A 288,358-nucleotide genomic window follows, 5' to 3' on the forward strand; every position below is an offset into this window, starting at 1 on the left:
CACCTGCCTCCCTGCATATCTACTTCTCTCCATCTATATAGAAAGATTTACTGCAGGGTATTTGTCATGTGACCTCACACAGACAGGAAACTGGGCTCCACAGTGGGCAGCTGAAGGACCCAAAAGAAATGGCCTGAGCTCTAAGCTAAGCCACGGGCATGAGAAGACAGTGGCAGTGTCCCACCTTAGGATACTGGGGAAGGGAAGTTGGGTGCTTCCTGCAGCCTTCCTCTCCTCAGGCCCTCAGAGCATAGGACAAAGCTACCCTAACTAGGGAGTCATCAGCTAGACTCTGTCTAGAGATTTCAATGCTCACCACATCCAGAGAAACAGCATGAAAGCAAATACCCTGGGGCCCAGTGAATAAATTAAATTTAAAACAAGGAATTAACCAGCTCAAAGGTCTTTTCTCCATCTGGGGAAATCTCCCATCTCTGGCTTGGGGTTGCTGTCAGGAACATCACCATATAGCAACCTCAGTGTGGCCTCTCACTTCCGCATCCCAGTGCTGACTGGAGTCCTATCCTGGGCTCCATCAGCCCAAGGCTCTGTATGAACTTCTCTTTAGGAGTTGGAGATACAATGAGAGTTCTCTGCTGACAACACTGAAGTCCAGGAGCTCATGACTGGAAATTGTCTGAATCCAATGCAGGACCTGACACTCAAGGGCATTCACGGCTTCCCCACCAGAGACCACCAGATCACTGCCTTCATGTATGGACCATGATCTGGACCCTCATACTTCAAGAGTCCTGTGAGGTACCTGTGAATTACTAAATGTACTCTTATTAAAACCATGCTCTGATGGAACCGGCAAGAGCCATGTCTGCTCTCCTCATACAGAGTTCTAAGGCATCAGAGCCTGCCAAGGAGACATCTGGGCAGTCCAGCATGCTTGGCTCCCTTCCACATCCCCAGCCATCTGGAAGGTATCTAGAAGCCCATATCCCTGCACAGCTAAGGCTGCTGATTTGGGCTAGGTCTCAACAATGGACTTTTCCAGGAGATGGTTTATCAAAAGGTACAGCTGCCAATATTTGTCCCCGATGCTTCTAAAGAGTTGTTCTAAAGATGAGTTCTAAAGGACTCCAACATACACATCTATTATGGCAGAAGACACACAGGGATCTGAGGGCCACAGTGTGACCCTCCTCTGTAGCAAGCAAGCAATTCAGTGTGGGTGCTTCCTCCTCTCAGGGGTACTCTTTACCCAGTACTGACTGCTGCTCTTCTGCTAGTGCTGCCCAGGAGTGGTTACAGTCTCTCTGAAGACTTGGGGAACCTGGCACAGCCTTACACCATCACTTCTTGAGTGCAGCTGCAACTTCTTCCTGACTTCTGATCCATCTCCCACCCTTCATTGGTTCCCCGTCTTTTTTGTGTTCTGGAGGGCCCATTCTTGAAACTATACTTTGGACCACAGGCTATTCATCCCTGCATGTGGCCAGTCTTGGTCACTCACACTAGAAAGCAGTGCAGGTTCAGAGAGTGATATTTGAGCCATGCACAGCCTGCTAGGAGAATAACCAGTATTCTACTGAATACTGAACACACACACACACACACACACACACACACACACACACACACACACAAATCTGGGATGACATATACATAGGTCTGTATTTTCAGGCATGGTCGGTCACCATGGCCTTATTCTCTGCCCCATCTCAGTTATCCAGGAATGCAGTAGACCCAACCCTGCAGTTTTGGTGTTGATAAGGAACATTTATTTGCCTAAGGTTTTCCTTTCACATGAAGAAGCAGTTCTGTATATTGAAGCTGTCTGGAGCCTATGGCAAACATCTGAGGCCCTGCTTAGGAACAGGGGTGTCTGTCAGCCAAGTTGGCTAACTTGCTTGCCATTTGTGTTTGCTCTAGAATCTTCTCCAGACCTGCATCTTCTTTGCAATATCCTGAACTCAGCTCAAGGGCCTCTGGAAGCAAAGGGCAGAAGCCTCATTTCCCTCAGTAGGCTATCTTCTGAGCTTCCAGGAGTGGGGCAGTTCCACAAATTTGACCACTCTCACCTTCCCGGTAGCTCTGACCCCATGATCCCTAACAGCTCAGGCTGTGTCTGAGCTCCATGCAGAGCTCTCTGCTCCTTGAAGGCTGGGAGTAGAATTTCTGAAGCTGAACAGAACTGTGACTATGTCTTTGAACTTCCCTGAATGCTCCAGGATGACTTGGGTCTGCACTCAGGACAAATGCATCATTGTTCCTATCTCGGAGGAGGCAGCTACAGTGACACATTGGCAGCATTTGTCTTCAAGGTTGAGAGCAGGGTGGGGTAGGTCTTTTCACCCCTAGCTGTTCAATAGCCCCTGTGACCTCCTGGGTCTCCACCTACTGTGTCACCTGAGGCTCTTGCTGCTATCCAGGAGCTAGTGTAGAGACCTTCCTCTGGAGTCAGAGCAGGCAAACGTCAGCACTCCAAATGGGACATATATTTTGACTCCTCAAACTACCTTGCATTACAAGTTAGGTCCTGATTGGTGATTGGTGCTTCCCCAGCAGTGAGGAGTGGCAGGGGAGGAATTGGCTTAAAGGGAGCTCTAATTGGCATGGAAAAAAGATCTTATGCTGTGAATTTGTTTTTCCACTTAAAATTACTTTATCTGAAAGAAAAAAAGTGCTGACTTCTGTACGTAGCCTGGAAGCTGTAAGCATGGTGTGTGCAGCCAGAGGCCATGTCTGTTTTTCTTGGTGGAATTCTCTGTGAGGATCTTTCTTGACCAGCAGTCATGGATCAGCACTGATGGCTTCCCAGAGATTGTGTAGCCCCTCAGCACAGCCCAGCACTACCTAGAAGTCGTGTCACTTCAGGCTCAGAACCTCAACAAAGTCCTGTCAAATTAGAACACAGGCTTCTTCCTGCTGTTTGGGAAATTTTAACTTCTGGTGGGTCCATCTCAGCTCTTGTACAGGGACACTTGAGGACAGGATTGTCCTCAGTGCCCTTCATTGGGTCATAACTCATATCAAAACTCCATGGGGGGACACAATCCAGGCGAACACCCACACAGCCATATGCACACATAGGAAAACATCAGCACACAGGCATGCCCAGAAATATACACACATCAGTATATCTTTGTGAGTTATCTTTTAGCCATTAGGTCATGCACTGGCTGTGGTCTTATCCAAAATTAACATCTGGATCTCTGTGGTGACTGCCATGGAGGGTACTGAGTTATAGTGTGAATGTAGCAAAACCTTCTGCCTTTGAACTCAGGAGCATCTCCAGCTACTAAGTCCACAGCTTCAGAAGAGGTACTCCTGGTCATCTGGCTGTGGCCAAGGCCATTTCCCTTTGAAGTCACAAGCCAAGGGGAAGAATACAAGCGCCACTGTGGTGACTGTGTCACAGTCTAGAATGATAGGTCCAACAGATTCCAAAGAACAGCTCAGGTTTGTATGATGTTTCAAATGACACACTCCTGAGGGAAGTTCCTTCTGGGGAAGAAGATGAAGGCCCTGGCTTGTTGTCTGCAGAGGGAGATAAGCATTTATCTGTGCTTACAGCATCAAACACAGTCTGTATTTCAGTGCCTCCCCAGCATGGAACACACAGCTGTCTCTTGAGAACAGATCCCATAAAGTAGCTAATAGGAGGTTTTACAAGCTAAGTTTCCATTTACTACCTCAAAGAGACAAGCAGAACCACAAATAGAGTGATCGATGTCCTGCCAATCAAACTTTGCAAAAGCTCCCTGGCCCATTAGGCCTCCCTAGGCTAATTACCACAGAGACTGGTCCCCAGTGTGTACCACAGGCTTCATTCTAGCTCAGTGTCTACTCCCATTTGCTCAGCCCATTGAGTTCTCTGCCAGGCTGTGAGGAGAAGGATTCTTCCTCCTGTGTTTGCTATGGCCAACAGTTCCGATTGCTGTGACCTGATTTAGATACAATAAAGCCAAGCTTCCCTGGGGAAGGGCTGTGGATGGGTGATTAGCCTGCACAGAGAATGGGGCCTTGAAGGACTCCTGGGAGCATCTCTTCTCACATATTCGAGGCTCAGAGCAAAGAGGGACTGGTGTAGGCTGAGTGAAAAGTCTGTATTTTAATTGTTGTTTAGCTGAAATAATCCGGAAAGCGTGGGGGAATTTTTTTCTCTAGGATGTGAATGTATGAAAGTCCTGTCACCAGAGACACAGTCTAAATGAAGCTATTGCAAAACCATCTTCAGAGCGGGAGTAACAAGGCTGCCTGCTGACCTCTGCAGAAGTGATATTAAATATTACAGCTTGGATTTTCAAGGTCTAAAGGTTTCTTTAGATAAAATGCCAACACTCTGGAGACTATTTTATAAAAATTGACTCCACCCAGCCTTCCAGCCTGCAGAGAAAGCACCACTTTCCACAGGTGGTTAACTCGAGGCCTTGACTTGTGTTAGAACCAAAATAGATCATACCTTCTGACCTCTAGGTCAGGCCAGCACTCACTGTAAGCCTGCCACTGTTGTGTCTAAGCTGCCCTCACTGGCCAGTTGCTGGGCTGGATGTACTATGGAAATATCCTCAGGAATGTCTAGTGATGGAGAAGATGCTACCCCTGTAATGGAATCACCAGTCAAATGCATATAAGGGTCACAGCTTCTAAATCTTGTAGGGAGGTCCCAGCACCACAGGGCTGGTTCAGGCTCTCGGCAGGCTGGGGAAGTCTTCTCCAGGGCAGAGGGGTGAAGTCCCCAGTATGAGCAGGGGAGAGCACACAGGATGGGCAGGACAGTGTTAGGAATCTGTGGCTGGAAGATAGATTGTCATCTTAAAGCCAGCAAGAGAATATAGTGACCAAGCTGGGGCAGGTATGGCTGAGGTTGTGGAAGTCTTCACACAGCTGTGGGGTGTTGATGATAGCTTCCTGGGATTTTGCATAAATAAATTGTATGTAAAGGCAGTTTACCAACAGGAACATTAAATCAACTACTGTTTTAAAAATAATTTCATACATGGTGATGTTGGTTAAGAGTTTAACCAAAATATAGAATTAAATTATTTTTATAAAAGCTGTTTTTGGGGATGCTCAAAGGGGTAGGAAATCTCATTTAAAATACCTGAATTTAATCACATAAAACAAGAATATGTCAGTAATTACAAAAGTCATATTTAGCAAGTGGTCTGGCATACTTTAATTTTTCATTGAGTAGAAATGTACTTTTCTCCATTTATTTTGCTCAAGGACAGTTTGTTAGAGAATATGAAAATGTTTCTTTAATCATCTGAGGTGCCCCATATCTGTTGCCCATGATTGACATGGGACAAATGGCTGTTTATCATGAGGACATCTTCTTCATCCCTGTGGCTGTGTGTGACCTTAACATAGGACAGAGTTCAAGACAGGAAAATGAGCTAAGTTTGCAAAGTGTTTTATAAAAATAAACAAATCACAATTCATTTCATAAGAATAAACAAAAGAAGACTGTCGTTGAAACTTTCTTTCAATATGAAATCTTTGGGGAGGAGCCAGAGGACCCTGAGTGGGTCTCCTAATAACATCAGAAGCTACACCTACAGAGAGTCCTACCAACACGACTGCCCAGGCATAAGCTGAACAAGAATGATGCCAACAGACATGCCAACTCGAACAAGAAAAAGCCCATGAAGCCTCAACCCTACACAAAGAACTATTGGCAGCTGAAAACTGGGGGTGGGAGAGTTGGTCTTTCCCAGGGAAGCACACACCAAAACATACGTGAGTAACATTATACAGACTAATCAGGTTACATTTAGGAATACATTTATATATATAAATACACATATGTGTGCAATAACAACTAGTGAGAAGGGGTCATGAATTTGAAGGAAAGCAGGGAAGGACATATGGGAGGTTTTAGACAAGGGAAAGGTAAGAGAGGAACGTTGTAATTATATTTCTAAAAGAAAAAGAAAAACAGTATTAAAAATACATAGGGTAATACCGACCTCCCCCAAAATTTATTATTTTATGTGTGTCTGGGTGAGTTTATGTGCACCACATATGCAAGTGGCAATGAAGGCCAGAAGAGGTCATCAAATCATCTGTAGCTGGAGTTACAGGCAATTATAAGTCACCTGATGTTGACCTGGGAACCAAACCCAGGTCCTCTGCAAGAGTAGTAAGCTTTCTTAACTGCTGAGCCATCTCTACAGCCCCTCAACCTGAAATCTTAAAATGTGTAGACAGAACCACGTGTAGTGGAAAGGATGCCCATCCAGGACCTTGAGACTCTCTATCCCTGACACTGTCCAGTCCTCACCCCTGAGCCTTCACATTGTCCATGGCAGATAGGTGGGTGAATCTACTAGTGAGCGCTCAGCCTTCAGGATGGATTGGTCAATGAAACTAAGTCATGGGACTACAGGACCTTCTGCCTCTAGACATAGAGAATTAAGTGAGGAGGGCTCCTGTAGGACCTCATCTTTGGCTGCACAGTAGAATTGCCTGAAAGGCTTTGACATTCCAGATGGTGGCAGCCTAAACTGGTCAAGTCAGAAACTTGTGATGGGGACCAGGCATAAACCCAGTAGGGCTCTTGAATCACTCTGGTGTGCAGTGATGACAGGATCCCCAGGTGTTACTGGCTCAGTGCCAGAGGACATACAGGTACAGCATGATCTTGGAGATGGACTGCGGAAATTGGATCTGCAAGTTTCCCCGGGGCCCTGTGCAGCCAGCTGTCCCTTTCCAGATATGTTGACCTCAGTCAGGTTCTTGCTATGGGAAATAGTACAGCATAGTTTTTATTTTTTCTCTCTTTGCTCTTTGGGGAGCCTGCCATTCAGCTCTCAAATAATCACACAGATACTTATGAATGTCTGGCCTTAGCTTGACTTCTCTCTAGCCAGCTTTTCTTAACTTAAATTATCCTATGTAACTTTTGCCTCTGGGCTTCTGCCTCTCTCTATTTCTGTATATCTTTTCTTTCTTTCTTTATTCAGTGTTTGGATGTGTGACTGTGTGGCTGGCCCTTGACATCTCTCCTTCTCCTTTTCCCACTCCTTCCCCTTCTTTTTTCTCCTTCTATTTATTGTCTCTGCCTGGCAACCCTGCCTATCCCTCTCCTGCCTAGCTATTGACCATTCTGCTCTGTATTAGAACAATCAGGTGTTTTGGGCAGGCAAAGTAACACAGCATCACACAGTTAAACAACTACAACATAAAATAAGGCAACACACCTTTGCATCATTAAACAAATATTCCACAGCCTCAATGAATGTAACATACTTTAAGTTAATATTCCATAACAACTCAGTGTTGCAACTATTTGGCTTAAACTCTCTTGACTATTTTGTATCAGTGTCCAGGTGTGACCAGATCCAGGGACAACCTCTTTCCTCTCAAAAGCCCACAGGTACCACACATGGATCCCAGCTGCCACTCTGAATGTCTAGGATGCTGGAGGTAGACCTGCGCATGGGGCACAGGTGACTCCCTGGAGACCTACCCATATCCTTCCTGGCATAGAGAAGTCTCAAGCTCCTAGACAGCCAGGATCACACCAAGCTGCAAATAGCTGCTTGTGGCTCCAAGGCTTCTTGGAATATTAGCATATATCTAAGGAGAAAAAAAATAGAAATTTGAAATGGGCTTCCAATGGAAGTGGTGGATTTGTCCCATTCCTTTGGCTAGGAAATGGCTCCAGAAGACTGGAGAAGACTGGAGAGTCTTCTCTGCAGATGAGCCATGGTGGGGGAACTAGTGTTACAAAGAATCAGAAGACCAGCTCTGTGATGTCTGAAATCAAGGTTGGTTCAGAAGGGATAATGATGGTCTCTAGAGAAGGTGATGTCCTGTATGACCCATGTGACTATTGTCTTTTCATCAGAGCCAATTGTAAGGCCATGAGAGGTTTTACTCACAGGATGTTGTCATTACCTGGCTCTCGGAAGTATTCTCAAACCTTCTAGGCACACACGTAAGATTCAGCCATCAATAAGAACCTGAGTCAGTTTTGCAGTCCTCCAATTCTGATATCCAATCAAAATTCTCATCCCCTGTGGCCCCCAGGTGAGACCTGGTTACCCATCATCCACATTCCCATCAGTTCAGTTTCAGATGTTTCCCACTGTAACTATCTGTCCACTGACCCTCATCCCACTTTTGCCTATAATCATTGTGCCTCTGCCAGATGTCAAGCCCAATCACTCACACACCCTGAAAAACCCTATTGTGGTGGCCCGCTGACTGTTGGGATTTTCCTGAGTGAACTCTGCCCTTCTCTCTGTCACTAGTGTCTCTGCATGGCTTGGTCCTCATGCAAAGCCAGGAGAGAAGGGCCTTCTGGGACTAGAGAAACCTTGCCCACTGCTGACAGGGAAGGAGGTGATCTCTGCTGCTTGGTGTCACCTCAAACAAAAAGGAGTCATCCAGTAATGGTGTAGATGTCACCATGAAGGCCCAGGGAAACCGAAATCCTGTGACAGCATGTTCACAGCATATGCCTCACTCTTTCACTCTGTGCACTGGCCATGTGCTTAGAGCAAGATCTTGCAAGGGTTTTGCAAGTCCCTTTGCACTACATTCCAAGGGTACTAGGCAATGCATGTGGCAGATTTAATTAAACTTTGAAAATACCGTGTAAAAATAAATAATAAATAACTTCCTCCATGGCAAAATTCTTGGGAGCTTGTAATGACTAACAGGCGTGCTGGATTCCTGAGGGAAGGGGAGAGTCTATACACATTCCCCAGATTTAGGTGACCACAGAGTACTTCTTTCCTTTAATGCATCCCTTGGGTCTATTGTTGCAGAAAATACACGTTTGAAAAAAGAGTTTCGTATCCATTTTGGCTGCAATGCAAAAAGAAATAGAATGAGATATTATTCTATGCAAATAATAACCACACTGCAAAGCACTGAGTTTATATCTGATTCCTGAGAAGTGAGCTCTCAGAGATAGGCTCTGCATGAAGACAGTGAAGTACAGACAGGGCAGCTAGATGATGTTGGAAGGCTCAGATCTGGGATGACCCTTCCAAGGGGAGCCGGGCTGCTCACAGGCCAGCCTTGGAACAACTACTTTATCCTTACTGTATGCCAGGATCTACTCTTGCTTGTTGGACCACTAGTCATCATACTCCTTACCTGCCATCCAGGTCCCATCTCAGAGCCAGCCTCTTCTCTGGGTGTAAAACAAGAATTGAAGAAGCTGACTAAAGAGTACCCAGGAGGACCAGGGCAGTGGAGACTGATGGAGATAAAAAGTGAGTTGAGATATTCTAGAGCAGTATCTCTCTACCTTCCTGATGCTGTGACCCTTTAACACAGTTCCCCATGTTGTGGTGACCCCCAACCATAACATTATTTCATTGCTATTTCATAACTGTAATTTTGCTACTGTTATGAATCATAGTGTAAATATGCAGGATATCTGACATGTGACACCAGTGAGGTCATGATCCACAGGTGGAGAACCACTGTTCTAGAACCTCCTCACTTGTGGCAGCAGCTGGAGCCTCTGAACTGCAGGTGGACCAGCCTTCTCCAGGGAAAACTTTTTTCCTAGCAAGAGGACTTTATAGCCAAGCACAGTTCCTGAGAAGGCACCTGCCATTGCTCCTGGGAAAAGCATGCCATATTTTTAATTCAGAATGTCCCTATGGGCCCACTTGTTTAAGGCTTGGTCCCAGTGTGGTGTTATTGAGAAGTAGAACTTGAAGGGTTGGGTCTAGTAGGATATTTTTTTTCATTTCTATTTGGTGTGTGTGTGTGTGTGTGTGTGTGTGTGTGTGTGCGCACACTCATGTACAAGCATGCATATGCGACAATTGCATGTATAGAAGTCAGAGGACCACCTTCAGAAGTCAATTCTTTCCTTTGGTGGTGATAAAACTCAAATCACCAGTGTTGGCATCAGCTGTCTTTACCTGATGAGCCATCTTCTAGATCCAGAAAGAGGACTTAAGGTCATTGGCATGTGACCTTGAAGGAGATGGTTGGATGTTGGCTCACCTAACTCTCATCTACTTCTCACCACAAAGTGAATGTTTTCTTCTTCCACACCCACCTACCATGATTTGGCAACCCTAACCAGAGACCAGAAAATAGTGTGTATGTTTGTCTGATCATGGCCTGGAACTTGTAAAGCTATGCACCCAAGCAGATCTTCCTTAGAGTTCACATTTCTGATATCTTAGTAAGACATGAAAGTTGACTAACACAAGGGAATGGTTTAGGAAATGACTTGGTGGTACATCCTGGAACCTTGTATGGGGTCCAGCAGCACCCTACACACCTCCCAGTGTGAAACAGATCAGGGAACTCTGGCAGTGTGTAGATGAGAAATGTCCACAATGTGTTTATTAACACCAAGAGTACAAAAATGTTGCATTTCAATAGCTGCTTAAAATTTTAAAGTTTTGTTCTCAATATATTTTCCAGCAAATTGAAATTCAGAGTTTTATCCAAACAACAATGTTGAAAATTTAAACACATGGCCAAATACCTTTTTTCCAGTAATCACTGTACAATTTAATGTAATTTCTATCAAATTTTGTTAATGCATTTTGAGAAAATGATTGGTTCTAATCCCCATGGAAAAATAAAGTAGAAAAAATTTCATCAACTAGCCATCAATTGTTCATAAAGTTAAACTTACGCTTGCCATGTGACCAACATGTGAACCACTCCTGGTACTTACCCCAAAACAATGAAAACTTGTGTTCAAACATGACTTACATATGAACATCCACAGTAATCTCACACCTAAATGTACAACCCCCCCAAAAGATATCAACATATTTTAGTAAGATAATGGTTAAACATATGTTGAAGTGTCCAAACAACCAAATACTACTCATCAAAAATGATCAATCAATTAATTAATTCTGCTTTACATTTCTGCGTAGGTGGGTCTTAAAAACAAAAGCAATACCACCACCACCAATAACGAAGTACTTTCTCATCAAAAGAGCCAGGCACAAGGAGGGTTCCTGCATCTTCCATTCATGTTCTATGGGACTCTGGAGCAGAGTTAACTTAGAGACAAGCAGCAGCTGAGCCTGAGGGGTGCAGAGGAGGACTGACCAGGAAGAAATAAGGGATTTTTCTAGTGGTAGAGATCTGTTTGCCAAATATATCTTCTTCTACTCTAAAATTGAATATACTATAGGATGGATAAACTGCTCTTCAACAGATCTGGCCTAAAACATAGGTGGTACGAGTCAGAGGAATTGCTATACCCACAATCGATGATAATGAGGTCTGAAGAAATCTTGAGGGACCAGGGCTTCTCTATGCTGTTAGTAGGAATAAATGCCAGGTGACTCTTAATTTTGTCTTGGCAGTTACACTAAACAGCAGCAACATGCAATCTAGCAAGATGCTGTGGAGGGACCCAACAGGCACAGGTGTGCATCAACAAGCATCTGCTGCAATGTCATCACACTGCCATTGGGTATGTCTCCAATGAAGAGCCACACACATGCCACTGATGAACTTCAGTGGAAATACAGAACGTCACTCACTGGAATGGATCACGACCACATGCCCAGTGGAGGTTAACCTCAGAAGCTTAGCTCTCACGGTCAGAAGACAAACACTGGAAGCCCCCAAGTGACTCTAGATCAGACTCCAAGAACAGACAGGCTCTCCAGGATGCCATGGTGACAGTGTGGCTTCTCTGGATAGAGACCATATTGATCCAGAGTGGATTTAGGAAGCTTGATGAGGGCTGACTGTCACCTACACAGACTGTACTTTGTGGAAATTCAGGATGGACATTTATTATTTGTGTGCCATTCTGCACAATGCATGCATTTAAGAGTGTATGTAGAAGGTCAAGAATGAAGAAAACCATTAATGTACTGGTAGAATGATGGGCAGGAATTTAGCAGAACTCAGAGACACAACCAGCACTGATGAGTCTGTCTGGAGATCCATGAGACAGCCACTGACCATTCATGAACCCCTGGGTGTGGTTGTCGTTACTCTTTCTGGTAGAGTCATGTGAGTGTTTGTTTACAGGTATGTTCTTGTGTATGCAGAAGCTTAGAAACTTCAGCAGTGGTGATTCCTGAGGACATACTAGCTTGTGTGGGGAGAGCCAAGCATTGTGAATTCCTTACTCCCATACGTATCAGTCATTTATCTGTCCCTTCATAATGAACCAAGTCAGCTCAGCAAGGCAACATCACCCATTGAAATCAATAGCTCTGCTTGATGTCATTAGAGAGTGTGCTAGAAAGATAGGCCCTGTAGAGAATAAGAAAATCTAAATAGGCACCTGGTAGTAGCCTGCTCTGCTAACAGAAGCAGGGAAGGCCTCAAACGACAGGGGTGTCCTGGCTCATGATGTCCTCTGAGAGTGGCACCTGTTTGTATAGCATTGAACTCTGTAGTTGTGGTGTGTGTGTGTGTGTGTGTGTGTGTGTGTGTTTGTTGTTCTTATGTATGTAGTATGTGCACATGTGTGTGGAGGCCCAAGGTTGATGTTAGGTGTCTTATCTTTAGTTGCTCTCTACCTTTGCATTTTGAGGCAGGGCCTCCCACTGAACGCAAAGCTCACCGATTCAGCTAGACTGGCTGGCCAACAAGCTTAAGACCCACCTGTGTCTGTGCCTCGAGGCTGGGGTTTCAGGCTTCTTATGTGGACTCTAGGGATTGAACTACAGTCCTTGTGCTTGCACTGCATACGCTTTATTGACCCTGCATCTTCTTACTGCCCCCACCTCCCCAGTCATCTTACATGGTCTATGCTATAAGAAACTACAGTTTATTTGTAAAAAAACAAACAAACAAACAAAAAAAAACTAGACATTGCAGGGGAAAATCAGAAGTTGGTCAGGTAGGTCCTTCTGTTTTTTTTTTTTTTTTAAATATAGACACATGTCATTTACTCAAGTTTAATGACACAAGGTACTGTTTTGCAGAAGAAGAAAAAAATATTCCCTGCTTAGGCTGCATATTGGCAAAGGAGATCTGGAGTGGAGCAGAGAAGGCTGAATCTATCTATCTATCTATCTATCTATCTATCTATCTATCTATCTATCTTTCTATCATCTATCTATCCATCCTTTATCATCTATCTCTCAATCATCTATCACCTATCTCTGTCTGTCTATCTATCTATCTATCTATCTATCTATCTATCTATCTATCTATGTCTCTGAAGGCCTTAAGCTTCAGTACCCAGTGCTGAGGAGCATGGCAAAGCTGGGTGTGTGCATTTGGCTTAGTTGCTGCCTCTACCCCAAGTAGTTTTGAAAATTTTTTTTTCAAAATGTCTCAATTACCCGGCAAGGCAGACCACCTGGTTTGCTCACTCCTGTGGTGTACCTTGTTTGTGCCAGGGTCACTGAGCACCCGAGGGCCACCCATTGCCTTGGAGATCTTCCATTATTCAGGATGAATGGGCACCAGAAACTGGTGCCTCTCCCTACTTACAAACATCCCCACAATACCATAGCAAGTGGTTCTTAATGATGTGGAAGGTGTTAAAGGTGTTAACATGTGTTGAGGCAGTGTTCAATGGAGAGAAATGGTGCTGGGTCAATGAATGGCTTACTTACTTAGGAGACATTATTGTCCCAATAATCAAGGAGTAAAGTGCTTAAGACATTTTAAGTTCTTCTGTAGAACTAGTTTTCATAAAACAATTTCTGTGAACCCACAGGGGAAAAAATAGCTAGGGCAGAAATGGTTTAATTTACACATCAGTGAAGCATCCAAGAAAACATTGAGCAGCTTGAGAACACAGTGCTGCCAAGTAACGGGACTCAAATTCAACTCCTCTTTGCAAGGAAACTATTTCTCTCCCACTTCTACAGAGCAATGAAGAGTAAGTCCTGGACAACAGGGCTGCCAGAAGTGACAATGCCACCATGCTGGCCATCTGACCTCATTTATGGGGTAGCAGAACACCTTAAAAATTGTTCATGGGACACCCAGGTGGCCACTGTCTACAGAATTAAGATTGGGACATGTTTAAAATCCTGTTTTGTAATTGACATTTGCTGTGTCCTAAGGCTAGAAAGGGAAGATCACTTTAACAGCCAAGACAACAGAGAAATTAAGAGCTGCCACACAGGCTTTAAAGAAGCAGGTTATGGACTGGGGATATAGCTCAGCTGGTAGAATGCTTGCCTACCAAGCACAAAGCATTGGACTTAGTCCTCAGCATCGTATAAACTGGTGTGCTGATACATGTCTGCAATCCCAGCACTGGCAAGGTGAGGGAAGGAGGACCAGAAGTTCAAGGTCATCTTTACATAGTGATTTATAGGCCAGTCTGGGATATATGAGATTGTCACAAAGATAGATGGATGGAAGGAAGGAAGGAAGGAAGGAAGGAAGGAAGGAAGGAAGGAAGGAAAAAAGATGGAAAGAACATCCTTGTTTACAGACCCAGGCCAAGAAGGGTTGTCAGAGACAGAATGAAACTCCTATAGGATTCATGAAAGCTGTGACCGTGTCTGGTACATTCTCAGGTCCTCACATATAGCAAGCATCTACAAATACAATGTGTTGACTCAGTGAATTCCAAAAGGTTACTAATTGCAGCAAAACAAACAAACAAAAAGCCTGAGATGCCTACCAGCAGTGATTCCAGTGACCTCTACTCAGGGATTCTGAGTCCTCAGGACAGAGATCGGGGTTTGACATCCTTAGTGGGGAGTTAACCTGGTGACAGCCATAATCCCAGTGGGAGGTAGAGTCATGGCTTCTGGAATTGAAGACTGTGCTTTCTAGAGCTTTCCATTATGAAAAAAACTAGAGCACAAGAAAAGGAACATCCCAGTAACACTTCATATGTCCCAGAGACCACAGTGGAAGAAAGTGGAGCACACAGGATGCTTCTGTGTAGACCACACAATGTCTCCCTCCCCAATTAGGCTTGCAGTTTCATATGCTCACACACTACCTCATTTCCTGGGTATGCTGAGCTCCATACATCCTCAGCTCAATGTCCACATCCCACTTTAGCAAGGTCCTGCTTTAGAGTGGGGAGCTGGTACATGTGGGATAGATAAGCCACATTTGTCACACTCAAGTTAGAGGTGCATTGTGTGGACCAACTGACCTTCTCTGTGAAGACAGACATCACCAGTATAGAGGATCTTTTCTTGATCACAAAGGAGGAGCAGATGGGTGGGCAGATAGAGAAGGCATGGGGCCTGTAGAAAAGCGTGAGGCATAGCTGTGCTCAGCACGTGGGTGGGGGACGTGCATGAGCTGATGAAGCCTCAGGGAAAGTAACATGCCAGATATCAGGTTATACACCATAAAATCATTCTACATTTCATGGGAGTCATTGGAAAATGAGCACAGGGAAGGGTTCCCTGAAGCGGGGATCGACAGAAGACTTTGTGGTTGCCTCCTTCTTGGATTCTTCAGCAATGGGATGGAAGGCGGATGTGATATTGGAGGACATAGCTAAATTGAGAGACTGGCTGGCATGACCAGAGCTAGGTAGTGAGAGCACGAGAGTGGAGGATGGACCAGGACATCTGGAGTGGACACTGATCGTCTAAATTTAAGAAGAGACTGGGGGGGGGGCAGACTCAGAGTCTGGGGAGACCACAGTAGCTGTAGGTATGTTGATTGGGAGGAGTAAGTGATGTAATTACAACTCGCAGATCCCTAACTGAGGGGCCTGGTGAGTTACCACAGAACTGGGTGAGACCCCTCAGGGAGGACAGCCAGCCAGAGGGAGAGGTGTCACAGCGTGGATTAACCAGAGGAGCCCTGGTTGGCCAGGCTGGTCTGAGAGATGCCAGCAGGTTCTAGAAGTTGGTTGAAGAGAAGACTCAGAAACGTGGATTCCAAGATATAAGAATGTGGAGGTTGGCTCAGCTAAGGCAGATATGGAAGTGGAAGCAAACAGGGAGAGAAATGACTGTTGTTCAACATGCTGGGATAAAACCCAGACTCTTGCCCCTATCTGTAACCAGTGATCACTAAGGTCTGGGATGTCCAATGTGAATTCCTATGTGCTCTTGTGTTCAGAAGTGAGTACTTGAAATGATCCAGGATGTGAGTGCATTTCCCTTCTCTGAATGATCAAGAGCAAGTCGCACAAAATTCTTATCACATGCATAGGACAAATTTACAGCATTCAACATTCAGTTCTCATTATACTCAAGTGGCTCAGTTCTAAGGAATTAACTGAGAGCAAACACTGTGTTGAACCTCTATTTCCACCACCCATGGCTCAAGAAAATCAGAGGATTCCCTAATGAGGATACTCAGCCAGTCACCATAAGTTCCCACTCACATCCTTGTGCTGCCACTACTGTCATTTTATAGCAAGGCTCATGGGTAGTGCCTACTTCTCAATGCTACGTACCCATCATCTCTATCCAGAGCTGGGCCATTCAAACCAGCCATGTCCTCCTCCCTGGAGAAACAGGACTCTAAGGCTTAACTCTTCCCAGTTCTTGGATCCAGAGACACTGCTACTCCACCTCTACAATTGTGGATGTCTGTCTAGGGTCAGACAGAACAAATGTGCCCTTGCTTATATAGCATGAATTTTCATGGGGCCATATTGAGAAACTGGTGATCTTTAGAACATTTTCCTGTTGTGGGATAATTGTGCACTGTGTGAAGATGTATGGTTATGGTTAGTACAATAAAAAGCTGAATGGCCAATAGCTAGTCAGGAGTAGTAGGCAGGACTTCCAGACAGAGAGAAACTGGGAAGAGAAATCTAGGTGCGCAGATTTTGCCAGCACACTCAAGCAAATCAGATGTGTCATACTAAGAAGAGGTAACTGAGCTACATAGCGGAGTGTAGATTAAAAAATATGGGTTAATTAAGTTATAAGAGCTAGTTTGGGAAAAGCCTAAGCTAAGGCCAAGCTTTAATAATTAATAGTAAGTCTCTGGGTCATTATTTGCAGGCTGGCAGTCCAAAGATAGTCTCCAACAAGAAAGCTTGCTACATTTTCCCTTGAGTTCCCTTGAGTTGTACATGCCACTTGGTGACAGGCCTTCCTCTAGCCATCTCTTCTCATCTGCAGGAACTTGGAAGTTCAGCCAAGAATCTCAGAACAAGTATTAGTGAACAGAGAAGACAGATCTGGAAGAAGTCTGACTGTTTCTACTGTTCTCACACGTGATCAGCATTATTAAACCTAGTGCGAGATACACTTCCCTACCCCCGGAGGCTAAGCCCTTTCCCCTGGCTCCTCAGTCACTATTGATAAGGTGTTTCCAGAGAGGGACTTTCCTCCCAGGACTGAGCTTAGGGGAACTCTTGTTACTTGGTATAATCATTCCTGTGGTGACAGATGTGTCTGCTGTACTGCTGACCCATCAGTCCTTGTCCTTCCCTCATGCCGAGCTTCCGCTTGGTCCTGTTGCTGCTTAACCCAGTTTGATTCAGATCCTCTCTCATTCATATGTTACTAGTCGTGCATGGTGTGCTGAACTTTAGACACCTTGGCTAACACACTCAGCTCTTGTCTTCAAGGAGCTGGTCCTCAGAATGCTTTGTTCACCTACCAACACCTTTCTCCACTGGAACATGCCAACACATACATGCTTGTGCATGAATACACACACCACACACACAAAAACATACATACAGACACACATGCAGAAACATATGTGCAACGCAACAGACATTTATGCATATGTTCATACACCTATGTGAACCCACAAATAAATGTTCACAGCATGTCAATATACATACAGATGTGTACACCCATCTACAGGGACATGTACACATGAGAACATATATATGCACATACCTGAGCACAAACACATACCACGTTTCTGCATCTACACATATGCACACACCTTCACCTTCAGTGAGGTGAGAGGGTCCCCTTGGTGCAGTGACCAGAAAGTCCATTGGTGGAGGCTCAGCCTGGCACAGTTTCTGTGATAACATTGGAGGTGTCATTGTGGCCATGGGCATTTTTGTCATCTGATGTGTTGACAAGATTCCTGAGTGCTGATATGTGATCACTACTTAACAAAAGGAACTTTATCTGCTTTGGGGAATTCCTCTAAGTGTTTTTTTTTTTTTTTTTTTTTTTTTTCATCTCAGATTCAAAAGGAAACCTACTCTGTGTGCAAACCTTGTGAAGAGACAATTAGGTACCCTGAGGAAGTAAAACTGCTGAGGCAGAGAAAGCTTCCCTCAGAGAAGAAGGATGTGTATCAGGCTAAGCCAGAAGCACCAGCATGTCCAGCCTGCCTGCCAGAGGACCTGTGCTATGGAGGCCATTTGGGTGACAGGTAGCAAAAGCCTCATAGCTTCCTATTCACACTGGGCAGAAAATACTTTGGAAATGAAGGAAGCTGTTTTGTTTGAAATTTTCCAGTGGGAACTGTCTCAATCAATTCTGCTTGATTTGAAACCATCGCGTGACAGAGAACACAAAAGAAAAGAGCCCTCAATTTGGGGCCCCCTTGTGGTCCAAGGCACGTTTACCAAATGTTTTCATCTTATATTGGGGCATCAGTTCTCACTTGCAAAACCTTCCTTTGGGGCAGAGTGAGCCATGCACCAGCTCCATGCTTACTCAGGCCTAAGGACTAAAGGCAGGCCCCAGGGAGAGGGGGAAACCCTGTTCCTCTCTACACCACAGGTAATAGGTTGAGGAAAGGCACACAAGCAAAAGTATTGGGAGCATCTGCTTAGTTCTGTCTCTCATAACACCCTCAGCAGTAGAACATTTTTGTCTTCTAGAAACAAAGTGACAGGCATAATTAAATGAGTCAGCAGCATCCAATACAGAGCTCCAGATACTAAGGGGGAAGGCCCATCTCCATCTTATTCCTTCTTAGGGACAAGCAAGACTGTCCTCAGATCCAGGCACATTTGGCTGTGAGCTGCATAGTCAGAAAAATGAGGCAAATCTTTCCTATTAATATGGAAGATGATGAGAGCAGTTGTGCTGACTGGGCACATTTCCTGAACACCACTATAGAAAATAGCATCTTTCCCACTCAGCCCCTCTGTTGTTAAAGTCGTTTTGTGTGAGCACATTCTAACAACCCTCCTTTTGTATTTTTACGCAGTAACTAACAATTGTGTCAGGTTCCTTCTCCAGGGTCAGCCTTCACATTCTTTCTCCACTGTCATTTGAAAGGAGCCTGGGCCACCTGGGGGGTTGGCAGGAGGAAGCCAGAGGCTGTTCTTGCAATATGACAGAGAAACTATGTAAATGGTTGGCTGGTTTTCAAATGACTGGCACATAATTAATAAGGGGAACAGCCCCTGTTTGCTCAGTGTCTTTACAAAGCAGAAGAGGCCAGATTGCAGAACCTGCCAACAGTCACTTGGCAACTTGAACTCATGAGGGTCTGGTTAGTCCCAAGAGGTATCAAGACTCCATATTAAACCTTTGTGGTTTTAATGAGCTATGTGTGTGATAGGGTGATGCTGTGGGGTTTTTTGTTGTTATCAAAGCATGAGCAGCCATGATCTCCCTAAATGCATGAATACAGCAGCAGTGACAGCACTGTCTATGGCTTGTAATAGTCATGGTAGTTCTGGAGCTAGCATCAGGATAGCACCCACATGGAAGCCCACAAGGAGCCTGCTGAATGTATGTGTCCTTCACAAAGAGTATCACACCGGGTCAGTATCGTAAGATGTGAGGCCGTAGAGCGACCCTCTTTGACTCAGGAAATGAAAACCAAACAGATTCATCTTCACTCATGACAGAGCTTTAGTGACTATAGTAGCCATCTCCAAAGAGGTAATGTGGCCTCACACTGGGCTTAAAACCACTGTGCTTGACTCCTGTCATGGTGCCAACAACCTTAACATTGATAGAATTCTGGGCCAGTTACAGGTTTCTCCAGTTGATGAGTCTTCCCTGAGCTCCTTGGTCCCACATATTTCCTCCTGACTTTTATCAGCTTATGAATAGTCAGAACCCCAGTATTAAGAAGAAGCAGAAACGGCAGGTCAGGGATGTGGGGTGATCAGTGGTATGCACCACAGGCTTACCTTTGAAACATTCATTTGTGACAGTTGACAGTGCCAGGACAACAGTGAGTCCAGATGACAGGAGGGAAAAGAGTTCTGGCTGTGGACATCATGTGGTAGCTGGGCTTGTGGGTGGGATGATGGCTGTGACTCTCATGTCCTCACCATCCCCCAACTCCTACTCAGATGTCTGGGATGGAAAGGGAAGCAAAGACTCACTGCTGACCTGAGAGTTCCTGTCTGTTCCTGTGTTTCGAGCTCTTGGGCTCTGAGATAAGAGAGGTGAGAAGGAAAGCTTTCATGCTTCTTGGTTCCTGCTGGAAGAAAAAGCCTCACTACTTGGGGAACTCACTGCATCTGGCATTGCTTCAGAGCCTCTTCAGCTTCTATTTTAATAAGGTGACATTGGAAATGACCCTAAATTTCTTTTCAAACTAGAGAAAAAATGAAAAATCTCTTCAGATATTTCCTGCCATAAAACTAAGTCCAAATGTTAGGTGAGGGAAAGCTAAATTATAAACCAGGTGCTCTTTGGGTTGCCCCATGACTTTAAACCCCAAATTGATGTAGTGAACATGATCATTATTTTCTGTCAAGCACAGGAGGGAAGTGCAGAGAAATGGCTTACGTACAGCATGTTCCTTTGATTTCTGTATCATCAAATGGTAAGTAGGAAAAATGGAAGCTACCGACCCAAATTTCAGGGATGCCATGAAAGTAGGCTAAAGGGAAGGAAAGCTCACCTCTCAGGAAATGTCTTTCATAGGTGAGGGTCACAGAACAAAGGGAGGCCTGGTGCTGTCCAAGGTGCTGAAAATATAGGTTTGGAGGTCCTCAAGCAGGGCCCTCTCCAATCTAGACACATGGAGGAATTCAGCTGTGGTGGTTAGCATTGATTGTCAGCTGGATTTGATTGACAATACAAACGTTAGCCAGTTGATGTTTTCCCACAGAGACGGTCAGGGAAGAAGCTATAGGTGAAGGAACAATTGTCAGGCTGATTCACAGCCTGCAGGCATGACATTGGAGTCTAGGGAATCCTGGAGGATCAGGAGGCTTGTGAAAGGGTTGTCACAATAGTGAGCTGCCCAGACAGCAGGTGGCACTGGGGACCAAGACATTTGATGGGGAATCTTAAGAGCACTGCAGCTTTCAGTCATGAACACGGAAGGGGGTGGAGGAGGCAGGATAGGACAGAAGGGTCCGGAGGAAGGGTCAAAACTCTGTATGCTGAGGAATTAACTTAGGTAGAACTTAAAGCAATCACAGACTTTGGTGGAGGTGACACCCAAGAAAGTGGGTGGGAGACATGGCTCCCATCCAGAAACAGTCTTGATGACACTTAGGGGGTGTCTGGACATACCTTAAAATTCCAGTCTGAACTGAGAAAGCAGAAAACTAAACATAGTTGTCCATTTCCATTTGGGGTCTTGTGATGAGGGTCAGGGTAATGTTCAGAATGGAATCAATGAGTTTAGGGTTGTATCTGGTAGTTCGTGAATGTTTTGTGAGTCAGATCTCAAGTGTTATTGAGTCATGGCAGGTGACGAGCCTTCTATGCACCCTGTCCCAGCTGCTCTCAGGCTCTGTACTGATGGAAGAGAGCATATCTTGGGCATCATATACTGGATGCTGATGTGGGGAAAGGAAGGGGCAAGGGGTGTCAGGCATCTGTTCATATTCTATCTGCCAGGCTTGGAGTCAGCAGCCTGCTGTTGTTTCCCATTCAGCCCTTGCTGTCTGGCAGGTCTCACCAATCTTGATTCTGTTTTCAAATAAAGAGACTGAAGCTCAGAATATTGACAGACAGCCTCTTTATGGAGGAGCTAGAACTCCAGTTGTGGGGTTTTCCATCCACACTGTGTTCTTGCCTTTATAGTGACAAGGGGTTGCATGGTGAACAATCGCCTCTGAGGGGAGCTGGGGAGTTTAAGAAGAGACCTGGGCAGTGTAGGTAAGGTAGAGTGCTGAGGGAGGTGTCCTTAGCCACAGTCCTGTGACAAGTCAGAGCTGTGGGTTAGCAGGGACACAGAGTGAGGGTCTGTCTGAGAGTATACCTGGGTCATGTCTGAACTATGTACTCACCACTGTTGGTGCATGTCCAGAGTCACTCTGCTCCCCTTCATCAAGCCTATGCCTCCATAGGTCTCTGGGCTGCCTCAGAAGGGAAGAGAACAGCACTCTGAAGTAAAACCAGGGTGTCTCTCTGCCGACCTATTCCTGCCCATGTTCTTGGGGAAAATAGGATGTGGAGGCCAGAGTTCACCTGCCACAATTCCCCTGATGACCCAGCACTGGGCAAGGGGAGTCTCTGTGTTTCTACCCATGAATAGATGGAAACACAGATGTGTGTGTTCTCAAATGAACTCAGGAACATTTGGTGCACATGATGTCAGCACTGTGTACTTATCCAGCCAGGCCTTGGAGGCAGAGCTGGAGCGCCCTGCTGCTTGCTGCCTTGGCTCCTACAGTTAGCATCTTAGAAACTCTTCTTTGAGCAAGGATGATCTCCATAAGGTGGGTGGGCTTTAGTGTCAGCAAAAACACAGGTCCCCAGGGGAGGATTCCTGTTCCAGGCCACAACATCAATTCTTGCCTCTCCCAGAGATGTCAGACTTACCTGCTTTCCACATATTTCAGATTCCTGCAGGCAAGCCATCTTATCTGAATGTGTCTGTCTGTCTTTCTATACCTCACACAAGAGCTTCTGATTTTCCAAATCACCTGGACAACACACTCCTCCCTGGATCATCCTCCCAGAATCCTCCCCAGGGCATTGCATTGAGTTGGGACTTCAATCAGTTAATTTTCTCATCACACTACGAATTCCTGCTAGGTGGCCCCACTACTAATTTACAGATATTCTTTTTCATAAAGATCCAAATAGCAAGTAAGTGAAGTCATTTCTGTTGGTTTCAAGATGGGGGCATCCATCCTCAAGTGGGAACAGTGTTTCTTCTAGAAACATCAAGTTGAGCTGCACACCATGTGTCTGAGAAAAACAAAAAGGAAAGAAAAGTCAGAACAAAACAAAAACAGGGCCACCTGAGTTCTTGCACTCTCTGCTACAGGCTACTTTTGGGTTTGTTGTTGTTACTATTTTTCTTGTTTTGTTTTTGTTGTCACCCCCCCCCCCACACGCCCCAGTCAGGAAGTCAGGAGCAGTGAGCACACTGTTGGGAAGCTGAGGTGAGCGGTGATGAAGGTCAGACCAACAGAGTTTACTTATTCACTCACTCCATTCCTCACTGGTAGTGATGGGACTGTCTGCCTGGGAGTCACAGGGGTTGGAGAATTATAAGAGGAGGCTTGCTTCGGAGATATGACAACCACTGGACCCAAATTCTCCTAAGCCAAGGGACTCAGCTTCAGAGACTTCCCAGCTGCAAATCCCTCACGGCCAGGCAGTCCTCTAGGGGTAATGAAGCCAAGATGGTTTCACCAGCTCCAAAAGCTGACCTTGTTCACCCCTTATTGCCTAGGTCCTTTGCCCTCCTTGTACAGGGTTCTGATCCACTCTCTCCCCAAGCCTCTCCTCATCCTTGCACTGTGCTACTCAGAGGTCTACTGCTGCTGGCAACCAGTGATCCGTGGAATCCCACCTGGGTGGATTCCAAGCCTCAAATAGTGCCTTCCTCTTTAGGGGCACGCTCTCTGGATGGGAAGAAAGTAGTTCTGAAACTATCCTTGTCCAACAATGGACTTCCCATGTGTTCAGTATGGCTATTATTTTTGAGGAAAGTAGGTTTCCTCCATAGCTGGGACATTGAGCTGAGAGGATTTTTCAATGTCTTTAATCCAGAAAACCCACAGAGAGGCAAGTGAATGTGCTTCACTGTTTGAAGCCCAGACCCTGAGCAGTGTCCTTGTCCAAAGCCACCATGTCGACCTTATGTGCTTTTCTTAAAGTGTCTGAAAGCTGTCAGGTGAAGGACAATAACACAGATGCTAAGCCTGCCTCTACATTCTAGCTCTGCTGTGCCTAGCTATGTGACAAATCACTTCACCCCCTGTGTCTCCAGTTCTCTCACTGTAAAAGGAGATGATGATAATAGAAGCATTGACCTCAGGGTCGGCCTTATGGGTTGAAGGAGTTGCTAGGCAAGAGAGCTGAAACAGCACTGGGTGGCTGAGCACCTGGACACTTGATTGCTCTGAGACCCATCACAGCTCAGTTCTGATCAACTTGTTCTCTACAACACTTTCCCAGGCATCTGGAAATGAGGGTGAATAGGTGCCTGAGACTCAGTTCTCAGGAAGTGAATATGATTGTGAAGCAGGTTAAGTGGGAACCAAGGCTCTGGTCTGATGTAGGTACTCCCCTCCCCAGTGAAACCCAAGCAAAAGCTAGCATTTGTGTTCCCCTAAGTGTGCCTCAAAGGAATGAGACTGAAATCAGTCACAAGAAGAGCAGAAGGGAATGCTGGTCCTGAAGGGCTCTTCCTTCCTGCAGGATGGGGACCTGAGAGTGAGGGGAGAAAGGGGTGTTGAGCTAGCATATCACCTATTCCATGGTACTTCAGGAGAATCACTTGCTATCTACCGTGTCACACCACAGTGATCAGAGGTCTGTCCATGGACACTATCTCCAAGAAGGCCCGCCCACCCACAACTCAACTCTTGTCAGTCACTGATCCTCAACTATCCCAAAGCTCTGAGGGAGAGAAGGAAAAAGGAGGGCTCAAAAGAGGACAAAGGAACAATGGAAGCCAACTTGGGAATCAGCACAAGTCCCCTGTCAAGGCTCTGCACAGCAGAGAGCACGACTGTGCCTCTGCCCCGGGATTCAGGTGTCCTTCTAGAAAGTTTGCACCTCTGTGTGCAGAAGCCAAGCTTGGCTCAGCAGAACTTCTCACTTCCTCCTCCACAGGCACATGAGTGAAGGACTTGAGCATCTTTGTTACCTGGTGTGTGGATCCCTGACAGTAGATGGGTATTCACCTGGCTCCCCACACCCTCCAGCTATTCCTCATCCTGCCCACACTGTGCTTTCTCACAACTGAGACCCTAAGATTTCATGGAGAGATTGCCACCTTCCAGCAAGGACAGCTGCAGTTTGGCTCTCCATGATTTATGGACAATAAAAAGATCTCACACAGAGAAAGAAGTGCTTACGATGGCCCCATGAAGGGCCAGGCATAGCCTGCAGAGCAGGGGAGATATTCCCAGGATGGGATCTTCTGCCACTGAGAGCTGTTTGCATCAGTGGTGCAGAATCTTAATGAGTCCTGGTTCAGTGTTCACCCCAGCTGGAGGACAAGCAGAGCACACTGGAGAGGAGCCCTCAGGACAAAGAGATAGCTGGGAGTGTGTGGCTAAAAACCAAGGCAAACAGCAGCAGGGGGCAACTGATCCTTAGTAATAAAGACTAAGCCCAAATGCTTCCCTCATGTCTTAAAGCTGGGGAGACAGCTCAGAGGGTAAAGTGCTTGCAAATATGAATACCTGAGTTCAATCCCCAGAAACTACATGAAGAATGTCAGACAGCTTGATGAAAGCATGCAATTCCTGCCCTGGGAAGACAGACATGAGGATCCCTGAAGCTTGCTGGTCAGCTCCAGGATAGTGAGAGACTGTCTCTAAACCAAGGTGAATGACACCCAGGCTGTGCTTTAGCTTCCACATGCACATAAATAATTGCATAAACATGTACACACCCACACAAATAATACATTTTAAATGACCAAACAACTTATACTGACGTCAAATAGAATTACCCTTTGCAAAGCCACTCCAGGCAAGGGGCTCTGATAACTGCATCTATGGTCACTCATACATGGCATATGAAGTGGATCCTTAGGAGAGAAAGTATTGAAGATGTTCTACAGTGACCACAGGCTGGAATGTCCTCACTCCTCAGAACAAATGAGAACTCAGCACACACCTTAGGCTGAGCCATTCACGGTGTATACCCGGAATCCAAAAATGTTGGTTCTGCCCTTGATCCAGGCTATTCTGAAAGCATGCCTTCTGCAGATTTCCTAGTAGATAGGCTGGTATGGGAGCATACCTTCTATGAACTTCCTGGGAGCTAGGTCTGGTGTAGAGGCTGAAGACACCCTGGGGGAGATGGGGTGTAGAAGACAGGTACTAGGGGTATTCCCCATGTGCTTATTGTTGAAGTTCATGCGACCTTCTCAGAGAAGAGAAGCCAAAGAGTCTAGGGTAGAGGAGGCAGAAGGGCCAGAGAGTGAATGATGACCTATATAGTATTGGACCAAGGGCTCTGTGCCACTTCTGCTTGGTTTTCTTTGTGAAGTCTACATTTCCTGAACCCGGCAAGGAAGCCTGGCAGTGGAGTGCTCTCTCTGGCAGTCATGTTTAGACTGTTGACTGAGCCAGTTCATCAAAGGGACCCGAGAATTGCTCACCTGGTGGGTCTCAGAGTTCCCAGTGGAAGGACACAGTGAAGAGGCCACAGTGGTCAGTGTGGATCAGGTGTGCCTCCTGACCGTAGTGTTTCTTCGTGGTATCATTAGGGTTTCTTTGGAGAGAACTAGGCTGTGATGCGGAGACATAGCTGACATGCCCCCTCTCCACATGGGAAACAGCATGTGCTGTCTACCCAGGCATTCACAGCGAGGATTGCCTACAGTGTCTTGACATTTTAGGTGCAGGTGACCCCAAAATCTGACTCCTTATTTGTGAATGCTTCCATAAGTCCAGACGGCTCAGATGAGCTTTTTGGAGTTTTGTTTCTGTTTCAACCTTGACAGAGTATGATGATCTCAGCACCACCTCCAATGCTCCAGGGAATTCAGGAGCTACCTGCAGAGTGCCAGGGAGCCCAGGATGCAGCAAGTCTGTGCAGCCTTCTCCAGATACCTTATTCCAGACCCCAAGCATGGAATCACAGCTTCCCTGCATGGAATGTTTTTTTTTCTTTCTGCAATAGATCAAACACCTTATTCTCAGTGAAATCTCCACATCTCAGGAGTGAGAAAAGCTTCATCAACCTGTGTGGATATTAACAAGCTTGTTCATTTTCTCACAAGTTCATTGAGACCTGGGGAACCCAGCACAGTGACATTATGCATGTGCTTGCACTGGCCTTGTCCTTGCCCTGGCACTTTTAGAATGCAGATAGCTGATCAGAAGTCCCTTTTTCCTTGTGGTCTCCACCAATAGCTTTCTGATGTGAGCTGGGCCTGAACAACTTCCTATGATGTGGTTTGGAGAAGTTGTGGGAGGAAGTAATTGTGCTGGAAAATTTCAAAACTGCAGGAAACCTTTGGGGCAGAAACACTCATTCGTGTGTCCTTCTGAAGTAACATAGAATCCAGGCTCACTTCTTCTGGGTCCCTCAGGGAAGGCCTGGCATTGGGGCACAGGCTTCAGATAACCAGCATATGGGACTGCCTAAGAACAGGCATTTCCAGCGGGTTTCACAGCTAGTGCCACTGCTGAGCTCAGAGCCCACACTAAGAGCCTCCATCCTAAATGTCTAAAGGCTGTGGCTAGTGGGAGGAATCCTGTGGACCACTGTGCTCTGTATGGTCTGCTGCTGTGGCTTCAGCTATATGGGCAGTAGATCTTTTAAAGGTTTCCTGCAGTGCCACACAAGGCCAGTACAAGTCCATGTACAGTGTCACTGTGTTGTGCATTCTGATAGCCCCTGGGCAAGGTACCCAGAAGTCTGTCTGTGGTAATGATACAGCTGGGTCACATTATAGAATGCAGAATGTATAGTCTGCACCTTCTCAGCATCTCCTCATATAATCCACCTAGGGGACACTTGTGCATCTCTGAGTTTCCAACCGCAGCATATTCAATTCCAGTGACTCACACATTCAACCAGCTGCAGAAATTCGAAACTTGGTCCTCTAGGAGTGCTTTCCTCGTGTGACGTGGGACTGGGAAGTGTTTCACAAGTTGGAAGTCATAATGATAAAAGTCACTTCCAGAAGAGAAAAGCTGGTCTGGTGTGATGACTGTTTTAAAGACCCTTGCTGCCAAGCCTGGTGATCCAAGTTCAATCCCCAAATGCTTTTGCTCACTCCCCTTCCCTCAGACTCTAGACTCAAGATATAAAAAAGGTGCTGGCAACAAGCCTGGGTTCAAGAAGTGATGATTTGATTCTTTCCACACTCAGCATCTTGTCCAAAGACACAAAGTAGCATCTTCCAGGTACTTGCAAGGGACCAGAAATGTGGAGAAAGACCAGTCACTCCAGATATTTAGGATTTGATAGCTGGGCTATCAAATGCCTAGCTAAACCAAAGAACCATTTGGCCAACTCAGGGGCATATGAGCTAAACCAACATTCATTGTTTAAGCCATTGACCATGGGAATATTTGTTACATAGTATATCCTGTGACTGTTGTAGGGTTCATATGGACAGACAGCTGTAGCTGCTTCACTTCTTGGGGGCTGGCTGATGACCAGAACCTGGGGCAACTTGGGTCATGTTTGAATGTGAAATGTCCTCCACAAGCTCCTGTGCTTAAATACTTGGTACCCAGTTGGTGGAGCTGTTTGGCAAAGCTGGGGGGTATTTAGGAGATGACCACTCAAGCTCCCAATGCCGTGGATGGAGTCCATCCCGTCTGTCATACTCTCCCCACCATTATGGACTAAATAATCAGAATTGTGAGTCAAGGAAAACCCTCTCTTTATTTGTTTCTATAAGTGGCACACCAGGGGGAAGGTTACCGACTCAGGTGGGTCAAAGAACCTACTATTGGGTCCTTGTGGAACATTTCATTCCTGACTTGACTTTTAGCACCAGTGCTTATCAGAGACACAGAAAGAACTACTGCCATGCAGCCTTGCCTAGGGCTGATTAGAAAGCTAATGCCCCCTTTACGATTTGAGTGGTAGCATCAAGCATTTTGGAGAGGTTTACCTACCTTTTCCTAAGAAATGAGCTGAGCGTGGTGCCTTCCTGGAACAAGGTGGGCTCCCAGGGAGTGAAAGAACCTTGTTCTGAGGAGGAGAAGGGTAAATGTGATTCTTCTTTCTGGATGGAGCTGGTTTCTTGGTGGGAGGCAGCTCCGCTACTGGTTGTGGCTTGGCCGCACGGAGCTGTAATGACCAGCATTGGGGAGATGAAGTCGTGCATTCAGACAGTGATGAGCCACCCAGCAGCAGCAATGATGGGATGGAAGTAAGCAAAACCCCTGGAAACAAACAATGTACTGACCTTCCATTATTCCAGTCGTAGAGAAATTCATTTCTGTAGAGATTGTTAAAAAAGATTTCATCCAGGTATTTCAGGATCTCCATTACTCTTGAAAATGAAATAGCTGGTCATTAGAAATGGATCTCCTTTAGCTGCTCAATGCCAAAGGAAAGCATGAAGACGAGTCCATCAGAATGAGAAAGATGGACTTGCACTGCTGACCTTCAGTAGCTTGCTTCTTATGAATGACCTCAGTTACAGCATCCGGGCTGTGCTTTTCTTTCCTAGTAGCTGGATAATACTTGGAAACGCATCTTAGGATCAGGAAAGGGCTGCATGGGTTTCATTTTGCTGTGAATCAAAGGGATGGGGGAAGGATGAGCAAAAATGAGTGTCTCCCCATAGATAAAGCTTAAAAAAACAAAACAAAACACAATTTCTATAGACCTGGGTTCATGGGTGAAGACTTGGAAAACACAGGCAAAGCTTCAGAAGTGGGGGTTTTCAGACAGTGTTCACTCCACTCTTTAAACACGACTGAGCACCCCCGTGGATGAAGGCTGGTTGACTGTGGGAGACTCTGATGTCCCCAGAATGGACCATGGTGAAACAGTGAAGAAGGGACTTCATGCCCATGTATCTGAGTGTCCCTTGACTGTGCTCACAGTGACTTTGCTTTAGTGACACTGACATGCTGACCACTAGACTAACCTTGACAGGAACCAGTGGCACACACTGCTCATAGGAGGTTTGTTTTTGGCTTTTTGTTTGTTTTCCGCTTGATCCGGATTTCTACCTCAGTCCTGAATAAGGTGTCTCCCCATTTGGTACCAATTTGTCATGTTAGAATGTAGAACAGGATCCTCACCCGAGGACCTCCTAATCATGTCCTGCCACAAGCCTGCAAACATCAAAGTTTCCTGAGTGTCTGAGTATCTGTTTGTCAAGGACTCAATAACATGACTTAATATAATGAAGATGTACAGTGAGCTATGAGAGTGTGGTTATGGGGTAGGGGACTGGCAAGTCCATGGGTAATAAGATTCTCTTCCTAGAAGAAGGAATTTGATTTCAGCTTTTAAGGATGAGGATGCAGAAAGGAAATGATGTAGGAAGGGCTGATGTCTGGAAAAGGCACTGTGTCACAGGACAGTCAGCAGGGGATCACGGTAGGATATGCATGTCTGTAGAGCAAGCTAAGGGAGATTTTAATGAAATGAACCGGGTTGGGGTTGCTTCTCAGTGGTAGACTGCTTGTCCAACATGCACGAGGCTGGGTCCAGCCCTCCAGCCTGTCTCCCTATAAACCAAACCTCAGCAGGGAAACAGGCATCACTTGTTATCACATAGATCTGAAGGATTTTTAAAATGGTGTCCTTCTGTGGTAGAGGAGCTTGCCTCACTCCTGTGCTTCCCACCAGGCACATGCAGCAGGAGGCAGAAGGGCCTGCTCCACTGGTCCTGATGTAATCTTAAGGGAAGACAAAGGTCTCTCAACAGCTCTTCCATGCCAAGTGCATTTTCAAAGCTGGGAGCCCTAAGTCCTCACCACAGGATGATGGAAAACTCATACATTATGTGACTTTGAGGAGTCATATTTATAAGAAATGTTTAATGACACGGAAAATCATGATGTATAAATACATATGTATGTTACAAAGTGCATAATATTATTGTAACTACAGAATAGTGGCATGCTTGGTAGCACACATTTAGATAAAAAGAATGATGTGGTACTAAGAAGGGGTCTGCCATAACCATAGTGTCAAGTGTCAGGGTGGCCCTGGATTTGGCACACAACCCAGGGGCATGTGGCTCTCTCCTTCTTTCTTTCTGCCACCATCCCCAGGCATAGTCCTTCCTGGCAGGATAAGTTCATACATGATCATCTAGATGTTACCCAGATGTTAACAGCTACCCCTCGTCTCTCTGCTTCTCACATACAAAGCTCTTAATGAACTCACTGACTGTTCAGCCTCACATCTCATGCCTTGTTGGCTGTAGTGACACACATCCATGGCAAGGGTACCTCTGGATAAGACTATGCTATTCTGAGGAGGGCATGGCTCTGTGCTGTGGTTCGAATATGCCCCTCAAAGCTCACATGTTGGAAGAGCAGTTCCTACTACAGCTGTGTGGACAGGGATGACTCTAAGGGATCAGGAAAGCTCTACCCCTGAGAATCGGTTTATCCATTCCAGAGCTGATAGACATATGGATCAATGAGTTAATGGGTTATAGAGGTAGTGTCTCTGTTTTATCAAAGATGTCTCTAGCATATTTGGTTTACCAGGACTTGTGAGGTCCCTTGTTAAGTTATGGTGCTGCAAGAAAATGTCCACCAAAGCCTTAGCACATGCTAGTGGCATGAACATGGACTTCAGCCCTCATCTGTGAGCCAAATGAAACTCCATTCTTTGCATGCTTCCTTATCTTTATTATAATGCTGTAGCAGCGTAAGATGGACCAAGACAGCATGCTCCACAAATGCAGCCTCTCCGAATACCCTCTGGGTATGTGTTGATCTGATTGTGCTGTCATAAGCAAATATCATCCCAAGCAGCTTAAAGAATGTGCAGTAACTGTCTCAAAGTTCTGAAAGTCCAAGTTCAAAGCGCTTACCTCCCCCACAGGCTTGCAGATGTCTACCTGATGAGTGCACCCTAATGTCTGCCAGTGATGGCACCCATCAAACTGGGTTAGGGCCCCACCCTTCTGCTGTGTGTGAAACCTTTATATCCTCTTTGAGAACCTCCTTTTCATATGCAGTAACCTCACAAACTAGGGATCCAACTCATAAAACAGAGAGAAACACAATTCAGTTTGCTGGGAAGGCAAGATGTTTGACAGAAAGAATTGAGTCAAGGGACTTGCTGTTGAGTAGACAGTGAGCAATCTTCCACAATAGACCCAAAGTTAAGAAAAACCATTCCAGATTTTCCACAGTGATATTCTCTGCTCATTGTGACTTCCCTCCTCTCCTTTGTGAAGCTGCACCTGCACAGCAGAAGGAGGAAGCTGTGGGAGAAAACCCCAGGTAGGACCATGGCCCCCAATGCGTATTTGCCTGGCTAGTATATTGAATTGTGTAACATAGAACTTCATAACATTTGCAGGGAACACCTTCCTCATGGCTGCAAACTACACCCTCCCAAGAGCTCAGGCAGTAAACAGTGCTGGGGACATTTGGGTTCCAACCAGTCAGATGAGGGCAAGGCCCTGGCTTTGCACGGGGGCATTCTCCAAAGACATAAGAAAATGCAATTTTGAAAAACAATGTATGGTGGCATTTATAACGTGCACCAGAGGAAAGCAGGTGACAGTAACAGGCACAATGGAGGGTGGAGATTGAAGCATACTGCTGTGAATTTCTGTAGCCAAGGTGCAGCTGCTGAAGGTCGGTTGTGGCATTTTAATTATGCATGTTTCCTATAAAGAATAATATATTAGTATCAAGAGGTGATTGTTCCCAGAATACAAGAATGGTTTACATTAAAAATCAATCAATTTACTTCACCATATTGAAATGATAGGGGTAAAATCATGGCTTATATCTGAGCAGAAATTTCCCTTGACAGGACCGCTGTGTCTACCTTGAAATTGTGGCCAGCTACAAACAGTAAAGGGCACCTCAGCTTTGGCACTGCTCCAAAGGGGACTTAACTTGGATGTGACCTTGAAGTTTTGGGGTCCCTTCTGAATGGATTTGTGAATTCTCCAGTGCTCTCCTTTATGTTGGATTATTATTATTATTATTATTATTATTATTATTATTGTTATTATTATTGTTATTATTATTATTATCTTTTCCAGGTGCTTGTAGTTTTCATGTGAGCATTCCATCTGATCTTAAGATGTAGAATAAACTAAACAACACAACATGCTGTTTGCACAGGGACAGGCAGGTGTGCCACAGAGACTGGATGTAATATGCAGGTACCAGGGGAGATGAACAGTCACAAGGAATAGTAGCAAATGTCCACGGCCTCCAGAAATCTGTCACTCTAGGAAAGCAGTGAGAAAACTGTAAAGAACTGTCAAATTCAGAATTCTTAAAATTAACTACAAGTTTGCAACAATCTTAGGAGCACTTGTTAAAGAAAAGTGGCTGAATCTTGAAACTGTATCCATAATATACGAATGACTCATATAACTTGAGAAGATAAATAATCTAATAAAAATGGTAAAAATATTTGGATAGGCACTTCAATAAAGTATTACACGACAAACTCAAACTACATATTTTAAATAAATGCATTTTATCCCATGCAAATCAAATCTCAGTGCAAGTGATTTCAAATTTTAATATTAAAAGCTCAGCAACATATTTGAAACAACACTTGGTGAGGGAGTAGGCAAGCACATGAAAAGTCTCTCAACGCCTTTAGTGACTGGCCAAAGCAGATTAAAGCCCCCATCAGCTTCGCAACATTAGGATGGGATAGTGTTCAAGGCTCTCTCAGGGGAGGTGGGGATGTCTACAACCTTACTACCGAGGTACCCTGGTGCTGGCCTTTGTCAAAACATTTTAAATGGGTACATTTTATTGCACATTGGATGTTTAAATGAAGTTTACTTAGCAAGCTGTTTTCTTAAGACTAAACCAATGAAAGGGAAAACCAAAACCATGTTCCTTCCAGTAAATTCTGTCTCACAATTTCAATAGACAAAATGCTAATCATTTCTCCAAACTGTTGGCAGTGTGTTGTGGGAACAGTGAGTTCACAGTCCCTGTCTCTTCTGTGGTGCTGTCTCATGTGATAGTCTCTGGGATGCTCCCAGAAGCAACTGCCAATGTGAACAGAACAGAGAAGCCACCCAGCAGAGGATCTCTTTCAGAAAGGTGCAACTGGGAAGGTGGCAATCTTGAAACAGCCAACATCAGGCAGCAAAAGTACAGGACAGCAAAGCACTGAAGAACCTGTGAGGGAGTCTGGGACAGAGTAGGAATCTCTCTTCCCCAGGCTGTATGCATTCTGCACCACATCCATGGAGCTGGGGCCAGAACATAGCTTTCAAAAGCAGGGTGCAAAGGATTCCTGGATGTGGGGTGGGTGTTGCCCTAGGTCAGCCTGTGTCATTGTAACCTTGAATGTCAACTTGAGGATCTGGAATCACCCCAGGGACAAGTCTGGAGGACAGGAGGTGAGGACATTTCTGGGAAGGATTAGCAGGGGAGAAGAACCTCCTGAGTGGGTGGTGCATTTTTCTGAGGGAGCAGTTGTGATGCTTGCCTGTCTGCACATCTTGCTGGTAAATATATTTATTTCGTGGTGATGTTGGCCCTGCTATCCTTTGCTGACACCAGAGCCCAGATTCTTGGCCTTCCCATGTGCTCCAAAGACCAGCAGTTCTCCAGGAATCTTCTATCCTTCTGCAGCAGTTTCAGACTATGGAGACATCTGTTGTTGTGAACTGAAGAACTGTTATGTTCTCAGCCTTTCAGAGTCATTGTTGGATTACCCAGATACCACTGTGTAAGCTATTCTAATAAATTCACACACACACACACACACACACACACACACTACACACACACAATCAGTTCTATTTCACACATACAATCAGTTCTATTCTTTGGGAGAACTCTAAGGTAGTCATCAAACACTGAAGGTAATGTTGGGTGTCCACTCTATTTTCCAGAGGACAAAGCAGATGAATTAGAATTTTACCTGGAACCTTGACTAAAACCACATTGTTCACAAGGCCTGATATGTCTTGGAGCTTTTCATGGTTTTTGCCAACTTACCTCAAACATAGACATACCTAGGTGGAAGAAATATCAATAAGAGAATTGTTTTAATCAGATAGGCCTGTGGCCGTGTCTGTAGGTCATTTTTTAAATTGTTAATTGATGTAAGAGGGCCCAGACTGCCATGGGCGATGCCATCCTTGTGCAAGTGGGCTTGGGCAGTATAAGAGTGGTACATGACCAATCCAGGGAAGGGAGTCAATAAGTAACTTCCTCCATGGTTCTTGCTTGAGTTCCTGTCCTGACTTCCCTCAGTGATGGACTATAAAAGGGACATATAAGCCAAATGAATTCTTTCCTTCCCAAGTTGCTTTTGGTCATAGTGTTTATCACAGCCACAGAAAGCCAACTAACACAGATCTCCTCTGCTTCACTGATAGCAGCACAATAGCACAGAGGAGCAAAGAATGTTCAAAGAGATGGAGGGAGCAAACCCAGTGAGCACAGACAAACTGGACCATAGTAACATGAAACAACTGCACCAGAGGAAATGCCCAGGAGAGGAAGAACACAAGCCTCTGAGTATGAGAGACACCTCAGATCCTGTATTTTGTGAGAGGTGAATTTCAGGAGATATAGAGAACTCCTACCCACCAGATACAGGACAGATAACCATGTTTGAAAATAGGCAAAAGACATTTTCTAAAGAAGGCGTACAAGGGCTGGAGCGATGACTCAGTGGGTAAAGCACTTGCTGGGCACGTATGAGGCTTTAGCTAGGACCCCAGCACAATCTGTTGTGAAATGGGAGGCAGGGATAGGCTTCCTGGAAGCTCAGTCAGGCATATATGGCAACAGACAAGACGTCCTGCCTATCCTTGACCAGGTCAAAAGCAAGGACTCACACACGTTAGATACTATCCTCTAACCTCCACCCACACTCACACACAGGGACATGCAGACACAAGGACACTCACACACACACACACACACACACACACAGAGAGAGAGAGAGAGAGAGAGAGAGAGAGAGAGAGAGAGAGAGAGAGAAGACACATAATAAAAGGTCAATGATCAACACACACTTAAAGGAAGCTTGATGTTACTAATAATAGGAATTGGAATCAAAACCATAAGGACTGGTGTCGCATTCGTGACAATGGATGCTACAAAACTAAACAGAAACTGACAAAAAGTGGAAGGATGTACAGAAATTGGGACTCTGAACTTTAGGTGGAATGTAAGACAGTACAGCTACTGTGGAGGACAGGGTGACCGCTTCTCGAAAATTAAAAATAGGATGGCCATATGATGCAGAAGTCCCACTTCTGAGCACATACCCCCAGTTTTCTTTTCTTGAAATAAAATGAATGAAGGTGAAGGAGGCATGGCCTGACATTTTCTCTGTGGAAAGACGGAAGGAGAAAAAGAAAGCACAGTGGGCTCTCCCACTTGCAATGAGGGGCCAAAGCCCTTGCTCCACTGCAGGCAAGCTTGTGTATGCTCTGCTGAGATGGAACTGTTCAGTGACCACACAGAGTGGCTACAGAATGATGCAGAAAACAGGTACACACAATGCTTTCCAGTGTCACTCCCATCCTACCTCCACCCCCAGACAATATTCTAAATAACTTCTCCTGGTCCACGTACCAACTGTCCTTTGGTGCAGAGCTCCTCACAGCAGCCTCCCTGGCAGTGTGGAGTGATGGAGCTGCGTGGGGGCTGATGGTAATTAGTGCCTCAGGAGAAGTCTGTCCTTGGCACGGAGGAGGACTCCCTCCTCACCGCAGAGCGAGCACATGTTTTACTTGGATCTGGCTCTGTGGCAGGGTGGGTGGGCCTGGAAGACTGAGAACACCCTCTCCTCATACTTGAAGCCCAAGGGGGCAACTTCTGCTTCTGAAGTACCCCCATCTGGATATCCATGTTATAGTTTCAGTGTCATCATCTTAGGTTTGCTAAAGGTTTTCCCAAATAAACTGGTCAATTGCCAAAACAAAACAAAACAAAAAACAAAAGAAAATCAGGGCCATTTTATGCTCTTTATCTTTTTGAAGGATTGTGTGTAACTATCTGGAACCTTCCCATTTCTTTCATTTTAGAGCAATGTATGAGGTGCTGTCTGCTCACCTGACTTGCTCATTGCCGCTCACAGAGGCCACACGGATAACATGGAGTTGTTATCTTTGCTCTCTAGCTGGGGTGCGATTCCAGTACCATGTGGCGATGGGGAAATGAAGATCTCTGGTTTCTGTGATGTCATGGTCATCAGTGCCCTTGCTTTGTTGAGGAGAGTGTTCTGCATTGTGTGGAAAGCTCGGGTGCACAGGACTTGACTTCTGGACTGGACTTGGGAGGATGTGGAACATTAATGGTGACAGAGGAAGCATGTGACAAGTGCAATGCTTTGCAGGGAAAGAGGAAACAACCTTATGTCCTCCTGGTCAGGGAGGGCAGGCATGCCAGTGAACTGGTGGGACATTACCCTCTGGGATATCTCAAATGACCCTGGGTTGGAGGGTGACACAGGGGACATCTAGGTCAGCCCTGTCCCTATGTTGCAAAGGCTATTCTCCTCTTCCTTGTTAGACTGTGAGGCTGTGCCACCTCCTCTAGCTCACCCTCTGCTTGCTGTTTCTTTGAGTTTTCTGGTTTCCTCATGGTGCAGTGGTTCCTTCTAGGGGAAAGCCCCATTCTGTGGAAGCAGTTTGTGTTTCTCAGTCCTGGACAATAAACAAAATATATCACAATGCCACCAATTACACATAGCTTAAACAGGCGGCTTCCATTTCCCACACTTCTGATGAGAACTTCCTTCCTGCCTTGAAGATGGCTGCCTACTTTTTTCTCCATCCAAAGTAGAAAAAAAGTACTCCTCTCTTCCTACAGTGAAGGGACTGATCCTACCCCAGGGGTCCACCCTTAGGACTCCCACCAGAGGTCTCATCTCCTGACTCCATCACACAGACGATAACTACCATGCATTAAGGAACATTAAGAGCATCTCTGTGTAAAGCTGTGTGGAAGGAACAGAGGAAGGAATATGGCCTCCGGGAACCAAGCAGAGGCCCAGAGCTTCCTGCAAACTCACTTTCTGCTTTGTGACCCCCAGGCTGTATCTGCACTCATGGGGACCACCCTCACCTCTCTCCATTATCTCCCTTATATTTTCATGGTCCTGTTTCCACAACTGAATCGATTAGGAGAGTCTGGGGTGAAGGACCACATGTATCAAGGTAACTTGTCCTTGTCTGCCAGGGATAGCTTCAGTCACCTTCACAGCAGCCACACATCTTTGAGGTTGGTTCTGTGCTGGCCAGGTCATTGCTGGTGCCATGAGGCATGCAGGCTTCCTATGTTACCCTCCACCTTTCTACACGCCCCTCGCTAGCATTTGCAGAGCTGTGGTGGTGCTGGCATCTTTCATTTAGCTTTTCTGAGCCAGGCCCCTCCCACTGGACAGCAGCTGCAGCAGCAGCCAGGGGAGCCATGTGATCTTAGAGCATCTTGCCCTTGAAAACACAAGTGGTATTACTCTTGCAGTGTGGCTCATGGATCCAGAACAAAGGTCACGCTGGAGGGTAACTACATGAGTGGCTTTGTTGAGAGCTCAATAAGAAATTCTCCATTGAACGTCCTGAAGGGCTGGGCATGGATCTCAGCAGTGTGTGGTGGGGGAGGTGTTTAGATAGCATGCATGATGCCCTGAGTTGGAACTTCAGCACCACACAAAAATAAACTTGAAACTTCATCAGCCAATACTTTTATAGTTGCAAGAATGCCACTTAGCATTCTTTGAGATGGAGAAAGTCCTCCAAGCCACAATTGAGTCTGTCAGAGTTTGTGGTTTGTCTGAGGTAGGAGGTTACCCTTACCATGTAAAGCCCTCCTGGGTGAAATGGATAGCAAAGACAGACAGACGGTCACGGAGATGGGAGACACCTGCTTCAGTGCAAACACAAAGGGCCAGACTGTTAAAAACTGGAGACCAGTTTACTTGGCGATCTGTTTGCTAAGCTCCAGGTGATGTATGGCTGGGGAGATATTGAGCTACAGGTGGAGTGATGGAGGCACGTGACAGCATCTGGACACAAGGACACCAGCATGACCCAAAAAGTCTGGATCCCAAGGTGCTGGCAGGGTCACTGAGGAACCTCTGCTCTACTGACACTGTTTGCAGTGTGGGGTGGTCCTCTTAAAAAGACATCTGGCAATGTTTAGATATAGTTATGGAGCAGTGGGGCCACATCTCCTCAGCTCAAGTGCCTGAGCCAAAGCCCTTCCAAGCAGGATCTCTCTGTACCACTAAAAAGCCAGGATGTGGCCAGAGCTCTATCCTGGCCTCACCAGTGTCACAGATTCTGAGCACACGGGGGCCCATAGCAACCATGCAGGCCCTGAAGTCAACCTACCTGGTGAATCTTGCTGCTGTCAGGGGCAGCTAAACAAATGCAGAGGTCACCAGCACTAGGCTGTCTTGGTGCCTGGGATCAGCAGACCAGGGGTTGAACTTGGGCTTGGAATGGAGACTCTAGACTGTAGCTGGAGTCTCCAGAGAGACTACAGTTGTCTGTTGATATATTTTATGAAATATCAAGTCTATTCTTCTCCTATTGGGCTGTTAGCTGCTTGTTGTTGATGTGCAAACATTCTTTTTATATGTCGGGCATTCTATAGATTGTGGATCTTTGTATGGTGTGTGCGTTATGAACTTTTTTGTAGGCTAAAAATTTCTTTTTCAAATTCAGAGTGATGTTTCCTGAAGGGTAACATTTCAAATACAGTATTGATGGGTACCAAATTCTCATTGTTCTTTTAAAATACTTTGCTTTCTATGCCTTATAAAATTTTTATCTACCCAAAGGCTTAATAATTTTATCTGTTACTTTTAGTTCTCTGATACATATTGAATGAGGGAAGGGTTCAAGATTTGTTCTGTTTTCATGTTCTTTTATACTTTTATTCAATACTATTTTAAGATTCTTTTTTGTTATTTTTAATTATTTGAAGGTGTGTGTGTGTGTGTGTGTGTGTGTGTGTGTGTGTGTGTGTGTGTTTGTCTTCATTTGGAGTGATGTCATACTCTTTAGCCCAAGCTGGCCTTGATCTTACAATAGTCTCGCCTCTGCTTCCCAAGGGCTGGAATCATAGGCATGAGCCCCCATGCCCTGTCATCCACCAAGGCTTGCTCTGTTTCTTGAAAGTGTTCTCTTTCAGCAGGATAGTCCTGTCTCAGCTATTCTTGCCCTTTGCCCTTGCAGAATATATTTGATAATTAACTTATCATGGTCTATTAAAAACAATCTCTTGATTATTTTGATTGCATTAAAATTCTGCATATATTTGGAAAGAATTGGTAAATTTAATACATTACATTTCTATCCATAAAAGCAGTCCATTTCTCCATTTCTAAGTGCTTTTTAAATGTCTCAATAAAGTTATACAATTTTCTCCATGATGAAATTACACAATTTTTTTGCTAGTTTACTCTCATGGATCTCATCCTTTTTGTGGCTATTGTAAATACTACATATTTTAAAATTATGTCCTCCATTTATTGCATACATTATGGAAATGCAAATAACTTTCATATATTGATTTAAAAAAACTTGCCAAATCCTATTTTTATTCTTTTAGCATCCACTGTAGAAATCCCAACATGAATATTTAATTTGGCAAAGTTAAATTTTAATAAGTATCTTTACTTTCCCTCCAAATTTACATGCTATTTTGGTCAAGTGCTTTGGTTTTAGCTTAATTTTTAACCCTACAAAGTTATAAGTTTCTTCCTTATTGCTGCTTCACAGGGCTGGATACGGTGACTGGCATTCTTTCCCTGCTCCCTCTTTGCGCCAACATTTCTGACCTTCCTCCTGGGGGCGCTCTCTGTCTCTCCTTCCTCCCTCTGAAACTCACTTTGACTGGATTCTGGGATCTGTTACTTCCCCACACCTTTATTTGTCCCTTACTTCTTTTAGTACTTTTCTGTTGCTTTGGCCAAATACAGGACAAAGAGAACATGAGGAAGCAAGGGCTTATTTTGGCTCACAGTTTGGAGGGAAGGCCCAGCAGCTGGCATCTCTGTGATGGTAGGCGTGTGCTGCTGGGACTCCTCACCTCCCACACTTGGAGGAACAGGAAACAGAAAGCAGATAGCAGCCAGGCCCCAAACCTCTAAGCCCATCCCCAGGGACTCACTTCTTACTATAGGGCCCCACCTCCTAAAGGTTCTGTAACCTCCCAAGGAAATAGCACTAGAGCAAGGGACCAAGTTTTCACACACCTGTGTCTGGAGAGGCATCCACATTCCATCCACATACTGACCACTGTCTCCTGCTCTCTCCTCCATCACTCATTATTCTGGAGCTCTCCCTGGCTGCATGCTCATGATGCTTGCTTTATCCTCCGAATCTCTCACCCTCACTTCCAAGATTATAAGAGCTCCCTGGGAAGGAGGGAATTCTGGGTAAATACTTCCTATCCCTCTTCGAGTCCCTCAGCTCTTCAACTTAGTTTGAGCTCTTTATTTACTCATGATTTTATTAGCATATATTAATTAAATATAATGACAGGTTTCATACATTTTCATAATTTTTATCTGATCTGATTTAAGTCAATATATTTCCTAATTTTGTCTTATCTTTTTACTTGGTAATGTGTGTGTGTGTGTGTGTGTGTGTGTGTGTGTGTGTGTGTGTGTGTGTGGTATCTGTGTGTACATATAGGCCAGAGGTCAACACTGTCTTCCTCTACCATTTTCCACCTCCTTTTCTGAGACAGACTCTCTCACTGAACCAGTTTCAGCTGGAATGACTGGCCTGTGGGCCTCCAGGATCTGCCCATCTCCACCTCCCCAGAACTGGGGTTACATATGCATGCCACCGTGCCTAGCTTTGCTGTGAATCCTAGGGATCTGAACTTGGGTCTCCATGCTTGCACAACAGAAACTTTACCTGCTGAGCACTCTCCCCAGCTCCCTTGTTTGTTTTTAATACACACACACACATTGTGTCTTAAATTAAGCTCACTTCCATTCGTGAAAGGCTTATTAAATTAATTTACAAATTCACCTAGAAATTTTTAAAATAATTTTTCATTTTCAGCCTCAAGTTTATGAAGCCGGTTTAAAATATTTTAAAACAGCCATGGCAGAGCCCTGTAACACATTCAAATTTTATTTAAATGTATCCTGCACACAGATTTCATATCCAGTGCCCTATAATTTCCATATTAGCTGTCTTTAGGGGATTTGGTACCTTAATCTCAATGTTTCCCTCATATCTTGGTCATAAGGCCTCCTCCCTTCATGCTTTGTTTTGAGGCACACCTCTGATGTATCTGTGTGGCAGCTCCTTGGGGACTAGATTTAGGCTGCATCTTCCGGAGTTTTTTCTGTCCCATGGTAGGCTCCTGTCTGGGGCCTCTGTGGGTAATCTGGGCTGATTCTTTGGCAAGAGGCTCTCTCCCCCTGAGCTAGAGGGCCGAGGGGGTGGGTTTTCCACAGCATTTTAGGGACAATTAGACATGTTCCGAAAGGACTCTCAGGGCCGAGTGAGCAGGCTTCCCAAGAGACATTAGGGTACCATGGGTGGGTTCCCCCAGGGTTCTCTGGACTGAGTGCCAGGCTTCAGGTGGTCCTCTGGGATAGGACATTGTCACTTCTGGGGACCCCCAACTCTACCTGGGATTCTCTTAGACATCCATTCACTCTTGACTCCCACAAGAAAATAAGGGCTTTGGTCAGTTCTCCATGAGCCAATGACAGTCCCCATAAAACAACTTAACTATAGTTCAACTTAACTATTCGTTTTTATTTGGGGCTATGCTGTTAGACAAGGAGGGTTGTTGGTAAGACATAGAGTCACTAAGACACCCCCTTCAGTAAGGGGCCCAGGAGCACCCAGGCTATCACACCAAACATCTCAGCACAGTTCCCAGTCCAGAGGACTTGTCCCCAGCCTTCATCTGAACGGATCTTCAGAGTCATCACACAGATAAACTACTGTCCCTGTAGCAGGTATCTGCATCCTGGAATGTGGAGGGTGACAGTTCATCCAAAAAAAGGGTATGGAGTGGCCAGGTTGAGTCTTAAACACCTGGAGAAGTGGACCTGGGGACAAATGCTGGAGAAAATGCCTTGGATAAAGCCTTATCCCTCAGAGCTGGTGAAATAGCTCAGTGTTAAGAGCACTGACTGTTCTTCCAGAGGACCCAAGTTCAATTCCTAGCACCCACTTGGTAGCTCACAACTGTCTGTCATTCCAGTTCCAGGGGATCCGACACCTTCACATCAATGCACATAAAATACATTTTAAACATGTCTTAACCCTCTCCTTGTCCTGAGGCAGCCCCTTGTCCTGAGGTGGTCAAGTGAGGAGCAGGCACTCTGACCTGTGGGTCTGGGGTAGTGGCTGTACACTGAAATGAGGGGGAACAGGGAACTCGAAAGACTTTCCAGAAGCACCCAGAGTGTCACCACTCTCCATAGACTCCATCCAGCAGTAGTTTGGCAGGCTGTATCTTCCTCCCCCTAGTTCACTCAGTGTGAACCATTAGTAGATTAACCCACTGGTGACCTTAATACTTTTGGGATCCTATCACATCTGTAACCAAGCCTTCAACTCAGGGGGAACTCTTCATATCAAAGCAAGACAGTCCCAGATCTCTGTCCAGCTCCAGACCTTGGCCAACTCTCTTGACCTCCCCATGACCTGTCATCACATGGTGGGAGAAGCCAGTGATGGTCCTAGGTGAATTAGACATTGTGGCTGACCCTGGGCTTGCTTTGGTACTAAAACTCAAAAAACCCCATTGCCCCTGGGTGGTGTAGAAGGCTACTTCTGGGTGGTCTGGAGAGTCTTTCTCTGTTGGTTTTTCTGTGCTTAGCTCAGAGGTCTGTTGAGGAGCTATGGTAACTCTGGGGCTCCCAGGAGCACCTGCTCCACTGTCACCAGATTTGCTGACTGGGCGAAACTGTCACTTTTTCAGGAGGAGCTCAAGGTCACATTCATCTCTGATGAATGTGGAGTGGCTTAAGAGAGGGGAAGGAGGATAGAAGCCTCTGCTGTGAGGCTGCCGTCCACTGACTGCCTCTCAGCACTCTGACTGGCTGTGGTGGCTGGGTCCTTTCCTGGGGCCATGCTCTTTATTTCCCAAGTCAGCCTATTCATCTGTACTTGCTCTTTGCCTTGTTGAAAAATGATGGTGGTGGATAGAACCCTGACCCTGACACTGGAGAGGCACCAGATGCCCAGGCCCACCTTACAAAGTAGTTGCACAGGTGAGTGAAGAGAGGAAGGCCCCAGAGCTCTTGCAGGCCTCTGTAGGGTGAGAGTGACTGCAGCCCCTGTGTGGTTCTTCCTGTCCCTAAGCCAGGCACAAAGTGGCATGCAGGAGACCCTGAGTCCAAGAAGGGTCCCAGATCTGCACTGTAGATCTTTGTGCACCTGTGAGAAAGGAACTTCTCTTTAGAAATGAGGGACCTCTGTCTCAGCATGCCCTGCTCCCTCCTCTTTGGGGACCCTCCCTTCTTCAGAAGATACGTTTAGTTAATCAATTAGTTCATTCCCCTCATTTGTGGAAAACTGGCCCCTCTTGAGGGCCTCAGAGCTAGCTGTGATTAACCAGCCACCTACCTGGCCATGGGTTCCAAGCTTGTGGTAGGACTGCCAGTGTTTATGTGGGCAGGGACAGAGATTCTGTGTGGGCTTGATGTGGTCAGGAGTACAGGAAGATACTACTCTTCGGCCACTGTCAGGTCTGCCCCCTGACACCTCTCAAGTCATGTGGGTGCCTGACATGTTTTATTTTGAAATGGGGTTCAGAAAATTTTGTGTGTTTGTGAGTGGTGCCCACAACAGTCTCTGGGATCCTGCATTCCAGGAGTCAAAACCAGGCTGAGGGCAAAGACATGAGCAAAGGAGCCACAGAGCTGGGCTATGCTGTTGGACAAGGAGACTATCAAAATGAAATGCTGTCTTCCCATCCACCCCCAGATTTCGTGAAGCTCAACACCTGGTAAGAACTCCTGTAAACAGTCTTCATTTCCCTTGCACTAGAGACCTGCTTCCATCTGGGGAAACTGAGTCTACAGAGGTCACAGAACTTGCCCATAATCACCTGGCAGCTCACAGCAAAGCAGGGCCCAGAATATGATCCTCATACATTGTGGTAAATGTGACAATCAATGACTGATGAGGTCTCTTACCTAGAGAGACACTTGAGATACCTCCATATCAGGGACCTGGTTCTGGAACAGGAAGGTTAGGGGGAGGATGGAGGAAGGGAGGATGGAGAGAGCCCCACAGAAGCAGGTCCCTCTATCTTGCTGAAGTTCTCAGAGGTGAGCCATAAAGCATTACCCAACCATTTGAAAACATTCTGAGACAGCATCATGGAGAGAGTCTGCCTCTGGTCATCATCCAGGTTCTCTCTGAATTCCTAGAAGACACCAAACTGCTCTGATAGCTTAGCTGTCTCAACAAGCTCTTTATGAAAGTCTCACTACTCAAGACCATCACTTCATGTCTGGATATATAGCTCCTTCAGTAGTGGAAATTCTTGCCATGTGTAATTCTGACCATGGGGAAAGGTTGGAAGCCGGGTGCTCCAGGAGCTGGTGCTGAGGGGGACGATATTAATGTATTTACTAATGAGTTGGAAGAGTCAGAGAAAAGGGCTAAATAATAGAAGTTGCTGAACGCACAGAACCATTTAGTGCTCAGGGAAGAAAAACACTGACTTTCCTGTGTTTTATTCCCCTTGCAAGATGGCTTTATCCAGTGAAAAACATTAAGACAATCAGTGGTGCAGATACCACACTCATTCATGTCTGATGACATATAATGCACTATAAAGAGTTGAGAATGTGGATTGAAGGATTATGGTGGCTAATTCAGAGGTGATGTCTCTCTGGAATACACACTGCTCTGAGAACAGACTCAGGGAGAGTGTCTTCTTGGCTGGGACTCTCCCAAAGAGAAGAGATCAAGAAATAATGTGACCTTCAGTTCCAAGATATTTCTATCACCCTAAGGTGTTCCAGAGCCTTGGGCATCCTTTCCTGAGGATCTGGGTCTCTGGATCTAAATTCCAGTCCTGAAAAGGACCAGCTCTAGGGGCTGGGTCATACTAAAGATTTATCTTTGCCTCAGTTTTGTAATAAAAAACTTTTATTTATTTTGTGTGTGTGTTCAGGGCAAGGGGGAGGTATGCATTCCACAGCCTGTATGTAACGTCTCAGGACTTTCGAGAGTCAGGTCTCTCCATCTACCACTCTAGGCAGGGACCCTACAGGCTAGCAGAGGGCAGGTCTGCCTGGAGAGAAGGCCTGTGCAGACACAGCAGCCTGAAAAGCAAGAGGTGTTGTAAGTAGAGATCTGTGGTGTTTGTGGCTCTGTTCTCTTTGCTAGATGTATGCAGTCTTAACTATGGTACCCAGTCCTCACTGAGGTGTGCTCGATGTTAATGGACAAAATCCTGCAGACTTTGTGGTAATGCACAAAGCTCACAGACTACTGTGCTGTGTGCAAATAAGACTTAGAATCATGCATAGTAGAAACTGAGCTAATAAGTTTTTATTAGAAATGCAATCAAATAAAAATGCAACATGACAAGATACAACAAACTACATATGCACTGTATATCTGTCTGTTTTTACATGGTACATAGAAAGATGCTAATAGACTGTTATTGGGCCAGGGACATGACTAGGTATCCAATTTGCCACCAAGCCTGGCAACCAGAGCTCAATTCTCTGAATTGACATGATAGGAGAAAACCAACTCCAACTCCTGCAAGTTGTCCTCTGACACCTGCATGCATCCATGACACACACACACACACACACACACACACACACACGTGTGTGTGTGTGTGTGTGTGTGTGTGTGTGTGTGCATGCTAAACATAATTTTTAAAAATATAAAAAACAGGAAAACCCTGTTTAAAAATATAAAAAACAGGCTGGCCTTGAACTTCTGATCCTCCTGCCTCTGCCTCCTTCAGCAAATCCTACTGGCTTTCGCCACCCCCTATGGAAGGCCTCACCCTCCCTGGGGAGCAGAAAGGATATGTGACAGGTAGGGTATTAGTTGGGGGAGATAGTCGGGGAGGAGGGGAAGGAGGGGGAACTAGGATTGACATGTAAAACAATCTTGTTTCTAATTCAAATAAAAAATAAAATAAAATAAAACAGGAAATCACTATTTTAGGGAAAGGTTATCAAATGTTAGCACTGTTTTTCCCTGAGTTTGTTGACTCTATTTTTTGTTTGTTTGTTTTTCTATTTTCAAGATATCTGTACGTCATGACACACATATAAAACAACAACAATGACACCTCCTTTCCAAACACAGCCTGGCCTGTACAGGGTGTATCTTGTTTCCCTCTGTGTCAGGGAGCAGCACACACCACCACTGAACCCCAAAACTGCTGCCCTCTCTCCATCATACTGGATCTGTGCATCAGAGGGCTTCTGTGACATCCACAAGTACTGACAGCTGTCACTCTCAATTCTAGCTCCATCCAGGACCTTGCTCCTGAACTCTAGCTTGAAGTTTCCAAGAGTGACAAAGACAGATCTTCTAGGTGTCCCAGGAGCCCTCAGAGATGACTCTGAAAGGACAAAGCTGGGGAGAATTCTCACATGCTACTCCACATGCTTCAGGGATTCAGGTGTCAAACTGTCAACCCAATGCCTTCCAGCATCTGCCAACACCCAAGGAGGTAAGTTGCTTGCTTGGCTTTCATCCACTACAATGAGTTTCCAGAGGGGAAGGACCTGATAGGATCCCTTGGAGAGACAGCTTGGAGGGTGGGCAGGGAACTGTTAAGGGAAGCCTGGGCCCTGGACCACCCCCAGCTTCCCCTGACAGTTATTTTTAACTCTGCAGGCCTGCAAAGGAACATTTGCATTTTCCTATTCTTTTTAAATTCATTTCAATCTTACTTAGTAAAACAAAATAAACTTTAAAAGAACACCTTCTCCAGGTTGCAAAAATCTCATTCCACTGACCTCCCCCTAAATTCCCCTATTTATTCTTCCTGAAAGATGATATACAACTCAGAACTCATTAGCATCTGAGGATAATTAGCCTGTTTTCTTCCTTCTGCGCATAGTCTGCTTACATAGTATTCTGTCTCACCTTAGCTGGAATTATTTGTTGGTTTTGCCTAATATAAAGGACCGATTTTGGCAGTCCTTTCTGACTTGTGGTATTTAGGATGGCTGCACAAAACCCTTTATGAAGTGAACTTCCCACTGACTTTTGTAGGGAGTTGAATGGTATGCATTTAATGGGGTGCCAATTTCTGTCCCATGTAGGTAGAACCCCTTAAATTGCTGACCAGTAAGTAGACATATTCACTGCACCCATCTCCTAGATGGGCAGCTTCAGCTCAAAGAGGGCTGGTCTCCTGATTTCTGACCCTCAGCGAATGGTGCCTGGCTTGATGGTGGCGTTCTCCTGCACCACCTTTGCAGTTTCTATGTCTGTCCCTTAAGCTGTCCTCACGACACATAGGTAACCTTCTTAAGAGAGCCCTCTTAACCAGGAAGCCAGGGTGCCCAAGAGGACATCTTCTCACATTCTCAGGGGTATAAAGCTGTTCCTGGATTATATGGGGGCTGAGGCAAGCCTGGGCTGGAGCCATTGAAACAAAAATCTGAAGGAGGTTTCAAGCTCTCTTGAGCCTCCTCACAGCAATTAATTAGTGGGAGTTGTCTTTTTTTTTTTTTATTTTACTCAGAATTCAGCACAGAGCATGGTGCAGAAACATGCCTCAAAGCACGGAGATGCTTCTGTGGAGTTGAGCGTGTGACAGGTGACAGTGAAAGTGTGTGACCATTTGGAAGCTCTTTGAGGCTGCTTTCTCTTTTAGAGTCACAGCATGCCCATGGTGTCTCTGCCTTTTTAGTACCAACAGCCCAGAGAGGGACTCAAATTTAGTCAAGTTGGCTAGGGTAAGCATTGTGTGAAGAGGGGTATGGAATTCCCCTAGACTATGGAATAGACACAGATTTGGGTTGACTCCTTTTCTTCATTCTAGGAGCTAGAGGTGCCACAGTACAAAGCTTTCCTTTGGTGAGAATACAAACAACCCACATAGGGCCACTAGAGTTCTTCTGTTTCCCCAGGTCACACTAGCAAGGGGTGAACAAATGCTGTTCTGCTTCTCTAAGTACAGTTGGGGGAGAGACATTAGTCTGCCCAGCAACTGGACCCACACCTCAGTTTGACTGTGAGCCCAGAGACCAAAATGGCCACATGACATCACCTGTGTACATAAAGAGACACATGAGTGCAGGCTCCAGTGGATGATACCAGTGCTCTCATCTACAAAGCCTTGGGGCTGTACGTGGGAAATAATCTTGTCAGTACTTTGGCATCAAAGAAAGGGAGAAACTCGCTAATTGTAAGTGGTTTGGGTGGAGAAAAGTAGTGATGTGCCAGCTATGCAAATCAGCATATGCTGAGATCTAAAAGAAATCATTCCAGGCCAGGAAGAAGTTAGGCAAACCAAGAGGATGAGGAAACAACCCCAGAAACTGATCGGAAGCACTTGGGTGTTTCTGTTTCTACCAGGAGGGGCTGCTAAAGAGGCGGGGAATGATGAGTATGTGCCTGACTTAGGTGTGTTCTTTGGATGTAGCTGGGTGTGCTGCACTCCACCCAGGTCAGGCAGGCTTCATAGGCGGGCTCTTATCCGCAGGAATCCTTCCTGGTACTTGAAGTTTGGTCAAGTGCTTCTAAGCAGGACTGGATCTAACGACTGGATGCCTAGGGTTTAGGATTCATTAGCACGTGGAAATCTGTGTCCTGTTGACAACTAAAGTCAGAGAATCTCAAGGAGGAGACCTGGCATGCAACCAGTCCTCCCAGTCCTCTGCGCAAGCTAGGTCAGCACGGGGGCTGGAACCAGCGCCGCCTGGCGGATATTGAGTGTGACCAGCCCAGAGCCAGGCTCCTTCCACAGACACCGGCTGAGAGGGAGCTCGGAATGGAGCGAGATGTTTCTTGACTTCTGCTTGCAGAGGCAGAGAAGCTTGTGGCGAGGCTTGAAGGAACTCAGTCCTGTGTCAGGAGGGATCAAAGACTACATTATCCCATGACTACTTGTCTTGTGTATTACACCAGAGCGAGGGGAGAGATTGGGGGTCTCAGGGTGAAAGCAGAGGCAGAGGAGGGCGCTGAAGGCAGCAGATATCACGGGGAAGGACGTTAGATTCAGTCTTAAAAATTCGGGTTTCATGGGCTGGAGGGATGGCTCAGCCGTTAAAGGCTAGGCTCACAACCAAAAATTCGGGTTTCAGGGCAGAGTGACTCTTTAGGGACGGACCTAGGAAAATATTTTCCGTATTTATCTAAGAGAGAAATTGATCCGTGTCTAGAAGGGTCCCGGGCCCACCTGGCGTCAACGTCTTCAGTCTAATATTCCCTCTGGGCACTGCGCCTTAGACTCACTTTAAACCAGGTAGATCGCGCGGCGTCTCTAGCTCCGCGTGTGGCGGGACCTTCCTGGCTCTGGAGCCTCCACCTCGGCTTCAGTTCGCCCTTAGGATCGCAGCGAGGAGCCTGGATCCCTTGGCCCCGCTGTGCGCACCGTCAGCTAGAACCATAGGCTACCAGCAGCGACAACGGAGTGGGCTGGGGACTGCAGTAGAGGAATCAGCCAGCCGGGTTGGGCGCGCCCCTCAGTGCAGCGCGGTGTCCCCGCCTCGGGGGTCCGGTGCTGGGGGCGGGGACTGGGGGCCCTTAGGGCCCGGGGGCGGCGCAGACAGGGAGGGCGCAGGCAGGAGGAGGGACTCTCGTGCGGGGCAGGGGAGGAGCGAGCAGCCGCGCCGAGCAACCAAGTGAGTTCGCTCCGAAGCCCGCGCCCGCCGCCGCCCGCACCTTGGGCGCCCGCCGCCCCCGCCGCCGCCCGCGCGGGGGTGTAGGATGCTGGCGGCGCCAGGCTCCAGCGGCGGCGGCGGCAGCTGCAGCAGCTCCAGCAGTCCCGGCGGCGGCAGCCTCTCCGTGGCCGATGAATGCAGACCCTCCGCCACCGCCCTGGGTTTGGATGGTCCCCGGCTCCGCCGGGCTGCTCCGGCTCGGCGCCGGGGTCGCGCCCCCGCCGGTGCTGCTGGCTTCGGCGCAGCCCGCCGCCGCCCCGCTACTCGCGCGGCTGCCGGGCTGGCCAGCCCCGAGCGAGCCCCTGCTACCCCTGCTGCCGCTGCCCTCTGCGCCAGACCTCGCGGTGCACCATTATCCCCTGCTCCACGGACAGGTAACGGCCCCGGCCCCGATCCCACTCAAGCTCAGGATTTCGGGTTCCCTCCTTCCCCAGGGCGGCCCTGGCCCTTGCGTTGGCACTCCTCCCTTCCCGGGTGGTTCTCGGTTCCCCACACCATCAGGACGCAGCTCCGCAGTCATATATTGGCAAGAAAGTTCATGCTTCGACGTCCGGCTTTGCATTGGCAGTTTTTTTTGAGATTTTTTTTCCTCCCTCTGGCTCTGGTGCTGGCATCCGTGACTGGAGCCAGACAGCCTGAACCCAACTTTCCCCAGGCGCCGAGCGCTGTCCAGAGCGCGGTGCTGAAGTCGCCGTCGCCAAGCACAGCGCGGTAACCAACTACCGTGGCTGCCATCGCCTCGAAGTTAATACTTTTACAGTCTCCGCCAGACTTGAAAGCGAGCTGCGGATCAATAGCTACTTCTGATTCTGATCTGGTCCCCCCTACTCCTTCACATAGATTCAGGGCAGTGCTTAAGAGAATTCCAGCCACGGAAGGCAGCCTGGAAATCCTGCCTTGAGAGCGTTTTGTGGGGAGGCTTTCCTCTCCTGCCATTTGAATTCTCTTAAACCGGATCCCACTTTAGGAGAGTTTGGCATGCAGAACCTAGAACAGCAAAGGAAAGTGACTATACCTTCGAGTGATGGTGCGGTGGTGCAACCTCACCTGACTTTGGCCAAAGTCTTTGTTCACTATCTGTGCAATTGAGTTTGAATACAGGAATAGCATATATTTCATTCCGAGACTGACCTTATTAGCATATTCAAATAAGCGTTCTGTCACAATACTCCTTTTAATTAATTCTAGCCCGGTACCACCTTATGAGGTTTTCTAGAAGATTTCATGAAACCTCCCCTAAGCTGTTCCTTAGACTTAATGATAATGATACATGCTGTACAGGGCATCCTGTCTTGATGTGTGATGCACATTGTATTTGACTTTATTGGATAAGCTCTGGTAAATTTTGCCATGTTTAGGAGGGCTGTCATTTCAGAGTGTTACCACTAGAGGTACATAATGTCAAAAACTGCCCTCCCCCCCAAAAGCCTTGCATCTCCCCCTCCCTCCCCATAAATTAAAAAAGAAAAATCTGGAAAGACTTAGCATTTGTCTTTTGACTATTTTCTGCTATTCACTATCTAAAGAAGGGTAGGCAGAATCAGAAAGCCATACATATGTTTTACATATAGCAAAACAAGAAAACATTGTGCCTTTGAAACAGTGGCCTCCGAGTGTTTTACCACCCCACCCCCCACCTTACTGGGGTGCAGCCTAGGGGATTTTAGTGGGTGACCTGTACTCAGTGTCTGTCCCTTCCCGGTGGTGGCTGTCTGAGATCTTCAGTCAAACAGTCCTTACATTTCCTTGGTTCTAGAATCTGTTTGTATTAATCACCCTTGAGAAAGTTACAATCTTAGCTCCTTTAGACAGATTCAAAATGGTAGGTGAGGTGGATACAAACTGTCACACTGAAGGGAATGCCAGAGACACAGCTCTGTGCTTTCCATGAAGAGAGGCTGGGAATTCAAAAGAAATAGTCTCAAAGCCAGCCTTTGCCCTTCCCATCAGCTCAGGCCGGAAACTCATTTCTTTTTCTAATTTATTTTTTATTGAGTTAGTTTCCTGCATGTATAGAAAGGTTTCTGGTTTCTTTCTCCCTGCCCTATTTGTTTTCTCCCATGTCCCTCACCCCCCCACCACCAATTCCTTTCTAAGATTCCTGACTGTTGGCTTTGCTCCCTGACCTACTTAGTTTATAAAGCCAGTGTAACCATTGGGCTGTAGAAGTCCCATTTCCTTGTGTCTCTTATTGTCTTATCTTAGAAGGTCCTCCCCAATATTGACAGATACTGAATTGATAATTTTATGATGTTCCATCTATGAAACTTTCACAAGTCTCACTGCCATTTATAAATGTTCAAGGTTTTTCTTGATCGGAAATGATATAGTTTTCTCATCAAATTTCTACTCTTAAACTCCCTTATCATAGCAGTTACTCCAGCATATTTTGATACAAAACAGGCTAATGTTTCTTCTCTCTCTCTCTTGAAATTTTGGGTCCAGTGGCTGTTCGGTGGTCATTCTCCATCCATAGGACTATCTCCGTCCTCTGCTGTGGAGTTGGTGCCCCTTTTCCCCCATGTCTGTCCTTCTGCTCTGCCACCTCCTGTTGGGAAAAGCTGGATAGATAAGAGGATTCCTAATTACAAGGTAATAGTGCAAGCGATTTAATTGGATAAGTGAATTTTTAATTGATACGTTGCTGGGTATCACCATGTTAACAGAAAGCATTTTCCAATTGTAATAGATTGACCATTTGAGTACAGAGAAGGCTCATTTCACAGCCAGACTGACCTTTTCAGAGACATCAGCAGATAGTGATAATTTTGTCATAACTCAAATGCTTGGGTTCTGTTGAAAAAACAATTTCTGAATCAGAATTGTTTTCAGCTTTAAAATCTATAACCACTGATCAAAATCCACTCTTAAATATTATAGAATGCAAGTTTTACATTTTGAAAAGGAGTCTTTTTTTTCATGATTCCTAGTTAGTTTTTTCTCCTTTCTGATGGTTTATGAACTTAAGTTTCCTGAATATCTTTTACTTACTTGAATATGAAAGATGGAGTGACATATTAACTTTTTCTACCACACAAAGCTGTGGTCTCATTGGCTGATTCTTCAGTTTGTCACCTGGCTGCTGCACTGAACTAACTGGCTGGGTGGATAGTTGAAGATTAGCCCGATCTCAGCTAGAGGTCTTTCCCTGGTTTCCTATAGCAACCTCTCTAAGTTTTAGATCCACATTTTTATGGCATAGCCCAGTAGTATAACGCCCACCATTTGACCAGTGAACAATAGCCTGCACCTGTATCTTCCACCAAGTGTTTTGGTTTTAAATGTTTTGTTTGCCTTTATTTTGAACAGATCTTTTTAAATAATTCCTTTGCTCTGGATTCAACATGGATATATCCTGAGGAATCAGGACTCTTCCACAGTCATGAAAAACCTCATTTTCTGGCAAGCCAAGTAACTCCGTCTCTGTCTAGGCCAGCTCCTGCCTCCAGGCCTCTCCCCACCGTGGTATTAGCAGCTCAACCAGTGCCAGGTCAGTCCCCAAATAACAGTAATGATGACTTTCGTGCCTGCCTGTGTTAGTCATGAGTCAGCTTGAAAACAAAGTGCCATTTTCATGACACAATTCTCTTAGCAAATTCTCTTATAATGTATTGCACAGTGTGAATCTTTAAAAATTAGAGTTGGGTCATTTATCTGCTATCATTCTTCAGCAATAGGGTCAATTTTGAAGACAAGGAGATAGTGGAGGGATTAGTATAGGATAATATGGGCAAGACTCTGTCACTTGTTAACAGTGTTGCTTGTCTGGGGTGCTGCATGTGAGGATGCTTTTGAGTCATCAGGGCACAGGTACATACATAGCTTTTGTGAATTTTGCAGTATCAATGGGGGTGATGGTGGAGATGGATTATAAAACATTTGGAAGATGGGTTTTGTTCTATTGTTGGAATCAAGTGACCCAAGAGAACATTTGTCCTGTAAAATAACCCCCCCAACAATCTCTGGTTGAAATATTGCATAATAAACCTGTATTGTAATGGGAGAATAAAATCATCTTATGAATTTTTAAATTGATTTTTTAAAATCACCTTAACATATGATCATATTACAAAAGCAAATGTTGCCGGTGCCAAAATTGTCTTGCGGCCCCTTCCATTATGGAATATTTTATGACTGCAGAATTACATTTTCTCCCTGTAATTTCCTACCTCCCAAGCTTATCTCAATATGTGTCTCTAAAATTTAGTAATAAGGAGCTGTTCCTGTGGATACCAACGCTGGGACAGGGGATACATTTACTTTATTCTCTGTTTGGATGCATATTTATCCCAATTTGTAAGGACTCTTGTTTAGCAATAACTCAGGAAGAACAAGGCAACAAGTCCTGTAGGCTTTTATGATTCTCCACTGAAAAGTGCCTTCAGTCCTTGTCATTGTGCATTGCTGATTGAGCTCTGACCAAGCATCAAGTGTACACATGTTTATAACATCGAACTCCACGATGTTCATGTTTCTATTTGCATTAATGGTCATGGAATATAATTTGATAACACATATCGTACTATAGGAGGGCACCATGACTTTCAATGACTCTTAGAAGAATGATATTTCTTGGTGCATGTGTGAAGTTGCCTAGATCGCCTGCAGGTTTACTTTTATAAGATACCCGTTACCCGTTACTTTTATAAGTTATCCAAAGGATATAGATCCTTTGGGTAACGTTCTTCTTTTGCATGTGTGGCAGAAGGCCACACAGACATCCTAATGGATGTCCTAATGTTCACTGGGAAACTGACGACTTGTCAGGTGATGCAGCACACCTCTTACACAATATTCAAACAGCATTTGTTAATTTTACCTTCTGAGTTGGGGACGAGTGATCCTTAAAGGATGAAATGGTGCTTATTGCAAATAATGTTCTAGCAACCTTTCATTCCAACCTTGCTCACCATTGGTCAAATCTTCACTTTTTTTTTTTTTTTATCTTACCTGGCTTTTTTTTTTTTTCTTTTCTTTTTTTTTTTTTCTTCACCAATGAAGACAACACTCGAAGCTTGGCTTGTCTTGGGGAGAAATGTGACCTGTCTCCCGAGGTGACTAACAATCAGGATGCATCTGCTTGAGATGGGAGTTCTAAGTTGCATCACTAAAATTTGACTTTTTGATAAGTTTCAGAATTCTCAGAAATCATTCACCTCTGAAAAGAATGAATCAAATGCCTGATGAACATACATGCAAAGGGTTGTTTATGTCTTATTAATTGCCTCACAAAGCATTTGAGAAGGGGGCAAGAAGAGGTGAAAGGTTGAGGTAATCTCCAAATCAGTTAAAATTTAAAATTATCACTTCAATTTTTCCATAAAAAGCTAGAAATTACACCTTTAATAAAATAATTATCTGCAAATTATCATATATGTTGCTGTTAATACAATTATATTTTGTGGGTGGATGATTTTGCTTATCATATTTAATTTTCATTATAATTTATATATACAAATATACATGATTATGACCATGTATACTTTTTACATACACATAATACAAAACATATCATTATAAATATACTACATGATTGACATACCATATTGATCAACTTGGCTATACATTTTTTCTATTCAGAATTTAGTAGCCTTAGAATCAGATATATTTTATTGATTTCTTTCACATTAATCAAAGAAACATAATTAGAATTTCCAGGGATCAGGAAAAGTGAGTCTTAAGCTCTCATTTTAAACAGTGCCAGTGAGCTAAGACTTTCTTTTCTTGGCTGGATAGTGGTTTTCATGTAATATTATTCTCTAAGTGCTGTTCACTCATGCATTGACATTTGAGGGACAGTAGAAGGTTATATACCATGAACTCAAGTGGTGCATGCCTAGCAAGCAGTCTGAGTAACTGTGCTATTGGTTGCCTTGATAGAGTTACTATGGATGGAGTGCTGGGTGAGGAACTCTAAGGCTTGGATTAATATCACATCTCCCTCACTTATGCTGGCTAAGAGTTAACTGCAGGTTCAGGGGCTCGGGTCATGAGAGTTCAACTTGACTGAGCTTGGAAAGCCATCTAAAGTTTGACACACTACACAGGGTTTCATTGTTTAGGGAAACTGGATTCATACACGATTACTCTTCTACACAGAGCTAGAAGCAGTCTTGGCCATCTCAAATATGGGAAGTCACGATTGATGCTGGTCTCCTTTCCTTCACTTACCAGGCAAACCATCTACAAGGAAGGCTGCAGGCATAGCCCCATGAGAGCTGGGCTGTGCAGTCTAGTAGGGAGATGGAAAACATTAATTCACAATCATGTGAGTTAGTTACAAATGATGGGGCACCCTGGGGAAAGACCTACAGTGCTGTCTCAGGGCAGGAGGAGGAATAGAATGCTAAGCCAAGCAGTAGATACAGCATGTAAGAAACCATAGACAATTAAGTGAGGCTGGACCATTGTAGGAGTCAATGGGGAGCCTAGATGGGACAGTAGGTACTAGATTTAGGCCCTCTTCAGCCATAGACAGCCCTGAGAGCTCATACTTGGTAAATGTCCTGAGATTTTACACTGTCTCCCCACTCTGAAGGCTCTACAGCTCCTCTAGGAAAGCAGGTGTTCATGCTGGGAAGCTGAGGAGCATCATGAGGCCTAGTATCTTTCCACAAGCCAGTGGGTCTAGGATGCAAAGACATAGAATCATAGCTGTGGAAAGCAAAGGCTATGATAATAACTAAGTGGCTAATAAAGAGATTGTCCCTAAAGATGGTTGGGCCGAACTAGAAGTAATCCAAGATGTCTTCATTCCCAGCCCTCAGCAGCTGATTCAGGGTAGGAGGCAGGCAGGCAAGAACGTGTCAGTGGTCAGCACCATTCTCCTGGCCAGGAGCTGCAGGATGCATAGGATTCATCTCTCCATCAGTCCTCTTCCTCCATGGAGTATGTGAGTTCCTGGAATGTGGCAGCATGTCAGGATACTATTCAGAAATAAAATAACTGAGACTAAGAGCATGGAGCAGTGGGAAGAGATCATTAATTCACTTGCAGTCTGGGAAAGACAAACAAAATAAACAGTGCCTTGAGGGAAACTGGAGGTTTGTGTAAAAGCCAAACTATATGGTATTAGCTATTAGCCTGAGATGAGAAAACCTGAGTCTACTAACCTTGTGTTGGGAACACAAATGTATACTCCCCAGACTGGTTATGCCACCCCAACTTCAGCGATGAGAGAGACAGATGCAGAAGAAAAGAAAAACTCGGGTGTTCAACGAAGAGCATTCTGCTCAGATTCCTTTGATCCCAGAGATGCCCAGGAAAGGCTTTACACAGGACCTCGTCACCCTTTGGGGTAAAGCAAGTTTTAATAAAATTTAACAGGTGTAAATAAATAAGTAACCACAGAAAACCAGGAAGGGGTGTAATGAAAAAATGAGCTGCCTCTGTGGTGAGGCCATCTAAAGAAACAAGAAAGAAGCACAAGGGCAATTCTTAAACACAGTGGTTAAAACCTGAAGGATAAGATCCAACTGAAGACAGTCTGAAAATTTCCAGCAGTGTGCCACTGTGAGGACTCTGTAAAGAAGCCCATATTCAGAGAAGGTAATGGGCACAGACCATGTCAAAAGGCAAAGCACAGGTCGTGAGGCTCTGACACTCCCCCCCCCAACCCCCATCACACTCTGTAAGAAGTACAGTGTTGAATGTGACCAGGAAGGGCATCTCTGCTCAGTGAAGCCTGGTTTATTCATTGCTTTTCTGATGCTGTGACATAATTGCCTGAGAAGAAGCAGCTTAGGGGTAAAAAGGGTGTGAATTCAGGGTCACAGTTTTGGGGGCAGGGAGGAATACATTCTGTCATGGAGGTGAACACCTGAGCCCCTTGAGGTCATTTCACACACAAACCACAGTGAGGGCACCATATAAAAGAGCTGAGATATGTACATGGCATCCCCCACTGTTAGATCTGGTCTCCATGCTGGGAAAAGCTAAGAGAATAGGAGTTAAAGAAAATGTTATGTCTCACCAGAAGGTTGGGTTGCTACCCAGGTGAGGAAGGACCCCCTAGGGAAGCATGGAATGAACCATTCTGTCACTACTGTTGCCACTGCTCTGCTCACCAATTAGTTTAATTTTCTTTTCTTTGTGTTTTACACTCAAGTTGTTTAAAAGCACAGTGTCTGTCTTTTGAGTGAAACTTAGTGTATTTTGTGCTTTATATTTTTTGTTTGTTTTTTGGCACTTTGATTTGTATTTTCTTGTTATTCTGTTTTGCTGTTTCTAGTCTGGTGTGTTTTGTTTAATTTTTTGTATGGGGGTGACTTGGAGTATGTCATATGGATCCTGTTTTCTCCTGCAATTACCAAACGAGATTTTTTTTTTAAGAAATCTGACTTGAGTTTATGTTTTCTCAATTTCAAATTATGAGACCATACTTACCTTAGAACCCTTCCATGAAACATGAGACATTTGGAGTAGTTCGGATTGCATAGTGTTATTATTTTATTTTTAACTTCCTCTGTTAAGAAATAATCTATAACAAGGACTCAGAACGAGGAAGTCAGGCTTCAGAATATTTGTGAACATCAGCATTGATAGTTAATTACAGTGGATACGCATAGGAATGCTTATAGTTTGGTCACTGGAGTGAGTGAGAAGCTCTAAGCTATATTCCTCCTTGTAAGTGAAATGCAAAAGCCACAAGCTCTGATTGTGCTGCCAGAAACCCCCAAAGTCACAACTCGTTACAAAGTTCCCTAAGACTGAAGCTAGACCACTAGGTAATACAGGAAAGGTGCAAAGTGCACACCTTCTATGGTATAGGAATATAGGATGGCCAGAAGTGGGGCACATATACTGAAAGATACCCCAGAACTCAAAGCTCTGTGGAAAAGTCACTGTTAAGTGAATTTGATGCTTGTGCAGGCAAAGATGACAATAGGAGCCAAGACCAGGTTAACTCCTGAATATACTGATCCTGCCTCCCATGCTGACAGCCTGACACAAGAAGGGCCGTGATGCTCCCCAGAAGGAAGCCCAATGCATGTGGTTTTCTGCTGTCCGACTTATGAGGGCTAGCATTTGTTAACAGCATTATAAGAAGTGCAAACCAAGCAAGGAATTCATCCATCAAGAGACAAGATAATCAGCAGACTAGAGAGAGACCTGCACACTGCAACTCTCACTGCAACGCTGATTAGCATAATAATGACCCGAAGGAGGGAGGAGGTGTAGGATTTCATCAGAGATATGGAATTAAAGTCATGGAAACATTAAGAAGAATGTAACATCCAAGATGGAAAGGGACTTTGATGGGCTCACGAGGAGAAGTGATGAAGCCCAGGCCAGGAAAGAGTTTAAAGACTGAACAGTAGAAACTTTTGAAATTTTATTTTAGAGAAAATACAAGTGGAAAAATGGAGCCTGCATCCTCAGAGCTGTGAGATAACATCAGATGGTTAACATATGTGTGATTGAAGTCCTAGAAGAACACATGGCAGGAAAAGCATTTGGAGAGATAATGATCAAAGGTGATACAAAAATAAACAGCGTTGTCAAACTGCAGACTCAAGAAGTTCAGCCAACTCAACTGAAAAGAGCAGAGCTGAAAACAAGCAGAAATGGAGCACTCAACAAGTCAGAGTTAAACGTGTAAGGCAAAGACTAAAAGCAAATCCTAAAGGTAGGGAAAAGACACATTACCCAGACAGGAACCAAGGTGAACATCTCACGAGTTTTATTGTCACAACAAAGTGATATGTTTAAAGGGCTGAGATAAAAAAAAAAAATCTCCATCCACAACTTAAGCCAATCAAAAGCTAGCAGAACTTGAGGTGAAATATCGTCCCAAACAAACTAGAACTGATAGAACTGAAGAGAATTCACTCCTGGAGATCATTGGCTTGAGAAATTACAAGGAAGCTTATCAGGAAGAAATAATGCACCATCAGAGAAGAATTTTCCTCCTTTAGACGAGAAGAAAGTGATAGAGATGACAAAGGTTGCACTGTTCTCCCTCTCAACAGCTCTGAGGATAAACGGTGGTGGAAAGAGCAGTGAATAGTGACAGAGCATGCTTGTACAGTCCGACAACATTTGTAAAATGCGCCATGAGTGCTAGCATAGCCACAGGGATTTGGAGGAGGATCAGGAAGTGTGAAATCAGAATGCCTTCCCACCATCTATTATATGACACACGGTAACATCTGAGAGTAAATTCTGTAGTCTTAAAGATAGACCTGGCATCTTCATGTATGATCTATTTATTTATATAAAGGTGTACATTTTATTACAATATACACACACACACACACACACACTCAAGGGGGAGTGTAGAGCAGGCAGTTGGAATTGTGAAGACAAGATAGCAAAATAATTACAGACATAATAATAATAATAATAATAATAATAATAATAATAATAATAATAGATTCATAATACATATTCAATCCAGCCAGTCAAGGATACATAGTGAGACCCTGTTTTTACAAAAAAAATCAAAAACAAAAGTCAAGTGGCACACACCTTCAACCCCAGCACTGGGGAGACAGAGGCATGTGAATCTTTGTGAGTTCAAGGTCAACCTGGTCTGAATAGCAAACTCCAGTCTAGCCAAGGCTACATCTATCTCAACAAACAAACAAACAAACAACATCAAGACATTTCCTGGAAACCCAAAGTCCACCTTAGTCTTGGAAGCATGTAGGTTAACTGCAGACCTTTACCTTTTCCCCTCTCCTCCAAATCAAATTCCCCAGTCTCATCCTCAGTTCTGCCACAGACCACCTGCTCCAGCTCCCAGCTCTCTCTGCCCTCATCTCCAGTGGAACACACAGATCTCCTGCTCCAACCTTCCTCCCTAGTTATCCTGTTATCCCCGCCTCCTCCACGAGGTATTCTCTGGGAACCCACCAGCCAAGTCTGCCAGATAAGCAAGTAAATGGTTGGAACTAGAAAAAAATGTCTCCCTGAGTGATGTAATCCAGACCCAGAAAGACAAATACGATCAGTGCCTTGTTCAGCCATCATCAGAGAAGCTTCCTCCTGCAGCAGAGGGGAAGAATACAGAGACCCACACCCAGACAATATGCAGAGAGTGAGAGACCTTGGAAGACTCAGCCCTAACAGGATGTCACTATCAAATCTCTCCCATCAGGGCTCAGGGAATCCTTTGGAGAAAGAGGCAGAAAGACTGCAAGAGTCAGAGAGGAGGACACTGAGGGAACAAGGCCCTCTGAATCAACAGGATCAAAGCTCATATGAACTCACAGACTCAGGCAGCATCACAGAGCCAGCAAGCATGGCTCCGTACCAGAAAGGGTCCTAGAGCTGAAAAGAGAAGTGGACGCCTGCCTGTACACTAAACCCAGAAGCTTCTCCAACTAATAAGTACTTGCAAGTGAAAATTTAGTTTTCTCCAAGAGAGTCTCACTGGGGAAACAAACTACTCTTGAAGGCCAGTTGAATGCCCAGCAGTAGACGCCAACAGAAAACAAACTCAACCATATCTTTGGAGGTTCCTTGTCTCATAATGCCATGTCAGAGTTAAAATTTTTTATTTATTTTAATTTTATTTTATCTATCATCTATCTATCTCCTTTTTACCCAACAGGTTCTTTGCATATACATTATGGTTTCTAGTTTTGTGTTTTTGTGGGATTCCTGAGTGTGTGAATGAGTGGGTTCTCTGCATCTATATTAGTTTCTTATGCCTTTTCTTGGGCTCTTTTCCTTCTGTTTGTTTGTATTGTCCTGTTCCAATGTGTTAGGTTTTGTTTTATCTTATAATAATATTATGATATATTATTATCCCTTAGAAGCCTGTTTGTTTTCTAATTAGAGACAGAAAGGGGGTAGATCTGGATGAGAGGAGAGGTGGGGAGGAGCTGGAAGGAGTTGAGGGAGTAATCTGGATATATTATATGAGGGAAAAAAGTTATTTTCAATAAGAGGCAAAAAAGAAAAAATCCATATGAACAAATAAAAAAGCACCAGAAGAGCCCACTGTAGCTATATTGGTGGTTTAATGCCCCCATCAAAAGACAAATACAAAACAAAAAAACCTGCATAATTATTCAACACAAAATTAGGTATAAAAAGAGAAAGAAGGATCATAATATAGGGGAGCAAGCATGGAAAACAAACTATAAAAGGGAGATTAAAATGTGAAGTTTAACTCCCTGTTGATAGGCAGAAGATTTCAGATTTTTTAGCACAAATATGTGATGTTTATTCAGATTCTTGCTTTTAGTATGATGACATGAACTTGGTGAAAGTTAAAGTGAGGAGAAGATACCTGCTTTAGCATGAGTCTAGAGTACCTGGAGGTGGCTAGCTAATAGGCAAGTGAGAATTTGGAGATGAAGAGGGAATTGCATAAATAAAAATACACAGAAAGTGTGTCCAAAAGGACAGAATAATTCCAAACAAGAGCCACACAGGACGATCGTGGACAGAGAGAAGGAGGGTGCAACCAGAGTGGCGGGTGTCGCTGGGGGCTTCAGCAGCACCTTGGGTAACAGCAAGAAGGTGGGAGTATTTTCAGCTTTGGAAAACAAATAGGAGTTTGCCCTCCACCCTGGCCAGAGGGACAACCACAGACCACCTCACGACAGTTTGTGTTTATGTGCACAGGCAGGGCATTCATCACACCTACATTCTAGGCTTCTAAATGACCCCACAGATACTGAGATTAAAGTCTATACAAGTCACTTTCTGGCCAAAATAGTATTAATTTAGAAACCAGTAATGGAACAGGAAAAAAAAGATCTGGAAAATGTCTAAATACCTGAAAATAGAATAATGTACTCAAGTAACACATTGGGGTTAGAGAGATAGTGTCAGAAAATATTTTGATTTAAATGAAAATGAAAATCATTAAAAGAAATCTCGTGGGGGCACAACCAAAGGAGGACACAGCCAGAAATTTATAACATGAAAATGTCTGCATTAGAAAAGAAAATTTAAATCAATGCTTACCCTTAAGCAACTAGAAAAGAGAGAGAGCTTTCTAACAAGCCAAAAGAACTGAAGAAAAATGACTCAGTTTTGTTTCCTGTTGCTATGATAAAATGCCCCAGTTTAGGGGAGGAAGAGCTCACAAGTGCAGATTACAGTCATTCATAGCAGACAAATCACGTTGACAGAAGCACGAAAGAACCAGTCACATCGCATCCATAGTTAAGAGCAAGAGCAATGAATTAATGTATGCATGCTAGGGCTCAACTCACTTTCCCTGACTTAGTCCATTCAGGATCCTGAACCTAGAGGATGGTGTTGCCCACACTGGCTGGGTCTTCAGTATTCAGTTATCCTAACCATGACCACTCCCCACAGGCATTGCCCACAGACCAACCTGATCCAGACAGTTCCACCTTCCTTCCTTTAGATTAGGTGAGGTTGACAGTGAACACAAAAGGTGTCAAAAAATTTTAAGAAAGAGAAATATAAAGAAAATTGATGACAGCAAACTGATGTTTTAGAAAGATCAGGACAGTTGGTCATCTCCTGGATGGAGCTTAAGAAAAAAGGAAGCCAATGATGGATGAGCAATATCAAGAACAGAAACAGTTCTCGTCTGGGTCTTATACGAAATGCAATGAGAAAATGTGAGTCACTACCTTGTGAAGTGTTCTCAAAACTTTAATAGAACAGATGAACTCTTTGTACAGAACAAGAGAGTTAAGGAAGCAACTGAATGTGAACAGAACTGAGTGTATGTACGCAGCAAGTCCGTTTAGAAGCCTTCCGGTATGGGGGACGACTTTCTCAATAGGGAAATTCTCTCCAGGAGCAAACAACTCTGGTAAGTTCCATCAGCTGTTTCTGGAAGGAGTGGTAGACACATTTACCTAAGCAGGTTCAGACAACAGGAGAGAGGATAATGTCGCTGCAACTCCTTTCCCTGAATTCAGCCCTCCTGTGTAACAAAAGTCAAGTGAAGATCACAGGAAGACTGCTAAGAGAGGCTTCGCCAGCATAGAACCAAAAGTGTCCAAGGAAATGGAGTGGGTCCAGCAGTGTATACAGTATGCAACACCTGTGACCAAGTTTTGCTTTCTGGGAATGGAATGCTAATTCAACTTAGGTAACCAACTGATGCTATTTATCAAAAATGAAAGAAGAAAAATAGTAAGATATTTTCATTTAGAAAATGCTTAAGTGGCTCACAGCAGTGCATGTCTGTATTCCTAGCAAGCATTGAAGTGGACACAGAAGAATCTCAAGTTTGGGGCTATAAATTAAGATGATATCTGAATGTAAAACAATAACAACAAGAATCATTTTCCAATTCAACTTATATTCAGATTAACAAATGAAAAAAACAAAACAAAACATGTGCAAGACAACGAGCATTAAAGAGTACCTGCTTGAATGGACAAGATAATCTTTACAGAGCCACAGAGCTTCATTTAAACATTGATAATGGTGGGTTCCTCCAAGGTAGAGAATTAGGCACAGACTTGTGCTCACATCACACCTGTGCAAAACAGTTCTAGAAGCTTCACATGGTGCAAGAAGACAAAAGAGAAACAGGAGGGAAGGAACTGAGAAAGAGGAATACAGACCATAGTGAAAGTTATCGCTATTTGCAGACAGAAGCACTGTCAGTGTAGACCACTTCAGAAGATCCACCAGGAGCTGCTAGTCCTGGGTTTCACAGGGTTGCAGGGCACAAGGTCAATGTACAAATTTGACCAAGTCCCTGTGTTACCAGGAACAGCTGAAAATGAAAATAAAACACATCCCATATAAAAAATATAAAGCTTGAAAGTCATTGATAAGCAGTAAAGAAATGTACAGCAGCCTTGAAGACTGTAGGAAAAAATGAAAGAAACAATTCAAAATTATAGAAATCAACCTTTGGTGAAATAACCAAACCTGAAATGCACATGTAGTAAGTTGCAAACATGTGGGTAGCACTTGGAGATGAATCCAAAGGTGAAATGGTATACAGGCACAAGGTGGGGTGGTGCAGGGAATTAGGAAGAAAAACATAGTGTGGAAAAGCCAATGACAAAAATAAAGGCAGATACTCATAGCTTAAACAATCACAAATAAATAAGATTAATAAATGTTTCCATCACCTTTGTGGATACAGAAAAGTTACAAAATAAAGAGAATCAGTTACTCTCTACCATTCAATGAACTCTTTACTGGGACTTAGGAGCTATTCAGATTGAACCAGCGGGGTAGCTACTTATATCCCTGTAGGCTTATAGACTTTTCTAACTGGGCACGTGCTAGGCGACCTCATGTTGGCTCTTTCCCTTGGTTGTGAGTCTCTTCTACACCTGAGATAGGTGTTACTTCCTGTGATGTGTGTTTTGGAACACAGGAGGTGATGAAACTATATCTATTATGAAAGTGGTTGTCAATACCAGTATTTTTGCAAAATAAAAAAAATTAGATCCTTTAATGGAGTAGATGAATTTCAATTATCTAGATAGCTGTAAAAAGCTGAAACACTGAAGGTATCAGGTTCAGCATGCTAACATCTGCTGGGGTCAAAAGGAGTATAGTTTACAATTATAGAAGCTATGTACCAGCAAGGCAGGCATGACCATGGCATCAAGTCTATTGGCTCAATAAGGAAAACCATATTCATGTCAATAAGCTACATGAAGATGCATTGTGGGATATGTGCAAAGGCAGAAGCCATCTGTAACAGTTTGAAAGCTGAAACATGGTGTGGAGCCAGATACAGGACACTGAGCTAAAAGCTTCCACCTTCAGCAAAGGGCATGGCTCCCCGACCATGAGAGTTATCAGCATGCCACTTTAACTGTCTCCCGAAAGCTCTAGCCAAGAAATGAAACAACATGGAAGACTACCTGGGGAGTTCAGAAATCTCAAGGTCAACTTTAAAACTCTCCAAATAAATTTAAAAGGCAGTTCAGAAAAAGTGATTGATGGGAGATGTATTTCCTTTGTATCAACAGCTTTGTAGACATGGCCACCGCAGACATGGGACCACATCTGTTTGCAATGGTCTTAGAGAACTAGCAGTGAGTACATCTTGACAGAGTTGCAGTTTAGCGTTTGCTCCTCAAAGACGTTTTCATACTGTGCATTCTGTGAACAAACAACCCTGATACCACCCCTCCAGTCTATTATCTTATGGGTATAAAGAACCCATTTTAATCAGCGTCTGAGATAGTCAGGTGCTGTGGGTCTGGATGGTGACTACCTGTGAAAAGGTCTTACCTTTTATTTTGATCTATTGTTTTCTCAGTATAAGAAGAATTTGCCTTTTCCATATAAAAAGTTGGAAATTATTAACATGTAGAAGAAAAGAAAACCATCATCCACAGCACTGGGAAGTATTCATAAATAACAGCAGAATAAGACTATTTCCAGACATGCAGCACAGGAACACTTTAGAGGTTGTCAGTTACTTATAGTAACTTCCCAGGCTTTTAAAGGACAGTGGAGGACAGCTGGCAGGAGCCACTGAGATGCTCACTTGGGGTGGGGGACCACTTGTTTCTTCCTCTCTTCCCATTCTCTTGTCTCCTCTGTTTACATTTTAATATGAATTTAACATATTCTTTGAGAATTTCACACATACATTCAATGTATTTTTGATCCTATCCAGCCTCCCACTTCCCTCTTTGAAGCCTTCCCAGGATGCCCCATCACACCACCCTGTCAACACCATGTTCTCTTCTGTCTAGTTAGTATTGCCCACTTGCACATGGGTGTAAGCCCACCCACTGGAGCATGGACAGCCTTCAAGGGGCCATGTCCCTGAAGTAAACTGTCTCTGCCACTCCCCAGTAGCTGTCAGCTGCCAATAGCTCCTTACTAGGGGCGAGACTTCATGATCCCTCCTCCATTCATGCTGGGACTTGAATTTTTAAAGTTTATTTTTTTTTCTTTCACCATCTAGGACTTTGAATGCAATGTTGAAATGGTAATGACAGAGGTTTGGTCATTTCAAAAAATATTGATTTATTTTTTATCAGCATACAAAGTAATGGAATTGACTCTGGCATTTGCATATATACTTTGTCTTGGTTGCTCCTGCTCTCCATTTCTGTCCCTAGGGAACCTTTCCATCCCCACCCCCCACCTTCCACTTTCCAAGCATCTCTATTCTATTACCTCCTGCCCTGATTCTTTCAAAGATCTCTGTTTTTTCTTCTTTCAGGGTCCCCTTTCTAGTTTCATGACCTATACTCATACTTATGACCACATATAGGTGCACGCACACACACACACACACACACACACACACACACACACACACACACACAGCTAAGATCTATATAAGAGACAAAATTTTCAGTATTTTTAAAGCAGTGGTTCTGATGGATTCTATCATCAAGGACAGATAATGTAGAAGATGCTAGTGACCCCTTCTTTATTTGGGAAAGTCCCTCCCATTCTAATTTGCTGGTGGTCATATTTTTGCATGATGTAATGTTGACAGTTTTGTACGATTTTCTCTTTTTCTACTACGGCAGTCGGAATTTCTCTTCTTTTTTTAATTGCTGTGTTGGTTAGTTGCTGTCGAGTTGAAACATGGCTGGGAAGAGGGAATCTCAGTTGAGGTATTGCCTCCATCAGTTTGGCCTGTGGGCATGACTGTAGGGAGTGTTCTTGATCGATGGTTGATGTAAGAGTACCCATCTCTTTCTGTGTAGAAAAGGTAGCCAAGCACGCAAAAGGGAGCAAGCCAGAAAGCAGGGTAGGGTTCTTCCATGGTTACTGCCTTTAGGTTCTTGCTTGAGCTCCTGCATTGGCTCTGTCGATGATGGACTGTGATCTGTAAGTCAAATGAACTCTTCCTCCCCAATTCACTTTTGGTCAGAGTATTTTATCACAGCAACAGAGGGGCTAATGTGGGGAATTACCAATACGGAGCCAGGTAAAAATACAAGGGAATTTAATAGGAAAAAGCCAGCCAGCAGGGTAGCAGTAAGTACAGCAAGCAGAAGATGAAAGCGAAAGCAGGGTCGCCAGGTAAGCATCCCTCACTCTTAAACTTTCCCTACATCACCCTGACCACGCCCTTATAGGCGTGGTCAGGCACTCCTGTAGCCAGCCCCTAAGCAGGTGTGGCTACAGCATCCCTTACAAGAGGCTAACTTGAACAATTGGTTATTTTTATTGTATTATTGCTGAATTGATAAATGATATGCATTCCTCTGATGAACCCAAGTTCCTCCTGGCAAATCCTTTGGGCTCTGCTGGAGTTACCACTGTTTCTTTGTCTGGAGTGTTTGATCTATGTTGTGTATGAAACAGTACTATGTCTTTTGATCTTCTATTTAGTGTGAAAGCTCACTGAGAAATGGCTACTCCACCTTAATTTTTTGAAGCTTTATATTACAATATTAGAATAAAATATTTGTTGAAATGTATGACTTGCCTGTAAAAATAGAACTTAGTCCTTCATTTGTGGTTAAGATTTTTAGCTATTGAGTTAAAGCATGTCTTTGACTCTTCAGTCTTATTCCTCATTCTGATAAGGCTGACCAATGACTACACATGCATTTAGGAATCCATCCCTGCACCAAACTTTGAAAGTCATCTCTGGCATAAGGTTTGTACTGGCTGGTTTTGTGTGTCATCAGAGAGGAAGGAGCCTCAGCTGAGGAAATGACTCCATGAATGCCTCTGTGAGATCCCACTGTAAGGCATTGCCTTAGTTAGTGATTGATGGGGGAGGGCCAAGCCCATGATGGGTATTGCCATCGCTGGGCTGGTGGTCCTGGGTTAAGAAAGCAGGCTGAGCAAGCCATGAGGAACAAGCCAATAAGCAGCTCTCCTCCATGGCCTCTGCATCAGCACCTACCTCCAGGATGCTGTCTTGTTTGTGTTCAGGTCCTGACTTGCTTCAGTGCTGAACAGTGAAGTGGAAGTATAAGCTAAATAAATCCTGCCCTCCCCAACTTGCTTTATGATTATGGTATTTTGTTGCAGTAATAGAAACCCTAATGAAGACAAGGCTATTCTGAATCAAGTACCTTTTCTAACATGTAGTATTGGTGGTTGTCACATTTTGCATATGCAGTAGTACTTGTTTGCTCCTTGCTATTTTAGAAATTACTTAATCAACATGATTAACAGTTTGCCTATTTTACTGGTTCCTCCAAGAAGCAACTTTCAGATTCTAAGATATTTTACCATCCATTTAACAACCTCCTTGACTTATGTGCTTTCTTCTGTTTTTTTTTTTTTTTTTTTTTTTTTGAGAGGGAGGATTAATTCTAGTTTGTTTATTTCTTTTGTTTACATATTTTCCTAAATTATTAAGGCACCTATTTGCACATTAGCTCCACATATCATCTCATTACTTTTAACAACATTTTTTAAAAAGATTTATTTTTGTGTGTTTCTGTGTGGGAAAACATAAAATGTGCTATTTTTGTTATCACCTGATTATATTGATTTTTAAATTGTGATTGTATAGCCCATGCATTAAAGAGTTGTTTGATTTTTATTGTTGTATGTGGTGGTATGTTCATATACCATAGCACATATGTAAAGGTTAGAAGATAACTTTATGGAGTTAGGGTGTGTTTGTGTGTGTGTGTGTGTGTGTTGGTCAGCTTTATGTAAATTTGACACAATCTTGGGTCATTTGGGAAGAGAAAACCTCAAATGAAAACATATTGTCATCAGATTGGCCTGTGGGCAAGTCTGTAGGGCATTTTCTTGATTGATGATTGATAGGGGAAGGCCCAGCTCACTATGGGTGGTGCCACCCCTGGGCAGGTGATCCTGTAGCATGTAAGAAAGCAGACTGAACAAGCCAGGCAGTGTCAGCCTATAAGCAGTGTTCCTCTATAGCCTCTGCTTCAATTTTTGCCTCCAAGTTTTTGCCTTGACCTCCCTTCATGATGGAACATAATCTGTAAAATGAAATAAACCTTTTCCTGTCTGGTTGCTTTTAGTCATGGTACTCAGCAATAGAAACCTAAGATTCATGGGTTTTAGGTATTGAATTCAGGTCTCCAGGCTTTCATGGCAAGCATTTCACCTGCTGAACCATTCTACCAGGCCTCCTATGGATTTTTTTTTCTTTTAAAGAAAGTTCTGTTTAAGCATTGGCCAGAGAGTGATGAGATCTGCCTTCTAAGAGAACTTCACTGAAGTAATTTCTCTTTTTGTGGGGGCCTGTTAAGAGTTTTTAAAAGGTTCTGGTCATGTCTATGTGCTGCTCGACAAACATTCCTTTAATGTCTGTGGACATTTTCCATATTCTGGGAGAACAAGTTGTCAGAATGTCTGTGGGAACTTTTTTTTTTTCTTATCAAAGATAGTTTTCCAAAAGGCCAGTATTCTATCTCTGATCTCTTTCACTTTGTAAAACTTTATGCAAATGTTTTCTATCCTCCATCTCTTAAAACTTTTGTTTATGTGCCACCAGCCCCCAATACCTGGAACTTGATGGCTTCGAGCAGTGAGTGTGACCCCTGGCCCCTTTGTTTCATTTCCTTTGCCATGGTCCTTTTTAAACTAGACAACTGTAAAAGACTATGGTGCTCTGAGCACAGCCACTAAGGGAAATGTCCAGTTACTTAGAGAAAAACAGCACAGTCCCTGTCCAGGTGTGCTTGCTAGCCCAGTATGGGTTGTGGCAAGTTTTGTTTTCAAATGGAAATCACCTTGCCCAACTACTTTTCCTTTGCTCATGTGTTCCTTTGGGCAGCGTGGAGATTATTCTTTGTTTTTAACATTTCCTGTGTAGTTAACTAGTGTGTAAATCTGTCAGTATTGGGGGCTCAGTGGTTTTGTATCAGTCCATTTGGACAGACTTGATCCTTATGTTTTGACTACATTTGTCCTTTTGAAAATGTTTGTGAAAGGCAGCCTAAGTGTTGTAGCACGGTAGGGGATTTCTCAAGCTCCTCTCCTGCATTATCTATTTTGACAGTGTTCCATGTGTGTTTGATGACCATAGCTTTATTCTGAATATCCGTTCTATTCTCTTCATTGTGGAGTCATTTTGTATAAGGTGATACTCTTCCTTTCTACTTCTAGGAATACGGCTACACAGACCCTGTGCCCTCACAGTCTCTCTTCTTATATAAACTGGTATTTCTTCCTATTATTGCTGCCTCAGAACTTAAATGAGTATTTTTGACATTAAATAGCTAATTTTTAAATTAATTACCCATCTATCTTTTAGCTAGTCAGCTAGCCATTTAACATTTATAATGAATATTGATTTTTTGAGAGATTGTTATGACCTTATTGCTTTTTACTTCGGTTTCTTCTCAATTTTCTATACTCTCTTCTCATATTTTACATTTTTGTTGTTAACTCTGTGGTCATTTGAAGTTTTTATTAGCCTCTGTTGTTTATAATTTATATGCTATCTCTATTATTTAAAAATTTCTACCATAAATGCATAACTCAAAAGGTTTAGTGTTTAGTACCATGTTGCATCACCCATTGAACAGTAGGACACTGTGATGATTTGACTGTGATATCCATTTTTATTGAGGATCAACTTAAGGGTTCTGTTGATCATTAACATTTTTTTGTAAAAATTAATATTATGGTATTCTCTGCTGACTAAATATTTAGGTTTCTCAGATAATGTTTCCATGAGTATTTTGTTAATAGATACATTTAAGACACTTTTGATGAAGGTCAGCTAGTGGTAAAATCGCTCAATACTGTCTAGTCTGAAAATTATGGATTTATTTTCTCTTATTTTCAAAGAATATTTTTTTCTGGCTGGAGGTTGTTTTTTCCCTTACTTGGGAATCTATTTTCTCAGTGTTTTGTAAGATGAGTGTAATAGTGTTGAGGTTTCCATCAGTCTAAGTGATACTGTGTGTAGGTCCTATGCTTTCTGGTGTTTTAAAGACTTTGCTCCTGACTTTACAGTTTCATGGGAATGTGGTCCTTTTAAAGGTCCTTCCAGTTTACACATGGTTCTTTTGTGCAATTTCTTTTTGTATCTCATCATTTTGGGGCCATCATCCAAAAGTTACTTTCACCTATTTTCCTCCAAAATTTTGGTAAGGAATTTAAACTTTGTTATTCCGAAGTCCCTCTCTCTTCATTTTCCTTTTGAGTCATTCACCTTTCTTCTGTTGGCAGAAGTTTCTATCCCACCTGCAGCTCCTCAGTAAACATAGCAAGGCTGGCTTATATTAATTGCAAATGCTTGGTCAATAGCTCAGGCTTGTTACTAACTTACTCTTACATTTTAAATTGACCCATTTTTTTTTTTAATCTATGCTTTGCCACATGTCTCGGTGCCATCTTGCTTCTCTCTGTGTCTGCTGGAAATTCCTCTGACTCCACCCTTCCTCTCCTAGCACTCTCAGTTTGGCTCTCCTTCCTAACCTTATTCTGTTCAGCTATTGTCCAGTCAGCTTCTTTAGTAAACAAATCACAGTGACATATATTCACACAGTGTATAGGAATATTTCACATTCTTCTCTGGGCTTATTTAGGTAATTTCTTAAGGTGTCTTTTCTGGTTGCTAAGTCTTTCTTCATCTACATTGAATCTCCTCTTTCAATTACCTGAGAAGCTTTTGATCCCAACAGTTAGATTTTTCATCTCTAGAAATCCCACGATCTTTAAAAAAGAGAAAAAAAAAACCTTCATTATTCCTTGCTTTATTGTCTTGATCCTTGGTTTCTGAAAGACACTCATACACAGTTACTTTATATTCTGTGTGTGAACTTCTGACATCCCTGTAGAGATGGGTGATGCATTCCCCCCCCCCCATATTGTTTTGCTGACTCATTGTAACTTACTCCTTGCTTTGCTTTGTATTGAATTCTGCCTGGCTGATTGCTTATTCCTTCACCTAAAGAACTTCACTCTTAGAACTGCAGAGCGGCTCTAGCCCTGGACAGACAGCCCTCCCACAAGGAGCAGCTCCTGCTTGCTTCCAAGATCCAATAGTTCCTGCAGACCCCAGTGGTTTCTTCTGCCTGTGCCCTCAAGGTAGACCTGCCAACTGTGGACCCATGGGAAATGGAAAGAAGCGAAATCCTTGCAATTAGGCTTACTTTTGGTGGCCCTGGCTCTGCCTTCCATCCAGAGTAGCTTTCCACTGCAGTTGCAGAGACACCCTGGGAGTCTAGCTCAGAGCCCTGTTGAAAATGTATCCTAGTTGAGCTATTTTTTTTATTTTTCCTGAAAAGAACAGTCATTTTTGGTGGCCTGTGTGCACTTATCTCTAAAATACATAGTAAGAAATATTCTTCCAACAGAGAATACATTTTCGTCTCAAATTATATACCCTCAAATTATATGGCATCGTCAGCCTGGCACACAGCCAGGTACACAGGTGCATAGATGCCTCTGGATGGCAGCGATCACCAGAGCTTTAGATGTTAGTAAGTTAGTTCTGAGACCTGCATGGCATAAGGCCCGAGAAGAGATACCTCACGAAAACAGAATATCCCATTACTATCCCCCTATTTTCTTCTTTGAGTGCCATGTAGGTGAGGGGTGGGAATGAGGCCTTGGAGGGTTGTCTGATGTATTGTTGAACCTTCAGATCTGAGGAAGTGGTTGAGGCTTTTAGGGCTTGGGAGATAGCCAATCAATAATCAAAGCCAAGATCCAGGCTGAGCACCTCCAATGTGGGGCTGGGGATGGCAGCTGGGTATTACAAAGCAAACACAGCTGTCTGCATCCTTGTGTCTTACCACTGAGTTCATCGTAATTAGAATTGCATGGTATTAGCTTGTGGTCATGGACTGACAAACTCTCTAGGATTTTGGAGATGGGGAGGTGCAGACTTCATAGTGTTCCAGTCAGTCTACTTTCATTGGTTTCTGTGGAGGGAGATCATTCTCCTCTCCTTGCCAGGCATCAGGAACCATAGCACATTTTCAGAAAGGACTGAGTCAGAAATCCTGAAAAATAACGTTAGATTCCAAAATGCCTTTGTGCTACGGTTCTGGTTCCCTTAATTATATTCTTTGGATTCCGGGGAACGTGACTTCAAATAGAAATCTGAGAAATTTCAAAGCAAGTGTATGAACCAAATATCTGGCTCTTTGGTGCTAGGAACAAAGAGGTGGGTGAATTTTCTCAACGTGGCTTTAGGAATGAGAAAGCTGTAGATCCCTCACCACAGGATTTGGAGGAGCCCAGGTTACACTCTTTATCCTCAAGGTACATCTGCCTTTGCTGCCCACAGGCAAGATGGGGGAGGAGTGCTTCCTTGGGGGGCAAACTGCACTGCTTTCTTACAGTGATGGTCCGGTGCCCTTAGGTTTCACCTGTGTGGACACAATGGCTTTATATAACAATGTGACTTTCTCTCCTTTGAGGAAGAAGTCCTCTGCTTTCACGGGCACTGTCTCAGAGCAGCAGGCTTTTTCAGACTGGAAAGGAACCTCAATTTTCCTTTGTTCTGGATGAGTCTATGCCTTCATTGTTTACAGCAGAGACAGATGGGTACCTGCAGATGGGTACAGGATTCCCTCCAGTAGCAGGAACAGAGGGCCTTTCCCACCGTTCATTTCCGGGATATCTGCACAGGATGGACACCCTTGTCTGTTGGCTTCCTGTAAGGAGGTCTGAATTGGTTTGGAAATAGAGTCTGGGATTTTCCAGTGTGCACTAAAAGAGAGAAGACTAGAGGATGCTGAGGATAGAATACTGTGATTGTGAGAAGGACACATCCAGGCACCGATGGAGCAAAGAGAAGCAAATTCTTGCAAAGGACCACAGTGATTCCTTTTTAAATGACATTTGGGGACTGCCTCTGAAAGGTCAAGATATGAATATGGAGCAGGAAGAGGACGGTGAGGCGGTAGGCTTGCCAGTGAGACATCTTTGCTTTATACCAGAGGACGAGCAGACTGGTGGCCCTGGCTCCCAGAAGGGCCTGACTCAAAGTGCCTCTGGCTATTGAAGTACAGAGAGCTGGGATAGCACAGGTGGCAGTCTGTGTACACTTGAAAGGCATACAAAGAGAAGGTGTGTGTGTGTGTGTGTGTGTGTGTGTGTACCCAAGTTGGCTGGTGTGAACCCAGGCAGGAGGCAGGAAACTTCTTGGGTGGTTCAGGTTGGGGAGTAGCCTCAGGCCTTCAGGAGGTTCTCTGCTGTCTGTCCATGCAACTGAAGTAACAGAACATGCTAATGCACTAGGCATGCCAAACTTTTCCAAGAAATGTCTCTGACTCATTGCTGGGGTCCCCAGGATGGACTATAAAAGTCTTCATACATTCCAGAGGCTCCAGGTGTCTGCTGAGGTTCAGCCCTATTCTCATTGATTGAAATTCATTTTGTGGATTCAGGAGCCAACAGTTTCCTGAAGACCCAACTGATCCAGCCCACCTAGGCTAGGTGTATCTGCAAAAAGAGGACCCTCTAGAAACTCACAGCTCCAGGCTCAGCAAGGCCATGGCTGTCCTCAGTCCCACCAATGCCCTGATTCCTGTATCGGTAGATTCTGCTCACTCAGAACTTCAGTTAAGACCAAATGCAACTGAAACCAGCAAGACCCACCACAGTAGTTACAAGGATGAGAAAGCTACTCTGAAGATCTCTGACTTGGATTTTTCCATGTATTCACTGGTGTGTGTGTGTGTGTGTGTGTGTGTGTGTGTGTGTGTGTGTAAGAGTCCTGGTCTAGAGGCTGATTCCTGTAAGTGTTCGGGCTTTTAGGTATACAGTCATCCATCACAACGGACATGTTCATCTGGATCCAAGTCCTCGAGTGTTGAATGCAAACAGCCTCCCACATTCACCTGGGAGGCTCAGTAGCAGGAGCCACTCAGGCAGGTGCTGGAGAGAAGAGCATATTTGGTATCTCAATTATGAAGCATTCAATCATCTTAATTTCATAACGAAGATCAGCACCGCAAAGCAGGAAAGTTCCTAAAAACCATCGGCTGGTTGATTGCATTGCTGTCTAAATGTGTCTCTGAAGAGAAAGTTGTGGATGAGAATAATTTCCGGTGCTTTATTACCGCCATGGGGTATTACGAGGCAGGTAAGAGGTGAGCGTCAATTGCGTTCACATGGAATGTGAGGAAACAGCTGCCTGGTGATAAACATCCAGCCCCCGAACCCATAACGAACTTCACACCAAACTTTTGTTCTGCAAACAGATAGGATTCTGTTTTGCACCCAAGTTCAGGACCCCCACCCCTCCCACCCAATGAGTATGCTAAGAATAGAGTCAGCCTGCTGTACCTGCATGAACACATGCATTCTGAAGTGTGACAGATCCATCTTTGGTCAGAACCATCACATTCCATAGAAGACACTCTCTTAGTCCACACACATGTACTCTCTTGGGACTCAGCAGGGTGGGTGTTACCATACCCTTCAAAGGGCAAGCCTTTCTTGGGGTGTGGGTGGAGGAGGAAACTCAGGAGCTGGGGAAACAGCATGAACCTTTAACCTAGTAAAGTCACTTGCCAGGTGACTTGTTTGGAAGACAAATGTCTCCTATTAACACACATTTTCAAGTACCTAAGTCCTCTTGAATATGGTACCACCCAAGAATGTGTTGGTATGTGGGGGAGGTGAGTGAGACTAGGGTTCTGATGGACAGTGAATCTGGGGAAGACAAGGGGTCTTTGTTAACCAGCCCTTGACCCCCATGTGGCCAGGGTGCCTGCCTGCTGTCACTGTTCTCATTGTGCCTGGTACCTGAGCTTAGGCTTCTTCTCTCCAAGCTCCTTCCTGTGGTGGGGTTCCCTTACACATTCCAGAAAGGCTGTTGCCACCACAGGTGTTGGCCAGGTGAACACTAGAACAGCACTTGGCAAAGCTGCCACGAAGCCGCCATTATTTCTGATCAAGAGCATTTGCTGCTTTTGCTTCCTCCCTTCCCTGACTCAATTCATCATAGCACTGAGGATGCTCAGACTACTGAGTCTTAGCAGCAATTTGTTCTTTGGAACACTGTAATTAATCTCTAGTTTTAATAAAACGGATATTCAAATTATTGTGTACCAAGTTACATGAAATCATAAAATAATAATAAATTAGCATTTTGTAAAGTGACAAAAAGAGGTAAGTGAATTCTCTACCTTCCTGGGATTAAATAACTTGTCTTCTGGTGTCAGCATTGTTGGGACTGTGAGAGCAGCCTCTGTGTGTGTGTGTGTGTGTGTGTGTGTGTGTGTGTGTGTGTGTGTGTGTGAGTGTGTGTGTGTGTGTGTGGTGACTTGGTGATTAGGTATCATAGTTTCTATCCAGCGGGGACTGTGGCGTTGGGATAGTTTGTAAAAGCAGGAGCCTGTGGGCCCTTTGAACTCAGGCCATCAACTTCCTCAGTAGACATATCCATCAAAGTTAGGACTTTCAACTTGTAGACTCTGGAAGGAGACCCATTGAAGATGGTCTTGATGCCCTGGGGGAGGAGGCAGGATGGTAGGATTAGTCCTGGTTTTGGCCCCTCAGTGCTGAGCTGGGAAAGGTCTTTTCCCCCAGGGGTTTGGGAGGCAATGACCCTGAAGAAAGCATCCTTCATAGAACACTGCTGGGCATTCTTGGTCAGTACACATTGCCTTGGGCTCTACTCTGAACTCCTGAGCCTACCAGATGCCACCCAAGAATGCAATCCAGATTGGACTAAAGGGATGGCAGCTGGAGGAACTTCCACTTTTACCACCAGGGCTGAGTGGTGACACCACTGGACAAAATCTCACCTAGCTGATGTTTGGGCCCATTGGAAAAGCAAAGAAAACATGAGATATGTTGGGGCCAGGCAGGTCCTGATCCTAGTACTTGGGAGGAGACTTGACAATTTAGAGCATGTGTACAGATAATACAGTGTGAGCCAAACACTGTGGAGTGGGCCTGTAACCCCAGCTCCTCAGGATGCCGAGGCAGTAGGATTACCTAGGTCCAGGCACTCGAGACCAACCAACGAGAATAATGTGTTCCTATCTAAAAGATAACAATAATACAAACCACAAGTAGGTGAGCTGCTTTCTCCAGAGGTTTTAAATTAAATACAACTGGATTGACCCAGCTCTTCACAAGGCAGGTTGTGGGCATGGGTATGTTATTCCTGCAGATGGAAACAGAAGTCACTCTCAGAATTCCTTCAGGGAAGAGAGTGGTTCAAGGCACACCTTCGTAAATCTCCCCACCTCAGCTTTAATCTACTGAGCATGAACAGTGGGGATATGCTTGACTCTCTTATCCTGAACAAGTTTAGTCCTGGAAGATGGGGTTTTTGTTCTTCATGGTGAACATCATTTGAAGAAATTGAATGATCCACTCATAGTATGGCATGTGGGTGGTTTTAGAAATGGCATTTACTAGACTCTTTCCAATGTCTCTGAACAAACCAGCTTCAAGATGCCATCCTCATCAGCAGTAGATGGGAACAATATAACCTTCATGTAACATTTTGATCATGCTTTCCCCTCCCTCCATTCTTCCCAGTCCCTTCCCATCTCTCCATTCACACCACTCCATACCTTTTCTTTCTCTCTTTAAAAACAAAAACAAGAAACTCTCTCTCTCTGTCTCTCTCTGTCTCTCTCTGTTTCTCTCTGCTCTCTCTCTCTCTCTCTCTCTCTCTCTCTCTCTCTCTCTCTCTCTCACCCACACCCACACACACACACACAAACCACAAAGGCACAAAAAAAATGAAAACCAAAACATACAAGTAAAGGACAAGTAAGATTGCCCCCCACAATAAAGCTCAAACAAAGCAAAAAGAGACTAAAAGTCTGCAAAAATACCATTGAGTTTGTTTTGTGTTGACCAGCTAGCTAACACGAGGTCAGTCTTAAAGTGTGGCTAATATACCCAGTGAGATTCCACCAGAGAAAATTAATTTTTCCAAGAATTGCAGATAGCTTCTTGACTAGGGATGGGAGCTTATGTCCACTCTCCTCTCTCAGCCCTGGGACCCTGTCCAGCTTAAATATGTACATGTCCTGAGCATACTGCCACAGTCTCTGACACACATGTGCATGAGTCCTGTGTCTGGAAGGCACTGTCTCCCTGGAGTCACCCATGTCCTCAGTCTTACATTCTTTCTACCTCTTCTGCATAGATTTATGAGCCCCGAGGGATGGGGTTTGATACCATTTAGACATCCCACTTAAGACTTAGTTCTCCAAATGTCTCTCACTCTCTGCACATTGTCCAGTTGTGGGTCTCTGTGTTAGTTACCATCTACTGCAAGAGGAAGCTTCTCTGATGATGGCTGAGCAAGACACTGATCTATGGGTATAGTAGAATGTCCTTACAAGTCATTTTATTGAGTCCTTTAGTGGAACAATAGTATCTGGTTTTCCCTAGGTCCATTGCCTATCCAGCCAGATATTTTTGAGATCCAGGTGGACCGAAGGAATGGTGGTCAAGGGTCATCAATCCTACCAGCCATGGGTGTTCTTTGTAAAGGTTGCCCTGAGTATTAGGGTCCTACACTGCTCCCAGCCCTGGAAGAGCAGGGAAGATCAGTGCAGTAGGCTTGGGAAAGCCAGCAAGATCTCACTGGGCTTGTGTGATAAGAGCTTCCTATAGAGATCAGCAGATGGTTCAGCACAGCTTGCAGGTTTGCTTCCTTGGCACCTTCAGCACTTGTAACGAGACCAGGAATTAGATGTCTCTTTCAGAAAATAACCAGAACAAACAGCAAAACAAGCAAATATTGGCCGCATCGTTAAGCCACAGTTCAAACACACCTTCAGCTTGTCTCATAGACCCAGGAAACCTGTGGTTACTCTTCCATAAAAACACAGTTAAATGATAACAGATATCCTTATTCCTCGGAGCACAGGAAGCCAATGCTATCACAGGAAGAGGCTATTGCTGGCTTCCCCAAGGCCCTCTGTGAGTCCCATGGTCTAGGCACACACACACACACACACACACACACACACACACACACACACACACACCAAACCCTGAGAGCCCACAGCATGTGCCCCATGCAGATGAAGTCACCATCCTCATCACTCAATCATTTCTGCAGAAATGATTACCAGTCAGTAGCACAGTGCCTAAAGGATTTCCACCAGAGCCGAAACCATTTGCTAAGCAGACGTCTCTAACGAATGGTTGTTTATTTCTTTGAATGCTTTGCTCAGCAGAGAGGGTGACAGCTGGTGCTCATCAGACTCTGCTCGGCAGAGACTCTCACCATTCTGCTGTTTACCCAACACTCGACAACTTTGAGTCCTAAAGTTTGGCCCAATATGGGTGTCCTCTCTGACACTCGTGGCACACTATAGCCAAGGCTCTGTCTTCCATAATGGATGTTGAATATTGAACACCCCACTTACTCCATACCCACTGGTAGTCATGATCCCTAAGAACACCTAAGAATGGACCTAGAGCCCTTGATGCCAACATTCTCAGTTTCAGAGCATAAGGAGATACCAAGGGCTGAGGTCTTGCCTGTTGGAGAACATGTCCAGAGATAATGGGAAGGTGTGGCCGGCTGCTCACCCATTGTAGGACACCCCTGTTTTTTTTTTTAATATTTATGTACCTGGATACATTGGGAATACTGGAGAATAGAAACTGCCTAAATTGATTGCTATCAGGAGTGGGGAAACTTATAATTTTGTTTAAAAATGAGACTGCAAGTAACCTATTGCACATGGAGGATGGGGGAGTTCTGAGATTTCTAGGTGCTTTATTTTGAGACGGATTGTATGTACGATGCATGCAATTGAAGGAAGACAGCTAACAGGTGCATTGCTAAAAGAGTGGAGGTGTACACAAACCCCAAGCCAAGTAGGGTGGGGGTCCTAGGAGCTAAACTGTCAACTATGCTTGCCTGCCTCACAAGGACAAGGGCAGCAGCAGCTGCTGTTGAGCCCACACAGATGTGTCTCATGAACCCCTGTCCCTTCACCCCCTCTCCATGCTGCCTTCAAGGAAGCACCTGGTTAATTACTGGTTTCCTTAGAACACTGACTTTTATAAGTAATCCTTATGGGATGGCTTTGCTGGCTTATCTCTCCGCTGGCTTAGCAGGTTTTTCTGGCTGTTCCTATCTTATCTATTTATTTACTCAACTAAGGGATTTTCTGAAGTCCTTTGGGGAAAGGAAGTTCCTGTCATTATTTATCAGTTGACACAGTTTATTGAGCGCTTGCTTGCTTATAGTCCAAACTCAGCTGAGAGGCAGATCTCAGGGGGAGCAGCTAGAGTCCAGGTTCTCTTGGCTCCATGCATTTCTGGCTGGTGTTGTCAAGCAGCAGGTACCCAGCAGCATTTATCTATTTGTATCTAGTGATGCCTCGTGCCTTCTATCTATCCTATCATCTTTCAGTCCCATAGTTATGTGCAGCTTGGTGCAGACATGCTTTGCTGTGACTGGGGGCTGGGAGATGAGATGGGAGAAGCCAACAGCAGCCTCATCCCTTCTCCCATGCATTGTGAACTATGAACCTATCTAACAAAGTGCCCCAGTATTGTGAGGGTGAATTCTGATCAGATTGAGAACTATGGCAGTGGGGAGAGCCGGAAAGGATCCCTCACAGTGAGTGTCTGAGAGGCCTTCTAGATTAAGTCATAAGGGCTCTGATATGTGCATGTATGAACTGCTGAGTGGGTTCACAGTAGACTACATTACTGGAAGATAGTCAATGAGAGGAGGCAGGGTCTATTTGGAGGAACTAGGCAAGTGTTTGTGATGGTTAGCCCTTAACACAGTTCTGTATGCCCTTTCTTTCTGAATCCTGTCTTCAGTGATATAAAGTATTCTGCCATTCTCTATCATGAATACAAGTGGAGTCAGAGAGAGGCTAATAACTGGTAATTTATTAGGGGAAATACTAACACAAGGGAACCAGTGTCCAGGTAGGCACTCTGAGCAGGATGGACCCAGAAATACTTCCCAGTGTCAGCTCAGCCTAGAGAAAGAGACTGAGTGCTGGCCTCCCTGGCTCTTATGCATCCTGCTACGTACCTGTGACCACGCCCAAACAGGTGTGGTCAGCGGTACCTGTAGTCAGGGTCTCTTCCTACAATTCTCTTACTGATGTGATGGACCAAACCCTCTGAAACTGTGACCAAAAGAAATCTTCCTCCTTTATGCTGTTATGCCAGGCACTGTGGCACAGCAAGCAGAAGAGATAAATGCAGCCTTTCCCCTCATGGAGTCCCTCCTGCTTGCTGTCATGATTTGTGGCCTGTCAAGGAGGTTTGGTGACCACTGCAGGCCACTCAGTAGCTCTTTTAACTTCAGGTCAATGGCCACAGAACCTGGGGATCAACCAGTCTGAGGGAGCCTGGACCTCTTCTCTCCCTGTCACCTACCAATGCTAGATACATTTTGCTGATTGTTAACTTTCTGCTGCCACTGGAGTTTGATTTTGTGAGCACATTGGTGATAGTGCAGTTTTGTATGAGGCCAAATGAACTCAATGTAGGTAAAAAAAAAAATCTATCTTTTTAGTTTTTAAAGGGAAGATTAATGAGTCATCGTTATTTTGCTTTTAAGTTGACAGATGATTTTTGGCAACAAAAGTCACGTGGTGATTAAAAAACGTTTTCATATTTCTAGCTGCAAAATGCTTTCACCTGCCGTAGCATCTGTTGCTTTTATAATGGTAACTTTCTCTTCCATCAGCCAAGGTCACTTTCATTTTAAATAATAGAGCAAGTTTATTTCAGAGATTTCATCCAGTAGCACATGGCTGAGATTGTGAGCTCTATCTTAAAAAGGAGAGAGATGAAGGCGTGGTCCCCTTAGCATGGCATCCCCAGCTTTGAGAGGTTCATGACTGTTGATGGCTTGCTGGAGTATGTTTTAATAGCAAACATCTTTTAATTGACAGACTACATTGTTAGCATTGGAGTGTGTGGTCATAGATAGATGGAAGGCACCACTCATAGGTCCCACTGCAGTCTGTCTCCTGTGGGAGGTCTGCAGCCTGGGCACCTATCTGATGGCAGGAGCCTCCGAATAGGGAGTGCCTCCCATCAGAAGCTCAGATATTAGGGCTGTCTGGCTTCAGAGAACCAATAATAGCACAAGACAATGGAAGATATTTGAGCCTTTATTCCATACCTGATAGAGCAGGAAATCAAGGGAATGACAACCTTCCATCCTCTTTTTCCTTCAGAATAACTCAGTCTAGGCTGGGGCTAAGCACAGCTGCAGACATGGGTCTTCGCCTTGCTGGGACATCTGAAGTTGGCTATTCTTGTTTTTGTAAATCTTGACATGGGGGGGGCTGGAAGCAAGGGCTTGGAAGGGGAAGTTTGGGTCGGCGTGGGCAGTCTTTGGGGTCTCTGTCACCTGCCCTAGAACTCTCACAATGGGCACCAATCTGACGGGACTGCAGAGAAGCTAGAGGGCTGGCTAGACCTTCTTGTCTATATCTTATGGCCTATGAAGGACTGTGCTGTGGAGCTAAGAGTCAGGTGTCCTGGACAACTTGTTCCCACAGGTTCCTGGCTGGGTATGACTTGGGTCTACTAAGGATAAGAGACAATGCTGTGTGGTAGAGAGCCAGGTACCCAGCAGCTCCTGGCTAGGCAGGACTTTGGTCTTGCAAGGATAAGGACCATGTTGTGGAAGCAGGGGGAGACTTTACATTCCTCTAGTCGACCTCTACCACCTTGCTTTGCAGTGTGGGTTTCTTAGGAATCTCATAATTGGATCCTCCATGTCTGCCTGAGGCCCCCTTGTCTGACCAACCCCCTGAACTTCTGGCATCTCTTCAGACCACTGAGCGGAGCATGTGTGTAATTACATTCTAGCTATATTTTCTGTAGCCATAGTGAAATGGGTCTAAGTAGACCCTTGGGTGGAGGTGGGGGTGGGGGAGACCCCAAGAAAGAAGAAACATTCAAATAGGTCTTGAAGTATATCAGAATATTAAAAAATGTTCTTGTTAGCTGACTTTACATCCCAAAGGCACTGACAGTGTTTTGGCTCCCAGCACTGTTTTATGGTGACTGGAAGATATCAATATGTTGGCTCAGCTGTTTACACATGGCTACTTCTACCAGGGACTGCCCGTAATGGGGGTGGGGGGTGAATATGGTGGCACACCTGTGCAGTGCTCCATTCTCTGGGTGTCTTGATTAATTGGATATTGGAAGCTATATGAGGGTGAGGCTGTTGTTGAGTCTGTAACTCATTATGACTAAAGCAAACACACAGGGGGATTGTGACTCATTGCCGTATCAATCAGACTGCGGTACCAGGGAACTGGCACCAGACAGAAGGGCAGAAGGGCAGAACACAACCCTTGCTTGTTTCACCAATTGTCCATGATATGTTTCTGCTTTCTTGGTAGCCCTGGTTTAAAATGTGTGCATGACAACACTGGAAAGTCGACTGCACACAGAGCAGAAATGATCAGATCAAGGATACAGATGACATGAAATACATGCAAGGCTGTGGGCAGCCAGGATGCTCACTTGCTGGGTGGAAATGCAGCAGGAAGATGGCCAATAAGTTTCTTTAAGAGCCAAGCACAGCTGGAGAGGTGCCTCAGTGCACAAAGGACTTATCCCCCAGCTGAGAACAAGAGGTAGATCCCTGGAATCCCCAGAAGCTGGACATGGAGGCATGTGTCTGTAATCCCAGCTCTCCTACAGTGAGGCGGAAGAGGGAGATAGGAGACTCTCTGGAAGCATCAGCCGTCTGCTGTATGCAACGGCAGATCAGAGACTCCTCTATCTCAAACAATATGGAAGTAAAGGGCTGGTACCTGAGGTTGTCTTCTCACCTCCGTGTGTGTGCCATGTCACATGCCTGCCTGCGCCTACACACACGATTATGCATACATAGCACACACACTTGCAAAGATTAAAAACAAACAAAAATAATTTTCCCATGACCACATGACCCATCCCTTACGCTGTGTTGTTTAACCAAAGGAATTGAAAACATGCCCATGAAAAAGTGCATGTAAATGCTTATAGCAGCTTTGATCAGAATTGTCAAAACCTGGAAGCAACCAAGATGTTGTTATTCAGTAGACGAGTCGAAAGCAAACTGTGGTACATCCTTATAATGAAATATTACTCAGTGATAAGAAGAAATGTGTTATTGAGTCATAACAAAGACAGGAAGCAAATTGCAAAGCAGGTTGCCAAGTGGAAGAAAACAACTGAACAGGCTACAAATGATGCTTGCAATTACATGATGTTCTGAAAAAGGCCAAACTGTTATGCTTTGGGATCAGTGGTTGGTGTATGTGGGAGGAACAGAATGGGAAAGGTGGAGCAGCTGGAACTTTCCTGTTAAGAAATTCTTGTGTTGGATGCTGTGTGGATACATCCTACATCTATCAAAATTCACAGGTTATACACCAGGAAGGAGCCCACAGAAGGGATGTGTGTCAGTATGAGCTCATGGTTGGTGACATGCAGCACCCTGGGGAAGGTGGTAATGACAAGGGAACTGCCATGGGCTGGAGGGGGAGCACCGTAGCTGCTGCCTAGTTGCTCTGTAAGTGTAATTTTAAAAGACAGCGTGTGTCCCTCTTAGGGAATTTGTAAATATGGAAAGACAGGAGAGAAAATTAACCATGATTCTGCCACTTGGACACACTCACAGCCAGGACCTGCATTCGTGGTTTTTTCCCTGCTATGTATGTTTGTGTTGTTGTTTTGTTTTGTTTTTTTATCTGACTTTACGATATCCAGTACTTGCCTGATGCCTTCAGATTTGTCTCTCTCGTATGGATATCTCCCCTGAGGTCCAGATTCAACACTCTGTCCCTGAGCGTATGCAGAACTCAGCCCTATCTCCTGATTGTTGGCATACAAAAGGCATCCACACTGGGACCATGGCAGGAACTCTGAGTGGACCTCCTGGGCATCTGATCCTGCCCACCATTCTGCACCAAACCTCATTATCCATACCTGCTTAGCCTGACGTCATCCTCAGCCAACCCCATCTCCTCCACACCCCATCCCATCCACACTTCCCTGCTCCCCTCTGCTTCCCAGCTTCCTCCGAGCTCCCATATCCTGTGGGCAGCATCTGTCCCAGAACTCTTATACTTGCCTGAGCTTCTTCCCAGTGGCCAGCACGCCTCACTCTCCCATTCTAGAATGATTGAGCCCATGTGTCCTCATCTCACTAAAGGTCAACCTGCCAAAAACTGAGACACACTCACCAGTTCTTCACCCCCTTGACTTAAACCCATCATCTTATACCATAAAACCGATAGATGAGATGTGGGTCAATCATATACTTCCTTTCTCCTGAAAGCAGGCCTTCCGACTGCTCATTGATTAGCATCCTGTCAGTTCCCAAAGACAACTGATTTTATGGCTCTATGGTAGATGTTTAAAAGTGAGTTTGCAGCCTAAATTACTTACTCTCTGTAGCGTTGGTATCCTTCCTTGATTCTGTGTTTGGAACATCTGGGAGAGCCTGAGTGGATGCTTATTTTCCATGGGTGGTCAGTATCCTGAGCCCCAGTGCTCTGGGAACCCCTCTGGCCCTGGCCTAAAACCAGCCAGCCCTTTTTTGTTTTGTTTTTCCCAGGGTTTCTCTGTGTAGCTTTGGAGCCTGTCCTGGAACTAGCTCTGTAGACCAGACTGGCCTTGAACTCACAGAGATCCTCCTGCCTCTGCCTCCTGAATGCTGGGGTAAAGGTGAGTGCCACCACTGCCCAGCACATCCATTTCTTTCTTTAGAGCCTCCCCACCCTGATTCTCTCGGCGCCCTCCCTCTGCCATGTTAGGCTTCAGCACAATCCTCATGGTCACTTCAAATGACCTACACACATGTATAGTACAGTGACACTATTTTCCTTTACAGTGTGCATGTCCTGGATCCTTTTTGGTGACTTCAGAAGGGTGACACTCTAAGCATCACACAGTGACATGTGTGCTGAGTGACAAGATTCATTCTGGGGACATTGCTAACCAGTCCACGACATCAATAAAGGGGCAGTGCTACTCTTACATTTTGAGAGTATTGTTATCTGAAATGGAAGTGTGTCGAATGTGCTAACCCTGGTCTCTCTTCCACAGGTGGTTGCCATAACAGCCTTAAGCCAATCAGCAGCGGTCCCACCATCACCATTACTGCTGCCGCTGCTACTGCAGCTGCTGCCATGGTCTCTGTGGACCCTGAGGAACTCCGGGGCCTGTCCCCTTCCATTGTGCAGCCCTGCCATTTCCTGACGTTGACCCCCATCAGAATTCCGCTCCGGACTGCTCCATTCTCAGGTAGGAACAGTGCGCTATCTGGAAGGGTCATAAATTGTTCCCAGAATCCATCTGGGGAAGCAGGGCCAGCTGGGCCCAGGAGCTCAGGATCTTGGTCACTGTTTCCCATCTCTGGACACATACTGTGGATTGCTGGAGGTCAGTTCCAGGAGGGGCATCCAGTTAGGGTTGTGTAGGGTTTGCTTGATGCCAAAATGCATGTGAACTCCATGGAGCATGGTTTGAGTGTGCCTATGTGTCTTTTTGGTATGTACATGTGAAGAGACAAGACCCCTTTACAACTTGTATAGGTACTGAAGGACCCCCAAGACCTTATGTGGCACAGGTTGGAGAGCAAGGGAGGGTCACCCAAGAAGCATCGACTGACATAGCTAGTGATACACCAGGTCCCATTGTTGAGATGCACATGGCTCTCCTTAGTCCTGTGTGGGATTGGAGATAGTTCCTCTGTGTGTGTGGAAAATCCTGCCCATAAGGCAGGGGTGGATACAAGAGGTATAATGCCCACTGAACCATTGGTGCTCAGGGTACTGGACCTTTTTGAAGAATTGGAAAGGATGAACTTGAGCTTCTTGGCATCCTCTGGCGCATAGATTCAGAGATGTGTACTCCTGAGTTGAGGAATGGATCCTGGACTGGCCACATTGTCTGCTGTTGTCCACATGATGTGCTTACTGCTCCCTGTGTTGTTTTTGTTGACTGGTTTCAGTGCGCATCATGTCCCTCTGCAGTGCTGGTTTCTTCAAACGTGATAGCAATGTCAACTTAGAATCTTCTATCCCTGAGTTTTGGTTGCTTTAGTAAGTTGGTTATGTACTGTGGTAGAGCTTGCACAGAAAGTCTGCAGGAGACAGGTTGCTACGTGCTGAGCATCCTGCATCAACAAATCCAAAGCCAGAAACTCTCAGCACTGATTAGATGCCACAGGTGGGAAAATTCTGCTTTGGAAATCTTTGCTTATGCATGAAATTGTTAAAAATGTTATATAAAATAAACTCAAGCCTGTGTATATATTATAGAAAATGAATAAATTCATATTTAGACTTGATGTCTTCATGTATATGTAAATATTTCAAAATCTTGAAATATTCCAGAACCAATACAGTTTGCATCCCAAGCACTTTGGATCAGGGATGTTTAGCATGTCATTAATTGCTACATTCTCAGCAATAGGAATCATATCACTAGATGAGACACATGTGCACATGCATGCACATGCAAATACATGTATAGGCATGTATACTGCACATACATGCACATACATGCATATGCATACACACACACACACACACACACACACACACACACACACACACACACACACACTCATGAATATGCACAGCCACACAATACATACAAGACAAAGGTAAATATCACATGTTCCAATTTTTTAGTGTGATTTTCCTTCTGGCGACACTAATGTGGTCCTCTTCAATTAGACCTTTGGCCTCTGTATTCCTCTACCAGCCTAATGGATTACCTAACCAGTAGCATACTGTATTATGCAGGATGAAATTGGCATTCCATTTCAGTGTGCTAGTGAACTCTCGTTTAGATGTGATGGGAACAAGCCCTTGGGCAATCTGTGTTTGAAGCCCACATTCCTGCTGTGTGAAGCCATGGGCTTTTAAACCCCCTCAAACCACAAATCCACTGATGCTTATGAACATTTATCTTAGACCCAGACACTGTTCTGCCAGTTGACTTCCCTTTCCAGGTCTAGTGAAATCCAGGGATGGCCAAGACAGGGCTTCTTTGGGAGGTGTGGTCATCTGGTTGTGTTGGACTGGGTCTCTTCCTTAGTTGGGTGCAGAAGGTCATTGAGGGGTGTTGGGTACAGTTCTGGTGAAAAGCCATATCAAGTGTCTTTTGAGCTTCTAAAAGGAGCTAGAAGGATGCACAACTTGCCATTGTTCTGGGTGGTTTTTTTTATGTCAACTTGACAGATGCTCAGGTCATTTTAAAGAGGAAACTTCACTTGAGAAAATGTCCCTACCAGATTGGTCTGTAGGCGATGCATTTTCTTGATTAGTGTAGGAGGTCTCAGTTCACTGTGGACAGTGCCACTCATGGGCTTCTGGTCCTGGGTGCCATAAGAAAGCAGGCTGAGCAAGCTGGTATGCAGCACCCTTTCATGGTTTCTGCCTCAGTTCCTGCCCTGACTCCTTTGATGATGGACTGTAACCTGGGAGTTTAAGCATGAATAAACCTTTTTTTTCCCTCCAGGTTACTTTTGTTCACAGTGTTTTTATCACAGCATCAGAAACCCTAATTAAGACACCCATTATGCTGTAGGCCTGTTTCTAAGCCACTTTGAGGAGCTCATGGAATGAGTGAAGGAACGGACTCTTCAGGGACCAATTTTTGGGAGGAATTCCTGACACCCCTGCAAATGATGAACCAGGCTCAGAAAGAGGACAGAGGCCTTAAGGGTTTGGGTGTGGAGTGAATTGGAGGAGTCAGGCTTAGATGGACAGAGAAGGCAGGTCTGATTCAGCATGTCCCTTATGCAAGCTTATATGAAGCCTGTGGTCCTTGGTATATCTGCAGAGAGCAAACTGTTCATAATGGAAGGGTAACTCCTATTTCAGATGATGAGCCTGACTGCTGCTTGATGTAAAAAGCCAGATGCCTCAGAGGCTTCATACAGTTTGGGTTAATGAGGCTCAACTGAGGACAATTTTGCCTCTTAGGGATAGCATACAACCACTGGAGATGGATTTTGGTTATGTCAGCATGCGGGTGGAGGCTGGGTCCTGCAATCCTTATCTGTCCCAAGTTCTATCTTCATATAAAACCCCTAGTTTAAATTATAATACTACTTAACAAACTGTGAGACCTTGTACTGGGACAGCATGGGTAAGCTTGGCTGGGCAGGAGGACAGTGGGTTTTTTTTTTTTTTTTGTGTGTGTGTGTGTGTGTGTGTGTGTGTTCTGTAAGCTGAAGCACCAGAGTCTGCAGCCCTGGTGTGTGGAGTTCTCAACCCATACTCCAAGAGCCAGGGGCCAACTCCAATCTCATTTCTAATGCAGTTGTCTCCTTCAATGTGTAATGTACATAGCCAAAGTCTGTGGTTGCTCTCCACAGGCAACCTACCTGTGGGACTTGTCCATTTTCTGGACTATGTGTCTGCCATCAGAAAGCTGTGTTTTTCTTTCCTGTATCCCTCCATATGAAGAATAGGACTTGGATCTGTTGACTCAGCAACATCCCTGATCCAGCACCCTGTTGGGTTCTTGTTGAGTCAAGAAGAGATGTTCTGTCCATTTCTGGCATCTAGTGCTGTTGTTTGCCCACCTGTCCCTGAATCCCACTTGGAGCAGAGGGCAGCAGGCTCGTTTGGAGACATGTCTGTTCTGCTGACAGTGCAGGCATGCAGGCTGGTGGCTGCAGGAGCCACTAAGGAAAGGAGAGCAGAGCAGACAGATTTTAGCTCCATGGGGTCTCAGATTGTAGAAGAAACCTATTAGGGGAAGAGCTCCTAGCCATCACATCTATATCTCAATGTTAGGAGGATGGGCTGGGTGTCAAGGACAGGAGGAGAGGTAGAGGATGTGAATCAGGGCAGGCATGCCTCCCTGGTGTTTCTAGAATGGGCTGTCGTGGTCTGCAGTCACCGGACCACAGTTCTGCTCAGACCTTTTCTAGGACAAGTGAGCCAGGTACCGGATACCCTCCCTATCAGACGAAGAATCTGACATGGATTTGCTTCTAAGAATGAGAGTTTAGTTTTAAAGTGTGGCCCACCATTTCCAAGGCTCTCAAGTGAGGAAGGTGAAATGGGAGCATGGAGACACTATCTCTAGTATTGCCAATTACGATCAGATACAAATATTAAAAAGCACCATCTGCCTCAGAGACCATTTGCCACCTGTTCTCTCGCTTCCACGACTATTTATGGGTTTAAATTTAGCATGCTGTCTTGCCACAGAACAGCTGGGCAGTGACGATTTTCTTTGTCTCCCAGTGACTTGCCAGCCAAGCCACATACCAAGTCCAAGACATATCAGGGCGTCAGTGTTGCCCGTGGCCTTTCAAATGCTGGCAGCTCTCTCATTAGAGAAGTCTACAGCTGCTAGGCTACCTCTGACTCAGAGAGCCAACCGCTTGGGGGTAAAGTTGGCCCCTCTTTTATTTTATTATTTTTTTAAGCACACGAATTATTCCTTCCTCTACTATAATAAAAAAGTGTCATAATGCATATAGCAGTTTTAGATATTTCCAGAGACAAAAATTCAGAAGCCTTGTAGCAATATAGTTACTGATATCCCCAAACACCTAGAGGTCGCCCTGCCTGAGGGGCTCATGATTGAATGTAAACAAGCAAGCAGAAGGTGCTCCGTATTTATTATCTCTGATGGGGAGCTCTATAAGAATGCCCTGAGCATGCATTCCTACACTAAGCAGTGGGTGGGGAGCAAAACTGCCTCTGTGGGGAATCCTGTTGCTGGGACCTCAAAGTGAGGACTGCTTGCACACGGAGTCCTTCCTGCCAGATTGCTCCCCTTTGACCACCATCCCACAGAACCTTCCAGTCGAACTTCCTTCCCCAGGAATGCACACACTTTGGGGTCTACATTTGCAGTCTCCACCGTGCTCTCCTGCCCACTCTCTCTGGAAACTAGAAATATAGTCTCACCTTAAAGGACTCTAGTGCTGGAGACGACTGCCTCCCGTAAAGGGGGCCGGCAGGACACAGCCATGGGTCTCTATTCACCTGTCCCCTCCCACTCCAGAGGTAATGAACTCTTGCAGGCCTTCCTCTGCAGCCTGTGAAATGCCTTCCCTACTTGCAAATGTGTCATTGCTGTGCAGGTGCGTGCTGCCTAGTGGGGCCCTGCTGCATTTAACAGAAACAAGCCACACTTACACATTCTTTTGTGACTGTTTTTGCATGTGGTCCTCAGTGTGCCCCTCAAGCTCATGCTTGCAGACCACCTGTTCACAAAGGTTGCAGAGATGCCCCATGCTTGTGACTGGGGGACAGGGTGGGGTACTTCTGGAAATGCCACCAAACACTCTCACCTTGCTTTCTTTCCCTGACTCTGCCGTTATCTCTCCCAAGAGCCTTTTCCAGGTCTCTAGAGATGGTCCATCCACCATCAGTATTCCCATGGCCTCATTTTGGGCAGTAACTCCTCCAGCTTCATGTTTTCTGTCTCCATGGGTTCCTGTGCTTTCTGTAACAAATCTCAATATTTTATGTGTGTTATACAGGAGACAGAACCCTATATCTTTCCTAGTCTTCCAGTAAGTAATCTGATCACAGGGTACCTCAAAGCAGTAATACCTCCATATGCCCAGCCACTGGCTCAATAGCTCAGGCTGGAACCCTGCCCCAATCTTAGAGCACTCTCTCTCTGTGGCCAGCTTGGGATATTGCCCTCTCTTGTACTGTTCCCTCCTTGCCTGGGTCCTCAAGCACAGCAAGCCCTTGGCTGCCTCAGGGCTCTCGCACTGGCCATTCCCCATGTGAATGTTCTTCTGTCAGCCTCCCAGAGCCTAATATGGCTGGTTGTCCACCACTGAGACAATGGTGGTTAGGGAGGTGGCCCAAGGCCCCCATGTCTGTAGGATGTGCTGGAATAATTGCCTTCTCTTCATTGTGTGCTGACTTTGGGCCATTTACTGTGGCCTGGAATGATCTTTGGTGTCTATCTGTTGCTATTTTTTCTTCCCTGATTGGAATGTCAGGTTTACACATGTCGCTTTCCACTAGGTAGATCCAAGTTTGAAGAGCTGTCTGTCAGTAGCTCTCTGCTGAATGGACACAGTTAAGGTCTTTCACTGCCTAGTAGCTGGTGTATACATTGAGTGCTTAGCAGAGAGACCCTGGGTTGGGGACAGCATTGCTCTGTTTTCTGTAGGACAGTGATGAGGGGTACCCTCCTAAGATGATGTCTATTTCCACTTGGGACTGCTTCTGAAATGAGTGATACTAGAATCAGGGACACTAGCTTTGAGCCATGGTGGTCCTGGGCATGGTAGAGTCCAAGCTCTCACCACAGAGATGGGCTCAGTGACAGCTCTGATTAGGTCAGGAGGAAAGCAAAACTGTTAGTGAGGCCTTCTAAACAAGGCATGCTCCCTGTTCTCATAAGCTCTGAATTCCTAGAATCCAAAATGTTCAGCTGAAAGTATCAAGGGACTCGGGCAGTCAAATAGAGACCCATCCCTAAGCCCTGTGCCCATGGAAAGTTGGTGGCCAACATTCAGCTGGCTTTCAAGTATCTATGGAGCCTTTCTATGACATCCAATGTCCTACACCAACCATAATTCATACCCAATGTCAGGACCTTTGTGCCAACCTGATGGCTGGGCTGATTTAATGAGAGGACAATGGTCTTGGAGGCAGCTCATGCATGCTATAAAGTGTCAAAGCTCCCTGGAGCCTGATGATGGACCACCTGCAGGGAAAGGTGGATGTCACCCTGATGAGATCCTGGGTAGATTCTGTACAAAGGGCTGACTCCCTCTTGTGGCCATGCAGATGCTCTTCCCTTGTGCATTCCAGTGTTTCTACTCTCTGAGGGAAACTAATGTACTCAGTATCTGAGTTTCAAAAACAAAATCTTGAAATATAAAATTAACCACTTTTCATCTTGTTTTGTGCAGTTCTGGCATTTGGTATGTCTGCAGTGTCCATTTATAAGTGAGTACATACCATGTTTGCCTTTCTGGGTATGGGTTACCTCACTCAGGATGATCTTTTCCAGTTCCATCCATTTGCCTGCAAATTTTGTGATGTCAGTTTTTTAACAGCTCAGTAATACTCTGTTGTGTAAATGCAACATATTGTCTTTATCCCTTATTTGGTTGTAGGACATCTAGGCTCTTTCCAGTTTCTGGTTTTTATGAATAAAGCTGCAGTGAACATGGTTGAGCAAGTGTCCTTAAGTTAGGATTAGTTAGCTGGGTCTTGAGGTAGATCAATTCCCAATTTTCTGAAGAACCACAATTTTAATTTTCACAGTGGCTGTACACATTAGCACTCCCACCAGCAATGGAGGAGTGTTCGTTCCCCTTGCTCCACATCTCTGATAACACGGGCTGCCACTCGTGTAATCTCTGAGCTTATCAGAGGTTCTGTCTTACCATTTTACTATCTGTATTTAAACCATGTGACCTGTTATGGGATACATAGATAGTGGAAAGATTACTGTAGCTAAACAACTGGGCATCTACCTCTCATACTGGTACTTATTTCTCCATCACAAGACCAGCTACCATCTTCTTGAATGATAAGCTCATATTATACATTTGCTGTTTAAAGGTTTATTTCTTTATCTTCCTGTATGTATGTGAGCCTGTGTAAGCTTATATGTACCACATGTGTGCAGGAGCACTCAGATACCAGAAGAAGCCATTGGATTCCCCAGAACCTCAACTATGAGCATTTGTGAGCCACTTGTGGATGCTGGGAACCTAATTCACATCCTCAGCAAGAACAATAAGCACTCAAAAGTACTGAGCCATCTCTTTAGCCTCACACTTGATCTTTAAACTTGATCCTGCATAAAGCCGCTGTTAATGCTCCCTCTCTCTCTCTCTCTCTCTCTCTCTCTGTTTTGATTATTTTTTTCCATATTTCTCATGTGATAATGCCACACAACACCTTTCTATCTGGGCCTTGTTTATTTTATCTGGTACATTGTCTTCTGTGTACATACACATGAGCTTCTTTAGTCATTCATTGAACACCTTGTCACAACATTTTGACTGTTGGGAACAATGCTACCAGGAACACAGATTTCTTTACAAGGTGACCACTGTATTCCTTTAGGTGTACATCCAGAAAAGAGAAAGCTGGGTCATATGGTAGTTCTTTTTTTAACTTCTTCAGAACTCTCCATGCTGTTGTGCTTGATGGCCACATGTTCTGTTCATGCCATCAGTGAGCAAGACTTCTGTTCATGCCATCAGTGAGCAAGACTTCTGTTCATGCCATCAGTGAGCAAGGGTGCCCTTTGCTCCACACGGAGCTGGTGTACTCTCTTCTCCATCAATGCCACCTTATCAGGCTACTCTATCTCTCAGTAGTCTTGATCTGCAGTCCCTTATAGTGGGAGAGTCTGCCCGTCTTTGCCCTTACCTGCTGGCCATTCAAGGGCCTCCAGTGTTAAGCAGTCTATTCTCTCCCACTCCTTCATAAATTCTTATCTATGCCTTCTTGAAATTAGCTTATTAGTACTTTAATTTTTTATGTTAATGCCTACTGCATATGCAGTCTTCACAAATTTCCCCTAACCCACAGGCTTGTTTTTCATTTTGTTGATTGTTTTCTTTTTAGCAGATGTTAGCGGAAGGAGGGAGAAGATTGGGGTTTTAGTGAGAGGCTCTGGCAGCCCTCAGTGAGGTGGTCCAAAGAGCAAAGATGGCTCTACCTTTATTCAACTGAAGAGTGAGATGCCAGAGCACAGAACAAAATGTTTGAGAGTCTTAACCAGGGCCTTGGAGAGCATGAGGACCTTAGCCCAGGCTTGATCCTTCTGCAGCATCTGGAAAGCTGTGCAGGCAATCTGTCCTTCCCGTAGACTCCTAACCTTCTGGTCATGTTTGTACCTGAGCCAGTGGACTTAAGGGAGCTCACCCCAGGGCTCCAGTCTGTCCAGAGCAGAGGCTGGATTTCTCTAGAAATTCCTTGAAACATAAGTGGAAACTGATAAGAAAGAATGGAAAAGGATGTGCTCAAAAGTTTCCGGCTTCCTGCAAGCAAATGGATTCAGGCTGCTCAGGGGATTCAACCCCCTGCCTTGACCTCCCTGTCAAAGTGGATTCTGTCTTCACATTTTCATTGTTTTTTTAGTCCTAAGAACTTGGGGTGGTTCAGTAAGGACAGTGTGCCAGTTTGACACCCATGGCCCTGAGCTCAGAGAATAAAGTTCTGGGGTTCATGGATGCCCCCCCCCCCCGCACCTTGCTGTTGTCATTACGAGCGGTGACAGTGGGTCCGGATTAGCTTCTCACCTGCCTGTAGTTTTGAGCTTTGACACTTCCCTTTGCCTCTCCCCAGCTCAAGTCCAAACCTGGTTCTGATTGACAGAACAGCCTGGAATACATGCAGAGTGTCAGACTAGCTTTGGAGACAGCTTAGGCCACCTGCCCTGTCACAGCTGTGACGGGCTCCTGGTGAGGATGGCCTCCAGGTCAGCAGTTGGTGAACTGTCAGCGTCTCTTCTGGCTGATGATTTCTTTCCCATTCTGTCATTGATTCCCCCGGTATCTCTATGTGATAAGTTCTCATTTGCACACAGTGGAAAGAGTGAAGAAGCACAGATCAAAAAATTAAAATGGTCTCTCTCTACTCCATCCATCTAAGGTGAGTTCAGGTGTCCCCTTCAGCATAGGCAGCACATGAGTGACAGGTAGGGTGTGTTCTCCTTAGATATTGCCTTTATCTTTCATCTTTATGATGGCTTATTGTCAGCTTCATGGGGTCTGGACTCTCATAGAGGGATTAGTGAGCCTCAGGCCACACTGTCTGTCTGTGAGGGATCATATTGATTAGGTCACTTGAGGTGGGTGGTGTTTAGCTCCTCTGCTTCCTGCTTGTGGCTGTAATGTGACCAGCTGCTTCAACCCCCTGCCTTGACCTCCCTGTCAAAGTGGATTCTGTCTTCACCTGTGAGTGGAAATAAGCCCTTTCTCCCTTGAATTGCTTTGTCACGGCTTTTTATCACAACACCAGGAAAACAAACTAAGGCCGCTTCTTTAGAATGATGGGCTGTAGACTTCAACAAGAAGTCCACACAGTCAGCCTGCACTGTGGTCCTCCTGGATGTCTGTAGAAAAACGTGGCACACAGGAAGAGGTGGGCTCTGGTGGGCTGTCTCAGCCTTGCCCATCCCTCATCTGCCCCATTATCAACCACATGGCCAATGTCCTTGTATTTCTGTTGCTGTGATAAAATACCATAGTCAGTGATCTATTGCTGTTCAGAACACCATGCCCACAGCAACTCTTATAAAGGAAAATGTTTAATTGGGCTTGCATTTCAGAGGCTTAGTGCATTATCATTGTGGCATGAAGCATGGTGGTGCTCAGGCAGAAATGGTAGCTGAGAGTTCTACATCTGGGTCAGCAGGCAGCAGGAAGAGAGAGAGCCACTGGGCCTGGCTCGAACATTTGAAACCCCAAAGCCCACCCCCAGTGACACATTTCTTTCAGCAAAGCCACACCTACTCCAACAAGGTCACACCTTCTAATGATTAAGCATTAAAACCTATGAGCCTATGGGAACCATTCTTATTCAAACCACCACACCAAGGCAAGTTATAGAAAGAAGGCTTATAACTCAAGAAGCATAAGTGTTCATCACCATCATGGCAGGGTGACATGGCAGTAGGTTACAGGAACAACAGCTGAAAGCTCGTATCTCCACCTGAAAACAGAAGACAGAGAGAATTACCTCTAAATGGGATTCTTTTAAACCTCCAAGCCTGTCCTCAAAGAATAAGATCACACTTGCAATTCCTCCCTACATAGACACCTAGTGGGGACTAAGTATTCAAATGCCTGAGACTATGAGAGGTATCACATTCAAGTCACCACGGTCCTGTTGCTTTCCCAGAGTCTCCACCTTGTGAAACTGGAGTGCGTTCCCTGTTTCAGGGTGCTCAGTGGGTGTGGAATGTCTATATAAGCAGAGCCATCCTTGTGCAGGGAGGCTTCTGTTTGACCCAGTCCTCTGAGAAAGTGACAGGCATTGTTTTCCTAGGTTCTTACTTGCCAGTGTGAATGCTTCTGCTTCCTGTGATAGTTTGAGAGAGAGAGGCCAGGATTTGAGGCTGCTTGTGTGAAGAGCCATTGTGTGTACACTGGCATACGGGTGCCGCCCTGAGCCAAGCTGAGGTAGGGGAGGCAGCAGGACAGAACCATTTTGTGCTTCAACTGTGGCCCTGCAACCATATGGCTGAGTGTACAGAAATGAGGAAAGTGATGCCTGAGGCTCTTCCAGAAAAAGCTGAGAGTGTGACAGGCACCAAAAGAACAGATACACGTCTACTTCCAGAACCTGGTGTGCTTGTGTCTATGGAGGGAGTGGTCATCCTTAGGTGGCTGTATACAACACCAAGGACCTGAGTGGAAGCTGTCTTCTGGAGTCTGGAAAGACCATATGCTGGTGAAACCATCCATGCCTTTCAAGAGCCCCTGCCTTCCTGTGTTCCTTCCTCAGATTGAGTTGTGTCTGCTAATGGGCCAGAACAGTGCTTTTACATCTGTTTAAGATGATGGGCTTTTCTGCAGGAAAAATATATATCGAGAAATCTGACTGTTCTTTGATAAGCACTTTCTTTCCTTGTCTGCTCTGAAAGTCAGCCAGCCACTCACCACTCATGAGCCCTTGCTGGGTCAGAGTCTGGATAATCTAAAGTGAGGGCAGGGAGGCCACCTCTTCCCAGGACACAGTATCTATCAATGGGCCAGGCCACTAGCCCTGATCCTCCCTGGGTGTATCCCTAGTTCTATCAAGAGCTGGCCTGGGGGAATGATTAGGAGCTGAGAGCAAACAAAGCCTCTTCTGGGCACTTACTGGCAGTAGGCTCAGTCCTGCTGGGGACTTGGGCAAGTCTTAATGTCTGTCTGAAAGAGCCTCGCTCTAAGATCCACGGAGACACTCTTTCCTCTTGTGTGTCACTCTGATCAGGAAGGATGCATTGATTCCTGGGCAATCTGGGCTCTGTTCACATGGACCAGAGTGGCATTTCTGACCCTGATTCTTCCTGTGGATGTCAACTCCCTCTCCCTTCCTTAAACATGAGTCCTCCAAATAAGATGTGCATACTTGCCAATCAAAAAATCTCTCTCCTCCTAATTTCTTTTGGACTCAGTTCTGGCAAACTTTGACCTTTCCACAACCTGGAAACTGCTCCTGTCATGGTCACCAGCATCTTGTGTTTTCCCATTTCTGAAAGGTGCATTTCCTGTGCTACTATTATGGACTCTTTGTCAGCGTTTGTCACTTTCTTCATCCCCCTTCCCCACACCATGCCTGGTCAGGTTAGTCCCATTTTGCTGTATGTAGTACCCCATGTCCTGAGCTTTTTCCTCTCTTGTCTCTAAGTGAGCCGACGAGGCTCAGTCCTGAGGTCTACTTTCCCAGCCCATACTTTACTACCACAATTCATCTGTCAAAACCACCCAGTCTCATAGCTTCAGTCATGGCCCCACAAATTCTGCTCAGCCTGACCACTTCTCTGACTACTCCAGACCGGCATGCCAAGATGTCTGTGTGACATTCCCACTTGCATATTTAATGTCCACATTGCATCAAATGGATCCCAAACTGCATTCAAACATCTTTATAATTTTATTGAGTAAGCTATAATTTTTATTGTACTCATTTTTTCTCAGGTGACATCTGGGGAAAAAATAACAGAAAGAGGCTCTCTGGCATGGAGAATGGAGATGATTAAGCTATACTGAGTGGCTGTGGGGCAGGGCAGGGTACAGGTTCCTGGAAGCTCATGCCAGGGCTCTGGCAGAAGCCTGCTTGAAACAGAGAGCAGCCTATGGTGTCTGCAGTGTCAGCTCTGCACTGTGGAACTGGTGTGACTGCTGTTAACCATCAGGAAACAGCCACAAGGTTTATGAAAGATTCATGTGAACTTGCAAACATGCCCAAGACAAGCAACCAGCTAAAAAGTAGCCAACCATGTGAATTGACATTTCTTTAAAGAGATGTTTAAATGGCAGGTGGGCACAGAAAGAAATGCTCAACACCATTAGCCAATAGAAAAGTGCCAACGAACACTACAATAAGACACCACCTCACCCTTTGTATTAGTTACTTTTCTGCTGCTATGATAAAACATCATGATCAAAGGAACTTATAGAAGGAAGAGTTTATTTGTACTTATGGTTCCAAAGAGATAAGAGTCCATCTTGCCTGGGAGCCAAGGCAACAAGCAGAAGGCATGGTGGTAAGAGCTGGAAGTTGAGAGGTCAGGTCATATCTTCAAATACAAACACAAAGCAGAGAGAGCAAACTGGAAGTTGCACAAGGCTTTTAATCTCAAAGCCTGTCCCCAGTGACATACTTTCTTTAGCAAGGCTGCACAAATGTAAAGCTCCCCAAACAGTGCCACCAACTGGGGATCAATGGGTCAGATGCCCACATACTATGGAGAGCATTTCTCACTCAAACCACGATGCCCTGTAAACACCCAAAGTAAAAAGGATGCACAGTGACATCACCATTGATGAAAACATAGAAAAATCAAGCTCTCATATCACAGTGGGATTGCAGGCTGGCAGAGCCCTCAAGAGGGAGCCGAGCAGATCCTTTATAGCTGACCCAGGGTTACCTTGTGATTAAGCAGGTTCATTTCTAGATAAAAAGTCAAGAGATGTGCAAACACATTGCATTTCAGACTTACCAACAGGATAACAGCACCTGTTCACAAGAACAACCCAATGCCCATCAACTCATGAGTGGATAATTTACATGTGGTCTGTATGTACCTTGGGGTATTATTCAGAATCCTAAGAAGAAATGGGGGCCCTTGCAAGCTCCAGCATAGGCAATGAAAGGAAGTAAAATAAACCAGTCACAAACCACATGTTCTATGACTGTTTCCTTAAACATCTAGAATAGATAAGACCATATAGAGATGGGTTTTCCTAGTGAGATTGGGGAAAGGAGACCAAAGAAGATCCAGGGCTCCTTATCAGGCACAGAATTTAGGACACTGCTTGTGGTGATATGTGTCTGACCCTGACTTTAGCACCAGTCACTCATTGTATGCTGTAAATGGATGAATTGTAAGGTATGAGACTTATACCTTAATTACCTGTCTACAGTCAGGTCCACATACACAGCTATGCTACAGAGAGTGGAAACACACACATGCACACGAGTGCACAAGTACATGTGTGCACATGAACACACACACACACACACACACACACACACACACACACACAGAGAGAGAGAGAGAGAGAGAGAGAGAGAGAGAGAGAGAGAGAGATCTTTGTATTTGGAATGTTCTAGAAAACAGTGTATGTATTGCAGGGGGGGTACATACTCCAGATCCCAAATTTTAAACATCCCTCTGAGGGTAGAAAAGACAAGAGTGGTCTGCCTTCAGAAATGCTGATAGGATCTCCTTCAGTTCGGTCCACTTTAGGGCCAGCACTTGGATGTAAAACCTTGGAAACCAGCAGAGGCAGTGTTCTACCCGTCTTGACAGGAAAAAGCCATAGAGAGAGGGTAATGTCTGTCCACTTTTCATCTTCTATTCTTTGGGAGACTCCAGAACTTGGAGCACAGCCTGGATTTACTAGAAATGTCCATTGTTTCTTCCAGACCAGCCAGTATCCCTGCTATTGGATCAGGGCCATGATCCTCACTCCTGTGTGGCCTCCTCCTTTGTTTATGTCAGGGACACAAAACAGCTGAGCAAAGATGACATTGTGTACCCAGCAAGTCCCCATCCCTGAGGAGTGAGAGGAGCAGCCTGCATGCTTAGAGGAAGCTGACTAACTAGGGCATTGGGAACATGATGTCCAGAGCCATCCACCTGCCCACCCACTGGGGACTTCTTGCTCAGGCCTCTTGCAGGGTTAAGTCTGTCTGTCTACAACCCTGACCTGATGAAACTGTCTCACAGCCCTCTGTTCCCCAGTGTTCACTGCTCTCCATGCCTGGCTTCCAGCTTTGCTCCCACACAGCTCTGAATTGGGACTGTTTAACTACTAGCTGACTGGAATCCATTACACCAGCCACTTAGGAAGAGCATACTCCAGTGCTAGTTGCTCGACTGGAGGTTTCTGCGGGGGATTGGTGTCCATGTGGTATAGCTGGTGGTTGACTGGAGAGCATGAGCTAATGGTTCTACTGAGCATCACATGCCTGCCATGGATGGCAGTGTGGATGGATAGTGTGAGAAGCTTTTAATGGAGAAAAGGGCACCAAGGAGGGATGAGCCCATGACATAAACGGGCACTTAGGAAACTAAAGCTGGTTTCAACCTCTTGGGTTTTATTTTTTAATTTATTATTTTAAGCCTATTAACAAGCTATAATGTTGGCTGTTATTCCCCAAAATAATTAATCATAGACAAACTCAGAATTCCAAAGAGGTTAGGCCAGGCAACCCCACCTAATGGATTAAATACTGTAATTAATATCGCTCCGGTGCCTCCTCTCATTGGACTCTTTAATTACATCCTGCAGACTATTTTCCAGCCTGCGGCAGAGTTACGGTGCCTGCACCCCAGGCTGGTGGCAGTCATACCAATGAGCCCCTCCAAGGAGGGCTTAGGCCTGGCAGGCTTCCATTAGCTCAGGTCCATCGCCAAGAAGACCCTGAGTCCTTTGACAGAAGGATTACTCCCTTTTGGGTGTAATTGACATTGATGGTCCACAGTGTGGCTTGTGTCTGCAGTGAAAGCTTTCAAAGCTTGTCCCAGTAACACTGCCACAGCGCCACAGGGTTATCTCCTTCCTTGTGTTCTGTCCCCTACCTAGATTCTTCTCTGCACTTGACTCTTCCTGTTGTCATTTTCCCACTCCCCAGAGTGTCTAGGGCAGGGTGATGTTGGGCCACTCTGAGAAGTAGATGTAGGGAAAGCTGGATTCCTCACAGAAAGGATCCATTCAGGTCACCAGGCTATAACCAAGCTCCTCTGTAGGCTGGGGGCACCCAGATCATTAGCTTACACAAGCCACTTTGTCACTTCCCTGCTACATTGTAACCTCAATGACAACAGTATTTGGAAGCCTCTTCTGCCAGCAACTTAATCTGACTGTATCCTGATCTTAACCTCTATTGGAGTGTGTTCACTGCACACACTCTGAGACCATGGTCTGGCCATGGCCAGTGGGGACTGCCGCTTAGTGGGTAAGCTTGCTGAACTTCCAGTAGCTGTTCTGTCCAGAAGAACTGAAATCTAACCCACCTTTCCATCCTGCAGAGAGCAGAGGCCACACTCAGGTCCACCACACATGGCCACTCACCTAGGTTTCCACATCGCAGGAAAACCTCTTTCTGTCTCTTTCTCTGTCTCTGTGTCTCTTTGTATCTGCTCACTGTCTCTGTCCCTCTCTCTTTCTCCCTCCATCCCTCTTTCCCTCCCACAGACTGAAGTACCTGAGGCCTAAGCCTTTGATATGGTAGAATGCACTCAGCTCTTGCCCGAGCTTTTTCTTAGCTTTTCTTATTTATCTTAATCACAAGCACCATACTCATGGGGCTGAAGACTGAGGGTCTCCTGCCTCAAGGTGTCCCTGAGTCCTTCCTCTCTTAGCTGGTGCTTTTACTTTACCCTTTACATACTAGAGTATTGGGATCTTTGAGAATTGATTTGTCACCTCGGAACACTTGCCATTGGCCCTCAGCGAGAGATGTTCACACGACTATTGTTACCTCCTTCTAGGTACTAAGGCATCCAAAGCTGAATGACCCATGATAATAGCCAGTTGTGTGATTCATGCTTCATGGGTCAAATGAAGCTGGCTGGTCAGAGGGGAAGATTCTCTTGCCGATACCAGTCACAAGTTTCTGGGTTTGGTTCACATTAGACTCAAGAAGGCAAACCTACATGTGAGTTTTAGATGTGCCTCTCCTAGCGACACAGCAATCATAGGCTTAGACAACACTGGGGCTGTGGTTGCAAGACTTCTTAGTCATCCTTGCCTTTAGCTGAAGGGCCTGATAGATAGACTCCAGCATCAATGTTTGTGTTTATAAGGTCTTGTATCTGGTCTTTGGTTCAGACCTCATTCCACTTTGAGAATCACTCACTAAGTGGAGGTTCTGTAGTTTGGCTGTTCGAGCGTGTCTCCCAATGGTGCTGTGTGAGAATCTTGGCCCTCAGAGTGACAGACTCAAAGGTGATGGAAACCTTAGATGTTGGAGCCTAGTGCAAAGTAACTCGGTTGCTGGAGCACTGCTCTCAGAAGGAACTGGTGCTTCTCTGATTAGTTCTCATAGGAGGGCAGTTAGAACAACAAACAAACAAGCAAAAACAAAGAAAGAAACACAGAACAAGACAGGCTCTGTTCTTTCTGACTTCCTGTCTCTCTCTCAGTAGGAGCTTCCTCTTCTACCCATTCCCACCATGTTGTCCTTCACCATGATGTGACACAGCCAGGGGTCCTTACCACAGGCTATACAATGCCCTAGTACTTAGAGCACTTGCTATAAGATACTCAGCCTTGGGCATTTTGTTACATAGTGGAGAATGCACTAAGACAGGAAGACAGGGAACAAAAACATTTCCCCCTCTAGTTCAGCAAGGCTTAGTCCCTCTGTATTCTACTAGCAAACTGAGCAGTCCTTTGCTTGGTTTATCATCTTATATCTTATTGCAGCCAATCTACAGAAGCCAGCTGACATCCTGGAAGCCACCTTCCAAGGTCTTCAGAGTCATCATGCTGGGTCCTCCAACACGGCCCAGCAGTAGCATGGCTGACTCTTTTGAGGCCACCTCCCATGGAGCTCTTCTTCCGCTTCTGAATTTTTCTTTCTCATTTTCAGCCTTGCCGGAAGTTTCCTCATGAATTTCCTAGCATTCATTTCCTACTGAGTTCCGAGAATTTTTTTTTTTTACAAATTTTTAAAGTTCTGCTTGAACTTAATCTCTTTCTTGTATTTGTTTCCAAGCCAGGCACTCACAATTGCACAATAAACACCCTGCAGACACAGTGGCTTAAAACAACTTCTGTGGCTTACCTTTCTGTCCCACATACTGGGAATGGGTTCATCAGGGCACTTTGCTTGCTGGCTGTACTGTGTTGCCCCTCTGTTTGCTGTGATTTTTTTTTTTTTTTTTTTGCCTGTAGGCTTAATGACCCAGGGCAGTGTCACTGACCAGCCTGAAGGGTCGTGTGTCATCTCCAAGGCCACGTTTCTCATATGGAGGTTGGGATATTAGGTAAGATAGAATGACAGGGTTGAGGATAAGGTTGACCAAGGTAGAATGGCGGGCTTTTATTGATTAGCCATAATGAAAGCTAGTCAGCATTTATAGACTAGCCATGCTGAGCTGAAGTTTGGTAATTTTTCCATTGGCATGGGCACAGTTCTGAAAGATACTTTTCATCTTAATCCTCATTTGGGCCTTGTGATTTAACAGGTGGTCAGGTTCACCTAGGAGCTCAGTAAATGGCCCAGTTTTTCTGTTTGGAATTATCTTAAGTTTGATGGACTTCGAGGTAATGTAACTTAAAAGACACAAGACAGCTCCAATGGGCAATGGGCCAGGCTAACCTGTCATAATCTTCAGGGAAGCATGTTTTAAATGATCAGCATGTCCACATGCAGAGCCAAAAAGACACTGACCCACAGGTCAAGGAAACAAATGGGACAGACACAATGGAGATGCCTTCTCTTTCCTTTGCAGTCACCTATCCACATGTCGAACCAACAAAAGAGTCAGTATTCCTGGCAAACATGGCTTAAAGATTCTTCAGATGAACCTGGTCAGCTGTTACCATAACCCATGCATCAGAGTTAGGGCCCTGGAGTATAGATGACAGGAGGAAATAACCTATTGCTGGGCTGTGTGGTTCTTAAGTCAACCCAGGGCAAGTGCTGTGATTTTGCTGTGGCAGCTGGTCTGACTCTAGGGCTGTGGGACACATTTGGTGGCACAAGATTCTTCCTCTGCAGCAGTCCCCTTTGTCTGTATTCCCTCTCTAAACCTGAGAGATTTGGGATCTACTAGAGGTCATTTGTGTACTATACAGAACCTCACCTGTTTTTGTTTTGTTCCAGATCTTTAAACACTGGCCCTGAGTTTTTTTTGGCAGAGCATCTGAGAAGGTTGCAAGGATGGGAGCAGAAGAAAATACATGGCATGCCTTTAATGGGTAACAGGTTATGGATCCAGGGTTCATTTGCCTATTGATTGTCCCCTAGGCACCTGTCTCTGTTGAGGAGTGGTTAGAGGAGCAACAAGAGAGAGCAAGCCCAATACAGCATGCTGCTTTCAAGTCTCCACTAGCTGCTGTCCCATTGGCAAGTGCAAGTTAGCAGGGGTCAGAGAGAGAAGGGCATGTAGAAGGAGCGGGCACAGAGAGTTCTATTCATCTTAGGGACCATCGATGGTCTCTAGAATGTAGCCCTGCATACCATCCCATACAATCATCCTTAGTTTCAGATATTTATGGCTAAGTGTCCTTTAAATAAATTGTAATGAAAATAAAAACACTTAAACTTCACATTCTCCATCCATAAAGTGATGAGCATCTTCTGTAGAGTGGTGATTTTCTTGCCCATAACCCGAGGCTCTGTAGCAAATTGCTATTTTCTATTATAAATCTGCATTTTCTACTATGACTATTTCCAGCTTTCTGAGGCCTAATTCTTGTTGCTATGCTTTGCTTTCATATTTTGAAGTGTGCTAATAATTACATTCTGCCTTAGACATGCCAACAAGTTTTATGGTTTTATTCACGGACTAATCCCACAAGTTAACAAATAGGCACATTTTGATAATATGACTAGGTAGATGTCATTCTACTGGGAACCACAAGCTCTGTGACAGTGTTTACATCCAAGCCATATGGACACACCTACTCATCTCTTATGTGCTATCCTCTAGGCTGTGAAAAGATCAATGCCTTAGTTCTTTAGACACTTCATAATCTGCCCACCAATGAGTCCTTACTAGATCCCCTGCTCTCCCTCTGTTCTCTTGGTAAGTCACTTATTCCTGACCTCACAAGAACTTGGTGAGGGTGTGTCTGCACCAGAACCTGTGTTAGGCACTTCTTATAAAAGCCCCAAGTCCCTGCTCTCAAGTTTTGGGGAGCAGAAAGAGAGAGATGATCAACCAGCAACAGGTGACTGCCCTCTGTGGATAAGCCTATCTCTACTTGCCCAAGGGAGTCTACAGGACACAGCTATACAATCTGAGCTTGGTCCTAGAATTGGATGCTGGGCTTCCCAGCGCTGCTTCCAACAACATCCAGGCTTAGAATGGGCACAGCAAGGAAAGCAACAGGCTTGGAATGTGTTATGAAATGAGGCTGTGCAATTCTCCCTGCTGTTAACTACACAGGACCAAGCTAATGAGCTCCTGGGATGAGTGGGCTTTAGTTCCATTCTGGGTACCAGTTTACCCATGGTAGTCTGAGAAGAGGGCTATTCACTGTTCACATTCCCTGCTTCTGACTCCATTTGGAGTGCACCTGTTTGCTGGAGGAATTCTCTCTTCTTTTTTTCTGGAACACTTTAAGAAAGGTCACCCATTCTGGGGTTTATTGTCCTAGAGAGAGGATTTTGTCTTTGTTTCAAGGCTGGTGCTGGTACCTCTAAACACCAGGGAGAGGGTGTCATTCTGAGTGTGCAGAAGCCTGGGCAGGACTTCAGGTGACAATGTTTCTACCTCCCCAGAAACAATACCTTCCCAGCATCCCTAGTATTTGCGGTCTGCAGTGTCAAACACAGAAACCCCTCTGCAGAACTGGCTGCCAGATTCTCCTGTCCTCTACCCATCATCTCTGGGGTCAGCTCTTGTGCGCTGGGATGTAAATGGCCAGCCTCCATGACAGCCAAAACCCACAGATTTGTGGCTAAGTTTGATGTTCATGAAAGGTGTTGGGTAAGCACCACACTTGTCTCCAATATTAGACCACTTGTCAAAGTTGCAAAGAGCTTTCTTTAAAGGCAGTAAACAAACAAATGGATAGCAAAGGGGAGGACTCCTTTATTTTAGGAGATAAGATGCTTGCTGACATTTAATTCTCATTTTACTCTGGGCATCACTATAAATGTCTTCTGCAGGATGCTCTTTGCTATGTGCATATCTTTGGTCCCACATCAGCAAGCAATTTATAGGCTGTTGTTTATTTTTTAATATCTGATAAAGGCATCCTCCAACTGAAGGCATGGAGTTACATTTCATAAAGGCAACTTTAACCTTCCCCTTGCCGGAGTGAGAAGGAAAGGCCCTTTCAGGACTTGATCTCTGAGCTTCATCCTGTTCTGGGAGGTCTGTGGTGTGAGCCTGGGTCTCTGGAAAAGTAGCATGTTGCTGGGTTATTCCGTACATTCAATGATGATCCGTAAGGCTAAGATTTCTTTATTCAGATAAACACCAGCCCAAATGCAAGTCAGAGCATGCACAGAGGCCACAAGCTAGCGTGGCCAGAGAGAAGGGGCATCCACGTGTTCGTGGCCTCTTAAGAATTCCCTCTGCACCCGGGCGTTGGTGGCGCACACCTTTAATCCCAGCACTCGGGAGGCAGAGTCAGAGGCAGGTGGATCTCTGTGGGTTCGAGGCCAGCCTGGTCTCCAGAGCGAGTGCCAGGATAGGCTCCAAAGCTACACAGAGAAACCCTGTCTCGAAAAACCAAAAAAAAAAAAAAAAAAAAAAAAGAATTCTCTCTGCATCATCCTTGACCTCCCCTGACCATGCCCTCACAGGTGTGGCCAGGAACACCTGTAGGGGCTACTAGGAGGCGGGGTTACAGTGTCTCCCTACACTGGGTAGCAGAGGAATAGTGTGCGTGATGCTGGTCCTTGGGTGGGTAGGCTGTCCTTGGTGGTTACTTGACTTCTGAAACACAGAGGCATTCTTGGTGAAGATAAGACAATCTCTTGCAGCATGCTTGGTGAGGAGAATTCTCTGGGAGGATATGGTAGTGGCGGTGGAAGGGCCGAGTGTGTTGAGCAAATGCCCAGTGGGAAATCAATAGATTATGTAAACAAGTAAAGCATAGATCATGAGCAAACAGCATGCACTCAGGGAGCATGAGGAAGGGTACTGACACCTGAAAACTGTTGAGGGTCTCTGAGTGAAGACCCTTCTGCTAGCTAGTGCATCTACTAGAGAAGGAGTTGGGTTGCCTCAGCTGCAGAGCTGACATTTTACACCCCTCTGACACTTAGCCCCATTGACTTCTCCTGACCCTGCTGACCCTTGGGGTGTCTTTTGTTTGTTTGTTTGTTTGTTTTATTTTGCTCTGTTTTCTTCCTAATGGAAAGCTCTCAGAGTTACAGGAAGATAACCACACAGCAACTTGCCAACTAGGACTTCTACCCTGGCTTGCAATTTTTGTTTTCTTTAATATCCCAACACAGGTGTATGCCATAGTCCCACTCAACCACTCTGACTGCAAGACATTTTAGGGAGATGGCTGCTGTTTTCAGTGATCCTGCCATTCTGCAAAGTCTCCAGTGGGCACTCACCCATTAGGCTTTTGGGCTAGTCAGCTGCAACTCACAGCACAATCAATCACACTGTTCTTCCATGGGATTCCCTCCTCTCTGCTTTTCACTAGACCAGGACAGCATCCTGACTGGCTGCACTTGCTCCAGGGTCATTCTGAGCTCTGCCTCAAATGCTAAGCAGTAGGAGTCACTCCAAGCACTTCTGTGGAGGAATGCCCCCCTTGGGGAGTCATGAGCACCATCCCATGTACAGAGATGGAATTTCATATGTATCGCTGAAGGCTTCCTTCTACAAGTTTACATGATCACGTGTGGTGAAAGTAAGTTCTTGAACTTAGAGATATACGTATCTGTCTTGATTCATCCATTCACTCACTCATTTACTCATCCATTAATTTCAGTGATTACTTCTTAACACTATGATAAATGTGAACCACTGTTTTTGGTCCTTGAAAACAGTTGAGATGCAGGAGAGGCTACACTGAAGGCAGGGTGTGCTACAGTATACGAGAAAGTGACAGATATTCTAGAAAGTGGGCTCTGTAGGAAAGAGTCTGATAGCAAGGGTTTGCCAGGGCTGGACTGGGGTCTAGATGGCTCATGATAGCATGGCCTTTTGGATATGGCTTAGATTTTACCATCTGTTTCTCTGGGCAGTCTGCTCAGCAGGGGAGATGGCTATACCAAGGCTAGCACTGCATACCTGAAGACCAGGGAGATGCTAGGGAAGGAAGCAGAGGAAGTGGGTCAGGAGGACTTAAAGACTGTGTTACGGAGGGACTTACTGGATAGCCATTTAGGCCATGTGAAATGGGACCAGGTAGGGCTCAAGGCAGAGGACTTCCACAGAACATATGTCACCTCCCAGAACAGACCATGGGAGTGGAGGCGAGGCATGCAGAAAAGTGTTAATAGGATGAAACATGTGGAAACAATGGATTGCTGAGACCCACAAAGCAAGTGGATTAGACAGCCCCTTTTTTTGTGCCAGCCTGCGGGGACATGTGTATATGCTCTCACTTATCCACCTTAATACTCGTCTTCTCCAAGTATAAGCTCCTGGCGGAGTCTCATTATAGACACAATTACCTCCATTCCGCAGCCTCACTGCTGGATCATCAGCAGCTGTGCTTCAAAATGTGCGAGAGCTGATGAAAAGATTTGTAGCTCTTCAGCACAGTGGGGATGGCTGTCACCGAGTAGATGCCATTTTTAAACCGTGAACAAGTTGAACAGAAGGATGTGTAGAAGGGTCCAGCGATGAATAGATAATGGTACTTTTTCTTCAAGAGTGATTCTGAAGGTCCTGCTATGATAACACGGCCTTGTAGTCTGCGTTCTATGACTAACGAATAAATAATTGTTTTAATTAAGTTGTTTTGGAAAGTGGCATGGGAACTTATTTACTGAGAACCATTGAATGGAGGTCCTGGTTGAATTTTTTAGGTCAAATATGTTGATGGAGGAATGCTGTCCTAATGTGCACAGGCATTGAGGACTACTGCTCACTGAAAGGATACCACAATGAAAAGGCTCAGTTTGCCCATAGGCTGGACATCAGTATCTTAAGAGGCAGACTTATTGGAATTTGTTCTGGAGTCCTCTGTTACAACTGTTCGGATGGATGAGCTTCCCTGAGTTACAGATTCTCTTAACCTGAGACATAGTTCGAAGTATTGTTGCTACAGGCACTGCACACTTAAAGGAGGGTACTTTGTATACATTTAGCTGTTGCTGGGGTTACAGCTGTGAGTGTGTGTGTGTGTGTGTGTGTGTGTGTGCGCGCGCGCGCGCGCGTGCTCTCGAGTGGGCATGCACATGAATATATTTTTTATGTGGTACATATGTACTATGTGCATATGTGTAGAGGCCAGAGGTCAACCTCAGATGTTCCTCAAAAATGCTTTCCACATTCCTTTTGGACAAGGTCTCTCATTGGCCTCAAATTTCCTGACCTTGTTAGGCTTGGTTAGTTAGCCCCAGGAATCTGCCTGTCTCTGCCTCCCTTGTGCTGGAATCACAAGCATGTACCACCACACAAAACTTTCTTATGCGGGTTCTGAGGTTTAAACTTAGGTCCTCATATTTTCATGGCAAGCTCTTTACTGACTGAGCCATCTCTCCAGTATATAATTGCACCGTTCATGTGATAGATGAATGTGTTTTCAATTGATAAGTTTCCTGCATAGCAGGAGGACTCAGAGAAAGACTTGCAAGCTGACCATATCTAGCCCTGCTAGCCATGCCTCTTTCTGCAGCCTTTGGTGACCCAGACAGTCAGACACATGCATAACTGGCCAGCCTCTGCAGGATCAGCCAGACCCTTCTGTGCTTCAGACACATGCAGAGCTGGCAGATCTCTGCAGGATCAGCCAGATTCCTTCTGTGTTGCAAACGCATGCAGAGCTGGCTGACCTCTATGGGATCATGTGTCAGATGCTGACTTTTAAAACTTAACCATCTCATGAGAGAATCCCTTATTTGTGAAGAGAAATACACCCAAGTCTGTTCAAGTGCACCTGAATATTCTAGCATTTTCAAAGTCAATTTCTAAATCCCTTGCCTATCAGCAAGGCTTTTTAAAATTTGGCAGAGCTGAAAACATCTCAGTGGTTAAGAGCACTTGTTACCCTTGTAGAGGATCAGGGTTCAATTCCCAGTACCTACATGGTAGTTGACAACTGTCTGTAACTCCAGTTCCAGGGAATTCAGGGTGCCAGGCACACATGTGGGACACATACATACATGCAGACAAAACACTTATACATAAAATAAATTAAAAACTTAATTAAAAAGTTTTGGCAGAGCACATATTACATGCATTACTTTGTTCTTATTTGTGGATCTCCAGAACACGTTGCAAACATGGGTTTCTTTAGGTCCAAAGTGAAGCCTCTTTGAAAAGTGTGCTCTGTCATTACATATTTAAAAGGGGTCTATGAAAAAGGTTCTGCCTCCCAGCCTCACTATCTATAGGAGACTACTTCTCTGTTGGTCTGTGTTTCTACAACAGTCTTGCCACTTTCTCTGAGGTTTAATGTCTATGATTTGGTCATGTGGTCATCGCTGTAGTTATCATATAAAATAACTCTAATGGCATAGGGCTTCACTGGAGATGGTTTAGGTGTAACTGGCCATGGCCACTACCTGTTTGACCTGTGCAGATGAAGGCATTGGGAGTGGCTTGCTGGGTCCTTGATATGGTGAACCATGCTGGCCTACAGGAAGTCCCCACCCCTCTTGCTCAGCATCTTCCTTCTACTTAGTGTGACTGTGGCAAGTCAGGGGACCTGTAGAGCCTCCATGACTTCCTCTTAGCCTGTGGTCTTCCTTTATCTTTAAACAAGAAATCCTGACAGTCAAGGCTAAGTTAGCAGTCTTGGTGCCCTGTCCCCACTGGGGAAAGCCAGAAGCCATAGTTTCTCAATGCCCCCTGAAAGACCATGATGATATATTTCAGTTCACCACTTCCAGACTTTGGTCTGCCTCAAACCCAGGGAATAGCAAAATTGTCATTTGTAACAGCCAGGACCCATGAAATTATGTGAACAAATGTATCAAAATAAGCTATGAAGCTTTCCAAATGTATGCTTCAGTCAGCATGGGTCCTTGGTACAGAGGTCATGGCTGATGGGAATGGGAAACACAACCCAAACAAAAGGGCACCATGGTCAGTGGCCAAGAGTATTTAAGTAGTGAAGCAATCCCTAAAAGTTCAATGTGGATTAAAATGGCAGATGCTGTCTGATATATTGTTGCTAGTTTTTCAATTTATGTTTAATGTAACATTAAATGGATTATAAACTTAGCTATAAAAAGCAGAATTAACTAAGGAAATGGCTGAAATGAAAAACAGAAATGAAAGAAAAAAGTCAGGAATGAGAAGTGCAAAATCAAATTGAGCATGAATATATTGTGGAGATGACTTAGCAAGAAAAAAAATGTTTGTTACATAAGCATGAAGACTTGAGTTTTGATTTCCACCTATAGAAAAGCCAAGCGTGGTAGCACGCACTTCATCTTTAATCCTAGAGCTGGAGAGGCAGAGAGAGAAGAATTCTTGGAGCTTGCTGGCCCTAGTTAAATCTCCAGGTTCAGGGAGAAATGCAGTCTCAATAAGCGATTGAGAAAGATACCTGACACCGACCTCTGGCTTCCACGTGCAAACACATATGTGAGCATGCACACATGAACACACACACAATTATATGCAATTATGTATGTAGGTATATGCATACACATATATTTATGTAATGGCTGTGAATAAACAAGTCAAGTAAAAGGGAATCCAAGAGTTAAAAACAGAGTAAGAGTAAAATCAAACAATAGAAACAATAACAGTGACATTGTTCCCTTTCTCTAAAATTTCTCCTCCTCCTCCTTCCCAATTTCTCCTTCCTTCAGTCCCTCCCTCAATACAACCCTTTCCTCCTTCCCACCATGACATGACTCCATGCTGGAGAAGCTGTGGCTTAACAGAGTAATAGATATTGCTGATGGTAGAACACGGCTCTGAAAACTTTTGAGGAGTCTGAATCATTGGCCTTACGCTTGGTGTCCCAAAGAGAGGTTCTCCCTCGAAGAACTGAAGGCACAGGACATTTCTTCTGGGCTGTCTGTGGAGGTGAAAGTCACCATCAATTTGCTTCTCCAATATTAGGGAAGACAGAGATTCTTACAAGTCTTAACCCTGTGATGCCTTTGAAACAGCAGCTTTCCAGGCTGTACCATGCTGTGCCATGTGGCTAGCACACGGAGGTAGGGTGGAACCTACCTTGTGAATAATGTAGTGGGAATATTGCAATAAGGGTCTGGTGCTCCCTTGCCCTGGTCTTTGTGAATGAAGAGAGGGAAGGGGAGAGGTGAGATAAGGGTAAGGGGCTTTTTCTGCTTGCTGGGATTTGGACCTGGAATGTCCCTAAGAAAGTCTGATTTGAAGGTGTGGTCTCCAGTGCATTAGTTTTCACAGGTTGCCTTCAGGATCACAGGGCTCTTACCTCATTCACAGTGCTCTGATAGAATTGCAATTGAAGTTATTTGGGGAAGTGGTACAAACTAGGAGTGGACCTAGTTGGAGAAAGCAGAGTAATAAGTGTGAGTCCAAGAATAGGATAGCTTGTCTTGGTCCCCAGCTCCCAGCCCCCTCTCTTTTCCCAGCTCCCAACCTCCTCTCTCTCCTTAGCCACCATGAGGTGAGCAGCAGTCTACCACAGATTTCTGCCTGCTGTTCTATCTCACCAGAGGCCTGAAAACCATCAGCACAAGCAACCATGGAGTGAAACCATAAGCCAAACCAAATCTTTCATCTTTTAAGACCTTTTTTGTGTGGTATTTTTTCACAGTGACAGTAGGATACCTTGCACAATAATACTCTGGGTAGCTGCTCCTGAAAATGGACTCTGAGGTTGTTTACTCCCAAGTTCAGGCTCTGTGGGAGCCTGACAGCTTCTCTTTGGAATTTGATTCTTCTACATATGTCAATTTAAAGAAAATGAAAGACATGCATTTTAAAGCTTTTGTCGGGGATTGTCAGCTGGTATGGCTTTAGTGGTGGTGATGGTAATTGTGGTATTTTTTTTTTTAATTTGTTTCTTCCTGTCCTGGGGATTGAACCTAGGGCTTGTATATGTTAGGCATCTGAGCAATATCCCTATCTGCTGGAAGGCAGAGGAGGGCAGGCTCCTGGACAAGTCCAGTGCCCCAGCTCACACAGTCTTGAACTTTCACACATATTTGTCATTTGGGAATCTTGTTAAACTCAGAGATCATTCCATGCAGTGTTGGGCTATGTCCCAGCTTGCTTTCAGGGATGTCTGTACTGTTGGTCTCTAGCCACACTGGCCTCATTGGAGTTAGTTCAGGGTTAGTGGCTGAAACTATAAATGATAGTTAAATGCCTCATGAATGAGATTCTCCTCCATTGTGTGTTTAAACATAAACAATCACAATTTCAGAAGTGCCCATGAAAACAAAGGGCAATATTTAAAGGTGTGGCCCAGGTCACACACCTGCTCATCCGTCTGCCTCATCTGCATATGCAGAGCCAAGCACAGACTCAGACTCACAAACACAAAACCGGCACGCCAGATGCTTAATTAAGCAGGGAGAGCCTTGTCCTCTTTACAAAATGGTTTAATTATAAAAGTGCTCTTAAGTAGCAAAACACATTTAACCCCAACCAGGTTAAATGGGGTCACAGTGGAAGCATTTGAACTTGTATTTTAGGATCAAATGCTCTGATTAAAGCAGACATCATTTCCCTGGGCCCCAACTGTCCCCAGCATTTTTGGCTCTGCTCTGTGATGGGTTACAGAAGGTGTGGCCCCTGAACACAGACATCAACACTTCTTGCAAACAACAAGAGACTTTCAAGGCAGCAGATGGGCTGATGGTGTCCAGAAAAGTCTACACTATTATCTACGAATCATCTAGAAATCTAGAAGCTTCTGCTCCTGGGAGGCAGTTTCCATTCACTCTGCTTTCTGGCTGTTTGGCAGGTGGCTGGGATCTTGCCAGGCCCTCTGGAATATTATCAGTAGGAGAAAGGCGTGTTGGTTACTTTCCTCATTTATCTTACAAAATACCTGACAAAAGCACCATACAGAAAGGTTTATCTTGCCTTGTACTTTGAAGGTACAGTCCATCGGGATAGGGAAGGCATGAGTGGGAGCATCAGGCAGCCAGTCACATTGAATCCAAAGTCAACAAGCAGACACAAGTGATTTATGATGCTCAGGTGGCTTTTTCCTTTTATCCCTTTTTATTATCTTGGTCCCCAGCCCATAGGATAGTGGGGTCCATATTCAGAAAAAGCCTTCCCTCTTCAGTTAAGCCTCTCTGGGGAAACCCTCAAAGACATGCACAGGAGTGTGACTTCTAGGTGATTCCAAATCCAGTTGAGTTGACAATACAAATTAATCATCATAGCAAGCACTGCTAAAAATCCACTCTGCATGGGTGTTGACTGTCCCCAAGCTGAACTCATGGACTTCCCAGGATGGATGGATGTTCCTCTTTTCCTTCCAAGAAATCTTAGGGCTCAGAAATGGCTCAGCAGAAGTCTACAGGTGACAGTTCCTCTGTCCTTGTAAATTGTACTCACAGGAAAGGAACTCTCAGCAAACCCATATCACCTGTCTTGGAGTTAGCTTATAGACATGGTGAAGGAGACAGAGATAGCAAGGGGCCAGGAAGAGGAAGGATTCCTGAGAATTGTGTCAAGGTAGGGCCTGGATAGGCAAGCCTGGAAGCCTTGAACAAGAGCAGCCTTCAGGTGGTCGATTCCAGGCTGTGTCAGATCATACACAGGGAAGATAACTACTCATGTCAAAATTTAAATATTAGATGAGCACTGAGAGGATTTATCTTCTTTATTAAACAAAGAAAAGGAGGACATCACTCATAAGTGATGGATATTTTAATGAACGTGGTAGGTAGTATTTTCTGTGATCATACAGATGTGGCCTTTGTGCTCACATCTGCGGCTTGGCCATCCATTCATCGTAAAATGGCCAATTCTTGCAGATAGCAGCTTGTTTAACTTAACCTGGTGCTTTGGTTAAGCCCGTAGGCTCTAGAGAGGACAGTCCTGGGAGGTTTCACTGTCTGTGGTTTGGAGCTGGGTGCATTTCCACAGCATAAGGCCTTGGGTGGGAGAGTTGCTCCACTTCTGCTTACCCTATGACATTCTTAGAGTCCTCTGCTCTTCTTGTGTGTAGCTTCACAGGGGAGTGAGGACTTGATCCCCTTTAGCATAGGCTCAAAGCTGAGAGCTGTCCCAGGGTTCTGGTGCTGGGATAGGGCTAGACTGGGTCGGGTCACTTCTGGTAGCTTAATTAACCCCTTACTAAAGAAAGCTTCCTTCCTACAACCATTAGTCACTCCCCTTCGAAAATGGTAACACCTTTGAATGAAGTATTACACTGCCTATGGCCAGTGAGGGCCACAGAGCTTGTCCAGGGGTAAGACAGACCTAGGTGGCCAGGTGAGTACCGAAGGGAGCCATCCTCAGTGCCCAGAACACACGTAACCTGGCAGCAGGCCTCCTGCCTTTCTGCTGATGGGCGCCAGCAGATGACAGCATCTCTCTCTGCTTCTGTTTGGCTTCTGTATCCTGATTTGGAGGCTGGAGGCTTTGTTCCCTCTAAAGTTTTACACAAACATGAAAATACAACACTTTATCTGTCCATCTGCCCCAGGCAAGCTCAGGATTTCTCTTTGTTTAAAATGAACCTAGTTTTTGTTGCCCAGGCTTTTAAACTTCTAAACTATAATTATTTTTGATTACATATATTTACTATGTGGCTAATTTACCTTGAATAGCTTGGAATTGCATTTGTGGGCTGCCCCCACCCTCGCTCACACACCAGCTGCTGCATTCATTATTTTCACTTCCTTCCCTTGGTGGCCTAATGAGAACGGGCTTCAGTGCTCTGCAGAGCAGAGAGCCCGCTTCTTCTGCATGCTGATTTCCATGGCTGTAATTCCAGTTTCAATGGTTCTGAAGGAAGGCTTGGAGGCCCCATCAGTTTCTGGATTTAGACCATCATTCTGGAAGGTGGGCACCTGTTTCTGACACAATTGATCAAAGCAATGATGAGGCCAGAGGGTCTTAAGAAGCTTCCCATGAGGCCCAGGGTGCACCCCCCTGAGACATGTATCCTTCAAGACACTTCATCTCGTTACGATGATATAAAGCAGACACTCAAATGGTGAAATGCATCTCCAGGCACAAGACTAAGGTCCATCTTCAGACTAACCTGAACATCCTCCCATGCATGGTCATGGGAGCGCTGGACACTGTTCATGGCTGTGCATTGATATGAACTCCTCCTTCTACATCCTGCACAGCAGGGCATGGTGAGGTTGAGGTGAGCACCATTGTGCTGTTGTGTCGTGGGGAAGGGGAGTGACCCCTTAGTGTGCTTCTTTGCTTACTGGAATAAGAAGGGGACTAGGTCCTGTAATGAGTTTAAAAGTACCCTTAGTCTGAAACAAATACAGAAATGTGGTGTCATGAGCCACTATGTTCTCAGGTGGTGTCCTGGAAACCATTGCTTTTAGACAAATGGGGAATGCCTGTGCCTGCCATTTCTCTGCACATGGTGGAATGATGTACTTGTGAGATTGGTGGGTGCCCTTGTATTCTCTAGGCTCCATTCTTTAGCCCTAGCTGGTGACTCTAGACATAACATGGTATTTCTTATCTCTTCTGTGGACTTTGCTATGGCCATGGCTCACAGGACCATGTAGAGGCAAATTTAGTGCGCTGAAGCTATTTAGTTCTCTTCAAACTTTTTCCTCAAAGAGCCAAGAAAACTGTGGCATGGAACATCATCCAATAGGAGTGTGTTAGAGTCACAGTTTTGTGAGTCCTGTGTCATGGGCTACATAGCATGGGACATAGAATCCACTGGCACAATGATCTTTCCAACTTGGTGTGTCTGTGTATTAAAAAACTGTTCTCAGGCAGATATGTGACCCAGAGCAATGCTTATGATGGCTGTGACTCATGTTGCCCCTGTGGTCAGACTCACTGACTGAGAACATGGGAGTTATCCCAATGCTATCCCAGGTCTATCTTTGGTTCTGTTTATAGGTAGAACAGTCTTTGGTGGTCCCTCCCTTCCTCCTGGTTCATTCAGAGAGAAATAGGAACTTGGGTTTAGAGAGAGGCCTGGGCAAAGGTAACCACCTGTCAAGGACCATGCAGTTACAAGTGCCCAGTCCAGGTCACCTCTGTCAATAGAGTAAAGCTGCTGGCTGGAGATTTGGTATTGGAGTGGGAGGGTAGTCCCTCTCTATGGCTGATTTGAGCCTTAGGGTGTCTCTTATGACCTCCAGAGTGCTGTGTCATCAAAGAGGATCTTCTCTACATTGAAACTATAGACAGAAAAGGCCAGGAGGACATCAAGGACTTGTCCATGGGAATAGTCATGTACATTGTTGCAGGGACTCAATACTGACTGGAGTGACCACTCAGATAGGGGAAGGCTCTGCATTTGAGGACCTGTCTAGAAGGTTCTTCTTCCTAATCAAGGCCCTGCTAGCCTCTTGGAACAACAGTAGCACTGAGCTTGCTCTTGTGAGTTCCACATCTGCCAGGTAAGGATGTACTGTTCTGAGGAAACCCATGCTGTGCAAGAGGATGACATTTTTCAGACTTAGGCCCATACATGACTCAAAGTGCAGCTTTCACTGTCTGAATGGAAATATATGTGGATAATTTTTGCAGCATTTGTCATAACTGGGGCCTCAGGATGTCCAGGCATGCATCAGTTCTGATAGATGGCTGTTTTTGATGTGCTAATAGTTGCACGCTGTGGTGACACAGCCATTCTAATGGCCTGGAACTTGTGAAAGAGGTCTGTATTGATGGTGTAACATGTCACAGGCCACTTTCTGAAAGGAGGGAGGTGGTCCTCTTCCCATGTGGGTTGTGAAGTTAGCTTACAGTTCTCTCCATTGGAGCAGAGTAGAGAGTCTGGAGAACTATAGGAAACAGGAAAAGCGAGAAAGGCCCCAAGGACAACAGTTGGTCTTGGTCACTACTACATGAATGGTGGGGCCACTAGCTGGAATCAGCAAGGGAATCAGCAAGACAGCAGTTGTTTGCAGGATCCTACTGTTTCTCTAGGTTTTCAGAGAACCATGAAGGCAAACCCAGTTCTTTCATTTGTCTTAGATGAGTGCCGGGGTTAGTCAGTGAGCACTGGCTTCCTGGAGGTGTCCCTGTGAGAGATGGTAGCAGATACACCATTTGGGAGCAAGTAAAGTCTGTGTGTAATGAGCTGTTGTAACAAATAGAATCTTGAGCGCAAGCTCAAGTACTTTTAAAGACACTGACTTCTGCCCTAAACACATGTCATGGCAGTTCTTTCCATAGGTGCACACCATTGTTATAGAGCCCAGACTGCCTTTAGCTTTCACTTTCTCTTTGCTGGAGGAGTCAGGCTGTTGTCTCCCTGTTTGTTGGGTTTTTCCTCACTGACTTTATTCCTCTCTGCCCCAACCCTCAGGGCTCCCATGTAAGCATTCTTTAGCTAATATTAAGAACACAGATAGCCCTAGGTTCTGTTGGATGGTGGTGATGTCTGTCCTTGATGTCGCTGCAGTGAACTCTGCCTGGATTCAGCTACACACTTCTGTTAGAATGAGAATGGCCTCTTTGTAGTCATGACTTCACTGACTGCTTATCAAAGAAGAGTGGACCTATGGTAGAATTTTAAAAATTAGCAGGAAAGAAATCCTTTAGGGATCTTTATAAATTAAAGACCTATAAATGTAGAGTTAGTAACACCAATGAAAATTTGCCTCTGAAAAAGAGATGATTTCGCTGATAAAAAATTCATAGGCATTCTGCTCAAACTGTCTCTAAACCGCCTAGGACTGGAAATGGTAGTATGCTTTCCCCAAACTCAAGCAAAGAATTCCAGAAACTGCACATTCCTTGAGCTGCAAACTTACAGACTCTGGTGGGGTATTTAAGTCTAAGACATGGGAGAAAGCACACTTTTAGCTCATTGTCTTCTCTCCTGGGAGAGCAGTGTCTAGCCTCATCTGTTACCTGAACATAGACAAGAAAATAGGTAGAAGCTGCAACTCTGAATGCCAGAACTCCTTTGTATTAGTTACTTGATATTTTCAACTTGATACAAACTAGAGTAACCCAAGAAGAGGGAATCTCAGATGAAGAATTATACCCATCAGTCTGGACTGTGGGGAATTGTCTTTATTGATGATTGACGTGGGAATGCCCAGCCCTCTGTGTGTGGTGCTTCAGCTCCTCCCCCAAATGATTATGACCTGGAGGTATAAAACACACAAATCCTTTTCTCTCCAAATTGCTTTTGGCCAGAGTGTTTTATCAGAAAAGAAACAAGAAAATAAATAGGTACCAGGAGTGGGGTATTCCTGTGATAGACTTGGTCATGCTGCTTTGTGGAAGGATTGTGGAAGCATTTGGATCTTTGAACTGGAAACCTTGTAACTGGAGAAGCTGTTGAGTACTCAGAAATTAGGAGACTGTACTGTGGTTGCTTGAAAGATAAGAAAGTTGGAATAAATTCAGACAATGGAGGCCTGATTTATGAAATTTCAGAGGGAAGCAAATATTCTATGCTGGCTGTTTGTGTGATATTTTGAATTAAGAATCTGTATGTGATGATTAGTTGTGATTAATGAGAGCCCAACATTACTCAGGTGAAATCTGTGAATAGAAACATGTTTCTTCAGGGTTAGCACATAGAATCTGTTGCTGAAGAGGACTAAGGCTACATCTAAATTTGGCAGCCAAACTTGCAAACACATAAGAGTTTTACCACATGGCACTGGTTTTGGAGACACAAACATTGTATGTACTCACTCATATGTGGATTTTAGACATAGAGTAAAGGATTACCAGTCTACAATCCACACAGTCAGAGAAGCTAGTAAACAAGGAGGACCCTGAGAGAGACATACATGGTCCCCTGGAGAAGGGGAAAGAGACAAGATATTCTGAGTAAATTGGGAGCATGGTGGGAGGGGAGAGGGAACTAGGAGAATGAGAAGGGGAGAAGAGGAGGGGTGAGGAAGACATGATGGAGTAGGGAGGTTGAGTTGGGGGAAGAACAGAAGAGAGCAAGATAAGAGATAATATAATAGAGGGAGACATTATAGGTTTAAAGAGAAATCAGGCACTAAGGAAATGTCTGGAGAGCTTCAAAGATGACACCAACTAACAATCTAAGCAACAGAGGAGAGGCTACCTTAAATGCCATCCCCTGATAATGAGATTGATGACTAATTCATATGCCATCGTATAGCCTTCATCCGGCAGCTGGTGGAAGTAGAAGCAGACACCCACAGCTAAACCTTGAACTGAACTGAAATCTAGTTGCAGAGAAGGAGGACGGATGAGCATAGGGGTCTATAGCAGGCTGATGCAACCCACAGAAACAGCTGACCTGAATAAGGGAGAGCTCTTGGTCCCCAGACAGATAGCTGGGAAACCAGCATGGGACTGATCCAGACCCCATGAATGTGGGTGTCAGTGAGGAGACCTTGGAAATCTATGGGGCCCCTTGTAGTGAATCAGTAATTATCCCTAGCATAGGAATGGACTCTGGAAGCCCATCCCACATGGAGGGATACTCCCTGAGCCCAGACACAAGGGGATTGGCCTAGGCCCTATCCCAAAGGATATGACAGATTTTGAAGACCCCTTACAGAAGGCCTCACCCTCCTTGGGGAGCAGAAAGGGTATGGGATAGGTAGGGTATTAGTTGGGGAGGCAGGGGAGGGAGAGGGACCTGGGATTAACATGTAAAATAATCTTTATAATTAAAATAAAAAATTGGAAATAAAGAGAAAGTGTTGTGGAAAGAATTTTAGGCTTGGCACCTTGACAGGGTGTTTACAGAGAGCTACTGTAAGGCCATTGAAAAAGGTGAAGCCTTTGTTGCAGTGCAGACTCCAAGGTATTGAAGATGCCAAGACAATGAAAAGGTCACCAAAGACTGCCAGGATTTGGAGCTGACCTTACCCTATGAGACGAAATGTACATGTTGTGGATAGCAGAACCAGAGGAGTTTGGAGCCATGACATATATTGGTCAGGTACACTGTAAGTGTGATTTCTCAGGAGTGGAAGAGCTTTGCCTGGGTTGTCTGGGTAATGAATGAGACTGCTCCCTTGACTGTCACAGGATGTGTGAAAAAGGACCTGGGTATGGGGGGGGATGAAAGCAAAGGGCACCGAAGGCCAGAGGAATAGCCCACCTGGCTGGTACTTGGTTTGATTTACTAATGTCCCAATGATTTGACTAGACACATTTATATATCTCCCTGAAGGCAGGGATATGTCACATAGGATAGTAGAATATGTAGATGATGGAGAGGAGAGAAAGAGGAAGAGGGAAGGAGGAGGAGAGGGGGAAAAGGGGTATGGAGAAAAGAGAGGGAAAGGGAAGGGTGAAGGAAGAAGAAGAAGAGGAGGAGAACAAAGATGAGGATAAGGAGGAGGAAAGGAGAGAGCAAGAGGGAGGGAGAATCCGGGCCTTTGCAGATGCACTTACCTCTTAGTTAAATTTCACTATTTCTCACTCCTGTTGTTGGCTTTCTGTGCTTATCAGTTCATTCATTCTGTAGTCTGTGACCTGTGACCCTAAGTGTGGCGTTCCAAAGTGCTCTGCCTAGGGTGGCCACCTCATTGACTTTTGTCCACAGTACTCAGCCCTCTCTCCAACAGGGAATGTTTTCTACCCACAAGAATTTTTGATGTTTGGAAGTAAAGGAATCCTCATAGACAAGGAAGGTCCCTACAGTATTAATAGACATATCTGCTCACAGAGAAAAAGGACAGTGACTGGTGACCACTCTCATTGTAGGCAGTTCTGAGGACAGGAGGTAGAGGTGGTCAAATGTGGCATATGAGGGAGCACCCTTCCTGGGAGGGGGGTTATCACAAAGCACAGGATGGCCATTTGGTTCCTAGTTGCTGTCATAGCTGTGAAGTCCTGTCTCACACTGGTCTCAGGGCAATTCAGGCACCTGGTGATGAAATGTCCACTTAGCCTATACTGTCCAAGGTGGGAAATTGGGAAACAGACACGATTGTTTATTTCTCTGTCGATGGTTCTTGTGGCTTAGTTCCTGAAACCAAAGATTGTGTCCCAGCCACTTCCATCTCAGCCAACCCCCAGTATCCATGGCTGTGCTGACTTTTATACCTCTGCCTTCTGCTTGGGACCTGCACACTAAAAGACATGCACATTGCATAGCCACAGATCTTGTCCATTGTTGTTATGGAAATATTTCCTCAGGACATAATAGGACCATTGGCCACCGTGAAGAGAGTTGTTTGCTATTCATACTGAGGTAAGACTTTCCAGTGATGTAGCTATCTTTGAGTCAAGCTGGACATGATCAAAATCCCATTTGTGGTTTTTGATGCCCTTTGTAGGATGAATGACATTTCTTTACTATTCCCCAGGATAGTCACGTGACAGTCACCTCTGCCAGGCTTCTGGGACTTAGAATTCTCAGGCCCTGTTCCATTTGCAACACCAATGGCAGCCTCTTTTAGATACATTTGTATGAATTCGGAGTGAGTCACTTTGGGAAGACAGCAAGGGAGCTTGGGTTGTGAGGAGCTCAGGGTCAGCTTACCCTGTGCTGCCTGAGGATAAGGAATAAGAAAGCAGAGGAGCCGGCTCTGGCTGGGATGCTGGCTATGGCTGCCTAGTAAGGTGTACAGAAGGCCAGTGATGCTGGTGGTGAGAGAATTTCCCAAAGCCAAATTCCCAAATGGACAAAACATTTATTGACAGACACAGAGGGAAACAGAGAGAGCTTCTGGAGCAACCCAAAACCCTGAGACAGAGAAGTTACTTAATCTAAGTTCCTGAGATTGCTGTGCAGAGCCATGTCTGAGGGGCAGATGGATAACACATTATCTTGTTAAATAGATTTTTTACAGGCTGAATTGTTTGTGATGAGACTGGTCATTTGTATGAGGTGCCATGGGTCATTAAGGTCAGTCTCCAGATGTCTGCACAAGGTACCACGAGACACTGGGATTTCGACTTGATTGTTCAAGCGTGGTAATTTTGCTTCTATTTTTTACTCTTGGTCTCTAAGGTTCCCTAAAAGAGGACTTCTCTTTCACTTCCCAATCAGGTGTGACCTGGGCCTTCCTAAGTCCTCAGTGTTATATCAAGATTGATGGAGGCCATATGGAAATAAAAGAAAACACACAGAAATCTCCAGAAGTAGAATTGTTCTTTCATCAGGACAAGTAAAGTGCCGCACTCTCTCCGTAGAAGTGACATTGTATTTACATGGCATGGGAAGGGGACATCTCATGGTTTTTTTGAGACAGGGTTTCTTTGTGTAGCCTTGACGGTCCTGGAACTTGCACTTTAGAACAAGCTGGCCTCAAACTCACAGAGATCCACCTGCCTCTGCCTCTGGAGTGATGGGATTAAAGGCGTGCGCCACCACTGCCTAGGGATTATAGGATGGGAAAGGGGCAACTTTGGGGATGGAAAAGTCCACCAGCAGACTACTTCCCCTGCAGCCTGTAAGTGGTAGATTCTGGTGGGGTTGGTAAGTGCATCACCTGATCAGAAACTTCCATAGGTGTTATCGGTCACGTCAACTTTCCTTCCAGAGCCTCTCAGTCCCCTGAAGTATTTTAGATAATTAACCCATCATTTCAGACCCCAGGCCAGGTTAAAAAAAAAAAAAAAGCAAGTGACATATTCTCTCTTTGGTTTCTTCCTGTAGAAGGGGACGATGGAGGGAGGAATTGACTCTCTCTGGGACCTAAGGGGGCATAGGTTGGGTTAATTTCATATAGCAGGAGGAGAGTTTTAACTTGATCAACTGGAGGGGAGTGTGTGATCGCCCTCATACACTCCTAAAGAAACTTCAAAAAATAATTGTTACAGAGCTGAAAATGGATGATTTGTTTACAGACTGAAATTGAGAGATTACCCCGGAAGAAGGAAGGGTAGGAGTAGAATCCAGAGAGATAGGCTGAGAGGGGTGGGTGTCCATAGATAGGGGCTCCCATATAGGGCAAGGGAAGGATTTGTATTGCGTCTTGAAAAGCTGTGGGTATTTGGCAGGGATGAGTCAGGTGGATCAGAATAGGAAAGATGCTAATCAAGTTCATAAGTTGGAAGAGAGCAATAGTTTGTCATTTGAGATTTGGAAAACAGTAGGGGGTGGTAAGAGCCTGTAGAGAGTGGGGCCATCTTGAGAGGTCTGTAATGGGCATAGAATGTGGGAGGGGTCAGGGCACCCAACGAGTGCTAGACCTTAGTGGGTAGACAGACCAAGCTGCTGGATGAGTAATTGGAATTGGCTGCTTTCCAGAGCTGGTGAGTTCTGTTAAGATGGGCATCAAGGCTCTCCTGTGCAGAGATCAAGGGGAGAGGTAAGAGTACAGTCCATAGAGAGATTGTGGTCAGGGGGAGAAGGGGAAGATAAAGGGTCTGTGGCCAGTGAAAAGGATACTTCACTTTGAAAAGTGAGAGATGGAAGGGCAGCCTAACAGGGTGAAGTAAGGATGGCAGTGTACGAAGCCAAGGACTTAACCTCCTACCAGTGAGGTTAAAAAATGCTAGGAGAACATTTTCCTTCCAGGTCCAGTCATTTGGGGTGACAGTTGCTAGTCCCACTCTCAACTGCTTTGAGTCAACAGAAGGGATGGTGTAGAAAGGGGCAGCAGTTAGAGTGTATCCCAGCAGGGTCCACAGAAGAGGCTATGAGAAAGCCTTACAGATGGCAAAGGTTCAGAACATAAGATGGTCATTTGGTGATAACATGTATTCTTGGATTGTGCTGTGTGAGGAGGTTAGTGCCTGTATATCCTCCTGGGGAACAGTAAGAAACAAAGGTAATGAGGCAAAGGGTTTTAATGTAAGTTTTGCTTAGTGAGGTAAAATGCGATTGTACAACTGACTGGACCTGGGACCAGAGCCCTGTAGCAGGAGATGACTGTAATCAGCTGTTTGTTACATCAGACTCCCAAATAAGGAACAAGCAGCTGGCAGCTTTGTAATGGAAGTCAGTTAAAGTCAGCATCTAAACAGCAATGTAAGAGAGAAATTGAGTCCTACGGAGTCCTTTTATAGGACTGTCAGGCAACATTCCGAGGATACCACTTGGATATTCTGAATAATTTCCTGAACATGCTGGGTTTGGTGACAGAGTATCTGGCAGTCTCTTTTAATGAGGGAACATGGGTGGCTAGGGTTTGGGAAGATGTATTATACCTGTGAGAAGTACTCTTCCAGAAAGAGATAGTGTTCTACAGTTGGTAAATACAGCAAGCCTGCGTTTCTCAGCTGTCAATAGTGTAGTTACTGATGTAGCCTAGGTCTGTGCTATATCTGGGATCATCATTGAGAAATAGTTATCCAAATAACATTTCATATGGCAAAGCATAATGTCTGCAGGTTTCAGTTCCCAGACCTGTTAAAGAAATATATGAATTATTTTAATCTTGATTATACTTTCCTGCTGGGTGTTTAAGACCATGCAGGAAGCCAATCTTAATTTCTGCTTCTGTATGGTCAAGGCCAGGTGAGGATATGGCCCCTGGGGGTCACTTGGGCCGGAGAGGAATCTCTGACTCCTCAAGACTTTCTTTACCAATTGTCCATCTGTGTGGCGTAAGGCCTTCCTTGACCTGACTGTGGTTTCCCTTGGAAGCACCGAGGAAATCTTTCTTCCATGTTGGCCTTCTCTGTAGGCTGGATGCTGGTTAGAATTCACTGAGTGGGGTCTCCATGGCCTCCCTGAACAAGAGAACAGGTGACTGTTCACACTTATAGAACATTTTGAGATGGCCCAGAGTCCACTGGGATCTCATTGATATTGGAGGACAAGGGATGTAAATTCAGGTTTCTCTGTCCTACCCTATCCCACAGCGTCTTTTAAATACTCACTCAAGGGTTAATATTAATTACAAAATGCTTGGTCAAACAGCTCCAGCTTACTACTAACTATCTCTTACCTTTAAATTAATCCATTCCTATTAATCTATGCTTTGCCACATGTCTTGTGGCTTTGCCTGTGCTCTAATACATCTTGTTCCTCTGGCAGCTGGCTGGCATCTTCTCTGACTCCACCCCTCTTTATCTGAGTCATCAGTTTCATTGTTCTGCCTTGCTATAGGCCAGACAGTTATTATTAACCAATGGGAGTAATACATATTCACAGGGTACAGAAAGATCATCCCACAGCAAAAGGAGAAAATTTTCTTCCTGTAAATCCTCTAACTACATTAGTATCATTTCCCCGAATGGTTATTGAACATCCAGAAGACCAGTTACAGCAGACTGGTACTTTTAACTACTGAATAGTATTTAATAGCCAAATACTTCCAAATAAATGTTGATTCAACACACTTTTAGCCAGCTTGGTAATTGTTGGCCTGACCTTAGAAACTTTAATACTGTATATGTTATCTCCAAGTCTTATCCTTTGTAGGCCCTAAGGAACTTACTCAGGGTTTCATAGTCTTTGAAAAATTTCTAGATTTTTTTTTTCATTCTGGAAACATCCATCCATTTTAATCTTCATGCACAAATTTTTCTTTTAAACATAATTTCCATTTTCAACCCTACAACATTTTTTATTGCTTAATACCATGAGACACAATAGCATTAACAAATGAATTTACTATCTGTTGTGAGAATTTTCTCCCTGGCAGAAAAGGGAATCTGAGCATTTTCCACCCCTTCTTCATCAGATCTTAATGACAAATCAAAGTTCAAATTTGTCAAAGTTCTCCCTGGGGAACCAATGAGCTCATTGGGCTTTGCTTTCAGAAAATTGGTAAGGTATAGTGAACAGGAATGGGGGTGACTCTGAAGGAATCATGCTGAGAAGTCTTTACTCAGTGTGTATGAGGACATTATTTACAGTTACATAGACAGATCATAGTTCCATTTTTCCCTTTTGCCTGTATAAAACTAGCTGGGATGGGATATTCAACTCATCTTTTGTGGAGAAGTATTAACATTTAACAAATCCTGCTAAAATCATTTCAGGCAAGTATAGCTGAAGGTATAAAGATGATAGTTGTTTAACTCATAAGAAAGACAGAAGTCCTGCATTCTAAGTAATAGGTATTCATTTTTGTTAGTTTTGTTTTTAACACAGGCCTGGATAAAATAAGGATCTTGAAAAACTCTTTTGTTCATTTGTTTGTTTTTATTATTATATATAGTATATGTATTATTTATGTAAGATGTATTTATTTTATGTGCATTGGTGTTTTGTCTGCATGTATGTCTGTGTAAGGCAGTCAGATTCCCTGGAACTGGAGTTACAGACAGTTTTAAGCTGCCATATGGGTGCTAGGAATTGAACTCAGGTCCTTTGGAGCAGCAGCCAGTGCTTTTAACCACTGAGCCATCTCTCTAGCCCCTCATTTGTTTGTTTGAAAGAGGCCATAATGATAAAAAAATCCTTAAAATGTTTGTATTCATGTATACATTAATCATTAATTTACATATAAAACACATTTACAAGCAAATACATAGACAGGGCAATTGTCCAATAGGAAAATGTGTACTGGAGTAGAAGCAATCATCTCTTAAAGCTAATTTATACCCTCAAGCCACAGGGAGCATGGTGTAGAAGCCAGAATTGGGATAAGGATCAAGGAGATAACATCCTGACAAGAATTATATGATTATGTATTCTTGTCCTTAAAAGCAGATTTTAGAATTTGGCAATTAAACCCTTGTGTTAATTGTCCCAAAGAAAGATTTAGGGCCATTAGCCATCTCTATTTATTTCATTTATTATAAGTACTTGTGCAAACTACTGAACTAGATTGCTCCATAGGTAGAAAGAAAGGCTTATTGGGGATCAAACTGCCGAGGCCATCTCTGGATCTGAGACACAGAGAAGAGCAAAATGGTGGGAAAGCAAGCAGATTTTCTATGACAGGCAGTGGGGAGTGGGGGACCTGAGCTGATACAGGCTGTCCTGATTGACGGGGAACTAGGTGCCCTTGCCCAAAGTAGTTGACCTTTGGGGAAAGGTTAATGGAGGTTCCTGGAGGATTAAGGGTACCCACATTTAGAATTTCTTATTCAATAGCAATCATTCTGTTTACTTGACCAAAGTCCTTGTGTTTTAAACAATGTCACCAGCACTGCCATTTGCAGGGGGTGGGGGCCACTTTGGACCTAACAGCTATGTGGTCATATTAATTAAATATATTTTTTTATCATTATTTTATTTTGTTTTCGCTTTCCCTCTTAATTTTAGTTTTACTATGGACAAAATGAAGTTGAGCCAAGTTAACTTTAGTTTTAGTTTACATGAGCATTTCCATATAAGTCAATTTTATACTAAGTATATGTTGTAGAAAGCAAACCCTAATCCGATGTGGGCAGCCTACATACATGCATAACCATTCATAAGACAATTTTAATAAGGCAAGATTTTGAATGTTATTGTTTGTTTGGATTGTGATTTTTGTAATCCTCATTGTGAAATGGAAACAAACACAGAGATCTTTAGCAAACATATTGTTAGGGTAGGCAGAAACAAAGGCAGAAATGTGTGGTAAGGGGGTGGGGGCATGTTATCTCAGAGGAAGATGGGCCTGGAGATAATAGGCAGACACGCTAGCATTGAGACCCAGCGTTGCCTAACCACAGTAGCTCTCACTGGTAGCAGCTTGTCTAGAACCTAGCAATTTATCCTTTCAGTCTCCACTGGGACCTGTGACTCTCCAAGCATTAGCTCCCTTTGTTACTATGCCAGTGTTGGAGGAAAGTAGCCAGGAAAACTTTTAGGTTCTCCTTTGAAGCTGTTAATGTATTGTGTAAGAAAACTGTGTCAAAATAAAAAAAAACACTAAAATTATAAAAAATCACCTTGGAGGTCTGATGTTTTCTCCTTAGTCTAATATAAAAAGGGTGATCCCAGCTGGACTCAGTGGGACCATGAAGTCTTATGGGTGTCACTATTTTGGCCTATTCATGTGGTGACATTACCCAAGGTGATAGTGAAGTCACATGGCATTTGTCCTCTTTGTGATATTATTAGCAGGATGGTGGCCAAGTCATGTGGTTGCTTCTATCTTTATGAGGTCTACCAGCCAACATGGCATCAAACTACAGGCTTCTTTTCTGCTGAAGGTGGATTCAGCCACATGGTAAAGAGAGCCCACTCCCAATCAGGGCACAACTCCCTGTGAAACCTACAGTTTTGAAGATCAAATATGGATCATTACACACTTTTCCTTAAAAAGATGCCACTTAGATGGGTTATTATGGATATAGAAAGAGATGGTGCCTATGGCCTAGGTAAGTAGGTCCAAAATAGGAAACCGAGTCTGTAAGTGGCAGGAGAGGAACTTTCTAAATAATGTTACCAGTCCAATTCCAGGATTGGGGAAGAATTGGGCTATTTTGCTCTCCTTTTCCAGTGAGAGTCAGGGGCTTGGAGGACAAATATGTGAGTCTGGAATGGGAAGGTAAATCCCTTACAGAGCCAGCATCATGGCTGAAACAATATTTGAAAATTTGCTATCATTACTTAACATGTGCTGCTTTTGAAAGGCAGGGGACTTATCAGTCAGCTGAGCATCTGAGAGAGAATTTAGGGAGTTGCATTTAGAAGTTTGAGCTTACAAACCTATAATGGAAGAATAAATAGAAAGAGAGAAGAGGAGATAGAAAAGAGGTTTGAAGGTGGAGCATCAGACATTTTGTCATACTGTCTGAGTCAGTGAGACTCAGAAAATCAAGTGTTATCCAATTTATGTTGGGTTCAGACCTCAGTCCACAAGCACACTAACACCTTGAAGTTTGTTTTAAAAACAAACCAAAAGTGTCTAGGAATGGGTGAGGTCCAAGGTCTACCATCACATTAATTAATATGCACTGCTTTTGAAAGGGAGGGGACTTATCAGCCAGTTTAGCATCAGAGATATAGATAGATAGATAGATAGATAGATAGATAGATAGATAGACAGACAGACAGACAGACAGACAGACAGACAGAGTTCACGAAATTAGCCTTAGAAGGAGCTGGTAAAACCTAAAATGAAGGAATAAAACAAAGGACAGGAGTCACCTTAGGCAAAGTGAGGGTGAGGCTAGTTTCTAGTCATAAGTGGTCACCTACAAACCAGAAAGTGGCTCAAAATAAGTGACCAGTCCTTGAACTGGTGTCCCCAATTCCAACAATCTGAAAGGCAAAGCCAGAGGAGCCTCAGGGTCTGGACAAAAGTGTCAATCCAGTGCGCCCTTAGAGTGAACCTGACCTTACCTTGGTGTATGGATGCTGAATGTGCTGTGGTCTAATGGCAAAAGCCCTCTGCTGTGGAGGACGGAGGACAGTGAAAGAGAGAGAAGAAGTCAGATGAGAGAAGACCCAAATTCAGTTTACATGGAACACCAACAACCCAAGGTTTCAAGTTGCCACTGGTAGCTGTTAAGCCCGAGTAGCTTGGTGAACAGCTATGGTATGTCTCAGAAAAGAAGGAGAGAGGTAAGGGGAGAAAAAAAGGTCATTCAGAGGGGAGGCTGGGGTGTAGGAATCCCAAACTCCTCCTGGTTTTCAGCACCAAAATGTTAGATTGGGGTTGATGGAGGAGACAGAGAAATAAAAGAAATCAGACTTCTCTAGAGTATACTTCCTCTTTATCAGAACAACTGAAGAGCTGGAGTCTCACCACGGAAGTACTGTACACATGTGGTGTGGGATTGTGGGGTTTTGTGGGATTCAAGAGGGGGGTATTTGGAGATGGAAGAGTCCATCTCCTGGTCTGTTCCCCTGCAGTCTGCATGTGGTAGACGACAGTGGGATTGTCATACAGATCTCCTTATCGGGCGCTTCCATAGGTGTTCTCAGCATGGATGCCTCTCCCATCCACAGCTCTTAGTCCACCTGAGACTTTTAGGTAATTAACCCTTCACTCAGAGTGCTAGGACCTGCACAGAGGGCAGCTACTGCATTTTGGATATGATAGGACTATCTTTCCTCAAGTGGCCTGGCAAGTCAGTGGTCCAGAAGGTTCCTCATGATCTGACCTTATGATCTAATCTGAGACTCTCATCCTGTGGCCAGCATTGTTTCTGCTTTTGTCAGGTCTGGAAAGCCCCTGCACCTAAAGCTTCAAACCAAGAAAATGGGGTTGAGGATGGGCAGGAGAGCAGGAGAAAACCAAAGTGGCCATAGACCTTGAGCCTCAAATGTAGCTTTCTGCAGAATAGGGATGGATGACACAGGAGGGAAAGTCAGGAAACTGGGTCCAGGGAATAGCTAGGATGAAGCACATTGCCTGGGCTGGACATGGCAGGGGACAGTGGAGGGAAAGATGGAGGAAACTAAAGAAAGGGAAAGGGATACAGGGAAGGAGAAGGACTCTGAGGGAGGGGAAAGGGATGGGTGAAGGGAAGGTCCTGGAGGCATCTGGAAGAGTGGAAGGGGATACGAGGTAGGGCAGGGTTCTGTAGAAGGAAAAGAGGCTATGTGTGGAGAGAGGGGTCCCTTGAAATAGCTGGAGGAGGGGAGGCATAGGATGTGGGTAAGGGGAGGGTCCTGAGGCAGCTAGATGCTTGTTCTCAGGAGTAGCTATGATCCTGGCCACAGCAGTGATGGGCAGAAAGGCTGGCTCTGTGAATTACCCCTTCAGTAAAAACACTTGTAACAAACCTGATCCTTGGCCAAAACATCCATTTGTGTCAGCAGTATCTATTTAGGAAGCAGCTGTTTCAGAATGGGTCTTTTCTCCCTGGTTCTGTGTACCGAGGCTGCCTGAGACAAAGATCTTATGGACCCTCTGAGATCACTGTAAGCCTATGTCCTCTGGTGATTCAATTGTGTCCACGGATTTGGGAATAAACATGGGGTCTTCTGTTGTCAAGTTGGATGAGGATCCTGTGGAGGGAAATGTTTCTTTTGACATTTGCCTGAAAACCACCCTACTTCAGTCGGCACCAGAAGCTCTGCTTGTGGCAGATGCTGACACATTTGTTGTGGGACCCTGTGGAAAGATGGCGTGGTGAGGCTTTGTGGTAGCCTGGGTGTCTCCTGCACCCACACAAGACCCAGACTCCATAGGGTTAGTGATTGGAAGCTAGCAGTCTGGTTCTTCATTTTATTTCTAGCAATCAGCATATGGGCACCTTACTTCAGGCTACTTACCTCCTAAAGCCTCCAATCCCATACTCAAGGGTGGAGGGTAAGGCCTTCCTTGAAGTCCTGTAGATCAGTGAGGATGAATACAAAGCAGCAGGGCACATGTAGGCACATGTAACATAGATCACAATACCAAGGTCAATGTATAACCAAGTAGCAACCCGGACCCACAGCCATGATGAAAGAGGGCCTGACAGCTACAGGCCAAACTTACACATGGAAGCAGGAATACACATATAACACATGCATGTATATGTGTTCATTCACTCATACAGGTTCACACAAACTATACACAGACACCCACACCCACTGGCATCAAGGCCTAATACAGAGCCATTTCTGAAGCTATTTTTTTTCCCCGTGAGAAAATCAAATAATAAAACCCTGCCTAAAAGCTTTCCTAACACTAGGGAGACACCAATAGATACTTTTAAAAATCTTACTCAGCACCCTAAGAGAAGCTCAGACTGTACCACTCACTCCTCTGTTCCACTCAAGTGTCCTGGAGAGACAAGAGGTCACGGGTTGTAAACAGCCCTCCCCCAAAGTGTGGGTTCAGTCATTTCTTCCCAGCCTTCATGAATTCCCAATCTAAATGTCTCTCTCTTTAGTCAACTTGTTCAATTAACTTAGGACTGGAAACATTCTGTGTCCACACTCAATGTCTTCTATACTTATGACTTTGTTTTTCACGCCAATCTGTTAGGTCATAATTGCATGTGCTCTATGTCGATGGTACACATCAGAACCACTGGTGTGATGAGAAATGGTGTGGGTCCCTCTGGAACATCAGCTACACCAGTGACCTTGCCCAGCTTGCAATGATCACCTAGCCACAGCCTGGATGGCTCCTCTGAGCCTTCCTCTTATTCTTGACGCCACACTGCTGAGGAATAATAGATCTGTCTCTAGATGGTGGGGACAGGTAGGAGGTAGACACACAAGAGCAACTGTGGAATGCCGCTGGTGCCATACAGGCTCACAGGCAGCTGGTGGACTGCCACAACTTCTTCTTGGTCTGGTCTTACTTTCTCTTCCTCCTGCTTGGAACATTCCAGAAATATATGGTATTGTCTCCTTCCCAGGCATGTGGTCACACATATTCTGGTGTCCGTGTCCGTGTGTGTCCATGTGCGTCCGTGTGCGTGTGTGTGTGCCTGTGCCTGTGCCTGTGTGTGTGTTCATGTATGCACATGTTTGTGTATGGAGGCCAGGGTTGATGTCTGGTGTCTTCTTCAATTGTTCTCCACTTATTTTTTTTTTTTCAATCAAGAGCTCTCACTGAACGTGGAGTTTATCTAGGCTGGCTTTGTTAGCAGGTGTGGTCCTGTTCTATTTTTCCATATTAAACTTAGGTAGAGTGAGTAACATGTGACTTGCTGATGACCCTGGGCTGGATTTGAAGATATGGAATCTTTACTCTGAGGTCAGGGATACCTGTTCACTTGCCCTGACCCTCCTGGTCAAGCACTGGGTGAGTCTTCCAGCCAGAGGCAGGTATACTGTGGATAGTGGATATGCTACTCTGAGCTCTCACACTTGGTCACAGCTTTTCTTGAAAGTGTGGTCGTCCATGGAAAATGATTTCATGTTTCCCTGAAACCATTTCAGCTTATCCTTTCTTTAGATGCCTTTCCTGCTTCTAATCTGCTAGGGATCAGAGAAAACCCTTGGCCCAAGATGACTTTCTTTCTTATTATTAATGGTTTTCTGTCAGCCCCCCATGGTATGGTGGTGGTGGTGGTGATGGTGGTGGTGGTGGTGGTGGTGTGTGTGTGTGTGTGTGTGTGTGTGTGTGTGTGTGTGTGTGTGTGTGTGTGTGTCCGCACTTGCACATGTGTTCCTCTGCTTATCTATTCTTTCTGACTGGAGAGAATTGTGGTTTCAATGTGAATTGTCCGACACAGGTTCATGTGTTTAAAAAACTTGGTCCCTAGCTGCAGCTGTTGTTTAGACATAAGGCTTAGCTGGAGGAGGAGGATTTCTGGGGGCCAGGCCTCAGGGTTCATACATAACTTAGCCCTTCTTCACATCCCTTCTCTGCTTCTTAACCCACTTAGATGTGAAAAGGCAGCCTCACACTGCTGTGACCACAGACACAAACTGCTCCTGCTGCCATGCCTTCACCAGAGCACTCTCCAATCATAACCAGAACAAATCCTTCCTCTCATGTCTTGCTTCTGGTCAGATGTTTTGGAATAGCAGTGAGGAAATCCAGTGACATAACATCGGAGAGCTGAGTCAGAATGCGGGTCTCCACATCCCATCTGGAAGGTGGATGTCACCCCAGGCTGGACCAGGCTTTCCAGCCCTGACAGTCAGTGTAGGGTGAGCCTAAATGACCTTCTGGCTAGAGTCATTGCTTTCTGTGAACACAGAGGCCCCACGAGGGGTGACTTTTGCCAGCTGTGCTTCAACCAAGCACTTGTATTTCCGGTGAAACCACACTTTGGGGGGATTTTGCCTCAGCAGTTGATGTGTATCGGGCAGTATGATCCCACTTTAAAATGTTACCTTCAACTTAGAAATGCTCTCCTCTCATTAACTGTGCACTTCCAGCTCACTATGGGTTGATACAGATCAAGGTGTGATCATCCTCCTAGGCGTGGGGGTGGGGTAGCAGTATCCATGATTAGAGGCGGAGTTTCAGATAACAGAAAGTGGTTGTGCATCCAGGGGTCAGCACCAGCAGCGCCCTTAGATCAAGTGGTGTTGTATGGGAATACAGGAGCTTAAGTGCGTCCCACTACGGAATGGTCAATGCTGGCTCACTTCTTCTCCCTGTAATCTTAGGCAGCCTGTTCACACCTGCTTTGAGCTCCAGATTTCTTGTCTCTAAAAAGGATGATATTCATGGCTGCCATCAGACTGCAATGGAAATCCAAGAAGGTGGTCTGTATAAAGGCCTAAGAGGAGTGCTTGTCCGACCTAAGCTTTAAATCTGCCTGTTAAGGAAGTAAATTGATTGAGCATCAGCATGCACTCACTGGCTCCTGCTGATAAATGGCCTTCTCACTTTCATGGTCTGAAGGTCTAATGGTCTAGTGTGTGCTGATACAGCTGGTTATCCAAGGTAGGACGTCTAGGGACTTCTGCAGGAACTGTGTATTCAATATCATGCCACCCCGAATTTGCTTCTTTTGAAGAAATGCCCACATGCTCAGCTGGGGAGAACCTTACCAGAGTCATTGTCTGGGTTTACTCATGCCAGCGATGCCCTTGCTTCAGGACCAGGAACACCAGTGAATCCAGGAAGGGCCTGGGAAACCCCAGGATTTTGTGCTGAGAATGGTCTCCCAAGACAGGGTCTCTGTTCTCTTCCTTTCTTAAACCAATTCCCAGAGCAGAGCCAGCACACAACTCTGTGTTTCTGTGGAAAGGAATTCTCACCTGGGTGTATTCCAGGCATATTGTTAGCAGATACAATGGTGAGTTTGGGAGCAGGAGACATAAAGGTTCTTGGGACCCTGGAACCAGACCTGTCTCATAAATCAACTCATCACATCTTCCTGGGGAGATAGGCATGAACACTGAGGAACAGTCCTGCTAGACACCTGACTAGAGTCCCAACAGTGGCTTCAGCTCTCCAACCACAATTGCTTAGCTGCCCAGAATTACCTTTAAATGGCTTCTTGAAATGTACAGATACCTTGTCCCAGTGAGAAAAAATTTTTGTATGGCAAGTTATGGTCCCCTTATATTTGCTTTCCATTTAGATTTTCTACAGAAATTTCCAGGCCCTGGAAGCCAAAGCCTTTAAGTTCAAGAGTGAGTCTGAGCAGACATGGAGACTTTCTTCCATGTCCTGTTCATTTCTCTAGTTCCAGGAGTTGAGAGCTGGCAGAGTCTCTTTCCTCTGCTCTCCAGACTGGCGTCAGGTGAACCCCTCTCATCTCTGAGGCCCTGAAGCCCTGTGTGACTTGTGACCAGCATGGAGTCCTCACTGCTAATACGGCCTGATTGAAGTTTTGGAGGGTACATCTTACTTGGCTGTCTGCTTCACAGGGGGTGGACAGGGATGTTTTGGCAGATGAAATGATGAAGGTCCTGAGATCCAAAGGGCACCTGCAGGTCAGGGTGGCCATGAGGGTAAGACGCCCTTCCTCTTACAGCCTACCCTGCATTCCACAGCCATGGTTCATTCTAACCATCCAGGCCTGAGATGTGCCCATCTCTGATAAAGTGCACACATGCTTGCATCTATGTCTTCTCCCCCACATTCACAGGTGATCAGTGGTGTTGTCAGTAGATTTATGGATGTAGAGCAGGGAATTTCAGAGGCCTGTGTGTTGCCTTGACTCTCCTGGATTTGATTAGCTGTTCTACTTTGAAGGACACACTTATAGACTGGTTGGGTAAAGCCTAACATCTAGATCTGCCTGAAATGTCTCATAGTATATGATGACTATATGAATGAAAGTTCCCATCATGCAATTGTACTAGATGACGTGTCCTACCATGAATGAACTAAATAAATCATATCCCATTATGCATTTAGGCAAATGAATGAAGTTTCCCATCATGCATAGAAGATGGGTAAATGAAGCATCCCACCACACATGTTGACTAGATGAATCAAATCCCCCGTCATTCATTTGTTCAAGATGAATGACGTTTCCCATCAGTCATTTAAATTAGATGCATCAAGTTTCCCATCATGCTTGTGGGCAAGATGAATGTGCATCATGCATGTGGGTCTACTCTTGTTGACTAGAATGAATGGAAATTCCTACCATGCATTTGGGATCCTCTTAAATTCAGGCCAATGATGGACTTGAAAGAGGGAAAGGGCTATTCCTTTCAGCACCTTCTTGTCCCTGTTTTACTTTTGGAATGTGCATGTCTGCAATGGGGAGCTGTTGCCTCACCTATTATCCAAGTCAGTTTTAGTGATGAATGGTGAGAGGAGAAGCTCAGCTGACCCTTTTACTGTAAGGTGAGGTCTGACACCTGAGCCCAGGTATGAGACTGTGTCACACAATCACTGTAGTTTGAATCTTGGAGCTTTACTGGATTGAAGATGAAACAAAGAGCTCAGCAGAGCTAGAGATTTTAGCAGGAGTGATGATGAAGTTCTAGCCTGAAGAGACAATTCTTTCTAATCTAGATGATTTCTTTTCATTCATCCCTTGTACACACAAGAATTTGATTTTCCGTGAAATTTACATTTGTGAATACCTAACTTTTAGAGATACTAACTATCCAGCTTGTTCCAGGGAGCCCCTACTTCTGTCTCCGGTACACTGGAATTATAGACACACTTCTACACCCTTCTAGAATTTACATGAGTTCTGGGAATGGGAACATGAGTCTTGATGCTTGTGTGACAGGTTCTTTACCCACTGAGCCATCTCCCCAGCCCCTTAATTATAATTTTAATTAGCTTACAAAGTAATGGGTTTCCATATGGCTTTTTCATACACCCCTAGCTTTGTACAGCCACCCCCACTCTCTCCTCTATCCCCCATCCTCATACCATGTGATAGGAAAGTAGAGAGGGGAGTACTGGGAGTAGAAAGGCAGAAGGTTTTTTTTCCATCTTTACTAAGCTCAAGGCACTGTGGCTCTAACTTGCAGCTTGAGGTGTGACAGTAAAACCAGCATGGCTTTCTGTTTTCCAGAATTTAGCAGATTGAAGTCATGTTCTTATCACCAATCCTGGCACCCTCAGCTTGGCAGATTTCTTAAACAGAGCACGTTCTCCTTTTGTCTTAAAGGAAATACTTAACTACTTCTCTTTGTCACATCCAAACTATGAACATCGTGGATCTGGGGGGCTGTTGCTAAATAAAATAGGCTTGTCTGAACGTAAGCACTGCTGTGTCCTGATGGTCCATCAGACAACTGGGACAGCTACCTGTGGCCAAAGAGACCAGTGAGCAGGTGGTGCATTTATGTTGGACAAAGCAGTGAATTCCAGGTTGGAAGCTTGGGACTTCATCACACTACTCAGAAACAGCATGCATATGAAAACATAGGAATTCATTGATTCTAGAATTTTCCATTGAGTATTTTCAGAGTCAAGTTGACGGTAGGTAACTGAAGCTCAGAGAATCAAACTAAGGGGATGCAGGATCATCTTGAGCTCCTGACAACCATGTAGAGAAGGGACTATGAGACACTCTGGTTATGGTCTCTCCAGGTTGGGCAGCTGAGGTATCCAGAGACTGAACATCACTTCAGAGACCACATAGCTAGAGGGGGAGGGAAGTTTCCTTCTACTTGTTTGTGTGCACCACAGTGAGAATGTGTGTCCATATGTGTATCACACAAACCTTTGACCATTTGAAATACAGAAATCTATCTAGGGAGCCACAGGTCTTAGCAACAGTTAAGTAAGGACTTTGCTTGGGGACCCATTGATCTGGTGATGGCTGTCTCATAGCTCTCCCATCATGGACTTTGCCTCTTTGGTGCTCCCTGGTTTATCTGCTTCTTGTTCTCTGCGTTACTTGGTACTCTCCATGGTAGCAGCCATGTTTGTTTGCAGAGAGAGGCCTCTTGTTCTTTTTTATTATTATTATTAGTTCTAGTTAGGGAACAAGCTTGTTTCACATGTAAGTCCCTTCTCCCTCTCCCTCCCCTCACCCCCATCCCTCCTCCCCACCCCCAACCTACCCCCCACCCCATCCACCCACCACTCCCCAGGCAGGGTAGGGCCCTCAACGGGGGCTCTGCAAAGTCCACCAAATCTTCCTGTGCTGGTCCTGGGCCCTTCCCCATGTGTCCAGGCCAGAGTGTAACCCTTCACGTGGGATGGGCTCTCAAAGTCCCTTCTTGCACCAGGGAAAAATACTAATCCACCACCAGAGGCTCCCTGGGGTACAGAGGCCTCCTTATTGACATCCATGCTCAGGGGTCTGCATCAGTCTTGTACTGGCCCCCCAGACAGCATCTAGGGTCGATGTGCTCTCCCTTGTTCAGGCCAACTGTTCCTGTGGGTTTCTCCAACCTGGTACAGACCCTTTCGATTTTCATTCCTCCCTCTCTTCAACTAAATTCCCGATTTCAGTTTAGTGTATATCTGTGGATGTCTGTCTCTGCTTCCATCAGCCACTGGATGAGGGCTCTCGTTCCTGAGTCGGTCGGCGGAAAGGGGAGGCCTCTTGTTCTTTTTCATCCTTCTTTTTGCCTGGATCTCTAGTTCTCCCAACTCAGATGTGGTATTCACTGAACTCATTGTAATAGGTGATTGAAGATGTCCTGAGCAGGGGGCATGGGATTTATGAAATAGAAGACATTCTTCCTAATTTAGTTCCTGATACAGCCTGAGCCCTCCAGGGCACTAGGAAGGAGTCATAACAGGAAGCTTTGGCATGGTAGCAGAGTCAGCAAGTTTGAGCTCAGCTGGCATCTTCTGGATCCGAGGCATCTGTTGCAACATGAGCTCTGCCTCTGGCTTCCTGAGGTCCCAAAGTGGCCCCAGGAGGCTGTGCTAGCCACTTGGTTGAAACCTTGAGTAGAGGGCTTGTTGTTTTCTTGCCCTTCCCCTGGCCCACCAACATCTCCAGATGTGCAGGGTGCCAGTGTCTGGACACTTCTTCAGAGGTGGTTCTCCAGTGAGTGGAGGCACAGCAGAGATGGAGCAATGTCCTGGAGGTTTGATTTTGATTCAGACATGAAGGTGCATGGCAGTGCCTCCTGGAAACCATAAATCTTGACTGGAGGAAAATGAGAAAATGGTCCCGTCATGGAATAACGACTTGGTGCTTTGGCAGTTTGCAAGGCCTACTCGATTTCATGTGGGAGGCTGTGCGCTGTCACTCCCAAATTAATTTTTGGAAAATGAGTTATTGACTGCAGATATAATTTATTACTAATAAGCAAAACATGCTTGTAGCCTGGGCGTGATGGAGTAGTGAGCAAAGCAGGAAGAAGGAATACTAAGGAGGGAGAGAGGAGAACAGGGATGAGGGGAAAGGAAAGGTCAGGGAGATGAGGAGAGGAGGTATGGGAAGGGAAGAGAGGGGATGGCAGAGAAAGAGAGAATTAGGAGACCTTCTGGGCACCTCTCGGCATTGCCATGGTCTTGTATCACCTACATTGGTGGATATTCCTTGGTCCCCTTGGTGTGTAGTCTGAAAGTTTGGAAAATTCGAACCGAGCTGGGTCATGGCCCATCAGCGGCATGTCTGGTGTCCCATCGATGGTACTTTCCTCAAATATTCCTCATGCCTGTTCCTCCTTGAAGCTGACCATGAGTGTTGCCTTTGAATGTCTGTGGGGGAACTTTGGAGAAAGCAGTCAATCAGAAGTGACTCTGGCTACTGAGGGGATGGCAGGGAGGGATACAGGGTGATCCAGGCGAGGACAGCACAAGAGAGGAGGAACCAGGTCTCTGAGCTGCCACAGGCAGGGCGAGTCCTGTCCCTCTCTACCAGCAGGCTGCAGAATGAGTCAATGACATCTCTCAGTGATCTTCCTGATGCTATGGGGATGATAAGAGAAGGGAGAAGGTTCTAATCTTGGGTAGGGCTTTTCCTTCCTCCAGGTAATTATTCTCTCATGATGTTCATTCTGCAGAAAAAAAAATGACTTTTTTTCTTTTCTTTTTCTTTCCAAACTCAGAAATGTGTCCTCTAGATTTCTAATTCTCACTTCTACTGGAATGACTTGTCTTGTAAATTTACAGGGGCAAGATGTGGTCTGATCAAGGAATGCTGTGTTTCTAGGTGAAAAATGTCTGTTATGCTGCTATTCTGAGAGTGGCCTAATTAGAATTTTGATATATTAACAAGCAATATTTTAGAGGTGTTTATATTTGAAGATTAATATTAAAAACACACAAACTTCTTTATGCTTAAAGTTATTTGAATAATTATATGCATTTGGACAATTACACAATGGTTTATTTCAGAACTTATTTTAATACCTCCTTAAATAACTATGAAGCATAATTGCTGCCCAGCTCTGAGGCGGTGTTTGTGGCTGTGGTGGGAAGACAGATGGGCACTCAGCTGCCAGGTCCTGTGGAATGGGAGTCAGGGTGATTATGCAGAGGAGGTGGCTGGCCCCACGAGGGCAAAGGCGATTCGTTCTATATTTATAAGGACATTTATCTGGAATATTCACACTTGTAATGATAGAACTGTTTCACTGGTCATGCCATGGGTGTGTGAAAATGCTCATTAATGTTCAAATAGTGGTCTCTTAATGCGTTTTGAAACAAAACTCCTATTTTAAATAGTAATTACAGCAGGTAAGGATCCACTTTCTCCTTTATATTAACTAGAGATTGTCAAAAAACTTAGTCCAAAGTTCTGTCTAAATGATCCATGGCTTTCTGGAGTCTAGCTTATTTGCTGGGCTAAGAAAGAATGTCAAACTCAAAATGTCGTATTCAATAGAAAAGTTGACCAGAGACAAGGCAGAGACCCTGGTGAGCTGGCTCTGTGCTCTATCTAGACGCTGATGATGAGAATCTCTAAGCTGTAGACTGAAATGCATTCTGAGAATGAGGAATCAGCAGACAGTGGGCTTGAACTCTGCTCTAGGCCTGCCATGAAGGATCATCCTTCTACACAGCAGACACCTCTCCACCAGGTCTGAGTGTGAACATAGTCAATAGTACACAGATACTTTGCTCATCTGAAAAGCAACCGTGAAGGAGCACATCTCCAGAACAGACCCTAACTTGGAGGAAGGAAAATTCACTATGTTGGCACTGGAGGTTCAAGGGAGCAGGTAAGAGGATTGAGACTGGGGCTGTCTCTACACCTTTAGCTTCTTCCTGTGACGTGTGTGTGTGTGTGTGTGTGTGTGTGTGTGTGTGTGTGTGTGTGTGTGTGTGTGTGTGTTTGTGTGTGTGTGTGTGTGTTGTTTGTGTACACCCACATGTGTGCTTTCTGCACCACTTCCAAATTAGTTTTGAGGAGAGACACTGTGGCCAGTGGGCAGCTGCGAAATGGTAGTACAAAGATCTGCTTGGGATATGGAGATGGAAAGATGTGAAGGTCAGCTGTCTCCCTTACTTGGTCTCAGAGGCCTCCTGATCTTCCCTGGGCAGACTCTATCCAATCCCAGCGACTGGCATCTCTGTAGAAATCTTGGGCCTTGAGCCTGGGACAATGACTTGCCCAGGGCTGCACTATCCCTAGCCCTTCACTGAGCTCAGCTCTCTTTTGGGCTTCTGGAGCCCTGTGCTCGATTCTCTCATCATTGCAGTCACTTTACAGGGACCATGGCTGCCACTGGTTCCTTATTCACATTTACTCTGTTGAGCCAGGATACCCTGTTTGTGTGGGTTCAGCACCTAGGGTCTTGCTGTGTGTAGCCCATGGTTGAGCTGGAAAGACACTGCAGAAACGGATGGACTGTCTATGATGATGCTGCCTTACCATGGCTACCCTGCTCAGGATCTCCCTCCCTCTCCCTCTACCCCCCCTCTCTCTCTCTCTGTGTGTGTGTGTGTGTGTGTGTGTGTGTGTGTGTGTGCGTGTGTCTCACTGCATTTCTAGATGAATTCAGATCCTCTATGTGGATTTTGTGCTAACTTCCTGGGTGAGCTGAGGTAGGAGGACCTTGAAGACAGTTTCCCCTCAGCTCTGTCTCTCACCATGGCCCCACTGTACACAGCCCCATTTGTGCCAACCATCCTTGGACTTCATGACCCTGGTGCCCCTCATGCCTTTCCTCTGAGGGTTCTCTGCTGATGCTAGCCTTCCTTAGGCATACAGTTGAGATGTTGTCTGGAACATTCTCTATATGTGAGAGTTGTCTCTTACCCCCTGCCCCCACAGAGGCAGACTCTGGTGCTCATGATGGCTGTGTCTACAGCCTCCATTGCCGTCTGCAAGGATTCTGTGGAGACTGTGGAGAAATGGGGTAGGACCTGCCTACTTTGCTGTAAGTCGCTGCCCACATCCTGAACTTTGTGTCCCTGCCAGGAGTCTCATAGCGTCTCATCTCCTATGTGCCACTTCTTGGGGAGGACAAGATTTCCATGAGTCTGAGCCTGCAGTGCTATAGTCCTCAGCAAGGTGATTTGGGTGAGGGGGAACAGTGGCCTTTCTAGGAAGAGGGACGAGATGTTCCAGTGGCCCTAGTGGCACAACACTCTGCTGGAGAGGCCACAAAAAGTACCCTGCATTTCAGCACTGTCCAGGCTTTCCAGGCTACTTAGGAAGACTTCTTTCCTTAATAAATGGTTAGTGGGTCCGTGAGTTGTATGGTGTGAGCTATGGGCTAGAATGAGGCAATCCCCCAGAGAAATCACTGTGGGAATGACTCATGTCTAATACAGCTTTTTGGATGCTGTTTCCAGGGCCTTCCTTTTTCTCCCCCTTTCTCTCCCTTTTTTATTTTATTGCCGTTATTCTTTGACATTAGGAGAAATTGAAAACCTGGTTAGATTTCATAGCCCCCTATTTCAGAAGTAAGTGACATAGCCAATAGCCTGGTGCGTCTAATTCTTGCTTCACAATGGACCTTCACTTCGAATTTTAATTATATGGCATTCCACACAGGAGAGCTGTTGGGATAAAAGAATAAATTGCTAAGATTAACATTTTCTCTCCCTTTTATAAGGAACCAGTTATCAGTCAGTAAAGACAGTAAAACCAGCTGTGTTCGAATTGGATGGAGAGCCGATGGGCTTGATTTGATGATATGGTTCGCTTGGTCTGACTTGACTAGACTCTCAGACCAGAATGAATAGAGGTGGCTTGGGGACCCAGAAATAGAGGCCATTCTGGAAATGAGTCAGAAACCCCCGGTGAGGAGGACCCTGGAATGCAGGCAGGAGAATCTGTGTTGATGCACACTTTAATGGACAAGCTCTCTCTTCACATGCAGGCAGAATGGGGAGGTGAGGTCAGGTTCCTTCACAGAAGGAGTGGTCAGGGAGAACACTGACTCTCTCGGTATATCCCTATATGACTTCACTTCTCTGCCAACTCCCAGGTGGGATCAACTTTACCAACCAGGAAGCAAGAAACAGGTTTTTCAGTTTTCAAACATAGACCTATTTTACAATTGTCCTGTGACAAAGTGTCCCCAAAGTCACTGCATCCAAAATGGAAATGGGGTTCTTTGCAGATGTCATTAGTTAGATGTCTGGTTAGAAGAGGACACAAACCACAGTTATGTGATGATGGAGGCAGACTGGAAGAAGCCATGCTGCCAGAAGCCAGGAAGCACCAAGATCTATAAAGGGCAGAAGAGGCAAATGCCTACCCTTAGGCCCTCACAGGAATATTACCCAGCTCAAATCTGGGAGTTACACCTTGGGCCCCGAAGCCACAGGGACATGAGTTCTACTGTCCCAAGACCTCAGCTTTGTGATGATTTGTTTTGGGAAGCTTAAGGAAGTAAATGCCACTGTCTAGTGACTTAGGCTGGGGACAGACCAGCTATCTAGTGTCTATGCTTTGGGGCTTCTGTGTATAAAGCTGCAGGCTGGCTGCTGCTGACTTGCTCCCTTTGGGGTCTGATTGGTGTGTGTGCGTGCGTGCGTGCGTGCGTGCGTGCGTGCGTGCGTGCGTGCTCGCGCGTGTGTGTGTGTGTGTGTGTGTGTGTGTGTGTGTGTGTGTGTGTGTGCTGATGGGAGATATCCTCTACGAAGGCAGGGAGCAGCGTGTATTCTCTGTGCCCTGAAGAATAAATCTTACCAAAAATTCTTTGGCTGTTTACAGACACCAGAGGCAGACCCTTAGGCAAACACCCTTTGATTCAAGGACATGTACCTTTGAGGGCTCTAAGTTGACTGTGGTGGTTTGAATAAAAATGTCCTCCTATAGTCTCAGAGGGAGTGACACTGTTGGGAGGGATGGCCTTGTTAGAGTAGGTGTGACCGTGTTGGAAGAAGTATGTCACTGGGAATGGGCTTCGAGGTTTCAGATGCTCAAGTCAGGCCCGGTGTTACTCTCTCTTTCTGCTGCCTGCTGATCCAGGTATAAAACTCTTGGGCTACCTCTCCAGCACCGTATCTGCCTGCATGCCTCCATACATCCCATCACGATGACAATTGATTGAACTTCTGAACTGCAGGCCAGCCCCAACTAAATGTTTTCCTTTATAAAGAGTTACCATGGTCATGGTGTCTTCAGAGAAATAGAAACCCTAAGTAAGACACTGATCTTGATCTCTACCTGGAGGGGCCAGAGAGATGCTTTCCAGCACTGCTAGGTGATGTGAGTCACACACTTCCCTTAGTAGGGGCTTGTGAGTCCTGGGTCCCCTAACCATCCTTACTCCCTTTGTATATTGTATCTACACAGAGCTTTGAGCCTGTAATAGGTAGAGTCTGGGTCAGGGTCAGCAGTTTTCTCTGACTAAGCACCCCTTACTCTACCAGTCCTCAACCTGCACACATGATAAAAATCTATGCATTTGCATGCCCAGGATGAGCACCCTGTAAGTCTGGGGGCCTGGACAGCAATGATGGGGACAACTTAGAGAAAAATTAAACCTGATACAGTTTAATAGAAATCCAGGCTTAGAGAAGGCACCTTTAGCTATAGCACTTTACTTTCCACTGTGGTGTTCTGGAACCCAATCTAGGTGAGCAATCCCGAGAGCCACATGATCCAATCAAGTGACTATAATTAAGTGAAGAAGCTATAATTCACTAGCAAAATAATCAGCTGTGTGAGGATCATATTGCCCAGCTCTCAGTTCTCCTTCTTGGAGCAGTCCTAGATGTCAGTCCATCAGTTGAGCCCAGTGATGTCCAAGAGGCCTCTGGACTCTGGAGCAGGAGCCCAGCAGAAGTCTTCTGGGTTTCTGAGATAAAAATCCAGTGAGTTGAAAACTGCCTGGCAGGTGGCATCAGTCATGCTGGCTCTCTTCCTTGGTTCTGCCAACATGCTGTTGTTTGCTCAGTGAACCACATCCTGTCCCCACCGTGCTGCAGTGGAGACAGGTGGCTTTCTACTCAGACTCCCCACCCCTTCTGAGATGTAGGGCTGTAGCTGGAAAGAGTCCTGGAACACAACAGCACAATCCTTCCCTCCCCCAGTCTCAGGGGATCAAAGGTTCAGTTCCTGGACAGGCAGGATTTACTTAGCATGAGGTGACCACAGGGAACCCCAGCTCCCTGGCATGGTTATGAGTCAGAGGAGGGCCTGGTGCTAGGTTCAGGAATTGTGAGTGGTGCTCCTGGATATTGTGGGATGAGTCCAGAGAACCAGATTCATTGAAGCCTTGATCCTCTTGCCATCAAATCTGTGGACTAGAAAAAGCCCCTTCACTCCAGTCTTCCTCATGGTAAAGACGGTTGACCATTTAGGCGTATGTTTCTAGCCTTTGTTTTGTTTCTTAATTCTTTTTATTTTTGAAATTGTAATACTGTTACATCATTTCCTCCTCTTTCCTCCCCTACAGCATCCCATATACACCCCCTCCTTTGTTCTCTTTCATCACACACACACACACACACACACACACACACACACACACACACACACAATGCTTTCATGTGCATGCATGCACATACTCATGCACACATGCGCCTAGATACGTAAATACAACCTGCTCAGTCCATATTTATCAATTCTGAACTATTTCAATGTTATTTTTCCAGTTAAGCTAAAAAAGGTGAGCATTCTCTTTTTAAAAATGGAAACTATAACTCAGAATACATCCCTCCTTCCCAGTTTAGAAGCACATAGAAGTCTTTTCTATTCTTACCATGGAAGAAATTTTTAGACACAGTTTAGTATCAGCAATGAATTTTCTGAATGTGCATGCAAATGTCCACAATAGCAATGAATATTTTGTTTTTCTTCTCTTGTACTCACTCACCTTTCCTTCCTTCCTTTATTTCTTTTTTCCTTTCTTTCTTTCTTTCTTTCTTTCTTTCTTTCTTTCTTTCTTTCTTTCTTTCTCCCTCCCTCCCCCTCCCTCCCTCCCTTCCTTTCTTCCTTCCTTCCTTCCTCCCTTTCTTTCTGTGGTGTTAGAAACTGAATCCTCTGCCTTGTACCTGAAAACTAAGAAACCAGTTCCCTACAAGATTTCGTGCTGTTGTTTGTTTTGCAGAGCTTGGAATTATACCCAAGGCCTTGCACTCCTGGGGAGTTGTAAACTTGAGATTGTTAGTTCACTGATTTCTGCTAGATGACTTTTTTACTTAACAACAGGACTGGAAGTGTACCCTGTGGTGACATTGCCACCTCCAGTCTCAGCTGCTCTCTGATGACTTCAGTGTAGGGACATACATTCTTGATTTGTGTTGGAGACATTCTGCTCCCAATGTGGACACTTACAGGCAGTGGCTGAGACCTTCTGAACTCCATTGTGCAGTTGGCAGTAGTGGACCCTAGATAACATATTTGGAGTCAGGACTCTCGACTTACCCTTGCAGCACCAGCTACTGTATCTATCCTGGACACATTGTCAGCAGGTCCATTCTCACACCTCCATCTCACTAGATCTGGGGGGGACCAGCTTTGTCTCCCCTAGCCCACTCCACATAACCTGGCAGTTGGGAGTCCTTTCTAATGTCTCCCATCTTCTTTTTCTTGATTCCTAGGGGAATGCTGGCAGGTGCATTGTCAGCCCAAGACATTGTGAATCCTGCAAGTGAGATAAAGGCAGTAAGGTTTGGAGGAATGCCTGATATATCTTAGACTTAATGACAACTGGATATGTAGAAGACCCTTACAGGCCCCTGGAGGATGATTAGTGAAGTTACTCAAGGGACACAGATTAGAACAAGGAACTAAGGATAGAAAAGGTGTATGTGTGCCAGACAGCAAGGGCCAAACAAACCGTAGCGTGTGTCTCTGTTGAAGCATTAGGCACCATTAGCATTGTGCCCATAAAACAGCCCACTGACACAGAGAATGTGTGTTCTAAAATACTGAGCAAGGGGAATGATCTTAAGTCATCAAGGATGGGTTCTCAGAAATACTAGGAGGCATGAGCTCTGAGATTCTCCCTTTAGATTCTGCCAGAGCACCAGAGTGCTCCCAGTGTTTCTTTCCCATGCTTGTGTGCTCCTGGAGACCAGCTAGGGTGTTCCTCTGCCCACAGGCTACATGCTCTTCCATTCCACCTTCATCACTGTTCCCATCCTGTCTGGGTAGACTGTGAGGCTATGGCAGATTCTAGCCAAGGGGACATGAGTGAGTAGTCTTTTGGTTTTGTTATTGTGTGGGATTAAGGAAGTCATGGTGAATTATCAGTAAGGCATGACCTACCAAGTGAGCCATGACTTCCACAGGTCCCTCACACATGACAGGAAGGTGCAGGGCTAGGTGGCAGGTTCTGATGTCCAAGACCCTGAAGCAGCTGGCACTGTGGGAGCAGGTGTGCACAGGGACATGTGGGGGCCAGGTAACCTTTGCAGGGGTGGAAGATGGTCCCTGGGAAGTTCTTCCTGTCTCTGGACATAGTGTATTTAAGCAATGGCTCGAAATGCTACCTTTCTTCTTCTGTTTCCCCTTTCTTCCCCTCCCCCATCTACTTTTCTTCCTCTCTTCTCCCCTCCTCATTTTCTTTCTGAATTTGGGCCCTGATGTCATTTCAGGAGACCTTCTCCTGAACACCTAGAACTGGACTTTTGACTGCGATAAACAACTGTCCTCAGACTTGTGCCTCAACTTACCCTTATGTTGATAACTCAAGCTGGCCAAATTTGAGCTCTCACCTGTGGGAACACACTGGGCAGTGAAGCACCTACAGCACCCCAGCCTTACACATGCTGTGGTTTCCATGGTGATCTGTAGACAGGATGGGCAGAGCCCTGTGACCTGCAGCAAAGCTCCCCGAATATGTCTATGCTGGACACCACTACACTGACTATGGAGGCTGACGATTGACTTCATTGCTTATGTCTCTGGAGGAGCCTATGTCTCCATTCATGGAAAGCGATGCTTCAAAATTGTTCTCAAATGCAGAATTATTTAATTGTATGCAGCATGAAAAAATGGGATCAAAAGTGACTTGGACATACTTTAACATAAGTCTGTTATTTTTCTGCAGTATCTGGTATTTGTGGTATTTAATTACTACTTTTATTAGTTCTTTGAGAATTTTGTATGATGTGTTTTGATCTTAGCCACTCCTCTGCCAACTCCTCCCAGATCCAGATCCACCCTCTTTCCACACCTACCAAATTGTGTGTCCTTGTTTTTTCCAATCAAATCCATGTGTGCTTCTTGTATATACTTGGATGTGTGGCCTTCCACTGGGGCATGGTCAGGTTAATCAGGGGCCACACTCCTAAAGAAAATGGACTCTTCCTCTCCCAGCAGCTATCTGTTGCAAGCAGTTGCTTAGCTAGGGGTAGAATTTCACCCCACCTGCCCTCTGCATGTTAGGATTTGATGTCACTTGAGCTTGCATGAAGCTTGTACATGCTGTCACATGCTGTGAGTTCACATGTGCAACTGCACAGTTGTGTTCCAGATACAGTCTCCTGTAGTCATAACGGCCTCTGGCTGTTACACTCTTTCCATACCCTCTTCTGCAATGATCCTTTAGCCTTGGAAGGAGCAGGTGTGATATAGATGTCCCATGTAGAGCAGAGTATTCCACAGTCTCTTACTCTCTGCGCTATGGGATTCTGTGTTAATCACCATCTACTTCAAATGACATCTTACAGGTGAGGGTTGAGAGATGCCTCCATCTGTGGGTATAATGGTAAATAATTAATAGTCCGTGTAATATGTCTATTTGATATAAAAATAGTAGATTCTCCCCTAGGGCCTATGGCCTCTCTAACAATGGTTTCTTAGTGTGATAATGGTGCCAGATGTGAGTTTCATCCTGTGGAATTTAATTAATCATCATCTAATTAAATTCAATTAGAAAGCATTTGGTTATTCCCATGATGTTTGTGCCACTATTACACCAACAGGCATGTCTTGCCAGATCAGTCAGTAATGTAGCTCACAGAGTTCGTAGAAGGATAAAATCTGTGAGGCTGACAGGTCCAGAATCCATGAGACAGATAGGTAGGAAGTGAGGCTAGGGACCTCACACAAGCACAGGCACAGATGTTCTGGCCTTGGAGTGCCCAGAGGCATGTTCAATGTCATTGTCTGGCTCCAGGGACAGGACTCACACTGTCCCTTGACATCTCTGGGACAAAAGAGAAAGAGCATCCCAGTGAGAGGTATCTTAGAAACTAGCCCAGGGTATCATCTGGACCTGGACCAGCCCCACTTCTGGGGCCTCATCCTCACAGAACTTCCCTGGAATGCTTAGTCAGATTGTTCAGAGCTGCTGTTTGCAAAGCTCTGTGAGTTTTGGAAACAACTTCCACGTACATTTCTATCATGCATACATGATGGTGAAGTACAGACTAACATATAACACGGACTAACTAATAACATTAGTCATTAAGGATGGTAATGTCAGGGCTGAAGAGATGGCTCAGGGGTTAAAGAACCTGCTGTATAAGCCTTAGGACCTGAACTCAGGTTCCCAGACCATAAAAATGCAGATGCAATAGCACAGGTTGGTAATGCTGGAACTCCTACTGTGAGGGAGGCAGAGATAGATAGGCAGAAATGTGGGGACTCAAGGGCTAGATTAGTTATGCAGTGGTAAACAACAAGAGACCATGTTTCAAACAAGGTAGAAGGAGAGGGTTGACACCCCCACAACACACACACACACACACACACACACACACACACACACACACACACACGATGAGAAAATAAAAAAGGGCATGACGTGGACTTTATCTAGATCTCAAAGACACTGGATTTTAAAAGAATCTTCAAAGCAGATATATGCCATGGTATATTAGTGAACAGGAGAAGCCAAAAGCAAATACAAACTTAATATTGCTGTAAATAAATGAAACATCTGGAAAGCCATAGGATGGGTGGCAAAACTTATCTTGTCCTGTTAGAGTCATGTGGCTGGTTGCCAGTGGAGGAGAATAAATGGATCCTGCTGATCTATCTCTGCTCTTTGAAATTTAAGTCATGAATATAAGATGACACCTGTTTAAGTTTATTTACAGTGTGCAGTCATGAAGGTAAACTATTTATTTACACATGTTTAAAAAAACCAAAGTGAAAACTATTGAATTACTATATAAATCACCTTTTGAGTAGTCCTGAATTGATGCAATTCACATTGCTGCTCTTTACTGGAACAAATGAAGTTCAGAATTTCTCCTTTGTTTCTGGGTACTAATTCAATAGTTGGGACTGACCAAAAGTAACATCGCCTTTGTGCGTACGTGCCATGTGTCTCTGTATTTTGTTTCTGTCCACTGTGGGATTGGATTTGGCTGTTTCTGGAATGGATTTGGTAATGGCACTTGCTGCAAAGAAGGACCCATGGTCTCCCTGTAGAACTTGAATGCCCATTTCCTAGGCGCTTTGAGTTGTAGACCAGCAGGGCACACTCATTTTTATTGTGTTCCATTCTGTTAGGCAGTGCTTTAATCCCTGCTATTTCAACTCATAAACCTTGCCATCGATGAGACTAATTGCATCAGAAACAGCCAGGAAACTTCACAAGCATTTGAAACACATAAATAACGCCACCAATTAGCCACTGTGGTGCTGAAGCTCTCCATCTTCTTGTCAAAAGCTGGCGCATGCGTTGCTCTAATTGCACCCAAGGAGGCAAGGAATGGTAAAGTCCCTGCCACCCCTTGTCCAGGAATTATGCTGGGGACCAAAGTAGGAGGATGCTTTTTGGGAGGCAGGAGTGACTTTGGATGGAGAGCATGCATTCCACTCATGTCCAAAGGGACTCCTTGCCAGCAGGAATCAGGCCCAAGAGCAGAAGATCAGGGTCAGAGGAAAAGAAGAGTGCATACCTTTTATGACACCTATTTCTTCTCTACTCTTGATGGGGCTAAGTCCTTCCAAAGCTTCTGGACACAGAACTTGCTGGGTAACCGATGCATTGGGCTGGCACAGGAGTTTTGCAGATTGCAAAGGTCTGACCCTCCACTTAGAACAGGCTTTGGCTGAAGGATAGTGGAGAAGGCATCAAGGTTTTGCAAACTCATAACTCCAGGGAGACCCTTCAAATGTCCTAAGCCTTAGTTTCCCATGATGGAGTCAGGAAGGATGAAGTGTGGTACAGAGTGACAGGGATGCCTTTGCAAATGCCTCTCTGAGCTCAGGGCAGGGACTCAGTTCTAAGTGAGGCCAACTTGTAGGTGTCAGGAGAGGACCACCAGGCAGAATGTCCCCTGCTGGTCCAGGGACATGCATCCAAGGTTTCAGGACAACAGAACAAAGAGGGAAGACTTGAGGTAGGACAGCCCTCTTGACTCTAGATTAGATGGGACCTTGAGATATAGATATACAGGCATTGTGACTGTCGTTCAGTACTAACATTGCACTCTTGCTTGGTGGGAAGAGCATCCTCTCTAGTCTAGTGCAGCCTCTCAATAAGCCTGATTTCTTCTCTCTTACATGAGCCCCAATGACCCTGTTGATCTGGCTCCTACAGCTATCCTTATTTCTGCTGCTGGTGCGGCTGCCCATTCACACCTCAGAATGGGTGACAACCTTCCCTTGCTGTGCTCTGAGAAAGAGTGCTGTGGTTCTCATTTGAAGGTGGTGCGCCCCCCACCCTCCCTGCCTGCCATTCACTGCTGAGATCCTTATGTGACTGTGGCTTTGTTCTGGTAGCAGAATTCCCATGCCAGCTGTCCTGGCTCTTGCTGGACACTGTGTCTCTCTGCTTGTTTAATTGCTGGCTTGCTTCTCTTTCATTTGATTGCTCTCCACATGAGAAGTAGGAAGGGCAGATGACAAGCCCATTTGTCTCTTCCTGTGGGTAGCAGGTCATTCACTGTTGTATCCATCTAGTCAGCTACTCAGTATTTATTGGGCAATTAATGTGTGTCAATCACACAGTTGATTTATAATTGATTTAAGATTAAGAGACATGACTTCTGCTTCCAGAGCTCACAGACATGAGATTTGGCCTTTACGTGAGATGCACAAGAATGGAAATGTGCAAACCATATTTAAAATCACACAGGCAGGCAGGACCCAGGTTAGTGAGGCAGCCTGCATGGCAGGTTTTGAGGGGATTCGAGAGTGGGACACTCTATTGAGAAGAGGAGGGCTTTGTCAGGAAGGAAGAGAATTAAGTCCCCAGAATCTGAGCCATGGGGGAACAAAGGAGCAGTGTGGTGGATCACAGGGACAATTCGCTCTTCCTACCACTTGATGTAGAGGTGATGGGGGGCATAGCCTGCTCAAGGAAGGCAACTGAGCCTCACTTCTAAAGTGAGATTGTGAAAAGAAATGCTGAGGTCAAGGCTTCTGTCTTCTGAAAAAGAAGAACACACAGTAGCCAATGATTTTAATCTGCTCTGTAGTCAACATACTGTCCTGCATGTGGTCCAGAGACCTAGGGAGGTCAGGTCCAGGTCCCCAGCTCATATTTAGGAGTGGAGGGGGAAGCTATAAGTGGCAGAGATGGGGCAATGTCACTCTAGAGAACCATGATCATGAAACCTCATGGGGGAAGGCGGGCTGTGGGCAGGGATGAATTCCTGAGAACAAGGTCTGGTGAGGACAGAATAGGATTAGCTTCTAACCTGCAGAGGGCAGAGAGAGCCAGAGAAGGGCAGGGGAAGGCCAATGTCAGGTTTGCAAATACAAGTGCTAGTTTGTGGGCCAGAAATCTCAGTTTTAGTTTGTCAGGGAGTGAGAAATCCCTGGAACACAGTGCAATAGAATATTGGAAAGACAGACCCTGGAGAAGTGCGGTGTTTCCAAACAGAGGGTCTTGTTTTACCAGAGGCTTCATAGTATGTTAGGATTGATCGCTTTAAATTTTTAGTATCACTAAATGAAATAAGCATTAAAGTTGCAAGTTCCCTGGAAAATGTCTACAGCCTCTAAGGTGATCAAGTCTCTGCTGTGGTACATAGTGTTAGGACACAGCCACTTTGGGCCTCTTTCTCCCCTTCCTCCAAAAATACCGTCCATGACATACAAATGCACTTTGCTTGGCTTTAGTGACAAGGTGGCTTCTAGATGCTTTGGAAACAGATTGCTCTTCCAAATGATGGGTGGTTGGTCTGCTTCTGTGCCAGCCCAAATCAGATGGCATGGCCTGATGTGACAAATGAAATCTGTGTGCACAGAACCGTTCCCATCCTTCAGTGCAGGACCCACGATCCCAAGTCTGCATTCTTTAAAGGTTATGTTTGCCTTAAGCTAATTAAAGCCATTTGTATCGAATGAGTGGGATAGCTTGCCTTTTGAAAATGGAGAAAATAACTGAAGAAGTTGGTTAAGAAAGTCTGAGTTAATTTCATCAACTGAGCCGGGAACTGCACTATTAATTTTATTACATCTAAATGCGAGAATAAATCAGTTAGGTGAGGATTGCATTTCCATGTAGATTAGTCCTACAGAAGTCAGCACCAACTCAATCTGAGCTCTCTGGAGGAGAGCTGCAGGCACATGCTCAAACAGGGGGCCTGTAAATCAAAAGCTGCTCACTGAACCTGCACAGGGAGCCCAGTGTTCTCCTGAAAGCACCTTTGAGTCCATCACCTGGGGATGCCAGCACAGTAAGTACTCTAGTGCATTGGGACTCAGACCGCCTAAGTATCTGTTCATTTAAATCATGCAAATACGGTGCCCTAGGATGAATTAATCATAAATCCTGATTTATGACTGAGTTGTGTTTAGATGTTTGCTCCTACTTTATCAGCTCACTGATGTTCTTTCAGTATGAGGCCCCCAGGAGAAACCAGGCCATGAAGATACAGGCCTTGGGGTGCATAAGACTAGCTGGAATGGAGTTTTTTTGGTCCAAAGGCACTGGAGCCCTGTATCAAGGACACCAACTCTTGTGTATCACATGGCACTGTGGACTTAGCATCTTGGTGCAGAGCCATCAACCTGTTTTGTGGTAGGAGAAATGGAAACTCAGAGGAGAAAAGCAATTATCCTTCCTGGCTGGCTGCTGAGTGGCTGAGTTGGGCTTTGACACTTGGCCCATCTGACTTCAACTTGAAGCTTCCAAATGGAGCTCAGATCTCTCTCTCTGGAAGTGATAGCCACTGTCCCAGCCTGTCCACTGACTTCTAAAATCAGGTAGATGGCAACAGGCATCTCTTATCTGATCCAGCTGCAGTTGTCGCCTTTCTCCATGTTTTGGCAGCCCTCTTCCTCCATGTCCTGGCAAGATACTGTAGGATTCGTTCCCTTGGTGACCAGAGAGCTGACGATCCAAGGCCCCAGGGTTGTGAGCTCAGGTCCAGTGCTGGAGAACACACCTTTCCCAACCTGAGGTCTCAAATCACAGGAATAGAGAGTGGCGAGGGTATCTTTCTGCATACAGCACACACCTCAGATACTCAGCAACACTGTCATCCTGGGAGGTAATGGCATAGCTTAAACCAGGATCCACTCTGTGGTTATAATTACCCCATTCTAGGGATGCAGCTGTAACAAATCTCTCTCGTGTGTTACGATTGCTTTAATATTGAATCCTATTTTTGCAAAATGTTCCTATTTGATAAAATTTAATGATGTAATTTAGAAAATGAATATATTCAATCACACCTTTCTCTTCTATATTTAACTGAAGGTTATATAAAAAGGTACTTTGAGGAAGTTTTAAAATATGAAGTGACAAATGCCAGTATTTGAGTGTTAGGACAGCCACACTTAGTTTTAACCTTGTCAAAAATGCACCTTAGACTAGCACCAACCCCTCCTAAAGTCCCATCTCTTCTGTAGACTCATGGTGGGCAGTAGACAGGGGACTTAAAAAGTCTTCAGTGTTTTCTGGGACTGGCTATTTGGTATTAGACGACACACAGTTGGTGTGCTGTCCCCTGGAGAATATTATTCCCACTCTTGGCAATTCTTGGGTGCCTTTAGGACTCTCTCTCTCTCTCTCTCTCTCTCTCTCTCTCTCTCTCTCTCTCTCTGTGTGTGTGTGTGTATGTGTGTGTGTGAACATACTGATGAAAAAGAGGCCATGTTTGGGAGGAGGAAAGGAAAATGATATATTTATTTTATAATCTCAAAAAATTAAAGAAGTCTTCAATATGGTCATATAGCTTCCTTATATTTTCTTATATTTGTATTATGCTGTACAATATACAGTACACTACGTCTCATGCTCTGGAAGTACCTGGCTCATATGTCCACCTCTCATGGCCCTCAATATAACTCTCTGCTTTGCTTGTGATAGAGATAGGCAGGGGTGGGTATTTGCAGCAAGACATGACAGTGACAGGGCACAGGCTGAAGGACAGAGCTAAAGTCATATGAGTTTGAATCTTGGGGACAGCAACACCCAGCTGCAGTCCTCTTGTGAGTGTGTAGGAGTGCCACACACTCATGTCCGTGAAGTAGTACTACAGAGCTACTGGTGTTGCTTTGTTTTCTAGTTACACGATTAACTGTGGCTCTCTGGGGTGTGGTGCCATCGTCCCATCTGTTTGACTCTGATTTGACTTAATGAAGGAGAGAACTAGCAAGTGAGGATCTGCATCCCTAGAGCATTTGCAATGTGATGGATACCTCTGATGGGGCCTGGGGATCCCAGGGGCCCTTGAGATGGGCTTAGATAAAGGTGGCATAAATTCTTACTTGAATGCCTCTCGTTCCCCATAGCTGGGCTTTGATAAGTGGGATCGCAGGCATCTCACGCCTGGCTCTGAGTGGTTTTCAGACAGCTGGAGGATCCGCAGACTTGGGTGTTCTCAGAGGAGAGGACAGCAGAGTGCTATGGGAACAGGAGTTGATGTGCTGGTTTGCGGAGAGTGCATAGTGGTTTGCTTAGGAGAGAGGAAGGTGGTAGCGCTGGGAGACAGGCTGGCAGTGTTCTGTGGAGATGGCAGTGTGGTGCAGAGTGTTGCTCTAAAGGTGGTGAACCCTCACAGTGTGCTTGTCTCCACTAAACTCCTGGAAATTTGAACTGTTCCACCATCCTGCTTTAAACATATCGTCTTTTAAAAAAAAATGTAACTTGCACCTGTAAAGGTTCAAAACACCTGCCACAGGCCACAAGCTCCACCCCCTACTACCCTGAGGAGACCCTATCCTCTCGGTCCTCAGAGACTCTTGTGCCGTGATCTTGTGGTGGGCTGAGTATGAGCTGTGGGGGGCTCACCCTTCAGGCACCCAAGCTAACACCCTTTAGTGATCTGTGGCCCTTGTGAAGTAGCTGGTGTTACAGGTCCTGGGAGAACACAGGAAGTTTGCAAACACCCTGGAAACAAAAGGAAGGGAGAGACCTCATAACTGTCTAAGAATGTAGAGGCTGAAAGATTAAAAATAAAAATGATCACCAGTCTGGGGACACATCTACAGATGAAATGTAAGTAGAAACTGACCTTAAATCAGAGCAGGGGCTAGAGGACTCTGATGCCCTGGTGTGGATCCAAAAAGGAAAAGGGATAACACATTCACCTGAGAAGCTGAAACCTGATAATTGTGTCCATGAGAGTGAATGTGTGCATCTGTATATATGTACATGCATCTGTATGTGTACATGCCTGTGTGTGTGCACATGTGTCTGTGTATATATACATGGGTCTGTATGTGTGTATACCTGTGTGAGCACACGTGTCTGTGTATATGTACATGCATCTGTATGTGTGCATGCCTGTGTTGCACATGTGTCTGTGTATATGTACATGGGTCTGTATGTGTGCATACCTGTGTGAGTGCACATGTGTCTGTGTATATGTACATGGGTCTGTATGTGTGCATACCTGTGTGAGCGCACATGTGTCTGTGTATATATACATGGGTCTGTATGTGTGCATACCTGTGTGAGTGCACATGTGTCTGTGTATATGTACATGGGTCTGTATGTGTGCATACCTGTGTGAACGCACATGTGTCTGTGTATATATACATGGGTCTGTATGTATGCATACCTGTGTGAGCACACATGTGTCTGTGTATATATACATGGGTCTGTATGTGTGCATACCTGTGTGAGCACACGTGTCTGTGTATATATATATGGGTCTATATGTGTGCATACCTGTGTGAGCACACATGTGTCTGTGTATATATACATGGGTCTGTATGTGTGCACACCTGTCTGTGTACCTGTGTATCTTTACTTGTTTCTGTGTGTACAGTCATGTGTACGTATGTTTCTGCATATGAACCTGCGTGTATACACATATGTTTGTGTGTATGGACCCTTGTGTCTATGTAAACTTGTGTGCACACATGTGTCTCTGTGCCTGTGCCTGTATGTCAGTGTGTGTGTATGCATGTGTATGTATCTCTTTATGTGCACCCTTGTGTACATCGCCTGTGTATAGCATCCACATCTTACAGAGTTGGAGAATTTCTCCCACTTGTGCTGGACCAAGTACTGAGGTACAGCTTTGCAGATCCCTAGCTTCCCAGAACACCAGCTTTCTGAGTGGAGTGTAGCCTCTTCAGATGTGGGAGTGTGGCTCTGCTTTCCTTCTTCCACCAGCTGTTTGAATGAGGCAGCATTGTTTGAATGGTGGGCATTGCTTGAATAATAAAGCTTGCTACTATAATGGACTTGAGCTTTTTGGGAAAACTGCTACATTTTTGAAGGTCACATGGATCTCTCTCTTCCTGCCCCTTCCTATCCCAAGCTGTGCTCTGTCTCTTCTCCAGCCTGCCTCTTCTCCAGCCTCAACCCTTTTTGTTCATCCTCTTCCCTGCTGTGGCCAGGTCTCCATGCTGACCCCAGAGCACTCACAGGATGTGTGCTTTCTTACAGAAATGGTCTAATTTAATGTTTATACCTTTAAAATCTCAACTGTAGGGTGGAGATTGGAACCTTGTTACTCTTGAAATTGTGCAGGGTCACTCACTACCCATTAATTTACCTCTGAACACATGCTCATAGAGGGCAGAGAAGTAGGCTGGAAGCTGGCTCTGCAGTCACTGTCTGGATCCAGTATGTACATGCTGTCTGCTTCCTCTGGTCATAGCAGCTCACAGACTGCATCCCGGGTGGGTGGCTAGAGTGTCCTGGTGGTCTGGGAACAGCATTTTGGGGGGACTTGTCGCATTGTCCAGTACTCTCATGGATACTGAAACATGAATGCAGCATCATCAAAGAGCCTAAGTGTGTCTCAGGTTCTCCTCTCTGCCTGCTGTCCCACAGTTACAGTTCCCTTCATCTAGCTGGCACAGCAATGGGTAACGTTCCTGCATCCATAGCCTCGTGTGGTTTACCTGCATCAGACAGCAAGACTGTTTCAAGTTCTGGAATGTTCTAGGGAAACTGATACATTACCTTATAGGCTATTCTGTCCAGGGGTGACATAGGAGTCCCCTGAGGCCAAGTGGAGCAATGGAGGAATGGACAAACTGGTGTCTGTCATAGGTTGGGTCACCCTTCAGGGCTGGGATGGCCTTACAGCCCAGGGTCCCCACACCCTGAGGAAGCTCAGCCCTGCCCTCCTGTCTGAGTGTTTTACCACCTCATTGGCATAGGAAATTCCAAGAAAATAAAAATGGGTGGAAAATCAATTCTTTCTGCCACTTGTCAACTCTGAAATCACAACCTGTGAAAATTTAAGAGGACTCAGAAGTGATTTGCGTTGCCATGAAAATGATCTTCAGTTTTATAGAACTTTGTGAGGTCCCTGGAGCCAACCTGGAGAGTCGGGAGCTGGAGAAGCCATGGGATAATCTCACAAATGGATACCAGGAGCTCAGGAGTGTCTTCTAGCTGGCTGTAGGGCTTGAGCATAACTTGGCAGTGACTTCATAGAGTGGTGGCTGCTATCCTGTCATTCCCTTCCTGGAAGGAGGTCTCTGAGGACAGTGCTATGGTGGCTATCACTGTGACCCAAGCCTTCCTGGCAGAGCTTATGCTTGGCATCCTGGGATGGGCTACCCAGTCAGGTGCTGAGCTCCTTGTCCTGTTCCTAGAGGTGTGCGTCAGGACAGTTCTGTTCCCTGCCTCCATGGCACTGGCTGCTAAACTCCAGCTTTGATTTTGGCTGCTCCCTCAAGGGTTCTAAAGGAACCCTCTGTTCACTGGCCAGCAGGTATGGCCCCAGGGAAGCACTGACTGATAGCATCACCTCCCTCACCTCTCTTCACCAACAAAGGGCAGAATCCTGTGAACACCTGCCAGTTCCCGTGACTTCCACAGCTCTAGTTCCTGTCCTCCAGACTACCCTGTCATCATCCAATTTCTCCTGGCCTTCAGCATTGCCAAAAAGAAAAATCAAAGTGGAAGCCACTGGGGAGCCTTCAAATCAACATTGGGCTTGATCAATAGAAAGATTGCAGGGAAGGTATTACCATCATGCCTTGCTCCTAGGTGAAGATGTATCCTGCACTCCCTCAGGTACGTGGGGGCCTGAAGTCTTACAACTTGTTGATTTTGCTCCATAAAGTAGCTCTTTCTGCCACTTCAGGGAGTCCTTTACGATGGCATCACCAGAGTCTATGAAGAGGCCCAAAGCAAAGAGTACTTAAGCATGTCAGAGTGGACCCTGCAAGTAGCCCACGGAGAGCTGTAGAGTAAGCACTTCCATAGTAGAATGGCTGAAGCACAGACCCAATTATGTCTGGGGGCCCAAGGAGCTTCCCCCATGTGCCTCCACAGGGTCTGCAAAATCAATGGCTGTTAAAAACGAGTTGGCAATTAAGGAAACTATATAGGGCAAGGCAAGACATTTGTCACAGGTATTCAGGGGATATGTGTCTGCCATGAAGGGCTTTAAAATGATCATCAAAAATATTTTCTCCAAGAAGCACTCAAGAGGACCAATATAAACCCACGAATCTCAAAGGCTAGCCTTTAAAATCTGATCTTTCCAAAGATCAACTGTTTCTAGTAAAATAAAGACTTCAGTTTGCCTTCCTAAGATAATGAGGGGGATAAATGTAAACCATGCTTTCTTTGTTTAAGAATAGCATTACAGACACCTGGCCTTGCTGCCAATTCCACTGACTTGTTTGTCCATAAATATCAATTTTCATATCCTCAGAAGATGCATGCATGTCTTTCTCCATGGCCACTGTGTTGTAACCATAGAGCATGCAGTGTAGATGCAAACCCAGCCTTGCTCCTTTTCTGCAAAGTCTGTCCTGTTTTGTTCTGTTACAGCTTGCTCTTTATGACATTTTGGATAAAGTCCAAACCAAATGGCTTGTGGCTCGTTCTTGGGTAGTAAAATCTCATCCACTCACTTCCAGTCACAAAATGAGTCTCAGTTCAGTAATTAAACATGTGAAGTCCATAGCAGTAATCAGAGTATCCAATTTCCCTTGAAGTTTGGCTTTTCTCTTCCCATATCTGAGTCTGCTTTGGGCTGGGTCACTGTGGGCAGGAGTTAGTCCTACTTGTCCTTGTCTCGCTCTTCCTCACCCTGCTTATGAGGGTTGCATACAAGGTAAAAGGGCAGGGGTCCCAAGGCCCTGCCAGGCCAGCTCTGGTGGGGCAATTCTTGGGCCACTGTGTCTTTCTCACAAGAGCTACCTGTTGCTGCTCCATCTCTGTACTTCTCTGCAGTTCTGTTGTCACAGCGCCCTGGACACAGGTCCATGTATTTCTCTGGCCAGCCTAGATCTCCTGCTGTGGCTATTCACACCTGCATGCACCTTAGTTCAAACCTTTGTCCATACCCTTTCTTCGGGTGCAGGTGAGGCAAACTAAGATTTTCACACCTGTCTATAAGTCTCTGAACAAACTGTACTTTGCTCTCCTTTGCCCCAGATGCCTAGATTGGACCCAGAGCTGCCTCTTATAAGGTACAGCAATGACAGGGATGTGCTTTGCCCCTCTGACCATACTTGAGTCTTGCTATTGAGTTTTAGAATGATGACTAGTCTTCAGAGATCATGATATCCCACTGTGGGAGCTTGCAGTCCCATCTTGACCTCTCAGGTAGGTGGGTCTGAGTTCAATAGCATGTCCAATTACCAAATCAACCACATCCCCATAGTGAGACCTACATGTTTTGACAGCAAGTGGGGATTTTGCTGGATTGAAAACATATTCAGTTGTCAGGTGCCCAGAGAAGGCATAGAAGCATCAGGCCTTGTCCTATCCAAGGGGCAATATCATTGAATCTGGAAGGTGTGAAGAATCAAGGACTTCAGCTACTATTAACTGAATAGCTTTGCACCTGCTTTATGCCTCAGAGCCTCAAAGTTCTGTCAACTTGACTCTTTAGACCATTAAATATCCACTGTGGGCAGGAGAGAACAGGTAACAGAGTGGAGAAGTATAGACAGACTGGCTCAAAGCTGACGTCAAGGTTCATCTATTTCTGTACATTTTTAATGTGATTTTTGCCCTCGGGAGTCACAAAGCAAATGGTCATTTGTCTCATCCATGTGCTCTTATTTCACTTGTCTGTGAGATGGTGATGCAGTGACTTGCCAGTCTTACTCTGTGAAAGATAGAGGCAGGATTGCCCAGTGTGGAATCAGGACAGAGACCTGGGCCCAGGTCTGCTGCACATTTCAAAAAGGAGTAGGCTTCAGGCATGACGCCAGAGTTCTATAAGTATTTAAAATCACATTTATTTATTTATTTATTTATTTATTTATTTATTTATTTTATACATTGTATGTATGTATGTGTGTGTCACGTGGTGTGTGTGTGTGTGTGTGTGTGTGTGTGTGTGTGTGTGTGTGTAGCATTCTGTGCTTTTAGAGGTAAGCCTTTACCACTGAGCCATGTCAAAGACACAAGCTCTAGAGTTTTGATGTGATCAGCAGCAGGGCTTGGCATCATAAGTGAGGAATTCTCCCATTTCCTTGCCTGTTGTTTCTTGCCTTGGATTTGTTTATCCAGATGAATGGAAAGTTGATAGCTCCTCCCAAGGTGGACCTGTCTGCCTCTCCCCTGCTTTTCCTCCCTGCCTCCCTCCCTCCTTCCCTTCCTACCTCTTTCTCCTATCATTCCCTCCCCTCCTTTCTTCCTATTTTTTGTCAATACTGGGGATCCAACCCCAGATCTCACACATGCTGGGGCAAGAACTCTTCTACTGAATCAAACCCTACCCCTTTCCCGGCCAGTCTTGAAATGATTGGGCAGATGGTTTGGCCAGGCTTAGGGATGTGTCTTAGTTTTGGCTATGGATGGTTGGGCTGGAGCCCTATGGTTAGCATGTCTGGCTTCTTTGTGAAAGGAAGGGTGTTCAGTCCTGCACCTACAATGATAGGAGGAAGCTGCACCTACAATGATAGGAGGAAGCCTTGACACCAGGGTTGCATGCTTGGCTTGCTTGCTTACAGCTTGAGCTAATAATGGCTGCTCTTCTTGATGCAAGTACCAGCCCCTCTGTCTCCTCGGGAAAATGTCATCCAGGGTTTCTGTAGAGTGACTGTGGAGACAAGGGTCCTCATACTCATGACATCCCCTAGGTGCTCACACCTACTCCAGATGGAGAAGAGGAGCCAGAGATGGAACATCCATGTGTCTTCCTGGTCCAGATGATGTGTCTCTGTGTTCCATGGCTACCCTGCCCATAGTCAGAGCTTCTAAGCCACTCTGTCTCCAAAGCACAGTTGCTAACTGAACATGCCTCAGTGAGTGTCTTTCTCCTCACAGCTTACGAACAGGATGCCCTGCAGCTGCCTGACAATTGTAGCCGCAGCCCATAGGGTACAGATATGCACAGTGAGCATGATGGTAACCATAGATCCAGTGTGAGAATCAGACCTGCATGGATCCATCTACTAACCTGCACTTAACAGGTGGCGGGGGGAGGGGGGGCAGTGTTGACAGTGGCCATGGTGTTGGCAGTGTACAAGATATTCACCCTGGTAGATCAAAAAGATTGCAGGTAAAAGATGACAAGATGGTTCCCTGTTTTGCCCCCACCTGCCCTATCCTCCAGGCTCAGATGTTTTCCCAGAGGAAGCCACTGGTCACCAATTTTGCATGTGTATATTTGCAGGCATGTACACATATGTGCGCATTTATGTGGCATGCACACCCACATGGGAAGCTATTTCTGCCATCTCCTACCTTCCCCTCTGTGACTTCCCCAGTAGAGGCTGATGTCAGATGCTCTTGATTCATCTTGAGAAGCAGAAGTGTGCCAGCATCGTGTCTCTCAAACCAGAAGAAGCCTGCTCTTGCTTCTCTGGTGGTTTCTCTTCTGTTGGGCTGGTGTGTAGCTGAATAGTTTGGTTTCCCTTTCTGTTCTTGCTGGTAAAACAGTCATCAGTGTACTATATTTTACTGAAAGCATTTTCTCAGGTTTTTGAGCATTGGATAGGTATAGTATGGAAAAGAAACTTTAAACTTCAACTTGGTTTTCATTCGGGGCTTGCCAGATTGTGTCTTTTTCTCTATTCCTTTTCTCATGCAACTATTGTTCAAATGTCATGTACTCCAGCTCATGGAAAACCTCTTACCCATTGGGTGATGAACAAGGGATAGCTAGAGGTATGGCCAGCTTTGAGGCCTCTCCATACCCATCAGGGATGCTCCATGGTGTCCATGATGGCCATCAGCTGTCAAAGATTTATTGAGGTTGGTTCTGTGTCACACTTTGTTCTTTGTCCTTTCTGGGGAAGGCCCATGTCCTATACATCTCTAACCCAAGTAGACTTGCCACACAATATTACCTAAAGGTGATTTAGACTATGATGAGTTCAGGCCCATATGAAGTTGGATGGCACAAAGGAAGCTCCTGACTGCCCAGGCTTGGGATGTACAGGGAAAGCAATAGCATCCAGATTTGCATATGGACCATCTGCTCTGAGCCATCGCAGTGGCTAACCATTTGCTAGTAGTATTCTTAGCACCTCCCACCATGTGCTGACTCACCAGGAGGACTGTTCCAGTCCTGGGTGGTTTTTATTGGGGACACTCTTCATGTGTTCACTCTTCATGGGATTCTTCATCTAAAAGATTGTAGAGGACAGAGTGGGGCCAGCCAGCATCTTCAGGGAAAGGCCAAAAAGAGGGCTTCAGGGAGTCGCAGACACAGATGTTATGGGTGGTCCTTAGTTGGGTCAGGAAGGGGATCAGGTGAGAGACCCATGTCTCTGAGGCTCCGTGTCAGGATAACATTATCATTAGTCAACAGCTGGAAGGCCAAGACGCCAGAGTCTGCCTGTAGACTGGTAATCAGTTTGGCTTTTCAAAGCCACATTTTATCTTTGCTCAATTTTTCAAATCCTGACTGACACGACAAATGGAATACTAATGACCATTGTTTTGGTCCCACAGATAGAAGCAGAGAGCTCAGCCGTGCAAGCCGTCCTTCTGCGCTGATGCTACGTGCCCCAGAGAGGAAAAGCCTGGTGGGAGACAAAGCGGAAAAGGTGAGTGTCAACCCTTGGAGTTCTTTTGAGACACAACCTACAGGTGGAAGACCTAGGGCTGGGACAGCCTCACACATGTTTCTCAGAGGCATTTATGAAATGGTCTGGCCAGTCTGCCCTGCACCACAGCTGAATCCAGGCTGGCAACTTCATATCCAGATGCAGAGCAAACCCCAAGCAAGGTCAGGCGGAGCACCCCGACCTAGTAGAGTTCATGGATGGGATCCTGTGGAAAGTTCACACTGCATCTGTTTTCAGAATGAAAAGCAGACATGTGAGGGTCAGGCTTCTGGTGACATGCAGTTCAAAGTTAGGTTCTACTGTTAAAGAAATCTCAAGGCAGGGGTATTTTTCTTTAAATATTGACATTTTAGGTCATTTTCTTCACACGTTTGTCAAATGGCTACACAGTCCTGCTTCTGGATCAGCTAGTATTTCCCTATGTCACTACACTTTCAAGTAACAAATTGTAAGGCACCTGATCTCAGCAGGCTGTCCTGGAGCCTCTGTGTCCAAAAACAGAAAGTGTCTTCTTTACTTTTCTCAAGTGTTCCTACCTCATGCCCACTGGGAGTGCTCTGTTCTCTCTGGCCTATGCTCTCCAGTTACCCTTACCCCAGGACATAACCACCCTGAAGCTCACCTCTAATACCAGTGTTGGGTGGTAAACACTAATCACAAGCATGTGTGGTGTGGATTAAAACATGTTCTGGTGCGTAAATTTTCCAGAAGAGATTAGCATATCTACATCAGAGTTACATATTGGTTACACAGCTAGCCTGGCTGGTGCCATCCATAAATGCTGGCTTTAGCACTGGGTTCTGCCAGTCTGATTCACTTTTATTACTTCCTCGTCAAGCAGGAGTTTTACACCGTGATTAGCCATTTTTATCACCAACAGGAAATCATAACCAGCATGTGCCTCATGAAGAAGATCTTGGTAATTAGCAGGAGAGGATCCTAGCACTGCCAAATTTAGAAGTTGGTTCCATCACAAATTACACTCTACCATATTTACTTGAATAATTTGGTACTCAGAGTCTCCGTGCTGAGTTCTATTGTTCAATTAACTTCCAAATGAAAATCCCCTCCAGTTTTCCTAATTGGATTAGCAATATAAACCCTGGTATTAATATATATACACATATATATTTGTGAAGACAAGTGCTTCTTAATACTCCCCGTTAAGCTAATTATTTATCCTGACCTTATTTTCTCGCAGGGAAAAGATATTTTCTACTTCCAGAAAGTTCTTTAGAAAATTCCGAAAAAGCTTTGTTCTGACACTTAACAATGTAAGAGATAGCTGCATAAATTTAAAAACATTTATTAAATGCTGGTATCATCCACAAAGAGCAGAGGCTATGAGAGACCCCAGGAAGACACAGAATGCACACACACACAGGTGCATCATGGGTACAAGCTTCATTCACCTTCTCAGATTTATCCCCACACCAGAACAGGGCAGGTGCTTTTTGTGGCCATCTGTTCCCATCTCAGGCTTGTTGTCCTTCCCTGTTGGGAGGGACTGGCTGGTTCTTTTTATAACACATTCAACATGAAGCAGCTTTGTTGTATTATTAAGATTTTGCCGAAGAGCTACACTCGGCAGAGTTACCTCTTCGGGATTTCTCCTTCTTTAAAAAAAAAAAGATTTTTAAAACATTTAAATGATGTGTCTGTGTATGGATATGTACATGTGACTGTGGGTGCCTAAGGAGGCCGGAAGAGGGCGTTGGATTCCCTGGATCTGGGGTTACAGGCAGTTGTCAGCTGCCCAAAGCACTGGGAACCAAATTCAGATCTTTTGCAAGAAAAATGTGTACTCTAAATTTCTGGGCCGTTGCTCCAGCTCTTGGTTTAACTTTCAACTTGTAGGTCATAACCCCTTAAGAGGGATGGTCACATATCAGACATCTTCGCATCAGATATTTACATTTCAATTCATAACTGTAGCAAACTTACAGTTATTAAGTAGCAATAAAGTAAATTTATGGTCACCACAAGATGAGGACCGGTATTAAAGGGTTGCAGCATTAGGAAGGTTGAGCACCACTGCTCTTGACTTTTATAGTAACTCAGGGTTCTTTCTCACTACATTAGAACTTTATAACTAGAGTATCCATAACTCAGTGCACCCCTTTCTCCCTACTCAGAAGAGTGACAAGGAAAACCAGCTGTGGCTGCAGCATTGTCCTGGGCTTTGGTCACTGGTGCCTCTGCCTCTCTCACACTGAGCTTGTGTTGGGTGTTTCTGCCACTGGGATGACTACTAGCTTCATTTTGATTAGTTTGGGCAAGTGGGCAGTCATATTTTCCTGTACATGCATTAAAATTCACTGGCATCATTGCTGGTAAAATCAGGTTCAAAAATGTCAAGGTGATATTCAGGTTTGTAACCCTCAGCTGAGAACAGGTTGTTATTGGAAACAACACCTGCCCTTTAATCTCATCTGAATTTCCAGACAGAAAAAGAGGCCATCATCTTTGGTGTGGTCTGAGTTTGATATTGAAGCCTTGCAAACTGCTGGGGGTGGGGTGGGGTCCAGAAAGGTCCTTATCCATAGAACTTATACTTTCTGCATACCTTTCTTTCCTAGAACCGTGGCATCATAGTATTAATGCTTGTTTACTTTTGAAAAACCTCCTCTCTTGATGTTGCTCTTTCATGGTGGGAATTAGGCTTTAGCCCATTGTTGAACCAAGAATTCATGACTGTCTTGAGTAGGAAAGCTAAGTATGACTGTCCAAGTCTTGGCTTTGGGTCCATATTGGCCCAGAGTTTTTAATTTCAAACAAGATTTGCTTTCCCTGCCCTAGCCCTAGTTCCATCTGAAATGAACACAGAGAAGGGCCCATTTGCTGCTGTTTGGGACTGGACAGAATAAATTTTCATTTCCTTCTAGGAGGTACAAACAGCTTTTGTTTTCTAGAAGAGGACAAAGAAAGTCACACTTTTCAAACCCAGCTGAGCATGGGAATCACGTGTACCTTGAAAAATGACCCCTTGAGGGCTATCTGAACAAAGTGATCCAGAAAGGTGCGGGTACCCCCACCCTCAGAGCTGCCAAACCTGTTAGGCCTCTTTTCACTTAAGGGTGGCATCTTGAGCCAGGTATGGTGGCTGGGACTGGGAAGACAGTACTCAAGAGGTTGAGACAAGAGGTTCACTGCAAGCTTGAGTCTATCCTAGGATATATAATGAGTTCCAGGCCAGCCTAGGATAGAGAAGGCTTGTCACTGCCTCTGCCATAATGGACCCAAATGTCAGCCTTGGCTGTATCTAGAAAACCTTGCAGCATGGGGGCTCTCTGTCACTGAACATAGGGATTTCATAGCACAGTGACTCCAGCCTATGAGTCCTGGATAGGAGCTCAGTGATGTTTTTCTACCCTGCCCCACTAATGTGCAGTACTCTCGTGACTCCCTTTTGTCTCTGGATCCTCTGGATCTGAGAGCAGACAAATGGGGCCTCTAGAAGCTGCCTCTTGTGGGTTGCTCTACATATGTATGCAGTGTAGTCCATTGTCAATTCAAACCTTCTTGTGAGTTCCCAAACGAAGAGCCTCTCTCTCTGTGATGCTTTACTCAGTAGTCATTGCTGGAGACAAACTCAGCTGTCTGTCTGGGGACTTGGTTACTTTCCACTTTGTTACTGGAACTGAGAGAGTGTTCAGAATTAAAACACTCATCTCTCTCCTTCTCTTTCACTCAAAGGAGCCTCCACCCATGCTGGTAAGAGGGGAGGAGACTGCAGCAAAAGGCAACAGACCAGTGGCCTCCACACATGTGCCCGGATCTCCCTGGTAAGACATCTCTAAAATCAAGATCTATAAAACACACCTGCCTGTCCCAGAGTCTGCTTAATGTCACCAGGGAGAAAGTGCATGTTCTTTAGGTGTATCATGCTTAATAAAACAAAATCTCCACCCCAGGGCAGGAATAATTCTCCACTGTTGTCACATCTGCAGAAAGGAAAATGGCGCTTAAATGATGAGTTTCTCTGTCCTGATATATTTGTATGAATTAAAACAGCAATGCTGTTGCATATAGATCAGTGAGTCAGCGGCTCGAGGTAAATGTAGCATGCCATGAGCTGCTAAGGATTCTCTCCCCTCTGCTAAGGAGGAGCATCAGGAAGTAACTGTTAATTAAAGCCCTGCCTGGCTCTCTCCAGCTGCCCTGAGAGGATTCCTGTTCTCTGAGTATGCCTTCCTCCAAAGCACCTTCCACGAGGGAGCCACAGTCTTTGGTTTTTAAAAGTGCCCTTTTCTAATGGAGTAATTTGGAACTGGGATAAAAAGGTTATTATAGTAAAAATTAGTTTTAAAACCTGACAATTGGAGTACAATATACAGCTGGGAGGAAATGCTAAATCCAACTAAGGGAAATAGCAATGATGGCATTAGGGTAATGTGCCCTGCAGGAACAGCAATGGGGGTATTGGGGTAATGTGCCCTCTGGGGGTTGCAGTGGGGTTTCAGGGTAATGTGCCTCCTGGGGTCTGCAATAGAGCCATTGGGATACAGCCAATCTCTAAGAACAGCAATGGCATGTGTCAGGAAGAGTGACTTGCTCATTGTGCAGGGTTTATTGAACTTTGTAGCCATGAGCTGGTTATCTACCCTGCTCAGAGAAAGGGTACCCTTTCTCTCTTTGCAGAGTAGTGTCTGTATTGCAGCATTAGTGACCTCCTGTTCCCCACCTTCTGTTTTGTCTCTGGGAGTGATTGGGTGCTGCGTCCCCAAGCCCACGGACCACAGTGTTCTCACAGTCTGTTGTTTAATTCTAACTTTAGATACTAGATTACAAGTTGACATCAGACCTCTGGGCTTAAAGGCTCAGTCCCGAGAGACTATTTCATATAGATGCTAGTCAGCAGGCAGCCTCAGCAGGCTACTTACAGTCAGTCTAGCTGACTACAAATCTAGGGCCTCCCACTGCTTCCCCTGGATTTGGTGACAATTCTTCCAAGTGACTCACAGGACTCAGGAAAGTGCTTAACTGTGATTAGCTATGATTGCAGCTTTATTATAAAGGATATGACTCAGGAGCTATGAGATGGAAGAGAAGCACAAGGCCCTGAGGGTGGGGCAGGGCTTAATGCTTCTATGCCTGGCAACTGAACATATTTTCATACTCGGAAGATGCCCAGTTTGCTGTTCTATTTCTATGCTGGTGTCCCTATGAAGACATATTTGGATAGGTCTTGGGCCAAGTGACTAAACTCAATCCTGCTTCCGTGGGAGGTTATGGTGGAGTTTCAAGTTCTCACAGTGGGATATCATGATCTATGGACACAAGTTCCCATCCTGAACATACTAACAAGAACTCAGGTGTGGTCAGAGGACAAAACATACTCCTGTCACTCATTAGGTCCCAGGAATCTCAGCAGTTCTGTCCCAGGACCACATGAGACTATTGTAGGCTTCTGAGAGTGGAGCCCCCAAGTTTAGGATTCTTCTAGAAGATGGGATGAGCAAGATTGTGGTGCCAGTGGGGAGGAAGCCCTTCATCTGGTTAGCTGGGTTGAGTAGGAACATGGTTGTGAGCTGCAGCTGGAGATGGTTCAGGCCTGAAAGGAAGGACAGAGCCAGAAGCACCACTGGATATACAAAATCCCTGCTGTCCTGCTGCCTTAGGCTGGTAGAGGGCAGCTCCTGGCCCTCTCCTCTCTGATTGACAAGCTGATAGTTTTGGGACTGCAGCAGAGCCCATTTGGGCAGTGCACAGGTTACCATAAGAGAAGCACTAAACCCTTACACATGGATGGCTACATGGATGGCGGGGCTGCATTCCATGGAGCAATCTGAATTAGGCCTTCTCACTGGGATCTGTGCAGTATTACAGAGGGTGAGGAGGGCGGTGCTTTCTCCCTGGTACCCTTTGCTTTGTGTGTTCCTAATTTCAGTTTTGCTTAATTTAGAGTATCTTGCCTTATACCATGGCCCTTTAGCAAAGGATGTGTGTGTGTGTGTGTGTGTGTGTGTGTGTGTGTGTGTGTGTGTGTGTGTGTGTGTGTGTGTGTGTGTGTTGGAAGATCACACCAGACTGGAGACAGGATTCTTCCTTGCTCTGAGAAGCAGAGCAGCCTGGATACTCCTTTGAGAATAGCAGCTTCCAGTTCTCACTTCTGCCGTTAGTGTGGCTGAGATGGACTTTGTGTGTACCTGGAGGATAACCTCATTAGTCCTGGCATCACATGTATGGTGTCTTAGGGACCAGACTCTTCCTGATGGCAGTCTGCTCAGGGCTGGTGCTTCTCCATGTGTGAAGCCATGGCTGTCTTCCCCAAAAGTAGAGTTCCTCCACATGTGGAGCTGTGTGCATGCACCTCAGGGGTGGCCCTCCTCCTCATGAAAATCATCTCTATTATCTCAAGTCATTGCTGCCATCACCCTCTTGGGTTCACCAATGTCATGTTGTCCCTGGTCAGCCAGATACTCTGGGAAGTACCAGAGATGCAGGACCAGCAGTATGTCTCCTTTAGCTATTTCTGTTCACATACACCATTTGCAATAGTGGTATAATGGCACCCTCACCTCAGAAAGGGACACCCACCTTGAACTAACTCCATTCAAATCAGAGTGCAGAAACTCTTTGGTTGATGTAAGCAGAGTCAGGATAAGTGCAGCATTGGAGGTGGTGATACCCCATCACCAGCTTCTATGGATGTGGATGCAATCACTGCTCAAACCCAGGGAACTCTGGAGTCTCTGTCTCAGCAGTGGGAGGCTGAGGTCACAGTCACCCCTACAGCATCTCCTGGAGGTGCACTTATTGGCTGTGGGCAGGCCACAGTTTTCTGTTAGCTCCCCTGGGGAGGGGGGCACTGGCCATTTGCTACCCTGAGACCCAGACATTTCTGTGGCAGGCAGTAAAGCAGGACAAACGACAAGGTCCTGCACCTGGGGTCAGGGCACATCATTGCCTGTTGAAGTTGCATGTAAAAATGCAGCAGCCAAGTCTCTGGGAATCAAATTACAGAAGCCCAGGTTTCTGCAGTCACTGCAGGTAACAAGACATCAGGTAGGGTGTCAGCTGACATGACACAAAGCAGAGTGACAGGAGATGCTCCAGAGGCTCCCAGAGCAAGTCCCTATTTCTAACCAGTCACCCAAGTGTTCTTCCTGTGTCCAGGGAAATCTTGTTCATTTTGGTCCCATGATAGAGCATCTCATGCCTGGTAGGTTGATGGCCAGTTAAGCACAGGACTTGACCAGCAAGATCAGTGGGAAGATATTAACAGCCAGTCTGACTCAGATCCTGGAAAGAGACACATTGCCAGAAGAACAGAAATCTCAGAACAAGGAGATCCATAGCTGGGAGTTTCCATAGAGTCAGAGCTGGCATGGATGCAGGAGGCATCACCCTGAACCCCAGAGCTGCCTGGGAGGCTGAAACCATAGCAAGCAGGGTGTTGAAAAATACTAGGCAACTCTTTAGCAAACTGAGCTGAGAAACAATGTTTGATAGGACTTCCAGTAAGCATGGGGGACTTTTGAGCAAAGATTGAAGGTTTAAACCTTGCACTGTGTTTCTTGTTTGCATCCACCCTGTGTAAAACACCCAAGGATCTGGTCAGGTTAAAGAAATTGCTTTAAAATTGTGAGAGGGCCCTTCCCATAGGGCCACTCTATGCTAAAAACTAAGTAAGCCAAAAGTGGGCCAGAGCACCCCAAGGCCTTCATAAATACGTAGGATACCCCTCCTATAGTCTAATTACCAAGAGATGGCCAGACAGATGGTTTCCCCAGACCCATTGGTGTAACCCTAGAAACACAAAGTCAATCCCTGAATAAGAGTGGATCCAGAGTTCTGCCCATTCTCCTCTCATGGTGGGTGCCAGTTTAACCATTAAAGATGTTTCCTGGCTCCAAATCTCCATTTCAGAAGGGCGGGGAGCTCAGTGCTGTTGGGTGTTTTGAAGGAACTCAGAATCCAGACACAGATTTTAAGATGCTGAGGAGCAAAGTGTGTGCATCCACTTCCACACAAAGTGAGGCCTCACCCATGAGGAGGCTGAGCGTGTACCCCTGGTGTTGCCGAGGGAACTGAACCATTCTTCTGTTTAACACTGAAATACTTTTCTTGCAATTATTGATGACACGGGGACATTTCAAAGGTAATGGCTAAACAAAGTGTAAAATCCATGAGGCTTTAGCTCAAAGGGCAATAAATGTCAACATAAATGATTAATTAGCATCTGAGAGTCTTTTTAGAGATTATGGATTTATAAATAATTAGCTATTTTCATGAAATTTAAACTATGTGTAGCGAACATTTCACTTTTCTAAGAAAGTCGGGATTGATGTAGTTCAAGTTTTATCAGTGAGTTATCACCAAAGTTCTTCGTGAAGTGATGTGGGAAGGGAAAGAAGTGTGCTGCCAAGGTGTCAAGGGACATGGTGCTGTCACAGGCACCAGCCCTACCAAGGCCCATCCCTCATTCCTGGTTCCTGTTCTAAGAGGCACGGACAGTTAAAGAGCTGAGTACTAGGCCAGTGAGCATGCATGTTGCCAGTCTGGTGCCTCTTGTACCACTGAATGGCCAATGGTGGGTAGTCCACATTGGGTTAGAGATGTGTTTGGGTAGAGTTTCTACGAGTATGGCTCTTAGAGTGGAGTTAGCCATCCTAGGCACATTCTTTGTTCCTGGTTTCATGTTAATAGAATGGCTTTTATCCTGACTTCATTTGATAGTTTAAGAATACCATAACTATCAATTAATTGCATATAACTTTTTTTTAAAGTAGAATCACAGGGTGTGTATGTAAATGTTGTGTTTGTTTGACTTTAAAGGGGTCTGCACGGAAACATGTTCTTGGATGATGTTGGCAGAACTGCTTCAGAGATAAGGGAGTGGTTCCCCAGGTGTGACACATACGGATGTCTGACTAGAGAGAGGGAGGTGATTAGGAACCACAGTTATTAAGGGAGAAGCGGGCTGGGCCACATCAGTGCAGTGAAAATTTTTCATGTGACATGTGATCACGCTCGCTCAGCTGAGAGCAAGCATCACTCTTCTTTGAGTACATACTGCTGAAGGGAAACCAAATGTCACTTTGTCCCCTTTGCATAATTGAGCCTTTTATTATGTCAGAGAAGGGACAGGTAAGGTGTTACTGCTGGGGAGGGGAGCTGAATGCTGAATTAAATGTCAAAGTGCTTAGTTATTGCAGATGGAGGAGGAGGCAGGGGGAAGCCACCACTTAGACCCAGGCTTAAGTGGCCTCTGGAGGTAGCCTCCTGGGTGGGTGAAGGAGAGGATGAGCAGCTCCCAGCTCCAGGTGTTTCATCAATCTCCATGAAGATATACTAGAGTCCTGAAACAGTGCTAGGCCTGTAGGATCCACTGTGGCATTTCATCTGTGATTCTGATTGTCTTAGACTGAGTAGGGAGGTCAAAGGTCAGGGAAGCTGTAAAAAAAAAAAAAAAAAAAAAAAAAAAAAAAGCCCTGTAGCTTGTGAAAAGCTGAGACCCTGGTAGAGAAAGGCAAAGGAGACTGGTTTTATGCCCTCACAAGAAAGATCCTTTAGGCAGCTCTGGACCCCTGCCATGGTTCTTTGGAGATAGCCTGGGCCATGTGTAGAGATGAGGGCCCATGCCAACACTCTGAAAGACCCAAAACTAACTGCAGGTCTGCCACTCCTAATTGGTCATTCATAGAATGAGGAAATCTGAGTAAAGGAAACAGCTAAAGATAGCTAACTGTGACTTGTCAAGGACAAAGAAGCCAAAAAAGGCAAGCCCTGTGTATGCAGGTTGGCACACCTTGAGGAACCATTCCTGTGGCCTCTCTGGGTACCACAGTAGAAGGCATGTGAGTGGCAGGCAGGCAGGCAGGCAGGCAGGGCTTTGTCAACTCTTCCATAGCTCTCTCTCCTCACCCCTTCCCACTCTCACCTCAGAAAGTAAGGTGCAGAGAAAGAAACACATGAAAGGTGTTGAGGCTTTGCCTTCAAAAGCTGGGCCTCAGTTCCACATTATACCCTCCTTAGTATAGGGGATGGGACAGTCATGTTACAAAGCTATAAACATTCTCAAGCACAGTGTGGCTAACAGTCATGTGTCAGCTGCCCTTTTTCTCTGTCCTGAGTGTCAGATACAATGCTCCTGTTCCCCATGAACTCACTCTGAAGTAAATGGAGTGGGGCATGGCCAAAGTGGTTGAGTTGCAAAGCATGTCCTTCTCATCTTAATCAGCCTCCCACTAGCCTCATGGTCCTCTTCTTCTCCTGCAACTGGGCCACAGAGGACCCACAACCCTGTCCGGGTCAGTACCCTGTATAGATGAAGCCGCAGAGGGAGAACAGCATAGGGAACAGGGGAGCTGCTTGTCCATTGGTGGCAAAACAGAGCCAGTGAGTTCCAAGCTTCATCCAGAAGTCATGGACAGAGCATGGCGGGCAGAGTCCATAGAGCAAGAAGCCACAAATATGTTTGTCCAGGGTTCATGGAGGCCGCAGTCCAGACTCAATTTCCCACTTTAGTGGGCTGAGCAGCAGTGGTTCTCCCACACCTCAGAACTTGCGGTTCAAAGGGAGACTTTATTACTAAAAATCCTCTTCTTTTTTTTATTTGAATTAGAAATAAGATTGTTTTACATGACAATCTCAGTTCCCTCTCCTTCCCATACCCCCTACCATCCCCCAACTAAAACCCTACCTATCACATAACCCTTCTGCTCCCCCTGGATGGTGAGGCCTTCCCTAGGGTGTCATCAGAGTCTATCATATCCTTTGGGATAGGGCCTAGGCCCACCCCCGTGTGTCTTGGCTCAGGGAGTATCCCTGTATGTAGATTGGGCTCCCAAAGTCCACACCTATGCTAGGGATAAGGACTGAACTACTACAGGAGGTCCCGTAGATTTCTGAGGTAAAAACTCTTTTCTAGAACAAAACACCACCACCAGATCTCTACACAAGGGGCTTCTCAGTGTGGGGATCCTGTATCAGACTTAAGTAACTTCAGTTCACTAATTACATCCTCCGGGATCTAGGGACATTTTTTTGAGAAGAGGGATATGGCTGCCATCCAGGAATTATGTGGTATGGATTAGAGAAGGGGAGCTATCCATGTACTTAAAATGGGCATAAAATGAAACATAAAATTAATTTTGCATGTCATAGCCAGCTCCGTCTAGTTGAAACCAACTGGAACAAGTGGCTGGGCAGATTTCCTCCTGGGAGCCACATCTATTTACCTGTCACTGGTCCTGCAGTTCAATTCCACATGCTTCCCCCGGGCACAGGAACTGGTTCTTTGCAGCCAGGATATAAATGTGTACTGTGTTAATTGTCACTCCTCCCCCTAGACACTAATGCTCCATTAAGTCTCTAATTAGCTCCATTCCTCCCTGGCTTTAGAAATTTGGTGGTGGCGAGATGGGAAGCAGGCGATGTTCCCTCCTCCTTGAGGCATCACAGAGAGCCAGCTCTTCTTGAGGTGGGGTGCACTGGTGTGGCTTTGCATTTGAGCACCACCACCCCCTCCCACAAAACTCAGAATGTGCAACAAAGATTCGTTTTTGTGAAAATGAGGCCTGGGGGTAATTTGGCCAAATAAATGTAAATCTTCAGGTGTGAAGTCTGTTTCCTTAGTGGATGAAGGAGCTTGGGAGGTAGAGAGGAGACACCTGAGAACCCAGAGATGCTGAGCTGGGCTTCCCAGCAGAAAGACTTTGAGATATGTGTCCTCCAGGGTCCTTGCATCTTTGACTTGAAGGAAAGGAGCGAAGTTGCAGAAGACTATGAGCCCAGCCCCCTTGCATTGCTCTGGTGTGTGGTGAGATTCAGGTGGCCCCTTCTGGAGGCCACTCTAACCTGCACAGCCTGCCTTTTGCTCCCTCCACTGGAGACCCTGTGCCCAGCAGCTCTCATCTGTTGTTCAGCCTAAGGCCTAGGGGGCCGTCAGTAGTAGAGACTCCTAACCCTCTAACACATAACTTCCTGGACCACCTATGTAGATCTAGATGTGCTTGTCTACACCAATCGTGGAAGCTGCTTGTCCAGGTCCAGGTACCCACCTTTTCTGGATCAATTAATTTACTGTGAGCCAAGTTTCCAGTTGATGGGAAATCTCTGTGTGGCAGCCCAGGGTTCACAGCTGACAGCCTTTGGTGATTAAAACCCAGCACTCTGGGGCAGGATCCCTGCTCATCTCAACCCCGAGGCAGAAGATTGTTTTCATTCACATGATTTCAGCTTCTCTCTACTCTAGTCCTCTTGTGCCCAAGCCCCTTCTCTGACCAGAGCCTTTCCAGAAGGTAGTGTGTCACCCTCAGCCTTCTGGATAGCTAGGGGGTTTTCTGCAGACCACCTGCAGAGCTCCATCTGTTCCACATTAAGAGAGCCTGCTAGAACTCTGTGGGGGGCTGGGATTAGCTGAGGCTGCTGCATGTGCCCCTCCCCCCACCCCCTCACCTTCCTGATTTCTGTCTCTGAGAGTTGACATTCACCTGCGCCTCTTCCCTTCCTGGGTCCTCTGCCCCCTTCTCCCAAGTCCTGTTCCCCAGTAAATATCATTCACATAGCTCTGCATTTGTGGCATAAATTAAATATGCCAGTGCCTCCTCAGACCAGCAGATGGTAATTGGCTGCATACTTCTCAGTGAGCATTTCTCATCATTTACCTCAATGGCAGACCCTACTGGGAGAGCCTGGGCCTTGGACCTGAAAACCAAGCAGAAGGTATTGGGAAGATAAGGGCCTACCTCCACTGTTGCTACCTCAGCTGCTGCCACCAAATTCCCCTGGAAGCTTAGCCCTTCCTCAGCATGGGGATTATCTTGCATGAGGCTCCCCACACACAGTGAATGGGGCACAGATATAACAGCTACATGTTATCTGATGGGTCTCCAGGGAAGGAGAAGAAAAAGACCAGGATTCAGAGGACAGGGCATATCTGTGGAGCCCTACTGTGTTCTGGATCAGCTACTGTCCCCTTTTAACTATGTTCAGACAATGAAGGGCTCCAGAAAGCCATGCCAGAGCAGCCAGATTCCTGTGCATCCCCACCCAATAAAACAGATCTGCAGGAAGGGGTCACAACAGTGACTATGATCAGAATCCTGGTAGCAACTTATTTAAGAGTAAGAACTAAAAGTGAGACACTCAGCAAGACTTCTCATGCCCTAGCTTCTGTACTGTACACCACACAGCCTCCCTCCAAGTTCCAATGAGGAGGTCAGGGAACCTATCTCATTGAGCTTGCCACGGACCAAGGTAGTATGAAGGCAAGGCCTTGGGTACAGGACACAATGCTCCTTCTCCATGTTTCCATTTCTCCCAGAAGGGTGGACGCTCAGAATAAAACAGCTGACACTGCCCTTTCCTACTGATGATGATGGTAAAGTTAGGCCATCTTGTGTTCCCTGGAAGGGCATGAGCAAAGCCCAGTGCTGGAGAACAGGAGGATGAGAGGACGGGTCACAGTGTTCTTCTAAGTATCATGACCAAGCCATTGTAGCCAAAGCTTCTGGACACATAGCTGATGATTTTGGGTGGTGCTTAATGGATGCTGACACCAACCTGAGAGTTCCCAAGGGTGAAGTCCCATCAGTTGGTCTACAAAGAGCAGCTTCTGATGGTTGTGGAGTTTACAAGTCACTAGCTATTGCTGGAGAAAGTGGCCCCTTTGACACCTTTACTACTGGAGAGAAATGAGATATGGACAAAAGCATTCCTGGACAGCTATGCATGGATCAGTAAGGATCTACTCTCTAGACTGTTCTGTCCTGGGTCCAGGCTACAGATTCCTCAGAGAAGCAGAGTCTGGAACACCATGGAAACAAGGACAATGGGCATGCCTGGAGGGCCAGCTCTCAGATTTATGTCCTTGTCTAGTCAAGGTTCTTAGGGTCACCTGATTTCTGGGCTTATTTTTTAACCTTCAAGGCCATTAATGTGGCACCTCCCCATTATTCTCTGCATGTGAGTGTGTGTGTGTGAAAATGTGTGCATGTGTGTGCATGTGTGTGAAAGTGTATGCATGTGTGTGTGCATGTGTGTGAAAGTGTATGCATGTGTGTATGCATGTGTGTGTGAAAGTGTATGCATGTGTGTATGCATGTGTGTGTGTGTGTGTGTGTGTGTGTGTGTGTGTGTGTGTGAGCATGTGCACGTGTGCTTGTATGTGTTCTCTAATTCTAACCTCAAGTCTCTTCCTCCCTCATATGGACTCTATGAAGACATATGTGGCCCATCTATGACTCAGGACATCTCCCTATCTCAAGATCTCAGTCCTTCTGTCATACGAGGCAGACTATTTGTAGGATCTGAATGGGGATATTTTGAAGACTCATTCTATCTGCTCCACCATGGAACCTTGCTGGTCAAGATATCTGATGGGCTGCCTCAGGTCATTAGGATCCCAGTGCAGTCAGTTGCTAGCACATAGGAACCAGCTCTGGGCACTTAACAAAGCTCCTGGGACAAAGACAACTAGCCTAAGCATGGAGCAGATGCTTCTATGCAAACACCCATGTCTAGCCTTCTAGAGTGATATGTGAATAAGATATTGAAAGCCCAGCAGTGTCTCACTATACTTTCCAGGTGGCTGGGGGTCCTCTCTTGGACAGGGTTTTTTGTATGCATAGCCTGTCCTACCCTTTCCTGTAGCACAGAGAATCATGGGGAAGAACTAGAGGCCTCACAGACTACTATGGAAAGCTGAGGCCAGGGAGGGATGCCTTGCCCAAGGTAAGTTTTAAGGGGTGCCTGGATAGGAAATGGACCTTGGTCAAGCTTATTCTTTGTAGCTGCCTATGAACAGGAGACATACAAGGCCAGTGGCCAGGGGTCTCTTTTTCTGTGTCTATCTCTGTTTTTTATTCTCTCAAGGTGTTTCAAAACAATACACCATTCCTTTCATCTACTTTAGGTGTCTATATATGAAAGTGTGAGGCTCTTGTGTAAGTGAGCATGGTGGGCAGAAAGGTCTTGGTGGAAAGGTCGGTTGGTCCATTTCATCTCAGCTAGGTGGTACTCCTTGATAGATGTGCAGGGTGGAGTGGGGAAGACAATGAAAGAGTCACCTGGACCTGAGGACACAGGTGCCCAGGTCTGAGATAAAGTATCGTTGAACTCAGTCAGGCAGTATACTGAACTGGGAAGGGTGTGGCTTTCTGTGGTCTTGGAAGGTCTCTTGGCATCTCTGAACCTGGAATCCTTGCTGGTGAAAGGGGATGAAAATAAAACCCATTAACCAAACTAAAGAGTGTGAACAGGAGCACACCCTGTGCCCAAGGAAGGGCTCCGCCATCATTTTTGATCTTCACAACTCATAGAGTTCAGTCCTGAAAGGCATCCTAAGAGAGGGGTGTAGGCACTGCTCTTCTCCAACTGTCTCTGAAAGTGACTGAGGCGAGTTTTCAACTTTCACAGGTGTGTGGTCTGGACAGGTGATGACCGGGTTTTCTTCTTCAACCCGACCATGCAGCTGTCAGTCTGGGAGAAGCCAGTGGACCTGGAGAATCATGGGGACCTCAAGAGGATCATCGAGGACCCACCCCACAAACGCAAGCTGGAGGCCTCAGCAAGTAATTAACAGGGATCTTGGTGGCTCTGTGGAAGGGCTGTGCTCTGCTGGGGGTCAGGAGCAGGAGTTGCTACTGTTTCTGGTTACATTAGGAAGGGGTTATAATGGAGTTTGGTTGAGGACTGCAGACTCACAAATTAGGTTTTCATGACACTTGACCCTTTCAGGTGGTGGGCTTAGGCTTCTCATTGCATTCCATGAGGTCATTAGTGCAGGGACAGTGCAGATGGCCACTAGCTGTCCTTTGGCTTTCATTTCACACACCTGCTCATCTGCACTGGAGAGCAGAGGTAGGCAAATGAGAGTGTGTTTCCTTCCACCCCATGGATCAGTCTAGCTGAGGGTCATTGCCTACAGATAGATGGGGCAAGGAGTCTTCTGTCCTGTAGAAGGGACTTCCAGACAAGGAAGTGGCTGCTTCTGACCAGCTTGTGAGTCCTATCTCATTAAGAGTTGGAGAAGAGCACCCAGTATCCTTTCCAGGGAAGCAGATGCATATTTTATGAGTGGTGCATGGGGAAGCTCTACTCCCCATAGTTCCAGGGGTGTGCTGGAGACTGTACAACACAAGTGTTCTACTGACCACCGAGCTATACCCCCAGCCTCTTTTTACTTTTTATTTGGAAACAGGGTCTCATTAAGTTGCCTGGGATGTCCTTGAACTCGTACTGTAGCTCCAAAACGCTTTGACCTTTCAATCCCTCTACCTCAGTTGTCCAAGTGGATGGGATTACAGGCCCACAACAGACTGGCCTTATCTTCCATTCGGAGAGTGGTTATGCAGTCTAAAAGGCCAGAATGACAGGCATGGGATCTTGACTTTTTAAAAGGAAGCCATTGTTTAATCTTAGAAGGTGTTTTATAAGGTTTGTTGTGATTTTTTTTTTTATTTCACATTATCTGGACCTGAACAAGAGGACATCAGCTTATACTGATGGTTAAATCAGAGCCATTTAGAAGGCTGCCTATTAAGCCCCTCTTAGCTCTCTTCACAGTACTGAGGGACATGGAAGTGATTGCTCATAGGAAACTGAATTTGGTGTTAAATTAATGAGAAACAACAATGTAGTGTATCTATTTCACTTAAGAGGAGCATTCCCCAGAGAGTTTTTCCTGCTGATGATGGGAAAATAAAGATGTTCTAGGTGTATATTTTACCGGAAAAAAATAAAAGAAAAATGTTAAAATGTCCCTGTGTTCAGGGACGACAAAACTGGACTTGTGACTGTGTTTTTCCCTTTTGATGAAGTAACATCTGAATTAGAGGGGACATTTTCATCACCAGAGAATCTTTACAAGCCCTGCAGGTCAGTCTCTCCTGGCTCTCAGACAAGGGAAGGTGCTCGGGCCAGAAAGAGCAGGAGGATTTCAGATCCTCTGAGAAGCAGTTGGCACGGTTTTCCCTGGCAATGACTTCATTTGCTCCATGGATGGTGATGATGCTCTTTGCACCTTTTAAAAGATGTGACTTCTAGAAACCTGCATGCGCTCTTTTGATTTTGCCCAAAGGACTGACAGGAATGAGAAAGAAATGAAGTTATTAAGAGTTGAGTGCATAGTTTTGTTCTACTTCTGTAGTTTGAACCAAATCAGGCCAGATCTGAAGAGACAGGGAGGTGACTCCAGAGCCTCTACAGGGTTGTCTGGGAAGGGGGCCATGGGCAGAGGAAAGGAACCCCAGTCACCAAGGTCAAATAGGTCTGTGCTCCATTTTCTCCCACCAACGAGGATCACACTTCCTAGAGACAAATGCAGAGTGTCAAGTCTAACGGACACACCCAGGAATGTCTGAGTAGCTTAACCTGGGCACAGTACACCCCTGAGAAGGATATCCAGGTAATTTTGAAATGTGTGATCACAAGGGCATTTTTATCTTTAAGAGAAGACCACAAGACAGTGGGCAGTTTTGCACATGATTCTAAAAGACATGCAAATGTCATCCATTTACAATTTCTAGTTGCCAGGTAGACTTGTACTTTGAGACTGGAACTTCTAACTCCACGATGCCTGACAAGCATCTAGGGCAGAAGGTGTTTTTGGAGAATTAATTAATGAAAGAGGGAAGAGCTGATGCTCTCCAGCCCACAACAGCCTCATGGCCCCTTCTCTGGGTGCTGGTTCTTCACTGAGGATGTGGCTTTCTTAGTATTAACAGGCTCCAGGGAGTTGGCTCTCAGGGGGCAACTTTTGTTTTATATTTTGTTCAGTTGTGATCCAGTCTGGATTAGAGTGTATTGACTTATGTTTCTTTCTATTCTAAACAGAACAATTTAGCACTCTGGTTTCCAAGAGGCAAATAAAATGAGTGACCTTTGTACAACGTCAGCTACATTAACTGACATCAGGCAGTGTGTGTATGTGTGAGAGAGAGACAGAGACAGAGGAAGAGGGAGAAGGTGTGACCGTGTGGATGTGTGTGCATACGGATGTGAGAGTATGTGTGTGAGAAGAGAGAGAACATGAGTTTGGTGTGTAAGTTTGGAAACATTTATGCATGTGAACATACGTGAGTGTGTGAGAGACAAATATGTAATGTGTATGAGAGAATGTGTACATGTGGGTCTGAATGTTGACATGTGTGAGTGTCTATGAATGTGTGTGAAATTCATGTATGTATACGTATGTCTGTATATATGTGTGTGCATATGTGTGTGAATGTGTGTGTGTATGAGTGTACATATTTAGGTGTACGTGTGCATATATGTGCTACTATATATGAGTGTATGTGCATAGGAGTATACATATATGTATTTGTGTGTATGGGATTGTGTGTGTCTGAGTGTGTGAATGTTTGGGTAAGTATGTATGTGTAGTATGTATGTCTGTGTGTGAGTGTGTGAGCATACATGTGTATTTGTACGAATATGAGTGTGCATAAATGAATGTGAGCATATATGTATGCATGTGAGAGTGCATATACTTGTGTAAATGTGAATATATTTGTATATGAATATGTGTATGTATGGTATGTGTGAATATGAGTTTGGACATGTCTATGTGTTTATGTTTGTATACATATGAGAGTGCATGTGTGTATATGTGTTTATATGAATGTGTGTGTCTGAGTATGCATGCATGTATGTGTATGTGTGTGGTGTGTGTGTATATGTGACTGGCTGAGTGCAAGTGAATGTATATGAATGTATGTATGTGTTTTTGTATGTATGAATGTACACATGTATGTATATACAAGTGTGAGTGAATTAATGTGTGTGTATGTGTGTGGTGTGAGCATTCATGATGTTAGCCAGGGGAGTAGGGGCTCTCAGGATTAGTCAGCTTACTGAGCATGGCTCAAGTGCTTATCCTTTGTCATTCATCAGGGAAGGAGGGATCCACCTTTTCATTCTCCTAGCCTTGCTGAGGGATTCCAGAGAAGATCCAAATTACTCTTTAATTACCTTGCAATGCATCCAGATATTTTATGGCTCTGTAGTATTGCTATTGAACTAAAGTGAAATGAGAAGCAGAGGCCTCACGCATTGCTACACTCTAGGACTGTACAAACTCCTCCCATCAGAGGCGCTCACATTGTTTGTCCATCAGACATACTGCCATCAAACCTATCAGAGGTGCAGTTCTTTCTGTGCTAATCAGCAGCACCAATGTCCACTCTTACTGAGAATGGGTAGGAATCTCTTTGCCATCTGGCCAGTGCACTGGCAGCTTTATGTCTTTACAGCCCACATGATGTGTTCCCAGAATCCTGTTCCTGCACTGGGAGTTCCTTTCATTGGGAGGTCTAGCAGAGTACAGCATTAAATATCAGAGGGCATTAAATACTTGGCTACTGAGCAATTCCTCTGGAGTAGAGGAGAGCAGGATGTCCAACAGTGATCACTCTACTCTTCCTTCTAGTCTGTCTCCTCCCAGTGGCTGAAGAGAACAGGGGGCCTGGGATGGGACAGAAGCAGCAGGCTTCCTCTTGGCAGAGGATGGAGAGAAATGTGTAACAAGAAACTCCCATACTGGCTCTGAAATTCTCACAGCCCTGCAGGCTGGTACCACAGCATTTGGGCACCAATTGCTGATGCAAAAGCTGCCAAAAGTTGTCCAACAATGAAACAAAAGACCAGATTTCAGTACCAGAATGCACAAGTCCAATGTGAGTATTCTGCGTGCTAGTAAGGCCATGTCCTTTCTGAGGATCCGAGGAGTATATGTTCTTTCCAACCTCAGTGACCTTCTTATTTCCTTGGTCTATTTCTTCATCCTCCATCTTCAAATCAACTGGGAGCCTTCTCTAGCTGTTCTGATATTAGTCTTCTGTCTTCTTTAGGCACTTTTCATTATCCAGTGCTATTTCCATGTTATAGGACAATCCCCATCACTAGATAAACTACATAGAAACTCTGAGTCTCCTCTCAGAGTGACCTAACACATCCCCAGGCTTTACATGAGTTTGGTGACATTGTTGGGAGGCATCTCTGCTTTCCATGGTCAATGTACCCACTTTACAGAAAAAGGAATGCAGAACAGGGATTTCCTGAGCTCATGGGTCTATCATATGTGGCACCAGGAGTTGAAGGCTGGTGGGTCTGACCTGAAGCTGAAGAAAAGCTGCCTGGTCAGGTCTCACAGGAGAAATCAGGTACAGGTACCCTTGGCTAACAATCCCTTGTTCCCTGCTGGGTAATAGAGACAAGCAAGAGCTCACTCAGTTTCAATTGCTGTGCAAATATTTTAGTCATTTAAATTCAGGATAAATGTGGATTCACGGTGACATGCATTTCAGTAAGTAGGATATAAAATCATCCTGAGGGTAAACACAGCTGTGGCTGGTGAAGGGGCCACTTCCCAGGCATTGTGTGTCTGAGACACTGTGTACTGGGTCTCTACATCACAAAGGGACCAGGTGGCCATGGGAAAGCAAATGCTGGAACCCTCCCAAAAGTGTAAGGGAGTGCTTTATTAGCCCAAGAAGAATTGGGTAACTTTGGAGTTTCTGGTTACAGACTCCACCTGCTCAGCTCTGTGAGAGGGGCTGATGCTTACAGTGGAGTTGAGTTCTGTGTGATATAACTTTTGTATCATCCAGGACCCTGACTGATGTTTGCACAATGAAGGCAACAGGAGCCTTATTTTCTAAGATCCATTCTAATGTCTATATTGGTCAATCTCTGTATGAGATACCAGATAGCAAGGAGAGGAAGCCATGATCTCTTGGGAGAGTCCCACACGGACTTTGGCAAGAAGCTGAGGGAAGAATGCAGGTAGAGTTTCATATGGGGCTCCAGCCAGGAAAGGAACAAGTCAAGTCAAGAGAAGCTGATGCCAGGGTGGGGGTGTCTTAGGATGCCGTCCTAACACTTTCTTCACAGCTACATTTGGCCTCCATTCATCAGGTAAGGCTAATAGGTGGTTCAGGGCTGAGCCATGTTCATTAGCCCCCATTCCTCAGTACAGGAGAGAACCTGTGATACTTTTTGTGTCCTCAGTTCATACCTGTTACATGGACCCACACAACCCTTATTAGTGTGGTTTCTCAGAACCAAACTTTCAGCCACTTCTCACCTAGCATGAGAAATGAGGGAAGAAAGGAGGGAGAGGAAGGGAAGGAGGAGGGAACTTAGTTCTTTTTTAAACCAATCGGTGTTCTTTCTTTAATTGAGGTCAATCAAGGCCAGGCTTGACACTTGGCATTACCTCCAAGTGAGCACATGCAGATCAGGAGGCCATGTGCCTTCTAAAGGTGTGCAAACCAAACACAATGGACATCCAGGCCACTGGCTTTGATCACCCCTGAGACAGGGCAGATGACATTGGACTTCATATATATGGTACAAACATATGGAATGTTGCAGGCCCTGAGTCAGGAGGAAGAGCAAATTGAGAGGCCTAGCCACCCATTTCTGGGCTAAGAAGAGGAAGGCTAGAAAGTTCACTGTGGCATTAGAGCATAGAATATGGATAGCACACTTATTGAAGCCTTTGGTAATTAATGATCTTGGAGATATGTCTTCCATGATCTCTGCCAAAATGCTGAGCTTCCTTCTTGAATATCAGCAGGGAACCTAGGTCAACCAAACAAAACATGCCATGGAATCCATCTTCTGGCTGGGCAGCCTGTAACATCAGTTCCCACTCAGCCCATGTTCTTTCTTAGCAGGAGATTCTTTGTCATTGTATTGGTCCCATAATCCAAATGGGCCCTGGGACCACAGAGAAGACAGTGCTTAGTGCCTGTGGGTGTCTGGCTGGACCTGCAGAAGGAACTGCTGTGAAGTGGGCTTGGTCTGACTGTGTCCTTATCCCTGGCTTTTGTCTCTGCCACAAGTTAGCTTCCTGCTTCCATTATAGTTTCTGTTACCAAAGAACAATTACTTTTCCCAGACAGACATAAGGAAAGTGTATTTGTATCAGAGAAGGTAGTAGCAGAAAAGAGAAAGGACTGTCCAAGCCAGATTGGGGAGCCAATGCATTTTCTGTGTTTGCTTACATGGGCAACTCAAAGGCAGCCTTACAGTAGCCAGTCCTCTGGGCAATGTATGCACAGTTTCGATAATTCGATAATGAAAAGATTTACTCCAGTCAATTGCTTATCTCTTATCTAATCTCAGGAAGGAAGGATTTAATGCTGGCTAATAAACCATATGATGTGAATTCATGAAGATCTTATAAATTTATCATGAGCGTCCTGTGAGCATTATAAGGCTCTCCCTCCACAAAGAAATTTGTGTAGGCCCAGGTTCATGAGCATACTCACACCTACTCTGCTACTCTGCTTCAAGATAGTGGTAGGCATGTCCAGCATGGGGGGAATTGCTCCCTTTCCTCTAGTTTTAAATTTTTCCACACCTTCTGATGTCTCTGAAGCCTTGGAAGGGATGAAACACACACACACACACACACACACACACACACACACACACACACACACACACGAGAGAGAGAGAAAGAGAGAGAGAGAGAGAGAGATTTTCTTCCATTTAGGGCTGAGCATTAGGCCACTAAGTCACAGCAACATAATAGACAGTTTAAGTCATCATGAATGAAACCTCTGCAATAACTGTTGCCCACTGTCAAAATTAGGCTCCTTGGACTGTGAGCTGACAGCAGTAGTATTTTGCATACATAAGCAAAAATATTTAGAGGAACTTGACAGGCACATTACATCTATTTAACATAATAATAATAGAAGCCTCCTCTCTGAGGTCTGTAATTTCCCTAGTCTCAAGCATTTTTTCCTGAGTTATAGTAACAAATACAGGTTCCCTTCTGTAGACCAGGCCTCAACTTCAACCAGAAAATAGTTGGTTGTTCCCATAACAGTCACACCACTGTTGTACTCATGGACATATCTCGCCTTGAAAGTTGATAGGGAGGCGTGGCTGCATCTTCCTCTACAAACTGCGACTATCTGGAACTCAGGTACAAATCCCACCCCAAGGATCTCATTTGAATGCATACTTGCCTCACCTACCACTATTAAATCCATGATTTCCTATTAAGTTTCAACCACAGATTGTATCTGATGCATTCTTGCATAGTCAAAGTAAACCCTCAACTCCCAAAAGGAAACGTCTCAGAAATACATGGAATTTAATGCTGGGTAATAAACAACATTCCATGAATTCTATAACTTAACATGTGTTTGCCTATGTCAATATTTGCCCACATTTTCACAAGAATGTCTACTGTGTGGTTTCATATTACTGGAATTGCTATATCATCAGATGCATGTATCTTAAGTTTCTAATATTGTGACACTTTCCTCTGAATGGATCTGTCAATCAATACACACTCCTACTGACGCACTCTCTACCAGCATTGTACATCACCAGAACTTAATGTAAAGCCATTCTTTATTTCAGCTGGCATTTCTTTAATTTTGAGTGATTCTCGGGTTTGTTGGCCGTTTGTTTTGTGTTCCTGGGAATATATTCATGTTTGTCTTTCTTGTTGAATTATTGGGATGCCTGTAAATTGAGGGATTAATGTGTTTGACTATAATGTCTTTCCAATATTTTTCCCGAGCTTTGATCTTTTCCATAAAACAGTTTTCTCATGATTTTTTTATTCTGAGAAAATATATGTAGCATGCAGCTTACCAGTTAGCCATCTTAAAATGTAAATTTAGTGGTATTAAGTTTATTTATAATGCTGTGTACCATCACCACTAGCTACTCCTAGAGCTTTTCCATCTTCCCTAACAGAAGCTCTATCAGGGGTTGGCAGTAGCTTCCTGTGGTCGCCTCCCCTTGGCTCCTGGTGCCCTCCCACAAAGCCCAGAAGAGGGTATCAGATCCTCTGAAGCTAGGGTACATCCTGTCGTGAGCTACCCTATGTGGATGCTGGGAACCAAACTCCTGTCCTGTGTTAAGAGTGGTATGCATGCTTAACCACCAAGCCATCTCCCCAGTCCCCCATTTTGGTTATATTTCTGGCTGGGCAGCCTGTAACATCAGTTCCCACTCAGCCCACGTTCTTTCTTAGCAGGAGATTCTTTGTCATTGTATTGGTCCCATAATCCAAATGGGCCCTGGGACCACAGAGAAGACAGTACTTAGTACCTGTGGGTGTCTGGCTGGACCTGCAGAAGGAACTGCTGTGAAGTGGGCTTGGTCTGACTGTGTCCTTATCCCTGGCTTTTGTCCCATTTAAGAAATCATTGTGAGGTCTAGTGTCTGAAGCTTCCTCTTTGCTTTGCTACTAAGGTTTTCTGCATTTTCAGTTCCTAGTCCATGTCTGATGTATCTGAGTGAAGTCAGCCTGTGTGCTTCCTTCAGACTAGTCTTTTAAATTCTTTCTTGTTTCTCTGTCTCTCTGTGTGCTTTGTAAATTGGTTCAACTAGGCATTCTGGGCATTTTCAGGTGGAAACTCTCAAGTTTTTTTCCTACTTTTGGGGGAATTACTGGCATAGCTTGCTGCTGGCTGGTTCAAACCACTTCTGACTTTTCATGTGAACTTCATGTAGTATGTTGTTTTCTTTGTACACGGCCACAGCTGTTTCTGCTCCATCATCCATGAAGTGGATGGAGGCAACCTCTTCTGTGGAGGATGGCAACCTCTCCCTCTCCCAGCACACTGCCCTTATGAGTAGCAGTGCTCATAGGCTCCCAGGTGTGAAGAAGATGATTGCAATCACTGGTAATGGCAGAGACCAGCCTGATAGACCTATTTTTGTGTGGCTTTCCATTTGATATTGTACTTTTAAAGTCAGTCAAATTTGCAAATATTTTCTTTTATGATTTATGAATTTTTATATCTGGACAAAAACTATCTACTCATGTTGAGATTGCTCAAAATAATCAAAGGCCTCCAAAACAATGCAAACAACATTACATACACATGTTTATCTTGAATAGTATCTGCATAATTATTAGGTAGCCTTTGCATTTAAAGTCATCATTCATCATGGCCTCTCTGGAGTATGTTGAGGTGAAAGGTAGAGCTGCCCCTGTCCTCCATGAGACTGCCACTTCATGTCTCCTCATCCCTAAGTGAGTCTATAGCAAAGACAAGTGGATACCAACTGATTAGTCACTTGTCAAAGGCAAACTAGAATCATACCTTTGTACACAAGGCAGGAGAAGTACTTAGAAGACACATGTAGTCTCATGGATGAGCCAGAAGCCTCTGGAATATGGCCCTCTAATCCCACTAAGAGCTACATATCCCACATTGAGAGCAGAATTATGTATGAATAGACAGACTGGTGGAGCATGGTTAACTGAGGCATTCCTAGGATCCTAAATGCAGGGCATAAAAAGTACAGCATTTGATTTTTTAATTTATTTTTGATAGATAAAAATTTCACATATAAGTATAAAGTATTTTGGTCATGGCCAATCCCTCATTTCCTTCTCTGCAATCACACCCCTACCACTACTTTTCCCTCCCAATTACATGGTTCTCTTTTCAAATCAAAATAGCCCATAGAGTCCACTAGTACTGCATTTTCAGGGATAGCCTCTCAGGGGACACATCCCTGAAGAAAACTGACTCTCCTTCTCTCAAGCAGCTATCAGTTTCCAATAGCTCCTCTGCTAGGGGGCAGGACTTCCTGACACCCCCCCACACACACACACTCTATGATGGTGTTTAGTCTGACTTGATCTTGTATAGATCTTGTGCATATGGTCACAGCTAGTTCATATGAGCAACTGGCCATTTTGTTCATAAAATAGTTTTGCTTTAGTTATCCAACTCCTCTGGAGTTGCAATCTTTTCACATGCAGCCACTTTCCATGGTGATTTGAGAGCTGTGGGTGTTTAATATTGTGCCCCATTTAGGGATCAATGCTCCACAATCTCTTATTCCTGCACTTTGGCCAGTTGTTGGTCTTTGTGTTAATTACCATCTTCTAAAAAGAAGCTTCTCTGTGAATGTAGAGAGATGCATTATTCTATGGGAATAACAATAATTCTTGAGGAGTCATTTTAATATGCCAATTTGGCAGAATAATAGTAATACGTTCTACCCTAGGTCCTAGGACCTAATTAATCTTGGGTTCTTAGCCCCATTAATGGCATTAGGAACCAGTTCTGTCTTATGGAGTGATCCTTAAATCCAATTTGAAAGTGGTTGGTTACTTCTAGGACATTCATGCCATTATTGCACCAATGGGCCTATCTTGCTAAGCTGGTCATTATTGCATATGGAAGATTTCACAGCAGGATAAGAATATTGGTTACTTTTCTACCCTAGTTTACATACATAGCAACTTCAGCACTACAAAAGCTAACCCAAGTAGAGATGAAGCTTCCAGGTCAGTACCTAATGGCAAATGTAGTATTATTATTTTTAAAAAAAAAAAAAAAAAGGATAGAGAGGTGGAAGCAGGAAGATCAGGAGTTCAAAGACAGCCTTGGCTACATGAAATCCTATCTCAGTATAAAAGAGACAGAGACAGACAGACAGACAGACAGACAGACAGACACACACACACACACACACACAGAGAGAGAGAGAGAGAGAGAGAGAGAGAGAGAGAGAGAGAGAGAAGAGCAGGAACACTAGGCCTTCCAGAAAAGACCAGGCAAGAGTGTGACCCAAGTAGAAATGTGGGGAGCTAGAGGCACACTCTTCTGATGGAAGAATGTCCTTCTGTAAATATGTTTCTCTTATTGGTTGATGAATAAAACACTGACTGGCCAGTAGCCAGGCAGAAAGCATAGACAGGGCTACCAGACCAGGAGAAGGCTTGGGGAGGAAGGCAGAGAGAGGCCATGAAGGCAGAGAGAGCCTCTGCTGCTGAAGGAGTAACATGCCAGATTATGGATGAGCCACAGCCTCGTGACAATACAAAGATTAATAGAAATGGGTTAATAATTAAGACAGAGCTAGCCAATAAGAAGTCTGAGCCATCGGCCAAACATTTTATACTCAAAATAAGTCTTTGTGTGTTTATCTAGGGCAAAGCAACTGTGGGACCAGGCAGGACAGAAACCTCCATCTGCTAAGCAGACTGCACCCTTTCTCCACTGTCAGCACTATGACTGGCTTATAGAGATAGTGAATTTGGGAGTACACAGACACAAGGGGGAAAACAGGATAGGCGACCTCTTGTTACTGTGATCATAGTCCATGCAGTGTGTCAGAATTGACAAGGCTCTAGAACCATCTCTCACTCATTCTTGTTCTCTTACAGTCATCCAATGCACCAATACATGTTTGCTATTCTGTCATTTCATGCAGTATCTCCAGGGCTGTGCCATGCAGCTTGAAAACAGTAATGAATCTTTTAAATGGTTGGGCTTTGGAAGCAGGAAGTCTGTGGTGAAGATTGTACGGTATGCTGAAAGGGCCTGTTAACTATTGCAGTGGATGGAGGGAAGCCTTGGTTACCAGGTGGCCAATATGGAGAAGCTACCACTTCAGTGGCTAACTGGCAGAGAGGCAGTGCTCATACCTACTTGGGAAGGGCTGATCCTGAGGGTGGAACAGTGGTTGGTTTTTATCTTAATTACTCACTCAGCCTCTCTGAAGACCTGGTGACCTCTGGAAGCACAGGGACTGGAAGCGGCCAATTTGACATCAACAGTCAGGTATCTTTTCTACTGAAATTTAAAGGCATATGTATCAAAGAAAGCAAGTTTGTAAGAGTAATGCCAGTGTCTAAGAGAAATTTAATTTCCTAGTTTTTGGATGGGTTGGTGTGAGTATCACAGCTGCCTGCTGGCTTCCAGAACACTAAGACTGACCCTTCAGCTCTGTTAATATGCTGTTTCTTTCAGCTGAAAGCAGCGACGGATCCAGTTCAGAAGATGGCAGTGAGGACCAAAGTGTGAAAACTAAGAGGAATAGGTAGGTGGCACTGTCTTATCCTATTGTGTCTTCCCATGATGCTTTGGTGGTGTGAAAAGAAGCACTTTGACCACACTGAATTTGAGCAAAAAAAAAAAAAAATAGTTTAACTGTGAAGCAGATGGCATGGGTTATCTCTTGGTGCTTCATTGAAGTTCAGGGGCACACACTCAGCTTCCAGAACCATCGTGGCCCACTACTCACAGCAGACCTAAACTGTGTAAATACTAAGTCAAGGCATTCAGTTCTGGTTGGATATCGCCTCTCTGGGTCTTGCTTGCAATGCATCCAGTTCCTGTATCTGGAAGTGAAACTGTGGAACTTTCTGCAGAACTACATGTGGTACTTAGTGACATGAAAGTATCTATCAAGCTGGCTTATCATTGCATGGCAACACACGTAGGATAGAACATCTGTCCTTTCCTTCTGAGTGTCTTTCACAAGTTCACTAGTCTGTCCTCTGTATACTGAGTATCACTTACAGGGGATATGCTGGGGCACTATGGTGTCTAAGTCCTCAGAACAGGACAGGGGAAGGAAGGATGCAGCTTAAGGCACTGAGAAGAGTGGGGGTCTTGAATGTCAAGCAGTATTTCTCAGGCTACTTCATGAACTTAGTTGTCTTTGGCCTAGGTAGGACCTGGATGGATATCCCACTGGAACCTGAGACTTGCTTGGGCCCATCAGGTACCTTGCCCATTGCATCTGGCTTCTCTATCAGCTCCTCTCAGGATCTCCCCAGTCTTGGACCAGAAATTCAAAGGCTTTTGTCAAACACGTTGGCAACATTATCTCTTTTAAAAACATACCTTAGAAAAAGCAGCGGACAGTGGGCGTAACAAAGAATGAAATCTTGTTTCAGAGTTGCTATCCATCTTCATGTTCTTGGTCCTGCATCCTGAGATATTTCAGTAAACAAACAGATGATGGGGAAACTAGATGCTGGGCCAGTGTGTCTCTGACAGTTGGAACTTAGGGTGGATTCTTCTCTCCAATGAATGCCCCAGTTATATTGGAGGGAGACCTAACTGAATTTAGAACTGAGAAGAAACCCACAGAATGTTCCAGAGCTATGAAGGGTAAAGACCAGACACTGCTGTCCAGCAGGGGATGGTTTTTCTCATACCTGGACTCCTGATGCTCTGCCTCACTCTGGAGAGGTTGGGTGTGTGAAGGATGGGCCACCATGATGCAGGAACAGAGGTCTGTGTGATCCCGGGGCCAAGCCTCTCATCCCAGTCTTAAGGGATCCAGTATATGTACCAGAGAGGCTAACTGCCTCAACTCTTGCCCTTAAAATGTCACTTTGTGGGAGGGTCAAAGAAATACCTGTGTGGCCATAGGAGATTTTTTTTATCCAGGGTCTTTGATGGTTCAAGGGTTCGAGGAATGGGAGGAAGTGCAGCTTTTGGGCTTTCACGTCTACAACACAACTGTCAGCCATGTTGTCCCAGCTGGTCTGTGCACAAGTGCACTGAGTTTGAAATCTGAGACAAGCTCCCTGTGGTACAAGGGAAATGGACTGGCCTCAGATTCTAAACAGTTGGCATTTAAATAACAGCAAAACATTAATTTTGGTTCTAATCATCTGACTGACTTCCAGAATTGAAAACTGACTTTGAAATGAGCACAGATGTTTCCTGCGGAGCTGTTCCAGTTTCTGCAGTTGTGCATGTTTACATCCACTGCAGCTGTAGGAGGGGCTGGTGCCTGTCACATGTTGGTGTACCTCCAGGCTCACCAGGTCCTTACCCAGGGCTGCCTTGGTGAGACTGTCTTTCCTGCAGGAAAATATTCAGTAGCCAGGAAGCAGCCAGACTCAGGACCAGTCATTCCTGATCCAGTATATGTACCAGAGAGGCTTGGTATGCCCTGTATATGCAGAAGGTAGGTCAGTTCTGTCCATGCAGAAGACTAGTCTTCTTTTTGTGGCAGAAGGTAGGCATCCTTGTGTTCCCAGAAATTGACTTTTCCCCTGTATGTGCAGAAGTGCACCTGCCCTATGTGTGGAAGACAGGTCTGCCTTGTGCCTTGCAGAAGGCAATCCTGGCATGTCTGAAACCCCACATTTTTTGCAGTGCCCATGACACTTCATGGCTCAGTGCTAAGGGCCCCCACTGCATTTGCAAATGGCATTTCACAGGTCTGGGCACTGTATGCATTTGATATGATAGAATTTGGTGTAGGGAGGAAGGCATATGCCTCCACACATCTTTCTGGAGCCACCCTATCTTGACCTTCCCCTTTAGTGTAAATAACAATATTGTCCCTATTCAAAAAGCACTGAAAACTTTCTTGCAAGGGGTGACTGCTGCCCTGTTATGTCATATGTAGAAATAGGGGGCTAAACGATTGTAATGGTGGTTCTAGATTCCTCTCTACCCTTGCATTGCTGATGAGCCTTGGCACAGCTGATACCCACTTGGGGAATTCAGTCGCAGATAGAATTACATTGATTGTGCAGATAATGTAGGCGCAAATGATACTTTCCCTAAAATTCCCTTGGAGGAGATATATGTCACAATGACAAGCTTTCAAAACACGAAAGTATTTTAAACTACCTGGTGAGTGCCATTTCCTGAAAGCTTGTTATTTACTATTTAGTGGAATGTGTTCCTGATGCAAACTCATCCATCATCCCAGGGACCAGAAAATTGACTCATTGCTGTATGTCCCCTTCTCATGCAGTGCTTGGAGGCCCTGCCAATTTCTACTTTCTGAAGAGTGGGTCTTTTTATAGTTTGGAACTTCTTTTGGAGCGTGCTGTCTATTTTAGGGACTTTATTTCAGATTCAAGTGGGATTATTGGGGGGGGACTCAGCAAAAGTATGTCATCTGGTTTAGAAATCAGAATGGAAGTAACCACGAAACATTCCAGAGAAGTTGTCATGGGCATACATGGCAGCCGGTCAGGTTTCCCACTCAAGATTGGGGGTTCTTATTGGGTCAATAAAATTTTGTCCCTCAGTTAGCATTGGCACATTGGCTTTGATAACATTTTGACATTTCCATGTCCCCAGTATAGATTCCTTACACTAGGTTGACTAAAAGATGGGACGTTGTTTAATTTTGTTCGCCTCTAACATTTTGGGATGCAATTGATGGCTCTGGATGTACAAAGCTGACTGTCTCCTGCCAAAAAACTGTCAAGTCAAGTCGAGTGTTGCTATAGTTGGTCTTGATTATCAAATTGGCAGGATTTAGAATAACCTGGGATGCATAACTCGGCACATATCCATAACAGTGTTAGGGGTAACACCCACCTTGAATGTGGACAGCAACTTTCACTGTCTGAGATCCCAGACTATAGGCACAGTGTGACCAGCTGCTGCATTCCCTTACCACCATAGTGATGGACTATATCTCCATAGTTTCCTCAAACTATGGGTCAAAATAAACTTTTCTTTAATTTGCTTTTGTTGGGTTTTGTCACAGCTATGAGAAAGTAACCACTATAGGTACTTTTTGAGGTCATACACAATTCTCCCTGAAGATCCAAGATGCTGGAATGAGTAAGAAGTAGCCTTATGTCCTCCTGATGCTTTATCCAAATCTGCTTCTATTGATCTAATCCCAGAAACCAAGACTCTCCAGATGGATTTTTGATGTAAAGTGATTTCAGACCACTTAGGAGGAGGTGGGTCCCACAGAGACTCCCCACCCTTGTGTTCTTGAGGTTCTCCCCCAGGAATTATATGACAATGATTCATCTTCTTGTAGGTATATACCCCAGACAGGACCCTATAGCAAGATGAATCCTTCCAGAAAAAATTTAAAATGGCATTATCCCAAAGTCAAACCTGAGAATTTAATAGTAACTTTCAATCCTGGGTCAACAAGGTCAAGATGGGAGGTTTGAAAGCTCCCAGTCCTTGGGTAGTCTTCAAGCCAAGTCTATCCCTGGATAGTGTTTTCTGTGGGAGGGTGAATGAGGTTCCCCTGTGCAGTTAGAGAACTGCTGTCACCTGGTCAAGAGGAAGGAGGTCAGCATACAAAGCCCCAGTCCTCACAGAGTGAGCTGAGCCCTTCTCCTTCCTACCTCAGTATCTTCATTACCTTTTTAATGCTGCAACAAAACACCATGACCATGGTAACCTATAAAAGAAAGTGTTTAATTGGGCTTACAGTTCCAGATGATTAGAGGCCACAATGGTGGCTGGAACAGTTGAGAGCTCACATCTTGATCTACAAGTAGGAGGCAGAGAGAGAAAACACACTTGGAATGGTGTGTATCTTTTGAAACCTCAAAGCCCCAAGTGGCATGCCTCTTCCAACAAGACCACACTTCCTAACCCTTTCTAAACAGTTCTATCAACAGGAGACCAAGTATAGATAAGCCAATGGGGACCATTTTGAAAAATCAACTATGGAGAGTGGGAAATATTTAAAAATGCTGTAAGACAATGTTCTGAAAATACATCTCTAAAGATGTGCCTGGATGACAATAAACTTTTCTGCCTCTCTATGCCAGCCCTAGTGGTCTTCCCAATTCCTGGGGACCTTAGGAGACAAAAGAGAGTGTGAGGTCTTTGTAGTCTTTGATATGTATGGTGATGAATAAATTAATTCACCTGCACTTACCTTTTAAGTAGTCCCTTGCACTTAATTTCTTTTGGTGACCGATTTACTCTATGTAAAAGTCTGTGCCTTTATAAAAGGTGTATCACTAAGGTGTTCCACATAGGACCCTTCATTGACATCTGCCTGTGAGAAGATTGAGTGTAGAAGCAGCTATTTGTCATGGGATTTCAATTTGTCCTTTTAAGCCACAAAGTGAGCAGTCCTCTGAATTTATTCATTTTTTTCTGAAAGTGACAAAGAAACTCATGTATTTCTTAGATGAGGGAGCAATAGTCAGGAGACCATTATGTTATAGCCTTTTTTGCTATGTCTGTACACAGGACTATTTCCTAGTGGGTGGGTGGGGGGACAGATGGAGTTATTATTTCCCATCAAGCTTTTCACTATTCTGAAAGAAGTCTGAAATCTGGCTGGCAAGAAGTCAGTCTTGAATGGGGTACAGAGTGTCTGGCCTCTGACTGTTCTTCATTGGTTCTCATCTATGCCCTACTGTTTGACACCACATGCTTACACCATTGCATAGTGAGCGCTTGGCTTTCATTGGCCCCATGGTCTTCATGTTGTGTGAGGGAGGCTGGCAGGCATCTTTAGGATGGCCCAGGCTGGCAGAGAACTTGGAGATAAAATCAGTGTGTTACTTCTGCTCTCCCATTTCATGAATAGAACAGCCTTTTGCAGAACCTCTTCCAGCGAGGGTCTGTTCATGCATTCTGTTCAGGAACCCTATAGTCTGGTGGTTGCTGAAGAACCTTGAGCTTTCCTGAGCTCTGTAGCACAGCCCTGTGCCCATGCAGTTCCTACATCATGCTGGGGAGCATCAGCAAGTTGCTCTCACACGAAGAGAGGAAAGACATTTCTTCTCCACCTCCATGTTCTATCTGACTGACTTGTCAATCTGTGTGCAGGCAGGGCCCCAGTATGCTTCAGGCAGGCCTGGGTGCTTCACATGTCCATCTTGCTAGCAGGATGCATATTTCTTTTTTTTATTTGAATTAGAAACAAGATTGTTTTATATGACAATCCCAGTTCCCTTCTCCCTCCCATCCTCCCCTACCATTCCCCCCACAACTAAAACCCTACCTAGCACACATCCTTTCAGCTCCCCCTGGATGGTGAGGCCTTTCATAGGGTATCATCAGAGTCTATCGTATCTTTTGGGATATGGCCTAGGCCGACCCCCATGTGTCTTGGCTCAGGGAGTATCCCTCTATGTGGAATGGGTTCCCAAAGTCCACAACCTATGCTAGGGATAAGTACTGAACTACTACAGGAGGTCCGGTAGATTTCCAAGGTTTCTGCAGGATACAGATTTCTGAGGCAATGCTAGACTTGGGTCTCTTGCCTGGCAATCACACAGTCTCAGTTCTGTTACAAAAGGTTGAGACCCTGGAAGGCATGCAAAGAGGATGGATGAATAAGTGACTGGACACCTTCCCACATGGTGTGACTCTAGTCCTCCTCATTGTCATGCACTGAACAAATGCCTGTCACCACTCGGTGTGTACAGGTTTGGGGCTGCACAGACAGTGGCATGGAGGAGGATAATCCATAGTCTGGGACCTTGGGGTAATGTGCTGGTTTCTGGTTCTGAAACTATGACTACCTCACGTCAGTAGCCAGATTTAATGCCCAGCGCTACTTTCTTCTTGTCTTCTGCCCTCTCCCTTTTGCCTGTGATCCAGAGCACTTGCCTGCCTCAGAACGCCTTCCCTCCCACTGACTGTCAAGCTCCAAGGCCCAATGTAGCTATCCACACTGAGACAAAGATTTCAGCTGTTTCTCAACTTCTTCCAAAGGACCCAAAGGACAATTAGAATTTCTGAAATGGCTGCAACTATTTGAAGTTGTTAGACAGTTTCTTACATGAACAGGTAGTTTGTGAGGTATGTGAAGCTTAATAAGGCAAAGCTTGCTGGTTGGTGCTCACTGAAGAGCTGTGGCGTGCTCCCTTTCCAGGGGCCCATCTGCCTTAAGTAATCTTGCAGAAGCCAGCTAGCTAATGTTTATTGTGTGATACTTGTCTGCCAGGGGTTCTCCACACCTCACTATAGGAATACAGAAGGACACTGTCAAGCGGTGGGAAGGATCTCACATTTATTTTTATTTTTTTATAAAACAGATTGTCAACAGCTTAGAACATCTCAAACCCTCCCGAGGCACTATATAGCTATGTAAGCCCCTTTCTTCTCATCTCCCATGAAAGACACCGTGTTTTCCATATGATAAACAATAGCCTAATTCTGATCTGTGTGGTTGTTCTCTATTATAGAGACTACTCAGTTTTGGGGGCAAGGGTGGTTATAATTCCGGGTGATCAAAGGCCAGCAAGACAAGGAAGCCAGTGTGTGCTCCTGAAGAGGGAAGGTGCCTGAGGGTCTTGCCTGGAGGCAGGATAGCACCAATGAGGGAGCAGTGCGAGCTAAGCATGCTGGTACATTAGTAATACCCAGGTTGGACAAAGTCCTTCTATCAAAGCAAACAGGCCTGGAGCTGATGGGAGAGAGAAGGCAAATCACTCCCCTGCTAACACTGCTGGAGCAGACCCATAGTGAGGATGACAAATGTACTTCTAGTCTCAAAGCAATGGTTATCTTAACTTTAATTACAGAAGAATTCAACACAATAAACAAAATACACCTCACCCTCACATTTTGATTTCCTTGCTCCCACAACCTCCAACCACCCAGGAATCTCAGCGAAGGTCTCTATATTAGGTTAGTCTTTAGGCATGTCTGAGTGTGGGCAGGGGCTCTAGTTCATGTCTCCAAAGTTATTCTGAAACAAACCCCAAGTAATGTGTACATTTCATTTGTAAATGTTTTAGGATAATGGCTTAATATAAGCATTAAAAGCAAACCATTAATAATATTTTGACGTTATTAGGTGGTCTCCGATCCTAGAGGGTTCATGTCTCCTTGATTTGTTTTCTTTTGCAATTTTATGTCTTTTGTGTGTGTGTGTGTGTGGGGGGGTCAAGACAGAGTTTCTCTGTGTAGCTTTGGAACCTGTCCTGGAACTTGCTCTGTAGATCAGGCTGGCCTCATGCCACATGCCTCTGCCTCTTGAGTGCTGGGATTAAAGGCACAATTTTATGTCTTAAACTCGTCTCAGTAAAGTTCAGATGCTTCACACTGTTGGTAATTCCTCTGTTTCTTTTAACATATAGCCTTGTCTCATCCACTCTTCATTTGTCACTGAAGACATTAAAATTTCTTTACAGATCAGGCTGCTGTGTGATCTGGGCCCATGATACTGTGTACCTGGAGTCACACAGACACCAGGTTCAGGTTTGGTTTATGGTGGGCAGGGGTGTCTCCTGGTGGTGCTGGGGAGATCCACTAGGAGGCCACCATACCTGGCCATGACTTTCTGCGATGTAGCAGGCGATTTGATACATTCATTCTTTTCTTCAAGATGGCTAAACACCGGTGTCTTAATTTTGTCATTTTGTTTGCACTTATTAGTTTGACTATTGCTGCTGTTAATATTGTTTTATTTTTTCTCTATTATCTTATGTGTTTATGATGTGGGGGCAGGGTTCTTGCATTTCATGACATATGTGTGGATGTCGAGCGAAGCTGTGTAGAGTTTGTTCTTTCCTTCACCTTTCCGTGGGTTTCAGGGATCAAGCTCAGAACACCAGGCTTGTGGGGCAAGCGCCTTTACACACTGCCCTGGTTTCTGTGGCTGTAATGAAACACCCACCAACAAGCCTCTGAGGGGAGATAGGATTGACTTTGGCTCATAATTCCAGGTGTCAGCCCATAGTTACTGGGAAGTTAATAACAGAGAAAGGATGAATGCACGATTGCCCTCTTACTTTTTTAGGGGGTTATTTTTATTTAAATTCTTTAATTACTACTCATATTTACATATCCATCCCCCCATTCCCTCGCCCTACCATCCTCCCATGTTTCCCACCAACCCCCCCAACCCATCCCCCAACTCCTCTCCAGGGATAGTGAGGCCCTCCACCAGGGACCTTCAAAGTCTGTCATATCACTTGGGGGAGGGCCTAGGCCCTCCTTGCTGTAACTGGGCTGCAATGGTATCCCTCCATAGGGAATGTTGCCTTCTTGCTTGCTGTGTTAGGCTCCATTTCTTCATTCATATAGTTTCAGGATCCTCTGCCTAGGAAATGGTGTCACCCACAGTGGGATGATTTTCCCCACATCAAGTAAATGAATTAAGACCATCCCGATAGATATACCCACAGGCCACCCCAACGTAAAGAACCCTTTATTGAGATTTTTCTACCCAGGGGATTCTAGGTGTGTCACAGACTAAGTGCCTGATGCCCTGCTCTCAAAGTCAGTTTCCAAAGCAGCTTTTGTGTTCCCTGGTGTCCTCCACAGATGATCTGTTTGTTACAAACTACTAGGTTTTAACATAAGTGATGTGTGTTTAAATGATGGTAAGAAATGCTCCTTACTGATTATTGGTTAATTGTCACAGGTCTGAGGTGATGCTACCAAAATATGGAGGTGTCTTTCCACATCTGGACACTTTCTTGCCTGTGTTTTTCTGTGTCCTCTTGCACCATTGTTCATCTTACTGAACACCCCAAGTCTACTTTGTGTCTCTTCTTCACCCTTTATGATACCACTTTTTGCCCGCGTGTGGGGGTGAGGGGGCGGGTTTCGAGACAGGATTTCTCTATGACTTTGGAGGCTGTCCTGGAACTCGCTCTGTAGACCAGGCTGGCCTCGAGCTCACAGAGATCCACCTGCCTCTGCCTGCTGAGCGCTGGGATTAAAGGCATGCGCCACCACTGCCAGGCAATGATACCACTTTCTTAGCATCCTGGTTCTCTCACTTCTTGACTTTGAATTCTTTCTAAATGTTTATTTATTTATTACTATGGTACATATGTGTGTGCATGGTGTGTGTGTGTGTGTGTGTGTGTGTGTGTGTGTGTGTGTGTGGGAGAGAGAGAGAGAGGGGGGGGAGAGAGGGAGAGAGAGAGAGAGAACATGTGGGGATCAGAGGAAAACTTTGTGGAGGGTTCTCTCCCTTTACCTCTACGTGGGCTTCAGGGGCTGAACTCAGGCTTCCATAATTAGAGAGTAGGCATTTTGTCCACTAGGCTATCTCACTGGCCCCTCAATTTCTATTTCTGTTAAGACATTATCACCCTTGCTCATACTTGTGTTCTGGATACTGTATTTTTCCTCTCTAATGTTTTCCTTTTGTTTTCAAACATTTCCTGGATTTTCTTAGATTCCTTTTCCAAATCTTTATTTTTCCAATTGTCTGCTCCCTCGTGTTTTCTGCTCTTCCTTGTGCTGTTATTTAGTAGCATCTATCATTCCTTTCCTAAAAATTTAACTCAGTTTCTGAGGTTATGTTCTCCTCAGGCTCTTGGGTGTGCCAACCTTGCTTCACTGCTGATAGATACACTATTTTGTCCATGTTCTCATCTGTGTACTGGCTGTTAGTGGTGCTAGGCTTCGATGTGGATGTCCATGTTAACATTATGTTGTGATGGGGTAGGGCTGGAGCTGTGCTCCTGAGCTCTGTCCAGCACCCTCTCCTGAGTAACGGACAAAGGGGCCCTGTGTTTGGACTCTGTTCTCTCTTCCCCAAGGCTTCCTTTGTCTAACCACCCTTTTGTTGTTCCTGGTACTTCTGTCTGTCCTAATTTTTCTTTAGTGGACATTTTACTCAGGAAAGGTTTTTTCACAGCTCCACTACTCTAGCCTCCCCATGGACTTTCCTGCAGTTTACACACTGCTCTATCAGCTACAATTTGGAAGCAATGCTTAGGTTGGGCTATCTCTAACCCTAGGACTTTGCTCACTGTGGGGTCCCAGACTTGCTAGTGCTTAGGGCCTCAGGCTGTGGGGCCTCCATTTGCCTTCTTCTTAGATGCTGAAGACCCGTGGGGCTGTGACCAGACGGTACCCATTCATAATTTAGTGTGTCAAGAAGTCTGTGGCTTTTTTATTTTGTTTTTCTTGCAACTCTGTCTGCTTTGGGCTATGGATCTAAGAATGTTTTAAAAAGTGGCCCTTGCCTTTCCTGTATTGAGCACTTGAGGCTTCTTTTCATTTTGAGTCAGGTTTCCAAAGAGTCCCCAAAAGGTATACACCAAAAATGACCACCATCACCATTATCATCAGCATCATTGACATTGTCACCATCACTGTTATGCTGCCTGGAGGCAGTAGGCAGAAGGAGGGAAGTGGGTTTTTATTGTTACAGTTTGCTCTGTAAGTGATTGATCAGTCATTGTCAGTCATGCTCTAAGCACCCACTGCTCTTCCTTGGCCAAGACCTAATCTGGTTGGGGGCTTCCTTAGAGATGGGTACAAGCTCCCTGAACAAGCATGTACTGTGTGTAGACTGCAATAAATGTCAGCTTCCCAGACTGCCCTTCATGCGCTCCCAATGGCATGCTGCAGGGTCACATTGCAGAAACACATATTTGCTAGTGATTAAAGACCTATAACTGCTGGAAAACCTTCCAGGTTTAGCTAATCCAAGCACTGGAGCAATATAAGAGGGCCATAGTACCCATCGGAGCCACCAGTGAAACAGGTATGCCAGCCAGTGCCTGCTGCCTGGTCAGCTATAACAGGTCTTGCTTCTGATGGTCCCAGGAGTTGGAGCTCCAGGCTCACTGGGATTCTGCCACAAGTCAGAAGAGACCTCCAACACCATTAATTAAAACAGAACCATTTGCATATCGACCATTGTACTAAACAATTTGGATGCATTATCTCAACTTAGAGGGCTCAATACACAGAGAATTGTAAGCAAAATATTTTTCAGCAGATGACACATAACCAAGGAACTCGTGGCCTATGAATGACAAAAACTTTTACCCATGGGGGTCACCAGCATGCTGTAGGACCCATAACAGCTGTGTTCTGACTTCATACTCCAATCACTCTTCATTCTGTCCTCTATGTCTAGTGTGGATCCTGATGCACACTAACAGTCGTAACCACAAGGTCAGCAGACACTGAGAGAGACAAATAAGTGTGACCACACTGAGGACGCACAGGATAGCTAATCAGCCATTGGAGGCTTTCCTGGCCTGGGGCATAGAAGATAAGGGGTTTGGTGAACCTGAGAGCCTTCTTTGTAAATCATCAAGAGACAAGCAGAGGAACAACAGCTCTGCTCAGCTCCTTACATGTTTCTGGCTTAGAACTATGCCCAGACCCCACAGCTCAAATTTTGCCTATGGCCATGATCCAACTTAGAGAGGCATCTGTCCTGATGACAGCATGAGCCTTAGTTCCCACCTGAACAGTGTGAGCAGAGCTCAGGCTCCCTTGCTCTGGTCTTTTCCAGAGCCCCAGAGCCCCAGATTGATGAACCAACCTGCTTTACAGCTGCCAGAAGCATACCCCAGCACGGCACAGCGTGGGGGCTAAATGCCAGACACAGAGATCGCTCAAAGTGTGCTACATCTGAAGATCATTTGTAACACTGCACGATAAGATGTCGGAGGCCCCATAAGGCAAAAAGATTCACAGAAACTTTGATTCCTGCAGAATTTTATATTGTGTCTAACACCAGAGTTACAGGCTGGTGATATTTTTGATGATAAATTCCCAGCCATTTTTGCTGGAAGACAGAATGGTTCTCCTCATCCATTAAATCAAATAAAAGGGGATATGTGCCTAGCTAGGCAGAAGCTGGAACCTGGTTGGGTAGGAGTATTATGGACGGCCAAATCCACCATAGCCAATGAGGGTAAAGAATTATCTCCAGTGCCACCATCTTCCCAGTCGTCATCATTCATGTCATCATTCCCATCATTGTCACCATCATTATTTTTGTCATCATTGCTGCCATTACTCACAGCATCACAATCTTTATTATCACTACCATCTTCACCATCAGTGCCACAATCTCAGTAGCATAACCCTTATTATTAACACCATCACCGTTGGTACCAAATCCCAAATCAATATTATTGACTGAACTAAGCCACTTTAGTACATGATATCCATTTAAAGGGGATATTGCACAAAGAATTGTAAACAAACTTCAGACATTTTTTATTATTTATTTTTTTAAATCTCAAATGGCAGATGCTATCAGTATTTAAACTTTATGGGTAGAAAGAGTACAGAGAAGAAACAGAATTCAAGGAAAGTTGCCTCAGGTCATGCTACATTTTAGGGTGAGGTCTAAGGTGTGTGAGACCATAGAGAGCAAACTTAATTAGTGCCCAGCATTATTCCCCGACACCACAAGGTGAATCCTATTTTATTGCTATAGGAGGCATAAAGACAGCGGGAATTAAGAAATTAGTGCACACATGACAGAGCTAACTCATGGACTGCTGGGACACCCAGCCTTCTTTGAGTCCTTCTGTTTCTCTCCCGGCTCCTGGCTTGTATGCAGGAATGAAAAATCTGAACTACGGTATATTTGTAAAGACAATTTCTTGTTATAAATTCCTTTGATTACTTCCATCTGTGACAGTAGAACCCCATGGCCACACATTCAGAAGGCTTACACAATGTGGAAGTAATTGCACACTGGACAGCTCCTGCAGTCACCTGTCTATAGGGCTAAGACAACAGCTGAGATAGGGTTGAGCTGTGAGAACTTGGGTCTTATAGGTGCCACAAGAAGGAAGGATGAAGATAGTAAAACCTATTCTCTCTAGGAAGTAATTATAGTCCAGCCTCATGATGGCTGTGTGGTGTCAGAAGACTTGGTGGTGTCTGGATCCTGCCACTCAGAGAACCTCCACATACCACCTAGGCTGGAGAGGTCTCCCAAGTGCCTACCATGTAGAAGAGGGCTCACAGGGTCTGATTATGATCATACCTTTCTGACCCCAACTGGGTGTCCTACGTGTCTTTCCAGTATCCATACCAACTTTCACAAAACAGCTCAGGCCCCCAGGTCAGGGATTCTGTCCCAGCATGGTGGTTCCCACCACAGACACCAATTGTAAGTGGTCTCTAATGTCTTCATCCACATCTGTTGCTATAACTGAGAGTATCAGAAACTAGGTCATTTTATAAGTAATTGAGGTGAATGTAGGTCACAGTCTAGAGGTTCAAGACCTGGAAAAGTGAGTCCTGTGGTGTCATGGAGCATCACAAGGGGACACAGAGTATACTTGCTATCACAGAAATCTTTGTAATGAAGCCATTCATAGCATTGCCCTGACCTCATCTAACCCTAGTCACACCCTGAGGGGCCTAACTGTCCTCTTGTTTGTTTACATTTCCACATCACTGTAATGAGGCAGTCTATCTGAATATCTGCCTGAATATCCACACGTTGCCACACATGTGGGGGAATCCCTGACCTTCCTTTAGGTTAAGTTGGCTAATTTGCTAAAACATCACAGGACCCACCAAAAATGATATGCTTGTGATTTCAGTTTCCCCAGAAGGGAACAAACAACTCAGCAACAGACAGTGGAAGAGACTGGTAAAATCGGGACAGGTCCCAAGGACAGGAGCCTTATCGCTGAAGAGCAGGTGTGCACTGCCTGCACAGGGGTGATCCTATCCAGAAAGTGACCAAAACACCACTATTCAAGAGCTATATTTGGGTTTCTTAGTTGTGATTGGTTAATTCACTAGTGGAAAGACTGGATTCCATGGGAAGTCCCTACCCATATCCTGATTAGGGTGGTGACTGGGGCTGAGTCCTGAACCACTAACCACATGACTGATGGATCTAGAAGGACAGCCTGGATCATCTCATCGGTGGCTGCTCAAGTGTAGTCTTGTCTGGGATCTGGAAAGGTTCTCCTTGTGGACAATACAGACCCTCTGGTCAGTCAGAACATTTCCTTCTCTGTCAGGAATCCTGTCAAAGACCTGAAAAGTGCTGTCAAAGGCCCAAGTCATGAGGGTCCAGGCCACCTCCTACTCTGCCCATCACCACGATGTACACTGACCCCAGGGAAGTAAACAGTACAGTCACTGGCCATTAGCTCAGTTGCAAGAGCTGATGAGCCATGTGGATGTGCCCTGAGACAAAAGTTCATCAAGGTACTTGAGCCTCTGTGAGCTCCAGCTGGTATCCGGCAAGGCCTCTAGGCTGATTCTGGCAGGGCCTTCCTGCTGGTGGTGAGCACCTGCAAACTGAGACATATAGAGGGGAGGCTGACCAGGTTGGAGACACCTCTACCACTGAGACTACAGCCCTGGCCTCAATGCCCAGCAATGACAGAGATGAGCTAGCTCACTGTCCATTTGCAGGACCTTGGCCTCAGAACTTCTGGAGGCAGGGACAGCTGCCTTTGGCATTACCTACTGATTAATCAGTTGGGTGACAACAGAAGAGGCCTGTTCACCAGATCTGTAGGAGCTGCAGCAAAAGAGTGCTACAGACACACCAAGTCCCAGCCATAGGGAGGAGATAGAAATGAAACCCCAGTGTTACAGGATGTAATGATGTGTTCTTGAGGTGGGCCTCTAGCCCACTCCCTACACTATCCTTCCAACTGCTTTGCAGGAATAGGAGGCCTTTGGGTTGGCCATTGTCCAGGATAGAACATTAGAGAAGAGAAACTGCTATTGTCTTGGGCTACTGCAGCCAAGGTGTTACCACCCTGTATAGAGAAAAGCTGCTTGCCTGGGGGAGGCAGTGCTGCCAAGACAGTGGCGGCCCTGATGGTCACTGTTTTCAGTGGTATGGAGTCAACAGGACCCATCACACCACAGAACTGTGCTGCAGCCATGTCACGAGCGTCTTGTCAAAACTTCATATCTCACTTAAAGTAAGATCCAACGATTTCCACGAATTGGCTGTGTACACAAGGCAGCCTCATTGTGAGGTGCAGAGGACACTGAACACATGGCTTGTTCCCATTGGTGCTTTTTCCCTTGAGCCCATCACATCCATGGTACTCTCCCCTAGAGCAAGCATCTTCCCAGCCATCAGCTCTCTCTGCACAAAGTGGTAACCTCATGGCTGCAATCCAAAGTCCTCCTATTCCAGAGAAGAATGCTGGCATGATAGGAATGCCATCCAGAGGCCCAGCCCAAGAGCACCTATCCTAGGTCCTTCGCTGCTGGGACTTCAACTCTGACCCTCCCTGGAACTTGTGTGTGTGTGCACTACTCTTCAATCCATGCCCACCAGACTACAATGCTTGGGTGAGTGAAGTATCTGGCTAGCCCAAAGCTCTCTGTTTCTGATACAATGTAGGTCACATTGTGAACATGTGGATGTGAGAGGTATCAGGGTTATATAGCTCTGAGGGGATGACTTTTACCCACCAGCAGCTCATAAGAGGAGTACTGCTATCCCCCCATATTTGAACATATGCCCCAGTTAAGCATGCATCTGCCTAACTGATCCTGTAACTCAGGTTTGCACATCTTCCACGTGAGGAGTATGACAGTTGACACTGATGAGGTGGGCTAGTGACTCAGGCTTGCAGAATGAACTGAGCCCTCTAGATTACCACAGACAGCTGTTTGAGGGTTGCCATTTTGTTGTCTGGGAAGCTAGTTTAGCCTTAGGATGGCTCCACAGGGAGGACTTGGGTGAAGGAGGCATCTGAAAGGCTGTGGGTGATCTTGATATGCACAGAGGGCTGGGCTGAGGAGCACTCATAGGAGGTCAGAGCCTCTCTGTGGGGCTGGAGATGATGGTCATACTAGGCATCTTTCTGAGTAACAGAGGAAACAGGAGGCAAAATAGCATGTTCTCCACTGGAGTTGGGAGATTCTGGAGTGCTGGTACCTAGAGTTGGGGAACATCTTCTATGCGTGGCAGGTTGGAAAAAACCAACCCCTCCAAACTTCAGTTTGATCTAGGATATTTACAAAAGCAGGGGGACAACTGAGGGTTTTTTTTTTGTGGGGGATGACTGAGGGTTCTGTAAATACCCGACATCAGAGTGACATGCCATCATGATGACAAGCTAGTATTCAAATGCCCTTCCCTCTGGGCACAGTGCAGAATGAGCAAGCTTTGCCACCCACAGGGAGCACTCGGCTTTACCTTTTATTAAAGGTACAAAGCCCACCCCAAAACAAGAACCCAAAAATGTGACAAGATCTTTGCATTTCCCTCTGACTGATCTAGGCAAGCCAGGAGCCCCATACTCTGGAAGGCATCCAATGGCTCTGAACAAAATATTTTGTTGGATAAGCAGTAACAGGAGAGCATGATGTGCTCAAGGTACAACAATACAGGCCTTGTTTCCATGCTTCTATTTTGGGATAACTTACTACAAAGAAGTCCTAATTATAACTCTGCTGTTGGGCTCACAGATCACAGATCAAACTGGTAATTGCCCTTTTTCAGAATTCCTCCTCATTGTAGGAGAAGCAAAGAAGGTACATTTTCCTGAAATATCTGGTCTATAAATAAAATCCCCTCAAAGGTTCAGCACCCCTTTGTTGTTCCTTTGCATAATCCCCATTAGTCTGGAATATTCTCTACTACAGCCCTAAGAACCAGAAACCTTATTAGGCACAGATTACTGAATGTTCTCAGCAAATGGCTAGACTTCCACAAAATGTAGCTCCATGTGTTTCCCACAGGGGTACTTCTGCTGTATGGGCAATCTGTCTACAGTGTTGTCTGTGTGACCTAAGCATCACTGCCTAACGTGACCTGAGAGTAGCAAAGACATGGGTGCTACAGAGGGGTGACTAATGCTGGAGGTGTCCCAGCGGTACCAACTCTGCCTGTCATTTTGAACAGAAGCTGTCATAGGACTGACCATAAACAAATGTGGGACTTGGGCTGGGCAACAGACCCTAGAAGGAATCAGAGTAGCTGGGGTAAAGCTGAGCTCTGGAGTATAGGACTGGGCAAAAGCCAGCTGCATCCTCAAGGACAAGGATCTCACAGCAGCCTGTCAGAAAGGAGAAGTCTGCGTGAGGAGTAACTGTATCAACTTTGGTCAAATATTTTCTTCCAGACACAGGCACTGAGATGTTTGGCAGGACTTCCAGGTGCTTGTAGAATAAGGCAGAGCTATGAAAAGACCTGCCACTTTAACAAGCACACCTCAGGTGTGCTTCAGAAGGCTTCAACTCCCTTTCCCTCTTCTGTCTATTCTCCAGGGTGTGGCCATTTTAGAGACAGCCCTGTGATTCTGCCTCAGCCATCGTCTTGGGACTGGGGCTATAGGCCGGGACTTTAATCTCAGTCTCCCCACACGACACAGCAGCCACTTGCCTTTCAAGGCAAGGAAAGTCTCTTTTGACAATTTAGCCCAAAGAGCTTTTCAAGACTCTTTCTCCTTTTCCCTTTTCTTGTTTTGTTTGTTTACTTGTTTGAGACAAGGTCTCACTCTATAGTCTAGGCCTCCAACCCATGCAGTCCTGCTGCTCCAGGCTTTTACAAGCTGGCTTATAGGCACAAGCAACTAGATCTGACTCAAGACTCTTTGGTCTGTAAAGAGCACTCTCGGGGGGATTTAAGGTTTCAGTGGGAACCATTGGATCTCCTCAGGCGTGGTTAACTCTGCATCTTATGTCCCTGAAGGACTGAAAGCTGTGAGAGCCCTGGACCAGAGGAGACCCAGCACGTGGACAAGGGGCCACAGACACCACCCCCACAGATTCTCCTGCCCCTGGAGGAACGTGTGACCCATTTCCGAGACATGCTGCTGGAGAGAGGGGTAAGAACCTTGAACAGCCATGAGGGGATAGGGAGGGGGTGGGCCCTGGGGACCCTGGGAAAGGACTGGTCTCCCCTGCCCCCACTGTTCCTGTGTTTAGGCTGACAGATGGTAGAAGTTCAAGGATTTGAGACCTGAGCAAAATACAGGAGAAGCTGCCTCTGGTTCCTTTTTAAAAGGGGGTTTTGCAAGGCATTAGTTGCTGGGATGCTGGAGAGCCAACCAGTGTGGAAAAGATTCCTGCCATCCTCAGGCCTGGCTTCAGGGACCAAAACTCAGGGATGACTCCCCATGGGTAACTTAACCCCACAGGGAATATCCCGTTTCTGGATTAATTAGACATTTTAAATAAAGTGATTCCCGAATCTCATTTTGAGTGCAGAGAACTATGTGAACCTCTTTCCAAGGACTTCTATTTCTTACTTTGGCTTCTGGGCACAAAAAATGAGCCAGTACAATATTGTAGCCCAGTTGGATTTCTTCACAGAGTGCAGCAGAACACAGGAGGCAGTAATGAAGACTGTGTGAGGGTAATTGTAATGAATACGGTAATGGCCTTGTGAATCCAAAGCGAATCCCCAAACTCTGCAGTGGCATGCTTCTCCCTGCCAGGTTGTTTCCTAGAAACACCTTTGCCTTCTCTACAGCAGATGCAGAGAGGCTGCAGAGCAGAGGCTGTGGGGAGAGGGCAAGGGCTGGGTCATCACTCCCACAGCAGGCCAGGCACAGCTGGACTCTGGGTGCTGGCCAAGGACAGGAAGAATGGAGACAGGGACAGCTCCTCAGGACTCACTCCCACCTGCCTGTCTGGCAGTTTTCTCTTTCTTGGCATTATGAATATGAAGGTGTACACCTATTCATGTACTGTCATTCAAAAGCAAACTTCAGTGCTCCTTCTCAGAAACCAGAGGGGCCAAAAAATGAATGGATTCAGGTCACTCACTCATGTCTATCCTAACAGTGGAGCCTAGTGGTAACTTCATGTGCAAGTGTTCAGTCGGGTTCGTTCATATGCACTTCTTCCCTAGTCTGCCCTGGGACATTCTGTGTGGGCTTCTGTTCCTGCCATGGTGAAACAGCTCTTGCCATACAGGATCCTAGGGTACCCGGGATGCTTTGGACCATTTCCCTGGGATTTCATGTGTGTCCTGTAGAGGCTGTTTAGGCCATAAATGGTTTATGAAAGCACCAGAGGAGACCACAAAGTGTGTGAGGAAGGAGTGTTCACTGAAAGGGCTGAGGTTTGTTTTCTGATTCTGCACTCTTGTCCCCACAGAACAGGAGTAGGATGGAATGAGTGCCATCAGGAGAATGGCACACCACATCTATTCCCCCCAAGACTGAGTTCCTGTGTTTGGCTCCAAGATTCCTTGAGATGCTCTCATGCAATTAGACCATCTCAAACCCCTCCCTTACTCTGAACAGCTTCCAGCCAAGAAGACTGCAGGATCATTTCTGCAGGGTTCTAGGCAGCTGGTCCAGTATGTCACCATGAATTATTTAAAACTTTTATGTTTATACTTATTGTGCAAGTGTATATGTGTGTATATGTAACACACACACACACACACACACACACACACACACACACACACACACACACACACACACACACACAGGACACAGTAAACACGTTGAAGTTAGAAAACAATGTTAGGATATCTGTTCTTTTCTGCCTTGTGGGTCCTAGGGATCGAACTCAGGTCTTGTTATGCCTTAGCAAGAACCCTTATCTATTAAGTTATCTCTCTGATAATGAACTTTTGAGAAATACAAGGGAAAATTTCACTCTATCATTTTGTCTAACTTTCAACTTTGAATTTTGGAACACTGAGTTCAATGTATTAATGCAGTCTTCTGGCAACTTGCGGGGATAGAGTAGGGAGCTAGCCCTGCCTTCCTGGGCAAAGGAGTGGGTGGGGTAAGCTCACAGAGCCCTAAATGTCTCCAAAGGGCTTTGCTGGGAGGGTTTTACTAACAATATGTCAGTGTATGCTTAATCAGGGTGGGCGATTCCATTTGGACTTTGATTTTGAGATGCTTATATGAAAATCAGCTGGAACAATAGGTGTATGAGAAGCAATGGACCAGTGCTGTGCTGACTCCAAAAGGTCCAAGAGTCCCTTCAGTTTTGGAATAGAACAGACCAATCTAAGTTTACTGCCCTGTCATAAAGCAATGCTACCACCTGCAATGCTTAGACTTTATAAAATATGCCAGCCAATTTCATAAGTCACTCATGCTCATGAGAATTTGATAGTTGAGCTCAGGAGATTTCGAGCTACTTAAAGAACGAGCCATAGAAAGGTCACGCTTTATGGACTGAGTGATTAACAAGATTTTTTATATTGCATTTGCTGACTACTTAGTTCAGAAACCTGTGTGTGTATGGAGTGATGAAGCCAGGCATGGAGGATTTCTAATATCTTCAAAAGACAGGACTTGGATTTTCCCAGGGGATTATGGGCTAGGGAGGGGCTCTAGTTACATGCTTTTGTAGCTGGCAGGAGATGGCTCAATAAAGGTTTCTGTTTTATTTATTTAGTTCTTGTACAAGCTCAAATCACAAGGGGACTCTTTTTAAAGCTCTATTTAATTGATTAGCAGCTTGCCAGCTTTCCCCTTCCTATTTAGCTGAGTCCATGGGAGATAGGTGTTGGGAGTGTCTCTATAGCCTCCTTGGTGCTCAATGTTGCTTATCCAGGGCTGGAAAGGGAAGTCCTTTTCAGTGTGCTGGACCTAAGTAATGAAGGGGCTCAGGGCTGCCTCTGGGTGCTCCCAGAATCTGTCTAAAGAAGTGGGGCATCATGGACACAGGCTGACACCATAGCCATCTCCAGGAGAGGCCCTGAATTTGAGTTCAAAATTATGTCAAAAAAAAAAGGATCGATTAATGGCATACTCATCACATAGAGGTCATTGATCAAATTGAACAGCAAGATCTCTATAGAATCTTTGTGAAGACAATGTGGACAGTATGGAATAGACAGAGTCTCCTTAGTTGGTGCCTCAGCGTACAGAAGAGAACACATGGTACCCCTGTCCCAAATGTCTGCATATTGGGATCACCCTGAAACCTGTTGCATGTCTGGTTCCCCTTCCTTTCCAAGGCACATAAGCATATGGCTATATCCCTGTAGAGATTTGGCAGCACTGGAATGATGCTGAAAGCATCTGCTTATTATCACGGTCACAGGAGAAGTGGTCATGCATATGTGGTCCTGAGGGCAGGTGCCTATGTTAGTTGCTGGCCCTTGAATTTTGGAGGAAATATCTGCTCTGTGTTCTTGAGGCAGGTCTTAAATGTCATGGCATGGAGTATTTTGCTAATAAAATGAAATGGCATAACCCATGCTTATCAAAAATAAGAGGTGAATATACCAAATTGTTAGTAAATTAATCAATTTTCAAAGGAGTACTAAGAGAAAAGCAGCACAAATAACTACCCTAAAACAAGTGTATACCTACTGGTGAAGACTTTTCCCCTAGAAATAGTTTTTATAGGCTCAGTAATGGGACATGTGTGTAGAATGTGCATGGCCCTGAGTTCCATCCCCAGCACCACGAAAGTACAAAATTAAATTTCAAGAGAGTTTAAAAAATCAAGACTAAAGACTTTTATATTGTATCTGATATTGAGTTGCAATTGGACACAGTTGAACCAATTTCTTTTTCTCAGTTAATCTCATAAGATTCAACTTAACTTACAAATGAATGTACATACTATACATTCTTGTAAGTAGCCCACAATTGAATTAATATGAACTCTTATGAAACCTCTGGTGTGTGTGTGTGTGTGTGTGTGTGTGTGTGTGTGTGTGTGTGTGTGTGTGTTGGGGGGAGAGTGTTGGAAATCAATCCCAGAACTTCACAGAATCTAAGCAAATACTCTACCTTGGAGCTACATACCTAAGCCTTTTGATGAATAATGGGGTATTTGATGAAATACCACTTATTATCAATTTAGAAAGCCTAGACCCATTTGGTTCATTTTCCAGTGTTGCTGTTTAAATATTCATTGATCTGCATATGTATAAATGTGTATATATGTATGCTTGTACCTGTCTGTGTGTGTGTCTGTGATTTATTTCCTTCCAAATATGAAAAATTGTCTTCTGTTATCACATTGTTTTTGAAGATGTTGTTCTGATTCAGTATAGTCTCCCACCAGCAATGTCTGAGAGAACTCCTAACAGTTTGTTTTGCAAGCACACTCAACCAGCACTGAATAGCAGGAAGGTTAAATATTTTTTCTTACTATTTTTAAAACCCCCTTGGTCCATTTGTTTCTCTTGGCCTCTATGCTCTCATCCCTATTCCATGGATTGGCTGCCCTGGGATTTGGCTATGTAGTACCTCAGATGTGACCAGGGCTTTCTCTCTGGAAGAGATTGCATCAAGTTCTAACCCTGGGAACTGTGGCCACCTGTTCTGATTTTCAGACGGGATAACGGTCTCTAATGTGAAAATAATCCTCAGATCAAATGAAGTCAGCTGGGTGTAGAATAACTATGTAATTTTTTTTTTTTTGGTTTTTCAAGACAGGGTTTCTCTGTGTAGCTTTGGAGCCTATCCTACTCTCTCTGGAGACCAGGCTGGCCTCGAACTCACAGAGATCCACCTGCATCTGCCTCCCAAGTGCTGGGATTAAAGGTGTGTGCCACCATCGCCCAGCTAACTATGTAAACTTTTATTTATAAAGATAGACATAATAATATACAATACTGTGAGCACCAGAGGCAAGGCTCAGGGTGGTGTGTTCCAGTGTGAAGACAATGCATACAGGCTAGTGGCATCTCTGCCCCGTGCTCCAGGACTTACTTCTCTACCTAAAGTTCACCTGGGCTTATCTGGCCATTCCTGCTTCTACTTCCTGAGGCCCACTACCACCCAAGAAGATACCCACTTCCCCAAACTTAGAGGAATTTTGTGAAAACCTGGGCAGATCCTGCAGGAGTCTCCCCCACTCTGTGTACCACTGTGTTTAGCAGCTCACCTGTACTTTCTGCACTCACTTCTTAGATACACCACCTATGCCAAGCCTTTATGCCAGAGCTGTGCCTAGGAGACCTCAACCAGTGACCATGACTTTACCTTCAGCAATGGAGAAGGTGGCCTCCCACCGCAGGTCTGATTCTTTGGTTCTATCTACAACTATCTGTACTTATCAGGGACATCAGAACCAGAAACAGAAGTTCTTGAAACATGCTCAGGGACTCCATTAAAGAGAGCACATTCAAAAGAAGCAAGACTCTGTCCCTACTGAACCTGCAGGGAGTTGTGGTGGGTGAGAGGCCTCAGGAGAGGACAGTGGGAAGGCACAGGCTGCACAGCCAATGCTCTTCAAAACTGAAGCCCATCCGTGTGGAATTTGACCCTTTGGGACTTACATTAATTATCTTTCTCATTGCTGTAACGAAATACTGAGCAAAGCAACTTAAGGATGAAAAGGTTTATTTGAGCAAATAGTTTGAGGAGAAAGTCTGTCATGACAGGAAGGCACAGAAGCAGGAGCATGAGGCAGCTTGTTGTACTGTCTTCTCAGTCAGGAAGCAGAGAGGATGTATCTAGGATGTAGAAGTTGGGCTATACAACCTCAAGCCCTATCCCCAGTGACCCACTTACCCCAGCAAAGCTCTACCCCCTAATGCTCCACAATCTTCCAATATAGCACCATCAGCTGGGGACCATAAACACATGAGCCTGTGGCGAGGGGGGTGGGGGCATTTCACATTCAAATTCCAACACAGCTAAAGGGAGAGACATCTGTGAATCTTCTTTGGCATAGCCAAGTTTCCAGGGGTCTCTGTGTCACTTCAGAGCCCCTCTAACACTCAGGGAGGAAGAACATCTGTACCCTTGCCTGAGAGCCAGCAGGGGGTGAAAGAGAGAGAAAGGGCAGGACAGAGTGTGCTCACATGCACCAAGAAGAGACTTTGAGGATTGGGGACACATCTATGACCAAGAGATCCAGTGGTCTCTCAGCAGCGGTAACCACAGGCCATTCCACATACCTGTCTGTTTTTCCTGTGTTTTTTAACCAACATAAAATAATTATCATATTGTTACAGTGAATAAAAGCTTTATTTATTCATTGTATTAGAGTCTAGGAAGAGGCTTGGAGCACCAATCCTGTTTTGTTTTTACCTCTGCTCATGAGCCTGGGACTGAAGGAAGAGGTGAGTTCTTTGGGGAGACTGTGACAGAGGCAGGCCTTGCTTTGGAGGTCCATGGTGCTGTCAGGAGTTGAGTGTCCTGGAGTCAGAACACTTACTTGAAGGGCAGTTTGGAGCTAATGATGGAGAAGTCATTTCTAATTGGCTAAATAGTTGAAGTCCAGGTTTAAGGCAGTCATCTCAATGTACCAGGGAATCAAAAGAGACAACATAGTGCTTGGTAATCAAATTTGGTGGGGAACATTAGTGTCTGAAGTAACTGGGTTTGTGTCTGAGATGGAAATAAGCTATATGAAGAGGCTCCAGCTCCTGAATGCCAGGCCAGCTGTCAGTTGCTGTCAGTGATGCCCAAAGATTACAGGCTTGAGCCCTGCCTATGGCGGAGAGGCAGTGCAGATACATGGATAGACGCTGTAGGTCATACACTCATGCAGGAATGATTGGCACTCCAGTTCAGGCATCAGTTGGGACCCAATATGACTACTAGTGCCTGGATTCTCTACCCTGATAAGATCCTCTTATGAACAGAGAATTATACAGCTACTACCTTGATGACAGCACTTTTCCCCTGAGCATCAGGGATCCCCAGATTCTTTGTGGCCCAAGGATTGGAAAGTACAAGACTTTTTAGGTGGAAAGAGGAAGGGAATATTCTGCTTGCTATGACAGGGTGGTTAATGACAGCCATGGTCACTCCCACACGCCTGCTCAGGTCTGACCCACAATAACAACCCCAGATGGCCAGAGGCTGTCAGTGCATGGCAGGACCTGCATCCTTGCACTTTTGGCCATCTCTGAACATGCCTGACCACTTTGTTTAAATGAAATCCATTTGTCTCAGAGCTTAATCATCCCCAGGAGTAGCACAAAACCCGATTTCCTCAGTTTCTGGAGAGGCGTGGCTAGTGCTGGGATGGAGACGGAGTGGGTGTGCTTTGTAAATGCTCCCCTCCCAGATGGTAGTTCTTTTCCATGCACAAGTCCTTGATCACTCCCTGGAAGGTCTGATGAGGCATCCCCTACTCTTCTACAGACTGGAGAGCTAGGCAGCTTCCAGGATTTGGCATACTTCGAAGGGTCTTGTCCTCTGTAGACTCTCTTGGCCTGGAGTGGATGCTCAGGGGTACATGAGGTTCACAAAAGAATCAGGTCACATCTGGGCTGTCTAGGAAGCAGCCACATTAAAGGGGTGTAGGATCAGACCAGGGGGTTGCTGGGTGGCCAGATGAAGAGGCGATGAACTGAGGATTCTGATGGAGAGCTGTTGGTGAAGGCTTAGGCCATGGGTAGAGCAACTGATGTTGTGTGAGGGGAACTACTTAGAGATGACATTCTTCATCCAGTCACCAGGTGATCATCACTAGAAGCTGAAACCTGAGGTTGCTATCTTGCCACTTCATCTGGGAAATATTCCTGGATTTTTCTACGAGGCTGTTTCTACAGGTTGAACAAATAGAGATCTCAATAATATGAAGTCCTAAGCTCCTGAACCTGCAAACAAGCTACCTGTTCTCCTGAATGGGGAATTTCCCTATACCCATGTCCTGTTCAGTACTAGCTCCTCAAGACACAGTGCCACACAGACTCTGCAGCCTCGGGACCTTCATATTAACTAGCCATTGCCAGGGAGATTACTCATCAATGCAGGCTCCAGCATGATGGTAGTATCTGTCAGGAATGGACAGTCCCTCCCAGTCACCTCTAGTGTACGGCTGCCTCTCAGGGCCTGGCTTCATGACAAACAACTCTAATTTCCTCCAGTGTGGAAGTGATAAGGCAGCTGGTGACTCAGATTGCAGAGATAAAGCACAGGGGACCCAACTGCCATCTCTAGGGAGAGATACTGCAAGTAGAGAAAGGACGACTCACCTTGGTTCATGAGGAACACTGTCTATATCCTCAGGCTCCTGCTGACAGCAGATGACACTGAACAATGGATTAAGTGAAGAATGAGGAGGGTGAGAAGCACTAAGACTGTCCCACTGACAGGGGCTGTAGCAGGTCATCTAGATAGTGGATGGACATGTTCAGGTTCTCTGGATATCAGAAGAGATCACAGAAGGGCCACAGAGAGGACTGAGGACATATGTCACAGTCAGACACAAGGGAAACACCACAGGGGTAGCCTAAATGTAACTGAAGAATTCAACCATATGAGACCAAATCAAGTAAAATGCTAGATAATCAAAATAGCATAAGGTAGCAGGGTGAGGTTGATGACACTGTCAGGAAAAGCAGAAGCAGTGGTCTGGATCTCTGGACCCACAGAGTAGGCAGCATGCCAATGTGGTCCTGCAGCTAAGCCGCCTCTCCCTTAGGTATAGGTCGGGTGTGTGGAGGGTGATCCATGCTCTCAACCCTGAGCTCTGGAGCTGAGACCTGAGCTTAGCCACAAGAACCTTGTCAACATTGAAATGTGATAGATAGCTATCACTATGACCTCCTGGCTGAGGCTGTGAGCTCTGAGGCAAGAGAAAGCTAACCCTTGCAAAGTGGGTGTCTGGACCCGTGTCTGAACCTGGTAAGACAGAGCACCTATGATATACATTCCATAAAACAGGTGTATGATATACAGAGAGGCAGCTAGGGTTATGCAAACCTGAGATCAATACAACCTACTTCAAGAGACCAATATGAATGTGCCTCCTTGCAGTGTGACTGAAGGACCTCAGGAAGGAATTAATCCTGGGATTTCTGTCCTGAACTTAAAACATACTGAACTAAAGCTTTGAAGGGCATCCTGCTTATGGGATGAGGACCAAGACAGAGCCTGCTGTCTTGGACGCTCCATCTTGGCATGCTATACTCCCACTCACTGATCTTATGGGGATTTATTCTAAATGTAGACTGGAGGAATAGAACTGCCCCAAAGGTTCCTAGAGATCCACCCTGCCTTACTTCTTGTAAAAGGAAGACAGACACCAGTCTTGCTACCAACATGAGTGACAGTTGTTCTAATTATTATGACTGTAGATACATGTTTTTCACAGTAGAATGATGAGGAGGGGGTATGTGTACACTTCTGTGTGTGAGAGTGCATGTTTTTGTATGTGTCTACATATGAGTTGCTGGTTTTGTCTGTCATATTTTCCCATATGGACCCATGCACATTTGTACACATGTCTATTTGCTTGCTTATAGATGCATGGCATGTGTGCTTGTCCACATGTGTTCATATGTGATGATCCATATGTCTCTGTTATACATATATGAGGGTTTATTTGCATGTGCCTCTAGTGTGTGAAGAATAACATATGTGTGCGTGTTTCCAAGTATGCTGTGGTGTGTGTGTGTTTGTGTGTGTAATGTTTGCCCTGATGGTGTATCTGTGGCACATAGGCCCAGGTGTTTGGGCTCTTTTTTAGAGGTGATTACAGGATTCATCCTTATTGACATTGCTGGAACTCCTTGGGGGTAGCTCTGTCTGTCAGGAAGTCTGAGTTTACTTGGACAGTGTAGAGGAATGAGTCACACAGGGCTATCCAGCCTTCCTTTTAGCTGTGGCCTCTGTCTTCCTACATGGTCCTCTATCACATACTCCATTCAGCTACTGGTTTCCACTCCCCTGTTAATTCATGGGACCTGCCAACATGGCCATGGGTGAGATGACTGTGTTGGTTTATCTCTTTTTGCCTTTCTCGTGGATGACAAGCTCCTATGAAAAGCCTTATACATGTGTTTTTATACTCCCTTCTTATATCTCTAGATTCCCAAAAGCTAGACACCCTGTCACAGTTGGGTATGTGACCTACTTGACAGCCATCCTCATCCCTCTCTGAGGGAACCTTCACAGGTGGTCACCACAGTAGAATGAGCCCCTCTGGTTGAGCTGGGTGAGTCTGGCCACAGCCATAGCTCTGTCCATCACTGCTCCAGGTCCTCCCGGGAGAGTCACTCCCTAAGTCACTCTGCACCCCCCCCCCCCCGCTCCCCATGACATCATCCTTGTACCAAATGCTCAGTGAGTTGGATCACCTCACCAATGAAAGAGTTTGTGGGATATACAGAAAGAACTTTGATTATTAAAGATAGAGTTATTCTTTAAGAAAACCTCTCTGGTGTGATGCACATGTGCTGGTTGAAGCTGTTCCTCACCTAGGAATATTTCAAGGATGTAGATTTAGTTACCTTTGTGTCACTGTAACTGCAGTTGTTACAGGAGAACAGTTTATCTTGGTTTGTGGTTTCAGAAGGCTTTAGTCCATTCCGGTGGAGAGCCCATGACAAAACAGTTCAGTCCATGGTGAAAGGATTCTCTGTCTGTTCAAATGACTGTGGAGCAGGAAACAAAGTTGGAGTCAGGGTATGCCATTCAAAGGACTCCCAGGGTGACCTACTTCCTCCAGTTAGCTACTATCTCTGGAATCTTCCACAGCCTCCCCAAATGGCTCTGTGAACTGAGTAACACATGCTCAAAACGCAAGACTCAAACTGAAACAACATGAATGAATTTCCTTTCGTTAAATTTTAGCGAGTTTTTTATCCCTTTCCTAACCAGGATCCTACCCTGTACAGATCACTATGGCTTTTCCAAATGTGATTTAGACCTTATCTTTCTCACCACCTTGCCCCCAGGATAGCATTGAGGCTGTAACCATTTTGGAGGCCCCTGCATGGGTCTTTGTGCATCTCCTTGTCCCCAGCCTCCTGTAAGCTCTTTTACCCCCAACCCTGTCCAGCCCCTTGAATTCTCACCTTCTCTACAGATCATAAATGCTACTCTTTGCAACCATGTACAGCCCATCCTAGAGCATCTTCCTGTATCAATATCTTGCCTGAGAATCTGTAGCAGAGGCCACACATTTTGGGTGTGGTTACAGATGAGGACTTTACCTGTTAAAGGGTAGGTTTGGGGCGACAAGAGCCCCTTGGGTTACGGAAAGCACTGGAAAGGCAATGTCTTCATCCTTTGAGCAGGGACACTGACAGTCACTCACTGTTACCTGTGTAGGTCCATTCCCAAATAAATACCTAGTTATCATTCATCTTGGTTTGGCAAACTTATTAGAACTCCTTGCCTTCATCCTCCTAGGTCCCTCCCTAGGCCTAGATGAGTATCTGTGTTTCAGAAAGATCCTTGGGAGCCTCTTAGTTCCCTCATCTGTGTTACCCAAGACCAGGGCCTTTCTGATACCAGGGTCTTGATTTATTTTCTCTACATCCTCAGTGCGCAGCATGGGGCCAAGGCAGAGTCAATATTAAGTCGATGCTTTTAAATGAACAAATTATTTTTAAATGACTTAAACATTCCCTTGTTTATCAGCTGAGAGTTTGGAGGCAAGAGCCTCTCAGTGGCAATGTACCGGTGCCCAGGTGATGGCTTCTATTTCTGTTCTCTGATTAAGAAAACCAGGGCTTTAGAGAAGTTGGCTGATTGGAACGGTAAGATACACAGTGCAGAGAGGGGCCTGGAACCCTGGGGAAAGCCAGCAAATGAAGTAATGCCTTCAAGGTGGGATATGAGCACAGCTGAGACTAGAGACTGGAGCACAGCCATAGAGCTCTAGACAGCTGGTGTCAAAGGAGGTGAATAGCAACAAAAATAAGGCAGCACAGGGCAGTGACTGAGGGGATGAGCCACCATCCATGTGTCCTTACAGCTATAAAGAAAGGCTGAATAAATAAGTCACCAGAGAGATAGAGGGATATCCCATCAGAAGGATCCAAATCACCCACAGAAGGCAGAATATGACCTCCTGAATGGGAGCTACATACTGCTCCTGCCGAAGTGTAGTACCCAAAGTGCCAAAAAGTGACCTACCTGTCCAGGGGACACTGAGCACACACCTCAGCCTGGAGCCTGGGTCCCATCATTAGTGAGTCACAGGGATTGTGTAGATTCTGGGTACAATGTGCTGAAGTAGCATGTTGGCTCTGAGGTTATACTCCAAGCTGAAGGAGTTCTGGAAAAGACCCGAGCAGCACATCTGCCAAGGACCAAGGTCATCAGAAACCAAGAGAGTCTGGGAGTATGACCCAGTGTAGGGGAACCTTAGCAGACATGAGCCTCCTTATACTGTGAAATTTTAGGACAGAAAAAAAAAATCAAGGTTGCTAAAGAAATCCAGAAGATCTGGGGGCTTTTGTTCAGAATGGTGGTCTAATTTTTATGGTGCCACACCTAAGCTCACGATAGAAGATTTCAATGATAAAAGACACCTGGAGGGAGGTAGGGGAATTGCCTGTAATATTCTTCCACTTTTTCTATAAATATGAAAACTACTGTTAAAAAGTTAACCTACCTAAAGAATAGAAAGAAAACTGCTAAATGTTAATTTTAAAAGATCAGATGAGCATCCGCTAAGACCAGTCTGTTTTCAGGCCTTCCTATGCTTCCACGGCCTGCAGCTGTTCCTAGAACTTCTAGGAGCCTCCTCTTACCAGTCAAGGTATGACATTGAAATGCCCCCTGCTCATTGTGCAGGAAGCCAGGCATATGGATCAGGGCAGGGTCCTGGAAGACACCAGAAGAAGTTGTGTCATACATCTGGAAATTAAATTTTCTAATGTTTTTCATATTGATTTTCACGGTGTGCTTGATGTATCCCACACTCTTGTACAACGCACCCTCTCTGAATCCATTGTAGCTTAATGCTGCCTTTTTTTTAAACCATTGATCATTTCAGCACACTCCAGGCTCAGCATTGGATGCTAACAGCAGTTCTATTGAATATCTTTCTCCAGGTGTCAGCATTTTCTACTTGGGAGAAAGAATTGCATAAAATTGTGTTTGACCCACGATATCTCCTGCTAAACTCTGAGGAACGAAAACAGGTAATGCTGGAGCAGGTGGGATGGGAACTAGAAACAGGGCTGAAAGGCTGGTAGGTCCCCAACCAGTCTGGGATCTTGGAAGTGACGTTGAAGGGATAGAGGAGGCTCGTGCCTGGAACTATTCTGTACTATGTCTGGTTGTGACACCTGCAGGGAATGACTCAGAGTCTAAGATGAAAGCACAAAGCTTGGAGCAAAGCTTGGAGCATTAAACCCAATCCAAATGACTGCATGCAGTGTGTTGATAGCACACCACATCACTACATACCTAAGGTGTAATACTGTTATAGGGAAACCAGAAGAGGCCAGGAAACAGACTCAGTGAAAATAAAAGGTATTGTTCTAGAGAACAGGTTCCAGAAAGGGTCAGAGCTGGCCTGGCTCTTCGGAAGAATGACTTGCCAGAAGTCTGCTCAAGCTTGTTTGGAAAGAATGTTACAGAGCCAACTCTGCATTTCCAGGTTATATGGACATAGGGATGATGGGAGGCAGGAGGATATGCTGTAGCCAGGGAGAGGCTGAGGGCTCTGTACCCTTAGCTGAGGCTGTGGGGAAGAATGGAGGTAAGAGCTGTAGGTCACAGATCTGGCTAGATTCCTGAGCCCCCCTACCTGGTGCATTGTCAAACTCAAAGCAACTGCAGAAAATGAAGGAGCTCCAGAGTTGGTAGAAAGGAGGGGTCGTTGCCAAGGATCTCCAGGAGCCCAATGATGTGTGAACTGGCAGATTTCTATCAAGACCAGGACAAGTCACAGAGAGTGCAAGTTTATATTGAGTCTGTGACTGGCTTATAAGCAGACACTGAGATGGTGTAAATGATGCCCCCAGGTGGTCTCAGCCAGCATGGGACCCTGTGTCTCTCCTACCCCACAACTGAAAACTCTTCTTCTAACAGGCTGGGTGGGGCTGGGAAGTGCAAGAGGGCCCTGAACTGGCCACCTAGAATTTCCACCTTTGACCTCTCATAATTATGGGATGGATTCTTTTCACAGAGTTTTGTTTTTACAGAAAAACTTTAAAATATGTGAGGACACTAAGTCCACAATCCAGTGAGCTGAGTTTTGGCTACATGTGTTTTTCTTCTATAGCTAAAGAAAACTGTAGATTTTAATAATTGATACTATTTCACCATTTTGTTGCATTATTAAAAAGCAAAAAGTTCAATTGCTCTCTGTAGGAAAGAAAGCTCATCTGCACCGTAAGAAGCTGTGAACTTCCAAGGCAGGCTTGCCTTGTGTGTGAAGAGCCATTGTTTGTAAAAGCACAGCCTATGTATTTATAGGTTGTCAAGCCAACCTATAAATACATAGGCTGTGCTTTTACAAGCAATCCTTTTTGTTTGGGGCAGGGGGTGGCTTTGCTTTCTTTTTGGTGTGTGGCCAGTCGTTTTCCACATGCCATTTGTACTTTTTAGAGGCTAGCATCAGTTGAGAAGAAGCAATAAGAAAAGCCCTGTTTAGTATGAGGCCCTCCAGTAACTTCAGTTTGATGCTTAGATGACATCCCTTAGGACGTCTGGAGAGCAAGAGCCCCCGCAGGAAGGAATTGGTTCGTGGACAGGACATTGATACCATCATCCATTTCCTGTGTCTAAGGGCAGAACCTTCTGTAACAGATTAGCCCAGGAAACCAGAGACACTGGGCTTCCACAGACCTGATGAGAGAGGAGCAGATGCCAACCTGAAAGAACTGTCACATTTGTCCTTGTTTGGGGAGTCAACCCTTGCTTAGGCATCTCTTCTTCATCTTGAATCATCTTACACCAAGAATCTATTGTTTTTCCAAAGATTTCATAAGTGCCTGTCAAACTGCCAAGGGAGATGTCAGTACTGTCTTAATGTGCTACAATAGGAAGGAAGCCAGCCTCACCATCTTCATGGATGGGACTCTCCAGAGAACATCCTGGTCTAATGCTTGTGTCCCTACTGCGGTTGTATGATCAGTGGCACAGCCACTGCATGTAGAGAAGGAGCATTGTCTGGGCCTCTCTCAGAAAGCACAGTCCAGATTACAAATGGATTGGTGAACAAGCATCAAATAGAATACACACAGCCCTCCCATGGCAGTGTTTTCACAGGGGAAAGCTAAGGCTCATGGTGTGAAGTTACCAGGGCTGCAAAGGAGATGGAGTGAGCCTAAACAGAGAACCAGGCCAGGGGAGCGCTAATCAGCCGGGTTTCCATGGTAACGAGAAGTGTTTCATTTTATTACACCAGGGCCTACAGAAAACGAGATAACGGCCAGTGCTCTCTTTTAAAAAGTCATGCTCCAATTTGGGTAAAACTGGTGTAATTTGTTAGAGGGAAATATACCTGCTCTGTTGAGTTATGGCAGCTTAAATAAAGCAGCAGAGGAAAAGGAGAGGGAAAGGGGAATAATTTGATTAGGTGGATAAACGGTTCTAGGCAGGGAGGTATATGGGCATTTCTCATATGCACTGACCCCACAGCCAGCCAGCCTTTCTGCCCGCATTTAAAATGACTAGAGCAAAACTTGGCTGATGATGGAGCCACACGCTCTTATTTGGATAACGGTCCCGCATTTGCTTCTTCTATCTGTTTAAATTAGAGGACTGCTGGAGAGCACACTTCACTATTTGCCTTGAAGGTAAAATAAGCATATCTGAGTCTTACTTAAATGTGTATGCGCACGTTCAAAATTTAAGTTGCACTTGTGAATATTTCACTCCAGTGCTGCTGAGTGCAGCGAGGCGAGTAGCATTTCCTGCATAACACCCTGTAAAGGTTCACTAGTAAAGAAGAGATCTGAGCCAGGGGCATGATTGCAGCATCAAGAAGCTAAGGCAGGGCCATCAAGAGTTCCAGGCCACACTGGGCAATGTACAAAGACCACATTTCCCTATTTTAAAATATCAGAGACAAAACAGAAAGCTATGAAGCAGTAAGACAGCATCAGAATAGAGACAGTGATGGGATTAAGTGTGCCATCATTTCCCTTCCCCCTCTACCTGGCAGGGAGGCTGGGGACTAATTGATGCCTCAGATATTCATGGATTGATATGGACTGTTCTGGTGAAATTACATGTGGGTTTTTTATTGGTATTTTTATTTGTGTTTACATAAATATTTAAATGATCTTCACTTTATATTTTAGTGTTCTGGATGCTTGGGTAGCATTTTGATTAGAACAGCTTTGTCCTTCCCGTTCCTTGACTTTACGGTCTGCAAATGATAGTCCTCCTCTGACAAAAAAAGGAGCAGACTGTGCCTGTAGCTCAGTTGATGGAATGCTTGCCCAGCATGCATAGAGTCCTGAGTTACATCCCCAGCAGTGCATCACCAAGATGCAGTGGCATACACCTGCAATCCTAGCATTCGGGAGGTGGAGACAACAGGATCAGAAGCTCATAGCAAATTCAAAGCCAGCCTAGAATACAAGAGACCCTGTGTCAAACAAGGGAAACAGACAAGCAACAACAGTGAAAGAACAATCTATGGGAAGTAGCAAAGAGAACTTTCATAGCACCTGATTTCCAAGAGAAAACAGTATAACGCTGTTATTCAAACACTATTCTGGAGTGTTGAATGGGTTTGCATACCAAAGAGTACTCTCATGCCCTAGACTGGGAACAGGGTTCGCTATTTGGTTATTCAAAATACACTTCTGATCATGTTCCCTTCTCAGTAATTTCTACCCTGATCATTGGTACCATCTAGACATCTCTCGACATCCTTGAGAGAGGACCCTGGTACACCCTGAGCCTTCTTCATGCACCAGGGTCCCCATGTAGAAGTGAGGTTTCCTGGAAACTAAATTGTGGGACTCAGAGATGCCAGAGTTCTTCATGTTTACAAGTTTATATCATTTTCAAAGATCCCATGGCCAATTATAGACTCACAGGAAGTGGGTGTAGTAGATTAAGCATCTATGGATGGTTTGACAATGACATGAGTGCTGGTAGGATATATGTCCTGCAAATATCACTCAAAGTACAAAGCAAGGAGGGAGACGAAGATGGAGAGGCTCCTAGCTTCTGGGGCACTGCAGAGCTTTCCAAATCTGCTCCAGGACTCCTGAGTTCTGCCGATTGTTACTTGGCCCAGAAGTGCTGGCCATGTGGAGGGAGTACACAGGACCTTGTGAGAACTGGGGCTTTGCTCCTTAGAGGCCTCAGTCTTGTGGACAGTATCATAATACTGGAGCTTTGCTCACAGATCCTGTAGCTAGGACAAAGAACCACTCTCCTCAGATGCTGGGCTTTTGTGCTGGTTTTGGGATACAGGATTTAATTTCTTACATTCAATTTTATGGTGATTTTCTTCCATGCATGTGTTTTAAGATATTCGAACAGTTTGTCAAGACAAGAATAAAAGAAGAATACAAGGAAAGGAAAAGTAAATTGCTGCTAGCCAAAGAAGAATTCAAAAAACTTCTAGAAGAATCTAAAGTATCACCCAGGTATGGAGAGAGAGATGCACCAAGTGTTTTCTGGGGCCAGAAATGTGTCATTATTGCAGAGCTTCATTATATCTAACTTTTCAAGGACGTTGAAATATTTCCCGGAAAGGTCTGTTAGCAACTTAGCCTTGGGAACCTGGTGCTTCTCAGTCTGGCAGACAGTGTGATTTGCTCAAGGAAATCCCACATAGTTATTGCATTTCTGCTACAGACTTCAAAGGGTCAGCAGCCCTGACTCTGATCTAATGCTCCTCCTGTCTCTGTCTTCTCAGTGATGGGGTTATAGGAGTGAGCAGAACCACCCCTGACTTACAACATGGAACCCAAATTCCCGTCCTTATGCTTGGTTAGCAAGCACTTCTAACCGTGGAGGCATCTCTCCAGCCTATATATTTTTATTTAAATGGTAACTAGCAATATTACATTTGGTGTGCACATTACTTGTTCCTTTCTGTGAAGACGTGGGCTTCCATAGTATGGTCTGTAATGTTTCTGGTCTATAATTGAGTGCACAGTTAATACTGGATGCACGTTGCTCCCAAAATCATTCTGCCTACCCAGAGGACCTTCTAAATGAGAAAAAAATTGAGTGCAGCTTGAATCTCAGGGGATGCCAAGGAAAAACCAAATTCGTGCCTGGTCATCTGTAAGGTTGACTCTGGCCTGGCTTGTCTACCCAAGAGTAATCATGAGAGGGAGGCAGACACAGAAAGAAGGGTTCAGAAGCACATCCAGGAACCTTGTTTAAGTTCTGACCTGACCTGACCTGACCTGACCTGACCTGACCTGACCTGACCTGACCTGACCTGACCTGACCTGACACCCAGGGATAAGGTGCTGGGCATTTGTGTATTTTCATGATCTCATCTGAATGGAGGTAACTATACTGACCTCAAAAAGTAACAGAGGGGTAGCATGAAGTCTTGCTGTGTGACTCTTACTCTGTGAGCAGCATAGGGCACTAAACAGTGATATGGTCACCCTTGCTTTGCTGTTGAAGGCTTCAGCTGATATTCCCTGCTCCTCACTGGTAAGATGCTAGTGACAAGCTTGAAGTCTCACATGTGTCATGAAGTTAGAGGGGGCACAGGATATACTTACTCGAGAAAGATCTCACACACAACTCACACATACACGCCCATTGCACACATTACACACACAACTCATATGCCACATACACACCATACTCCACAATGTATATAGCATACATATATGCACATATCACACTCATCATGTACCCTAAATATTAAACAGACCACCCACACAACTCACCACACATACATATACCTATCCCACAACCCCAGCACACATATCACACACCCACTCAACACATAACAAATATATACACACATCACATGTTGTCACCTTCTCCTCATCACACACACACACACACACACACACACACACACACACACACACACACACCATACAAGCCATTAAACACACATTACATATACATCCCCAATACATAATACAGGCACACACACAGAACAGGAGAGAAATCAAATAGGCTTGAATCCTCATTTATTAGTAGATTTCCTCTTCAGCTGTGCTGTAGGTAAATGTTACTGTGTGTTTAAGGAATACATAGTGACTTGTGGGAAACACACAGACAGTAAAAGGCTCACTACTGTGGAACATATTAAAATATTTTAATACACATTTGGCATATATCACTTTCATAATTAGAAAGCTGTTTATAACTTTTAAAGAAGCCAGATCTGCTCTAGGATGTTCCTTTCCTCTTCCTTCACTGTTGCCTTGTCCTCCTAAGATGTGGACAGCTCAGTCTTAGGATGGGCTTAACCCAGGGCCTTTTGGGTGTTTCCCGCAGTAGCTGCTATGGCTTCTAGTACTCTTGGCTACTCTATAAGATGACTCTGGTAGTCTGTTTCAAGTCCCTCCTGAGAACTTTGTGGGACAGAATAGTAAGGGACCAATCTCATGCTCTTGGACATCTTAGTATACATTCCTCCCCGATTTGCACAGTGAATGCTGGTACCACCTGGGCATGGCCACAGGTGCATGACAGTCACTCTGATGACTTTCTGAACTCCCCAGAGCCAGAAGAAAGCCAGAGCCACCCCTCAACAGAGCTGAGGCACACTGGGCTGTCATTTTCCCTCCTCTTCCTTGATGCTTCTCCACAAAGATGCCCCAAAGGTGGTCTGGGTGGGAGCAGCAAGGGCTGTCAATCTTGAAGAGGCTGTAACAAAGGTGTAATGTTATCACAGCTGTTACATGACTAGAGGAAGAAGCAGGAATGAGGAAATGGAGAGGGAAAGAAGGAAGTGGAGAAGAGGGAAAACAGAGAAAGACCCTTTCCTTTCAGAGAACCTATTAAGCAAGTGCTCCCTGCAGCCAAAGCAGGAAGCTGGCAGCTGGATGAAGAAGGAAAAGGGACAACTAGGAACCAAGCCCTAGGACCATCCTTTTAACATCCATGCCAGTAAACTCTTGTGATTTGTACACAAAAGGCTATTTGTACACATGTGTGGAGGAAGATATAAACTTCACTATAAAGATAATTGAGCAAGAAAAACAATAGCTTCCTGAACAAAGAGTGATTTTCTATGCACATTGGGTGCTCACAGCCAACCATCCTCCATGGTGGGGACTCTGGGTGACAGACAGAGCATAATTGGGACTGGGAGGAGAGCTGGTTGGCTAATGCCAGATCCTGAGCTCTTGGCCACTCTGCAGTGGCCACTCCTGGGAACTCTATGTTGGAGCTGGGCAAGTTGGGACCACAGCCTCTCCAGGTTCTGGTGTTGCTCCAAAGATCTGGAGCTACTATTGCCCCTTAAGTTTCCACAATTGATAGGCCTGTCTTCACTGATCAAGTAGTGCTGGCCTCTGTGGTTTCCTCAGAGGATCCCTGATCTGGAGACAGAACGTTTGCTGCACAGAGAACCATTAACTCCCTACCTGCTGGTCATGGTTAGACACTCAGTGTCAGCACAGAGTAGAAAGCCAAGCAGATAGTTGTGTCTCTATCCCAGTGCAGGAAGGTCCAGTTATTCCATGATAAAGGACACAGAGTGCTTTACCACTCTCTAGGTCTCTAGCAGACAATAGTGTCCCAAAGAAGACCAGGGTGCCTGTAGGCAGAATTGTTTTTTTCTTTCTGTCACAGCAGCTACTCCCAAATAGCTACCCAGAGACTTATTATTAATTATAAATGCTCAGCCAATAGCTCAGGCTTGTTACTAGCTACCTCTTACATTTTAAATAAACCCATATTTCTTATCTATGCTTTGCCATGTGACTTGGTACTTTCAGTAGAGCAAGTTCATCTCCTTCTCTCCACATATGCTTGAAATTCCAAGTGCATCCTCCTCTTTGAAATCTCTTTTTCTTCCCACAAGTTCCATCTAACTTCTACCTGCACAGCTGTTAGCCGTCAGCTTCTTTACTAACCCAATCACCGTGACACACATTCACACATTATAAAGGAATATTCCACAGGCTCCCAAGGAAGAGTGGGTACCATCTAGGAGAAGAAGAGCAGGGAGACTTTGCTACACAGTAGCAGTATGTGTGAAGTGAGAGCTGACAGAGCAGAGGTTTTATGCGTGTCTGCAGCAGCATCAGAGAAATGGCTCCCGAGGCCAGAGATGTGTGAGTGAAATCAGGTCACAGCCCTACAGGACTCAGCCCCTCTCAGCCTGTCAGCCTGCAGGAGTCCTGTCTCTGGGAGCTTGCTTGTCTTGTTGAGGGAACACAGGACTCCTTCTCTGGGAAGTTGTCTCAGAAACGTCTTTATCTTTCAGGACCACATTTAAAGAGTTTGCTGAGAAGCACGGCCGGGATCAGAGGTTTCGGCTTGTTCAGAAGCGAAAGGATCAGGAGCACTTTTTCAACCAGTTCATACTTATCCTGAAGAAACGGGACAAGGAAAACAGACTCAGGCTCAGGAAAATGAGATGAGTCTGTGCACAGCGCAATACGACAACGGGCAGCTGAGTGCGCACAGGAGGGGACAGGAGATGGCGGTGGCCAGCTGCTCTGCACAGCCCAGGTGGCCAGGGCTGGCTGGTCTCAGAGAATTACTGTTTCATATTGAAGCTCCCTCTTTTGTACATTGTTCCCAGTTTGATGCATTTCTAATTGCCATGAGATGTTGAGTCCTTAAGTGTTTTAATTATGCAAATTACTTGTAATATACACAAATTATAAACCCACTGCAGGTTTGTGGCACAGCAGAATCAGGAAATGTTCGTAGTCATCTTGAAGTGTTGCCTCCACTCAGAAGGACTGTCTAGAATTTCCCCGAGACTTTTGTGAGTCATCCCCTTTGTGCAGGCCTCCCGTGGTGTTCCTAGATCAAGATCCCTTGTTTCCTGAGTAGTAGAAATGGGTTCCATTATTCATCACAGTGACAAACAGACATTTGACACCCTTGTGGATTGTGATCGGCTGCAGGTGGCTAGGAGCAGCGATGGCTGGCTTCTCTGAAAGTGTGTTCAGGCCAGGAGAAGGGAACCATGCCGGCTGTCAGAGGTCCTTCTTAAAAAGAATTATTTTGTACAAAATCATCGTATTGCTATTTGAGTTATTTTTATTGTATGCCCAGAGTTTGCATGAGATTTTTCTCATCATCTTTGTATAAAAATTTTAAATTTTTTTTAACCAATAAATATTTTAAACCAGCATGTTTTCTGGCTGAAGCTCCTATCATCATCGTAGATGGCAAAAATATGTCAACTACAGACTCCCAAAGTCAATATTCCAGAGAGGGAGGTAAGTGTTTGTAGTGCTGTGTCAGGATACTGGAACAGACCCTAAGTCCTATACCTTCCTGGACAGACTGACTCCCTACACCTGCCTGAACAGACTGACTCCCCACACCTGCCTGGACAGACTGAGTCCTTACACCTGCCTATTGCTATGGACTGGGACAAGCCCTGGTAGAATCTCCAGCAAACGAGTTCTTTCAATTATTGAATGCCAGCTTATTAATTTCAAGGCTATGGAATCCTTACTCAGAGAGGAAGCTTTGTTGCCTACTGAACACTGGCAGCCTCCTCAGCTCCCTTTGTAGTTCTCACAAATGCTAGAATGTACTTGGCTGTGGGGGCATCTACATCACACTCACATGACAAGCTCTGGCTTTAACACCTTTTCCATTCAACCATCCAACCCTCCCTGCTGGGTGACTCGTGGACCTTCCTGAGGTTCAGGGAAGTGGGGGATCTCTAACTGAAGGCAGACTTTGGAGGTACTGGTGCCAAGGCAGCACACCAGTGAACATTCAGATCTGAAGACCATGCTATGACTTGAACAGGACTTTTTGAAATAAAGAATTGCTAATAGCACAGGTGAATAGCATCATGGGGTCTATGTTCAGGTAATAATGAATGATGTTAGACTGACAGGTGACAAGAACAACTGTTCCCTATCAGCCATGGCTGTCTGGAGAGGGTGTAAGCCTGGCTTAGTGAAAAGCAGATAAGCCATGTGTGGTCGTGCTGGTGAGAACTTGCTGGAATTTTACCACAGGACCAGAGCCACTCATGTGTCTGTTTCATTGGGTAGACTATCCCAATCTGCCTAGGCAAGGTGTCAAGGTGAAAATGCTGCAACCCCCAGGAGTTGCTGTCTTCTGAGCTTTTTGGACAGAGGCTAGAGAAGCATTTCTGGGCAGGGGAGCTTCCGGGACCCCTGCATTTGGAAAAGCATCTCTTTTCCACATGTGGTGGTATTCACTTAAAAGCCACTGAGAGCTCATTTGCTTACTGAGACTGGTAGTCTGAGCACAGAACACCAAATCTACAGCAAGAAAGGAGTTCTTAATTGTGTCTTATCCACCCACCATAGTGTGGGATTTGCTTAATTCATGAATGACTGGGCTGGTCTGAGCAGCTCTGGAAGCCATCAGTCCACCCATTCTCACCTCTGGACTTGCCCTCCTGAGGAGTATCACTCTCTCTGCACCTGCACCTCCACTTCAGTTGGACTCTTTGTCATCTTCTGACAGCAGGAAAAGTACTAGCTGAGACTGATGGGGAAACCTCTTACAGTGTGGGCTCCATCATAGCTTTCCAGGGGAAGCCTTCAAGGCCTAGGTGAAGGGAAAGTCCTACTGTGGATGAACCTTAAGGCTTCTGAGGGTGGCAATTTTGCACACAGTGCCATCTATTTGTGTAAGAAATCTCTGGCATATGGACTGTGATTATTGAGGCTGAGTAAGTATTTGGGGAGCGTGAGATTGGAGACCAGGGATGAAGAGATAGAGGGAAAGTTCATATATCAAGCTGAATATTTGTAATGCAAAGGAGTTTACTTAGCTCACAGTTCAATGACATGAGCTTCTTTCTGAAGGCTTCAGTGTAGACAACATTACAATGTCAGCATTGCGGGAGAATTAAACTGAAAGACCAAAAGTTCAGAGAATGGACAAGGCCAGCCATACTGTTTAGCAGCCACCTTCCAGCAAGAACTATTTATTCCAAAAACCTTGCTCTGACTACCCAATGGCTTCCCACTGTGTGTCATCTCCTTTTAAAGGAGCCATGTCACCTCTACACTGCCACATGGAGAAAACAAGCTTCAACACATGAACCCTGGGGGACATGCTCACACTCATCCAAACCACAATTGGCATGGGACACAATGTGAAGATACTTACGTTATGAGCTTGAGGGGTCCAAATGCCAGGTGCACACAGTGAAGGGTTCTGTGACAGTCAGGCTTTGACCATGGAGTCACATGCATATGCCACATTGTTCATCATCGCTGGGTGGCACATATAGCAGTCTGTGAGTGGGATTCCCCTACCTTATGGAAGATCTTTTCTCCTCACAGCTCTACTTTATCCAAATGCAGGCTTTTTTTCCCCACAGTGTGAATGCCTCCACCATCACCATTATCCTTAGGTACATACTTCCATCTGTAGAGAAGGGACAATAGCTCCATCCTACTCAAGTACCCTCTCTCCTGAAGAATTTATTGAACAGAAAAGTAGTTGCCTCAATGGGCATTTGGCACCCCAACTAACTGACATTTCAGTGTGCCCTGTCAACCAGATGTGCAGCTCTGCTGTGCCTGGAATGGGCTTCAGGAGTCCTGGTCACACCTAGGCCATTGCTGTCCTAGAGGACATGGTGCATGCCTCATACCAGCTGCCCACACTCAGAGCTGCCTTCCACGGAGTCACTGTGCACGATCTAGCCACCATGCCTGTAGAGAAGTGGCCCTTCATTCATCACCACCGCTTGACCTGCCCATTGAATTCTAATGCCACTGCTAAACACAGGGTTTGAAGAGAACACTGTTTCAGAGTAGAAGCCACCATGATTATTGGGGTTCCGTGGCCCCTCAGGAACTCCTGGAACTGAGGCAGAATGTAGAGAAGGTGGTGGCTGTGGGGCAGCATGAACCACATTAATTTTTGGGACATGTGCAACCCAATCAGTACATACTGAAGACAAAACACGTCTAGACTGTGGGATTTTCCAGGAGTCATTCATTAGCACCATTCTTGGTGTTCAGCACTGACTGGCTAGCAGGAAGTCCACTAACACTGACAACTCAGTCATGGCAAAGATCAGAGAACTAGGAGGTACCCTAGGTGACAGAGTGTTGATTACCTTTGCAATTCTCACATCTGTCTTTAGGAGAGGGCCCTGAGAGATGATTTTGCCTTAACTGCCTCTCCCCTGTTTCTCCTATTATCACATGGAAGCTGACCATGTGGTTTTAGTGGGTGACTGAGTAGGCCTTGCCTTGCTGTGAGACTCAGTCTCTGGTTGGCTTTTTTTTCACCTGAGTTGAGGCCACAGTTCTTTTATCATCAATGACAGAGAATCCCCAAGGCAATAGGCCAAACATATCATGTGATCTGCCCTATAGATTGGTTTCTTAGCCTCTTCTCGGATGCCCATGGTTGAGGAGTTACCATGTAGTCAGCAAAGGGCCCCTTCACTCCTAGATGCCTCTGGGTCTAGCTACAGTGGAAGCAGAATGGGTGTGGAAGGAGAGGAGAAAAAAGTTTTGGGGTTAGTTATGTCGCCCTCCCTGGTCATCTTGGAGGTCCCGGGTCAAATTTCTCTGGGTAACTGTCACACCATGGGATCCTACAAGGCAAAGCCTACCATTTCTGCCCCTTCAGTACCTCGCCCACTGAGGACTTTGCCATCCCTGGCTTTCAGTTCTAGTTCTGTCTCTGGTGCGGTCATTGTTCCATTGAGCCTTGTAAATAGTGCTTGTTCAGAAACTACCTGCTTGCTGTCAGGCCGGACATGTGACTTCACCACTGGCACCGCTATCGCTATTGCTATTGTCACACACAGCAGTGGGCGTCACACACTTGAGACTACATGGTTGCATTTGAATTGGTGTCAAAGGGACATGGAGAGGATCATGTGTTCACAGCCTCAGTGGGGGACACAACCCAAAGGCAATGAATGACTCACAGGCACCCCTGACCTGTGAGAAACCAACTGGGTCCTCTGCTCTTTATATACACGTATGGGAGCTAACAGTTTTGTGAACATAAACATGACTGTGCTTCTAAGCAACTCTTTAAGTCATAGAGAGGTCCCAGAAACAGCTCCTCTGTATTCATGCCCATCTGTGGATCATTTGATATGTATATGATGGAGGTGAACTCAGCTGTAATCAGATGTGCAACCAGGGAGAGAAGGGTGCACTCTATAAATCCATGGGAATACACACATCAGTGATACTGGAATCCTTTTCCCCATTTCCTGGCTGTAGATGTGGTTAACTCTTTGTGACCTGTGTCTGTTAAAGCATTCTAGAAAGACAACAAACTCCTGCAGACGTACTCCAGGTGTCATGATAATTCTAAATGCCACTAACGTGACAAGGGGTGAGATCCACAGTCACCTCTCTCTGTTAAATAATAAATAATCATAAATATTACACTTTCTGCCTGAGTCAGTCCACCAACTGACACTGGGTGTTCCCAGAGGACATGCGTGTTGGAAGGCCAGGCAGCCTCCTGTTTCCAAACGCCCCACGTAAACCGTCTCTTACTTCTGCAGCAGCTAGTGCAACTTCAGAAAGCAGCTGTGGTCAGTGTCCTGTCTGCCACCCTGATCTCCATGTGGGTATGCCTGTGCGCACCCTGACCATCTCTCTGCAGAATTCTCAAGGAATTTGCACCGCCCCCTCACCTCATTGCTCTGGTGTAGGCTGATGAGTTCCCCACCCACAGTGCCTTTTCTGTTTCCCCATGCAACAGTTCTCAGGTTCTCACTGGTGGAGAGATTCCTCCCATCCCTGTCACACTAGAAAATCCTGTCTAGTGCAGGTGTTCCTCAGGAAACTCAACCCTTGACTCTCTCTGCTCATTCTGAATGTGACCACCCAGGAAGAGGGGCCTGGGAACTCCCTGTCCTTGGGTAACAGTAGTCAGAAGGGGAGCTTAGGATCCATTAGCAGACATAACTAGGACAGACTAACCTGGGTGGACTGTTGTCCCAGCAGCCTCTGTGTGGGCAGGAATGACGCATTCCTTAAATCTAGTCTGCCAAGAGCTCTGGCCTCACTCAGCATATGCTGCTGTTTCACTCAAATGCTCTCCCATAAACAAATGCATTAGCAGGAGAACATTGCTCATTTGTGTTATTTCAAAACCTTTAAGCTTTTCTTTGATCCTATTTTTTTTTCTACCTGGGTCAGTTCACAGAATGTTCCAGGAAAATGAACCTCGCTGGGCTGCCTTGGTGGCCCTCTCTGCAGATGGTAATCTGGGACAGGGAGTCCTGGTGAGAGCGAGCTGGGTGATGTGGGAGGGGACAATCTTCGGGGTGGGAGCCAAAGGACAAAAGTGTTCAAGCTGTTTTGGAGAGCAGAATCGGAGGCAAATATCTTGCTGAAAATTTGCAGGTTTGTGTCACGGGATATAGCCTGTCACTGGCTCTGCCACTTTCATTTTAGTTTTTTTTTTAACTTATTGAAGAGTAACAGTCAAATTTATTTATGAGCAATTAATGCCTATGGGGCTCTGGTTACTGCCTTGAGTCCTGTGAGAGGAGCATGGCCTGGAACTCACCACTGAGGACTGTGGACCAAACGTGTGAGGCAAGAGGCAGGAAAAAGGAACATGACACCTGTGTGAGGGGCATTTGCCAGTCAACTGGTTGGTATGTGGGTCATTTATCTATTTACTTATTTATTCCAGTGCATGTGTGGCTGTCAAGGAAAACTTGTGGGGTCCATTCGCTCCTTCCACCATGTGGGTGCAGGGAATGAACTTAAGTTCTCAGGATTGATGACAAAAGCTCTTACCCGTTGAGCCGCTGCATTTTGTTTTCCAAGACACAGTATTTAAAATTTGCATTGAGGTTTCATGTAAGACATAACTTTGTGAACATAAAGAAATCTGAGTTCACTGAAGATACAGGAAAGACAAGGGGCTGCCGTCTTCCTGAGGCTCTGGGGCTTTTTCAAGGAGAAAGTTAAGCCACTTCCCCTCCCTCTCTCTCATACATACAAACATAGGTATGTCCCCTGTTACTAATCCCTCTGACCCTGGAAGGGTCAGGTCTTGACCTCTTCCATCAGTAGAACTTAGGAGCGATCCTACTGGGCCAGGTCCTCTTGGCTTGAGGACACCTCTCTTAGGCTCCTTGAAGAACTGTCTGTGAAGAGGCAGCTCCAGCCTAAAGGAAAACTATGTATGGATCATGTCCCAGATAAGCAACATCAATAGATGAGAGACAGGCAAACCTTCAGATGGTTCAGGTCTCCAGCCTGTGAGAGGGGCAGAGGATACCAAGTGAGTAGACCTCGGCCTACCCAAATCAGGCCCCAGAAATGAGCAAAAGCTATAGTTACTGTAAACTGCTATGTCTCTGGGGTACTTGACTGGCATTCCTGTGACTGGCTACTCCTGCTTCAGATGATGTAGCTCTGGATCCAAAAATTACCCACATATCAATCAACTGTTGACTGGCATATTGTCCCTCAAGCAGGTGTCCTGCTCCTGCCCCTTGCCTCACTCAGTCCTGTCCAAAGTCCCCATGGTGAGTTCCAGGTCATGGCCCTCATGGGATTATAAGGCTTGGGAATCAGAGCCCTCTATACATCGCTTTCTCACAAAACTATTTGACTACTGTCTTCATGCTACCACCTTCTTCACCCTGTAGTCTCTAAGGGACCAGAGTCTCTAAGGGCCTTGAGTTTCTGTGGACTCCTGGCTATAATTATTTCCTTCAATCCTTTACTTATCCTGTTAGTGTTCTCTGCAGCAGTTGGACAGACACCAGGGAAAAGAACTTGTGAGTTCTATGTAATTCAAAGGCTATCAGGAGGGTCAGTCCCAGGGGCAAGCGGCTGCTGCAGGGCATGTGAAGGGCTTCCTGGGAGCATATTTGCAATGCTGTGATCAAATACCTTACGAAAGCTCCCTAAGAGAGGAAGAGATTGCTTGGGCTCACAATTTGAAGGTACAGCTTATCAGGCAGGGAAGGCATGGTGGCTGGCAGGGGCTCACATTACATCTGCAATCGGAAAGCAGGGAGAGATGAACACTGGAGCCCAGCTCACCTTCTCTATGTTTAGTCTGGTACACCAGCCTATGGGGTGTGACATGCAGTGTGGGTTTCTAAAGTTACAGTTTAAATGTTTCTGGAAAACCCTAATAGACACACCTATAGGTGTGTTTCCATGGTGATTTTCAAATCCAGTCAAATTGTTAATGGAGATTAGCCACCACAGCCTATCTTTGTGAGCAAACCCACTTATTGAAAACTCATCTGGTGGAAGGGACCCGGGAGCTCTTAGGGGCTCTCTGAACAGGGCACCAACCTGCTACTAAGGGCTCCACCTTCCCAAGGGTCCTCAATCCCATCACCTTGGGGCTGGATTCCACATATTAAGTAGGAGGGAGGCAGACATTCAGGCCAAAGGCAAATGACATTATCGATTCACAGTCAGTGTACTAGAGAGACCAAGGCAGGTGTAGCACAGAGGTTTGTGCTATGTGACAGGAGTCACAGGACTTTGGTGGGTGGAGTATAGGAGTTGCGACACACATGGTATGTACAAACACAAAGACAAAGACAGCTTACCAGGGCCAGAGGAGAAAGGCTGGACCCACAGAGCTGAGAACATAGCCCTTTCCCAGGCCAGTCCTTTCTTGTGAGGACATTAACACTGAACTGCCCAATGTGGATGCCCTGTGCCAATCTCTGCATTAACCCTAGCATCTCAGGCAGACTGCTAGATGGACTTTTCCAACCCCCAAGGCCACAGGACTCAAACCAGACTGTTTGGGTCAAGCTCTCCTATAGATCACCCAAGGTGACTCTTGTGTACCCAGGGTGTCCTTCAGTTCTAGCAAAGAACCATAGGTTTCTGATCCCTGATGAGGACCCCTGGGTCAGGGATTCTGCTTGTCCAAACCTCTGTCTCTCCATCTATGGGTGTCCTGGCCTTGGCTCCTGAGCTAACAGTGAGCACTGAATGTTAACTTGGCTGTCATGCCAGTCATTTACAGTGCTAATCATCCTCCAGGCACACAGAGAGGAACAGCTACAAGGAGATTTCCCCCACTGCCCTGCGGAGGTGAGCCCCTGGAAGACCTCTGGTCACCTCTGCTATGTATACACTGGAGTACTAACAGGCATTCCGCTAAAGGTCTGGTCCCCAGCCAGACAGGTATGCTGAACTCCCTGCTGTTCTCAGGAGCTGTGTTCCCTATAAGTTCAACATTCTTAGACTTGATGTACAACGTGTATCTTTTTTGCTCCCTTCTTCTGTGCCCCTCTTTCTACTCTCTAACCTCCCTCCCTCCTCCATTCTTTTCTTCCTTTCCTCCCTCTGTCCCTCCTTCCTTTATATCTTCCTTCCAGCTCTTCTTTCTGAAGAATAAGTATCCCAGGGCCAGAAAGCTTACAATGACTACACACCCCTCCCCTGCTAGAGGAGAGAAAGGCCCACCTGAGAAGGTGATGCCTAGAGTCTCTCAAGCAGGATAGGGTAGAATGGAGGACATATCCTATAGATGTGTACTGACAGAGCTAAGGTCTGGCATACCCCGTGAGCTACTGCAGCCATTTAGACAGCAGTGGAATCACTCTGCTGACATTCTCCCTTTCTCCTCCATTTTTCCCAAAGCAGACCTGCCCATTCTCACAGTCATCTCTCCTTGGAATCATGAATACCTATCCAATTGTTGTTTAGTCATGCAGGATGACAGCCACTCTTAGCAGTGAGTGACCTTGAACCCCTGATCCATGACCTGTAAGTTTACTTCACATCTAATTAGGGGAGCAGCCCTGTGGCATCTTCACATCTGGCTCCTACTTGGCCTTCCATCCTGCCGGACCAGCTTCCAGGTGTGGAGGTATCAATGGCCCAATGAGTAGATCCTCTGACAGCATGAAACACAAGCCAGAAACAGGCACACAAGTCCATTCCTGCTCTGACATGCCTCAGATGTTCAAGATGAGAGATGTTTGTAGGGCACCAACTCCACTGTTCATTTGGCACCTGGGAACTTGTTTTCTGAGACACCGTGTTCAGGCTGCATGTGAATTTGCAATGCTGTTGATACTTTTCTAAAATGATGAATTGCTTCCAGCCTGGTCACCTTGTCCAATGTTCTCACCCTGCTATGACCTCGCTCATTGCAAGCCACAAATGAAAACAGCTGCTGTCCTGCTCCAGAGGCTTCGGTCCTCTACATATAAAAGTTTGCAATCAAATGACTTTGCCAATTCATTGCTGTCGAAGCCTCAAGCCGACAATTTGCTCTGGACACTGGTGGGATAACTCACAGACAGAGATTGTGTTGAAATGGAACACTCTCCTAAGTGAGCAGCTGAATAACAGCTTCATCTGCCTTCTGCCGAGCCCTCAGGCCACCTGCTCAGGCACACTGCCACGAGGCACCCACAGCACTTCATCCTGCCTGTCCCAGCCACTACTCTCTGAAGGCCAAATGAAACACTGGGAGTCCTCTGCAGATCTCCAGAATTTGAAGGAGGTTTGGGAGAGTTACCAAGGGGGCCAGAATTTCTACATCAGCGTGTTGCAGATAAACAATAGAAATATTATATTCTGCACAGCTCTTATACGCTTTGTTGTGTTCCAAAGCTTGTGTGACTTAGGAAAACCAGTTAGTTGCAATTATGGCAAAATGAGTCCAGGTCAGCCCTTGGTGCCCAGCTCTCTCACAACTGCCCCCCAGTGGAGCACAATGTTCCTTCCTTGCCCACCCTATGGCCACCAGTTCTCACTACCCATATTCTAAGCACCTCCCTTCAGCCTATGCCTCTTTTCCAGGAGCCTGGCACTCCCAGAAGCTTCATGTCATCAGTTCTGTGCTCACACAGCCCACATGCCTTCCACACAGGCAGGCTAGAGTTTTCTGCCTGAGCAGTCTCTCCAAAGGACTCTGCCTTGGGATACTTAAAGTTCGTATAGAGTCCTCACACACTGAGGTAGCCCATCTAGAGGGGGGTCTTAATTACAGGGTTTAGCAAGCCATTTGGCGGAAACCAGTCCATCTGGAGACAGGTGTCAAGATGACCTTGGGACAGGGAACTTTTCCTTTTGCTGCTTTCATACTTTTGGCATAGTTGAAATGGGGAGGGAAGGGATATAGACAGGCATCTGCATCCAGAGTTTTCTAGTGTTTGCCAAGCATCTTACACCTACTTCATCTGCTTTTATGGGACCAGACACCCTCATTCACAAATCCCTGGACTCCTAGAGCTGTCTATATCACAGCCTCATGCTGGATCCTTTTAGGGCAGGGATGCCAGGTTGGTACCAGCTGTGGACACCTCCATGAGGACCAGATGGGTATGCATGCATGTACGTGTGTGTGTGTGTGTGTGTGTGTGTGTGTGTGTGTGCGCGCGCGCCTCTCAGGTTCAGAAGTTCACTGGACACAGATTCAAAGGCCACCCTAAACAATCCCTTCCACCTGCTGCCACATCCCGTCTCTTTGCCATAATTGACATCTATCTGTCTATCTGCTCTCTGGGTCACCTTAATAAATCAATGTGGCAGGAGAATAGGGGAAAAAGAGAGGAATCAAAATTAACATTTAAAGAACCCAATGGACAGAAAAAGACTGGAAGCCCTTCACTCTCTGAGCAGCAACAGCAGAACACTCAACAAAGGCCTGTGACATATAAGCATGGGAGAGTTGTGCCATGTAAATGTCCTATAAAGAGGCATGGGCCAGACTTTTCTGCCCTTAAACTCCACTCAGTGTGGGACTCCTGTGGGAAGTGGCCTGGCCTCCTGTGATCATCCTTCGGAGAGATACTGTCTACTGGAGTATGTAGAAGTCAAGCAAATGAAAACAAATAGGATGATAGCTCCTGTGAGAGGACATATCACTCCTTGGTACCTTCTGAAGGAGGCGGTGTGGGCTCCAGTGGGGATTTCCCTTGATTCATCTCCACGTCCATTGGAGACGAATCTCTCCATTTTAGTCCTCTAATTCTGTCGTGAAGTGGCGAAATGTGGGCGTCCCATATGCTCTTTACAATAAATCACCTCTGGCAAAGTGTGCTGAGGAATGAATCACTTTTACTGCTGCTCTGACGTCTTCGGCTTCTCCAGTGCTCACATTTAATAACAAAGTCAGGGCTCTGCACCCCCTCCCCTCCCCCTCCTCTCCCCTCCCCTCCGCTTGGACTAACAGTATTGAAACGCTTTCTTGATTCAAATACACTTGTAAAAATACTGCCTGCTCTTATCCACCATCAGGCCTGTACTTAAAAGGAAGAATCTTGGTAACTTGCCATCCAGGTGAGAAACAAGAATAGTGTGTGACCTGCCTTCTGGCTGGACTCTCAGCCATGCTCCGTTCCTGTAGAGCACAGAGCAAGTGAATCAGCACAAGAATCAGCACAAGGTAGAGTAGGCTACAGATATGAAGCATGGCATCTGACTCTTGCCTGCTCAGGACTAGTTCTGTGGACCATGGAGAGACAGTTGCCCCAAACAGCTTGCCTCAGGGTCAGAGAGAGCTCTTTGTAGCTCATTTTCACTACACTAAATTTTGGCTAAATCACAGGCCTAGGACCATAATGGGAAGACATAAAAGAGGTCCACAAAACACTCTGAATTTTTAGATTTTATTTAGGATATAAAAGAAATATTTATTGCCATCCTACACATAATAAATAGCCTTTGCAGTTTGCACCCTCCCTGCAGCCTACCCCATATTTTAGAGTGGAAATGGCTTGTACAAACCCTCGCTTCTCTGTTCTGCATGCTTTGACCGAGCCCATGGAAGCAAATGGAGTTCTCTTGCCCTTGCTCACCAGTCTTGGCATCAGCAGTAAATTTTTTCTTGTGCTGATTCACTTGCTCTGTGCTCCTTGGCCAGGCTGAAATCTGACAATTATTTGGAAAGTGGAGACAGCAAATCTAGGGTTGACATCTGAGGAGTACCGGTCTTTGAGGCTGTATGAACTCCACATTTCCACCTTTGTTTCCAGCTGTAGATAGCAACATGAACAAGTCTCTCCCTGTCCTTTGAGAGGTCCCAGAGTGGGAAAGAGAAGTGGGCATGGACCACCATAACCAGATGTCTTATCTGTGAACAAAGCTATGGACCAGTGGGAGCTGTGTCCCTGAAGAACAGCTCTGTCCATGCCAGGTATTTTCTGTCCCCTTAGTATTAAGAAGGCTGATCACACATGCTTCACATAGACACAGAAGCACCAAAAGAGAGCCCCATTTTATAATCAAGTCATAAAAAGGCTCTGAGCCCTCAGGCTGGGCCTGGAGCATGGACAAGATGGCTTGAAGACTTGGGTGTCTAGCACAGCTTCACCATCTTGGGTCTGCTGGTGGGAGAGGAGACCCACCAGTGAGCTTTGTGTGACTGTGCTGAGGGACACCCACTCACCCACCCACAGACATCAGCTACCCAGTATCTACAGCACCTGGGAGCCTTTTTTGCATGTTCTTTTGAGGTTCAGGAGAAACAACTAGCAACGGCCACCCTGTGCATCCTCCAGAGTCGTGTGGGTCGGAGAGTGCAAGACTAGGTGAATAAGCTTTTGAATCACTGGAGATCCAGGTTTCTTCTTTTAATAGGTAAACATTCTCATGCAGTGAAGGCTACAGGGTAGAGTAGGCTACAGATATGAAGCCAGCAGACCAGAAATGTGCTCCAGTCCCATCTAATGCTACTGGCATCAAGCAGGGATAGTGTCCTCCTAGGTCCTCCTTGCTACCTGCACCCAGGGAATGAGTCTCTGCTCCAGCTTCCTTGGGTATGGAGCCAGAGGTAGACTAGGTCAGACTAGGGGACTGGGGAAGGGTTCAGCATCCACCAGCATGAGCTGGGACCTGGGGTGATCTCAGCTCTGCCCTGCAATTGCTGAGCTTAATCGCCCCTGCAGAGGTATTACTATAATCCCATCTTCTTATTTTTCAGGCTGAGATAGGATGTAGAATATATAACCTGATTATGCACCATATAATGTATTAAGCCAGCAAGGCCTTAAAATTAAAACATTTAAAAAGGGCTATCTAGGGAGGTAGTTAAGATCCATTTAAATCTTTATCAAATAATGAAAATATCTTCTGAAAAAACATCAGCCTCTTAGCTCCATGTTCACCTCTAGGACTGGTTGTGTTTTTAATATGCGTCTAAAAGCAGATTTGCAGGGAAGCCTCCTAAAGATTTAAAGCTATTTTTGGTTACATGTTGAGTAAGGAGGCTGGGTTTAGAGCAAGTTCCTTAAAGTGTCTTGAACCATGCAGGGGGTTTAGGGGCTGTGGAGCAAGGAGGGCATCTTTGAGCTGGAGGGGAGGCAATGTCCCACTGGACATTGGCCTGTTCCCTTTCCTGGTGTGCTTGGCTCTGACTGCTTTGTAGGCAGCATCAGTTGGGGCAGCCTGAGCCAAATCCTTCCTCTGGGTTTGGGGGCTTAGAATATGTCACTTCTAAGTCACCTTCTGCTTTGATGGTAAAAACTTAGTGTGTCTTCTGCTTACAACACTAGACTGAAAATGCCATTCTGGGACTTCCATGGGAAATTTGTGACACCTGATGCCATTTCAGCACCAACCCCTGGGAGACACCACAGCCTGACCTGGTCAGATAGCCTTGACTCTCCCTTCAGTGACTCTTCTCATCTGCTCCTGGCTAAGGGAAGGGGGCAACCCAGGGCTTGGCTCTGCTTTAAACTGTAATCTGGAAGTGTTAACCAGAGATGCCTGGACATGTGGGCAGCTTGAGCCTGAACAATACGGGGCATTGGGTAGGATCAGAGAGTTGATGCAGAGAGGCAAGCGTGGCCATGGGCATATAGGGTCTTGTCCCAGGGGAATCATGGGCCCATGTTAGGGCAGTTGGAGCACTAATGATTTCAAAGTATGGGTGCTACAGGGAAGGGCTGTGTGTGTGAGTGACATGAGTTAATACATTGCACACAAACTAGCAAGCAAGACACGTGTGTATTCCCATGTGTGGGCACTAGAGCAGATGGAGCAAGTTTGTCTAGTAGGTGGCCTGCCTCTAGTTGAGTCCAGGACTGGCTCACAAGTAACAGCTGCTTCCCAGTGTGAATGAAGGCACATTTTCATTTAACCCAAAACTTCCTAAAAATTTTTCTCACTCTGAAAAATGCAGGTGTTTGATAATTAGGGTCTCAGAAATTTGAACTATGCAATACCTTTTAAGAATATTAATCTTATTTTATTATAAAAACTTTTTTTAAATGAGCACATAAACAGAAAACATTTTAGGGATGTTATAATAAGCAGAACCATGAGACTGTGCAACAGTGTGAGCAGTGTTCATTGGTGTGAGTATTGAGTGATGTGAGCATTATTCTGTGGCATGAGCAGTTTACAGCAGTGTGAGCAATATGACAACATATTGTTGAAGATTTTTTTTCAGGTTGGGAGGATCCTGAAGAACCTCTAACAAGGTTGTGGACAAGCTACAGTCAGGGACAGAAAGGACTTTCTGATGGGAAGGCCAGGGAGTGTGTGACTGAAGAGTGCTGTCCTCATGTGGCACATGAAGCCTCCTTGTTCCCCTCCGATACATCCTCCCAATGAACTGTGAGTCCAAAAGCCATATCCTGTTATCCCACTTGGCAGCTGCAGGGGAGACTTTACACAAGCAAGCAGTTTAACAGAAGCTAAGATAAGCAGTTAGCTGGAGGGGGAGGTTTTGTAAAGAAGCTAAGTTAGCAGGGTTATCTTGACCTCGGTTCTTAGAATAGAGTTGGGTAATTTTCCATGGGGCTTCTCATCAAGATCAAATTCTAGTTAAACTTAACCTAATATGGTTTCAACAAGAACATAAGATGGAGGAACCTGTGTACCATCTTGTCTTATTGTATCCAAGTTGTGGAGAAATTCACCCACTTTTTTTACTCAAAGTTTACACTTGTCCTCTTTTTATACTTAGGTCTCAGATCCACTTAATTTGGATCTGTGAACACAGTGAGTTGCTGTTGTAAGTTTCAGGGAGCCTAGAGCTTTCAGGTCCCTCAAAATCTTTGTGTTTCCCTCTGAGTACCAAAAGATGTTGTTTTTTGAAATATGCACTGTTTCCACCTGTGTTTGGGCTTATTTATGAAATTCCATTTCTTCTATTGTTTTGCTGAATTATGTTCCAACAATACACTGTTTTAATCAGAGACTTTATCATATTTTTAATATTTTACTAGATATTTTTAATATCTAGTAAGTCTCCGTTCATTGTTCCCTCTTTACATTTTTAAAGATATTTTCCATTCTTTTTTAATATAAATTCTAGAACATACTTATTTGAATTCAGAAAAAGAACTTATTAGCATTTTTATTGATACTCCATGAAACTTATACATTAGCTAATGTATAGTTTTAAATAGACCTGTCCAGGAACAGAGGATCTGGCTCTAATCCTGGTAAATACCATATTTTTAAGGAGCATTCGCATTTTTGCTGGCTAGGGCACTTGTGTAGGGTATGTGAGGCCCTGAGATCAATCTAGGCCCTGAATTCATCCCCAACACTGCAGAAACAAAAGAAAATAAGCTATCCAAACAGAAGAACATGTTTTCCTCATGTACTTTAATTTTCTTGTCCATATTCTTTTATTTTGATGGTTCTTCTTATGTGCTGTGTCAAGCTTTGCTCATAATTAAGCACATATAAAGACAGTCTGTTATCCTCTTGTGTCAAGTACTAATATTAGCTGGGTCAGACCTTGCTTAGCTTCGTAAATCAAGTGTGATGGGCAGCATTTGGGTGGTATGGCTGTAGGCATTTGTGGTCATCCTAATCTCACATCTTGTTCCTTTCTGGATTCCTTGTTTTGCTCCTGCATACTTGCTAAGGGTATGTGTGGCAGTTTGAATAAAAGCAGCCCCACAAGCTCAATAATTAGTGGTCCCTAGCTGGTGATGCTGTTTGGAAAAGCTGTGGAACTTTTAGGAGGTGGAGCCTTGTAGGGAGAAGTATGATGGAGGAAGTCCTTCTGTATATATGTTTCTCTTATTGGTTGATGAATAAAACACTGTTGGCCAATAAGGTAGGAAGATAGGCAGGACTAGGAGACAAGGAGAATACTTGGAAAGGTAGACAGACAAGAGCCCACCATGCTGCCACCATGTAGACCACAAAGGAGTAGCAGGTTTGGACCCTTCTCTGGTAAGCCAAGACTACATGGAAATACATAAATAGAAATGGGTTAATAATTAAGACAGAGCTAGCCAATAAGAAGCCCTAGTCATTAGCCAATAGTTTTATAATTAATATAACATCATCCATGTGTTTATTTAGGGTTGAAGCAATTGCAGGACCAGGCTGGCAGGAGAAAACCTACAGCAACAGAAGTATGTCATTGGCAGAAGGATTTGAGGGTTTATAACCTTAGTCCACTTCCAGTTTTCTCTGTGTGTGTTTCATGCTTACATTTGAAGATGAGAGCTCTCAGGATTTACTTCCCACAGTCTTGCCTGCTCTTTGTTGCCATGCCTCCCCACTGTGATGGACTCTTATCCCTCCACAACTATGAGCCAAAATAAACCCTTCATTATGTACACTCTCTCTGGCCATGTGCCTTAGCTCATCAACAGAAAAGTAACTAATACGGGCAGCTTTGGTTTAACATTTTATTCTCCTCTTTTTTCCCTCTGGCTTTTTCCAGGAGGCTCTTAATTTCTGCAGCCAAAGGGACTTCCCTTCCATTCCCCCCTCTTTATTTTTTCCTGACTAATGTCTGTCTATGACCCCTAGCTATGGAGACAGTGGGTGGCCTGGCCTCACCTGTTTCTCCACAACCAAGAGTTGTGCTTGGAACTGAGAAATGCTTCCGTATCCAGATCATTACTGATTCTGACTGCTAATTTCCACTTCTTTGAGGCCAGCGCTCTATACCTGACTGCTGATCATACCCCAGTGAGAGTCCAGTGACAGGGCTTCCTTAGCGTGTGATTTGTGCGCTGGCAACATGGCCTTTCACAAGTGTATTCATAGCAGTGACTACACCACTTGTGGATAGCAAAGCTTCACTACAATCCAGGAAGAATTCTGTTTATCATTTACCCCCAAAGCATTTTACAGGCATGAACTTCAGGATTCAGGGGTTATAAGCTGAATTGCAATTGTGGTTCTGGCCTGATGAAGTGCAAAAGCAGGCCTTCTTTGATTTGTGTTTTACATCTGAAGAGGGGGCAATCACACCCTTGTTTCTGGGCCTTCTTAAGGTTGTTTGCATTTAAAATGCTTGGCAAATATATTGCCTGGAGTTTCATCAGTCCTGGGCTTTCCTTTCTTGCACTAAACTAAAGCTGTGCACACTGTGCAGTCTCCCAACTGTTGTCTTTGCCAATAAGCATTTCCTTGCATTTCCATTAATCACCGCTTTCTATTGTGTTAACATTGAGAAGACAGTACACAGATCAACTATATGTTCTGCTATGGCTTCTAAAAGAAACACCCCAAGTTTCTCAGAGAACAGCAAGGCTTGGAGGCCTCTCAGATCATTTCCTTGTGTGTTTGTTTGTAAAAGAAGACCAAGTGATAAAAGCAAAGGCCTCCTGAGGGAGGAGAGGCTGGCATGGAAAGGCTGGATGCAAGATGCATGTGGACCTGCTGAAGGGCAATCCAGGAACAGACTTAGACGGATGAACACCTGATGTCAGCATCCAGACTATGTGAGTCCATATTCTCCAGGGGGGCAGACTCAGAGTAATACATACATAATTTGATGAGGATTTACTGGACTTGAGGCTGGTTGGGCCTACTATGGCCATGTGCATGCTAGACAGCCTTGAAAGTCAGGAATTGCTGAGTTCAAGACTTTTAAAGCCCCAGAACAAGAGGGATCAATGACTCAGCCCCAGTCTAAAGCTAAATGCCAGATACAGGCCCTAGAGCATCCCCACTGAAAGGCCAAAGAATCTGGTTATCATTCCTAAAGTGATGGCAGCAACAATGGGTGCGGCCACTGGAGATGAGCCATGTTTTCATGTATGCGAGCATCCTTTTTGACTTTTTCTTCCATTGGACCATTGGCTGGTGCTATCCATGTTGAGGTCAGGTCTTTACACTCAGCTGCCCCCACATATCAATGAGAAACATCTTCTCAGACATATCAATCAACAACTTTCAATGCTGTCCACTTAACAGCCACTATTAACCATCATTCTGGTCCTCAACATCCCTCAAGTAGAAATAGCCTAACTCATTAAACAATCATTTAGAAAAGTTTTGTAATTTTGGATTTCTGTCTATTCAATCAATGGATTCCAAAAATTCTGTATTTGCCTCACCAGATAGTATTCATGGCTACTACCCTGATTACCTATAGACCCAAACTGCAACTCTTTATTTCTTAAACAACTGCTACTTTATTTTTACTCTGTGGCAAACTTTTGTTGTTTTCAATTCATACTGTGTTTACTTTGGTACTTTCTGGTATCAGGAATGCTGTGCTAGTTGTTTCTCTTGGTACACTGATGCACTGCTTGGGTGAAGAAAAATGCTGTCATTGTGATTCTAGTACCACTGACCCACTTACAAAGTGATCCAGGGAGCCAGAGATGTCCCTGGTATACACAGTTCTTGCATCTACATGGGTCTTGTCCTGTAAGTGCTGCTTTTCAAATTTGGTTCTATGAATGTAGACACTTTCTTATAGAGATGGCGTCTACTCCCTATAGCTCCAGAAGGCACAGTATAAAGAGTTGGAGAAGCTGGGAGCAGAGAAGATCCATCATGGTGAGATCTGTTCTGATAGAGTCGACCCCTAGGCCAGGGAGAGGACTGTGGTATAGTTAGTGACAGGATTTGACCTGTATTGGGTGAGATTTAAAAGTTAGTCTGCACAGCCTTGAAATTCCATCTGTGGCCTGTATTCCACTTCCATGTTGTTGTAAAGTCCACTGCAAAGTAGCAGTAACAGCAGAGTCAGGTTTTTGGTTTTTTTTTTTTTGTGTGTGTGTGTGAGAGAGAGAGAGAGAGAGAGAGAGAGAGAGAGAGAGAGAGAGAGAGAGAGAGAGAGAGAGAGAGACAGAGACAGAGACAGAGACAGAGACAGAGACAGAGAGAGGGGAGCTCAATTCATCCTTCGGATCTCCAAGCAGATTGCTTGAGCTAGGATACTTGGAGAATATGCTTTTGAATAATGAACAGGTCAGAACAGCTAAGGCAGTATGAAGAAAATCTTAAAATGTTATAATCCTATAATACCCAGAGCAGTATAATGCCACTGAAAGAACAAAAGATCAGTGGAGCAGAAAAGAAAGTCTACAAATAACCACACTCCATGCAGGGCTCACCACTCCATCAGGGAACTGCAAGCCTGCTAGGAAGGTGCAGAAGTCAACACAACCAATGAGAGCACTTGGTTTATTTGAAAAGGTGGTGAGGCTTGGGGGTCTTCATATCACACTATTAAATCAAACCAGAAGCTTGGTGAGGCCACTTACCAAAGCACAGATGAGAGAAGGTAAAACAGTGAAGGAATCCAGGCTCCTGCTGCTTGATAGCTAGATAGGAGGAGTACATTGGTTGTTGTGCATTTGTTCAAAGTATAAAGCAAGATAATAATAATAGCAACAACAGGCATATTCCAGTCTAGATGAAACTAAACGTATGTTTAACACAGTTTCCAAAGCCTTTAACTGACTTGTGACCTTGGGACTCCAGGCACTGGGAAGGACTTATACTTAAGGAAACACTTTATTGGGCACAAATGGAAGTGATTTTAAGGGTAAAAATACTCAAGAGAAAATGATAAATGAAGAGTATTTTATTTTCCTAAACAGAAAGGAAACACATGATTTACTAAGATTTTATTGGTAATTTAGTATTAAATGACTCAAATTTGCTATTTAAGGAGAGGATACACAGCAAAATTAGATACCCCTTTATTAATTAGAAATTTTTCTAAATAGTACTAAGCATATTCCACCAAGGAACAATGAAGCAAGTGTGTTCCAATTTGATTAAAATGTCTTTTATTTGTATCTTTTTTAAAGAAACAGTCATATTGGCAATCAAAGAATTCTATTGCAAAGCTATTCATAACAATAATATCCATAGTAATGAAACAAGAAATGCAAAAATCTTATGTCCAACAATAGGGGAATAATTAAATTGTGTTGTATCCCATCAGAGATAATTACTATGCTATTAAAATGCTTCTCTAAAATCGTCAATGACTTGGAGAAAGTTTTACAATGCAGTATTAAGTGGGAAAAAAGTCAGGTTATAAAATCTCACATGCAGTATAATCTCAATTATGTAAATATATGTGCATAGACTAGAAGAAAATGCAGATGGATTTCACAGTGCTTACCCCTGGGTTACGGCACTGTGGTCTTTAAAAGATGTCTCATCTTTATACTTTCACACGAGTGTGTATCACTTCCAAAACTAATAGTAATGAGAAGGAAAACCAATGGAAGTGCTTGAAGATGAAGAGCTAAAGGAGCTAGGTGCAGGCTGGCTTGTGAGCTGCTCTCAAATGCTGACATTACACTGTGGATCATGCTTGTCAAAGTCCCAGCCTCCACCAGCTTCTACAAAATCAAGTATTTCAATTCCACTCTCCATCGATGAAAGAAGCATCGCAGTGTACATTATTACACAGTTATAGATCTTAATTCTTCAGTCCTTTTTATTTTGCTTCTTGTTGTATGGTTATTTTATTTTGCTTATTTTATTCTTTTCATTTAGTCACAACTTCATTTTCTTTTTCCTCTTAAAACTGAAGTATATCTACCGTGGCTTCAAGTGCCCTGATAGTTGGCTCTAGAGAAAAGAAATGTATCTATGTTCCAATCAGGATTTTCACCCTGATCTTCCACTGGCCTGGGCTAGGTTCTCCAAATCCTGGGGGCACCTGGAATCACCAGGAAGAGGGTGGCCATGGCTGTTCTGAGCAGACCTCCTCTTGCAGGATGACCAAAACACTGTGGATGCAGATGTGGGCAGAAGGAAGGAGGCTACAGGTGACGAGGTTGCACTGGGGCCAGCAGCCCACAGCAATCTCAACTCATACCTCTGTAAAATGGACAGAATATAATACACATTACTTTAATGCACTGATTAGTCTCTGATAACCTTGGGGATGTGTCCACTGGAACAGCAGAGATGGCTTTGTGATAACAGAGTCTAACACAGAGACTATGCCAAAAGAGACCGCATCTACCCCACCCAGGTCACACCTCCCACAAGGAGGGTAGTGGTGCACAGTTCTGAAATCCTGCCCTGCCCTCATAGGAGAGTGGAACTCTGGTTCAAGAAAGGCTCCTATGGGGGGAAGAATCTGGGTGCCAGCACCTAGAAGCCTTAGGTCTTACCACTAAGCCAGCTCTATCCCTACAAAACGATAGGCTCTGATAAAGCCAGAAGAGTCTAGCTTGGGATCAGCAGAGGTCATGGAAGAAGGAGAGGTTACCTGTGCCTAGGTTCACTATGGGGAGCAGGGGTGAGAACTTTACGGCTTTTTCTCCCACATTCTGACTCTTATCCTATCTTTGGTAATGCTTGTTTTTCTGCTGTATCACCCCTATATCCCAGCCCTACACTGTCTAAGTTCTCTGTAGTTTGTAGTTGGGGGCTGAGACAAGAGCTTTTCCAGGCAAGGCCTGGCCATGAGGGATTCTCATCCCTGAGTGAGTGGACAGTACAGGCATCAGGTTAGAATGGGCTTCTGTGTGGGGGAATCCTGAAGCTCATCCTCAGGACCATTTAAATGTATCATAACTAGTTGGTAAGCTGGTGGCATCGCTGGCACATGGAAACTGGGATTTCCCATTCTGTACTCATGTTCTCATGTCATAAGTTCTCAGTGCCCATGCCGCCTGTTGACGCCCAGCCCATATAAGCCAGAGACAGTTTTGCACTGTCCATTTGTGTGTGCTCCTGGGAAGTGTGTTGGGAGGAAGAGCAGCACAGGCTCTGGGCCACTAAGTCCCTGGGTAGGGTGCACACTACAAACTCAACAAAGGATTCACTTCTGAGGATAACTGCAATTGTGCCATTGTTTTTTTTTTTTTTTTTTTTTATAAGTACACCATATTTGGATGATATAAAAGTGCTCTTTGACTAAATCCTTTCTGACAATTCATCTATGAAAATTAAAAACATCGTGAAGTTTAGAACTGCAGTGGCTCCTCACCTTTCCTGTGATCATTTCTATGCTGGTCAGTTTTATGAGAAAGAGAAGCTCAATTGAGAAAACACCCCCGTATGACCAGGCTGTAGAGAAGTCTGTAAGGCATTTTCTTAATTAGTGATTGATGGTGGAGGGACCAGCCCACTGTGGGTGGTGCCAACCTTGGGTTGGTGGTCCTGAGTCTTATAAGAGAGCAGGCTGAGCAAGCCAGTAAGCAGCGCCCCCTATGGTTTCTGCATCAGCTTGCGCCTCCAGGTTCCTGCCCTGCCTGTATCCTTTCAAAGATATAGACGAGTAAGCCAAATAAACCCTTTCCTCCCCAACTTGTTTTTGGTCATGGTGTTTCATCACAACAACAGTAACCCTAACTAAGACAAGTGTCTTCTGAAGTTCTGAGAAAGGCTTCATCTACATGGCCATTTTCCAGCACCCATGTAAGGCTATGCTTCCCTGAGGCCACCTTTAAACCTTCCCCATTCATAGATACATCCCACCTGAGAAATTTTTATGGGACCTTGGGTCTAAAATTAAATATTCACTGATTAAAATCATAACAAATTTTATTTTAAAACAGTTTTTTATACATAAAATTTTATCATCTATTAAAGAGGAAAGCAAACTTGTATGTTAACTAGATGGATGTGTTTGTTTATTGTGACATAAAAATTCAGTCCTAGCTGAATATCTGGTACAGAAAACAGAGCTTCTTCAGTGTTCTTCAGAGTTGATCAATATTTTGATTTTATAATTGTCAGTACTGAGAAACCTGCTTAGCATAAATATGTAGTACAAATGGTAGAAATATGTCTAGGGCCATTTCAGAAACTGTTGGAAATTCTGTATGAATCCCAAGCCAAATTTCATTTAGTGATTTCTCATAAATTCCAGTCAGTGGCTCTAGCAGTATTTTTAAAAATGTAACATGATGCAATCTAAAGATGATAGGGTAATTTGATGCATGCTGAGGAAGGGTAATAGAAAAACATTGTCTTATGTTCCATAATTAAACAATTGTATGTTTTAAAGAGCAGGAAAAGTTGTATTGTTTATGTACTGAAAAGGAAAACACCACAGCTAATAACATGGAATAGTCCTGAATCAGAGCCAAGATGTTTTGGCCAGCTTTTCTTGGTACTGTCTGGTGTGACAGCACAGTGCAAAGTGCACATATTGTGTGCCCAGTGGAACCAAGGCTGCAGTGAGGTTGTGTGATATAACACAGACAAGCATGACCTTATTTGATTCTGATTTAATTTTTGATCATCATGCATTTAGAACCCTTTCATTATCACTGCCAAACTTGACAACACACATTCAGTTATATGATCCCTTAACCCTATATATGTTTGAGAATGCCATTTAGAAACATACTGTTGTAAAAAAAAAACATTTAAATGAAGTTACTCTCTACTGGGGGAAGGAGTCACTGCAGATGCCATAGCTGTTAGAACAAGAATCCTAGAACCTGGTGTGGGTTATCTACCTTTGAATTGTCAGTCTGTGAGGTCCTCCAGATACAGAAAATAACACGGACGATTGCCATTGCTCTTGGTTTCTCTTCAGAATATGAAGGTAAGACTCTATTGCTCAAGATTCCATATACTTGATCATAGAACATGAAGAAATCAAACAGCTACTGACCAGAAAGTTTCATCCCTATTGTTGGCTTTCATTGTGCTAGGAGGTACTATGCATGCTACCAGGGAAGAAATGTCATCAGTCTTACCTAGTTGTGAGCCTTACAAACTATAATAATAACTGGCCTGGCAAGAGATGACCATTGGTATAAGAGTGGCATGAAGATTTTGAGAGTAACCAACTGTTTTCTGATTAGATTTAACCCCTGCTCTGTAAGATGGATCTCATGCCTGGTACTGTTCACTGGGCCAAGAACCTATGGTTGGGTGGATCGCAAGCTCTAGGGGAAACCTACTATTCTTACTCTGTTACGTATACATAATATTAAACAGCTTCAAGTGCTTATCTTTGTACCAAAGGGTTAATGCAACTCTTTCATAGGAGAAGCCTCTTTATGAAGGAGATGGTGATTAATGCAGAGACTTATGACTGGTCCAAATGCAGTGGATAAGAGCTACAGAGTTCTCAGTCCTATATAGAACAGTTATATCAAGTGTTTGCCCCTCGAGGCTCAGGGATTATTTTGAAAGGGGAGACAGAAAGATTGTAAGGGCCAGAGTTATAGGGGGATTGCTGTGAAGCTGTGTTTTCCAGAATGACAGGACAGGTGCACACATGAACCCACAGTGGCTGTGACTGTATGCACAAGACCTGCATAAGCTCAAAACATTCAGCATTACAGCATGAATGAGGTAGAGGATCATGAAGTCTCACCCCAAGCTGGAGAGTTATTGGCAATTGGTAAATGCTGGAGGAATGAGTCAGTTTTCCTTATAGGCCCACCTAAACCCACATGTGCTAATGGCATTAAGTAGATTCAATTGTTCTTTTAAAGGGAGTACACAAAGTTTGAAGAGGAATGTGATGGGTATAGAAAGAATAGAAAGATGGGAATGGGGTAGGGTTTGATTAAAACATTATATCCATGCATGAAGGTCTCAAACAATGAATACGATTTTTTAAAGAAGCAAGGCTATAACTGCAGTAGCAATGCACACGTTCAGCAAAGACAGTTGACTAATATGAAATAGCTCACAAATCTCATTTTCTCATGCAACTGAGTGATTCCCAGTTCTTGGAAAACAACTGACACAAACCTCACATGAAGAAAGGAAGACATTCATGATGTGTTAGTGAGAAAGCACAGGAGAAGCCAGGTAGGTCTGGGCACTTTCTGTGCCTGGCAAGGCTGCCTTTTCCTTGGTCTGTACAAGAGATGGAGCTGGCTTTCATGTTAGGTTTAATTTTTTACTCCTCTTGCTTCTCAGGGGCCATTCTTCTTCGGTTCCAAGTGTAAGACATAGGAGGCCTTAAACCAACCTCAAGGAATCACTTATGTTGCTTCCTTGGATTCTATACATGGCAGTGCATCTAGCTTTCTGTCTGTCTGTCTGTCTGTCTGTCTGTCTGTCTGTCTGTCTATTATCTATGAATCATCTATATATCTATATCTATCTATCTATCTATCTATCTATCTATCTATCTATCTATCTATCTATAATCTATTTTCTGTTGTTGATCTTTCTGTAGTATGAGGTGTGATAAGTAGGGAAGTGTGGCCCTGTTATGCCTTCCTGGAAGAAACAGAGCCTCCAATCCCTGAATTCCTTTTTAACAACAGAGAAAGATGTTCTCTGGGCAGCTGCTGCCATACGATGCATGCAGACCCTGGACAGGGAGCACCTTTGACACTTGCAGCAAGCAAGCTCTGCTTCTGCCCCTGTCCTCACTCTGCCCTGTATCAACATAGTTTGCAGGTGAGCAGAGCCAGGAATTACATCTTTCCTGTCAGATTGCTCCCAAGGGCCTTCTCCTTCTCTTTCCCCGAGGCGAAGTATACATTTGAAGTGCAAGCAAGAGCTTAAGAACTTATTCTCTAGGAAGCAAAAGGATTTCTTTGGAGAAAACCCAACATTCTGCTTCCATTTCTTGACAAAAATCTTTTGAAAAAGCAGTAATTCAAGAAGGTCTCTTGTGAATTTGATGAGATCCACAGTCGCAGATGAGGCCTGTTCCAAGTTATCAGCAGGCTTTGGGCATAACCAGGGGCCAGATCAAGGCTCCTCCAGGCGTTGGTTTCACAAACTCCTTTTACAGCCGGGTACCCAAGCAGATGGGTTTGTGGATGAAGTTTTTCTTTTTGTGTGGCAAATAATAAGTTTTGTTTGCTCATTGTCCCAGACGCTGTTGGAAATGAAACTTGCCAGATTAAAGCGACATGTAACCTTTGAAGCTTGGGACATGAGCAGGAGGAGAGCAGAAAGCACAGCATGCTGCCATAGAGATGCTGACATCATGAGCACCGGTGCTGGCGGCATGAAGTGACACTACTATGCTCATCTGTCACATGACTGCGGAAACCTGCCTGGAAATATCACAGGAAATGTCATCGACTCTAAGAAAGGCTGCAGCATTTGGCAAGACTTTTCCCTAACACTCTCTGCTCCAGGTCACCCCCCAAACCCCCAACCCCCTACCCTACCACTACCCCACCCCCACCTCATCCTCCCAGGACCTCTGTTTTTGGGCTACTTTGCCTTTCACATGGCTTCTTTGACATATAGGAATGAACAGCCTTCCAGGGATTGTCAAAACAAGGTTTTTGCCTTGAGGCCAAGTTGGTTTTCTTTTTTTTTTCTCCTGTGTACTTTTGTGGATGCACAGAAGGAAATTGCTATACTTCCTGGGAGTTACTAGCAACCTTCACAGAAAAGTAAGCTGCCCTCTGGCCACTCACTGTACTCAGGGAGAGGGAGAAGGGCTTCCCTTTGCTCACCTCAATTATAAAAAAGAAATGTTAATGAAAAGCAGCAACAATGGCAGAGTGGTTTTCTTTCATTGCTACTGCTGGTCATGGGGGATTCTAGAGTCCACAGGACAACAGCACAAGAAGCAGCTCACTCAATAGCATCATACATACATCCCATACAATGATCCCTAGGTCCATGACATCATGTGAACTCACATTATGTAAAAATTCCAAGTGCCGTGATGTGTGCAGAAGACACAAAGAAGTTCTGTGTTTCTTGGTTTTGAATAATAGTCATGATAAAAGAAAACCCTTTAATGCAGAACTTAGGTGGCTATAAAAATGGATCAACCTGACACCCAAACATGAGGAGCCTAGTTCTAATCTTCAATGCCTATGTAAACACACTGAGCCTGATAGCATGTACCTGTAACTCCATGGCTGGGGACAGAGACAAGTAGATTTAGGGTACTCAGTGACAAGTCAATCTGTCCAAATCTGTGAGGTCCAGGATCAGAGGAGAAAAAAATAGGGTGCAAAGCAACTGAGGAAGACACTTGATATGGACTTATATCTTCCATAGTGTGTGCACATATGTTTACATATACAGGAGAGATAAAAGAAACCACTAAATAATAAAATGGAAACAATAAATGAATTATTTTCTCTCTTCCAATAACTGAAGTTGTACACAAATGAGAAAGCCACAAACTTTGAAGCTGGTGGCAAGAAGCCAGAGCTGGAGGTACTTGGAAGGAACTTGGAACAACTTTGACAACGCTATCCAGAGTCACAATGTTAGAAGCTGCCCTCCCTGACAGAATGCTCTCATGGAGTGTTGTTTGTTTGTTTGTTTATTAGATTTCATACTTTAACAGTAAGATGAATCTTAAGGAAAGCTGCAGAAGTTGATGTTTGTTTGTTTGTTTATTAGACATTCCATCCTAACTGGAAGATGAATCTTGAAGGAAAGTTGCAGAAGGTTTTCAAGATCTAACCCTAATCCTTTTTACATCATTTGTAACATGGACACAGAGAAATGAGGCAGTGACAGGGATGACAGGCTGGGGTGGTCACTCTCCAGGTGTTGGCTTAAATCACTGGGATCTATTTTCTTTAGGATCAAAACCATGTCCGCTAGCAGAGCTCTCTGTATTAGACCGTTTTCTGCTCTTAACATAGGTATAAACAAATCCCAGCTCTTTACTTACTCTTACCTGAGTAAAGAGGTATGTTATCACTTTCTTTTGTGAGCTTAGGGGACAATATTCTCTCAGAATGACTTTGTGAATACCACTGCTTAATCAAGAAATTGTGTATGCTTGTATACAGCATTTATTTCACAATTTTAGAGAGAACCAAAGGCTTAATAATTCTTGATGTACTGGAGATGACAGTAAATATGAAGTTAGTCCTCTATGTGAGTTGAATAATTAGCTGTCACATAATGACTAAATAGTCTGCTCCTTATCCTGGCCACCTACAGGGAGGATGTAAGTCTTTTGGATTTCTTAGTAGAGTCCCACACCATTGTTTTGAGGGTGGCTTTTGAGTTTACTCATTATGCCAATGAGTAATTTTGGGGGAGCTCATAGTCATCCTCAGGATAGGGCTAGCAATGCATAGAGGACCAACTGTGGGATTATAAGCTGTGTGCTTTACGGTGTTGACCTGACTGGTAAGGAGAAAGAGACTGGTTGATTCAGTTCCTCAATCAATCTCTGCATGCTGAGGCTCACTTCCTGGTGTCCCAGTCTGATTTGGTGAGGAGACAATGTAGGACCTTCACACTTTCCATTTGCTTTCACTCTTCCCCTAGCTGCTATAGATTTGTAGCCCTGAGACACTGCAGCAACAGGTTTGGTACTTCCCTATATTCTTTAAGACATTCTAGGGAATTATTCTGCCTTCCATGTTTGCTGTGGCTGCCAGACAGCCTTAGTGCAATGACAAAAGAAACCAGGGAGGGGGATCATTATCTACAAACATTTTTTAATTGTTTCATTACGCTTTCGTGAACAGGACTTTATGGAAATTGCCTGTGTTCAGAGGATACAATAGATTTATGATAAAGGGAATTCAGGGAAATTTCCTTGTGTGTCTCACAGTCCTAAGAAAGATATCAAGGAACATTCATCTTACAGTGGAAGGATTCTGGAGTTAAATTCTCTTTTCTTGGCTGTGTAACTAGGCTTAAGTGGGCCTTAAAGAAAGTAGAAAACCCACAAAGGTTTATTTGGGCTTCCCAATAACATGGGACTGAACTATGGTAGATTCTGGTATTTAAAAGGAAAAACCTTAGTGAAGAAGAAAGAAAAAAAAAGAGAAACTTTGATTTGCATAATATCATGAAGTTAGTAATCAATTTACCATGTATCTAATGGCTCCATTCTGTCTCTTCTGCTTGATCTTAGATAATCTCTTTAGAATAGACAAATCCCTGCAGTGAGTGGACCTCAGTGGGGCTCTTAACCCTAAAGTTCATACACCAGGTGGAACAGACCTAGTGCATTCCCGGGGGGAAAAATCCACTTCATTTCTTGGTCAATGTGAAATTATAAGTTAGTCCTGTTTCTCTTATTTGCCAATTGCTTTGGAGAATTTTTCTAGTAGAGAAAAGTTTCATCTCTGAGGTCTGCCTCCAGAATGTCCAAGTGGGAGCCAAAGGGTAAAGTCTAGCACGACACCTCTCTCTTCTCTCCCTTGCCACCCTCCTTCCCTCTCTTCCCATCTCCAACTCTTTCTCTCTCTAGTCATCCTTTCTTCCTTTCTCTGCTTCCTCCTGCCTCCCTCCAACAAGTCCTCCTTTATTCCTCTATATGGTGTGTACTCCCCTCTCTCCCCGTTCATTCCTCAGTGCCACCACCACCTCCTGACCTCCTTCCTGCTCTTTTTCCCTTCTTTTAGTTCTTATTTGTGTCTTTTACATCATGCATCTCCATCCCATTCATTCCTCTTTGTATCCACCCTCTGCCCCTGCAACCTCGCCCACAAAATAAAATAAAATTTAAGAGAAAAAAGAAAAAAGAGAAGGAAAAAATCAATCTTGTTGTGGAAGCTGTAGTGTGATACAGTGAGCCATGCAGCAAACCCTTTTATTCCTATATCTTTACTTGCGAGTGTTCATTGCAAAGAGTCATTAGTTTGATTCGAGGCCTCTGGGTTTTTGCTACACTATTGATGTTGGGCCCTCACTGGTATCCTGCTGTTGCCCTGTGTTGTAGAAATCCTGCAGCTTTGGGTCTGCAGGACTGGTCCCTCATATGTTCCAGCAGATCACAGATGGAGTGGATGTTGGGGTGGGCTAACACATAACCCTGTTTCTGGGCCTAGGTAGTTGCAAAATTGGTCAGCCCACCAGCTCTCCCTTGTCCTCACCTCCAGGGTGAGCTCTTCTGCATTGTCCCTGGTTCACCATGGGTCCCACAGATGCTAGCTGTCCTCTGACTTTGAACCTCTTTTCCATGCTTCTATTCATACAATGCTCTAGCTTGGTGATGCTCAGAGTTCAGTGGTACCTACATGGTGCTCTGACAGAGTGAAGGAGGATGGACAGTAGTATGTCCTGTTGTCATGGTGATGGGAGCCAGAGCCAGGAGAGAATCATAATGTGTCTCACTAGTGTCTCATGTAACCTGGGTGTGTCTGTGCCTCCTGGGAATACAGAGATGGGGCAGGTATAAGACCACATGGGCTTTCACCTAGGCTTGGGAAGTCTTGGCAGCCTGCAGGGTGGGAGGCCCAGAGTAGGCTGAGTCATTGCCTCAGGAGAGTCTCCTCCTTGCCACTTGAGATGTCCTCCATTCCAGAAGGTAAACACCAGAGATCCTCACCAGAGCTTTCTGAACACCACAGGGGCCAGGTATGTGAGTGAGATATAGCAGAGCCACAGAAAAGCCCTGGAGGCCCTGTTCTGATGCTTCCTACATAAGCTGCCCAGCAGGTGACCTGGGCTTTGGGGATGGAAGTTGATAAGCAACAGTGACTCAGAACCACATAGGACCCTTTCCCCAGTTCTGTCCTTCTTTTGAAGTGTTTTGAAGTGGGGCAAGAATGAACCTCACTCCCACCTGCAGACTGAGGTGACTCCCCCATGCACCCCACTTCCCAAGGAGGAAAGAGGTCATTCCCTCTGCTCACACATCTTCACCAGTCCCAGCCAAGACAGCAGAGTAAGCTCCTTCCTTCCTGGGTAACAATCTGATTAATGATGGAGCCCAGACTTCATGGAGATCCATTTCTATCACAGTGTCACAGGACACACCCTGTCCATGTGTCACATAACTATCTAGGAAGGGGAGGGCAGTGTTTTGGGGACTGTCTTTCATTAATTGCTTTGTCTCCCAGAAATCTCACTTGGCTTCAACATCTCGGTGCTTTGCTCCCTAGGCCGAGGGAATTGCTATTTAAATACCATGACAGTGCTCATCAAAGGCAAGAACCTGAGATGCAGTCCTCTCCTCGGGGCTCATCCCTGCTGCCTCTGCTGTGCTCATAGGGCCATCAGAACCACTGACTGCTACCAGCCCCTCAGGTGCTATACTACTTCTACCCCACCTCCTTATCCAGCCTGCTAGGTCAACTCCAGGCTCACCCCAACTGCTCCTTTGCCAACCCTTTGCAGCAGAATCCAGATTAGTCCAGGGTAATGACCTCTAACTCTCCAGTCCAACAGAGCAACAGCATTGCTTTCCCGCTTTCCCAGAAAGTCCTTGGAGTGTGACTATGGCTGGGAAACAAGCTATGGCCTCGGGATGATAAAGCTGCTGTGAAGGAGGTGTGAACATTACACACTAGGAGAGCCCACCCGCCAGGAACTGAGCCTAGGTCTGTGCCTGTGCCTGGCCTTGTGGTTTCCATGTTCCCACCAGACCCCCCTCCACACACACACACACACACACACACACACACGCACACGCACACGCACACGCACACGCACGCGCACGCGCACGCACACGCACACGCACACGCACACGCACACACGCACACACACACACACACACACACACACACACACACACACACGCATAAGGTAGTGCTGTCATTGAGTCTGTGGCTCATGTTTCTTCTGCTTCCAATCTGTCCCTGTCCCCACCTCCCCTTGTCCATCTGCAGCTCGACAGTATACCTGAATGGAGATCAGAGATCAGTGACAGGAATGAAACCTGAGTCCTCCCTGAAAGCTTTCCTGACTTGAAAGAGGTTTCCAAGAGTGAGGATGGTGGATTCATCATAGCCAACGTCCTCAGTGCTAGGAACTGCCAGTGCCCCTCTGAGGTCCCAGACAACACTATCTCTGAGTCTCTGTTCATCTCTTCATTTAAAGTCAAGGAATGGTGGCTAGATTTCTTTGTCACTCAACCTCCTTGTCCTCCACCCTGAAAGCAAATTTCCTCTCCCTCCTCCTGAATGCTATTGGAACTACAACACTTCTGTCTATGCCCTTGAGCAGAGAGTGGTCCTGCTTATCCTAGTGCATCTCCAGAGCCTGCACAGGAACCAAGAAGAAAGCAGGGAACCTGGATAAACCCCTAGGACAATGCTACCCTACTATAACATCACACTGACAGAAAGACTTGGAGTCTGTGTCATGGGAATGTGGAAACCCCTGTCTGAGCATGGTGTGGATGCAGTTGGAGACCCTACCAGATAAGCCACGTAGGCCAGGAAAAGTATCAGCCAAGGAAGAGTTGTCTAGAGTAGTTGATGGAAGAGCAACTTGTACAGAGCCAGCCACACCCTCAGAAGCTGTGCTTTATCACTTGTGCTCTGAAGAGCATTGGCTGTGTCTGGTGGGCTCACCATAGGAGACATGGACCTTGCAGGGCTAGACAGGCATGCTACCTGGAGCCCAGTCATGGCTGGCCTGTGCATCCCTCAGCTACCTTGAGGAGCTCTATGATGAATCCAGTTTCAGCTATAGAGTCTCCATTGCAAACCTGTTCCCAGCCTTAGTCCATCTGTAGAGAGCCCTCATGATACACCAATGGGATATGGACAGTTATTTTTTCCAATTCTGCTTCAAGAAAACTTGGGATGGGCCTGTTGCTGTGAAGCTATGGACATTTGTGGGTTTACTAGATGTGCCTTACACCTCCGAGGTAATCACATTTCAATGTACAATAAGATAATCTTGACATAGGAGAGATAAACAACTGAGCCATTAGCCTCCTGCCAAGATGGTTTGTGTGACTCTCCCAAGCTGCTTCTCTCAGACACACCACTGGGTCTAAAGTTAGGAGCTCAGAGTCTGACTGAGACCCCTTAACACTATTGGCATTAATGTTAGAAATTTATCCCCTTCAGATTTATAGTGTCTCAACTGCACCATAACCACAGGCCCCACAGTCTTTGGATGATTGCCAGGCAAGCTGAAGTCCTCCTGGACACATTGTGCCAACAGCTTCACTATTTGCATAAGCATTGGCACTTGCCCACCACTCTTGTTTTAGCTGCAGTTAGTTATACAGGGAGCAAGATCCACATCTCTGGGGTTTGTGGCCTGATTTGCAGGAACAGCTCATACTGGATTCTTCAAAATCTGGGTGAGCAGAGTCCATTGCTCTGTAGCAGTAGGCCCTTCTTCTGTGGTCACACTCCACCTTGAGCATTGACCTTAAACATTGGATGGCCACATTCTAGAACAGAGAAGAGCTCCTGAGTGTGGGAGTATGGCCATTGGTGACCTGTGGACATTTTCTTCCTTTCTTGTAGCTGGGACTGGCTGTCCCTTCACAAATTATAACAAAAATATGAGTATTTTTACTACTGCCCATGTGCTTTTATAAATGTGGACTCTCAGATGGACATGTTCCAAGCAAGTGTTGACCATGATGGGCACCCATCAGCATGCACTAACTCCAACTACAGAAAGGAGGAGCTGCTAACCACCAATAATATGTGCTCTGAAAAGACAGTCTTACCAAAATCAGCTTCTATTTCAGCTTACAAGTTATATAGTCCATCACCAAGGGAAGTCGGAACAGGAACTCAAGCAAGAACTTGAAGTAGAAACCATGGAGGAAGGCTGCTTTCTGGCTCGCTCACAGGCTCATGTTTATCTAGCTTATTTATATAGGTCAAGACCCGCTGCCTAGGGAATGGTGCTGGCCACAATGGGCTTGGCCCACCTACAATCAAAACAATCCCTCAAAGACATACCCATAGTCTAATCTTATTTAGGTAATTCCTCTATTATGTGGCTTTAGGCTGTGCCAAGTTGGCCATCAAAGTTTTACTAGGACAGGGACATCTTTTATTACTCAACAAAGGGTGTGGATATATCAACTCTAATGCTTGGCCTGATGATCCCCTTCTTCTTCTCCCTCTCTTAATGTGATGTCTTTTATATAAGATACTGTTATGGGGCTGCAAGTTGGTGAGTCACTATATGAGGTGGTGGTGACTCAAGCTATTTCCAAGTATACGAATATGTCCACATTAATATGTAATGTAAATATATAATATAATACAGTAAGATATGCTATCCAAGCACCCAGGTAACTTCTCTACTCATTTGCTAAAACTGGGCCACATACATCTCAGACATCTATTGGGTACACTGGAAGCAGAGTGAGTCATTGATTCTAATCCTTCCTCTGAGGCTGCTCATATTGCTGTTTAAACACAGCAGGTGTGTTAACAAGAAAAAAAAGATTGCAGAAGGGATGTGGCAGGGAGCCACAGGCTTAACATACATTTATGACAGGGCCATACTCCATCTATACACCAGTGACTTCAAGGGAAAGCTGGTGATCAGCCATCTGGGAAACCCTAGGTGCCCTTCTTGAGAAACATAGAGGTTCCCTTTAGTAAGGCACATGATTGCTTTGCACAGTGTGGGGGCCTCATGAAAAGACATGCTTCTTGAATGTAAAGCAGTTGAATGCTATCTAAGGGTTGGGCACTGCTGGCTCTTCAGGAGTGGCCCACAGCAAAGATTTCTATACTACTAAGTACACTAATGGTGGTAACTGATGGAATTTCCAGGCAAGAAGAAAACTAATTGATTCATAGACCTTGTCAGTCTATGACAGCTTCAGGGACAGCATGATCTAGCGGCTCAAATGATGCCATTGGCCTTCTCTTCTTGGGCTGCTCCTGAGTTCTCATGGCACAGATAAGAAGACAATGGTTGGCAGCCAATGCCTGTATTCTTACAGATTGAGTGTTATCCCCTCCACCTCCCAGAAAGAACTCTGAAGGGGGCAGCCAGTGTCAACGCCCACTTTACCACACTCTGACACGCATTCCACATTAATAGTACCCTGTCTCCTGTGCAAGTGGAGCTGCAAGAACTGAAGATAAAGTATGAGCAGAATGGAGGAATGAGGATCCATGACTACCTTCCAGAACCTTCCTTCCTGTATGCAGACAGCTGATAAGAAGGCAGATGACCACTATGTATGTATGACAAGGAATCATTGTCAAGAAGAGAAAAGATAGAGAATTTCATGGGGACCGAACTGTTGGAAGATGAGGGGAGGGTGGTGGCTGGGCAGAGAATGCCTATGAGGAAGAGGAATGGCGTCTCCACAGGAGAGGAAGAGCTATTAAAACAGTGTTCTCATGACAGTACAGAAGCTTCTGGATTCTAAATAGAAGATGGAACACCTGCCTGTGTTGGATGATGACCAGAGTTGCCCAGAGCATGGGGCCTTGGAAGCATCTAATTTTGCAAATCGAGACAAGGTCACCATGGAGCCCAAAGATAAGCTACCTGTCGCTCTCCGTTGAGCTTATATATGAGAAAAAGCAGGGCTTATGAATAAATGCACTTGAGGGATATGAGCTCTGAGAAAATGTGTCATATTGGGCAAAGCATTCTTGGTGCCCTGTAAGCCAGCCTTATTGTGATCTTGGGTTATCCCTGGAAACAGCACAGAGCCAGATCAAGGCCGTTGCTGGTGTGAACCCACAGAGGCCTTCAGTGTGTTTTCAGGTGTTCCTCTGCAATTGATGAGACCAGTGTTTGAGGCAGTGAATCAAAACCAGAAAGGACTTCAGGTTGTAAAAGTTACATCAGGACAAACATGGACAAGATCTCCCTATTCCCCCACCAGGGATGACTCCCACCTACATTTGAACTCTGGACTTCCTTTTGAAGAGTGACTGCAGAGAAGTGAGAGAGGTCATCTCAGTGCATCCTGTCTCCTGAAAGAGCTTCCATTCTCCAAAAGGAGACCTCCAAGACCATTTCATGAAAGTGCCCTTGAACACTAGGAGAGAGGTGGTCTATTTGACAAGTCCACCTGTCTCTGTGAATCACAGAAATGGGGACAGAGGTCAGGAAGTATCCTTTGGCTTTGTGACTGCCTACCTGAGGCCAAAGGCAGTCCTCCACCTCCATGCTGCTCACACAAAGTGTTTGTCTCTTCCCTATGTGCCCCAATTTCCTGAGCATCTGAGCTGCTACTGAGCAGGATGGCTACCGGGTATAATTCAATGCCTCCCACTCTCACTTTCCATGCAAATCAATGACATATTATACAGCGCCAGGAAGTCAAGGGGGCAGCATGGCTCCAGCATAACCTCAAAAACATTGCTGCATGCCAGAAATAGACTTCTAAAAAGGAGTAAAAGAAACAGACTTTTAAAGGTTTTAAAAATACATTTTATAGGAACTTCTTTGACTCTGAGGGTAGAGAAAGATTTCTTAAATTAAAAAAAAAATCACAGAAGGAACAGCAAATGTGGTTGTATTGAGTTTTGTGTTTCCAACAATAGACAATACAGTAAATAAGATAAAACAGAAGGTGCAGATGGGGGATACTGCAGTGCAATCAATGCCAGAGGTGGGTGACGGTCATTCAATCAATAGGAAAGTAAACAGTAAAGGATGAGAAGCCGCACCCAGCCATGCACTGTGGGTATCGCTTTGTGCTTCCTTCCGGACACTCGCCAGAAAACAGAGCATTCGTGGTGGCACAAGAAGTTGATGTACTCAGGGCTCTCCAAACTTCTGACACTGCACCATACCATTATGATATGTCATGGGTCAGAGCTATCCTAGCATGCATGTAGACCCTGTAGTGTGGGTTAGACACTCCTGAGGACAAGCCAGTGACGGTGAAGATGCCCTCAAATTGTACTTCTAAGGAAACTGCCACATGTGTGTCAAGACATGGATCCAAACATGTGTTGCTGCGTTTCCCATGATGCTGGAAAATAGGGTCATTGAATTCCTGTGGGTGAGAAAATGGGTAGATAAATCATGCCATGCTTACAGGACTCATGGATATGTAGCAGAAAGTCAACACGGGGAAGTGTCCACAAAACAGCAAGTCACAGAATGCAGATTGACATGTGTACGAATGCCAAAAGTTACAAACTGTGTATGGACATTCATGCAACTCACAACCATCCCCAGCATGTAGAGAGACCCTGTGCGGATAGGACGATCCTTGGGGGGATGCCCTTGATGGCAGCTGCTGTGGCCCCACAGGATTGGCCACTGGGCTCCTTGGTGTAGGCTCCCTGATCAGGAGGTTCCTTGGGGACACAGCTCCAGAGCCCTGAGTCAGCACACATCCAAGTTATGCAGAACACAAGAAGGCATGTTCAGGAGGGCAGGAGGGAGGCAGAGAAGCCCAGGGCCACATCTGCAGCACAGCAGCCTATACTTTAAAGATTGGAAGGGTGATTTCACTGTGAGAAGGAGTGAGATGAGAGGCAGGAATGGGGGGATGAAAATGACTAAGATGCATTACATACTTACATGAAATGGTCAAAGAAGTAAAAAATGGGAAAAATGGGAAAATTAACTGGTGAATTTTAGCTTCACGCTAGGCTTTCTAGGTCCCGTTGTTTTCCTAAAGTGTCCATCAAAATGTGTTAGGGTTTGGAGAACAATGAAGGCAGTTATCAAGAATAATGGTAATATCTTCTAAGGGAAAAAAGAAGATTGGAAAGGAATGTAGCAGAGTGGAGTTTTTGTTGAAGCTGCCAAATGGGTTCCTGTGCTTTCATTAGATGCTTTTTGTGCCTCTATGTTTAAAAATATTGTGTAGCAACAAGATAAACCTTTAAATATGAGCGTCATTGTAGCAGTAGGGAGCATCCCCCTGGAGACCAGCCTCCCACTGTGCCTGCCCATTCTCTTTCCACCTCTCCCAGCTGTCCCTTGACACAAGCACAGGTTCCCTTGGGCACTGGTTCTTCCTGCAGTGAGTGGATCTAACCAGGCCTCTGCAGTGAGCCCCATCTCCCTTTGGACTGAGCTTTTCTCTGGAGGTTGTGAAGGGCAGAGGTCTTGGGCCACACTTGCCTGTGCCCCTTCTTAGTGAGTGACACCTGTTGTGCAGTGTCAGAATCTCTGTCACTGCTGTCCCTCAGAAGCAGAGAGGCATTTGCTACTTGAAACTGGCCCAGCCTCCCCATACCTTTCTGTGCATGAAACACCTGTGGGGAAAGTTCCTCAGCCATCATTGCTAGAGCTCTTGAGTCTGCCTCTACTCCTCTACCCCTACTGGACCGTGGGATCCAGCCCTCTCTGTCCATAGCCCATCTTATGTTCTGCATGCAGAGGCCATGACTTGCTGCTCACACTCACCAAGTATAAACATGGAGCATGCACTCCCAGGAAAAAGGGTGAGGACACCCAGTCATCAGTGAGATTGTGTGACTTCCCTCTTCAGTGGGATCATGTGACTTTCTCTTCCAAAAGGACCAGGAGATTGTGCAGACTTAGGAAGTTTTAGCACACATCTCCTGACTTCCTTTTTGCACACATGAAGCTCTTACTGTCTAGTTCAGCCTCCCCAGTGACATCTTGACATCTTTTAGCAGATTACAGCTGCCCCTTTTCTTTGACCACTCAGTATCTTCGCCTGGACTGTCACTACACAAAGGCACAGACACAGTCCATGGGACAGCACATGTTCTTTCTTTAGGTTTGTCAGGGCCAGGGTGCCTCTGCTGTTGGCAGAAATGGGGCACCCACTGAGTAGCCTCCATGTCTGCAGATCTATGGCCTTGGGCTTTAGTCGGCACGTCTGATCAGGTGAAGCCACCAAACCTTATCCCAGAAAGGGAACTGGCATGGGTCTGTTATTCCAGAGACCCAGCTCAGTATCTAAAACTGGATATACCAACTGTGTCTTTAGAAGGTCACCATGCCCTTGGGAAGGGAATAAGAATCTCTCTCTGAGGTACTCTGACAGACAAGGCACTTACCAAGGAGTCGAGAACATTCTCTGCCTTCCCACTTGATGGTGTTAGTAGTCAGTGACCACCTCCTGGGGGACCTTAGAGGAGGAATCACTGCCCTATGGAAAGCAGTTGTCACCTGTGAAGTCAGGGCTTGGATGGCTCTTTGATTGTGGCTGTGCCACTGAAGACAAATGAGCATGAAATAAACCATTCTTTAGCAGCAGCAGAGTCAGGGACAGGTTCCCAAGGTCTTGTTTTCTCACACCTCATCTCACTCTTGCTGCTTGCACTGGCCCCTGACTCCATCTGTGTTATGCTGTTTGCTCAGGGTAGAAGCAGTAGGCCCATGAATTGTAAGTGAAGGGTGGGAAGAGCAGAAATTGACTACAACATATGCGTTTGTCTGCTGAAAAATATAAATTTTCTATTTTTTATTATTGTGGGTATCCATGATATGTGTGTGTATATGTGTGTGTGTGTGTATAGGCACATGTGTACCACAGTGTGCAGGTGGAGGTCAGAGGACACATGGCGTTGATTGTCTCTTTCCACCTTTATGTGGGTTTAAGTTACCAGGCTTGCCCAGCAAGCACCTTTACTTGATGAAACATCTCACTGGCTCAAAAAAATTGTAAAAGTGTTGAACTGTCATAGTTTTCAAATCGATGTATAGGCATCAGGAGGAAATTGGAGTTTAAGGGGCAAAGGCAGTCACCTGCCCCATCCTCACCTGGTGTGTGGAAATGTGTCCACAGCCATGTGCCTTTTCTGATTATAGCCTGACCCAAAATATCCCAAGGGCCATCTCTCCGCACTTGCATTTTAGCTGAGTTCAACAGATTTGAACTATGAGGAAGACCTAGGGGCTGGGGCTGCATGCTTCCCTTCTTTGTCATCCCTTCTTTCCCCTCAACTTTATCCTAAGTCCACCTTTTCTGGACTGCCCAAATGACACATTTGGTTACTCACTGTGTGAGCCATAGAGTGGCTCTCCATGGCTCAGAGTATACAGAGAAGTATCTAGATTCCCACAGTGAAGGCAATGGCCCCAAAGGCTCTCTGCTGTGTCCCCAAACTGCAGTTTTCTGCAGAATGAAGGGAATTCACATTATACTTAGGTCTCAAGGTCTCACTCATCTGTATTTAAGATGGCTATGTAAATGTTGCTTCTGCTACTTCACCATTGTCATGTCAGATGTGACAAACTAGAACTAACATCAAAGAAAACCAAAGGTCCAGGCATGGCCTGACTCTTTGAAGGGGACCCCAGCCAGCCTTGACTCATCTGAATTCAAATTTTGAGTTCCCATAGTGGCTCAAGAAGTCAGCTGCCTAGATGGTATTTACTTTTTAGTCAATTTGGAGATAGTTGTTGTGTGTGCATGAGTCCATGTGTTGTGTGTGTTCGTGCATATAATGCAGGAGTCAGGCTTGGGTGAATAGCTTAGCCACATGCATGTAAACATCTCTTAGCAATCCAGGATGGAAGAACAGTTGTCTTTGACAGTAAGACTCCAGAATGCTGCACAACAGCTCCAAAGCTTAGCAACCTTTTGTTATTGGAAGACAACCATGCATCGTCCCAGTAAGGAGAGTTCAGGGCAGGCACCAATAGTAGAGGAAGGAGGTAGCAGGAGGAGGTAAACTAAGTCCAGAATCCTCCTCCCAAAGAACTCTCCTCTGCAGCAGCAGGAGAGCCTTGTTCCTCTGTCGTTCCTGATCCTCAGGATCTCCAAAGATCACAAGGTGGCCAGGTCCTGGGGACACTCTCTCTGCTCAGATGTCCTTGTCATCCACTCTTAGAGTTCCCTTTATTTTAATGGCCCCCTTTCCACAGCACACATGATTTTATTACTTGTGCTTTCAGTGGGCTTCAAAGCACATATTTCTCTTTTAATGAAATTCATTCAGATTATCTTCCTCTAGGATTTAAATCACTTGAACTTTGTCTGCACTCAGGGAGAGCGGGTATCTCAAATGAGAAGAGGGCAACACAGCTGGTGAGTATCTGGTTCCAGAGACCTGCTGCTTCCAAACTCAGTCTCAAACTCAGAGTCATTCCTGGTACTTTTGACACTGCCATTGGCCCTGAGCTACAGCTTCTTGCTGACATCTTGTAAGTACCTCAGGCTTTCTTATGACTGAATGCCCAGGTCTCATGTGTAGTTGGGTGAACACAGGTTCCATGTAAAGCCTCAAGTTTCCTCTCCTTCAGAGCAGTCATCTGCTTTGGGGAGGGTCTTCCCATCCTGTTCTTCTTCCCTTCCTCATGGCAAGTGTCTGTTTGACTTTCTAGATACAAAAGAAATCTCTCTGGGTATCACCATAGTGAAGGGACTCTAGCCTCTGTCCTCACCCTGATTGAGTTAGCTCATGGGCAGGTTTGGCAAAGCAGGGGGAGATGAGCAGTTGGGAGGTAGTCTTCAGTAGAATCAGGCTCTTCCCCTGGGGCGTGGGCCCCTGTAGTGAACCCAGCACCTTGAAAAAGTGAGACCCAGATATCCAAGCTCAGGCTTTCAGGTCAGGCCCATGGGAGAGGAAATAGCTGCTGGAGACGCCTGTGAGGAAAAATCACTCTCTACAGTGGCTAAGAAGACAGCCTAGGAATGTGCTGTCCCTCTAGTGGTGACCTTGTATGTCTCCCTAGGGTGGGGGTGGTCTCAGACTTAAGGCCTGCTGGATATAGGGCTGTAATTGGCCAGTTACCCTGAGAACACTTTCTGAACAGTTTACTGTCTTTAAAGTGGAAAAGGGAAAAAATCAACAGCTACAATTTTCTCTATTTACCTACAGAGATTCCCAATTTTAACACACTCAACTCAACCAGTTTATAGGACATGGCTCTCCAGGAGAGCATTCCATTGTGGTTGTTTTGTGTGATTTTGGCCAAGGCTGTTGCCCCTGAAGTTCATAGGTGGGAAGCTTCATCTCCGATGGGACTGTCTGGAAGGGTGGAGTCTGGGTAAGAGGCTGCTGCCTTATTTTGATCCCTGCTGCTGCTATAAAACACTCTGACCAAAACCAATTTAGGACACAGAAGGGTTTAACGTATAGGTTACAGTTCATTGTTGAGGAAAGTCAAGGCAGGAATTGACGCAGAAACTTAAAACAGAAACCATGGATAACTGCTGCTTGCTGGACAAATGTGTAGACAGCTTATTTATACAGCCTAGGACCATCTGCCTAGGGAATGGTGCTCTCCACAGTGGGCTAGGGCCTCCTACACCAGTTAACAATCAAGACAATCCCCTATAGACATGTCCACAAGCCAATCTAATCTGGGCAGTGGAGACTCCCTTCTCACATAACTCTAGGCTGTGCCAAATTGGCAGTTATGGCTGACTGGAACAGTTCACAAGGGCTCTGCACTTGGGAAAGGATGAAGGCCATTATCTAGCCAGTGTGTTCATTACCAAAAGATTGATAGCATTTGAACCTCCATTTTTCTCTTCTTCCACCTTGGGAAGAAACAAAAGAAATGTCCCTACCAGATGCTGGTAACTTGATAGTGAATTGTGTCCTGCGCTATATTCTCGCCGGCAAGAATCACACAGGACATTCGGATCCTTCTGCAGGAAAGCTTTAATGCATCTTGAGAGAGGAGAGCATAAGCTTACCAGAGCGGAGACCCCGAGCCAAGAATCCCGTCCCCTAATAAAGGCTGGCAGCCCCGCCTGGGACGTGTCACCCTATGAATGGCTTCAGCTCCTCAGGCCATATGAGCCATGGGATAGGCAGAGATCAAGGAAATGGAAGATTACCCAGCGCCTGCTAAATAATTTACATTCAGTGCCTGCAGGCACCATCATTGTAATGGAGAATGCAGGGACGGCTCCCTACAGAATTGTCCCACCTCCAAACCATGAGAATGTGTTCTTTCTCTTTCTGATCTACCCAGCCAGTGATCTAACAGCACCTGCCAGAGGAGGACAGATAAGCAACTACAACCCATCGTAGTTTCCACCAAGTAGAGGTCAATCTAGCACCTAGCACTCACTTGGTTTGGGAGAGGTCATCCTTTTTGGTGAGCCCCAGAGAAATTCTCTGCCATGTTGAGGTGTGGTGTGTCCTAGGGCCAGGTTCCTGGAGAAACACTTTATTCTAGGGGTTTTGAAGAGCCCTCTCTTTCTTATGTCTTCCTAGCACTACCCCCCATAGGTGAGCAGAGGAAAATCATCTCCCTGTCCCAGAAGCTTACATCCTTGTATGGGCAGAGATTGCAGGAGTACCTTCCTGAGGCCCAGACCTGAGTGGGGTGGCACTGGTGCTACCTCGAGTGAATCGGGAGATGGTGCTATGCTCTGTAGGAGATGATCTCCTTTCCTCAAGAAAGAACCAAACAGCAGAACCAGGATGGGGAGCTCCATCTCCTTGCAGACTGGGATGTGATGAAGTGAGGGACTCAGGTCCCAAGGGACAGTAAGGGGACCAGACAGAAAGGTCCAGGGTTGTCTTAGAAGATGAAGAACCTCACTTTCCTGCAGGTTATAGAGGCAGGGGGAAGCTCCCATGACTTACCTAGACAATACTGGTAGGATAAAGAGAACAACAGAGGCCGGGAGGCCAACAAGATGCCCCAGCCACTGGTCACTCCTGTCAAACACCCATTGCATCTTTCTTCTGTCTAGCTCTGTGCCTTGGGATAATGCTGTGGCATTCTGCCTTGTACCCCTAAAGGATGATCATTGTCACCTGACACAATTGCCTTTCTCTGAGCTCATCTAGATAGAGGCCCCAAGAAACTACAGAGAAAGGTGAGACCCAGGGACTTATCCGTACTTCATTAGTCCATTCTGCTGGTCTACAATTCCCACAGTGGTCAGTCATCCAGGCAGTGGACTGCCAATAATCTTCTTGCAAACTCATATGACACAGATACTCCTGCCCCCTCTGGTGCTTCTCCCAGATTTGTTTTATCCACACTCTTCTGTATAGCCTTGGTCAATTACAGATGTCCATCTTAATGGAGAGGAGGGACTGCAAGCACTGGCTTTTGGGGGGCTGAAGTTCTTACTTGTTGCACACATAGCACAGACACATTCAGCATATAAAAGAAATGCATTGTCTGTAGTTGTATGTCATGGAGAGCAATTTCATTTTTTTAAAAAATAAAGTCTGAAAAGTTTCTAAGAAGGCAATAATAGGAAAAAATCTGGAAACTCCAAGCATTGGTTCATTTTCTTAACTAAAATGAAATACCTGAGACTGAGTAACTTCATAAATAAAAGAGGGTTTATTTAGCTGACAGCCTTGACCAGTAAAAGGCATGGCACCAGCCTTGGCTTGGGTCTGGATAAGACCAAAAATGATAGAGGCCAAGGACAGGCTAGGCTTCTTCTGTTTGTCTCTCATGAGACCACAGTGACAGCAAAACTATTTTCATTTCTCTGGAAGTCTGTACAACTCTGAAGGGGTCCACTATTGCTGAGAGCCCTAAGGAGCACACTGTAACTACAGTCTAATTGACAGGTAGTCTCTGATATGGGAGCCCTTAGGACCACACTCTAACTACAGTCTAGAAATCATGGTCTCCAGGGTCAGCAAAGCAGAGAGGTAGGCTGAGCTGAGAGGCCAAAGTAGACAGGAGAACTCATAGATTGGCCTCAAAATGTGTGAGAACTAAGCAAGGAACCTGGGGCAGGAAGTGTGGCCTTAGGCGATGGCCGACAAAGCAAAGGGCAGGTCACAGAGGAGCACTGAAGGTTGGCACAAGATAACACAACTGGTAGTAGGGGGCTGAATTACAGATCAGTGTGGTGAGGATGGCCAGGGACCTTCTTAAAGGATCAGCTCCAAGAGGAAATACTGGTAGCATGAAGTCAGATACCTGTGGACCCTATAATTGGAGATGGAATAGTCCCAGTGCTGTGGGCACAAATGGCATGCTGACTGCAAATGGAGGCATGCCCAGCACTAGAAAACTTACCCAGTAGGCACTATAGCTGACAGAGTACCAGTGGTAGGGCAGGGAGGGGACCTGCTCCCACCATGTGATCAAAAGTGATTTGACGTGATACTTTTTTTTTTTTTTTTGGTTTTTCGAGACAGGGTTTCTCTGTGTAGCTTTGGAGCCTATCCTGGCACTCGCTCTGGAGACCAAGCTGGCCTTGAACTCACAGGGATCTGCCTGCCTCTGCCTTCTGAGTGCTGGGATTAAAGGCGTGCACCACCAACACCCGGGGACATGATACTTTTTAAAAGTCACTGTTTTGTAATGTGCAAACTACTTTTTATAATACAATGCTCATAGGCACTGGAGACATCAGTCAGAGATTGTCTTGGAATGTACAAATGGTAGCAAATGTGAGATATTCTGTAGTCCCCCAAACTCCTCTAACCAAAGACCCAAACTAAACAAATGTTCCCTCTTAAGGCTTAGGTGGCACTTCCTGGTGCTACTCTTTTTCATCCTGGAGACTGTGCTAGGACCCTGATTTCAACCCAGACCCTGGCACGTAATGAAGTTTGGACTTTCTGTGTCCCTGTCCCAAATCCACAAGGAAAGGCTTGGTCCCAGTGTGGCACTGTTGAGAGGTGATGACTCTAAGAGGAAATGTTTTGCTACAATAAGACTCATGTCATGCTGCCTGCTTTGGGCCCAGAGCAACAGGCTGGGGAAGGGGCTCAGCATCAGAGCACTTCCTGAGTGTGTGTGAGGGCCTGGGTTCCCTAGAAATGAAAAATAAGTAAACAGCTAGATGTAGATATGTATAGAATATATTAGAGAGATGGATAGATAGATAGATAGACAGACAGACAGACAGACAGACAGACAGATAGATAGATAGATAGATGTAGGTAGATGGATGGATAGATAGATGGACAGATAGGTAGACAGACAGATAGAATGACAAAAAGATACAAAGATGATTCTCCCAGAGCCAACTAACCCTGGGTTGAGACTTGGCCCTTAATAGTTGATTGTCTGAGGTATTTGCCACACTATTGTTAAGATGCCTAACACACCAGGGAATTGATCCAATGTGAAGCAAACATCAGAGGGACCTTAGATATGGGCCTGAGTCCTGAGGGAGGATGTTCTCCCAACATGAGCCTGATGGGTTGCAAAAGAAGAATTCAGACCTACCTGGAGAACTGGATCTCCCCAGGACCACTCAGGATTTACTGGCCAATCACTTATCAAGCAGCTTGGCTCATGGCGCTGGACTATTCCTTGATAGAAGGGAGTCAGAGAGGCTTCTTCTCATCTCTCCTGGCTGTCTGTCCTAGGATCATCATCTGAAATCCACAGTGTCAGTCCACCCAAAAACAGCTGTCCTCCACTCCTTATGCCCGCCCTAGTGTCCCTGTCTGAGGCTGCAGGAAATGATGGGAAAACAGCTGCATACCTGAGCTTTGGATCTGGCTGAAGAGGCTCCCCTCAGTGGATGTGACCAGACACAGGCCTGTGTTCTGAGCAGTGTGGACATCTGGGGCGGGGGGCATCTTAGGCCTGTCTTCATGTGTATCCCATCACCTCGGTTGCCTCCCTGGATGGTGTCAGCTGTTGTCACAAAGGAAAGGCAGCTGGCTCCTTAAATGTCACTTTAAATGAAAAACAAATATTCCATCCTGAACCTGGATTCCCAGTCTTTTAGCAATGCTCCAGGAAGGGAAGATGTGGAGAGAGAGAATTATCCCCTGTATGGTAAGTGGGAAGCTGCTGCGGTTTGAAAAACGACAAAGCAACATTTTGGAGCCCTTTTAGTGAGTGTAGCAGGCAGGGGGTGGAACCATCACCGAGAAATAATGGAGTGCTGAACCACGTGCCTGAAGCCCTCATTGGTGTGCAGCTCACACCACAGGGAGAGGAGGAAACAGCCTGGCTGGGTGAACGCTGTCCTCGCCATCCATCTCCTTCCTGGAATTGCTAAATACCTGGAGAGGTGCTAGCATGGACCGGACCGATGCTGGCCTGGGAGATCCTAGAGCTTCCGTGTCACCACAGAGGGAAGGCATGGTCAGACAAAGCTGAGGTTAAAGCCAGGCAGTAAAACAGTGAAGGAGGGACTGAGAGTGGGAGCAGGATTCAGCCAGGGCTTCATGCCAGGGTGAGCTGGGCCAGGGCTGAGACTCTGAGATCCAAAGAGGTGGCAGAATGCAGGAGAAACACAGATGGAGTTATTGACAACGGCCGGAGGGCCCTGTGATTCATTTTCAAAGCCCTCTCATATTCTTCTTCTTCTTCTATTGGAAAAAACAATCCATTTATCAACTGTGAACTGGCTTAAGGGAGATTCCACAGAACTTAGACAATGTAAGCAATTTGCAGCAAGTGGTGCTGGGCAAACATTTAATGCGGAAGGTTTTGGATCCGTTGTGTCTATAGTGGCCTCTTTCATGGAGATTCCATCTCTGAAAGAGCTGGGGACCATGGCGCTGGGCATGCAACACAGGGCTGTGGCTCAGGCCACACTTGAGTCACCCGGCTGTTTTTATTTCGTAATGTCCAAAATGCTTAGGTTTCCAGCCACTCCCAAAGAAGCCTGAGGCCGTTCCATGGTGCTGTTTGGGGATGGTTTCATTTGATCTCTGCTCCCCCTGAGTTTGAGGCTCTGGGCATCTGTGGCAAGCATGCAGAATCCCAGAGACCTCTTTGGCTCCATAATGAACTGTTACCTGACATGTAAGCCCAGCTCCATGCTACCCACTTGTGCAGTGCACCAAAGAACATACAGCATCACCTTGCTGTCTGTCAGGAATCTAAATATTTGTAACTGGGGCATCTGCAGGTCTGTATCTCTGTGACTGAAGTTGCATGTGAGAATCACGTGTGTAAGGGAGGTGTACTCTGCCCTCCTGTGACCATCTGCAGTGCTCAGTCTTGGTGTACACAGACAGGAATCTGGGTTTCTTGATGGCTGAGGACCAGAGGTCTTTGCTTCTGGCTGCATGACCTCTCCACTAGGTATCTCTTAGTATAAGAGCTTGTAACTTCATAACTAAATAGGGAGAGGGCCTTAGAGTGGGTCAAAGTCCCAGCACAGAGCCACACACAGCCTTCCTTTTGTTTTATTCTACTAGCTAGGAACAAACACATCAGTCCCATCATACTCTTGGAAGGGGACCACAAAGTGTGCTATGGAGGGAGGCAGGGCCATCTTTAAGTCTGTACTTTCTTCTAAAAGAATATGGCATTCACTTGAAATTGAGTTCAAAGTTGATTTATTGATTGGGGGCTTTAAGCTCAACACCCATAGCCTTGAAGATCCCCCTGCAGCCCTGAGACTGCTCATTCTGTCCTTCCTGGCTCTCCAACCCAGCTGCTCTGCTTTCACTGAGACCCATAGTCTTTGAAACCCTGTGGTCTGGGTAGTCCTTCTGGGAAATTGCCTTAGATGCCAGGTGGCTGTCATTACCAGGGAAGCTGAGAAAAGTGGCCATCATGTCAGTTCTGTCCTTATGAACTTGCCTGGGCCTCTGTACACTGTACCCTAATGCACTGGCCTGAGTCTGACCTAAGACTCAGAGCACAGTTGGTAGCTGGTTGTTGACCTGCCAGGAGGAATCACCATGCCCTTTGTGCATTCTGAGGAATACCTCTGGAGCCTCTGAAAAGTGTTTAATTAGCATAATTAATTATTAAGAGACCAGGAGGTTGAGGGAATATTTTAAAACAGGATAAAAAGAACAAAGACCCCATTGAGTCACAGCTTTGTCAAGTCATGGCATGTCAGGCCAAAAGGACAGCAGCCATGGGACCTGAGTATGAAGGAGGGGGCAAGAGAAGACCAGGCCAGGATTCAAGGTACTGGAAATGGATTCCAGAAGACGTGGGGCGGGGGAGGGGGGGACTGTCACTATGGAACTAAGAATGAGGAACAACTAGTTCAAAATGGAATCGAGTCACTTTAACTAGAGAAGCACATTAAAGTGAAGCATGGTTATAGAGGGACAGAGGCAGGGTGGGCCATGGAAGGGATTCTGGGTGAAGGGCTGCACAGTGCACACACTGTGAGAAACCAGGCTCTGAGGAAGAGTTGTGGTGCCACTAACTGCACCACAAAAGTTATAGATATGACTAAAGTTAAATGAAATAGACTAGGAGACCATGGCAGGTGTGCAAGCTTTCTTCTGGTGGTCAGAGAGTTAAAACTTGAATATAGACAAGGGAGGTGTGAGCACCCTAAGTGTTTGGAGGACTCTGTATCTCTGGCTGAAAGTAAAGCATTTCTCCACCTTTAAGATTGTTCAGCATCAAGTTGAAATTTCCAGGATAACTACATAGTGCTGCCAGGGAAACAAGGGGAGGTTAAGGGGCAGACAGAGTGACAGGAGGCGGGGTGGGGCTGGGCTGGTGGGGGCGGGGTGGGATGGGTGGGATGGGTGGGAGGAGGTATGCTTGGATGGCCCTGCCTGCAAGTCACTGCTGATGATGAGAGGCCTGTGGCAGGTGTGCAGGAGGTGACCAAAGGCTAACCCAGGAGACTTCTAACTAGACTCCCTTTGTGTGTCTCTCCCAGTTCCTTGCTTTACTTGAAGAACATAGCTGCTCTTCCTTTGCCAATGTGGCAGCAGTGGTCACAGGTTATCCTTCAGCCTACATGCACCTCGGAGATGTTAGGCAAAAAAAGTGCTTTGAATTCATTTCCGCTCACACTGCAGTGCGAGCTCAACCTGAACTCCCACTCCACTTCTCGTGCTTGTTAATGTTTAAGATAATAGAGGGTTTCTGTGTTCTAAGACTTGGTGAACTTCAAGGACAATGTCTTTTTGTTTTCTTCTCTATTAGAGTTGTCAGTGCCAAAGGAAGGAAGAGTGTTTGGCATAATGAAAATCTCTCACAGATCATCAACAGAGACTTTGAAAAGGATGTGCACATACTGTAAGAATAATTAGAATTAGACGACTTCAGTTTTCTGAGCCTTGAAGTAGAGTTTCAAACCCCAAGGATGACAGACATCCTGCAGAAAGTGAGCCTCTTCTGTATTCAACCAGAAGCTAATCATCTTTAATTACTTTCAAAATTAATTTTCTCCCTAGAAATGCTATGTATTTCTTCATCTATCAAGCTGTCAATACAAGTGACTTGGAAGCTGGAGAGGCTGTGAGTTGATTTGGGAAGAGGCATGGAGCACTATGAGTTGAGAGTCTTGTCAGTGCCATATCAGCCTGCTGACTCAGAACTCGAGAGAAGTTTCATTTGGTCAGAGACACTATTCTCACGTTTCAATCATGAGACACTTTGGACTCCTCAGACCCAGGTCTGAGAAACCTTTCTTAGCAACCCGAGATCAGCCATTCAAAACAAAAGCTAGAAGCTTGATCAAAACATCAATTTCTCTTCCATCCACTTCTTGGCCCAGTCCTGCTTCCAAAATGATGCTAAGCTTAATCCAAACTCACCATGCTTGTGTTTTCCTACTTATTTTCCCTTAAATGTCCTTTTTTCAGTATTTCTTTATGATGACTGAAATATTTTTATTTTTTCTTTTATTGAAAATAGGTATTTTTCTCACATAATGCATATCCTGATTATGGTTTCTTCCTCTTTACTCTTCCCAGTTCTTCACCACCTACTCTGTCATCTAATCTCTCCTTAGAAAACATAGGCTTCTCAGGAATAATAATACAATAAAATGCAGTATAATAAGATAAAACAAGAACTATACCATTGAGATTCCTTTTTTTTTTTTTTTTTTTTGGTTTTATGAGACAGGGTTTCTCTGTGTAGCTTTGGAGCCTATCCTGGCACTCGCTCTGTAGACCAGGCTGACCTCGAACTCACAGAGATCCGCCTGCCTCTGCCTCCTGAGTGCTGGGATTAAAGGCATGCACCACCAACGCCCGGCACCACTGTGCTTCTTAAGTCCACTTTCTTGAACTATCTTTTTCTATTCTTTTACCTTGATGTGATATTTATCTTGATGTTAAAATGTATTGCTTGGATGCAGCAGAAGGATGGATCCTGTTTTTACCTCCATTCTGTTAGTCTGTGTCTTTTTTATTGGGGAATGGAGACCATTGATATTTAGTTATCCATGAGTAGTGTTTGTTGGTTCCTGTTATCTTATTGTTATTGATATGACTGTGGTGGTAATGGTAGTGTGTATCTGGGGGGATGTGTTCCCCTCTTTTGATTTGCTGGTCTGAGATAATTTACTCCTTCCTTGTATTTTTTTGTATGGTTAACCTCTTTAGGTTGAAGTTTTTCTTCTAGCACAGTTTGTAGGACTAAATTTGTAGATAGATATTTCTTAAATTTGATTTTATCATGGGATGTCTTATCTTAACTATGGTGATTGTAAGTTTGGCTGGGTATGGTAGTCTGGCCTGGCATTTGTGGTCTCTTAGAGTTTGTAGAACATCTGTCCAGGCCTAGGGTCTCCATTGAGAAGTCAGGAGTTATTCTAATAGGTTTGTCTTTATACATTATTGGACTTTTTCTCTTGCAGTCTTTACCATTCTTTCTTTGCTCTGTATGCTTAGTGTTTTGGTTATTACATGCTTAGAGAATTTCTTTTCTGGTCCAGTCTATTTGGTGTTCTTTATGTTTCTTGTACCTTGGTAGGCATCTCCTTTCTTAGGTTAGGGAAATTTTCTTCTATGATTTTGTTGAAAATAATTTCTGTATCTTTTACCTGAGTTTCTTGTCCTTTCTCTGTTTCTACTATTCTTAGATTTGGTCTTTTCATGGTGTCCTAGATTTTCTGGATGCTTTGTGCCAGGATTTTTTTTTTTTAATATTTAACATTTTCTTTGACAGATATATCCATTTCTTTTCTCATGTCTTCAATGTCTGAAATTCTCTCTTCCCTCTCCTATATTCTGTTGCTGATGCTTACCTCTTAGGTTCCTGAATTTCTAAATTTTTCATTTCCACATTTCCTTTAGTTTGGACTTCATTGATTCTATTTCCACTTTCAGACTTCGAACTGTTTTATTCATTTCCTTCCTCTGGTTGTTTGTGTTTTCCTGGATTTCTTTAAGGGGTTTATAAATTTCATCTTCAAGGACTTCTGTCAAATTCATAAAGCTAAATATATCTGTGTTTCAGCTTTATTTCAAATCTCAGGGCCTACTGTCGCAGGACTTCTGGGCTCTAGTGGAGACATATTGTCCTGGCTGTTATTGATTGTGTTTTTACATTGGCATCTAGGTATCTGGGTTTGGGATAATTGTAATTCTAGGTGCTGCTATCTGGTCTTGTGTTTGTTGAGTAGGCATTTTATTATTTGTTTTATGTTGCCCTTGTAGTGCTTAGGAGGGTGTGGTGGCTATGTATTGCCTGAAGGGAATTCTGTGATCCTGCCAGATATGGCCACTGGGGTTTCAGGTAAAATGTGTTTCTAGGTACTGGGAGCTGACACTTTGGAATGGGGATGGGACTGGGGTAGACTGGGGGGATGGGTTCTACAGGAGAAAGGAAAACAAGGTGTTATGCAAGGATCTGCTTAGTCTCCTGGGAATGGGAACAGAGTGAGAACACCCCTGTGTTCTGTACACCCACCCTACAGTGGGTGGTCTGCTACAGAATTGGGGATGAGACTGGGGCATTGGATTTGGAGAAGAGGAGGAAGAAGGGAATTTGTGCAGTTAGCCTATGTGTTTCCCTGGCTACTGTGCCTGGTGGGTTCCCAGGGAATACCTGCTGGTGTTGGGGATCTTTGTGGTGTCTGCTTGGCTGATTTGTGCCTACTTCCTTGGAAACTTCCATGTATAGGAGAACCACAGAGGGCCTTCCTGAGACACACAGGTAAATGTGAATGAGTATCCCCTGGGCCTTACAGATGGCATGTGAGATGAGAAATAGGTGGGTGAGAAGATGCCCAGTGATTTACCTTTCCTGGATGAGCAGACCTGCCTGAGCCACACAGAATCCCAGAATCCCTCAGGCTTTCTGCATATACCTCTCCTGGTCCTACTATGGACCAAATGTCCCTGGACTCCTTGGTCACACCTCTGCAAAGTAGCCCTGCCATCCTATGGCTCATGGTATTTATGGCAGACAAGCTACTAACACAAAGAAATTGTCATATCGCAAGGGAGAAACATAGTGCAGAAAGACTGGTTTGTGTGATGAATTTTCACGGTAGAAGGAAAATTCATGAAAAGTGACTTTGACATAGAAAAATGCTCTGGTAAATTTTTAAGTCAGAAAGAAGGAAAGGAAGAAAGGAAGAAGAAAGCAAGCTTCCCAAATCACTAGACAGGAATTGAAATATTTATCTCAAGAACAAGCCACAAGCAGACTGCAGATTTTCAGTCTTCAATTTTATGCTTGAAACAAATCCAGACTTTTCACCAAATCTAGAAGGAAAAGACACTGAGTTCCCAAACCTCAGCTTCTGCATAAAGTGTTTTGTATGCATGTAAAAGTGAGCTTAGAGAAGATTGCTCCAAATGCCCTGATGGTACAAGTTACCTGAGTGT

General features: G+C 45.1%; 1 protein-coding gene across 1 annotated transcript; it reads left to right on the top strand.

The window, feature by feature from the left end:
* Positions 1-50,636: 50,636 nt before the first annotated feature.
* Positions 50,637-234,797, top strand: Tcerg1l (transcription elongation regulator 1 like). The gene is made up of 12 exons (XM_027409081.2): positions 50,637-50,950; positions 53,022-53,168; positions 53,886-54,066; positions 87,402-87,599; positions 167,455-167,549; positions 171,267-171,355; positions 182,937-183,091; positions 195,272-195,341; positions 213,363-213,498; positions 226,359-226,448; positions 230,749-230,867; positions 234,641-234,797. The coding sequence occupies exons 1-12, from the start codon at positions 50,708-50,710 to the stop codon at positions 234,795-234,797; spliced, it is 1,680 nt and encodes a 559-aa protein (XP_027264882.1). The 5' UTR covers positions 50,637-50,707.
* Positions 234,798-288,358: the final 53,561 nt, after the last annotated feature.

This window comes from Cricetulus griseus, chromosome 3 (genome assembly GCF_003668045.3).
Source record: "Cricetulus griseus strain 17A/GY chromosome 3, alternate assembly CriGri-PICRH-1.0, whole genome shotgun sequence".
NCBI lineage: Eukaryota > Metazoa > Chordata > Mammalia > Rodentia > Cricetidae > Cricetulus > Cricetulus griseus.

Coding starts and splice junctions, on each gene's coding strand:
- Tcerg1l (XM_027409081.2), top strand. CDS start 50,708: ATGAATGCAGACCCTCCGCCACCGCCCTGGGTTTGGATGGTCCCCGGC. Junction 87,600..167,454: donor CCGGACTGCTCCATTCTCAG/GTAGGAACAGTG, acceptor TTGGTCCCACAG/ATAGAAGCAGAGAGCTCAGC. Junction 171,356..182,936: donor CATGTGCCCGGATCTCCCTG/GTAAGACATCTC, acceptor CAACTTTCACAG/GTGTGTGGTCTGGACAGGTG.